Here is a 240,541-nt window from a genome sequence, read left to right as displayed (position 1 = left end):
CCGCGGGTGTCACGGGCGTGCTAGAGCCGTCATCGGGCAGTGGGTGGGGGACTCCCTGAACTGGTTGCCAGCCAATAGCAAGGCACACAGAGAGATGAACAACTATCCACACTCACACTTACACCTATGGGCAATTTGAGGTGTCCAATCTGCCTACTAAGCATGTTTTGGGGATGTGGGAGGAAACTAGAGGACCCGGAGAAAACCTACGCAGGCACGGGGAGAACATGCAAACACCACACAGGGCGGGCCGGAGGTGGAATCGAATCCACACACTGAACTGTGAGGCGGACGCGTTAACCAGGTCTGCACAACCAATATTCTCAAAATTACGTTTTAGTAGATCTCATTTTAGTAGATTTCTTGTTTTCTTTTTTGTATCTTCCATATACCCAATTCAGAAATATGAAGTTAAAACTGAAAATGACCTACTGAAAGTCTTAAGTCCTTCTCATTTACTTACTAGAACACCAATCTTGCTAATGTCACAGATCCGGCCCCGTCCCCCGACATCGAGCCAAAATGCAGCACAGCACTTCCGGTTCCGACAGGTGAATTTTCCTGATGCCCTCAGGAGTATTGTCCAAGTCCAATGATTTCTCCTTTGAGATAAGGCCCATCCGCTCTGTGTTTTAACAAGTCCAGACATGTTTCAAGGAATTCTCCTTTGACATAAGGCCCACCCCTCTGCGGTTTAGTACAAGACCCCAGCTCGAACATAGAAGCATTTCCTGTGATGCACATACATACTATATTCAAACATTCCTTTGTAACAAAATAAATGTGACAATGTCGTATGATTCGTTCTGGTTCAAATACAAAAATTCAGATTCTTTGTTTGTTATTTATGGGCAGTTAGTAATTCAGTTCACTTCTGATTCATGAGCGGCCTTGTTTACATAATCAGGACTGAAGGGATTTTATTGTAAATGTTCCCATTGTCTGAATTTATGGCTGGTCCAGGTTGAAATGATGAAAGCCACTTGAGCATAAAAGACGTTTTGGCACAATTTCATAAGGAATTGGGAGAGTATGAAATTGGCTTTTGGGTGGAAAACACCTGCAAGCTTCTTTCACAGATAAGATAAACTCAAACAAAAGTTCTTTCGCACCCACCCACCGTCTCTCTCTCTCTCTCTCTCTCTCTCTCTCTCTCTCTGTCTCTCTCTCTGTCTCTCTCTCTCTCTCTCTCTCTCTCTCTCTCTCTCTCTCTCTCTCTCTCTCTCTCTCTCTCTCTCTCTCTCTCTCTCACACACACACACACTGTCTCTCTCTTTCTCTCCCACACACACGCGCACACACACACACATACACTCACACGTCTAATATTTTTATGCTTAGCGCATGTCAAGCGCAAAGTCCAGTCTAACTGTGTGCATGATCGGAGTTTCCTTTTTTGGGAGGGTGGTATTTGCGGAGGAGTAGTGCGGGAAGTGTGCGAGCAGAGTTGAGTGTAACAAGCTTTGGAAAAGTGTGTTAAAATAAAGAGAGGACTGCAGTACAATCCCTGTGTCCCATTAGTGTGTTGTGGCCCATAGTCAAAATACCCCACCCCACAAGAAGGACAACAGTTTTAAAAAAATGAGCCGTGATTGGTTGTTGATCCTTGAGCATGTTGTCATTTTCGGTTGACATATCAAGTGGCAAAATCCGGTTTTAAAGATGTAATTATACATGAAATATATTGAAATGATCAAATTAATCATTGACAAAATATTTAATGTTTGAACTCTATTATCAGTTGAAATATAAAAATATTAAATATATTAAATATTAAAATCATTTAAAAACATCAAAATTACTCACTGGGTTATCATGATTGAAAAAGGATGCCACCTAGAGCTCATACTGAACCCTCTCACAAGTGGTGAATCCATGGGGAGGGGGGCCCTTGTCATGTGCCAGGCCCACCTCAAGTCCTGGTTTCAGGGTTGACCATCATTTGTGTGAGGGAAAACATGCTGAAAAATACTTTCTTCATGACAGTCAACTCTAAACTGTGCTTTGTCTGGTACCTCAACTAGAACATGCCCTGGGTCACACTTCCAGATCACAAAACCTCACTGCATTATACCATCCATGGTGGTACTGCTACAAAATGTCAATGGGAACCACTGCGTCAACAAAATAAAATGTGTTTGACTTTAGGACACGTGTTTGTCCACAGCCAGAAGTTTGTGCAGTTCTGACTCTTTGTTGTGCCCTACAAGGAAGAAAGGCATATTAAATTCCATCAACCTTATCATGTAACTCTAAAACCGGCTCATCCAGAAATTGTGACGCCATAGCTGGAGGTTGGTCCATTTGTGGTTGTGTGTGTTCGTGATGCGATCCTTTTGTTATTGAAGTGATGAGTCAATTGATTTGTCAGATTGTGTGACAGGACCTAATTTGTAAACATTTAGCGCAGTAAATTAAATTGCACAAGGTCAGGTTTCTTTTTCAGGAACTTGAATAAACATAATTGGTGCACAACCTTTGGTGTTTTGTAATGCAGAGAAAGATTGGGTATCCTAATTTACACAAATCTTCAATTCTGTTTTATGAGAAGATACTGTACTTGCTGTTTATTTGGCTATTAGCCAATATGGGTTATTAGAAGCTGTATCAAGTAGTCAAATTGGAGCAACACCTTTCTTGATGATATATTGAAGGGTGAATTCAATTAAATTACTCAAAATAATTAATTTTACATTGGACGAAGAAAAATACACCAGCCACAGTACTAGCCATACATTTTGCATTAATGCAAAACAGTACAGTTGTCACGCCCGTGCCACAGCGCGCTCGGCCTGCACTTCGCTCGGCCACACCCCTTTCGTTACCGTAATGTCTGTCACCTGCTTCCTCTTGTTACCCTGTGTATTTAAGCCCTGCCCGTGTGTTTCTCCCTGTCGGTGTCTACTGTTGTGTCCGTTCCTGTTCGTGCCCAGTGTTCCTGTTCTTGTCATCTGGTTTTCCCTCGGTCTGTCTGAAGGCTCACGGTCAGAATTTTAACCTCGTCCAAGGGGACTTCATGTCGGTCAGTCTGTCTGTTTTGCTGGCCGTGAGTCTTCCTCCCGTCTGTGTCGTCGGTTCCCCACCTGCCTCCCTTCCAACTCCTTTTCCCTGCAATAAATCCTGGTTCAAGCTGCATTTGGTCGCCCTGGCTCAACTCATTCCTGACAACAGTTGGCTATCTACTTATTAGAAGCTGTATCAAGTAGTCAAATGGGAGCAACAACTTTCTTGATGATATATTGAAGGGTGAATTCAATTAAATTACTCAAAATAAATAATTTTACATTGGACGAAGAAAAATACACCAGCCACAGTACTAGCCATACATTTTGCATTAATGCAAAACAGTACAGTTGGCTATCTACTCTAAATTTTGAACTATATACTTTAGTCTGTTAAGTCAAATTCCAATATTTTCATGTGGAAGATGAGCAAGTGAAAAGTAACTTCAGATTCTAAAAAAAAAAAAAACTAGGAATCTCTATTAGATTCACATTGACAGCTTTCATCACAATATATAGTACAACAGTTTCTAGTCCTGGGTGCCAATTAATTCAACCCAAGAGGCTATGCAGTTAAACAACAGCTGCAAGAAGAGATTAAAAAAAGTCCAATTTTTTATGTTCCATAAACTTGGTAAAGCAGAAGGCCGCATTGGACACAGATTAATTTATTCATTGGGCAATTCCCAATTGACAAAAACTGATGGATTTTACATTGAATCTTATGTCTGTTAAAGAGGGATATTCATAAAAAAAAGAAAAAAAAAAGTCAATAAATTTGAGAAATAGGAGAATTTGTGTAATTGGCACATGTTAGGGTTTTTCAAATTATCCTTATCGTATGATTATGTTGGAATGCAACCGGTAATAAATAACCTACCTTGTCTCATCCTACACAAGGTCGTAAAACATCCCCTGATATGTTTTGACTAGACCACAAGGGCTTCCTATTCAGTCTACTCTTACCCCCACTCTTTCTCTTAATAAATATGTCCTTGCAGTTGGGAGATTTCAGACCTCCATTCGAACATCGCTGTACGCACAGCGACGAATGGACTCTCCACCTGCAGGTGTCTAAAAGGACTTACTTGTCTCCCGTGTGGTTTTTGCAAAATAAGTTGGAGTGAGCAAACCTCTAACAGCACATATTTTATTGGAAAAAGAAAATTAATGTATTTCAGGTAAACGCTTGAAAAACAAAACATTTGCGTACTCGAGACATAGTCAATCAGTTAGTCATTGTTATACAGTGGGGGAAATAAGTATTTGACCCCTTGCTGATAGTAGAAACATTTAAGACACGTTTAAAGACACATTTCTATGAGATGGCCTTTAACTAACTTGTGATGGCCGATTTGGCCGGAGTTTGTTCTGTTCTCTCTGCCCACCTCCTCCCCGGCTGGGGAGGGGGTTAGGTGGCTCAAAAGCGGATAGCGGCTGGCTGGATTCTCGGGGACCAGTTCGGGATGGGGGAGCTGCGGCTCGGCCCCCTTGAGGACACTGCCAGGACAATCGAGGGCACCTCCGACATCCATTTTTTTCATTGATTTTCATATTATGTATTACTTGTGTACTCTCTGCATCCATTATAACCTGGTGATCCTGAAAGGGGGATCCTTCCATCTGTGGTCCCTTCTCAAGGTTTCTCATTTTCCCCTGGTAGGGTTTTTTTGAGTTTTTCCTTGCCCTTTTGGGAGCTTATGATCAGGGGATGCTTTGAGAATAATTGTCAATTTTGGCTATGTGAAGCCCTTTGAGACTGTTTGTGATTTAGGGCTATACAAATAAACTTGACTTGACTTGACTTGACTTGGCTGATTTTGCAGGTTTGCCCACTTGCAAAGAATGCAACGATCTATAATTGTAATCATATGTACATTCTAACAGTGAAAGACGGAATCCCAAAGAAAATGTCAGAAAATCACATCATATGAATTTATAAAAATTGATAACCGTCTGATGAGGAAAAACAAGTATTTGAACCCCTGGACAAACAGCATGTTAATATTTTGTAGAAAAGCCATTATTGGCCAGCACAGATGTCAAACGGTTTTTATAGTTGGTGACAAGCTTTGTGCACATTTCGGCAGGGATGTTGGCCCACTCCTCCCTGCAGACAGCCTCCAAATCATTCAGGTTCCGAGGTTGTCGCCTGGCAACTTGAATTTTAAGCTCCCTCCAAAGATTTTCAATTGGATTCAGGTCTGGAGACTGGCTAGGCCACTCCAGAACCTTGATGTGCTTCTTCTTCAGCCACTCTTTTGTTGCTTTGGCGGTGTGCTTAGGATCGTTGTCGTGCTGAAACACCCATCCTCGACCCATCTTCAGCTTTCTCACTGAGGGAAGGAGATGTTGGTCCAGAATTCTATGATACATGGCCTCGTCCATCCTCCCCTCAATACGATCGAGTTGTCCCGTCCCCTTGGCTGAAAAGCACCCCCAAAGCATGATGTTGCCACCACCATGCTTGACGGTGGGGATGGTGTTCTTTGGGTTGTACTCGGTGTTCTTTGCCCTCCAAACACGACAAGTTGAGTTAAGGCCAAAAAGTTCTATTTTGGTCTCATCTGACCACATCATCTTATTCCAGGCCTCTTCTGAGTCGTCCAGGTGCTGAATGGCAAACTTCATGCGGGCCTGTACATGTTTCTTCTTGAGCAGGGGGACCTTGCGTGCGTGGCAGGATTTCAATCCATGACGGCGTAGTGTGTTACCAACCGTTTCTTTTGCAGCTGTGGTCCCAGCTGCCTTCAGTTGATTCATCAGTTCCCCCCTTGTGGTTTTGGGATGATTCCTCACCATTCGCATGATCAGGGAGACCCCACGAGGTGAGATCTTGTGTGGAGGCCCAGTCCGAGGGAGGTTGGCGGTGGTGTGGTGCTTCTTCCATTTTCTGATAACTGCACCGACAGTTGATCTTTTCTCTCCAAGTTGCTTTCCGATTCTCTTGTAGCTCATCCCAGCCTTGTGCAGATCAACAATCCAGTCTCCAGACCTGAATCCAATTGAAAATCTTTGGAGGGAGCTTAAAATTCGAGTTGCCAGGCGACAACCTCGGAACCTGAATGATTTGGAGGCTGTCTGCAGGGAGGAGTGGGCCAACATCCCTGCCGAAATGTGCACAAAGCTTGTCACCAACTATAAAAACCGTTTGACATCTGTGCTGGCCAATAATGGCTTTTCTACAAAATATTAACATGCTGTTTGTCCAGGGGTTCAAATACTTGTTTTTCCTCATCAGACGGTTATCAATTTTTATAAATTCATATGATGTGAATTTCTGGAATTTTTTTGGGGGATTCTGTCTCTCACTGTTAGAATGTACATATGATTAAAATAGTAGATCGTTGCATTCTTTGTAAGTGGGCAAACCTGCAAAATCAGCAAGGGGTCAAATACTTATTTCCCCCACTGTACATGCCCATGAACCAATGCTTACATCAAGGGAAATACCAAAAGACCTGTTTAACCACTAAGCACTAGCCCTGGCAAAGGAGTGCTGCACAGGGAGAATAACAATATGCCCAACTCCGGTTGAGTCACTTGGTTAAAGATTCCTTTTTAAGGCACACCTTAGTTAATAATTATCGGTATGATCAGAAAACAACACAAAACAAAACAGTACCTAAAGCCAAAGATCAAATATCCATGAGACTATTGACACAATCAGTCATATTCAGAAAGCAAGTTAAAAAAATTTTTGGGTGATTTCCGAGCACTAAAAAAAAAAAAAAAAAAAAAAAAAAATCAGTATTGTACAATTTTATAAACATCTTTATTGAGTCAAACACACTGGCCCATTTCAACAACAGCTCTTGAAAATAAATCAAGAGAGTTATAAATATGAAACAATTACAATCCAATAATGGAGAACTATTTCAAAAGCTTCGAAAAATATTTTAAAATGAAGCTAACACCGAGTCTGGACTTTGCATAAATAGAATAACTTTAAATGTGCAATTTCATCAAACTCTAGAGATCATCATCATCATCATCGGCGGCGTCGGTTACTCGAAGCAAGTATGACTAACCGAGATATTGTAGGTTTAACATACATAGCAGCATGATATAACTTAACATTTTATTCTGACACTGAAAACCCTTAAAAACATTTAACAATTGTAGGAAAGGGTTAGTCATTAACACACCTTCAACAAAGCTACATGAAGCAGCTTCACAAAAGTCTTCACAGTGCTCATTGAGAAACTTCCCTCCTTCATCCGTTGAGTATGAATATGTGCTCTAAACTCATAGAACAAGTCAAAATAGGAAACATTTCATATTCAAAGTCAAAAAACGGACCAAAAAGCAAGCCACATTGTTTGCTTGTGGAATTTTGAAGTTGGGTCCTCAAGACTGCAACACACCGATACAAATCACCAGATTCATTATCGGGCATTCGCAAAACTTGCTGATGAATCAGGTGTGTTTCAGGTGACTGGAGTAACGGACACATTTTGCTGAAACCAAACAGCCATAATGTAACATGATGTACATGTAATTTCACCGTTGTCCATCACTAGCGGTAATTGAAGCCAAGGTTTTATGAGACAAAAGCCATTGTAAAACTTTGGCCGCTTCCCATAAAACTCACAAGAAAGGAAATTAAAAAAATAATTCCCTCTTGCGACTCACCCGCAAAACTCACAAGAAAGGAAAATAATAATATAATTCCCTCTTGCAACTTAATCCAGTGACCGTGTTCATTTGACTGGCTCTAAAAGACCACAGTCAATGTCACAGTCATGATACAAAATGAACAAAATACTTGTGATAGTTCATTGAAAAACTTTCAACAGACATTTGATACAAGTTGCAGCTGAAATGCATTCACCCTACTCCAAGCATATTTGTTCTGTTGCTCAGTGTGATCAAACCAGCAGAAAAGCTCTGCAGCGCCAATCAGTACTGTACCTGTGCATGTCTTCAAAGACATACAACTTCTGTTCTAATGCAGTCAAGTGCACAAAACTGTACACCACATCTAATTATACAATCAGAAGGACGCGGAGTAACTTCAAACAAGTTAAAATGACTTGCTTGCTAAAACATAATGACCATTTTCCAGAGCTTTTTCCTTGATTGTCTCAGCTGTTCGTCTTTGATCAAACTTGAGCAATGCTTTGAGCAGGTCATTTAAACTTGCGTCTTTGCCCTCCTTCTCAATCCAAACGTTCAGTAACTCGTGAATCCTGTCTTCGTAGGGAAGTTGATCTTTGCTTCTGATCACATTGCTGTGCAGGTCAAGTTGACGGAAGAACCTCTTGTAGTAGTCGATATCCACTTCCTCAAAATACTCAAAACACTTCCTGAGAGAGTCGACACCTGCAAACAAAACAGTACAAAGCTTTTTGTCACATCATAAACAGATTACCTTCATAATATCCAAATTAACTGTCTATTTTAGAGAACGCAAGACAATACATTGAATCACCCGCTACTGGTTTGGCAGATCTGAATTAAAGACTGTTTTCTCAAATTTTGAGCGTTTTATGAAAGAAAATGATCATGAAAGCAATACATACCTTAACTACACTCATAAACTACGTTTTTTCATTATTTTTATGATATTGTAAGAGGATTTGTCTTGGTAATACAGGTAATGGAAATGAGGACATTTCATTTAAAACACCTGCGGCTTATGGTCGAGTGCAGCTTATATATGAACAAAACAGGATTCCCCCCTAATTTTAGCTGGTGTCGCTTTTATTCAGGTACAGCTTATAGTCGGGGAATTACGGTATATGTTTATATTTTGATAATGTACTTTCTTATTGAGCCAAAGGATACAATTAAATAAGTTGTTTTATGATATTCATGGGGTATATTATGTTGCACATGTGTTACTACATGTTTAATTTTGTGTTGCTCTTGAAAAAGAAAAAAAAAAAGATTCTGCTGAATTTAGTCAGGTACCTGATAAAGATCATTGGCCAGCTTGTCGGCACAATGAGAGTTTCTGCTGGGTAAGACTAGTCAAGTTGAACAACAGCTTTCCTGACATTAAGTCACAACAGTAATTGAATAACACAAATTAATTGCAAAGACTTACCATTTACAGGAATCAGTTCGGGAAAAGGCTCATCCTCCTAAACAACGACACAAGGCAATCAATTCATCAATAAATCATTTACAGTATATTATTACATCACAGCCATAAAAGATGAAAGCATTCATTTTACAAGCAGGTTAAAAAACAAGCAACGTTGTGATTAACACGCCCTTTTCCTGTTATTTGGCTGCTGCCGGTGACTCATCAGTTTTTCAGCAGCACTAACAACTCAGGCCATTGCCATTACAGACAAATGTGCAAAACCTGTTACAGCTATTAAGATTTTAAAAATTGCAAAATGGAGGTTGGTCATCCACCAAAACTTGAAACCAATTTAGCTTGAACAGCCAGTGCCCCTGACTTTTTCTGTCAAGCAATTCAGTCAAAACCACCTGAAATAATTTAGAATAATCAGCGAGACAGATCAAATTGTTATATTAAATACTCCACTCTTCAATATAGTTTCTTGAACGAGTTAAACAATTTGTGCCAAATAAAGCACACGACTTAGACAATGCCAAATTGTAAGCACTTGACGTCACAACGATCCTCTGGCAGATCTCACACACACACACAAAAAACACACAATTTGTTGGAGGGAATGAATGATTATATTTTGATGGTACATTTAAAAGAATGTGTCAAAATAATCTATTGTGACATTAGATTAAAAACCTTTATTTTTTTAAATTACCAGTATATGTACACTTCTGCGGTCATAACGGACAATTTTGAGGAAATTATCTTTTGTACCATTCTAATTAACCACATTTTGTTCGCAGTATGTTTAAATTGCAAAACAGAATGAATAATAGAAATGCTGCAATACAATGTTTTCGACCCTTGCCACGTCATGTCCAGCTAAACGAGACCCAATTCCCTGTGAACTAAATACGTTGCGAGTGTGTGAATAATCTCGACTCTCTAACTTTTTTTTTTGTCATTACTAAGTGCAAACCAAAGGTTTGGGTTCTCATCACAGTCAGCTTCCATAAATTCTCTGAACAACAGCAAAAAAATAAATAAATCAAATAAACCGAACGTAAAAACTGCCAACGCACTTCTGTTAACATCCATTCTGCAATTTACTAAACCTTGTACCACCAATGTGCCGCTTATTACATATGCACTCCTTGAATGTTATATATGCAGTCCAATATGACATGATAATGTGTGCAATACACTATTCAATATGCTAAAACGCTTAATATGTATAATATCTTGTGCAATTCCTTATACGTCAGTCTACCTGCCTGTTGCTGCCACGACTGGAACTACAACCTAGATGGAAAGCAACTCACCAACAATCCCAACTTAGTTGTATACCCGTTGTACAATGTCATTAAAGACATTCCATTCTATTCACACACTACAATACGACCCTAACAACAATAAGTGCAACATAAAATGGATTTGATGGAAAGTTTCACACGACAGTATTTCAATCTCATTCTCCCTGAACTGGAAAAAAAATGTTACCTTTTTAACCTCTGAAAACCCAACATTAAAATAAAAACATAGATTTTGCAGAGGCCTGTAAAAAAGGTGGAAGGCATGAAGAGGTGAGAGGCAGAGAGAAATGGCAAGAAGTTTAAACGAAGCAGGTCTGCTCTCACCCTCAAATCGGGCTGACAGGCTCGTTGGGCAGGGGCGGCAAGGGTGGAAAGGGCAGGGGGCAGGCTGGTTAAATTTTGTTGGGAGCTGCTGGCAGAGCTGTTGCGGCTTTCACACAGCGCTTGACACTCATCCACCGTAGCGGATGCGCTTTGAACTCTCACCAGTGACTGAGTAAAGATGAAACCAGAGCATCCCCTTTGGGTTTGTTCATTTCTCCCCTCCTGCACGTGAAGCTGTAGTTTAAGAACACATTTCAACACACCTGCTTCATATCCTTGTGGAAATGTATTTTCAAGCATTCCTTCTTACTCTTACTTCATGCTGACATGAAACTTACCTCAGCTTTCGACTCATTTCCAACAGAACCTAAAGAGAAGATGCAAGATTAATTCAAATCAAAACCAAATTTGGAACCCAAGATAAGTAGAGTACCCATTTGTTTAAGAATTTTCTTTTGTGTTGCATCTACCTCTTGCTCGTTTCTTCATACAGCAGAAAATGAGTGCACCGACAATTCCTAACCCGACCAACACACTTACAATTATGACAATGGCTGCGTGGGTGTGGGAGGGAAAAAGAGAACAACATTAGCACCATGGTAAATGAATACTGATACAAGGTTCTATATATATGTTCAAATCAGTCATTATGTAATATTAAAACTATTTCAAACATGCAAAAGCTGACATTTTCAAGGAGGAGGATTAATGCCAGTGAAGAGAAAAAAAGGTTGGCAGTACTCTCATTTTAAAAAGTGAGGATTCAACTACATTCTTCAGTCAGGCTTTAAAGTGAGGGTTTTTTTTACTTGATCTTAGAATTAAATGTGTAAATTTAATCTCAGAACCCTCACTTGAAAAGTCAGAATTCTAAAATTAAAGGTGAGAATCCTGCCAACCTCTTTCTTCCTTCACTGGCTCTAATCCGCTTCTGTACATTTTAGACCTAATACGTACGGCAAATTTGTTGCCTTAAGAAAAGCAATCAAACTTTTACCTTCCACGATACCTGAGGAAGAATTCGACTGCGTTGGTATTTTCTTGCACTCCGTGTTGGAGGTAGCAGTGCAGTTACGAACAACCTCTTCATCCTTCTTACACCTAATTCAGAGGGAGGCAGGCAAACAACATTTGAAGCAAAGAAAGAAACAACTTTTATCTGTCATGAATGAGGAAAGTCTACATCTTCACCTTGAACACTTTGTGCAACTCTCACATGCTTCTTCAGGGTCACAGAATCCTCCTGCTTTGCAGTGACATTCAGCGTTTTGGGTGTGACTGCAAGGCCGGAAAATCACCTGATCTGAAACCACAAAATAATAATAACAATAAGACCTCATGTCGTGGAATTTATCCTCATCATTCTTCTCTGTCAGTTCACCAAGCAGATATACCTGAATGACACTGGGTGCATTGGATACATTGTGCGAGGTGATTGGCATGCTGAGTGTGTGTTCCATCTTCACATTCCTCGCACTGCCCCTTTTCACCTGGTGTAGTGCAGGCCGACTTCAGATGGGTACCTGAAACAGGCACAAAGCTGTCAACATTTAAAAGATGCATCAACCTCAAATTTGTCCCATAAACAAAAGCGTCAACAACCCCAATTGCAACTTCTTATTTGTGAGAGCCAAGTCTATGGTGTCAATGGGCTAAGACACTTAAACCTGCATTTGCCTTACCAGCTGGGCAGTTTAGGCAGCAGATGTTGCCGCTGCGGTACTCCTCATCTCTGCAGCGGACTTCTCGCTGGGTCCTGATGTGCAAGTCGAGGTCAGCCCAAGGAAATGAGGCAGTGGATGCAAACAAACCAATCAAAACAGAAATGACCTGTGGAGAAACAGTGAGGACACACCTCTTCAGCCAGTGAAATGGATATGGTTGGTTGCCTCCCAGTATCGCTTAATGTTGATTCAATGTCCCAATCATCGCAGTATGACAATATGTGATTTTGTAATTGCAAAGGCTGAGGTTACTACTTTACTGACGGAGTGGGAGGGGAGAGGGAAGGTTCACAGAAGGCTAAGGTAAGGCTACCTTTCAGTCATGCCTTTAGCTTTTTAACTTTGAACATTTGACACTGCAAATTTTGAAATAGTTTGAAACAAGGAACATTAAAAGTGGTCCTGTGGCACTACATGGGTCAGGACACCCATAAACTCACTGACGCTGAATACAAAATAGAAAATCCACCCACTCGCCTTTTTTTCCAAGTATATTAAACATTTTACAATTTGTCCACTAATTGACCAATCAATGAGCTGCGCTGTGCGTCATCTTAAATCCTTCCAATAGGAATGGCCTGAACTAGACAGCACAGAAAATGTTCAATGTTATTCATATTCTGTTTGATTTTGTAGTTTGTACAAAAAAAAAAGCAGAAAATTACATGGCTCGTGTCAACACAACATGGATCATGGTGGGTCCATGGCGCCACTAACCCAGTAAGATTTAATGAAGGACCTGTTTTTTATAATCAATATATTGCGCAAACGGGATTAGCAGCACCAGGGTGAGTGATAGTTTAAGCAAAAGCTTACAAAAAAATTCCGTTCAGCCTTCCATTTCCACTTACAGCTCCTTATCTGGTCTGAAATAATTGCAATGGTGACACATGACTTTTCTTGCACAACAGGGGCAACTCTGAAGGTTTACTATTGTAGGCCGTTTGGGTTTGGGTTTAATGACAATAAATCAAAACGATCATAAGTCCATAAGTCAACAGTCGCAGGCCCCCAAGCCGAACCGAACACCCGAGTAGATCTGGTACCTACTGAGGCACGAGATTGGGCTAGAGAAAGGTACCTTTTTTTCCCCCCCCGCACTCATGATATTTATCATGTACTCCTGTCACGTCATATGACAACTGCAAACTTTCCATTTAAGTTCATGTGCACGTCTCTACTCACGCAAACTTTAACCTGAAAATATTAGACTAATCGCTTTAACATTTTGAATTTTATTAGCCTTAAATTCAGCCTTTTCATCTCCAGAAAGAAATTCTATGACCAATCATCCAATAGTTTTAATATTATGGATATCAAGGGTTATCCTATCCATAGCAAGCTTAATGGTGCTTGACATCAGAAAACTGATCAACTTCACTAAAATTTTTTACTTATGCCCACTTCAACCGCCCCGAATAAAAAAATTATGCCAAATTGTTTTTTTGGGGACGTAAGCCAGGCGCTCACTTGTCGTTTAATGAGGAGAACTTTTCAAAGTCTGTATTTCACAAAATTTTGGAGATCATTATATTTTCAGTTTTAAGTGGACCTAATTATGTGGGGTGGCATTCATAAAATTCACAAATTCCTATAAATAACGCGTGATCATCAAAATGCCGCGCATAATGCCACACAAGAAACCATAAATGGGAACTATCAAATCACTTTTGAGGAGTAAATTCGGCTAATTTAGGTGAAGAATTTCACATGTGTTCACGGGCAAATTTTGACATGGAGGTGTTAACAAACTCCTTCCAGCACACATATTTGAAATAACTATACAGTTAGACACGATCACCGGGAAAAAGTATAAAACTTTTCCCGGTATCTTAACTGTCACACTCAAGAGTAGCGCCAGAGAAAAAACAAATATTTATTCCTCTCTTTCGAGAATACAGACCGACTGGCGGCCAGTACGAGCATTGACGACGCGCTATGTTAAACAAAATATGCTCCAATACTGTCGAGCAAAAGTGGCTTTAAGCCGTTTATCCCAAGAAAGAGTGGAAAAAACTTACAAATGGGAATCTATTCATTCTTCGGTTAATTTATGATAGTCCAGCAGACACGAACATGCTCCGCGGACGCGCTGTGGGAGACTGACAAGGAAATTCGCAGGTGGGACCAAATAGTCTTCGCTCCTACGTCAGTCAACAGGGGCGGAGAGAAAGCGGATCGGGGTGATGAAATAGCGCAGGGGTGGATAACTGGTGGACCGTGGGCCGCATACGGCCCTTGCCCCCACTCAGAGTGGCCCTCAATTAATTTCTAAAAATAAAAATGTGAGCTATTGAAAGATGTAATACCAGTGTTAAACACAGGATGGCCATTTCTTACCAGCACCCCCAATCCCAAAGCTGCAATAGCCACTTCTTGGGGTCGTGTGGTGCGTGATGGGTAAGGGAATTTCTTTGGCCTGCCAATGAGATATTCAAAACTGGTGGGAAGCATAGTACAAATGTGATTAGGATGACTTGAACCACTAGAAAACGTACGTTTTTTTTTTTTATTTAACGTAGTATTTTAAATATTCCTGTGTGAAGTTTGCATGTTCTCCCCATGCCTGGGTTTCCTCCAGGCACTACGGTTTCCTCTCACATACCAAAAACATGTATGGTAGGCCGACTGACCACTCCAAATTCCCCGTAGGTGTGAGTGTGAATGGCTGTTTGTCTATGTGTACCCTGCGATTAGCTGGCAAGCAGTTCAGGGTGTCCCCCGCCTCCTACTGCCCAAAGTCAGCTGGGATAGGCTCCACCACACCCAAGGTCCTCGTGAGGAGGAGGTTCAGAAAATGGATGGATATTATAAATATCCATAGCCTGTGTCGTTTAGCCTGGTGCTGGTAGTGCCATTGCACACTGGCCCACTCAAGGCACTGAGTAGAACTGTTTCAACTGTATAGCAATTTCTGATTACCTTTTTATTTTATCTGATCTAATTTCAAATTATTACATTTCAAATAGTGGTTTACCATTAAAGCTTCTCTAACATTATTCTGATCACCTTGGTTATTTTCTACAGAGAGTTATTTTAATGAATGGACTATTATAAACTATTATATTGTTCCGGTCATAGAGGAACCTATGTTGTGACTGTGGCTACTTAGAGAATAAAATGAGCCCAAGTAATTGCATATACGTAATATCAGTTGCTTACTTTCTCAAATAATTAGTTAGGATAGTAAAGCCATGCAATAAAACAAACAAACAAACAAACAAACAAACAAACAAACAAACAAACAAACAAACAAACATACAGACAAACAAACGGACAAGCTAATACAAATAATTAGGTATCATTTAACCGCTTAACCATTTAACCGGCTGAGTGGAATGGATGAATGACCTGTAGACCAAAAGGAAGGACGAGATCTAAGTATAGCTTTGTTTTTGAGTAGGGCCAGACACACACGACACTATATTACAAGAGTCAATATGTCTTAAGAAGTCTTTTGCCATAGAAACTGATCATTCTATTGTACCATTTATTATGTTTTTTTTAAATGTATTGTTGAAAGCAATATTTAAAAAAAAATGTTTTAGTTTACTTATTGATTTGTTGCTTTTATCTGGAAGGACATTTATACTTGTTAGGGATGCAAACAACATGAAAGCCAGAGAGCTGCCTATGGGTGGAATACGAATAATAGTGGGACAAAGTTTTATATTGTAATAAATATTGTACTTTGTTAAAATGATGGAAAGGCTACCTGGGTTAAGAGAAAGAGAGACTCTGACTCTCATTTGTACATCTCATTGGCATTAATGCCGTCTTACATTGCTGATTCTGGGATGACCTCATTAATCTTTACTAATGTAATGTAAGATGGCAACAGCAAAACGATCTCAGAAATCTACAGAAACACCAATTTAAGCGATGTGAAAGCAACCAATTTGTTAGGGAGAGCCTTCATTGAGCAGCAAGATAAGATTAATGGCCTCATCAGATCATTAGGGGGAAGAAGTGGAAGGTTTTAGATTAAGAGTCTCTAACCTTTAAGAGCTACTTCTTGGATATGGATTAATGCGATAATTACCCACTGATACCCACTTCTGAAATAACACATTTGCTCAAATTTCCTTTATGTGTTTATTCATAACTGATTCTTATAATAACCATAATTAATTTAGTATATGAAGACACTGCTCATGTTAAAGATTTCTCACAATGATGGTAGAAATCTCTGAATGTGAGGCTTCGGACGTGATTATTTCCTTTTAATTGTAGAGTAGAACAATTTGCTACAAAAGGTAATCTATTCCATTTACCAGTTTTGATGACTTAAGTATTTATTACAGAGTTAAAGTCCATAAAAGTCAAAATTTTAGCACAGAGTTACTGCATTTTTAAAGAAATATCTAGTCAGAATAAATATTTACGAATACAGTAATGATATATTACAGCAATGAGGCAAAAGATATTATTGATTAGCCAGGTATAGCATTTCACAGAATTGATGCTGTGCTGGATAAGATTCCTATAGAAAACCACTGTTTGAATACTTACGTATTTAAAAGGTAGTCTGATTTCAAATAGAGTCATTTTCTAAATTGTGTAGGCTCTCAGTTGCAGATGTAAATACATACATTATTGAAATGAATGCTAGTCTTTTGATCTCTGTTGGTTTCATTCATATTTTCATGTCAAAGTATCACCATCTCCGAACTGTGAAGCGGACGTGCTAACCAGTGCGGCACCAAGCCACCGAATATTATTATTTTCCATCCATTTTCTACAGGATATGCTGTTTGTCCTCATTAGGGTTACGGGTGAGCTGGAGACTATCCAAACTTACTGAATGAGAGACAGGGTAACATTCTGGACTGGTCGCCAGCCAATCTCAGATTACTATTATTAGTATTACACCATACTGAGGGAATGAGAAAAAATATTAAATTTTGTCTGTTGAAATGGAGGCGACCAGTTCAGGATGTCAGCCTGCCCCTGACCCAAAGTGAGTGGGGTTAGGTTCCAGATCATCCACCATATGCTAATGATAAGCAGTATGGATGGAGAGACATTATAGAGACACATAACTGAGTGTATGGCTCAATTCATACTAAATGAATACGTACGTCAGGGGTCTCAAACTCCAGTCCTCGGGGGCCGCATTCCTACATGTTTTCCAAGTTTCCCTCGTTAAACACACCTGATTCAAATGATCAGTTCATCCTCACGTTCTGCAGGAGCCTGATAATTGAATCAGGTGTGTTTAACGAGGGAAACTTGGAAAACATGTAGGAATGCGGCCCCCGAGGACTGGAGTTTGAGACCCCTGACGTACATGGTAAAAGCCCCACTAGGGAACCTTTCAGTTTTCGTTGCTTATGGCGGCGCCATATGGACAAAAGTGGTAGTGTTTTGACTGACGTCAACCACATTTGCCATGAGTGCCTGTACGTAGTGTTGTGAAATCCGTAGCCGTAGTTGGACTGGATTACATTTGTGTTTCCAGTGGCTGTGTGAAGCGATGAGATGAGGTGCTGAATAAAATAATTGTGTCCAAACAATATCATTAATTATGTGAAAAATAAAGTTTTAACTTTGATTTTATACCTTACTCTATTACATTCCAACTTGACTTTTATGTCTGTATTGAAACAATATGTTTATATAAGCGCCATCAAATACTTTCATACATATTAATTTAAAATACTCTACAATTTATAGTGGGCCAGAATTGCTACTGTTGTGGGAGTTAAAAATTGCTGCCCAAACTGTACTTTATAATGCCAGTCATCATAAATTCTATGTCAGTCTTCGGAAACATCATTTTCATGTGGCAGTTTAGATTATCAAAGAAGCGGTTGTCTGCATCTTGCAGATATGTGACCAGAAAGGAAAGGGTGGGACAAAAGAACATATTGCACGGTATGGACTCATGCCATGGACAGTGGCTGTTGATGAAAATGCAGAGCTAGCACACAATAAACCTTGCATTACAGAACTTAATGGTGTCTTGAGTAAACAGCATAAACATGAGAAGAAATGTATGGATAACTAGCAGGGTGGACTTGGCTGGATGATTTTTTTTTTTTTTTTTTAAAGTTTGGCAACTTGAGACAATATGTAGGTTCACACTCCCAGTAGACAATATAATAATAATATAATAATTTAGTTGAACTCTTAATCCACATGCACAAAAATAACTTTCATTCCTCTTTTCATATCAGTCCGCATTTTTGTCTGTGCCGTTTACTTGTACATGGAACATGTAACTTTCTCAGTGATAAGGCGAAAAGGCAATATCGACAGCAGAAATCTTTAAGTCCTATTTTCCAAGCTAAAATCTACCATTGCATTCAAATGAATTTCACCACATTTGTTCAACCAAGTTTCAGTTTTACAGACAAAACATGCAAATCATCATGTTTTTTTTTTTTTTTTGCCTGTTACGCAATCTTAAACTGGGGTGTTGCGTAAATAGGAACATAACATGAAAAGCGATTATTACCTGCATTTGGAATTGATGAATTTTTTTCCCATGGCTAAAGGGAACAAAGTTTAACCAAGTTTCAGTTTTACAGATAAAATGTGAAATAATCATGGTTTTTTTTGCCTGTTACGCAATCTTAAAGTGGGCCGTTTGCATAAAGAGGAACAACATTAGAAGTGAATCTTATTTGCATTTGAAATTGATGAATTTTGTCCCTTGGCTAAAAGGGAAGTTCTGGATTTGGACAGAGCCTTCCCTTCTTTTAACATACATGTAAGCGTGAAACTGGTGTTAGGTGCAGTCCTTGTACTTCCAAAAAAATGTTTTATCAGGAGACCTCAAAAAATGACATGCTTGTTCAACCATCAACTGAAAAGACTTTGTACAAACAAAAGTCTTCATTCAACTGACAAATTTAATTATCAAAGAAAAAAAATCACATGCTAAATATATTTTATATTAGCAAAACAATAGTCAATAAGAATGTTTAATTTATGAAGTTTAGTTTTTTTCTGCTCCTGATCGGCATATCAAAGTCGCAAGGCATCACCTTTAGTCTCATGCATAGTTGTAAGCTGTCGAGTTGCAGGTTGCCAACCCCTGAACTAATAGATTTACACTGAAAAGATGGAGGGTCCAAGTGCGGTTCATTATGAACAAGCCCCATATCCTTAATGCCATCATGTGGTAGTGGAGAGGATTCCATTCACAAGTTATACTGTTTGTTCTGAATTTCATGCCCAAAGGGATTAAGGCAGTACTGAATGGTACACATGCAAAATATTGGACATAGTCACTGTGTGCTGAAGTCAATTATAAATAGGGTTGATTTTCACTGAACTGCTTTCCGTTAACAATTTAACCGAGGCTGCCGTTGCATTTGGAACAAATCTTGCATCAGGCTAATTCATCCTGCCAGTTTCCTGTTCTGTAAAACATGATAATGGCAGGCAAAGTCATCAGTGGCCTGAGAAATTTGCAGTCAAGTGTAGTGACAATGAGCAGATAGCACAGTGTTGTCTCCAATCGAGAGGCACCACCTTTAAAGGAAATGTAGGCAGCCCATAGGCAATGGAGGTTCAATTTCAATACCACGTATCGTCATGTCCTTTCCCGCAAGAACTGTACATTCACAAGAACCAAATGTTTGTTGGTAAACGCTAGCTATCGAGCGAACTGAGACAGCATTAGAGCAAAATAGTCTTTTTACGGCACAACCAGCACGAGGTTAATACATTCCCAATTTCTGGGGCGATTTTATTTTTTAACCCTTGTCTGTATCCATCGAAAGAAGAGTTAGGAGAAGGTGCAAGATAAAGATTCAGGGTTAAGAGAAAGGAGTGGGATTGGGCCCAAGTCAGCGGTGTTCACGGCTACAACACAAATCACCTTTTTTAAATATGTCAGCTTGCGCCCGTTTGCAAGTGATGGTTTACAAAAATACGAAATTGAAGTAAATATAGAATACAAGGCAATCATATACTGTACATATCACATATGTTTCTATCGTTAACATTCTATCAGAGATGTTGAGTCCAAGGTCCAAACAGGGTTTCACTTTCTGGACCTGCTTTTGATCGGTCTGCATTCTATAATTCCATCCATTTTCTATACCGCTTGTCCCCACGGGGGTCACGGGGGTGCTGGAGCCTATCCCAGCAGTCATCTGGCAGTCGGCGGGGGACACCCTGAACCGGTTGCCGGCCGATCGCAGGGCACACATAGACCAACAACCATCTGCACCCGCACCCACACCTAGGGGCAATTTGGAGTGCTCAATTAGCCTACCAAGCATGTTTTTAGGATGTGGGAGGAAACCAGTGCCCTGAGAAAACCCACGCGGGCACGGGCAGAACATGCAAACCCCACACATGGAAGGTCAGAAATGGAATCCAACCAGCACCCTCCTAACTGAGGCGGATGTGCTAACCAGTGCGCCACTGAGCGCAATTCAATTATTTTTCTTAATTTATTTTTTTTTTTGTTTATTTCAGCTTGTACACAGACATCATCAAAGTCACACTTTCTTTACAAAGCTTAGAGTTCGTTTCGTACTTGCCGAAAACAGAACGGGTGGAAGCAGTCTTGCTTATCGAGTCCCGTCCCAAAACTTTCATACAAAGATTTTTCGATTTTTTAAAAAATCTAAATTGCCATTACACAGTACTATAAACTTATTGGGGATCCTGATTAAATTTAACAGATGCGCTATGAATGGTGATGTGATGAATTACAAAGGAAAACAACTCTTGGGTTTAGTCCCAGGCAAAATTGGAAAAACTGCAATATCATATTTGACCACAACAATACGGCAAAATTTAGTTTCAGTCCCCCACAGACTTGATCTGCAACTCTGCATGAAAGAAGTAATGAAATGAATTTTTAGTGATATCAAAGTCTAAGGTCGTAAATCATATTTGATTAATGACCATAAAGGTCACAAAGGTCACATACAGTATGTCATCTGCAGGTATGAGAATCGATCATATTTGACATGTTAGAGGTCATAAGGTTATGGGAATGGGACCATAAAGGTCACAGAGGTCACATATATGTCATGTCCAGTTGTGAGAATCGATCATATTTGTTATGCTGGGGGTCATAAGGTTATGGGCATGGTAAAGAAATGCGGCAGGTATAGTTATACTAGAATGTGGATTGTCAAATGCAGTTGTATTGTTGAAATATGTTTGTCATGTGTCATGATGGAGGTCATATGAGGTGATAGGAAAGTTTAGGTGTTGTTTTTGAGAAATGTGAAGCAGGTTTTATTTAAGTTAAGTAAGGAGTTTTATTTTTGTAAAAACAGGTCGGGACATGTCTGCACGTGTGTGCAAAACATGTTCGGTCATGTACTTGTGCGTGCGTGCATGTGTGTATGTGTGCGTGGAGGACTCACCCCCTTTCTATCATCTGTTGTGGAGAGGGTGGTGCATCCAAAGAATCCAGGCTTGACGCTGAGGTTGTTGAAATGATCCAAAGTTTTTGTTATGTGAGAAAGTGTTTCTACCACCTATTGTTGTTTTTATTAAATCGAAAGTCTTGATGACTATGCTCCCTCCAATGTGTGACTCTCCAGCATGGGGAAGCTCACCTGTTGTGGAGGCCCCCTGCTGAATTTATTCTTCAGTATGTGTTGAGGTCAAGGTGATGTCAAAAGTGTCTTAAGACCACCGATTTGACCCTCTCTCTTTTTGGTGGTCTGGGAAAGTGCTGATTCATGATTTTCTGATGGTGCAGCTGTCTTTTAAAAAAAAAAAAAAATACTTCCAACGCAATGTGAGAAGCTGGCCCTTACGCTGGATGTTGAACTGTCCTATAGCGTAAGGGCGCAAGGTCTTAACACCTCTCATTTGTGTCACGTGCTGGTGCCACCGGCGACAGGACCACGCCCCCCTGTCAATGGAATCGCCGTCACCTGCCACGGGCTCATGGACAGCACTATATCAGCGCCGCCAGCGCAGACCTGAGTGTCAGTCTGTCCCTTGATGCTGCCTTGCTCATCAGTCCCGAAGCTACGGACCCGCTTGACTACTTGGAACCCCCGCAGAATCGTTTGTCCTCTCCAGCCCGATCGCCGCTCCAGTGCCCGCTGTTCCCATCATCCCCTTCTCCAATAAAGTCCGTCGCTACGCACTTGGCTGTACTGTCCGTTCCCTTACAGTACAGACTGACCAACGCTATGCAGCCAGCGAACGACGAGACGGCATTGAGTCGACTGGAGCGAGCCGAGACCGCCGTCAGCAGCCTGTCTGCCGACATCCGGCACCTGATCAAGGTTGGTCAGCAGCAACAGCTACAGCAGCAGGAGATGGCCCAAGCCCTCCAGAGACTGTCGGTGGCTGCGTCCCCGGCTGTCACGGTACCCCCGCACCGCTCGTCTGCCGAGGCCAGGACGCTCGTGGACGTCCCGGAGCCCCGCCTTGGCAACATCGAGAAGTTTAACGGCGATCCCAAGCACGTGAGGGCATTCGTGACGAACTGCCGCATAATGTTCAGCCTCCAGCCAATCACGTTTTCGTCGGAATCAGCCAAGGTCGGGTTCGTCCTAACCCACCTCACGGGCGAGGCGCGGCTGTGGGGCCTGGCCGAATATGAAAGGATGGCCCCGGCTTGCGATTCCTTCGACGCCTTCGCTGAGGAATTGCTCCGCCTGTTCGACCTGGGATCCGCCGCCGAGGACGCCGCCGAGGAACTGGCGACGCTGCGTCAAGGTAGCCGATCGGTCGCAGAGTACGCCCTTAAGTTCCAGACGTTGGCCGGCAGCAGCGGATGGGAACAGCGGGCACTGGAGCGGCGATCGGGCTGGAGAGGACAAACGATTCTGCGGGGGTTCCAAGTAGTCAAGCGGGTCCGTAGCTTCGGGACTGATGAGCAAGGCAGCATCAAGGGACAGACTGACACTCAGGTCTGCGCTGGCGGCGCTGATATAGTGCTGTCCATGAGCCCGTGGCAGGTGACGGCGATTCCATTGACAGGGGGGCGTGGTCCTGTCGCCGGTGGCACCAGCACGTGACAATTTGACCCTCCCTCCCTCTATCTCTCATTCATTCAATATCATTCATACGTGAGAAACCGCAGTTTGGATTGTCTCGACAACTTTTGGATTTTACTTTGGGATTTTACAATTGGCTACACAATAGAAAAAGGTAATCAACAAAAATAATTTCATTAAATTCTCAAAATTTAAATATACCATACATTTTCAGATATCAACATTGATGATCAGACCGGTGAACCATATGAGTGTATTTTTTTGTATATTAACAATTTAATTATACAATTTTTGTAATACAGTCTTCATTTTATTATGCAAGGTTGGTGGGGAGATGCTCATGATGAAGATTTTCTTTTTTTTTTTTTTTTTTGATTAATGTAAAAACAAATGCTAAAAGTTTGTTTGTTTGTTTCCCTACGTGTGTGCGTGTGTAAGAATATGCGTCATCGCGTGCATGTGGCCAGAGTCCGAACAAATGCGGGCATATTGCGAATTCAAGTAAAACACTTATTTTCTTACATCTATGTAGTATGTTCAAAGATGGATGAATGTTTCAGCTAACACGGCGCTAGCAAGATGTACAGAAAGACATAATCAGTTTCTGATGAGTTTGAGCTAATGTTACTACCATCATCGAGTGTCTGATGAGGTGAGAACCTAGATAAATCTTTCCCGCAACAAACTTAAGAAATTCTTGTCTCTCTGTCGGGCAGTGGACCACTGCACTATGTACCTGATAAAATTCTATGGCCTGCACAAATTACTTCGTCACCACCAGTGACAGTGACAAGAACACATGCAAAAAACAAGCCAAGAATCACCCTGAACAAATGCGAGCAGGGAAGGTTTTTGCAGAAAACCTCTTACAAGATTTTCAAATATGGGTTGACCTGCCAATTGCCTCTCCTTTCAAACGGTGTCCATCGCATTTGCACAATGGAAAGTGAAATTAATTGACAAAAGTCATTGCTTCCATCCTAAATGGATGGGTTATTATTCAAGACATGTGACTGATTTGGAGTTAAATTCTGACGATTATGCTTTAGCACTGTAGATAGACGTGGACTTCACTGGACTCACTCTATGTATTAAATTATGTTAAACAACAACAACGGATCACTTTCAACTGTACATTTATTTCCAAAAGGCTGCATATACATTTGCAAATTCTACTGTACAGAAAACATCCAAAATGTCCATAATGATAGATCCAATATAACACAAAGCTGCCCAGGCATTACCAAACCTTAGATGTTCTGCACTAGAAAAGCTCTGTAGCCTGTTCAATATTATAATTTAAATATGTTTTGACTAAGACCTTTAAATGTTTATCAGTGTGATTATTTTTCTCATCCCCATCTGTACTTTACAACATTCACCATATACAGTAGTTAAACAAGGCACGAGAATAGTGATATGAAGCCAAAGGCCATGCGTGCAGCAAAATAACAGCATGAGAAGAACCGAGTTCGGTGAAAGAAAATAATTCATACAACTTCAAACATGAAACAGATTAGTGTTAGACCAAATCATTATACATAGTGAGAACAAATATATGCATATTTGGATGTCTACTGTCACATTTTATAAAGCCAAGAGACACTGATGACATATCTCAAACACATCTAGAATGAGATCGAATGCTGAATAATACAAGCAAGATGCTCTCAGTGAAACATGAGCCATTAATAAGCTTTTCATTTTGGCAGTTTTGACTTACAGCAAATAAAATAGATCATCTGTCACAGTTAACGAAATTAACCAAAGAAATATTTCACATCAGTTACCTGCCGGTATAAAGTTATTAAAGTAATTATTCATATTTGGGCTGGAAATGCATATTGAGGAAAACGATAACCTTGTCCAGTATACTCTACCAGAAAAGTAATTCACATTATTTAGACACAAAGCAATTTATTCAAAGTCACACCTTGACAAACCACTGACATACTAAACAATCGTACCGTAGTCTGTCAAATGAGTCAACAGAATGTCAACCAATACCATTATTGTTTGAATTATATCTATGAACAAAGAAGCTGAATGACTGTGTTACATGTTGAATTTAATTTTCTTGCAAATATTTAATAAATCTGATTCATATCCTGTGTTTAAAAATGCAACTGATATATGTTACAACACACCATATACCTAATTGTTGGAGCATCTTTACCTATTGAGAAAGACATAAAATAAAACTGAAAAAAAAACAATTGTCTTAAAATTTCACTAAGAAATGTTAGACCTCCTTTTGCCTACATCTTTGTGGATAACCATGACGATTATCTAACTTGAAAGGTAGAATTCCACAGAGGGACAGAACAGTCCGTGTGTCTGTCCCATACGGCCATGCATGCTGAAGAAGGACGAGGTATGAGGAAATACAAAATAAAAAAAAGGACGAATTATGGAGTGATGTAAGTGGGTCTTCATCCATTTCTATCTGGGTCAAGTGCCGCCTAAACTTTCAGTCCGTCCGACAGATCTTCTGCACACTAACAGGACCGTGTATGCGCCATTTAATAAAATTCGTCTTTATCTGTTGAAATTTTTTTTTTTAGTAAACAGAGAGATAATGGACTGGGGACAGAACCGGTGGTGGGAGGACTTTTCAAGGATGGATGGGGATAGGGGGACCATTATACGGAAGGATGCCCAGGTCGTGACAAAATTTGGTTAAGTTCCCACCTCTGGAATTCCAGCTACCCCACAATAATGCTTGGCTTTTTTTAATTAGTCTCCAGCGGTCATTTCCTAGAGAGAAAAAAAATAAAAGGCTTTCATCTGAAGTGCTACTCCAAATTTTTAAGTGCATATTAATAAATTACTAGGTGAAGATGTTTTGACACCGATTGACACTAACTGCAATTACTGATTGCCTGAATAACACTGATGAACCAGGTGTCATACAGGAGCATGCCGCTCCTAGATTCAACTCCATTCATCATGCAATTTAGAAATATCCAAATTACCTATAACTGCAGGGTTATAAATATATCGGGGAGATTGGGGACAATTGTAATATCGGTCTGGTGTAACACAGGTAATTGCTCAGGAACAAGTTTGGAATCACCTCATTCACTTTGCACATGCTTAGGTTAGTCCTTAGTCTACATGTGAAAAAGTATTATACGAACAATACATACCTCATTTTACGGAAGAGGATTAGGCCAGTGAAGAAAAAAAAATGAGGGGTGACAGGATTCTGACTTTTTTTCTCAGAATTCTGATTTTAAAGTCAGAATTCTGACTTTATTCTCAGAATTCTGTCTTTAAAGTGGGAATTCTGACTTCAAAGTCAGAATTCTAACTTTAAAAATAAGGTAAATTGCAACCTTACCACAAGCAAAATCTGACTCATGCATTGGTACAAAATTTAATGTTATTGGTAAAAGAAACGGCCATCCAATCTGTCAGTCGTAGCTACTTGTCAAGCTTCTAATTTGACTACCGACCAACCTCTGCTCCAACTATGAATCAAGGTAATTAAAAAGCCACACTCTCTAGTGAAGAAACGCTGGTTTGGCTGATTTAAGCCCAACAGTTGCTTGAACCTTACCAAAGGTCAGACAACAGAAACTCTCTTTAAAAAAAGGAAGCAGATAACCAATGTTGGGCAATTTATTTCCAACATATAAAACAGTGTATTACTTTAGGTATCTGCATTTGAAGTTATTTTTCTTACAATATTACTGTGTCGTGTAATAAATTACTTGTTATTTTTCTTTAAATCTGTGATTAATTTATTTAATAATGATTTCAGCATTTCCAAAAAACATCTATTAGGAATAATGATTCTCCTTCACATTTCTAAACACTGCTTTTTTTTTTTTGTTTTATTGGGGTTGTTCCGTATTTTGAATATGTTTTGCATTTTCTTTCATGAAACAATGACAGTGATTGGTCTCACAATCCCTCTTCAGCCATGTAAAGTGCTGACCATTTTGTAAAAGTAAAGAAAGTGTTTGGAATTTTGTCGCAATAGGCACGCATCTTGTGAGAGATTTGAATAACAAAGTATTTTCATAGTGATTGTTTCATTTAACCATTATCTTGTCAATATTAGTTCATTTGTCTTGTGGTCTGCACCATTGTAACACACTTAGCAATTTGCTATTTGTAATACTGCAAAAACTAATTGTACAAAGTAATGTGTTACACTCAAGGCCTGACACTGGCAATAATTGACACACGTGTCAAGATGACACTGGAAGGTGAAATGAAAAATAGGGTTGTCACCTCCACAAAATCTTTATTGTAGCTCGTGCACAGTGGTACCTTTTGTACAATTTTATTCTTGTAAAGATTTATAGGTTAGTGTGCTTAAAGTGCCAACATTCTGCAGAACCACATTGATTTTCTTTAAATGTTTTAACAAAACTATTATATATATATATATATATATATATATATATATATATATATATATATATATATATATATATATATATATATATATATATATATATATATATATAATAGTTTTGTGACAAAATCAACAAAGGTTGATTTTACTGTATTTCACTTATAATATCACAATTCATTAGACATGTCTTAGTTTCACTTACACTGAGTCTTATACTGCTGTAATCCAGAACACAAGGCCTAATATTTTTTTGTTAATTTGGAATAATATGCAGGACAAAAAAAGTGCTTTCTGCCTGGAATATGTATATTAAATTTTTGAGTGAATTGATTTTTTTTTTTTTGTGTGTGAAAAACTGTACTAATTGAGTTCTTGCTCTTTAATGTTGGTTTCTTGTTCAGCATTTTTGTGGCATCCTTGAACGATAATTTTTGTGCAAGAAAGCTTGTTGCACTGGGAGCTAAATAACAGTATGTGGTTATTTTGTTGTTGAGTTGAATAGTAGATCATGTATACATGCACGGCCCCTTTCAGTATTTACTGTGTTCGTCCCCGCCTTCAGTCAAAAGAGCTTGGTTAGAGACATAAATGTCAAAAATTTTACAATTGTCGCCGGTCTTACCTATTCATTATTTCAGTCAGTTCTCTGTTAACATAAACTCCCAAAGCCTTTCCTCCTGGGTGAACTTAATTAGTCTGACAAATATAAAAGAAAGAAAAAAAAAAATGGTGAAACCTACATCAGAACATTACTGAGAAGTGACTGTTAGATTATTTAGAGTTTGTCCTTTGACCCCTGCCCAAATTTGCAACAATGTCAAACATTTGGTGGTGTCTAACCATATAGTGAATATATTTTACTTGCGGTTTTGGTAACATCCTGTTACCCCAGTATAAACAGAGATGCATTGAATTCGGTGTGCTCATGTGAAGTCAACATGACAGCTCTTAATGTTGAAATTGGTTGGTAAGTCACAGTCATGCACCCCGACAGCTCTCGGAAATTAACTCATCTCTCTGGCAGTGGAAAAAAAGTGTTATCAGCTATAAAAATGTGGTATGAAAGCACTATCACTGGACAGTAACCATGTCAGATAGTCACACTGTCCATGCTGCCGTAGGACAGATGATACACATAAAGTAGGCCTATATTGTATTTTTTTTTTTATTATACTTTGTATATTAGTCTGAAAATTTTTCGGTTTGCTCTTTGTTGTGAAAAACAAAATCTTCAAGACAGTTTTAAATACAACATTTAAGCATTACATATCTTCGGCCAATAGTATCGCCAGGACATGGTCCATTTCAGTTTTGTTCTCATGCCAATTCAGAAATTACTTGACTTCTTCACCCACCAATCCACTAGGATGAAATACAAGCAAGGAAAATGAAATTATAAACAAAAGAATAATGTGAAGAAGTTGATTAGCATCATTAATAAAAAGTAGAGTAGTAGTTGAATCCACAGCAGGTAAAGCCTAATCTTTCCCTGTTCGGACAGATCAATGTTTCTACATCACTAGTTTGTTATCTGCATTCAGACAGCCTGATGCTCTTCCCTCAGCCTGACTATTGAGATGCCGAGTCCTCTGCTGTACCGTTTGGAAATGTGCATGTTCATCTAAGGCTGCACGCCTGTATTTGATTCAAGTCAGTCTCCTCCTCATCCAGATCCTTGGGGAAACTTTTGGGGTGGATCTTGCCAATTTCTTCAAGGGCACTGGCAAGAGAGTCGAGGTCAGCCGTGTCCTGGTGGCGGGCCTCCCATAGGCACAGGATGATGGCTGAGGGACTCTGCTGTTTTGCAAAATAACCAAGGTTTCTGTTGAGATGCACAAAAAGAATGAATGAATAGAAAAGAATCATCAAGGTTGGGGAGTAGGAAAATTATTAACCGTCCTTTAATATGAATAAACATTTTGGAATAGGCTGGAAGTAGAAATGCGAAAAATCTCTCCTGTGCTACACTGACAATATCCCATCATCATTTGGGACAGCTATTGTATTTACAATTTTACAAAGAGTATACAGCTTTGATCCTCACAAAATGTGACAATGGTAAGAGATTCCATTTATCCATCTATTCATCATCTGAAATTATTATCCTCACATGGGTCACGGGCATGCTGGAGCCTATCCTAGCAGTCCTTGGCCAGTAGGCGGGGGACTCCCTGAATTGATCGCCACACATAATTAAAAAAGCAATCACAGTCAAAATCACACCGACGGATAATTTGCAGTGGGCAACGGGCCTACCACACGTTTTTGGAATATGGGAGGAAAACGAAGTACCCAGAGAAAACCTAAGTAGGCACAGGGAGAACAGGTAAATTCCACACAGGAAGGTCGGAATCGAACATTGCTACTCTGAACTGTCAGGCAGATGTGCTAACCAGTACAGTGGTGCCACCCTTATTCCATTCATCATATCATAATTATTAATCATGGTAATGATAGTTGGCTGGAGACTAACGGGATTTATTGATCATGGTAATGTTAGTTGGATGGAGACTAACAGGACAGTTGCTATAATGGCTTCTTGACATGTTTGTAAACTTGCAATGTATGTTTACAACATGGCAGCAGGCATGCTCTCCCTCTCTCACTGCCCTCCTCTCCCTCTCTCCCTCTCCCTCTCTCTCTCTCTCAAAGGAACTTAAGGAATGTACGTAGTTTATTCAACTACTTCACAGATGTCAGACCTTGATTGACTATATTAGTTCAGTGATTCACAGGAAAAGAACGTACTATATTCACCAAAATTCAACTGATACGTATATACATTTGTAATAATAATTTGTAATGTAATAAACACATTTGATAACAGTTTGGTATGTTACTTCATTTGAAAACTAATGTGCGGTTATTTAATGCATGTGTGTATGTCTGTGTAGCAATAAAGCCGAATCTTTACTAAATTTTCAAGCCATCCATCCATCCATCCATCCATCCATCCATCCATCCATCCATCCATCCATCCATCCATCCATCCATCCATCCATCCATCCATCCATCCATCCATCCATCCATCCATCCATCCACCCACCCACCCACCCATCCATCCATCCATCCATCCATCCATCCATCCATCCATCCATCCATCCATCCATCCATCCATCCATCCATCCATCCATCAAATCCATCTTCTTCCGCTTATCCGGGGTCGGGTCGCGGGGGCAGCAGCTTCAGGAGGGACTCCCAGACTTCCCTCTCCCCAGCCACTTCATCCAGCTCATCCCAGGGGATCCCAAGGCGTTCCCAGGCCAGCTGAGAGACGTAGTCTCTCCAGCGCGTCCTGGGTCGTCCCCGGGGTCTCTCACCGGTGGGACATGCCCGGAACACCTCCCCAGGGAGGCGTCCAGGAGGCATCCTGATGAGATGCCCGAGCCACCTCATCTGGCTCCTCTCAACGTGGAGGAGTAGCGACTCTACTCCGAGTCTCTCCCGGATGACTGAGCTTCTCACCCTATCTCTAAGGGAGAGCCCGGACATCTTGCGGAGAAAACTCATTTCGGCCGCTTGTATTCGGGATCTCGTTCTTTCGGTCACGACCCATAGCTCGTGACCATAGGTGAGGGTAGGAGCGTAAATCGACCGGTAAATTGAGAGCTTTGCCTTTTGGCTCAGCTCTCTCTTCACCACAACGGACTGGTACAGGGTCTGCATTACTGCCGACGCTGCACCGATCCGCCTGTCGATCTCGCGCACCATCCTCCCCTCACTCGTGAACAAGACTCCAAGATACTTGAACTCCTCCACTTGGGGCAGGATCTCATCCCCGATCCGGAGAGGGCATTCCACCCTTTTCCGATCGAGGACCATGGACTCGGATTTGGAGGTGCTGAATTGAGAGCTTTGCCTTTTGGCTCAGCTCTCTATTTACCACGACGGACCGGTACAGAGTCCGCATTACTGCCGACGCTGCAGGTTGCTGCAGACAGAGTATTGAATCTTGTTTTCTAAAAGCAAGAGTCGTCACTTCCGCCCACGTCGCCGTTGGCTCTCGATCGTCGCTCTTCGGACACAAAGTATGGCAGCGGACCAAGAGGTTTGTACGGCTTTGTGCACCAACTGCACCCTTCTCTTAGAGAGGTTGTCTCTGCTAGAGGGACGTGTCCGCCAGTTAGAGCAGAATAGTGCGATAACAGTAGTTGTGGCGGACACAGACGCGGGCTGTAGTCAGCTCGCTAGCCCGGTTAGCATTAGCCCCAAGCGGCTTGCTAATCGCGATGAGCCAGGTAAGACGCATAGCCGTCCAAAGTCATCTCAGTCTACTGGCCCTCGCACTTTGGTCATAGGTGACTCCATTACCCGAAACATTACGCTTAAAAATCAAGCCACGGTAATGTGTATTCCTGGGGGCAGAGCAACCGACATAGAAGCTAATCTTAGGGAGCTGACTCGGAATAGGCCTAGTCAACAGCGTAGTTCCACCAACACTAGCTACTCGGACATAGTGATACACGTCGGCTCCAATGATGTTAGGATGAGGCAATCAGAGATCACAAAGAAAAACATAGCGAGGACATGTGATCTTGCCAGAAAGATGAGTCGGCATCGAGTATTTGTCTCTGGCCCCCTGCCTGGGAGAGGCACTGATGAGAGGGTTAGTAGATTAGTCTCCCTTAATCGATGGATGGCTGGGTTCTGTAAAAAGCAGGGACTGTATTTTATAGATAACTGGTCCTCCTTCTGGGGCCGCCCTGACCTGCTGAGGAAGGATAGCCTTCACCCTAACCGTGAAGACACCTTCACTCTTTCTAGGAATATAGATTACTGTTTGAGCCACTCATGACAGGTCACTTTAGAGCAGGCCAGGGCACAGGTGATTGGACCACCTGTGAGGATGGGTTTGGAGTCTGTTAAGTTAAAGTTAACTAGCGCTAGGCTAGACTTTCAGCATACACATAGCTCCTCGTGTTGACTAGACCATCAAACTCCCACGGTCGTTTCATCCCACCGCGCTAATAAACTTTTGAGAGGTGATGTTAGGCCTAGAGAACACAATTTTACTCGCATCCCGTTTAAAAATCCTTCGATAGATACGCACCCTGATCGACCGATTACACTTAAACTCGGTTTTATGAATATTAGATCGCTTCATACGAAAGCAGTTCTCGTTAATGACCTTATCACGGAACATAATCTAAACGTTTTTGGTCTTTGCGAGACCTGGTTAAAACCTAATGAACTGCTGCCACTTAACGAGGCCTCACCTCCAAATTTTGTGAGCTCGCATGTGGCGCGTCCTCGAAAAAAGGGTGGGGGTGTCACCCTCATCTCAAATTCTGAGCTTAGATTTAGGCCTCGCTCAATTCACGTATTTAAAACATTTGAAGTTCTCATTGTGCGATCCACTGCTTTACCGTCATTCTATCTTGCTGTTATTTACCGTCCACCCGGGGCTTACTCTGGTATCCTGGATGAATTTTCAGAATTTGTGGCTGATCTGACAAATGCAGATAATATAGTTATCACGGGTGATTTCAACATCCACATGAATTCACCGTCGGAACCACTGACTTTGGCATGTCAGACTTTAATCGATACGTTTGGTTTTACGCAAGCCGTACAGGCAGCAACGCATAAGAATGGAAATACCTTAGATTTGGTATTATCCCGGGGACTAGCAACCTCAAATATAGCAGTACTGCCATACACTACTGTTTTGTCTGATCATTTCTTAATAAAATTTGAAATTTTAGTTCCTTGTCAAAGACAAGAGAGCAGTCAGAATTATAGCAGCCGTAATTTTAACTCCATGACTGCAACTGTGCTATCTGAGTTACTGTCGCCGGCAACCGCCATGTTTCCCGCATACAGCGGCTCTATTGATAATCTTACAAATGAATTTAATGCGACATTATTAAAAGCCATCGACTCTGTGGCGCCGCTACGTCTAAAAACTCGCCGTAGATGGCCAACTCTGTGGTTCACAGATGAAACACGTACGCTTAAACAATTATGTAGAAAGCCTGAGCGCAGATGGCGTTTAACCAAACTTAAGGTTTTCCATCAGGCATGGAAGGACAGCCTCCTGAAATATAAAGATGCGCTTATCTTAGCAAAAACTCGTTATTTTCGCAAGTCATTAATCTCAATAAAAATAATCCTAAATACCTATTTGATACAGTGGCAAAGCTAACTCTGCGCCAGCCGACCCCCCATAGCTTCACTGCTAAAAAAAAAAAAAAAAAAAAAATTCTTGACTGCTCATTTTAAGATGAAGGACGATGACGTGAGCAGCAGAGAACATCTAATGTCTAATTTCCAAATAAGTTTAATCACACTGTTACTTGTCAATAAGTCTGTCAAAATAACACAAAATCACGCCGCCATCTCCTTTCCATTTTGAAGTGTGTGTGTGTTTGTGTGTGTGTGCCAATACAGTGTGAAAAGGGCTTTACTGCTGCTGGTTTTCCCTACGGCTGGCTTGTGACCAGTCCAGGGTGTAGTACCAATGTTGACTGTGGAGGACAGGCAGTACTGAAAATGGATGCATGCAGGATATCATTTCTCTGTAGGCTATGGTTCTACAGAATCACATCTTTGCTTCAAATGCTATGATTATTTTTACACCCTAGCATGATGTACATGTTATAGATGATTTTGTCACCTACCTTCTTTTATTCCACTTTATCTATTCATTACATTATGCTGCTGTTGTTTCACTGGTCCATAAGCACAAAAACTGCTAGTATCTATATTTTTTTCTGTGCAAATCCTGTCTGAGACTCTCCCAGAACATAAATATAGAGCTGCACCTTTGCATAATTGGTTCTCTTTAAATGCTGTGAGTGGCGTAATTACAGTGGGATTTTCATCATCTAATTAGGATCTCAAGGATTAAACATGTTGATAATTATATGCAAATAAACCTTCCAACATAGATTTCCTAGCTGTAATAAGAAGTTGAGAAGATATTTAAAGAAGTACAAGTTGTTGATTAAGACCTCTAAGAGTCTTGAGATTTTACGGGAAAACTGAATTTATTAAATTCAATGACCGGTTAAAATTTAATTAACAAAAAAATAAATAAAAATAATTTAAAGATATGCACGTCCCACTAAATATCTATGGGCAAAACTCAGTACAAAGTAAACGTGACTGAGGCTCACTATGATTAAACAATGCATTAATTTAAACTGAAATAAACGGTATGCTCCTGTAAACATGCATTACCATGATTTAAAAACAAATCTAAACTATGATCTCTTAACAAAGGGAGAAAAGCTGCATTTCATAGATTTCAGAGTAGTACCGAAAACTAAGGAGCCTTTCCTCTTGCCGCGTCAATGTGTAATGCAAAAATAGTCCAGTGGAGGTCAGTGTTTCACTGCAACTGATTAGAACGCCCCAAAGAGAATGCCAAGTTAAAAGGCTGCAGCCTTTGTCTGATCAGATGCAATCCAAACCTTTCATCCAGCAGTGCACGGAGAGGAAATCTTATCTAGATAATTTGGTACCTCAAAAAAATCGAAGATAGCGGCCCCTCATGAACCGCAGAGCAGGAGATTAGAGCCACCACAATCCAAAACCCAGCAAAAAACATTGAGGAGCTAAGTGACCATAACAATCGAAGCTCTCCTCATTTGTTCCGGATTCACAAAACACACAAGCGCAACCATATCAGTACATTCTGTAATTTTGAAGTACACGTACTTGACATTTTATCAGGCACACATTGGTCATACTAAATGTTGACGTTGTCATTAACATGATGCTTAATATGGGAATGTGTCTTTGTGGTGATGTTAGTCACAACTGGATTTTATTATGTTGGTGAAATAATTTTTGATACGGAGCACGTCTTGCCTCTAGTGAGGTAAATCAGTGAGGGTTTGTAATAGTTTGGGATTTTTCACGATAGTTTTTTTCCCCTCATTTTGACATTTAGGTTTAATGAGGTACAGGTTTGTAGTTTTTATTTATTCACAAATGTGTCAGTTTAGTGTAGTTTTGTAGTTTCTGTTTATGGAATGTTTATTGAGTTGCAAGATCTAAAATAAAATGTCACTAGGTCTTGTGTAATAAAATACACTACAATTCTCAAATGACTGTTTGATCTTCCTTCTTCTGTACAGATGTATTACAATGCCAAAACGAATATCTTTAAAATGAACCCGAAAGCTCATGTATTATATTTAGGGCCAAAAACGAACCTATACACTATGATACAAATAAAATTTGGTCAGTTTTATGACCTTAAGATGTAATTTGAGTTTTTATTTTTTTATTTTGGAAAGTATTTTCACGTTTTACTTTAACCTGAATGTTTTTTTTTTCATTTTTAGTTTTGGTTAATTTGTTTTTATTAACTATAATAACCTTGATGCAGGCGATGCCCTGTGTGAGTCACCTGATTAAGGTATTCATTTGTTCGATCCATTTTCTATACTGTTTGTCCACAAATAGACAGGGGCCAATTTCATCTGATTTTTCATTGACACGAAGGACTGACCAGGAGCCAATCGCACTGCATGATATACTGCAACTTTATTTTTCACTCTATAGTATTTCATTTATGATACAAAAACTTCAAACAAATAATGTCACTGTTCAACAGTATGAGTTAATGTGATCTAAAATGTCTGTATTCTCTCTGTATAATATGCACTCTGAGTATTTTAACAACAAATGAAAGTACATTTGCTTATTGGATGCATATAAGTTTGAAACATTCTCGTCAGGAAAAACAAACCTTATAAATGTGACATGATCGCAAGACAACGAGCACATCAAATGCAAAAGAGGCAGGTGGCTTACCGATCTAAATGGAGTTTGTGGGCTAAGAGTTGCCAGTCCTTGCCCTTGGCGTTGGCAGTGTCAAAGGTGGCGCAAATCCTCTGGCGGATGGATAAGGGGATTTTGAAAGCCCTGGGCCCCGTCTGAGAGGTGATGGTGCAGTCCGTCTGCATGAAAATTGGAACCAATTCCTTTTCAGTCTGAGGAAAAAGAAGTGGGGGCCAAGCACGTTTTAATCTGTTAGATGATTTATTTTTTAAATATTGCAACGCAACATTACACTATCATACAGGATATGATGTGATCAAATAATGTGTACGCTTCAAATATATGATTTCTACTTTCTTTTTCTGTTCGAAGACTAGATTGCCAAAATGATCTTTTTAGTGATACGTACATACTCCTTTAAAAAGATATTTTTAACACTTTTCACATATTTTTGTCTTGAGAGTTGCAATCCTAGGATGAATGTCTCTCTGCTTGTCACAGTAAACACGCAGACCAACAGTGTTCCATGTGTGCAACAGTAACATAGTCATGCATTCCCTTCTTACTGTTTAAAAAGCCCCAAACCACTTGACTTGCATTTTTAAAAATAAACTTGCATGGCTATTATTTGCAAGTATGAATAACTATCATTGGCACACAGCATAAGAATTCCACAAAACATTTACCTGAGAGAAATATATTTGTCCACGATATAGTATGAATGTAGAAAATTAACCCGTCTGTACAATTTATGTGGCATTTTTGTTTGGTTCAAATGTAAATATCTATATATGGCATATATGTACCAATCTGTTAAAAAAAATCCTATTCATTATTTTGTTGATGCACTAACACATTGCATATTACCATGACAGAGAGATATTTTTGAAGCAGCGTGAGGAAGAATGTGTGCTACCTTAAATTTGCTATTTAGAACAGGCATCATAGTTTGTCCTCTTTGTTGTATTTTCCGCACTATAAGGCGCACCTAAAAACCTCATATTTTCTCAAAAGCCAACAGTGCGCCTTATAATCAGGTGTGCCTTATATATGGACCAATATTGAGCCACTACAGCAGGTGTGTCCAAAGTCCGGCCTGTGGGCCAAATGTATATATCTTATATATGGACAAAGTTTTAAAATGGGCCATTCATTGAAGGTGCGCCTTATAAATCCGGTGCGCGTTATATATGGACAAAGTTTTAAAATGGGCCATTCATTGAAGGTGCGCCTTATAATCCGGTGCGCCTTATAGTGCAGAAAATATGGTCATATAATTAACATATAAGTAGTGCTGTGGGTCGAAAAATATTTTGTTTCCTTGTCACATTTGACAAAGCATCCATCTACTGAGGATGATGAAAGCTTGGCAGTGTTGAAAGCCACGGGGCAAGATAAGCATGTAAGTGAGCGACTCTGAAGACACACTTGTGAGCAGACGAGTATCATTCTCCTCTGCCGAAACAGCCGCTTGTCAAGGTGCTCTTGAATAAGGATTTCAAACTCCTAGCTGCTCTAGTGGAGCTGCTCAGCCGCTGACAGAAGATGCTTGTTACGCTGAGAAGCTCCCGGGTGTTGATGCATGCCAATGTGAAAGTAGTCATTTTCTGTTCAAAGTAGCTCTCTGAATAAAGATTAGTACATTGATGGAAATTGTTAGATTGCTGTTATGTATTGAACTATATAAGTTTAGGGCAAAACATAATGGTGTCCTCACTCTATTAATATCCGACGCGAGCTCAGGAGAGCTCATCCTGCTGACAGTGGAAACACTGCAGGAAGGTTACACAAAGGTTGAGCAAGAAAGTCCACTGTCCCGTCTGTCTCCCGCCTGCAGACGAAGTGGCTCACCTTGCCAACAGCTGTGTAAACCTGCAGAATCTGTTCGTGGCCTTTGACCTGCCGCACGCTGATTTTGCAGGAGAGCTGGGTCGTGGCGGGACTGTATCTCTCCAGGGAGAAGGCACAGTGCAGAGGCTGCTGGTTGCTGCACCACACTTGGGCAAAGGAGAATTCCTGCCAGTAACATATAGTGACAGAGTATGTTAAAAACATGACTCAGCTCTCAATCCCATACTGACTCACACATCAGATCCAGAAATGCGAGTTGTCCCCCCCCCCCAACAAAAAAAAAGGTTGAGGTTACATGTTTGGCAATCAAATCAGTTAATTAAAAACAAAGATTTTGTATGAATATGAAATGCACAACACACTTGCTGCATTGTTCTACAGTTCAGCGATCAAATTTTGGCTCTGACCTGCCTGTGCTGAAATGAATAGTCTATATTGTCTTCTTAAGTGTAAGTTTGTACAGTAATTGTCTAAACTGTGAACGTAGGTGTGAGTGGCTGTTTGTGGACATGCGTGCTGCGATTGACCATTTGACCTGACCAGATGGTCCAGGGTACTGCGCTCCTCATCAAATGAGAACAAGTGCTATAAAAATGGATGGATGAAGGATGAGTCTCAGGAGAGCAGGATTTTCACCGAGAGATCATTTTAACATTACATACGTGTGTACTGCTGATATATAATAAGAGTCGGTTTTTAATGGCTCTTGAAAGATTGATTTCATTTATATTTAATTTCTGGAGAGCGAGCATATCTCTATGTCTTTGACCTCTTCAGGATTCTATCGTCACCAAATCTGCATACTATTATGTGACCTGCCACTTACTCTCAGAGGAGACTGTATTAAACGTGTTGACCTGCGTTCTTGCTGAAGACCCGAACCTTCTGATTTTGATCTTCACTGCACGGCATAGCACAAAACAGCCGATAATATTCAGGGAGAGGTAGGGGGGAGGTGTGGAAAAGAGCCGAAAAGCTCTTCAGCACTAAAAGCTGACTTGTCGTATGCCACAATGCTCGGCTATTATTCTACAGCTGCTCCACAAAGCGAGGCGTGTCTGTTGTCCCGAGGCTCTCATAAATAAAGCTGTTGAGAAGGCGGATGACTTTGAAGCACAGACCTTTCGTCCTGCATTCACAGTAATTTTTTGACTCAGAATACAGCTCAGCAGCTCTGCAAATTTCTTTCACAGGTAAAAAAAAAAGTAATAAATAAAACAGTGGCGGTTGAGTGCAGCAGTCTGTCCTACTTATTAGATACCGCGTGACTTTGATCCTGAAAAGGAAAGGTGGGTAAGAGCAAGATTCATATTAGAGCTGGAATTTTTAACTATGCAGTTGCCGAGTAGTGATAATCACAGCCAATCAACTGCCACATGTATGTTTTGAAAATGCAAATATGCGTCGTTGCAGTATGCACGAACACTGGCATTGCAGCAAGACATATTTAGAATATTACACCCTTGAACAATTATCATCTAAGAGGCTAATTTGCTGTATTTGTTTGGGTCAGCTGTTTATAAATGCATCTAATGTTGATACAGCAGTCAGGTAGAATTTTGCAGATAAAAGTGTTTTAAAATTAACAGCTCTGCTTAATGTGTTCAGAATGGCAGCAAATAAGCTAGTCAGCAACTGTATTTTCATTTGGACAGCCCAAAAAAAAATAAAAATAAAAAATAAATAAATAAAAAAAATCAATGCACTATTGCCCTTAAATTCAAGAGGCGGGTGCCTTGTTCAAGGACACCTTAGCAGTAGTCAGCAAGCATAGTATCTCTCCACCAACTAGCTGCAGAGATGTCAGAATAATCATTTGTTTTTCACAGCAAACAGCTTCTGTCAAGGCTTTATCTTGTACCGCTTTGTTCCCTTTCATTCCTTCTACTGTTGTCTTTAAACAGCGTTGACTTTGGCGACAATCACAGTTAGACAGCAAGAACTAGCATCTGCTGGTAGTTGCTGACAGTGACTATATGCATGAAAGACAGTTGGATCATATGAAGGAGTTCATCTGATATGTATTTTGATAACGCCTCACTTTTTAAAATTTTAATTTTAAAATGAATGAATTAATTAAATACACTACTTAAACACATTACATCAATGCCCAGTGTAAAATTTATGCCACATTAGTTATAACCAAAACATTTTAATGCTTGTAATGTAACTTCAAATTTCCCTTCAAAATATTTACCAAAAATAATTCTGAACATTTGCCAGCTCTGGGTCCTGTACGCATTTAGTGTAGCACTCTGGAGTGCCACAGATATGAGTGGCCGCAGTAGTAAAACTATTTCTGTGATATGTGTGTAAATCTTGATTTAAGACTTATTTCCCCATTTTTGCATTTGATTAAACCACACGTGGTATGCAACTAGTATTTTGCCATGCCTCACTCATTTATGGCACGTATACTTTTTAGTTTATCGTATTTTCTGGACTATAAGGCACACCGGACTATATGGCGCACCTTCAATGAATGGCCCATTTTAAAACTTTGTCCTTATATAAGGCGCACCGGACTAAAAGGTGCACCATTAATGCATCATGTCAGATTTTTAATCCAAATCAAATCATTCTCCAATTTATCTTTTTTATTTCAACTTCAGACACAACAAATTACTTTATAATCACAAAATAATGATCCATAGTCTTTTTGATGCATGATTCATAGTCTTCAGCGGGCCACTTATGATTTCATGACACAATGCTTCAGGCCAGTTTAAATTTAGGAATTTGGTCCATATGTAAGGCGCATCGGACTATAAGGCACACTGTCGGCTTTTGAGGAAATTTTAGGTTTTTAGGTGCGCCTTATAGTCTGGAAAATACGGTAGTGGTGTACCATGAGATCTTTCCAATGTGAAATATGCTCCTTTGCATTTGGGAAACACTGCAGTGTATATTATTTTATGATTACTATTGATTAGGTATAATTTGTCAGTTCCGGTGATCATTACCTGACAGGTGGTAAAGGGTTTGATGCTCCACAAGAACTGAGGGACATCCTGGATAGACACCTGCAGGCTGAAGGTGTTTGCTCGAAAAGGCAACATCTTTGGCTCCTCGAGGAGCTGACCGCCTCTGCTCTTTTCTGCTGCCACCACTCCCTGGGTGGCAAACGGGAAGAAATGTGTAAAAGAAAGATAAGTGGTGAAGATCAGGAAAGCAAGTAAGATGAAAGAAATAGTAGACAATTTTGCATACCAGTACAAACACCTGTTGTCAACCCTTTTTTGATCAAATTTGCTTTTTGTCTGATCGCAAATTTTCATTTTTAAGTGTGACTGACAGATTTCCACATTAACAAATCCTCCAACTTGCGCTCTCCATTAGCATCACATTTGCAAGACCCTACAGAGTAAAATGAAGCTTGTATTTCATGGTGTTGAAACATTTGCATGAGCATGTCAATGGTAAATAAATGTCTGTCTCCCACATTGAAGTTGCGATGATGACAGATCACTTTGTTGTCGCTTGCAGGTGATTACTTATCATCACTCTTGAGTGTCCCAGTGAGATGGTTTCATGTCTGGCCTGTCTCTCCTAGGACATCTCAATGATTACAAACACAATTCTAATTGATATAAGGTCACACAGATTGAGATCCTGCACAAGAACACAGTGGGCTACTCATGAGAGTGTACTTACCGTATTGGCCCGAATATAAGATGGTGTTTTTTGCACTGAAATAAGACTGAAAAGTGGGGGTCATCTTACATTCGGGGTCCAGACAATATACCCATTCACACCGCTAGATGGTGCTAGATGTCTTTAAACTGAATGGTGAACTTAACTCCCCAGGCCAAAGCGAACCCCTGTCACGAAAAATAAAAATAAAAATAGCGGTACCACAAAGAAGAAAAAAAAATAGCGGTATGAAAGAAATGAGAAGAAAATAAGAGAAGAGATAACAGAAAATGGAAAAACCAGAAGCCATTCATTTACAAATGTGATTGCACTTTAGTTTACATATTTAAATGTTCAGATATTAAGATGTGGTAGACAGTTTTTGCATGATTTGAATGAGGCAAAATAACATGCTTTTTCTCTCAAATATATTGTTATAATAATTTGTTTCAGATGTGCTGTTATTATTTTCTGTAAGAAAATTAAATTTAGTGTTCAAAAAGTCTTGATTCAAACTCGAGTCTTGAAAAAGAGGGGGTCATCTTATAATCAGGGTCGTCTTATATTTGGGCCAACACGGTATTTTTTTTGTTTGGAAGAATGTGCCTGAGGCAAATTGAATTCTGTCATTTCACCGGGCATGAAATATAGCAACTATTGCTAAACTTTGATTGAAAATTTCAAGTTGAAAACAAAAGTAAAATGACATCTAGGAAACTGGAGCGTAGGGTGTCTTTTCTGCAATACAGTGATCCCACACCTTTGACAAATGCACTACTTCACGGCTTTATAAGTGACGAAAGAACTGCGTTTAAACACGATAGTGTTTGGCTCTGAGCAATGTGTGTCACTGCGGACAAGCTCAGGAAGCGAGGCAGTATAACCCTGTGTAACAAAGAGGAAAAAGGGAAAAGGGAGACTGGAAGGCCAGCAGAGCAGGTGCACAAGGCGACAGTTTATTGATCAACGTTTGATCTGTATACAATTATTTGAGAAAAGTATTCCAATGGTACTATATTTCAAATAATGACTGCGTGACCATGTTATGACTGTACGGTACATTGCCTCATTCAGCAGGATCTATTAAATATATTCTAAAGCAGTCAATAAGAGACTGGAGAGTAGTCTTAAAAGAAAATTCCTCACAATGCACAGTATCAGCCTTTATTTTTCATATCTTAAAAAAATCCCCTCATAGTTGTTTATATTAGTAAATTAGGCTTCCTGCGGAACCAGAAAGCAGTGTGTGGTTACTACAACTTGGAAAACACACAACAGAGTTGCGGTGTTAGGCAGACAAGAACCCAAGGGATGCTCACACGTCTGGCGTCTGCTTGAAAGGCATAAACCAAATTCAGAAAGCCAGCTGCTGCTGATGGCTCTGACATGACATGGTCACAGGGAAGAATGCGTCACACGGCTGAGCTTTCCTGTTTAGTGGAATCTCTCAAGGGATCATGAGGAACCTGATTTCCCAGTTGTTCACTTAAGGGATCGCAATGCTGCAAACGCCTCTAATCTAGGATGCCGAAAAACAAATCAAGTCAAACATGATAACAATATGAGTATTGATTAACATTTGACTGGAAATGATTTTAGCACAGAGATTTCAAGTATTAAGTCTGTCAAACTGTAACACAATCAATGGAGCAGTGTTTTATTTTTCATTTCCACTTACCAGGAAAAATAGTATTTACCGTATTTTCTGCACCATAAGGCGCTTCATGTTAAAAGGCGCAGACTTTTCTGTATTTAATCCACATTATAGGGTGCATGCATGCCATGACTTAAAAAAAAAAAAAAAAACGTCATGGGAGCAAGGCAGTCAGTTCCGTTGTATTTTATTCTACTATTTAATCACGTACTGTATTGTACTCACATTGTTAATCAAAATTGATACGCAAATCCATCAAAATCCTCATCTTCTGCATCCAAATCAAACAGGTGGGCAAGTTCGCCATTAAACATGCCAAGTTCCCTCTCGTCATTATCTTGTCGTTGTCACGTTGCTCTTCTGCAATGATCCTGGCTTTCCAGAAAGCTCTAATTGTGCCTTGTAAGCATGTCTCTTTGTCTGTGCCATTTTAGAGGGTCCTAATGCAATTTGCTTTGCACAAACGATAGTATTTATTTATCAATGGCGGCGGAGGTACGTACTCTGCGTGTTACGTACAATCCTCCGACTGTTTTTTTTTTGCCCCGATCCACGTAAAATGTAGTGTCCTCTGATTGGTTCATCGGGTCTACATATTGCGCCTGTATAATACGTCTCTCTGTGGCGGAAGCCACCCAAAACAACTATACAAATTTGCGCAAATGATAGTATTTATTTATCAATGATGGCGGAGGTACCTACTCTACGTGTTACGGACAACTCTGATTGTTTTTTTGCCCCAATCGACGTAAAACGTAATGTCCTCTGATTGGTTCATCGGGTCTACATATTACACCTGTACATTACGGAAGCCACACTAAACGACTTCACAGATTTTGGAATTCGATCCACACAAAAGGCATAACTTATTAAAAGGCGCACCTTCGTTTTTTGAGAATATTAAAGGCTTTCAAGTGCGCCTTATGGTGCGGGAAATGCGGTAATTACTGACTAATAAAAGTTTTCCAAGTTGGACATCCAATCCACAAAACAGCATAACAATACCTAGTTGACAGAAGAATAGATGGGGTACATTAGAAAAAAAACGTTTGAATCAGATATTCGTATTTGATTTAAAAACGTCATTGGATCAAATCCTTAAAATATATCATGATACGTATTGAATAATTATTTATTAGAGATGATTTTTTCCGATGAACCGAACCGTACCATATCGAATAAAATTGAAATCTGACTGAATTGAGTCAAATCGTTCCAGAAAAAAGTTTGAATCAGATATTCGTGTTTGATTTAAACACATTATTGGATCAAACCCTTAAAATATATCATGCTACGTATTGAATCATTATTTGAGATTTTTTTTTCCCGATGAACCGAACCGTACCATATCAAATGAAATTGAAATCTGACTGAATCGCGTCAAATCGTTCCACTTTTAAATGAACCAATCTTGAATCGTATCACACCCCATGTATTGATATACATATTGAATTGTCATTTACATGAAAATTGAAGTGCTGGTGTTTTGATTTCCATAAGTGAAGAGTGATGGCTTGTAAACAGCGCCACCCATAGAAATAGGTCTGAAATTTATCCCAAACAGTTTCTACTAGTTCTTTGCTTGATGGATGTGTGCAATGAAAAAAAGATTTCCCCACCTGAAAGGCATGGGGTGTATCATCCACACAATACACCCGCAGGCTGTAGTTCATGGAAGTGCCCTCCATGTTCCCAAACACAGCCAGCTTCAGCCTCTTGATGGCAGTCTGTGTCAAGGGCTCGCCCACGAGTACGTAGGAACCAGGCTGGTTGAGCAGCAGGTGGCAGCTTGTGGTGTCCATTAGGCAGTAACAAGAAGTGGACTCATCCTCCACCAACATTACCTCCTGAGAAGAGAACATTGTCGGTTTTAACCTTTTATAAAGGTATGTCTCTATTTTGTGACCGTGAACCTTATCCACACTACAATTAGTCTGCAATCCTTAAATATTATTTTCATATCACAATGACTGTTTAGATTTACATCCACATTCAAATTAAGACAATAGAAGAGATTATTTTATATTTCAATTAGTTTATCTAAATTGCTATGCAACAATTATAAAAACTTTCAAGAAGGGTCAGTTTCTAAGAAGTGTATTGCTTTTATGTTATATATTATTTTTGCAGTCCTAAATTGTACTGTGATTCAGAATCCAGAATAAGGAGGATTTACATTCAAAATACCTGTGGAGCTAAAAAGATAAATCAAATTTGATCCATTAAGAAAAACTGCACACATTTTTTGATAGATGCGTTTTAAATCAAGCTTATAATAGCTCGCCAAACCTATTTGTCGAGAATTGATTTGGAGACTTTATCGATTGGGATATACATATATGGTAAGGTAACATAATATATATGTAGCTCCAGGGGTCTTAGGCATTTATTTTATGCTTGTAAGTTTGAGCCGCTGACAGCTGTACAGGGATGATGAAATCTTTCATCAATTGATGTGTTTCAATCAGGGTATTTAAATGTGCGAGTAGCTCTGTCCGTTCAGAATGTTCCAGAAACCGGAATATTGATGTTAACCCATATATTGACTGCATGTAAACTTAGTGATTGTGATGAATCTGAGTCACTCTTGCAATTTTCCGGCATCAATACTGACGGAAGGTATACGTATAAATTCTTATTATTTTTGTTATTATTATTATTATTGAAACTTGGGGTAAGCAGAAGCTACGTCGGCGGTCGACCAACCCAACAGCAGCGGCATGGACAGCCTCATGGGTAGATCTTCCCCAAGGACACAACACATGACTTGGACAGAGCAAGATTTGAACTGCCAACCCTGAGCCTCTGGTCACTGAGCGACCAGGTCACAGCCACCGCTTGATTACAAAACAAATTGTGCTACATTTGAAATAAACATGTTTGCATACGACTTAGTTTGAACAAACATTACAAACAACACTATGCAATGTTGCACCGATGCCACTGCTATAACAACATGAGAGGTGTCTATTGTTCAAGTGCCAAATTTGACAAATTATTAATTAATGAGTAAAATAAGTCTAAAATGTTACATACGGGTATTAGAAATAAAGGAAAAACCTAAAAAAAACTTCAGATATGAAGAAATAAGTGCATTTTATCCTCCACCATATTGAAACTTGCTTTTGCAAAACTTCCTCAAAACACTTACATTGCTATTTTGTTAAATTCAAAGAAACACATATAACATTAAATATTCATGCCGAGAACTGCACTGATAAATTAAATTCTTTTTCACCACTGGACAAAAACACAACAGAGGTTTAAATCATAAAAAAATAACAATACAATACAATAAAATAAAATAAAAAATCTACGCAGCTGGTGAACAATCTCTGGGGAACAAAAAAATATTCCCTACTATAGTAAAGATGTTGGTACATAGCATAACACAAAATAGTCACCACGAGCAGGATAGTGTTTTATTTATGAGACAGCAGCATTCTAAGCACTTCATTATTTCCAACTGGAGGGAAGAACTTATTCATACCTTGCTTTCCTTCTTATTTCTGTTCAAACATTAGAACACATCCAGAATTTGTTTTCATGTGTGGGAAGCAAATAAATATCTGGCATCACGAGGTAACAAATATCCTGAACCAGACTGGATTTGAAATAATAATGGAAACTATTTACTCTTCAAATTAATAGGAAATCACATTAAAGAAACAAGGCTTGATTTTTGTATCTTCATAGAGCAATTTTGCTATTCAATTACTGAGTAGTTGATTACTAATTTTGAGGAGCAATTTGTTGCAGGTTAGTACTTGAAAAAAGGGTTTTATTAAACAAAAAAAATACAACTATATAATGGGGTGGTTGAATGTAGGGATGCAGATATAAAATATTTTGAGTATCCCACGGTTCATCTTACTTTATAAACAACCAATTGCTTTCCTTTTTTAATTTAATCACTTTTTATTTCTTAAAGAGGAAGTCAACCCCCAAAAAATGTTAACAATAATATGCTGTTGTCTGTGTCTCCACTACGTAGTATAACCACGGCATTCTGAGTAATATTACGTTTATGGAATATGAGGTCCACATCCACTCGTTTTTGTGCATCTCAGGGGGCAGCCATTGCTGTTGGCTGAAAATTACATCACAGGCAGATTTTGTCCGTTCAATACATGTTCCACAAACAAAACAAATCAGAACGTTGTGTTTTGACTGCACAGAAGAAAGACAATTTGTGGTTTGATTTCCTATTTAAATTCACATTGTGCACAATAGCAAACTTTATTGTCTAGAAACATTTTCAGTCTGGCAATTTCAAACAAATATAAAGTTACCGTAATTTTCGGACTATAAGTCGCACCGGAGTATAAGTCGCACCAGCCATAAAATGCAAAATACAGTGAAAAAAACATATACATATAAGTCGCACCGAAGTATAAGTCGCACTTTTGGGGCAAATTTATTTGTCAAAATCCAACACCAAGAACAGACATGAACCAGCAACAACAGGCTAAACGATACGGTATGCTAACGTGACATATACACAAACGAGGAGCTGAGAACGGGCCTGAGTAACATTCAGAGTTATTCAAATAAGTATTACATAAATAACACGTTTATCAATCCATCTGTGTCACTCCAATTCATTAAATCCATCGATCGTCCTTTATGTAAACAATGCCGCGGATCCGCCACATATGCGCCGCTGACGTCGGACTCGTAAGTTGCATTTCTAATTATTCCACAGACCCATATAACGATATGTAAAGTATATTTCAAATAACTATCATGTAACAACAATATTATCAAACCATCTGTGTCACTCCTAATCATTAAATCCATCAGTCAAATTCCTCGTCCTTTATGTCAACAACGCCGCGTGCGCGCCGCACAGATCTAGTATACAACTATATTGTAGCGTTAGCAAAGTACCAGGAAACACGTGGGTTTGGTAAACGGCTCTTTATTTAACAAAACAAGAGTTCAACGAGCCAACAACTACTGAACTGTAACGATAAAAACATATACAAGTTGCTACATGAAATAAAATATATCAAATAACTATAACATAAATATGTTTTTCAAACCTTGTGTCACTCCAAATCATTAAATCCTTCAAACGTGGGGCCCTTCGTCATCTTCGTCATCCCGTGATAGAATCCTTTGTTCTTATGTAAACAACCGCCGCGCTGCTGACATCACTTGCAGGTCAAATGATAGTAATCCCTTGCTACATCGCGGTTCGTTTATCACGGTTTAACTACATCACGGATTTTTGTCGCTCCTGAGTATAAGTCGCCCCCCACCCAAACTATGAAAAAAACTGCGACTTATAGTCGGAAAATTACGGTAGATAAACTCTGAATTTCTTGTATCAAAAACAAGGCATTAAATTACAACAAGACTTTAACTGCTTTTCGGTAACTTCACTTGAGGAGCTTGCATTTTATCATGCAACATAAAATTATGTCGTTTCAGGGTGGCTTATTTATTAGCATTAACCAGCTAACTAGGAGTAAGACAAATATCCTTAATACGACTACAAGTGTTGTAAATGTTCAAACAAAAATGAGGACACCTCAAGCAGAATCAGATAACAATAATAATAATAATAATGATAGATTTGATTTATAATGCACTTTACATTTCAAGGCATATCTCAAATGTATAGATATAGAAATGATAAGTACTGCACATTGACTTTGATTAATGTGATCACCAATTTAAGCTGTGTTTATCTGGTCCATTTTGTCTAGATAATTGCCTTCAAAATTAAATGTAAGCACTTTATCTGGTTCCTATTCTGAAATTCACACTTTTTTTCAATTCAAGAAAACGCGATCCTAAATACAGAAATTCACCCTTTGTCAAAATGAGGGCCTGGCCGATAAATTGAATCGACCGATTCTGGCCCTTCAAGGATTGGCCAATTGGCTGATTGTTTTTATCTTCATGTACTCACACCATTTACAGCAGTTGTACACAATTAACATCTGTTGCAATATTTATTAGACATTGGTTAGCTATGCATATTGGGCACAATGACCATCAACACTTTATACGTACATCAAGGTAGGTTGTGGCAGTATGTCGCGTTATATGCTTCAGTTTGGCACAAATACGCATATATATTTGAACATTATTTGGCAGCTCTGCGCTTGCCAGATGAACATCTTCTTTTCTGCATTTTCAAGTGCTTTTTTCGAGCTTTGAAACATTTTGTGTATTTTAAACTCAACTGTCCTCCACATCCTCCAAAATCTCACCATCAGACATTTATAGGACCCAGTGTGGGCCTATACAATCCATGAAAGATGTGTGAATACATAACTTAATAGGTGCAGTGAGAACAAATATTGTGGTTTAGACTGATGCCTGAGGAGAATTATTTTTTCTGCTCATAAAAATGATGAGGAGCGTTGAGCCATCCATTCACTGTGTTAGTAGCAGCCACATGCACAACAACAAACCTCTTCTACTCACTCTGACCTCCAAAGTTGTACTTTTTATAAGTGACTATTTTGTCATTTGCTTGATATCATTATGTTTTCCCATATACAAAATGACACAGACAGTTGTATTATTATTACTATAACACATAAAACCATACCCAACAAATGATGTACCCCTGCAAGACGCGTTTGGACATTAATCTTATGACTAAACCTAAAAACGTCTGGTACAAAACAACAGAAAAAGCAGCAAAATACTGAAAGGAGTTGTATTCTTACTATTGTATGCCAATCTGGTTGCTGTGTAAAGGGCCATCACAACATCAAGGCTAGATGTGGTAAGACATTTATGTACCTTATGTGGATGCATGAAAGAGCTCTTAAACAATCAATATAGCCTCCACTTCTGTGTTCAGAAAATAATATTTGCAGCAAGAACAGACAATGGAGAAAGCACCCTATCACTAAATAACAAGCTCTTTTAAGTGCTGACAACCACCACAAAAGCCTGGGGCAAACCTGTGGTATTCATTATTCTGACCCGTGTGTGGCTTGCTAAAACATTTTGCCCAATTTACATATACATTCCAGTATGACTGACTTTTTCTTCTCATTATTTTTACTCCATTCCAAAGTTGACATCATCTTGATGGTTACAGCTAAAAACACAATAGTTCAAAGTGACAGAGAGTTTGCCCATTATTGCTTTGGAATGAAATGCTACAAGACTTTCATCCATTTTCTGTACCGCTTGTCGCCACGGGGGTCACAGGCATGCTGGAGCCTATCCCAGCAGTCATCGGGCAGTAGGCGGGGGACACCCTAAACCGGTTGCCAGCCAATCGCAGGGCACACAGAGACGAACAACCATCAACACTTGCGCTCACACCTAATGGCAATTTGGAGTGCTCAATCAGCCTACCACGCATGCCTTGGGATGTGGGAGAAAACCGGAGTGCCCGCAGGCAGGGGAGTACATGCAAACTCCATACACGGAGGGCCGGAGGTGAAAGTGAACCCACACCCTCCAAACTGTGAGGCGGACCTGCTAACCAGTGCTTCACCGAGCCACCCTGCTACAAGACTTATCTGAGAAAAATAAAAAACACAACTTTGACAGAGAGTGCAAAACATTCTGACATTGTAGGGATAAAACACCTACAAGAATGCAATATGAACCCAAGGCAAAGTTATTTTTGAAAATATTAGAGCGATGCTGAGAAGAAAAGTAAATTATCAGCAGTTGAACAGATTGCTTGTTCCTTGTGTTGATATATTGCAGGAAAGCAGAAAAATGCTGGAAGCATAGAAACACCCCCGTGCTTTTCCACCTGATTTGCTAACGTCTAAATTCATTGTGCAGGATCTTTCCTGATCCACTAATCAATATTTTCCTTGTCTAACAGCCCCTTATGCCCTCTATTGCAATTCTCTTACAATTCACCTCACTGACTGACAGCAGCTATGCCTCTTCCTGCCTATTACCGACTATAATTGTTTCTTTATTTTACTCCTGCTACGACATTACCTTCATGAGGCCTGATGTCACCCTGCGGACACAGAGAACATAAGGCAGGATCAATCGGCTCTCATGTAGAGCTTGCACATAATTTACCTGTCACATGACCAGCTGCTGCTTTTATTGCATACAGCTCATAGTAAAGATTCCAAAAGATCTTGGAGCCTATGACAACCGATAGTGAAATTGATTCGCAGGGGACATATACTGTAGACCAGGGGTGTCAAAGTCATTTTTTTCGCGGGCCACATTGTAGTCATAGCTTCTTTCGGAGGGCCATTATGACTGTCAACCCAAATAAATGTCTGAGCACCTCATATTATATACAGTAAAAGCTACAAAATAAACTGACAAATAACTCGTTCTCAAATCAGATGAGTAAAAACTGGTCAAATATTTTAAAAAATTATTAAAAGTGAAGACAATTTGCAATTCAAGTCATGACACACGAATTTGATGCACAATTTGTCTTTGCGGGCAACATAAAATGATGTGGCAGGCCGTATCTGGCCCCCGGGCCTTGAGTTTGACACCTGTGCTGTAGACCAACCCTTCACACATGGACAATTTATAGTCTTCTATAAATAGAAAATACAGGATTTTCAATGTCAGCGGAAGCTGCGCAAGCATGGGGAAAACATGCTCCCAACTCCACATGGCAAGGCTGAGGCTTGAGTTCAAATCAAACCCTAATCCTCAGAACTGTTAGACGGACACCGTGACATTTACACTAATTAGTATCGTCAATGAAATTAATTACAATTCATCAAATTATCCCTTCACACTTGTGCTTTACTTAAAACGTCCCCTGATAGGTTAATGTAGGTTTTTACAATGCTACAGTTTCTTTTTTAAGGCGATTAAGTTGACTTTTTCTGCGTTGAACTAAAATTGATACAATATTTGGATAACTTGTATTCACCAGTGTCCTATAAAGGATTATTTACAACTTTAGACATTCCACTGAGGCGGCTCGGTGGCGCACTGGGTAGCACGTCCGCCTCACAGTTAGGAGGGTGCGGGTTCGATTCCACCTCCGGCCCTCCCTGTGTGGAGTTTGCATGTTCTCCCCGGGCCCGCGTGGGTTTTCTCCGGGCACTCCGGTTTCCTCCCACATTCCAAAAACATGCTTGGTAGGCCGATTGAAGACTACAAATTGTCCCTAGGTGTGAGTGTGAGTGCGATTGGTTGTCTGTCTCTGTGTGCCCTGCGATTGGCTGGCAACCGGTTCAGGGTGTCCCCCGCCTACTGCCCGATGACGGCTGGGATAGGCTCCAGCACGCCCGCGACCCCCGTGGGGACTAAGCGGTTCAGAAAATGGATGGATGGATGGACATTCCACTGTTCATGCGGACTGGGTGTAGAACAAGTGAGAGGCAGTTCTATACATTTGTATTACTTATGGACAGACGAAGGCTGGATGGACTCAGATGACCTGACTCAGGCGGCCTTTATTAACGCTGTAGGGGTATTTATTGTTGTGAAAGATTTCAAAATTGTGTTGGATGATGCTCAATATTTTCACCCCCGCTAGTCAATAGCTCGGCAATTGTATTTCTATAACGTTGGGGATGTTGCCTTCGACTGCTCATTCAAAGACATCCGTGCCCCAAATAACAGCTGGCTCCTCAGGTCTGACCTAAACTCCAGGTGATAAAAAAAGATGTAGGCTTTGTACGATGAGCAACATGTTTGGCACATTTTTTAAATCTACTGCTTGAGTTTTTGTGTGGGTCTTGGCTGTATACTTTCAAGAAACTTTTAAAATATGCCTACAGCTGCCGGAGTTATTTACCATCGTTGCATGGGCGGCAAAAACAGATGGACTTCATTGTCTGAAATAAACCCAAACAGTTATCATTATGGTTGAGAGGTTTGAAAACATCAGCAGCTGTTGCTTAATTTGTTTTTATTTCTTTTTAGAAGAAATTCTTGGTTCTCAGGAAAGTTGCACAGTGATATGGCTATGAGAGGACAAGGTCATGTAGTAAATTACTGTTGAAACCCGTACGTCAGCGATCTTGTGCATTTACGTTATCTGCATGTGTCATGTGGATCGGATCCAATAGAATAAGTGGATCTCTCGAGGCAGACAAAAAAAAAAAAGCCATATTGGCTCAGAATTTATTGAAAGACTTCCCTATCGATTTTTTTGTTTAACAGTAACAAATCAAGATAAAAAAAAAAATCACGCTGGAATCAGCCTTTTATTTAAATTCACTTACGTATTCAAACGCCCTAACGTATATTGCGGTCATATTTACGAGGGGCCTGCGAGATCACAGATTTTTTTTAAATTACCGTTGCTCTTCTCTTTTCTGTTCTTCAAAATTGGCTCATAAAAAAAATATTGATTTCACCCAAAGATCTTTTTTTCCACATATTGAAGTGTTATTACATTTGTTACTCTCTTTTGTTCTTACTGCTTATTAATATCCATTGGTCTTGCTGTCAATATATTATGTGCTTAAATTTGTTTGTATTGTATTGTGTGTTTAACAACCTTAAAAATGTAAGTTTTTAGAGTGTATTCGACGACGCAGATTTCTCCTGTTGTGGGTGTGGTTTTGAAAGTAAACCACGCGCGATGGAGGCTGGGGATTACTGCAGTGCTGCTAGTGACATTTCTTCTGCTAAACAAAGAATGGGACCAATGTGGAGAAAAGACAATTGAAGAAGCACAAAATGTTATTCGACAGTTGTGTGCCTGCAGGTCTTACCTCCCATTTACTGCCCTGGGTTCTCCTCTTGAGATGGATGTTCCAGTTCTCAGAGTCTACCTCGGCACAGTGAGCCACGGTCATGGCTACTGGGCAAGATAGGTCCAGGCCAGGAGGACCATACATCACCTCTGGGCTCAGGGGGATCTCACACACTTCCAGTGTATTGACACTAAACACAGTATGACAAAGTGGGTCAGTGTGTGTGATAACTGAAAAACAAGATGCACAAGCAAAGTGTTTAATTGCCCAAACAGAGACTTGACATTTGTGTTTCTGTCTTTCACTGTCGCAACTAGATTTATTCAATGAAGGACTGACTCAACATAGATTGGGACATTTTTATATATACAGCGACTCAAGATAACCATACACAGTACACTAGGACCGTTGAAGTAAATGCTGTTCCTAATTGTAATTAAAAAAAAAATCACTGTCCGTGCTAAACTGAAATCATGGATGACAAGTTGACATGTTAAAAGGCTCTCAATCTGTTGAGATGCAGGCTTAACAGATTAATGTGTACAGTACTTGAATAAGAAGTTGTCCAACCCCTAATTAAGCATTTGCAACAATCGCTGATGATGTCTTTCACATCGAATTTTGGCCCACTGTACTCCACAAAATTGTTTCAACCACAAGTCTGGATTTTGAATGGGCCATTGCAACCTCAATTTTAGTTTGTTAGAACCAGTCAGAGGCAGTGTTGGGTTGATATCTTGCTGCATAAGACAAGACCCCTTGACTTGAGGGCACAAAATGATGGCCAGACAAATGCGTGCGTGATTCCAAGGTAGACAGTCAAATTCATTTTTTTCAATAACCAGGAAATCTGAAAGGAATCAGGCTTGTGTGCGGCAAGTGAAATTGACCTGAACAGACAATGAACTCTGTTGATCACAGTTAAAGCAGCTTTTTTTCATTTAATGAATGTTGGAGGACATTATTTTTTTACATATACTAGATAGTTCCTTTCCTGGCGGCTTGGTGGTTCACTAGTTAGCACGTCTGCTTCACAGTTAGGAGGGTACTGGTTCGATTCCACCTCCGACCCTCGCTGTGTGAAGTTTGCATGTTCTCCCCGTGCCCGCGTGGGTTTTCTCCTGGCACTCCGGTTTCCTCCCACATCCCATAAACATGCTTGGTAGGCCGATTGAGCACTCCAAATTGCCCCTAGGTGTGAGTGCGGATGGTTGTTTGTTTCTGTGTGCCCTGCGATTGGCTGGCAACCGGTTCAGGGTGTCCCCTGCCTACTGCCCGATGACTGCTGGGATAGGCTCCAGCACGCCCGCGACCCCCGTGGGGACAAGCGGTATAGAACATGGATGTATGGATCGTTCCTTTCCTTTAATTCATCATGAAAGTGGATTTTAGAATGCAGCCCGAGTGCTATGCAATTCTTGCAATTTTATTTATTGTATGAAAATATATGATTCCTAAAATTTGTGTTTTATTTTTTAGAGACCAGTATTTAACACCCCCTCTGCATGTTAACACACTCAAAAAGCACTAATGAAAGGAGATTTTGCAAATAGGTGGGTTGCAAAGAACATATGCCTTCAGGCTTGAGTCCTTGCAAGCGTGAATGTTTGCTCTGTGGTGGTTAAGGCTGCATAGCCAAGTTGCTGGATCTTTTTTTTCCCAAACCCAGGTGAAAAGATCATGGTGATTTGCTGGTGAGTTGGAGTGTGTTCATTAAAAGAGGCTTAGAACAAACAGTGCCAGTCAGTCTGGGAACATAGTCTGGATTTAAGAAGAAACAGCACTTGTAATAAAAACAAAGAGGATGTGGTGCTTCGGTCTACAGTGTAGTTTAAAAACATTTAAAACACTTTAATAATGCTTAAAACACTGGAATAAATTGTGGTCTGATAAAGTAAGGCTAAATTCCAATTTTTTTGTGTGTTTCTCTTTATCCTGCTAGCATTGATGAAGTCAGGCAGAGAATCACTTCCACAGTGGACAGCGTGAACTGTGTCACAGGCGGTTCGCATATTGAACATTTGTGAAATCGGCCTCTTATTAAACTTATGATGTCCAGCACCTTAACTATTAAATTTTATTAAGCTAGACTAAGTTGTTTTCAAGATAATTGATTTTAAAGTGATGAAAAAAAAACTAGGACATCCTGTTGTTTAGCATTTCAATACTAAATGAATACAAATTTCTGCTCAAATGAAAACTGAATTTCACACCTGGTTGACGCGCGCGCACGCACACACACACGCACACACACACACACACACACGCACACACGCACACACGCACACACACAGGCATACACACACGCATACACACACGCATACACACACGCATACACACACGCATACACGCATACACACACACACGCACACACACACACACACACACACACACACACACACACACACACACACACACACACACACACACACACACACAAAACTGAGCAAGTTTAAGTGTGAGTGCACTCAACCACCAACATGTCTTGTCCAACATCTTGTAACCCTGATCACAGATATCCACTTGTTCTCCCATTTCCTACGTTAGTATATTAATTTTTAGTTTAGCGATACTTGCATGAATTCAGACAGCTAATTCAGTTTCTCTGTGCGCCTTCCTTCAGACCTTTCTACACACTGCCACCTCATAATCCTCTATAATTTCTCTTTCCCAATACAGTATTTTTTGCCATTTATGTCAACAGCAGCTCTTGACTATAATAGACTCCACGATTCAACAGCCAACATTGTTGAGCCTTTGGTTATAGCTAATTTCACATTTTAAATGTTAACGTCACTTATAGTTTGTGTTCTACGTTTGTGTAATTGAAGTTACGCCTTTCTATTCTTGTATAAATGTGTGCTTACACAAACTGTATACACCCCCGACCTCATTAGCAGGTAACTATTTATCTAGCTATCTTTTCCAACCGAATAGGACACATTTTACATTTATTTTTTATTTTATAGTAAAAGTGTAAGATTAGGATAAATTCTGGATTACTTTACAATATGAGAATGAATACAGCATTTGTGTACCTATTTAAGTGTCCAGTGAGTGTATAATAGATATAAATATGCATATTAAGAATTTTACTTGTACATTTCGGGCACATTCTCTTTGAACAGAATGATTACCGTAAATTTCGGACTATAAACCGCAATTTTTTTCTCAAATTTTGAACCGTGCGGCTTATAGTCCGGTGCAGCTTATATAGGATTTTTTTACGTGATTTTTGTGATGACTTGATCACTTTTATACACTCGTCAAAAGGCTGTGGACCGCTGTTAGGCGGAGGGATATGTGACACAGTCACTGGGGAGAAAAGTGGTGTTAATCGCATGTCCATCCTCAAGGTAAATAGTGCCGTATAATTCTCACAAAGAAGAGACACAACGAGATCAAGACGGACATTACTGAAAGGACGCTTTTATACACAAACCGTCATTAAGGGGAACAAAAGAAATGTATATTATACCGCTTTTAAGTTAAAGGCAGTCGATTTGGCCCATTGTTGAGGACATCCTGTTGCGTCACACTTTTCTTTCTTTAGTTCCCAGTCACGTCTACTCTGGAGCTATACGTCGAGCTCGCTAGTTTAAAGTAACTTAGTGCTTCGTGCATGAATAAAATTAGCATGATCAGATCTTCATCATGGAAAATGCTAAAAGAAATGCATAAAAGCAACGACGAAAGAGAGACTGAGAAAGTGTGTGGCGAAGGATATCTAATGCTATCCCAATCGGACACTGAGGAGGAAGACTTCAATGGTTTCAGTGCACAGGAGTATGATGAAGATTGCTCTTTTTTTATTTTTACTGGTATGTTTTTTTAACCAGTCCTATTAGTGCTGTGCTACCGTGTTGCTGCTGTGTTACCTCCGCGGCTCAGTGACTTTTACTGGTATGTTTTTTTTTTTTTTTTATCCAGCTCTATTAGTGCTGTGTTACTTCAGTGTTGCTGCAGTATTACTGCCGCGTGACAGGCAGTGTTTGGAAAGAAATGTTATGTTATGTTATTAAAACTTTAAAAAGGCTTTCTCTGTACTGTCTTTTTTTGTAAATAACTCGCGTGCACACTTACGTGTTGCTGCGGTACTCCTGCTGTGTCACAGGCAGTGTTTAGAAAGATATTTTAAACTATGTTATTAAAACTTTAAAAAGGCTTTCTGTGTACTGTCTTTCTTTGTAAATAACTCGTGTGCACGTGCAGCTTTTAGTCCGGTGCGGCTTATATAAGAAAAAAAACCCCTAAAATATCTCAGAAATTTAGCTGGTGTGGCTTATAGTCCGAAAATTACGGTAAATGTGCTGCGGCCAGGGGGAAAAGGCATTTCAGTTGTGTAATTGACAGTGTTTTGTGTTTACTATGCATTTCAGTTGTGTATGAACAAAAAAAGTACTTGTTTATGAGAGCATTTCAATACTGTGTATACAATTGTATGTGTGAGTAAGGGAGTTGTCCACGATCCCTCGTTGAACAGGTGTAAGCCCCTACATAGCCCTGCTTCTTTTGTTTTTGCTTGGTTTCTATTTATACATACATTTCAGTTACCATTTAAATTAATATATTGCATTTATTTGCCTATTAGTCTTTGTGTTGGCTGCTAAAGGTTGGATCCTTATTTAGTTAGTTTTCACCTTGAAGTTATCGGTTGGTTTGTTTCATAATTCCTCATGAGTTTTTCCTTTTCTGAAGTGATTAGTGGAGCACTTGCAAGGAGGTGCGTGTGCCCATGTTAGTGCATCATCACCCTTTGGAGTCTACCAAGTGGCAACCACAAGACGGTAGGTTGACTTGCAATATGTAACTACTAAAGACGTTGTGATGAAGCGTGACTTGCAGAACAACACATATCTAATGGATTCCTATCATCCATCCATCCATCCATTTTCTGAACCGCTTAGTCCCCACGGGGGTCGCGGGCGTGCTGGAGCCTATCCCAGCCGTCATCGGGCAGTAGGCGGGGGACACCCTGAACTGGTTGCCAGCCAATCGCAGGGCACACAGAGACAGACAACCAATCGCACTCACACTCACACCTAGGGACAATTTGGAGTCTTCAATCAGCCTACCAAGCATGTTTTTGGAATGTGGGAGGAAGCCGGAGTGCCCGGAGAAAACCCACGCGGGCCCGGGGAGAACATGCAAACTCCACACAGGGAGGGCCGGAGGTGGAATCGAACCCGCACCCTCCTAACTGTGAGGCGGACGTGCTACCCAGTGCGCCACCGAGCCGCCCGGATTCCTATCAGTAAAATCAAATATGTAAATGTTGTTAAGAATGTAAATATTAATGAGAATCATTTTTTCCAAATTAATTTTCACCATTTAATCAATGTCAATAGTTTAAGCCCCCACCATTTAAGGTCTATTTAGGAAGAAACTGTCAGGTAGTCTGTTTTTTGGTCCTGATGATTTAATGATGATTATTAATTATGATTTAAGAAGAAACAGGCAGGTAGAGTTTCTATCAGTTTTTTGGCTTTCGTACAGTATAGAAGTGAAAAATCTGTGAGAGAATATTTCAGTAGTGTGCATGAGAGTACTTGACTACTCTGTGTAAAATCATTTCACAAGTGTACGATAGCATTTCAGTTCCTTGTGTGTGTATGTGAGTGTAAAATGTAATCATGAATTATGTCCCTGACAACCCCTCATAAGAATACCTGCCCCTTAAGTAGCTTGCTTGCTGCAGTCCACTTGTAACAGTGCCCGAAGCTTGCTGTCTCTTTTATCAATTCCATTTGTAATCATGATGAAGGGCTCTATAAGGCTGCATCTTGAGCCCTTAGATGAGCTGCATTATTGAAAGTGACTAGTGACTCACACTCCAGGGACCTGGGAGGCATGTAAAGAGGCGGATTCTGTCGGAAGAGGACACAGCAGCCTAAATAAATATACACATTAGCAGACTCCATTAGCCTCACTTAAAATTACGTGCAGTCCTCCCACCTGTTTTTCCTCTTTGCTTTGGTCTATTTTTTAAGATGAGAGCATCTTGCTACGAACAACGGGTAGAGGGGAAGCTTTGCTTTGTCATTGCTTTGTCACGTCATTCCAAACCTTTTAACGAGACACTTAGAAATGAAAGTATCACAACAGTAAGGTTAATTATTTTATTTCTGCTGCCAATTGAAAATAATGGGATTAGCATTGAAAGAATGAGATACCATGCTTTCTTTCTGCCTATTTTTGTTGTTGCACGTTTGACACTTCACATCATCAAACACAGTGAAATATTAGTCATAGGCAACATAAATCAAGACGAAATGCAGCTAGTTTCTTATTAAAAATTGTAGAGCAAAAAATCCACAGGTGCATGGCCTTTTTTGAAAAGTGATTGCGCGGTCACACCTCATCACTGGCTGAGCCACTCTGAGCAGCAACAACAGAAATCAAGCGCTTTCTACATCTGCCAATTTGTCGTTCACATTTCTATGGGCATATTTTTGGCCACTCTTTCCTGTAAAATTGCTTTAATTCAGCATTGTTCCTGTAATGTAAAGCAAGTAAAGCCTACATTTTTATGTGTGCGACCATGATAGTTTAAATCAGATGCTGAATTAACTATCACTCATAAAACTGATTAGTCTGTCCATTTACAAACCGCCGGTCTGGTAAACAGCCTTGTCAAACCAACGGACTGGAGCACATCTGATTCTAGACCAGGCATGGCCAAAATTTGGCTTGCCAAAGTTGTTTAAACCATCGTATTTTCACGACCATATAAGTAAGGTGCACATAAATGTGAACTCTGCTTGGCCCATCAGTCAAAAGGTTTGCCCACTCTGTTCTAGACATATATTTGAGTTGAAATCTTTATTGTATCAGAACATATCGAAACAAAAATACACAACTGAGAGCACTATACGCTAAATAAATGCTGTAAAAAACACACTCACAGAGACCACTTTCCTCCTCTGAAGCTCTTTTCTGGCCTGAACAAAGCAGTTTCTGTCTCAGTAGTTTGAAAGATTTATCGTACAATACAATGCATTCATAAAACCTTGGCTGCAAGGGAAGTATGTCTGACCTAAGCAAAACTGCACCTTCAAAAGGTTTAGAACATCCTTTGAAAGGTTTTGAGAATACATCTTGAAAATAAGCCTTAATAGGAATCTGTCTATGTGGAGAAGTCAGTTAGGCAGAGATAGGAGCTGGACACAGAAGTGAAGCAATTCTCTGTCGGGTTGGCGTGCTCAAATGTCGACAGTGATTGACAGACGGTCAGATGAAAAGCACAACAGACCACAGGGAGGGCTCCACTAAACATTTTTCCACTCACATAGTGACAGGAAAAATAAGCGCGTATAAAACGTGTCCAGGGCTGAAACATATTGTGCATTCAGTGTCCAGAATATTTTGTGTTTCAGACGGAAGAGAGAGAGAGAGAACTGATACTTTACGCTGCCAGAATACAAGACAAGACCATACTTTAGTCCTTCATGTATCATATATTTTAACAACACCGCCTACAGGGAAATTGCTGCACAAATGAGTTATTTCAACACAGACTGTTGACAACCCCTGAGAGCTGTTATTCTTCATGTTAATTAAGAGAGAACTGAGCAAATCTTTCCAACGTTACAGAAAGAGATTTGTCAATCAGTCATTGTGAAGATGACTTCAACCTATTCCCACTTAACGGTCACCTTGGTCATTTCAGTGTATTGATACAAGTCTCTTTAGTCTGGGTCTTCAAATGGAACACTGAATAAACAAATCAGAATAAACGGGAAGCCCACGTGACTCACGCCAGGGAAGAGTGTACAACCCCCCAAGGAAGAGATGCTCAGTCTATCCAAGGGTCATTACGAAGCTGTGATCAGAATACATAACACGTGTACTGCCAAGATGAAGGGCCTCAGGGGATGGCGGGGCCTTCTTTTCTGCCGTGCTTGTCCGTCAGAACAGTGCACTCGATTCATCATGACATTCATCATCGTTTAAACACGCTTTCAAGGTCAAGTGTCACACAGTGTCTTGATACTGTATTTTGTGGAGTACATAACTACATATTGACTCTCAGCTGACTGGATGGGATAAGAATGAGACTGAGACTGAATGAGGGTTGAAGGTTTGATTTGCCTTTTGCTTGTTAGCGGGGTAAATGAAAGACTCTATTGACAAGTTTCTCAACAGCAGCCGGGACATCAACGAGTAAAGCGGCAACTGAGAGGCTTCGTCAAAAAAGCACACACATTCACACCTCTATAGGGAACAAGAGAGGGAAGGTGGGGTGCTTGCTGGGTCCATCTGTCATGCAGTCACGCAGCCAATGTAATGTGAGGATGGCCGAGGGGAAGGTCATATATTTTTGCCCTCTGTTTACCGAATAGAATATAGGTAGGTATTGTATGTTGGTATTATATGTTGGCCATGTAACTTTGCTGTATATGTTCATAGTTTCATAATGAATAAAATTTTACTTGAAGAGGCAATTCTGTTCAAATGCTGTTATTGTACCCTGCTAAACCAAACGCCAATATTTTATATTATGTACTGTATGTTCGTGTCTATATTTTATTTGTGATGTGTATGCACAAAATCATGGTTTAAAACTGAGATTTCTACATGGGGTGAAAAGAGCAGACATTAACGAAGGAATAAAATAGTGTGAGTCTGCTTTTGCACAATAACCTTAAGAAATTAAATTTCTACCCTCAGGAGTCAATTAGCTTCAAAACATGTTAATCTGTCATATGAGCGAAAACAAAAAGTTTAACAAAATCACATTGTGTGAAGAATCGCCATTTACAGTTTTTAGTAAGCGTGGCATGATCCTAGTTTTTGTGAAAACACATCACATATAGTACGCACGTATATACGTTTTAATTTTTAACATTACTGCCACCAATAAAACTACAGTTGTGTGCATTGTTCACTCATGTTTCATTGACTTTCAAAACCTTAGTGAATTCCCTAATTAGTGATTACAAGATGAGCGGCAAACATTCTGGTATTGTTAAACTGGCACAAAGCATTTGCGACTTGGCCCATTAGGATAATGAGATGGGCCATGGACTCTAAGTATTAAATCAGCCACTCTCTTTGTTGCCAACTTTTCATCTCTGTCAGCATCTGACACGTTATCAGAACAAGACTGCAAATTGTTAAAAAGTCAGAATAAAGCCAATAAGTAATAGGATTGAGATAGTGGTGAACAGGTATGAAGATGAAAATCTAGGGAAGATACTGTAGACGACACAATAGAGAGACTATGTTGAACAAACAGATGTTGGAAATTATATTTGGTTGGCCTCACCTTGCTTCTCCCAAACTGATCACCATGTACATTTCCCACGACATATTTTCAGCCACGGCTCCATGTGGCACCAGCAGGCTGACTCCTGGAAAAGATGCAATGTGTCAAAAGCCACAACTCCACCAGCTTGTCAATGTAGCACAACATAAACCTTGCATGATAATATTTTAGAAGTATCCAGGGATATGAAAGAATAACATTAACAGTCAATTTAAAAAGATAGTGAATCTTTATATGTAGTAAGTGGGTAAAGCTGGATGTGATCATGAAACACAAAATGAACATACCTTTGTTGACTGAGAAACACAACTGTTTTAAAATGTGCATATCATTGCATTTGACACAAAAACTTTGCCTGGGAATATTTGATGGGGGGGTTGGTTCATCTTACTTTTTAAAACAAATGGTCAAGCACCTCAGTAGTACATCAGTGTGTATACATAGGATGATCTATCCACTGCTCAAATGAGCTGAGGTCAGAACTGTTTTAATTTTCCACTGTCCAGAATTGTCATTGGTTGCAAAATCTCATTTCAATAGCTCTTTGCATTATAATTGTGTTCAATAATGACAAGCTTTCTTTTTCCATGTCTGCTATGGTTGCAATATGTGTCGCTTTATTCCCGTATTCCCTGACCTTAAGTGTGTAATCTTTCATCATTCTAACTCTGTTAACAATCCAGACTCCAGAATCGGGATTTTCTCTAACCTTCCCATATTCCCTGACATTAAGTGTGTAATCTTTCATTATTCTAACTCTGTTAACAATCCAGAGTTCAGCATCTGGACTAATCTCTGACCACAGCATAATGATGGATGGATGGATAGATAGATAGATAGATAGATAGATAGATAGATAGATAGATAGATAGATAGATAGATAGACAGACAGACAGACAGACAGACAGACAGACAGACAGACAGACAGACAGACAGACAGACAGACAGACAGACAGACAGACAGACAGACAGACAGACAGACAGACAGACAGACAGAGAGAGAGAGAGAGAGAGAGAGAGAGGTAGTTAGGTGGATCGATCGAGTATCGGATATCGATACTGTAGCGCTCCCCAGGGAAATTCTGTTTTCCAGCAGCATTCAGTCATCATCTTCAGGTTGTAGTACAGGGATAGGCAACCGGTGGCCTGTGGACTGCATGTAGCCCACATTCACACTCAAAGTGGTCCCGACGTAAACTTTCAATTTCTGGAGGAATTGCGTGTGCCTCAGCCTCCACACAGTACAAATATGTAGTAAAGTTGAAGATGTAAAATCAAATACATGTCAAGGTCTCAGCTTTCACACAATAACACCAGTCACCACTAGATGGCCTGTATGACTTACTACAGAGATTCCACTGGACCACCATTAAAGAGGAAGAAGGTAAGGTTATGATAAAAATCGCAGTGAAGGGAGAGGTGACGCAATACCGGAAAGCAGCCCAAAGATAAACCGTGAAGTTTATTATTTTTACAATCATGTCATAGGGAAGATTAAACGAATTATGATTGACTACAAGTACTTCACTTTGGCCTTGGATGAAAGTACAGATGTGGCTGATGTCAGCCAGGTGCTTAAATTCATTAGCACCATTAAAAGTAGGTTTGAAGTGCACAAGGGGCTACTCAAATTGGTGTCTATTTACAATACCACAAAGGATATGGACATATTCAATACCGTTTGTAGCATTTCAAGTGCACAAACACAAGCTATCTGCTATTGTTACTGATGGTTCGTTCACCTGCAAATTCTGAAGGTTAAAGTCAAAGTCTCTTTTATTGTTGAATTCTTCACATGTACCAGACATACAAAGGAATCGAAAGTACATTCCTTTCCTCACTACAGGAACCCCTCTGCAGCAGGAGAATAAACTGTTCCCATGTTATAAATTTGGTGACTAAAGTAACACATTTTATCCGAGGAAATGCATAGCAGGGTTCACTTGACGGTGGGGCACTAGTTAGCACGTCCGCCTTACAGTTAAGAGGGTGCGGGTTCAATTCCACCTCCAGCCCACCCTGTGTGGAGTTTGCATGTTCTCCCCGTGCCCGCGTGTGTTTTCTCCGGACACTCTGGTTTCCCCGCACATTCCCAAACCATGCTTGGTAGGTTGATTGAGCACTCCAAATTGCCCCTAGGTGTGAGTGCGGATGGTTGTTTTTTCTGTGTGCCCTTCGATTGGCTGGCAATCAGTGGGTGTACCCCAACTACTGCTCGATGACTGCTTATATAGGCTCCAGCTTGCCCACGATTCCCGTGGGGACAAGCGGTACGGAAAATGGATGGATGGATAATAATAATAATCTAATAAATGTTTTTAAAGCGCCTTCCTCTGCACTCAAGGACACCGTACAATTTTGAGTTTAATGAACGAACAACAAAAATTGGGATCAGAGCAATATGAGCCCATTTATACAAGGACACTCGGGGTGAAAACGCCAAAATATCCTATCGAGGGTGCCTTTTGTTTAGACGGTAACGGTGATTTGGGGGATTGAATAGGCAAAAAATTTAAACCACCTTCTGGAGTGGAAAAGTTAAAAACGGGTGCAAGATACTTGCGCTGGTATGTCATTAGCGCAATATCCTTTGTGAATAAGATGTTAAGAAGGAGCAAACTGCGGGTACAAATGAAGAGCAATTAAAAATGCTTTAAGTAGCTGCAAGTCATTCTTTTTGGATTTGGCCCTCAGTGACTTGAAAATGCAAATTCTTGCATTTGATTTTGGTTTGCTGTTCAGCAGTTCTGTGTAATCTTTCAATGTTAACTGAAAAATCATGTATGATATAGTACTGCGCTATAGTAAAAAGTCACGGTAAATGGTTATTTTTTTTACTTTTATCCTTTTGGTGTTAAAATGAATATTTTGTATATGATTTTGAGCATGAAGACATTAGTTCGGTTGAAACACAAACATATGTACATGCACATATTTTGGTATTTTTTAAGATGGCATTTATTTTCTTAGGAAGTATGCGGAGCTCACAAAAAATTGTGAACCATTCCTTCCTTTAAGATGCCCATCCTTGTTCTTGTCAGTGAATATGTTGCAGACCCAGAGCATGCTGACGATGAAGGGTGGTGACAGGACTCATGATTGACCTGTACGCTCCTCTTGGGAATGCGACTGTGGTCGTTCTCTGACATGCTCCAATTCATGAAATGTGACCTTCTGGCAATAAGAATAGCAGAATAAGAGAGGAGCCAGATGAGGTGGCTCGGGCATCTCATCAGGATGCCTCCTGGACGCCTCCCTGGGGAGGTGTTCCGGGCATGTCCCACCGGTAGGAGACCCCGGGGACGACCCAGGACGCGCTGGAGGGACTATGTCTCTCAGCAGGCCTGGGAACGCCTTGGGATCCCCCGCGATGAGCTGGATGAAGTGGCTGGGGAGATCTAAGTCTGGGAGTCCCTCCTGAAGCTGCTGCCCCCGCGACCCGACCCCGGATAGGCGGAAGAAGATGGATGGATGGATGGATGGATGGATGGATGGATGGATGGATGGATGGATGGATGGATGGATGGATGGATGGATGGATGGATGGATGGATGGATGGATGGATGGATGGATGGATGGATGGATAAGATGTTTGGCACATTACAATGGTGCAATATGCAAAGTTGTGCTGCTACATCAAATCTGTGCAGTATTTAAAAGTGTAATAGGTGACCAAATTGTATAAAGGATGTCTGTAATGAAGCATTTACAACAGAGAAATACTAAATGCCAACGCACGTTTCCCAACTATGATAGCTTTTTTATTTTCAGTGTATTCAAAATCACTACAAAGGATGCACTAAAGGCACAATCATTTGAGGTAATTAGGATGACCCTACCATTGATTTTGGGGTGCAAGTTTTGAAAAGCAATATTCATTCCTTCCACTAAAATGCAAAATATCAGAGCTTGTACTTCGACTGTGATGTCTTTTGTCTCAGATCTTTAGTCTGTTTGAGAGGAGTACTGTAATAGAAGTAACTCATAACCCACAGAGACTCAAATAAGGATAAACACGTATTAAAGACAGTCTGATGAAAACATGTCTGGCAGAAATTTAGCTGCAAATATTGTCTGTCTGACATGATGTGTAAACAATTTATTAATTTTGATCCTTCATGAGAGTAGTCCCGTCATGCAACAACTCAGTAATTGACGACAGGAATAACATTGTGCAAAAAAGCCATGCTATTGGAAAAACTATCAATACTGATAAAAATAAACGACATTATAGCACTAAATTACAAATTACTTCGAGTGAAGCATATTAACCTAAAGGAAAGTTAAGTTACAAAACTCATCACATAAAGTTAAATTATAATAAGCAATACAGTCATGTAAGAAGTTGAAGTGTAAGAATCCAAAAATAGTTATGATTTTGTCAAACCTGACAATGCGAGTTGCTCATCTTATAGAAATGTCTCATTAGTGATGTTTTTTTTTTAGTGATTTGTATTAAGGCATAAGAATTACAGATCCCAGTTTTTTTTGCATCTTTCTAATTGTATGATTTGCAATTCCAAACTGATCTTAAAAATTCCTCAGATTGTGGATTGATGTGAAACAATAGCTACATTTACGTAGACCCATTTATTTGGATTAAAATCCTGATTTGTACACACCCCGTTTGGAATATTCTGACCCGATTAAGCCCATTCCAAATGAGAGGGATGGTTTCGGTCCATTGATGATTCGATAAGCGTGCATGAAAATGCGAATTCTGAAACGTCAGAACAAACCATCACCGTGCATTTCTGTGACGTCAGTATACTTATATATTTATATATATTATATATATTATATACTTATATATACAGTATATTTCTGTTATGCCCGGAAGCTAGTAGAAACAGAGCGAGGAAAAAAACATGGCAGGCGCAAGAGCTTCTTTACATAGCAGCTCCATTGGTGTTAATTTGGCATAACAGCGCAAACAGGAAAACTACGTTGAATAATACTAACATTTAAAGTAGAAATATACGGAGCGATGTTTTGTGTGACACATGAACACACATGTTCTAATCAGATCGATATTTTTAGTGTAGTACATGAAAACAGTACATCCGATCATTATTTCAATACAAACTCTGATCCCATTGAAAACATTTTGAGGAACATTTTATTCGGGCTTCCTGTGTGGAGTTTGAGACTGGTGCTCCACATTATATTGGTAAAAAATGCACCTCTTAATAAATGTATATTACAATAATACTATACACAGTCATCTTGTTTGCCTTTGGATCTTAATTGTGCAGTCTACTAGATACACAAATTCCCCACATACACTTGTGAAGACTTTGTCAAAATGTGGAAGCTGTTATTACCACAAACACCAAGACCAACCCTACTTTTTTTCCCCCAGTACCTATGGGCATTATGGCAAGGTGTCCTAATACTTGTTTTTCCGTATAGCGTTTATAATTTTTGCTATTTCAAAAAAAAAAAAAAAAAAAAAGGTAAAATAATCTTTACAAATGAAAAGAGTGCCGCTTCGTTGTGTCTATACTGTTAGAGTGCTCAAAAAGCTTCAATTTATTGTTGGTTCATATGGCTTGCTAGCCAGTAAAAGGGATAGTGGTCTGCAAGTAGGCTGAGTGAGTGCTGCACTTGACATTAGCGACTCCTCCACTCAAACCACTCTGCTTGAAAGGCCATTGAGAAAAGTTAATTCCACCTGCCCTTTTCCCACGTGTCAATGATTCAGACAAGCATTGCAAAAGAACACCGCAAGTTGCATGAATGCACAGTTGCCGTCCCAGATTGGACGCAAACACTTGGCAATAATTTTTGTGAGTTGTTCTGTTGTACTGTTATATTATGTTACTATATGTTCCGTAAAAGGGCTTTGTTGCAGCAACAGCCATTGTGAAAGCAATTGCATTGTTGCATCGTATTGTAAAATTCTTTACAATCAACATGAAAGAAATTCAGTCAGCTTTTTTTCCCCACGGTTGAAAATGGACCTAGATTTTATAAATTTAGAGTATTTCTTTTCCAAACATGTCTGCGCAAAGTGGATGAACAGGCCTCCAAACAAATGTTGCTGTTTCATTTCCATTTGTGCCAAAATCTTGAGATTGCAGCACTGATCAAGACACAAACTATCAAGAAAAGTGTTGCATGTTGTTAATGTTGTTCTTAGCAGGGGCCGACAGACAAAGATTTTTTTTAGGTAGATGCCGATTCACATGTTTGGCAAAAAAAATCTGATAATCAATTTATCCTTGAAATAACTAACACAAATTATAATAAATAAAATAACTTCGTTTTTGGTCCGTTACGTAATGTTTTTAAAACAATAACATTATGAATTACAAGCAGTACATTTGAGTGTTTTACATTACTTTGAACTTTAGACTTTAATAAAATACATTTTTAAATATAAAAATGCCCCAAAAAAGCAACAACTGAGGAATTTAATGTTAAATTTTAGCTGTACAGTTTATAAGCAACATAAACACTATTTATGCATGATGCCCTTTAACTTTCCATTACATTCCTTTGACTTCATTATTTTCTGTGGCATGAAATGAGACCATTCTCAAATGTCAAAATATGTTACTTTTGACAGAGTTACATTTTAAATATACAGTGGAGCCCTGCATACTTATGGTTCTGTATCACGGATATGCAGATTGTATTTTTTTCATTGTTTTTCAATACTTTTTTTTACATTTTTTTGTTTCTCCATTTCACATCATTTTTGGTGGAAATCATATTGAATGTTCATTAGTGTTTTTTTGAAGAATAATTTTGGCTTAAAAAATATTTTATTTTTCAATGCATTTCAATTATGCAGATTTTTGCTATTTGCAGCCAGGGCCCCCTTTCTTACAAATAGCGAGGATCCACAACATGACGTGCAGAGTTCAACTGAAAATTTAGCTATTTTTGTTCTTCTTTGCTTCTAAAGTTTCCCAACAAAGCTTCCTGTAAGTGTGTGTCCACAGTCACGAAAACTTTCTACTGTTTCAAGCATGCCTTAAATGTCATGACGTCTTAGAATGGCAACAACCCAAATGTACACTGTAAAACTCTCAATCGGCAATCTGAGTTGGGAAACATTAAATTGTAATCTATGCTCTTCTCTTGAGGTGGCATAGTTCGGTGGTATAGTGGTCATCTCCCAACCCAGAGGTTGGGGTTCAAGCCATTGAGAAGATGTCAATATTTCTCCTGATGCTGCATCATCAGTAGGTGAATGAGATGTCAGCGTGACACGTGAAATAAATGTAGGTATGAAGGTCAACTTGCTCTAAATATCTTTATGATATTATTACAGTTACTGAGTCGTGTAACGAGTTACATTTTCAGGGCAAAAAACACAGCATTAATCATTGATTTTAACCAGGATAATCAGACCATTACATCAATTGTATATTTGCTAAGTTAAAGATAATAAACAGGCATGCTTTCCTCCCTAAAGACATCATGTAGCAAATTTGAAAGCATTGCCCTCCATAACGCTTTTCCGAGCAATTATAAATATTTCTAAACAGTAATTGGCATCTTACATCATGGCTGAGAAGTCATTGTTTGTGAGACCAATCAGCGTTAAGTTTTCATGAAATAAAATTTAAAGAATATTCAAATTTAGCTGAAACAAACCTAAGAAAAAGCGGCAAAAAAATGCGAGGAAACAAGAGTCATTATTTTTTGGGGAAACGTAATGATTTCTGTGGCATCAATTACACTATGTAAAACGGTGGTCAGCGGTCATTGTGACTGGCTATGAGGTAGCAAAATGCAAATCCGTCTGCCACTGAGCAGAGGACATCTGATGGAGGTACACTTTAAGCTTATGTGTATCACAGATAAATGCAGTGATTTTTCTTTGGAGAAGAGACAAATGTTGAATGATTTTCTCACACATGGCAAGTTGCTAAGCATGGTTAGTGTTGCAGATTACAAATCCCATTTTTGTAAGTCATCTGTTGCAGCAGATGGATAGCCTTTTCCTGAATTCATCATTGCAAAACTATTATTTTATGTTAAAGATGAGCTGAAAAATCCGAACTGTGGTGTATTTTTTTTCATTCAAACAGAGTTTGATTCAAGGCTTGATGTGTGGTGGACTTCTGAACCCCTTTCAGCCTCTTGCAAACATGCTCCACACTACATTCAGGCCACTTCACAAAAAAATAACAAAAGCCTTTTTGTCATTAATTTCCTATGAAACAAAAAGCTCGAGACAGCTCAACACTATAGGTAGTTTTAGATTTAGTTTTCTGTGTCCATGCCCGAGGATGCTGTATGGGAGAACAGGACGGCGCCTTGACTGAAACTGATGTTAGGAAACTGAGGTGGACATCAGCGACAACAATAAAATGTGAGAAAGTAGAACAGGATTAATTACCCCATGGTATTTGGAAATGAGTCAACGGTGGAGCAGGCTCACCACAGCACGGTCATCCACCTGAGTCATCTGGGTGGAAGCTAATCACAGCTAGCTACTGGAAGAGCTTGTTTGTGAACGGGCGGAGAGGTTCCAGCCAGCATACTATACCAAGATAGGTGAAAGCCGACCTGTGTTCGCACACGGTATGTAATGTAACATACCTGTGACTGCTGACTGTTTGCCCAAATCATGTCAGATGCCAAACCGGGCCCGATCAGTGATGCCCCCTTAAAAAAGTGACAAACCGGTGATAAACACTACCGTAATTTTCAGACTAAAAGTCGCTCCAGAATATAGGTCCCATTAGCCATAAAATGCACAATAATGTGAGAAAAAACGTATATAAATAAGTCACTCCGGAGCATAAGTCGCATTTTGGGGGAAAATTTATTCGACAAAATCCAACACCAAGAACAGACATGAACGAGCAACAACAGGCTAAACGATAGGTATGCTAACGTGACATAAACACAAACGAAGAGCTGAGAACGGGCCTGATGTAACATTCAGAGTTATTAAAAAAAATTATTACATAAATAACAGGTTTATAAAACCATCTGTGTCACTCCAATTAATTAAATCCATCGATCATCCTTTGTCAACAATGGGTGCGCGCCGCTGACGGCGCTTGCACTTCAAAATGTTCCACAGGCCCATATAACGATATATAAATTAGATATCAAATAACTATTATATAAGCAATAATATTATCAAACCATCTGTGCACGCTAAATCATTAAATCCATTGATCAAATTCCTCGTCCTTTGTCAACAACGCCGTACGTGCGCCCTGACGTAAGCCTCGTCGTTATTCCACAGATCTAGTATATAACTATATTGTAGCATTAACAAAGTACAAGGAAAGATGTGGGTTTGTTAAACGGCTCTTTATTTAACAAAACAAACTTCGAGGCGTGTGGCAGCGTGGACTTCCAGCCACGGAGGTGGAAGAGAGATCCATAGAATAGGACTGGGCGTGCGTAAAAGCCATGACTGAGCCCCATCCACCATCCCCGGACAGCCACCCGGCCGAGCGCCGGCCCCCGACTTCTATCCACGGAGGTGAAAGAGAGCTCCGTAGAGTAGGACCGGACGTGCGTAAAAGCCATAATAGTTTTTCAAACCTTCTGTATCACTCCAAACCCTTAAATTCTTCCAACTCTTCGTCTTCCGTGTCACTCAGAAACAAAGCCGCTAATGATGCTGGTAGTACGTGGTGCCCTTCGTCATTTTCGTCATCCCGTGATCAATCTTTGTCCTTTTTGTAAACAACCGCCGCGCCACACCGCGTCGCGCTGCTGACGTCACTTGAAATTCAAATTACAGTAATCCCTTGCTACATCGCGGTTCGTTTATCGCGGTTTAACTTTTTTTTTTTTTTTTTACATTTTTGAAAAAAACACACATATAAGTCGCTCCTTATTATAAGTCGCCCCCCCCCCACCAAAACTCTGAAAATAAAATGCGACTTATAGCCCGAAAATTACGGTATATCTGCACAATTTAGCACTACACTATTCAGTTTGAACATTTTCAGCAACTATCTTCAAATATCCACCATTCTCTGTAAGACTTATCCTCACTAGGGTCACAGATATACTTTTAACCCATCAAACCCTAGGCCCGGGGGCCAGATACGGCCCACTGCATCATTTAATGTGGTCCGCGAAGACAAATTGTCGACTTCATGTGTCAATACTAAAATTGCCAATTTGTCTTCACTTTAAAAAAAGAGGTATTTCTCAATTTTTATTACCATGCATCTTTTTAGAATATTCGAGCAGTTTTTACTCATCTCTGATTTCAACACTTGTTATTCATCAGTTTGTTGTGTAGCCTATACTGTATATCATGTATGGCGTTGACAGTCAGAATGGTCCTATGATTAAGATGCGGCCCGTGACAAAAATTAGTTTGATACCCCTGCTTTAACCTATGCCCATGCATACTGCTTTAGTGACGCAACAACTCATCCAGTGTTGCAGGAAGTGGGCGTACATAAACCTTGCTCTTGAACAAGAAGTCACAAGCAGTTTGTATGGTCAGGTGGTCACCTTCTCCCGCACAGCGCATACTCATTTAGAAATCTCCTGACAGCACAATATCAGTGTGGCATTGCACCATCTTGTTAAAAGAGGTTGTCACCAACATCAGCAATGAGTCATAACATCCATTTGATTAGCATTTCCAGGTAACTTTGACCAGTGATGATTTTATTCATCAAGGAATAATAAGACATACATTGTATTAAGGCATTAAGGATTGCAAAACTGCATTTTTATTTTTTATTTTTTGGGAGGGGGGGGGGTCTATGTATTTCACTTTATCAGAATATTAGAAATGGTTTATACATTTTAATGTCATTTAATCCGGGAGTGTTTTTGGGTGGGTTCTGTATGTGTTCATTCTATTTTCAAAACTCACTTTGATAGTGGAAGATGGATGTGGACGCTCCAGCATGCTAACAAACTCAGTTCTTGCGTTTACTACTCACCAGTGTTGGGCAGCACCAGCCGTCCTCCAGGTTGACCAAACACACCAGAGGTCCTCAGTTGCTCTTTACCGATGCTCAAAGGTCCATTGAAGGTGAGCAGACCTTTCTTGCGTCTGTCTATTGAGCTGCAGTAATCCTGGCTCAGGTCCCGTGGGAATGTCTCAACAGGTGCTTTGGCATGGAACCCGGACTGCTCCGCCACACCATAGACCATAAATGAGCTCTGCACTTTTACCTTTATGTCTGGCAAGGTGTCAAAAAGCTCTTTGTCTGCACCATCCTGGAAGCACAGGGATGTGCTGTAGGTGCGTCCCACAGTTAAATCTGGCGGGAGAGAGGAGTTGAGAAGTAGGGGGTTTCCTACAAAGATGGAAGACAGACAAAGCCACCCAATCACCTAAACATGGAAAACCTTAATTGTGTGAATGCCAAGACACAAGATTAGCACCACTGTATAACTAACTGAAATGCATTTAGGAAAGTCAGCACATGGATTTTTTGAGGATTGGCAAAAAATTACTTTCTCATTTTAAACATTTATTGGGTCGGAATTATATTGTAAATGCTTCAGAAAACTGGTGAATCATTGCTTGAATTGCGTCCTTCGATGTGGTGTCATCAATATGTTGAAGCAGAGGCAAGCGCAACAATAGAACAAAGCGTGCCGCTTCAGGATGTGAAGCCAAAAGAGCTAGCAATTTTTCAAGGTGTGTTTGAAATCTAGTGTGGTCTTGTGTGTGGAAACAATTTGTATTTTTGGGAGGTGTGGGGGTAGGCAATAAGTCACTGACGGAACATCAAATGGCTGGTTACCTTGTGCAACATTCTACTTTGCAGCTGTCGAGACACAGCATTTAAAACAAATCCACTTTTAGTATCAGATTATTTGAGCAATTGTGATGACATTTTCAGTCAACTGCAAGCCTTGAGGTGGATAAACACAGCTGTTTAATTCGTAAACCACAAACGAAACAATGTGAACACAGTGTTCCAAAGAATATAGTGGGGTTGACTTCCTCTAATATGCCGCCATTGAAATCAAAGGCATAGAATAATAAAAAAAAACTCAGATCACAATTCAAAAATGTCCGAAACAGATCTGAATCAGGTCAAAATTTGTTGATTTACAGTTGAACACGCTGATTGTAAAAAAACAACAACAACACAAAACATACAGAGCATACAAAGTAACTAAAAGACAATAAATTGTCATGCGGTCGCGTTTATTTTTTCAGTTTTTTGTCTCGTCAATTGTCGTAACCTTACTTCCGGTTTTATTTTGTCATTCCTTCCGTTTCAGTTCGTGTTTCCTTCCTCGGTGTTGGTTGTCTTGTCTTCCCTGATCCCGATTGTGTGCACCCGCGTAATCGATACTAATTGTCATCACCTGTGTCCCCGCCCGTTTGTGTGTATTTAGTCCGTGTCTTCCCCTTGTCTTGTGCCAGTGTGTCTAGCCTCGTCCCGACCACCAGCGATTCCTTGATGTCCGAACTCTCTGAAAGAACTCTCCTTTTTGTCTCGCCGCCGAGCGACGCTTTTGGTTGTGCCTGGGTCTCCAGCGCCTTTTTGTCTCGTTCCAGTGCGACTCCTTTTGTTGGTACTTTTTGCTACACGTTTTCCCTCGAAAGAGGCGTTTTGATTTGTACTTTTAGCCTTTTGACTCGCCACAGTGCGACGCCTTTTGTTTGTACTTTTTGCCCCGTGTTTTCCCTCGCAAGAGGCGCTTTGTTTTGTACTTTTGCTCTGAGTGCTTGCTGGAATAAATCCCAGATAGATACGACTCTGCATCCGAGTCCTTCGCCTTGTCCCCTGCCTGACAGTACACACTGGCCAGACATGGACTCGGCAGAGTCGGAGCACCTGTGCGCCACAGTGCGCTCCCATGCCTCACTGCTCGCCCAGCACCAGAGGGAGGTGGGCGACTTGGGAGAAGAGATCCGAGGACTCGCTAGGAATCAAGAAAATTTCAGAGGAGCGGTCGCCACCCAAGTAGCAAAGCTGGGTCAGCAAATGCAGGAAGTGCTCTCGCTCTTGAACGCGGGACCAGCAGCGACCTCCAGTACACCCGTCGCTTCCCCCGTTCCTTCCCTTGCAAGAGGTCCCATGACTGGCAGTGCCAGACTGGCTCCTCCAGAGCGCTACTCCGGAGAACCCGGCCTTAGCCGGGCTTTTATTACAGAATGCGAGATGAACTTTGAGAGTTCCCCAGCAGAATTCCCCACCGAGCGCTCCAAGGTGGCCTACATGGTATCCTACCTGACGGGAAGGGCCCGCACATGGGCCACCGCGGAATGGGCCAGGGATTCCATCTCCTGTCACTCTCTCCCCGCTTTCATCCAGGCCCTGCGAACGGTGTTCGATCCCATTTCCGCTGACCGAGACAAGGCTCGCCAACTCTGTCAGATAGACCAGGGACAAGACACCGTCGGAGACTACGCCATCCGGTTCCGCACGCTGGCCGCGGCGAGCGGGTGGAATGCGGCGGCACTATATGACATCTTCCTCCGGGGCCTGTCAGGACCCATCCAAGATCAGCTAATCCCCTTAGATCTTCCCACCGACCTCGACGCCCTCATCGCTCTGGCTATCCGCACTGACAACCGGCTGCAAGAGTGGAGAAAGCACCGACGCAGCAACGCTCCCGCCTTCGTTCCAGTAGCCGGCCCTGACGCTCACCACTCCAGGCCGTACGGGGATCGGCAGCGCCAGGAGCCAGAACCGATGCAGTTGGGCAGAGCCAAGTTAACAGAGGAGGAGAAGTTACGGCGGCGCCGAGAGGGAAGATGCTACTACTGCGGCGAGCTCGGACACCTCCTTCTCTCCTGTCCAGTGAGGAGGACCCTGAAGGTAAGCGCCTTCTCGGCGGCTCTGTCCCCGGGGCGAGTGCTTCCCAAGGGCAGGATCACCCAGTCGGGAAGAGAGATAGAACTCGAAGTATTAATAGACTCAGGAGCAGACGAAAGCTTGATAGACTGGGCATTTGCTCGCCGGTGCGGGGTAAAGACTGAGCTACTGAACACTCCCGTGAAAGCTAAGGCACTCAATGGACAGGCACTCTTTGAGATAACTCACATAACCGAACCAGTCTCGTTGTCAATTGGCCTCCACCAGGAGAACATACGTCTACATGTCGTGACCTCACCAATGAACCCTCTCGTTCTCGGGTATCCATGGCTTCAACGCCACAACCCCGCTATAGACTGGGGATCAGGGGAAATAACGGGATGGGGGTCCGACTGTCATGATTCCTGTATCAAGTCTAACCCGCGCCCTGTGCCTTCCGCTCCAGACGCGCCAACCCCAGACTTAACCGGGGTCCCTGCGTGTTACCACCAATGGGCCGAGGTATTCAGCAAGGTCAAGGCTACCTCTCTGCCTCCCCACCGTCCGTATGATTGCGCCATTGACCTGCTGCCGGGATCAACGATACCCAAGGGGAGGCTGTATTCTCTCTCGGGACCTGAGAAGCAAGCCTTGAATGAATATATAGACTCCTCCTTGCAAGCAGGGCTGATTCGACCGTCGTCGTCGCCTGCGGGGGCGGGGTTCTTTTTCGTGGGCAAGAAGGACGGCACCCTACGTCCCTGCATTGATTATAGTCCCCTCAATCAGATCACCATCAAGAATCGGTATCCGCTCCCACTGATGTCGACCGTGTTCGACCAATTACAGCAAGCCCGGGTGTTCACCAAGTTAGATCTGCGCAACGCCTACCATCTGGTGCGCATCCGGGAAGGGGACGAATGGAAGACAGGGTTCAACACGCATCGAGGACATTTTGAATACCGCGTCATGCCATTTGGCCTCACCAATGCTCCCGCTGTGTTTCAGGCCATGATAAACGATGTTTTGAGAGACTGTTTGGACCGGTTTGTGTACGTATATTTGGACGATATTTTGATTTACTCCCCAGATCTGAAGACCCATAGGGTTCACGTCGAGACGGTGTTGCAACGACTCCTGGAACACCAACTATACGTAAAGGCCGAGAAAAGTGAATTTCACAAGAGCACCGTTTCTTTTCTCGGCTTCATCGTAGCCCCGGGCAAAGTAGAGATGGACCCGGCGAAAGTAAGCGCGGTAACGGAATGGCCTACCCCTGACTCACGCAAGAAGGTGCAACAATTCCTGGGCTTTGCCAATTTTTATCGGCGATTCATTAAGGGCTTCAGTGCCACAGCGGCTCCCTTGCACGCGCTCACGTCTCCTAAAGTCCCCTTCCGCTGGTCAGCAGAGGCGGAGGCGGCCTTCCAGGAGCTAAAGAACCGTTTCAGCACCGCTCCCATCCTCACGCTCCCTGATCCGTCGCGGCAGTTTGTGGTGGAGGTGGACGCCTCCAATCAAGGAGTAGGTGCCATCCTTTCGCAGAGGGCCAAGAGCGACAACAAGCTCCATCCGTGCGCGTTCCTGTCTCGACGGCTGACGCCCGCCGAACAGAATTATGACGTGGGGGATCGCGAACTGTTGGCAGTCAAGCTGGCATTAGAAGAATGGAGACATTGGTTAGAGGGAGCACAGCAGCCTTTTTTGGTCTGGACAGACCATAAAAATTTAGAATACATTAAGTCAGCTAAGAGACTGAATTCACGCCAAGCCCGCTGGTCACTTTTTTTCAATCGTTTTAACTTCACTTTGTCCTACAGACCGGGAACCAAGAACACCAAGCCTGACGCCCTCTCCCGTGTTTTCAACTCGGACCCAGAAATTAAGAAGCCTGAGACTATCCTGCCTTCTCATTGCCTGGTTAGAGCCGTGACCTGGCCTATCGAAGGCCGGGTACAGCAGGCCAATGGTAACGAACCACCCCCTAGTGGTTGCCCTGAGAACCGACTATTTGTCCCTGCTCAATTACGATCCCAAGTCATCCATTGGGCTCACACCTCCCGACTCTCCTGCCATCCGGGCATGCGCCGAACGCTGTTCGTAATCCAGCAGCGATTCTGGTGGCCCTCCATGAGGGCAGACGTCAAGGAATACGTTGCCGCCTGTCCCGTCTGCGCCCGGAATAAGAACGCCCACGGCGCCCGCATGGGGTTGCTGCATCCCCTACCCATTCCTTCGCGCCCGTGGGCGGAGATATCTATGGACTTCGTCACCGGGCTTCCGACCTCGCATGGGCGAACCACCATACTCACAGTGGTGGATAGATTTTCAAAGATGGCTCATTTTATCGCCTTGCCCAAGCTCCCGTCCGCTAAACGAACGGCCACCGTGATGATGGACCACATATTCCGGGTTCATGGGTTCCCGAAAGACATAGTTTCCGATAGAGGGCCCCAATTCGTATCCAGGTTTTGGCGGGAGTTTTGCAAGCTCATAGGGGCAACCGTGAGTCTCACGTCAGGCTATCACCCGGAGGCAAACGGACAGACAGAACGTATTAATCAACAGTTGGAGACAAGTCTCCGCTGCCTGGTCTCCCAGAACCCCTCCTCGTGGAGCAAGAACCTCTCCTGGGTGGAGTATGCCCACAACTCCCTGCCCACCACGGCTACAGGTATGTCCCCCTTCAAGTGTGTGTTTGGCTACCAGCCCCCTGTCTTCCCTGACAGTGAGCCGGAGGTGACGGTGTCTTCGGCCCACGCCTTGGTGCGCCGCTGTCATCGCGTCTGGTCGGCGGCTCGGGCCACGCTGGTCCGACAGGGGGACCGGGTAAAGCGGATGGCTGACCGGAGGAGACGTCCGGCGCCCGTGTACCAGAGAGGTCAACGTGTCTGGCTATCCACCAAGGATCTTCCCCACCGGGGGGACTCCAGGAAACTGGCGCCTCGCTTCGTGGGTCCGTTCCCCATCGCCAAGGTCGTGCACCCGGCCGCGGTGCGTCTACGCTTGCCCAGGTCCCTTGCAGTCCACCCCACCTTTCACGTTGGGAAGGTCAAGCCGGTGGTGGACAGCCCGTTGGTGCCGGATCCGGCGCCCCCTCCGCCTCCGCGGACTGTGGACGGTGGGACGGCCTACACCGTCAAAGAACTATTGGATGTGCGCAGAAGAGGCCGGGGCTGGCAGTACCTGGTGGACTGGGAGGGTTATGGACCGGAGGAGCGGCAATGGGTGCCGCCTAGTTATATTTTGGACCCGGGACTTTTTGAGGACTTCTATGCGGCTCACCCTGGGGCTCCTGGGCCGTCTGGGATCCGGCCCTAGGGGGGGGGTTCTGTCATGCGGTCGCGTTTATTTTTTCAGTTTTTTGTCTCGTCAATTGTCGTAACCTTACTTCCGGTTTTATTTTGTCATTCCTTCCGTTTCAGTTCGTGTTTCCTTCCTCGGTGTTGGTTGTCTTGTCTTCCCTGATCCCGATTGTGTGCACCCGCGTAATCGATACTAATTGTCATCACCTGTGTCCCCGCCCGTTTGTGTGTATTTAGTCCGTGTCTTCCCCTTGTCTTGTGCCAGTGTGTCTAGCCTCGTCCCGACCACCAGCGATTCCTTGATGTCCGAACTCTCTGAAAGAACTCTCCTTTTTGTCTCGCCGCCGAGCGACGCTTTTGGTTGTGCCTGGGTCTCCAGCGCCTTTTTGTCTCGTTCCAGTGCGACTCCTTTTGTTGGTACTTTTTGCTACACGTTTTCCCTCGAAAGAGGCGTTTTGATTTGTACTTTTAGCCTTTTGACTCGCCACAGTGCGACGCCTTTTGTTTGTACTTTTTGCCCCGTGTTTTCCCTCGCAAGAGGCGCTTTGTTTTGTACTTTTGCTCTGAGTGCTTGCTGGAATAAATCCCAGATAGATACGACTCTGCATCCGAGTCCTTCGCCTTGTCCCCTGCCTGACATAAATTCTTGTAATACCAAGCTGAATAAAAACAGGTCCATATATGCAGCTTAGGAGCCAAGCTCCAGCACCAATTGAAATCAAGCAGCCGATGAGCACATCTGAGATAAAGGAACATAACCTGGACAGTAGGTCCAGGGCTCGGAGCCATGGCTAAAGTGTAAGATTTAATTACCTAGCACACACAGCTTGATCTCCATAATCCATCTGCTGCAGTCAGCTTCTCTTGACACCCGGCTGACCTACTGAAGGACAGGGGGGAGACAGCAGGAGGGCCAGGATGGGTCTAGGTGACTGCGATTTAAATGAAGGGAGCTCCTGGTGTGCACCCAAGAGCCTGCAGAGCGGTCTTCATTTGCGGTTATTAGATGTGACGATGCTGCCAAACAAGGTGCAGTGCACAACATCGATCTGGCAGACTCAGACATGTGCTGCCCCTGCCCCTTGCCAAAATAACTGTGAAGTCACTGAGTCCTTGATGCCCAGCTGTTGCCTGGCGAGGGGTGCAAGGTGGGAGTCTAATGTTGTTTTATGTTCATGGAAATCATCAATTACCAGGAGGATGATTTGTGATTTTGAGAGGTTTTGGCTTTGACCAACCCAAGAAAACAAAAAAGGCAACAACACACTTAAAAGTCAGTTCCATAAATAGAACAGAGTAGTAGATAGCAAATAGAAATACAGTGGTAGTAGTAGTAACGTATTTTCCCCCGGGGATCAATAAAGTATAATTAGTAATAGTAATAATAAATAGTAATAATTATTGTTATTTCGATACATTTAATTATTTTTTCAATGTTGAAATAAAGCTATAATACTTGCACTGCATATTTGTAATATTGGATTTACTCGACTAGGATCATCACGCTTTCCTACAAAAGTGTAATAAGGCATGGTATCAAGAATAGGACAATGCCATACTGAACCTATTCCATATCTCGTAAAAGGGATAAGAAATGCATATACTGTATCATTTCCAAGCAGTCTATTAGTGTCACCAGACATGACAGTGGCATATTCCAACTTCTCTGCCAGACCTGCAGTCAAGTGGACATTAGCCCTCTGCAGCTGACATTCGATCAGTGCTGAATTTCTCCCCTCCGGTCGAGTGGAGACCAATCTGATTATCGCTTGGGTATGCATCTTTAGGAATAGTGCAGCGAAAATGGAATGGCAGTGGTGAGACGAGAGAAGTAAATGAAATGTACCTCAGGTTGAATACCTTGAGGGATAGGTTTGGAATTGGGCCTCTGATTAAAAATCACTCACAGGGAGGAGAAATGTGCAGGGACAGGTTTAGATCCAAAGACTCATTCAGCACTTGGCCTCATATTTGCTCTGGTAAAAGAGAGTTATCCAAAATCATTTAGTGTTTGTTAAAAAGCATTTCAGCTTTTAAATAAAGCTCCTGGTTTGCACTTCATTAATTGTGTTTGATTTGATGTTCTTCAATAGCAAGGTATGGCAGAATGAGGCTATTAGGAAATGCATTAAAAAATTCTCCGGTGCAAACTTGGGTTTTAATCAGAAAAAAACGTGGAAGCATTCCACATTTTGCCTGGCTGATGGAGTAGAAAATGGAAAGAAGTGATTGTGGCCAGTGGAGGGCACAGCAGGCAGGCTCTGGGGGGAGCTGGCCTATTTAAATAGGATTGATGACCTGCTGAATGTGGACCTGGCTTGCATCACCTCTCACACCAGCCTTACTTTTTCCCTCAGATCTTAGCGATTGCATGCATAAGGGTGGCTTTCCCATTTCCATCATACCTACCAGATGCTTTATGTGCCAGGTACAGTATGCCAGTAAAAATATTGGCATTCATTCAAGATCACGCAGAGTCGTGCATTTAATAAAACATAGTATGTATAATATCTGCCACAGACACTTAATGGTAACATCTAACAATATCCTAACAATCCTAACCTACCCAGGTTGTTCGAATCTACTGTACTAATTTACAGTGCCAAAAACGTGCATATCATAATTTGAATGTGAAGATTAAATTATGCATACTACAGAAGCAAAAAAAAAGTATCACCTTCAATATCAGTTGCTCCATCATTTATGAACAAGTCATGAATACTGTTACAAGCTGAAAATATTAATACAACTTAAGTATACTATCATCTTAATTGTTGTTATCAAAATTACCGGAATTTTCAGACTAAAAGTCGCTGCGGAATATAGGTCGCATTAGCCATAAAATGCACAATAACGTGAAAAAAACATATATAAGTCGCTCCGGTGCATAAGTCGCATTTTAGGGGGAAATTTATTCGACAAAATCCAACAACAAGAACAGACATGAATGAGCAACAACAGGCTAAATGATAGGTATGCTAACGTGACATAAACACAAACGAAGAGCTGAGAACGGGCCTGACGCAACATTCAGACTTATTAAAAAAAAAAAAAAACTATTACATAAATAACACGTTTATAAAACCATCTGTGTCACTGTAAATCCATCGATCGTCCTTTGTCAACAATGGGTGCGCGCCGCTGACGGTGCTTGCACTTCAAAATATTCCACAGGCCCATATAACGATATATAAATTAGATATCAATTAACTATTATATAAGCAATAATATTATCAAACCATCTGTGCACTCTAAATCATTAAATCCATTGATCAAATTCCTGGCGTGCGCCCTGACATTAGCCTCGTCGTTATTCCACAGATCTAGTATATAACTATATTGTAGCGTTAACAAAATACAAGGAAAGACTTGGGTTTGGTAAACGGCTCTTTATTTAACAAAACAAACTTCCAGGCGTGTGGCGGCTTGGACTTCTAGCCACGGAGGTGAAAGAGAGATCCATAGAATGGGACCGGGCGTGCGTAAAAGCCATGACCGAGCCCCATCCACCGTTCCCGGACAGCCACCCGGCCGAGTGCCGGCCCCCGACTTCTATTCACGGAGGTGAAAGAGAGCTCCCTAGAGTAGGACCGGGCTTGCGTAAAAGCCATAATAGTTTTTCAAACCTTCTGTGTCACTCCAAATCCTTAAATCCTTCAAACTCTTCGTCCTCTGTGTCACATAGACACAAAGCCGCTAATGATGCCGGTCGTACGTGGGGCCCTTCGTCATCCCGTGGTCTTTTTTGTAAACAACCGCCGCGCCACGCAGCGTCGCGCTGCTGACGTCATTTGAAATTCAAATTACAGTAATCCCTTGCTACATCGTGGTTCGTTTATCGCGGTTTCACTTTTTTTTTGAACATTTTTGAAAAAAAAAAACACATATAAGTCGCTCCTTATTATAAGTCTCCCCCACCCACCCAAACTATGAAAAATTACGGTAAGTTACGTACCTTAAAGAATTCAAGATCTAAGCAATTGTCATCTAAATGAGATTAAAATTTTATTGGAGTAGTCGACTACTCGTGACTACTGTTAGTGATTAGTTCGTAGTGAGTATCAAAATAATTGTTTGTGCCAACCCAACTCTATGTGCCTCCTTGGATAAGAGGTAAAAATTTCTTCTAAGACGACCCCAACAGTGATCAATTCAATACTGTCAGGTATAGTGACACAAAGATCTATTGCTATGCTTGATGGGACACCAGTAGTCACTTCTCTAAGATTGCCGTGAACGAAAACACAACTGATGTTAACTTTTCACATTTCACATGTGTATCCATCAACAGTTTGGCCCAGTGCAATCTCATGAAGGGATTGGCAGTCACACAACCAAATGTATGTTCTGAGGGGGACAGTTTGGTGCAAGCATCTCTGTGAAATTGATTACCCCCCATTACACATAACAGGGGGGAGGGGGGGGGGGGGCAGATTATTATTGAAGTATAAATCCAAAGCAGATAAGGAGGCTTGCACAGCACATTGCTCAATACAGATAAATGCCATCAGTCATGAGGCAGGCCCTGTCTTTGATGGAAATGCTTTTTTTGTTAGTGTTAGTGCGAACCTCAAGATATATTTAAGAAAACAAAAATTCAGGTACATCACTGTGCCTTTATGGATTACAAGGACCGTTACCTATAGAGTACCATTAAAGGTTGTCTTGGTTGATTTCTACAGCCTCGGAACATTTACCTTTGAATCCAATAATTAATGATGGGTTACGCTAGTTAATTTCTATATTGCGAGATAGGAAAGACTGAGTCAAATTACACCACTTGGTCCGACAGTGTACTGTAAGTCTCACCTTGTCTAGTGGTCTTGAAGTTGAAGGACTGAAAGCCTCCAGCAAGTGCAGACGAATCAATGACATCTACGCCATATTCGCTCTGGTTCTTCCTGTACAGCATGATAGCCACTACCAGTATGCCCACAGCAATAATACCAGCTCCCAGGCCAGAATACAGAGCCACGTCATTGGTACTGTCCATACCTAGCACACACAAAAAATATAATAGCAGTTGAGACAAAATGTTAGTGTTATAAAGATAAATCGCATACAACAGTGTTACAGTATATTTGAGAAGCCATAGAATGGGAAAAGAATGATAAGATGGAGCAAGCCCGATTGATTTTGCAGCACAGCCGCTTCAAATTTAATTTGTTGCATATTTTACTGAATCTGCTAACATGGAATATGACAAACCTAAACCCTTGTCGTTTAGATCCAACACCTATAAATTGGAAACTATGAAATCGATTAGCTAATGTGGGTTGATCATATCCGTTGTATAGGAAAATTTAAAAAAAACCTATTGAATTAAATACAGAATGCTCACATAAATGCTAAATGTAACCACCACTCCATCAATCAAGAAATGATTATTCACAACGTTTATTCTAATGTAGCACACTAATGAAATCAGTCAAACTAACAGCTGACAATCACTGTCGGGCAAACTCATGCAAGTGATTGAAAGCTGCATGAAGAAGGACAGCAGTGCAAATTGGTCAATTTAGCCTGTTTGCAAAAATATTAAAACCAATTAATCCACTACAACATAACACATGTCCACTTGTCACAACCAATACATCTCCCAGCTCAAAGTAGAAACACAGCTGTGATGTTATGGCTGTCATAAAGTCAGGGCACTGGAAATGATGAATCACATAATGAGCACCTGCTGGGTTAGAACTAAGACGCTCGGATCAAGGTGAACCAAATGGTGGTAATTTGTTTCTCATGGCATCACCAAGTAAATACCCATACTGCACAGAGAAATGTTCCAGCATTAGTCTGTGAAGTAAGCGAATTACTGTCAGAAGTTGGGGAGATAAAGAAAAAAAAAGCCACTGGGCACTCACTTTGAGGTTTAACGTCATGTAGCAGCTTTCGATCTGCAAAGACAGAGAGATAGAAGAAGATGAAGAGGAGGGAAAGTGGTGATTAAAGTCCAAGTCCCTATGAAGTGACTTATACAGTGAAGTTACTCTGACGCTTGACTTCATAGATGATGCTGCCTCTCCTTGCATCAGAGATAAAACGGGTGGGACTCAAAAGTTTACAATTGCCTCAAAGAGCGGTAACGCAAGTCCAAGGAGAGAGGGAGAGAGATTGTTTTCTGGCATTGGAAACCACCAAGGTTGGACTGAGTAAGAAAACCATCTTTAAGCCTACAGAAATGACTGCTGATATTATCATGCCTTGGACATTTATGTCAACACAATTTTCCCAAACGCACATGTCCAATTAAGCCTGAATATTTGCCAGGAGTGCAGAGAAAGATGATGATGATGATAATGACCGGAAAGATGATTGAAGATAACAGCCGATCATGCTGAGCGGTGAGAAAGCACTTACTCTGAGTACATTGTCCATCTGTGCAGTTCTCAGTGGCCTCTGAGTTCCCTTCACACATCTTGCCTCTGTGTTTGGGTGCCGGGGAGTTGCACTCTCGACTTCGTTGTCTTTCACACTGGTTGCTGCATACGGTCCACTCACTCCATTCATCCCAGCCTCCATCGACTGGAACACAAAGACACCCACACGATCAGCCAACACAGCAGCACAAAATATGAACTTTCTGGGAATTACAGTACTTGACAACAGAGGCAGCTCAAACACCTCTCCAGGGAGTCATTTGCTGCTCAAATTAAATTAACTAGTATCATGTCTCATTTCTGGGTCAGCACTCTCATGATGCATCATAATATGGCTTCAAGTGTTTTCCAAACGCATAGACTTATTTTAAAATGTGCTTTTAAAAGAAAAAGAGGTTCAACTTTAATTTATTAACACAACATCAGCAGTTAGACGAGGAGAAAGGTTAAGAGTTTATTCTAAAAGTCAAACATAAGTCACTTAAAAAGGGCTGGTATTTAAAATGGAAAAGCTTTGATTTGTACATGATGCAGGGATTTTTCTCATTATCTACTGTACATTACTATGTATTGTAAACATACTTTTTTACTACAGGCATGTTCTTGATTGTTTTGCATATGAAGATAAACCAATAAATATTGAAATAGCACAAAAAGTCGAAATGACTGAAAATGCACATATTTGATAATAAACAGTTCGGATGGATGTATGGATGGAGACAGCCTTTTTTACAGTTTAGCATGCCATCATAACCACTCCAAACATGCCAACTATATGCAGATTTTCAGTATTTGCTGCCTTGCACTATTTGCAGCCCTATTCTCTGCGAATACTCTATCGTTGTAGGTTATATCAATATTCACCAACTGATGGCAGATGTAGCTTTGTTGAGGGTTTTATACTGCTCCAGATTTGGAATGACATCTAGGACAAACATAGTACCACATATTACACTTTGAGTGAGTTGATTTTTGTGAATGAATATGCAAAGTTAATTCTAAATTTTGGTTTAATGTTTAGAGATTTTGTGGCATCCTTGAATGGTACTTTTTATGCAAAAGAGCCCTTTTCACTGCGAAAAAAACAAAGGCAGTATAGTATGGTTTTTGTATCCTCTGCTTCAAATAATTTTTTATTGAAGGCTGGATCTTTTATACACACATTAGAATACATTATGAAAAAGAAAATATATTACGAGCACGCATATTTGAAATTTTTGTCATACAGCTTATTGGGATGTGCGTGCTCCTATGTGTCCCGCCCTGTAACACTGATAAAAAGTTGTGGACCCATACATAATTTAAGTTGCCCATCTCTGCTGTCTGTCTATGCTATCCATCCCTGATATATATGTATTTTGAATCAATATTTAATTTGTTTTTTGCCGTTGTAATTTGGAAAGTTTTTTACCATTTAAAGTTCCCTATTGTAAATGTATATTTGATATCATCTTTGTTCAATGATAAGTAAGTATCTTATAATAGTTTAATTTTGTCTGAAAAAGTGAAAAACATTTGATTTTGTTACATTTCAGATTGATTAAAAACCCTCAAAATTGATACATGATCGTTATTAAATTAGTCTATCTAAGTGAATTTATTTTGAAGAAATAAATTCAACATACCGCATTGTATCATGTCTGACCTAATCATTATGTTACGTTTTACTGAATCTATCACCTGGAGTGTAGCTGTAAATGGGCTTATCAAAACAGCTCCACCTTTCTACGGTTATTTCTACTGAGAGTTGGGGATTTCTGCTAACGCATTACAGTCATGACTTGTCCTGTAGTCAACTTTGCACATGCGAAGGATATGTTATCCACTGTTACCCATCTTTAGAGTGTCGTAAAAAAAGGTTATTGGGCTTAGGCAGCCACAATTAGAGCACAAAGATGTGAACTCGGCAGAGCACAAGGGATCCATTGGTACTCTGGAACACTGCACAGAGACTGTATTCATACCTGACCATGAATTATCTTAAGTCCAACTCAGCAATGAAACCAATGGACCACTGAAGCACCCCTTTTCCAGTAGACTTGAGTGCTTGCAAGCCACTCATCCTTTGCCGCGGCGTCAACAGAAGCAACAAGATATTGCTGGTTTATAATATACCAAAGCAATATGAGTGAGGCAAAACTGAAATCCAAGACAACATGGGCATTATTTTGTAGGGTACCAAGAGTTAAGCAGGTGACATAACCAGCAAACTACAGTTCATTCTTTATCTCTTTTAATTTTTCATTTCTTATACTTTACTTTCCCCAAAGAAAAATTTGTCATGGACACTCAGCTGGTCCTGCAATTTTCAGTCGGCAGAATCATATACACACCAGACGACACACAAGAAACAGTTAACACTCACATCAAGGGTGATAAAAAGCACAGTCCCAGAATAAATAAACACATAAACAACTGCAGTACAGCACTCACTAACTAACCTACTACCCATTCACATCCTTGATCGTAATAGTTAATGAGGTAGAAGAATGTTTGTAACGGTTCAGCCTGCTCTGAGGAACTCTAAATCTCCCGCTAGAAGAAAGAAGCTGGTACTCTGGATAAAGAATGTGACTCTGATCAGGCAGTGTTTTTTGAGCATGTCTAATAATGGATTGTTCATAAATAATGCTGAGAGAAGGATGATCTTTCATGCTCGTAATTTTCATGGTTTCATGGTTGTACCAGACGATTAATCTGCGCCTCCAGCTGGACAGATATTAGGTCACTGTACCAGGCTGTACTTCCGTACATTGTTCTACTCTCCAGTACGGATAGTAAAACATCAACTTTTGCTTACACCTATAACTCTCAATCTACGCAGAAAGTACAGTCTCTGTCGGCCCAGAGCGGGAACTTCTAAAGCTCACACACCAGCTCAGGCTCTTTCCTTGGCAGAGAGGTGACAATCTGTATGTCCCTAGAGCCATTGTTAGCCTGGCTCACCAAGGTCCATGCTCTCTGCTTCCGCTCACTTCAGTATGGCACTATAGCAGACCTACCTGGTCCCCTCTCACAGGTGGTAACCCTATTCGTAGAGGGACAGACTATTTCCTTGGGCTGTGCTGACTCAGGCTCCATGTGGAAAGGTCTAGCCAGCAGGCACTGAACACCTCCAAGGTTGACTCCAGAGGAGCGCCCCAGTGATGCCAGTGCTTTCTTGTAAGGGCACACTGGGATCACTGGGTCCTGTCTGTGCAAAGGAGCACTGAGTTTGATTATGGTCATCTTCATAGGGGGGGTGTCTGGCAGCTTACTTACTTGTTTGCCTTGGGTGACCCTGCCAGAGACATAAAGCCTCAGACAACTTAGCTCCTTATAGATCATCAATGGAGGTGACGCCTCAGGGACAAGGTTCAATTTGTTGCAAATTATTACCCTGAATGTTAAAGCCACCATAATACATCCTCAAATTAACAGCCTAAACAGGTAATCTGGCTGAAAACCTTTCAAATTTGTCAAATTATGTTCAGTTTGAGATGATAAACCAGAAAGGGAATTCTAAAGGCCGAGGCTGAGTTTACCACCTAATTAATTATCTATCCTGCGCAAAAGCAATTTCACAAATACATATATCAGTGTATATTGTTTATTACATCAGATACTATATGAAATAATATCACATTAACAAGAGAGCTTTACAATAATTTTATGGCTCAGTGGCTAATAATGAGGAAAATAGCGTCCCTGGACCAGGAGATTACTACAACCCAAATGTGTTTCAAAACGCGTGTGGCATTCACCCTTTTATGTTTTCTTACACTTAATTTTAAGTATGACATGGGTGGGTTAAATTATTACTGTATTTGAGCTTGTGTAATTCTGGTCCTATTAGCAGTAAAAGGAAATAAGCCTGCAGACATTGTTGAGAGATGAGAGAAATGCTTGCTTAACAATAAAGGCTTTGGGACACAGTTCTGCTGTTTAAAAATTGAGGTAGAGAAAAAGTCAACTACAATCCTTTCATGTTTGTGTTGTACTTCTGCTAACCTCTAAATGTTTAGCATGTTGATCACATGTCTTGGCTCATTTAATCCAAACCGTGTCTCTGTAAATTTATTCTACCATTTCTTGTATACCCCAAACCCTGACTCTTTATGATTTTTCTTGAAGATTTTCTCAGTTGTTATTTAACACTACCTGACTGCCTGAACCATCTGCACCTTGGCAGTTTGAAGCCTCACAGACTGAACAAATTGGCATGAAGACAGCTTGTTGGATCACCCTGACAATTTCCCAAGTCTAGCCTCTAACCTCCTACACATTTGAGAAAACAAAACACTATGTCGACAAAACAGAGTGCATGGTGTACATTGTGTTGAAAATAGGGAATCAATATAACAACATGAAAAAATAGGTAATCAATATAAAAAAAAAAGAAACTTCATTCATTCATTAGATTCTAGGTTTCACTCTCCATGCAGGGCATCATCACACAAAATAACCAAGTCAGTAAAGGAACAAGTGGTTAATTTATAGGAAAGACAATGAGACACTGCGGTAAGGAAAGATGAGAACATAAATGGAAACGTCATTCAGTTCAGCAGACACATGGATCTGCTCTGCATACAACTGAAATGTAATAGATTTGGAAATGTGACACTATTTCACAATATAGCCCAATTGATCATTCAAAATAGTTTTAAAGCTAAGTAGCAAAACAATTTATGTTCAGTCTGACCAGTACATCTGCACTCCTGCTAAAGAGTGACTACACTGAGGCAGTTTTCAATACACATTGAGTAGTTGTGGAGTCTGTTTCTGTAGTTTCCTGAACTAAAACAAAGTGTTGTCATAATCCTTGTCATGCTATACTAACTCTGCTCACAATATATGCACTTTTAACAAAGTTGTACTCCAATGCTGAAATACAATACGTGTGAACGCAACTAACTTGGACACGGGGAGTTGCATGATATCTTCTGCACAGACATGCCCTCGCAGAAAGATCCCCCGTTCAGCGGCGCTGGGTTCGTACAGGTCCGTGATCTCTTCTGCACACCTCGCCCACATGGCACGTTACAAGGAGACCACTCTGTCCAAAGCGACCAGCCGCCATTGACTGGGCAAAGTTCAAAAAAGAGGATAGATAGAACCAACACAGCAATCGCTATTATTTATGCAGACCTCCGGCATTGTATATGCTATCAAATAAACAGAGGATATTACTGGCGATGCAACCTCAAGAAGGCAACTGTGGTACAAAACAGCTAAAACAGTGTGCAGCCTTTATTGCTTGGGTTGAGTGTAGGGCTCTTTTTTCCTCATTTAATTCCTCACTGTGGAATTAAGATAAAGACAAAGAAGTGCAGAAAACAGCCATTACATGGACTTGCTATTTCTAAAGTCAACATTGATTCATGGTGGTTGACAGGTTGGAGCCAACCACTTAGTGCTGGGACTCAAGTAGTTACACTGCGGTCCTAAAGTGTGTGGAAGCCAAATGCTTAGAAGTGATCTTGAAAATAGTGAGCCCACATTTGCTTGAAGGGCTTCAAGCATGCAGGAATATTTGATATAACACGACATGAGATTAAGCCACAGGTTTCTAATTTCATTTCATACAGTAAAAATTGATTTTCAATATGAAGTAATACATTGGATTTTTGAACAATACAGTCGTTCATTTAGTACCAGCTCAGTGGCCTAGTAGTAGAGTGTCCGCCCTGAGACTGGAAGGTTGTAGGTTCAAACCCCGGCCGGGTCATGCCAAAGCCTATTGCCTCCTGAGACCCATTGCCTCCCTGCTTGGCACTTAGCATTAAGAGTTGGAATTGGGGGGTTAGATCACCAAATGATTCCTGAGCGTGGCACCGCTGTTGCTCCCAGGGGATGGATCAAAATCACATGGGGATGGGTTAAATGCAGAGGACAAATTTCACCACACCCAGATGTGTGTGTGACGATGATCATTGGGACTTTAACTTTAAAGGGGGTATATCACTCGTCACATGGGTCCTTAAATGAGTTGTGTTAAGGTGCAGTATTCCAATCAAATGTACTTAACTGTATGTGAAGTAACTGGCCAATAAAATTACTGAGTTACAACCTACCAAAGACTGTCACAGTGGCTGTAGTGCTCCGTCTCTTGGCCACAATGTTGCTTGCCATGCAGGTGTAGTTTCCCGAGTCAAAGAGACGAGCCTCATTTATGATGAGGTTGTGGTCAGCCCTGGTGTCGATGTTGTCGTCAGTTTGGGAACTGACCAGCTCTTCATTCTTCAGCCATTCCACCTGTAGAAAAGAAGTGATTAAAAATATTAATGTTAGCAACAGCAGCTGCAGAGCAAATGTTCTGCAGAGGTAAACACGGTGCAGGGATTTCATACAAGTGGGCCACCCGACTGTTGTTTTCATTGACCTAGTCCATTTCAGGTATTGTGTTTTGTAAAAATCTTTAAATATATAGAACAAATACAGCACAAATGCATTAAAAGTAAGTTATATTCTAAATCGTGTATCCCTTCAGATGTGAAAACCTGGGAAATGAAAGCAGAAATGCGCATCATCTGTCTTACATTCATCTTCCAAAGTCAAACACAAATGTATTTAGTCAACAGAGAAATTTGAGGAACTGGCCTTATCGTTCCAGTATGTTTAGAAGCTTGTATCTTGAAAAATAAGTAATAGCATAACAAAACAATATATGTAAAGAAGGCATTTTTTTATGGAAACAAACCCAAATAAAATGCTAGTCTTGTGGACATGTTTACATTAGGGCCAGCAACACATACATGTCGAGTTTGAAGAATCCATCCATCCATCCATCCATCCATTTTCTGAACCGCATAGTCCAGTTTGAAGAATATATTACATAAAAACCGCAATCAACTGTTGCATTTGGTTCATATTGCATTTTTTTTTACCATTTTATAAAGTAGAAATTGTACATTGTTAAACTGGTGTTTTTCTGGAATGTACAGTAATTGTAAGGAAAGGAATTACATCTTTTCCAAGTTCCAATGACTATTTTTTTCCCAGATTCAGATTTTTAAAGTTTATTTAACTCCAGGAATAATTACAAAACATTAACAACAAAGCTATGAATTAATCAACCAATAAATATGTACATACACAGCAAAAAATTATGTAAAATAAATGGGGGATTGGGCTACTAGAGGTCAGGGGAGAACAGCCTTGGGTTGCTATTTTGGTTCCAAGGATAAGTGTCACTTCCAAACTGAACTACAGACTGCAAATGAAACAAGTGGGTGTCTGTGAGACAGACAATGCACATGCACCCAAAATCAAGTATGCTATTTGGTTACCATTTCAGCAACAAATCCTAAATCAACCAAAGGGGGTTAGTAATTGTACCCTTGCTGAAAAACACATCATAGTCCAAAAAATGAAAAATGCAATTTGATCATGATGGTATAAGGAGTGCGCTTATACAGCGTTTTATTGACACCATACAGTGTGTTGTCCAACACACTTTGCTAAGCTTCATATTCACTTTTGTGAATACATATCTGAGTGTACCAAGACTGATGGATGAGATGCACAAAGGCGGCCACATCAGCCTACAGAAAGAGTTTTCTTTTCACCATACAATATCTTACTCTGATTCAGCATTTATTTTTACTCTAGGACAATTTGAGATGGGTTCAGGGTTGAACACACAACCTTTGTGTTGACAACTTCTCCACCACCTTAGCCTGTAGGGGAGCGAGTGTAGAATTTCTTTATTAGGTGCAGGAGTTTGGGTGGAATGCCATCTGCTTTCACAGTCTTGATATATTATTGTTGTTTTCCGTATTTCAAGTTATTATACTGTGATTGCATTAATGGTGCGCCTTATAGTCCGGTGCGCCTTATATATGGACAATGTTTTAAAAATGGGCCATTCATTGAAGGTGCGCCTTATAGTCCGGAAAATACGGTACCTTAAGGTCAACAAAGCATAACACTGTTGCTTCCCCTTGAGTTGGGTCAAAAATCCTGAAATGGAGAGTTCTTTTTCTTAGCATATGCGGGATAAGATTTGAAACGTCTTCCATACAAATGCAACATTACAAACATAATGAGCGGTCAGCTGTTTTTGACCCTGCATTTAACAGATAACTAGACAACCACAAATATTCAAGTCAATAAACATTCAAATATGGCACTGTGGGTGGCACGGTGAGCACTGGTTAGCACGTCCGCCTCACAGTTAGGAGGGTACGGGTTCGATTCCACCTCCGGCCCTCCCTGAGTGGAGTTTGCATGTGGGTTTTCTCCGGGCACTCCGGCTTCCTCCCACATGCTTAGTAGTGCGGATGGTTGTTTGTGTGCAACCATCTGTGTGCCCTGCGATTGGCTGGCAACTGGTTCAGGGTGTCCCCCGCCTACCGCCTGATGACTGCTGGGATAGGCTTCAGCACGCACATGGATATGGCACTGTAACCAGTTACCAGTGAGAATGCATGTTAGGAATTGCAATTGGGAATTGCTTCTTCTACCATATTAAAATAGCTGCATCGTCACATTTTTAAATTACATTCAGAGTCTATCATGACAGGCCGAGCTGATGGATACATAGAAAGTACGCGGACACACTTTAAATTATGTAGAAATGTAAATAGTAAGTGCCTGTGGGCATGCAAGCCCTGAGTAAATAGAAACAACACAGATGGCCAAGGGATAATGGATTGCAAAATGTATGGACAAGAAGAAAATAATAAACATCACAACAATGGTATCACATTCTGGTGGTCTCCCACACAAACCGTATTTTAGTCAGTTCTCCTTCTATAAACAGTTGTTTGTGAGACTTGCTTTTTCTTCAAGATATGGAAATGCTACTACATACAGTATATTTTTTTTCTATCAAAAATCTTGTTTTGGACAGCTATGAAAGCCTTTGCCCACAGTGTATATTGGCAGCAAACCTCATTGCCTTGCTAGTTGATGAGAAAATGAAGATAAAATGCATGCTGTGGCAGTGCCTAATTACTTTATGATTAAAGTCATCAGTCACGGAAGAGATATCGTCAGACATGGCATTCCACATTCATGTTCATTTCTATTGTATCTGTGTATTTCAGTTTGAAACATGAAATAAGCAATTACCAGTAAGTCCTTGCTGTGTTTTAGGCCACATTATTTGTTTGCTTTAAACAGCAGGTGGTTTGAGATATAAGACAGCCAAGGAAAAAGTGAGGAAAAAGAGTAACTGAGAGACAAAGAGGAAAGGGAGAGACAGATAGTGAGAGAAATAGAGACTCTAATGTCTAATTGGCTCATTTGTTTCAGTTTGAATATGGTCTTCAGTGTCAACCTTGACAACGGCATTTTGAGGAAGCGAGTACAACATCAAGGCAGCCAACCAGTGATTTCATTATCCAGACTGCGCCTGAAGGTGACTGCCCCCAGGCCATTCCCAGTGGCTAGGTCCCCCATCTCCCGAAAAGTGTGTGCATGTACACACACAGTTCATTCAGATGACATTTGCTGATGATTATTTGCTGTGAACAGAAATTAGAGAGAAATGTGAGTGACACTGTAGCCACCATTTAAATTTATGAAGGTGGTAATCAAGACCTTGCCACCTTGTGTTTTGTTTCTGCAAATCAAGTACCTAGCTATTTGATATCAAGGGGACACAGCTCAAACAATTAACTTCCGCTTCTACTATCATTAGAATAAATCTTTCCTGAGTCGTGCTGAGTCAACGGTAACAATTTAGCATGATTGCTTCCACTTTGGCAGAAGCTCTCAGCTCCCTATAGTTTATGTTAATTGCTGACTCAATTTCATGGATTGGACAAGGAAATGTCCATAATACCATGTGGGGAAGCAAACATGAGGAGGCAGAGTTAATCCGCTAGAAGGACTCTCCCTGACACCAATCAGCAAGATGTGTCTTGTCAGTTCACAACACAAATACCTGCAGATACTTGAAACTCTGAATACGTAGCTACTAAGTGTGCCCATATAAACACTAAACCAAATAGCTGCAGATAGAGCCCCAGGAACTATCTCTACTTTAGTAGCGCTATCCGAGTCTAGAGGTTAATCAAAAAAGATATGGAGGGAAACACAAAGTCTGTTTGTTCGTTTATAAATTCCAGTTCTCCTTCAGTTTGGGGTCATTATGTACTATAATGCTATTCCAATGTGTTTTACCAAAGCTAAATAAAAACATGAAGTTCACATCTGAGCAGGGAGGGTGTAAAGTCTTGACACACGTCATCTCTGTGCTAGAATAATTGAACTGACCAATGAGAAATACTAGCAGGCAAATAAGAGCAGGATTATGCAAGTGGAAATCTAAATGAGGTATTTTAATGGTAAATAAGGGATATTTGAATTGAAGAAATGGGGTCGAAATACAAAAAGTCCTGCCTAGCAACAAAAACAGATATGCTCAAACCTCATTGAATAAAGTACATAAGTAGACAAGCACATATTAAATCAATAAAAGAAACATTTTAAGCATATATAATTATACCTACATACCAAATCAATAAAGGAGACATAACTAGACATTTTTTATATGTGGTAATGACAAAGGTTTTTATAACTTTATGATCTTATATGTATTTTTGTGCACTTTGAAATAACACATGTTTTTTTTATATATTGCCTGAATAGTTTAAAGACCCTTAAGGAAATCTTTAATGCATGCCTGATGTTTTTTGATTAATGCTAGATGTGACATCATATGTTGCCTAATGCTAGACACCAGCTTTGGACTACTACTGAACATTCTGGACATAGGGAAATGTTTTGCCTAACAATGAAAAGATATGGTTGGAACCATGATTAAACTAAGAATGTGATGAAGTAAGTGAGTACATGTAGTGTCAAAAGAACAAACAAACAAATGCATGGTAAGTGGTGACTAAGAACTTTTCATAGCCAGGGAACATTAACAAATGGATGACACTCAAAAGTTCACATAATTCCGTACGAAATGACAAAATTGAAAGGATGATGAATGGACGGTGTGCGACAGTGGGTGAAGTGGATGTATGTGCAAGAATGGTTTACAGGAAGGACACTTGGAAATCAAATAGAGTTGCCAGAGGGAGAGCGGCAGGAAGAAAACAACCAAAAACCTGGCCAAAGATGATCGTCAAGGCTGAAAGATGGGATGGAAAACAACAGCCCCCACACACACCGAATCGCCCATAATCAGCACCCACCCCTACGGAACCAGCTCTCACCGAACTAGCACCCACTCCCATGGTATCAAACTCTCCTGTGAATTTGCCACACCCCCTGACTCATCACCCATCAAACTCGGCCCACACTGGCATGTGCTACTGAATATAAGCTGACCAAAGAACCTTGAACGTTGCCTTTTCTGAATGGACACATTCTGCTCTTGAGCAGGGTCGCACGGAAGGCCCAGCGCTGTATTGTATTTTTCCTGAACACAGAGCTTTCTTAATGAATATTGTAATTGACCTCAACCAACCTGTTTAAGTCTAAGTATTGTTTCAGTGTCTCAGCCTTTTCCTAAAACTGAAAAAAATAAAACGAGCACGCAGTGAGTAAATTAGATAACAGGTGATTGACTATGGCTTTTGCCGTGAGGCGCGGATAGCGCGCTTCCCAAATTGTGGACCAAATCCAACAGAATGGTAAATTGTTTGGGGGGATCATAACAATGTATTGGTAAAGCTAAAAAACAACAACATTAATCAGACAGCAGGGTCATTTGTTTGATTTTCCTTGGTGCCAGGGCTTAGAAAGTCTACCCGATTCATCTTGAATTACAGATTGTTGCTGAAAAAACAGGGTTCCCCTTTTTGGTTGTCCATTTCACACCTATTTTCACCAATACACCTCAAAGGAAACTCATTATACGTACATACAGGGTTCTAGTGTACGCCTTTCTCGAAACGTTAAAAGATCTGCCCTATTTTCAAGTCCCTTTCCTTCCTCTGTGTGTGTGTGTGTGTGTGGGTGGGGGGTTACCCGTAAACAAAATGACAACTGAGCCTACATAGAACAGTCATTTGTATAAGATATAATGGCAAAATTCAAAGTCATCTTATTTCAATAATCTCCACTGACCCACCAGTAAAACTACAGGCAGGTTTGGTCACACAAACTCCGGTCCTTGAGGGCCACTATCCTGCTTGATCATTTAAATCAGTTGTGATGGAGGAAAGAAACATCTAAAGCATGCAGGATGGCGGTCCTGGAGGACCAGAGATTGACACGTGTCCTATGAAAGCAGTCATATTTAGATGAATCCAAAAGTTTATAGTTTTAGTGGCTGAGCCAAGAAGCGTGACCCCTAATATTTTGTGTTTTTCTTTTTATTTGAAATGAACTCAAAAGTAATGTGCTTATCCTGACCTCCTTAACAATATTGACATAATTCACGAAAATAGCTCCTAGTTTCCTAATCCAAACATTTTATTTGTATTTTGTAGTATAGAAGTCACTCGTAGCAGCAATTTAAATTGATACTACCACACTCATCACCATCTAAATATTTTATGGAACCAGTTACGCTGAAATCAACCAGGCTAAGGATATTGGACTCTATATTATTCACTCCTCTCTCTTGTGGCTGGACTCATTTGTGCTGGAAAAGGACGTCATATGAGGCTGTGATTTTAGTCTATACTACTCCAATCTACTCCAATGGATTTTGTAGCACCATCCTCCATTTCTGTGTTAAATCATTTATTAAGTGCATGGCCCAGGACTAATCTCTTCCTGAAAACTATGCCAAGCACATATCATCGAGTCTTATGGTTACTGCACCAGGAATAAAGAATTTGAAACATTTGACATTTTCATTGACGAAGACCTGGTGGCCTTTTTTTCTCTAAGACATTTAAATGTGGTATTTGCCCCGAGTCAGACTCGAAGGATTATCTCGCTGTGAGCTTCGTTTGCTACCTTTCTCAGTGGGGGTACCATTTGAATTTACCGTAGGTGTTGAGCAAAATGCTAAAGTCCCTCATCAACACTCACACAAGTTACAGTACATGAATTAGCAGGTAAAACACGCACACATAGTACATAGATACATACATACATACATACATGCATGCATACATGCATGCATGCATGCATACATGCATGCATGCATGCATGCATGCATGCATGCATGCATACATACATACATGCATACATACATACATACATACATACATACATACATACATACATACATACATACATACATACATACATACATACATACATACATACATACATACATACATACCTCTCTCTTGGGAAGTGAAAATTCAGCCAAGAGAAATAGAGAAATCATACCCACATACTGTAAGAGGACCAAACCTGATCTTGAACAATTTCCCAAATCACACCTTAGTCAGTTCCAAAACCTACTCATTTATTTCTCACATTGAAATCTGGCGAGTGTCCTGGAATTTAAAACAATTTGGTTTAATGTTATCCTGTTACCTTTGCTGACTCAGTCACTGAGGAGAAAACATTATTTCCTTTAAAATGTTGGCAATCCTGGTATCAAACAAGTATATCAATCTCCTAAAGGTCATAGGAAGCGGAAAAGACGTGGCCATCGACTGATGGGTTTCTGAGTTTAATCTGGATGAATAACGTGAGACACTTGATTCACATCTGCTCTGCTCAGAGGGAGTATTTGGTTTTCGTCTTTCAGGAGAGAGGGAAAGAGGAGTGCCCGTCATACCTCTGCCACAGGCACTCCCTCTGGAGGCCGACAATGCAGAACGATCATCCCGTTGATTGGCACTTCCTTCCCCTGGGGATCCTGCTCAAAGTTTTTTCTCAGGTCTGTGTGAGGAGATAAGAGGCAACTGTCAGGTGTCAAGTGTGATGGTCATCTTTGCATCAATCCAGGACACCTCAAAATGGCTGCTCTAACCCTGCCCCCGTGTGCCATGACCTTCAAAATCCACTCTGTGGTCGAGAATAACATGGCCCTGTGCTGTGCTAGGCGATCTGTTTACAAGGTGGTTTAGCGGACACACTGGATAGCTCAAAAATATTGCTGTAGGCCAGTGGTTCTTAACCTGGGTTCGATCGAACCCTAGGGGTTCAGCGAGTCGGTCTCAGGGCTTTGGCAGAACCTCAACTGTGGCGGTCCGAACATACCTGATTTATTGTGTAAATCTGTGATGACGCATATCTGAAGTGGTCTCGCAAAGGCAACAGCAGAAGTCACATTGATTTGCTGGTATGTCATTTGTTGTGTGTTCATGCATTGTGTTGCTTTTATTCTTTGAACAAGGTGATGTTCATTGTGTGCACCAGTAAAAAACATCTATGTCTTGAATTTGATCCCGTGAAAGCACAGGAATTTTGCATACAACTCCTCTGTGAATGTGCATTTTCGTTTCGGCATTGCTTGTAAACACTTGGTGTAGAGTGGCTCGCCCACCCTACTTAATGCAAAGTGACTAGATTTGGGGAGAAGGGCGTTACTTATTTGCGAACGATACAGAGAAACCTGGAATTGAGTGAAATGGAGCAGAGTAGCAATTATATTGACAATGTATCATGCTTGAGGCAGTCGAACAAAAGTGCCGGACGATTTTGAAATTCCCCCCGGACATTTTTTTAGGTCTCAAGAGGACGTCAACCTAATTTCTATTCTATTCTATTCTATTCTATTCTATTCTATTCTATTCTATTCTATTCTATTCTATGCTATGCTATGCTATGCTATGCTATGCTATGCTATGCTATGCTATGCTATGCTATGATAATATGTTTTGTGGATTTGCTGGACAGAGTGTACTTGAATAAAATTACAATTTTCTGACAAAAAAGTACAAAATGAGGTCTTGTACTTAATATTGGTTTGTTGTTCAACAGTTTGGTGCAATCCTTGAATTCTCATTTTTATGCAAGAGAGCCCTTTAAATTGAAAAAATAGAAAAAAAAATACCTACAACCGAAGTATGTTATCTTGTTTGCTTCTAACCCTGTATTGTTGGGTTAGGATAGTGCATCTATTATACATGCATTGAAAACAAAATATTAAAAACTCAATATTCCAAGGCTATAGTTTCTGAAATATTTAATCTGCCACTGTATTCTGTATTGTCGTCTCAATTAAATGCATAACTAGCATGACATTTAGTTAATTTAATTTTCCTGATTTCACCCAAAAAGTTTTTCTTTAACCGATAAATTTTCCTTCAAAAATGAAAGGCCAATATTTATAAAAACCTTAAATTTACACAGAATAACTGTAGTTAGACTACTAGAAAAAGCCATACAAGTCATACATTCAGTGACTTGAGGAGGCTCAAGGTCAAGTCATGTGACTTGCCACCTCTGCTATGAAGTAATATTCAGCTGCAGTTGGACTGCTGAAATACTCACAGGCGATGCGGACTGTAGCCTTGCGACTTTTGGAGGTCCCCAAGTGACTCCATGCCACACAGAGACACCAGTAGTCCTCTGGGCCATGGAAATCCTCAACCTGCTGACGGGACACGTTTATCATCACCTCCCTCACCTTTAGCCCTATTAACAGAGGAGAATAGTATTTTAGTTTTACACCTTGTGTGAGGATGATTACACCTCAGACACCCATTTCTAGTTGCACATTCAAATAGTGTCAGTTTATAATCATGAAACGTGTGAAACGTGAAGTGGTGATTTTTATTTTTTATTTTTTTTTTAGTTACTCGGTAAATCGGGCAGTTCTGGAATGTGTTAATGAAAAAAGTAAAAATGACAGCAAAGCTTCCAACATCATATGTAGAGCAACTGTGTAAGCGAATGCAAGAATGTGATGCAACAAAAGAGTATCATTTTATGGGATGCTACCACATCATATAGCACAAAACTTATATTCTTAAATGCATTGCAATAGAGGAAGACGGGAAAAAACACTGGATTTAAACCCCCCCTCAGACAACTTAAAAAAATGTTGTTACCATGTCACAAATCTTAAAATCGCTTTAGGCACACATTTTAATCTGATCCATCGGCTTAAGGCAGATATGTGTTTTCATTACTCCTCAGACTATACCCTACAGGATCTCTAACGCTGTTGAATTAAAGGGAAGACATGTTGAATGCACTGGGACTTTTGTGGTGCCACTCTGATAAATAATGCTTTAATCTGACAAGCTCTTACTCCAGTCAAACAGCTACATATGGTGGGTGCAGTTTGACAAATAATAAAATATTGAGCAGATGTCAAAATGAATACTAATTAAACCCATCTGGATGGCAGAGGAGATCCATGTTGCTGTTTGCCGTAAAATTCAAATGGGAACTTTTCAAAGTGGTTCTGGGTGCAAATGCCATAGCTACAATGCTCAACAGACTTGTGAGATACTTTATATGATTTCGATATAACACTTATCCAATTTTTTATATCATTCATTCGTTTGTTCGTTCGTTCATTCGCCCGTTAATTAATTAATTCATTCATTAATTCATTCATTAATTCATTCATTCAGGTACCCAATACCTATGACCATTTCAACACATGAACTAGGTCCTTGAACGTATTAAATTTGTATGTAGTTGTTCGACTGTAAAACGATCCCTCCACGGCTTGTTTGAAGAGTTTATAGAACCTCAAATAAAATATTTTTTGTTCATTTTAGGGTACAAAATGGTCAACTGGTTTGCAGGTCCGCCTCACAGTTCAAAGATCTTGGATTCGAATCTGGGTTGCAGCATTCCTGTGTGGAGTTTGTATATTCTCACCATGCCTGCGTAGGTTTTCTGTGGGTCCTCTAGTTTCCTCCCACATTTCAAAAGCATGCACGGTAGGTAAATTGAGCACTCTAAATTTCACTCTGTGGTTTTGAGAACGACTGGTTGTTTGTCTGTGTGCCCTGCAATTGTCTGGCGACCAGTGCGGGGTGTCGCCCGCCTTCTGCCTGATGTCAGCTGCAATAGACTGGGATAGGCCCGTGACCCTTCTAAGGATAAAGCGGTTCGGATAATGGAGGAATAGTTCATTTCACAAGTCTTCAATGTATCAGGGCAAGTGCTACGAGGACTCTCTTGTAATTGAAGGAATTAAGGCCTAATTATTATTTTTCTTTTGCCAATTTATTTGCATATTAGAGAGCCTAAACAAAAGTGCGACAAACCTTGCCTGCACATCGGGAATGATAAAAAAAAAAAAAAAAAAAACCTCTGTAGCGCCCCTTACAGAGCTTTAATTGTCCAGGTATGTGTGACCTAGAGCTGTAAACAGGGAGACAGCACAGAAAAAGATAAGAAAAATTTAGCTTTTCAGATTTCCTTTGTCACTAAAGAGGAAGTGTCCAATAACTCCCCTGTAGATGCTCCAAAAATTCCAAACTGTATCGTCATGTTGTGAAGACATCTAAATGACACAAAACACTTTCCCACCTTGCCTCCAGTGCCACTCACACACTGATGTATGACTGGGTGTAAATGCTTGGTGGTGGGTGGCAGGGTCATAAGCACGCACTGGCTGCCATGCTTTTGTCAGCATGCCCGAGGCAGCTGCGCTACATAATGTAGTTTACCACCACCAGACTGAGAATATGCGAGCATATGAATAATGTATCCACTGTAAACCCTTTGAGTATCTTGAAAATCACCATAAAAATCTGATGCATGATTATTTTTATTACTAAGAACGTTGACCAGCTCAAACTGAAATCTGTCAGAAAAGCCTGAAAACACTGAGTTTATGTTAACGTTAAGTTAATGTTAATGTTAAGTTAATCTTAATGTTAAAATTTGTGGAACAGTGTAAAGACTCAGATCATCCTAGAACATGTACTTGGTTAGGTTTGCCAAAGGCTGTTGCCATGGTGACGCACAATTTGCCAAGAGAGCAATGGTGTTTTTGAGGGGCTCAACATGCACAAAAAACTCATGGAACTTCACACACACATCAGGCTTGGCAAGTCAATATTCTATTGTGTTATTGTTTGATTTCCAGTAAAAGGCTTAGTCGGGCCGTGGTACCTAACACCTTGATCTATGAAAATTTGGAAGGACAGCAAACAGCCCAAGGCTCTTAGTGCTAAACCAAACAGGAAGTCTGCTAATCTATTTTCTTGGCCTCATTTCTGTCTTTTTTATAGATTAATTAACTACTTCTACGAATTTTATTCGATTGTCTCCGACTTTGGTGTTTCATCTTAAATTTTTTTTTAAGTATGAGCATCTATGCAGAACTCAAGTAAGTGTTTTTTTATTTTGTTGAATGCTGTTGCCCCGGTAATGTGTTCGTTTTGATTGCCTAAACCTGTGAAAACATAAAACGTTATATAGATATCCGACAAACAATATGTGTACTATTTACTATTTTTACTCTAAACTTACAAATTCTTTGAAGGGGCAAAAGCCAACATGCTCTTTGATCGCAAAAATAGTAAACAAACCCTTCTATGTCATGTGAACAAGGCAGAATGATTGTATAATTAGCTCATGCCCAGCGCCGATCTTCGAGGGCCGTTGGCCTGTGTTTTCGATGTCACAGGATGCAAGGTGGAAAAAGGGGGAAACCATGACGCAGGGACGCAAGGCATGAATCTCGGATGTAAATAAAACCCGAAAATGTACCCCTCTCCCAAAGAATAAAATAAAGGAAAACAAGCATCCAAATAGCAATAGTAGCAATTAATCAACAAAGAAAGAAAGAAAGAAAGAAAGAAAGAAAGAAAGAAAGAAAGAAAGAAAGAAAGAAAGAAAGAAAGAATCCATCCATCCATCCATCCATCCATCCATCCATCCATCCATCCATCCATCCATCCATCCATCCATCCATCCATCCATCCATCCATCCATCCATCCATCCATCCATCCATCTTCTGTAAAGCTTGTCCCCACGGGGGTCGCTGTCGTGCTGAGCCTATCCCAGCACTCATCAGGTAGTAGGCGAGGGACAACCTGAACCGGTTGCCAGCCAATCGCAGGACGCACAGAGACGAATAACCATCCACACTCAGACTCACACCTAAGGGCAATTTGGAGTAATCAATCAGCCTACCAAGCATGTTTTTGGGATGTGGGAGGAAACCGGAGTGCCCGGAGAAAAGCCACATGGGCATGGGGAGAACATGCAAACTCCACACAGGGAGGGTTGGCGGAGGAATCGAGCCCACACCCTCCTAACTGTGAGGCGGACGTGCTAACCAGTGCGTCATCGTGCCACCCCCCCAGTAACACTAATAGATGTATTTATTTTCTGTCCATCTATTGATCTACAAATTGATATTTTTTTTCAAGGAAGACCATAACTTGACAAGTGTTCTATATGCATGACAATATCAGAGGGGATTAAATTCAAGACACATTCAATTCCGTAAAACAAGGAAAGTCTCTCCCCAAAATAGGATTTGATATGTTTCTTTATACATGTGCTACGATGCGATTAAAGGATGCAATGATTTTAACATGTAATGATTCCATTTAATTTAATTCAATGGGATTATGGTTTGATATGTTACAGCTGTTTAATAATGAGCAACATGTAAATACTCTCCCAAGCCCAAACTAATTGAATGAAAAAAAAAAAATCATCATGTCAAACTGATTTATAAATCAATTTATAAAAAGACCATTTAATGGAGCGTGATATGATTTAAGGATGCAACGATTTTGATTCAATTTGTGAAAACAGTTTTCTATTTGAAACGGTATTTGTTACAGCCCTGATAGTTACACAATTAATCTAATTTGAAAATGATATCCAATGCGTTTATTATTTTTAGATTAATTCGTACATCAATATGAAATGACTGAAATTAGATTAAAGGGTTCCAGTTCTGTAAGGTGTCTATGAGCTGTAAGACGTTTGACTGTGTACAACGGTGAGACAAAATATTGATTCTGAAAAATATGACACACTTATTGATACACTGACATCAGTTATTGATACTATCCGTGTCCGACATACAGTACCTGATATGAATCTGTATTCTCATTCATAGTCCATCAACATGCACAATGAAAACCTGTATTATTCCATTATATTTTTAACATTTGCGCTCTTCACAAATTGCTGCGCCATTCATTTTGTAAAAGCAAAGAGTCACATTATCATTAATAATGGAGCCCAATGTCGTTCCAATGTTTCACAAACCAAATGCTGGCAACCTTAGTTGATGAGCTAGCTTTTTTTTCTCTCATTGGACTGGCAAAAGGGACTTGCGCTAATTGTGTCTTGTTAGTGGTTGCAAAGTTGTTTGGCCCCCATGTGATGATAACTCCCACCGTGTCACCAGGCACTCAAAACCCAGGCTTGACCATGATAGTGTATGATTCAATAATTCACGCCATTAATTCTACGTGTATCTTTGCGAAAACAGAAGTTTTATTATTAGTGTCCTATCTCACTAGATTAAAAACGTGCTAACGTGGGGTCAGGTTATGTATCATAAACATTACAATCCTTCTGAGGATGCTCAGAAATATCAAAACACGTCATATATAAACTTTTCCAAAGAGATGTTATTGGTTTTATGGCACTGCAAAACTATAGAAATTCACTTTCATAACAATTTATCTCAATTTTATTAGTTATTTGAAATTATGTCAAGAACATCATCAAGTATATCAATTTTAGTAACAGTGTAAAGTGAGTGAACAGTGCTTTGGTAGCAAAAAATAAGCAAATCTTTAATGGGTGATAGTTTAAAGTTTAGGGACACAACTGGAAAGAAAATAAATCCCAGCAGTCTTTAAAATAAAATTTCACTTCTGGATGTTCTGCTACTAAATGTGTGTAGATAATGATTGTTAACAAAGGAGCTTGTTATAGCACCCGTTGTTAATGTGCCACTTATCTATTGTCTTCGTGCAGCAGGCTTGAAATATCAGTCGGACCCTAAAGGCACAAATTAATTTAAGGATCTTTGCCCTTGTCATCATTTTTTCATTACTGTCCTGGATTTGTGCTAGATCAGCAGGTTACAGTTTGATTAAAGGCTTGATGCCACATGCAAACTAGATCATTCAAGAATTTCTGCATATTTATGTCAGATTTTTTCTAACGCGAACTTTGTCCATGGCTATCATCAGGTGCCTGTGCGGGCTGAGGACCCTTTATCGAGTTTTTGGAATTCCTGCGCATGCCTTTTGGACTGAAGTGGCGGCACAGGCTTTTCACAGGTTGATGGACTGACTCTGTGTTGCGTGACCTCGACTTTGTGTATATCGCTACAACATTCTAGTGGCCAGTCCTTCAGCAGAGGAAACTCTGTCGCACTTAACACAGGTTTTCAAGCGTCAAGATTCACACTGCCTGATTTTTCACCCGATGAAATGTCAGTTTGGTCTGTCTGTGATCGATTCACAATTGGCAACCGCATTTCAGCCCAGGGCGAGTTCCCTTTCAAAGTGCAGGCAGTGATGGATTTGCACGCAACTGCCAATGAACAAAAAATAATTTCCTGATAATGTTAAGGGATACACGTTATGCATTTAAATCACAATTTAAATCAGTTCCAAGATGGTTTATTAAAAATTCTCTGGCATAATTTTTTTGCCAATAATTCTGAAGAATAGGAACTTTAGAACATTTGACATCCCATCTTATGCTTCGGTATACCTAGCCATGTTTGTGGTTTTGGTCTTGCATTCCATCCATCCATCCATCCATCCATCCATCCATCCATCCATCCATCCATCCATCCATCCATCCATCCATCCATCCATCCATCCATCCATCCATTTCCTATACCATTGTCCCTACGGGGGTCGCGGACGTGCTGGAGCCTATCCCAGCAGTCATCGGGCAGTAGGCGGAGGACACTCTGAACCGGTTCCCAGCCAATCGCAGGGCACACGGAGACAAACAACCATTCACACTCGCTCTCACACCTAAGGGCAATTTGGAGTGCTCAATTGGCCTACCAAGCATGTTTTTGGGATGTAGGAGGAAACCAGCGTGCACGGAGAAAACCCATGTGGGCACGGGGAGAACATCCAAACTCTACACAGGGAGGACCCAAGGTGGAATCAAACTTCCTAACTGTGAGGCCGACGTGCTAACCAATGCACCACTGTGCCGCCCTGGTCTTGAATTGGAAACCTTTATTATAAGGGTTTATCCCTTGAGATGAGTCATCTTATTTTAGAGAGGATCCAACATAAACATAATAGAGAGAAATAAAAATCAAATGCTCTTCCATTAGATGTAAGAAGGTACATTCATTCTGTTTATCCACCTGTTGCCATTCATTCACTAGAGTAAGTCATGCATCCTGTTGGCTATATCAATTTTCTGTTTCGATAAACAGGCCCATATTGTGTACAGAGGAAGTCAATTTAGTAAAGTAAATTAAGACAAAATCATAATTATTTCATTAGTCATTCATTTTGTGACTTCATTGTTTGGTGGTGTGCTGTGGGATTTAATAAGTAACATGAGCAAACATATTTGCCTGAATAGCGTGAAAGCACAAAATGATGTGACACAAACGGCACAAGTAATTAATCTCACCTTTTGGCATTCCACACAACAAAATACGTAAGGCACTAGAGGGTAATTGTAACAGCAAAAGCTGACTGCATGAGCTGTTAGTAGCTCTATCGGGAAAGAAGCAAAACAAAACATTGACTATTTTCGATTTTGACTCTGGAGAAACAAAAAATTAAAACAGATGGTAAAATCACAACCAATGAATCAAACATAATGGCAACAAACACAAAAACATAATGGAATATCCAACATGGGCATCACTACATTTGAATATATGTTAGCATATCAATTTTCAGAATTAATAGTACTTTTAAAAAATATATAATTAAAGTGTTTGATTCACCCGTATTGTGTGACCACCCGGGAAGATGTGGTACCTACAACGGTACTGCACATTATGGATGCAAAGACAGAGTACAAGCATGATGACTTTATAAAGCAAGCAATACTAAGATAATTTCATTCAAACAATGTCGCTGAATGTGCTTCGAGTGGTGTTTTTTGACGAACAAAAGAACATGTTCTTTTTCAGTTCCGTAGTCAAGTCATTCCATTTTTATTGTATTCGTCTTTAAACGTATTCATGTTATGAGTGGAATCATACTTACAAAAGTATCAAGTTGGCAATTACTGAGCAGACTAACAACACTTTATAAGTAAAGGTAGACTCATGTTTGCAATATTTCTTCAATCAGTGCTGGCAGCAGCTGAATGTACTTTTTCTTTCCCCACAAGGTAGAGGGTAGTTGAGCGCTCTATTTTTGGAGGAGTTTGCTGCCTTCATAGTACCATAATTTTCGGACTATAAGTAGCGTTTTTTTTCCATAGTTTGGGTGGGGGGGGGGGGGGGGGGGGCGACTTATACTCAGGAGCGACTTATATGTGAATTTTTTCGCAAATTTTCAAAATTCAAAAATCCGTGATGTAGTCAAACCACGATAAACGAACCGTGATGTAGCAAGGGATTACTCATTTGACCTGCAAGTGACGTCAGCAGTGCGGCAGTTGTTTATATAAGCACAAAGGATTCTATCACGGGATGACGAAGATGACGAAGGGCCCCACGTTTGAAGGATTTAATGATTTGGAGTGACACAAGGTTTGAAAAACGTATTTATGTTATAGTTATTTGATATATTTTTTTTCGTGCAGCAACTTGTATATGTTTTTATCGTTACAGTTCAGTAGTTGTTGGCTCGTTGAACTCTTATTTTGTTAAATAAATAGCCGTTTACCAAACCCACATGTTTCCTGGTACTTTGTTAACGCTACAATATAGTTGTATACTAGATCTGTGCAGTGCGCACGCGGCGTTGTTGACATAAAGGACGAGGAATTTGATCGATGGATTTAATGATTAGGAGTGACACAGATGGTTTGATAATATTGTTGTTATATGATAGTTATTTGAAATATACTTTATATATCGTTATATGGGTCTGTGGAATAATTAGAAATGCAACTTACGAGTCCGACGTCAGCGGCGCATATGTGGCGCATACGCGGCATTGTTTACATAAAGGACGATCGATGGATTTAAAGAATTGGAGTGACACAGATGGTTTGATAAACGTGTTATTTATGTAATACTTGTTTGAATAACTCTGAATGTTACTCAGGCCCGTTCTCAGCTCCTCGTTTGTGTATATGTCACGTTAGCATACCGTATTGTTTAGCCTGTTGTTGCTGGTTCATGTCTGTTCTTGGTGTTGGATTTTGACAAATAAATTTGCCCCAAAAGTGCGACTTATACTCCGGTGCGACTTACATATGTTTTTTTTCACTGTATTGTGCATTTTATGGCTGGTGCGACTTATACTCCGGTGCGATTTATAGTCCGAAAATTACTGTAATTGAATTCTGCAATGTTGCCTTGATCCCAACAGCACTTCATCAAATGAATATTAATGGATAACATTAGTGGATCCTAAAAGTTTGCAATCGTATTTAAATTAATCAGAAGTCAATCGCAGCATTGGGAATAACAGCATTACTAAAGCAGTTAATTATTAGTTAATTATGCGTTTAAACCAAACAACGCCATTTCTGTTACAGTGAATTGTGGCGCCTTACAGTGAACTTAGTTGTGTTGTTGAATATATTATGGAGATGATTGACATAGATTGTTAGTTATTGTTGACAATAAGTAATTACCTGTGATTTTGAGCATACTTACTTTGTAAGTTTACAACACTGGGCATGTGTTGTAAGTAGCAAAATACCAGTCGCACATGGCAACACTGCATTGGTTTTTCAATGAGTTGACATTTGGACAGGTAGGCCTATACAAAGAGAAATATGGGGCCCTATTTTCATGCCCTGCGCCTGTCGACTGCAAAGTGCCTTTTCACTGTGCGTGAGTGGCGTTTTCTGTCTTTAAGCAAGAACAAGGGTATTTGCGCCGTTGAGGGGGTGAACACAGCCAGCTTCTTTCCCAACCGATGCAAGTGGCTCCCCTCAGTCCCATTAAAGCACAGGAGATGCACATAGTCTACATTGTGGAAGTGCTTGCTAGGGTCCATGCAAGAGAAAGGCACGTGCAAAGTACATTTAAGAGTAATTGCAAGGTCTCCACTTGCAGATAATTTAAATTGGCGGTTGTGAAACTGGCACCACCTTTCACCCCTAATTGTGCATCTTTGTGTGATGAAGCTTGCCTCCACATTTCCAGAGAATCAGAACTATAGCATCAGGAGAGGTTGTAAAACTGAGATTGCAAAGATCTGAATATTTAAAAAAGAGAGAGAGGGAGAAAAAAAGAGATGCTAAATAGGGAATAGGTACAGGCCCAGCGAGCATCCTCTCTCACTCTGAGGAACAAAATGCTCAACACACCAAAGAGAGTCAGAAAATAGCAGTTCAGGATTGCAACAAGGAGAACCAAGGAGACTCTTGAGTACTTATAAGATACCAGCACGTGATGGAAGTCCATTACTTAGAGGCCTGCCAAACGATTATCTGCACACACCCTACTTGATGTAAACAAAGAGCTCATTGCTTATTTACCAATGACGACAAACAAAGGGCACTGCACACACTGCAACACAGGATGTACAGTACAATCTGGAGGTACCGAGCTCCCTGTTCGAGTTGCAAACAAAATCTTCGTAGAAAAATCATCTCTATTCATTTTTTTCTTCACTATTTTGGATTGTATTTGTATATCAATTGTGTTGGCATGGACTAGCCGATGTTGTGTTTCTTCGTCCTATGTAACCATGATTGGCAACGTACATAATTGGCAACGTACATAATGCACAGCTGTATAATGAAAACAAGCGGTATCACTCCAAGGAATAATGGCGAAAACCATTGCAATATTTTGCAAAATATGCACTTCAATTGCAATTTGTGTCGCAAAGCGTTTTTCTATTATTTGTCATATCACTGTGTGGGGAATTGGCAATTTAGTGCTCCCTTCAGCTGCAGGGCCGGGCTAACTAGCCTGAGACTAGTGAGGAGTTTCCCGGTTAATTTAGCAAGTCAGTGAGCAATTGGCTAAGGCAGCATTATGGTAGCCAATCAGAGCCAGTGTTTTTACACGTGTGTCAAAGCGCATTAGTTTGTAGTCACACACAACAAAAAATGAGAAGAGGCAGAAATGGTGAGTTGAAGCTAGCCAATGAAAAGTCAGCATTTTCAAGGTGGCGAGGTAAACATTTCAAATTTATTGAGGTTATAGGCAAAAACGTGCATGTAATGCGTTGTGTGTTTTTTAACTGTAACTCAAATAGTTACTTTACCACTTTAACTAATTACTTTTATTATAGCGTAATTCAGTTACCAACTTAGTTACGTTTTTGAAAAAGTAGTGAGTAACTAAATACAACACATGGATTGTCAATCGGTGCTCCGCTGCCTTCTAGTGGTCCATGAAGGTACTGCAGGTGGTCCGCAAAATTGGAAATGGAAAATAATTGTAACATTTAGTAAAATGTATTTGCTATTTAGACTTTACTTTCCAGCTAATTTTGAGAACAATCAACTGACTTCTTCTGTGTCTTCCTGGAGATGTTTTCATCAAGTGTCGTAAATTTGAACAGGATCCCCCCTCCCCAAGTAAAGATACAGGGGATACTAATTCTATCAGCAGCCCTATTACACTAACGCCTTAGTCAACCCGTGAGAATAAGTACCCCCTCCCATTTTCAGATTCCTAGCCATCAACATTTTCCAGCCAGCGGTGATTCCTAGTCAACCAAATACTCTTTCACAGCTTGGCTCAGTTATAGAGTGATATATTTCAAACTGGATGGTGGTGAGTTCAATCCTCAAGTCAATTTAGACTAGATTTATTTTCCAGCTAATTTTGTGAATCATTTTTTACCCAAGGCGGCTCGGTGGCGCACTGGGTAGCACGTCTGCCTCACAGTTAGGAGGGTGCGGGTTCGATTCCACCTCCAGCCCTCCCTGTGTGGAGTTTGCATGTTCTCCCCGGGCCCGCGTGGGTTTTCTCCGGGCACTCCGGTTTCCTCCCACATTCCAAAAAACATGCTTGGTAGGCCGATTGAAGACTCCAAATTGTCCCTAGGTGTGAGTGTGAGTGCGATTGGTTGTCTGTCTCTGTGTGCCCTGCGATTGGCTGGCAACCAGTTCAGGGTGTCCCCCGCCTACTGCCCGATGACGGCTGGGATAGGCTCCAGCACGCCCGCGACCCCCGTGGGGACTAAGCGGTTCAGAAAATGGATGGATGGATGGATTTTTTACCCATCCAGATTATGTCAAATGTAGCTGAGATTCCCAAATTAAACATACAGATGCAAATAAATAGCCTGTATAGGTCTATCCTCCTTCGGTGCAAAATAAAATAACATTCTGCCAAAGCGGTGGTCCCCAAGTTGCTTCTTGGTTATAATGGTGGTCCCTTGGACATAACCAGTTGAAAACGCCTGATATAACATATATAATATAACCAATTACATTTTCAAAGTAACGTTCCGAACACCATAAATGAAGGGCTAATAATAATTGTCTTTACATTTGATGGCATTCTGTCAAGGTTAGTTTTCTGCTTTCCCTTATGCTTGCTTTGCTTATAGGCTACAATTTATAATTTGGTCTTAACTCGACAAACATGAGGTATAATTTTAAGATCATAAGATTGTGCTTTGCAACAAGACTGTTACAAGTTCAGTTATTAGGCCTACTTATTTCCCATGGGGTAACATTGGCCCCTAATTATCTAACGGAATGTTCATATCTGAAGCTAGTTTCATAGACTACTACTACTAATCCTCAGTTCTGTAACCAGAGACAGTCCAACTCCACATCATGTCTCCTTGAAGAAAATATTAAATTGTGCTTTTTAAATGCAAAGAATAGAACTTTACACATTCATGATGAGAAACAACTGCATTTAGAAAGCAGTGAGATGTTAAATATCCTCAAGTTTGGGTCATTCTTTGCGGTATTTTCAATCACAATCACCTCTGTTGGATAGCAAGTAAATCCTCTTGATCCCCTATACCTGAAACATTTCTTTCCTAAAGACAAAGATTCCCTCCCAAAATATTCCCAAGTTCTGTACGAGAAAAATAATGCCACGATAGAGCTGGGAATGCTCTGGCATTAAAACTGACTTCTTAATCTAGAGTTTTTTTCTCCATTATGAAAATAAAATGAAATGCAACAAACCAACAGTTTTACAGTCTACTTTCTCAGCCCTGGCAGCAAATCTGTGGTCAGGCTAAATAAAATAATATTAGGAACCAAGATACATTATCAACACTTCATTCCTCAAGAAATGTACTGTAGAGGTAAGGGGGAGTGTGTGAGGTGTATTGTCAGGGGCACATTCGGTTAACAACCCTATTAACTGGCTCGCAAAGCAACCCTAGAGCAATGATAACATCAATTCTGGCTTTAAAGGCCATTACGTATCAGCCAGAGATATACAGTATGTGCCCTGACGGAAAAGTGAGTTGAAAAGTGGTGGCAGCAAAGTCACTAAAAGGGTGCTAAAGTGTCACCACTCGTTTGTCAAATCGAACCATCTATCCTTAAGCTTGAGAATACAAATAAATGGACAGGGAATGTTTATCTGCCTTGATCGAGTCTCCATAATATGTACACACGCACGCACACACACTCAATATTTCTACACGTGTACTACAGAAATTTTGCATGCACAACATATCCACATATAAACATGCTTACAATCTGATATGGTGCTCCTTCAATACTCACAAAGGCTCAATATGTATAAATACATTCATGCAATCTCACTCCAAACTATACCAACACATTCCATTCATGCCAGACGGCAGGACATAATGCGAATTAATTCTTCACATCAACATGTGCCCCATGTGACAATATGTACACTCTTTAAATACACTCCCCCATACCAGCAGCTCGCCCGCTGATCTGGGCTATGCTGCAGTGTACGAAAGCGAACACTGAGTCTGTCTGCTGTTCACAGATGATAACATTCACACTCCGCAGATGCTGTAAAGAAAGGTCAGGGTTTTTTGCCGGCCTTTCTCTTTCCTTCTGCTCCATGGGTTACCAGTGAACAATAATATTCTGCACAGAAAGATGTTTGTGTGCTCCAAGTGTTAAATAGCTACATTACTCAAAGGAAGGCTTAACTGCCTCAATTAAAGTCACATAAAGGAGAACGTTAGAGTCCTAATGGCATGGCAGAGTCTTCTCTTTTAGAACAAACAAGGATAAAGAGTTTCCCCCTGATAGAGCCAGGCGGATGCTGATTTCTTCACACTCCCAAGTTGGAAGCAGTCATAACAATTAGTGAAAGTGCCAAGAAAGGTGTCACTGATGAATGACAGCTGAGTGGAAGGGGCCCAGCGAAGATCCAGCACATTGGGGATCAGTCAGCTTTCCCATTTGGTGTCCCGCTGAGAGTCTCTCGTCAGTGAGACGAGTGATTTGAAGACAAGCATGCAAGGAAGCACATGAAATTACAAGAAATAGGATGGGATTTACTATATATATATATATATATATATATATATATATATATATATATATATATATATATATATATACACACACACACACACACACACACACACACACACACACACACACACACACACACACACACACACACACCGTATTTTCCGGACAATAAATCGCTCCGGAGTATAAGTCGCACCAGCCGTAAAATGCCCCAAAAAGTGAAAAAAAAAACATATATAAGTCGCCCCGGAGTATAAGTCGCATTTTGGGGGGCAATTTATTCGACAAAATCCCACACCAAAAACAGTCATGAACGAGCAACAACAGGCTAAACGATAGCAACAACAGGCTAAACGATAGGCATGCTAACGTGACAAACACAAACAAAGAGCTGAGAACAGGCCTGACTTAACATATAGAGTGATTAAGGACAACTATTACATGAATAACATGTTTATAAAACCATCGGTGTCACTCCAATTCATTAAATCCATCGATCGTTCGATACGATAGCAACAGGCTAAACAATAGGTGTGCTAACGTGACAAACACAAACGAGGAGCTGAGAACGGGCCTGACGTAACATATAGAGTGATTTAGGACAACTATTACATAAATAACATGTTTATAAAACCATCGGTGTCACTCCAATTCATTAAATCCATCGATCGTTCGATACGATAGCAACAGGCTAAACAATAGGTGTGCTAACGTGACAAACACAAACGAGGAGCTGAGAACGGGCCTGACGTAACATATAGAGTGATTTAGGACAACTATTACATAAATAACATGTTTATAAAACCATCGGTGTCACTCCAATTCATTAAATCCATCGATCGTTCGATACGATAGCAACAGGCTAAACGATAAGCATGCTAACGTGACAAACACAAACGAAGAGCTGAGAATGGGCCTGACGTAACATATAGAGTTATTAAAGAAAACGATTACATGAATAACACGTTTATAAAATCATCGATGTCACTCCAATTCATTAAATCCATCGATCGTTCGATACGATAGCAACAGGCTAAACGATAGGCATGCTAACGTGACAAACACAAACGAAGAGCTGAGAATGGGCCTGACGTAACATATAGAGTTATTAAAGAAAACGATTACATGAATAACACGTTTATAAAATCATCGATGTCACTCCAATTCATTAAATCCATCGATCGTTCTTTGTCAACAATGGGTGTGCGCAGCTGACGGCGCTTGCAGTTCAAAATATTCCACAGACTCATATAACGATAGATAAACTATATTTCAAATAACTATAATATAAGCAATAATATTATCAATCCATCCGTGCACTTTAAATCCATTAAATCCACCGATCAAATTCCTCGTCCTTTGTCAGCATCGCCGCGCGTGCGCCCTGACGTCAGCCTCGTCTTTATTCCACAGATCTAGTATATAACTATATTGTAGCGTTAACAAAGTACAAGGATAGACGTGGGTTTGGTAAACGGCTCTTTATTAAACAAAACAAACTTCCAAGCGTGTGGCGGCGTGGACTTCCAGACACGAGAGCTCCATGGCATAGGACCGGGCATGCGTAATGGCCATGTCCGAGCCCCATGCACCGTTCGCGGACAGCCACTCGACCGAGCGCCGGCCCCCGACTCAGTAGAGTAGGACCGGCCGTGCGTAAAAGCCATAATAGTTTTTCAAACCTTCTATGTCACTCCAAATCCTTAATTCCTTCAAACTCTTTGTCCTCAGTGTCACTCAGAAATGATCACCGCTAATGATGCCGGCAGTCCTTACGTGGGTACGTTTCTCCTTTATGTAAACAACCGCCGCGCCGCGCCGCGCCGCGCCACTGACGTCACTTGAAATAGTAATCCCTTGGTACATCACGGTTCTCCAAACTTTCTTTCTGCTGCTCGATTACTGTTTTCAGCTGTATATTTTACAACTTAAAATTAGTAACCTGCAAAATATGAGTTTCTTTTTGGTGCCATTTTTCTTAAGCCCACCCAGTTGATGAGTCACGGCTAACGGTGAAATTTAGAGCGCCCTCATCCAGTTTCACTCGAAAATATAATTTTTTTTCAGATGTAGATTTTTGTTTTATTTATTTGGTTGTTTTATCAAAGTCAAAGTCTGCTTCATCGTCAATTTTTTTTCATATACCAAGACACACAAAGAGATTGAAATTACGTTCCCACTATCCCTCGGTGAGATAGTACACACATGCATACAAGCCAGGGCTGTGGACTCGGTCGGATTTTTGCACCTAGTCCGAGTCCGAGTCCGGCCTCTTGACCACCGAGTCCGAGTCCGGCTGTCCATTTTTTTCTGTTCATTCATGTGACTGCTTAGTCTTTATTCAAGGCTAATTTAGATCAAAATCTACCAGAACGAACGCAACTGCTTTCACACTGGCTGGTTCGGCTTATATAGGATCCCTTGCTGAGAGTGCGGACGTAAAAGTGAGGCCACGTTCCAATCGGACGTCGGATCGATAACATTTTCCCTGCCCTACCGGAGTTGTGCTAGTTCATAACGTAGATCACTCATGGCGTAGTCATAAATGTACGGTTGACAATTTAACCAATAGAAGTGGATACATTGGAACATAACCTACACTCTAATATATTATTTGACATGGTATTAAATGCGTGGCTTTACAAAAATAGTAATTGAAGCCCGCCCTTAGCCCTGAGTGCCATTGGCATGAGGCAAAATTCTTGAAAACACACACTCTCGCCCAATTAAATACCCATTCTGAAACACAGGACATGTATAAGATAATATTTTTTAATCATTAATTACGCCATTATAGCTCAGACATTTATCTAAACACAAATAATTAGTGACGACCCCACAACTATCGAAACACATCAATGATATAAGCTGGGTGACATAATCGTCCTTGACATTGGTATATAATGTAAACATTAGCCTAAGTGCAACTCAACGTGGCCGCATTGATCATAAGCAGGGCTGTGGACAGTATTCCTACGCGCATTCTCAGCAGCATGATGAAAATAAAATTGAACGTATTTTTTTTTTTTTATTATCGGACTCGGTGGACTCGGTCAAAATCAGCACCGAGTCCGAGTCCGGCAAAAATGACTGAGTCCGACCGAGTCCGAGTCCCCGAGTCCGAGTCCACAGCCCTGATACAAGCAACACAAAAAACCCAAGAAGGCACAAACAATGAATAAATAAGAGTGTTGAATAAATGATAAATAAACAAATAATAATAAATAATAATAATAAATATAAGAGGAGCAAAAATGGAGCAAGTGTACATACAGCAGACAGTGGACTTGGATGTGGTGCTTTAAAGTGTTAATTGCTTTATTTGATGTTTTCCCTATTTTTTATGTTTTGAATATGTTCAAGATAAAGATATAAAAGCATGTGAAGTGATCAACTATACTAAAAATAACATGGGAAGTAGTCAACTATACTTGTAAGTAAGTGATGTCTTAATGATCAAGTAAAAAGTTGTGAAAAAAAAACATATATAAGTCGCTCCTGAGTATAAGTCGCCCCCCCACCCAAACTATGGAAAAAAACACAACTTATAGTCCGGAAATTACGGTATATTACAATACATTCAGATAATTCTTTGGACTCCATCATGATATTGTAATATGAATAATGAGGTCTTGATTTAAGACCATAAAGTATTATGATTATCATTTCTGTTTTCTGCATATCTTTTTTTATCTTTTCTCACCATTGTCACACAGCTATTTAAGGCTTGCGAAGTATACGTCAGTTCCATTTCAGATGGAAAATCCATTGCTTAATGCTACATACGTAGGATACCATACATTTTTTTTTTATTATTCACACATTCGACCTCATGCGGATTGTCTTGTCAGCTTGATTGTAGCCCAACGTTTAGTGAAATTCGTGCTGAATGACTCATTGTATGATCACATCACTGACCAATCTTTTGATCAGCAGTCATTCTTTCAGTGTTGTTTTGATTATAGATGTGGATAGAAGACTATATCAGTGTACTTGCTGGATCGCACAGTAGTAGGAACTCAAGGACATTCAGCTTTATCAGTAGTTGATGAGTCATCAGGGTAGTTGGTAAATAAGAGATCTTATCAGATGTTCATGGTGGCATTGAGGGCCTATGTTCAAATCAATAACATTCCAATTCTTTGCTGATCCCCAACTCTGATTAGCCGGACAAATCCAATACACAATGTTGCTGACTGTTACTAAGTTAGGACAAAGCGTTTCAGTTTAGAACAAGCTTATCTTTTGTCTTTGGTCTTGTGTTTATTACTGATATAAGCCGGGCCGATGCCACGCACATATAAGAACATCCTCTGGCTGCTTAAATTGTTAGTCCACTTTGGTCTGATGATAACAAGGAGATCTCTAACAACATCATTGTGCCACATACACCTTTTTTTCTCGAGAGAGACAGGTAAAGTGCTTTATCATTTTTCATCTTGAGTGTATATCATGATTGAGAATGGCAAGGATAATGAAATAGATTAGGGAAAGGGAGATAATGAATGCACAAGAGGCATACACTTTTCTTTTCAGAATCATTTGCAATCAGCAGGGTAGATGAAATGCCATAGCCAACTGCATGAGCATAAGAAAAAATAATGAACATACAGTTGATACAATTGTACACCACAGTAGAATACACACTACCGCAATAATAAACCTATTTTTAAATGAATCTGATGATCATAAAGCACATTATCACCAGTCGTATTGTCTGGTAATCAACAAAGTTAATTTCGAACCTTGTACACAACCACAAGTTATCACATATTTAGCAACAGGCTATTTTTCAATTTAATGGCATTCCAGTAGCTGTGACCTTTACACACACACACAAAAAGGCCAATTGAGTGATTAACAAACAAACTAAGTTTTGTCTTGTGCGTCTTGACCTGAATTAATTGATCGTCGATAATTTTGCCTGGGACCAAGTGACCCACCGACCAGTACCGGTCCGCGGCCCGGTGGTTTTAACCAAAATTGTTTTTAACCCAGCATTTTATGGGAGTAGTAAGATATTTGCTCATTGTGAGAAATGACCAGTCTTTACTTTACTTTACTGAATAGTAATTATCAATAATAACATACAGTACTTAAATGTAATTTGAGCAAATGGGTTATTTCGGCAATATGTTTCAAACTGGAAGCCATTCGTATTAATTAGTACCAAAGAAATAGCTCATAGTTTCAAAATGGTTGATTTCACGCTCACGCCTGCCCGCCAATCATCCGGTAACCTCGCCTGTCACACGCTCACTGCCACACCCCGCCAATCAGTCAAATCACCCACACACTCCTTTGTCAGTCTGTCTCGTGAAGCTACCTGAATGCTCACTGTGCTCTACCAGTCTGAGTCCCGTTCGCTGACCCGTCTCGTCTTGCCTGCCGCCTCCCCTGACTATCTACCTGTTATAGACCACGCTCTGCTGGCCGCCTGCCCTGACCATCTGCCCGTTATTGACCACGCTCTGCTCGCCGCCTGTCGTTACTCTTTGTTTGTCCCCAACTATGATCGCTCCAAGCACCCCGGCCTGCCACGCGCTTGCGCCGCTGCTCTCTTTGCCAGGTCAGCTCCCCGACTTCCCAGCGCACCGAGCGTTCCTCCACCCCACCGCTCCGCCCTATCACCGGCCACGCCAAGCATCCACCCGCTCCTGCTCGAGATCCAGCCCTCCACTTCCCCTTTCCTTGCTATTAATAAAGTCGGTGTCATTCTGGGCTTGGCTGTCCTACCCTGTTCGTTGCAGTTGAAGATCTTTGCTTAATTTAACATGCATGTTTTGCAAAGCGGGAAAAAGCCAATTCCCCCAACACCTACACAAAGGCAGAAAAATTTGCAAACGCCACGTTGTCCTTGTTTCAAACCCAGGAGCTTTTTACGATGAGGTAGATGTACTAACATAACACAATTATTTTTAAACAACACAATTTTCTTTTATTTATTTTTAAACCAAAATGCAACCAATCCAACAGCTAATCGCTTACACATTGAAGACAGTGTATTACGACTCTCACCCTTCTTACTTTGTGTCGTATATAGCTAGCTCATATTCCTAAATTAAATACATTCCTTAACTTGTTTCTCCGAAATACAAAAAAGCCAGCGTGTGAGATGCACATTCTACCACGATCGAGCTTACAACAATTTCACACCACGGTGATCACAGTAGAAGAAACCTCCAGACACAATTAAAGCTGCTTTCCTGTGGAGGGAACATCGTGAATATAAGACAGACTGCTTCCTCACTGTTCTTAATGACAGGGTATTCTTAGCTGAGGGTGTTTATTAATTGCAAATCCCATCAGGGGGCCTCAGTCAGTTCTTTCAGAAAAACTGATTTCAATTCATATTATATATATATTGTCAGGTGTTTTACTTCTTCCCACTTTTGAAGGGTTGTACCAAACTGAATTTGAACTGGATTCCACTCAATAACCAGACTGTTGTTTCATTGTTTCCATTTATTTTCTTCTTGATTTTATTCCGACTTGTCAATCATTTGTTGTAAGGGTGTACTTAGTTGTACTTAACAGATTGCAAGTTAAGTGAAAAACCTCAAAGACAAAAACAAATTCCAACAGTTATCATTTTGCACATTAATTGTAAAATCAGATACACAGAAAATACTTATGGAAAATTTTGACTTTAAACACTAATAGAAAAACAGACTTTTAAATGCCTTCATGTAAATTCACCAAATATCAAAATATAATTTAACCATATGATGAATTTAAGATCGTAAATCCAATGGATGTAAATATCAAACACCCAACCAACCAGTGAATCTTAGGATCTTTTTTAACCATATATTTTTACAAACACCTTTTCTATAACATTACGTTTCAGCAGTAAATACTTTCAATACATTACAATCATGTGACAAATACAAGAAAAAGATGCGTGTTTTTAATTGTCTGTTAATTGTCCATCTCCACTTTATGATTGCGCACAAAGTGTCCATGTATCAAACGCGCATTCTCTCCCCCCCCCGGCTGTGAGCTTATCGGCTTTCTGTTTGGATCTTTTGTTTCTTTTAGGTACTTTTCTGTATTTGCTCTGTATTCCTGTGCTGCTGGAGGTGATGTTTTTGCCCATCAGGTCTTTCCTTCTGGCGTCCTTGATTACATTCAGGTGGGTAGCGCGCACACGCCCTGATCGTCTCGTTTGACGCAGGTGAGTCAGCTGCCGTTCACCGCGACACACACATACAATGCTTTGTGCCATTCGCACATCATGGCAAAAAGCATTGCCATATGTGTCACAAGTTTGGTAAAGCTTGTATTCAACTAAAACCATTTTCATGATGTGCAGTTATGTTTTTAATAGTTAGTTACAGGTTAGTATGCTATTTGAGTTGTGAGAGACTTTTGTTGCGGAAATTGTTTTCCATTTCTATTGTGCAGCTAACGTTATTCCAGTCAGTGGAATGATCGTTCGCAATAAGGTCACGCAGCTTAATCTTACCCGTGTTGAGGTCTTTGTACTCGTGCGAGAAGTGCTCATTCTGGTGAACCCATTCTCCATTGCATTTAAAGAAGATCTGCAAGGCAGGTGTGGCTCGACAGCGCAGTTTAATAGGATTGCTCTTGACTATGTAGGCGTCCTCTGGCTCCTGAATGAAGTGCGGCAGAGTACCCTGCACTGAGGGTTGGGCGCCTGACTGAGCATCCCCTGTAGCACCTGAAAGTAAAGATCTCAATTATTAAACTGATCTGCTTCAGGTTATAGACACAAACGCCACACTGAAAACAATAGCTTTTATATAACCAACTCTCATGCAGTGTTGAACAGTAGCGGTGCTACAAGTGGCGGTGTTACTAGTTACATATAATTTCGCTGCATGGCCATAACATTGTTTTATACAGGTAGTCGTTTTCAGCTAGTTATGCTACTTTTGTGATCATCGTGGCCTACAGCAATGTGGTAGCGTCTACATAAGCAACATTTCCCCAGACAGTTTTAAACATTCATGTCACAACCTATTTGCCTTTCATAGTGTACAAAAACATGCCTGTGAATGGAAAGTGCGTAGCTGGAGTCAATGGTAGCAGCATCATTGGAGCTCAGCACTGCCACCTGCTGGCAGCAGTGCAGTACTTACTGGGCATCACTGTGCACTTTCAATCACTTTTCTGGCCGATCAGAAAGCGGTTACAGAAGAAGCTACAGTATATAGGTAACATTAGGTCGGTGAATGTTTGTCTGAAGAGGCATTAAGTAACCGAACAACAGGACGTTTGTGATCTTGCAACAGCTGAGCTCTTTCTCAGCAATGTACCCCGACCACATCAAGACAGCTCCAGCTGAGCTGGTATAAACAACCTTGGAAGTGATTATGTCTCACCGCGGAATCCAATTGTGACCCTTGAAATCAAATTGACCTCTTCACCATCTCTCAGTCAATGTTGTCCTTGAGAGCTAGCACAGCTAAAACAAGGTGACAGGATGATTAACAGTGCACAACGAGACCAGTTTAGAAGGAGTAACTCTGGTTGCCAACTTACGAGTATAACAGATAGACTGATCGAACACTTTTCAGCTGGTATGATGTTGGTAAAGTAGACTGTAAACTGGTGATTAATCTAATCTCCGATCCTGATTATTTGAACCAAGTGTGTTGCAGCAGGGAGACATGTTAGACTTGCAGGAAACTGGCCCCTGAAGACCAGGATTGAAGAACCCCATGTTCTGAGCTCTCCCATGCATTTTTGGGCTCTTCTCAAAGACAGTTCCAGAGAGGTTTGGAGGATTATTTTGCATCCACCCATTGATTATAATACGCATCTGTGCTGGTAAGCTCTTTGTAAAAAATTCTTCAGCATTGTTGAAATTAGATGAGCTGAGTAGTACATATTCACATTGAACCTTTATGTAGAGATTTCTCAGGACTTCTGTTTCATTAAGTGCTTGTAATGGAGTTGTAATAAAATAGCTCAAGTCTGAGACGATTGTCCCATGATTATCATTACACTGAATTCCTTTCCTGACAAAATCAACTAATTATTATTATTATTATTATTATTATTATTATTATTATTACTGCATTTTCTGGACTATAAGTCGCAGTATTTTCATAGTTTGGCTGGGGGTGCGACTTATACTCAGGAGCGACTTATATGTGAAATTATTAACACATTAATACTTGATCATTTACACATTGTGCTCGAACAAGACGATCGCGATAACATGACGTGCGCAACATGTGATGTGCGACGGTAGCGTGTCGCATCGATGGAGTGTCTATTGAGGCACCCCGCTGTTAGAGGTAGATCAAAACAGCCGCTGTTAGTGTTAAGAACACCAGTGAGATGCAGGTATTGCATACTACATAAGGAAAATATGCATATTATCGCCCATTTCAGTGCCCCTTGGCGATCGGACAAAAAGTGTTCTCTATTAATCGCCCACCCCCCCGTTGGACATAAACTTTCTCTAATTATCGCCCTGGGCGATAATTTGAATAAATACGGTATTTACAGTATTGTGCCTTGTTATAAAAAGTAGTTATGTGTATAGCGGGGGCGATCAGCCTGTGGCATTTCTGCCGTGTTAGCACATTTTCCTTTGATGGTAGTTATCAATGGTGTCTGTCACATCTGTCTTGGCCATAGATTTTCCATGGGGTTTAGGTCTGGTGAGCTTACTGGTCACAAAACCCGTACTCATCTAAAAACCGTGACATGTTGTGACAAAATGTGACAGTTTGGGCAGTGTCGGGGAGGTGAAAAGCCATGCTGATACACAAAATCAGCATCTCCATTAGAATGGTCTAAAATTTTGTGGACAGTTTAAGTGGATTTCAAAGAACTCAATGTATGGACCGAGACCTGCGGACGACATGGCACGCAAAACCATCACTGTCTTTGAAAACATAGACATTTCCGTAGTTCTTTGATTTGGAATGCTTCCACATTGCACATGGAGTTGTGTATGAAATACACCATATAAATGAATAAATATCCAGCCAGGATGTCCAGTTTTCCACTCACAACTCTCGTAATATATTATTTCATCAAGAAAATGAAACTTTGTTAGATTTTTAATTTCATCAAGTTGTTTTTAAATAACTAACTACTCAACGCCTTTTTCTGCTCTGTGATATGGACATCGCCGACCCCCCGCTCCATATCTGGGTGTGATATCAGCAAAGGAAATTGACACAACTTGTACAATCAAAGTCACTGAACGTACGTCACATATAATGTATAAAAATGCATTCAAATTTATGTGGACATCTCTTCTTATGCATGTCTACTTCAACTTAATATGAATATTACAATGATAAGCCTTCATAGGCGCTCACAATTAGGGAATGAAGAAATTAGAGAATGGAGTGTTTCTGCTTTTTATCTCTCATGCAGGCTTGTTCTTTGATAACAATAAGTGAGACTTATGTAAGACCCTTCAAGATCCTCAGGGAGCCTCTTGTGTCGAAAAAAGAAGAAAAAAAGCCAAGAAAAAAACATGTCCATCACCTTGGTAGCTGAGTCGAGGTACTGCAACTCTGCACAGCAGCACCATGACTTCATCTACAGAGCGAGGCAGCCACGGATTCTTGTTCAAGTGTGCCAGTTCCTTGCAAACGTCAAATGTGCGCTGCAAATTACACTCAACTTGCTTGTCCCATCCTAGTTTATGCAAGTCGGTTTCACCTGTCAGTTCATAGGTTTTCTCATGTTCTCATCCTTGGGTAATTTATGCAGGCTAAAACCTTCTTGCGGCATGTTGCAACATTCAGCCACACAGCATCTGTTAGGGGTATTTAAATGAATGTTCAAAATGCATCCAAAAACAACAGTACAAAAACAAACAAGCCATGAAACAAATGGACAAAGCTACTCTTCTCCCTTCACTGACGTCATCTGCCTGATGTGTTAATCAAGCATTTTTTACCCAATTTTTGGGCGTCCCGAGATCGCTTGAAAAAAACCATACTAATTTAGAAATGTGTGAGTTTCCAGACCTATTACTTAAAGTGTCAATGTTCAGCCGAATCCTTCCAATATACAGTAATCCCTGGTTTATCACGGATAATTGATTCCAAGACTTCGCAATAGGCGAAAATCCACGAAGTAGTCACCCTCTAATTTTTAACATATGTACATTTTTTGTGTATCAGTAAGTGTATATGAAACCATATAAGTGCATATGTTATCATTAGAACATTAAAGAATTGTTTCAAACATGTAAATAAAATATTAATAGTATAAATAACACAGAAAATAATGTATACAAACATAAATATACTTAAATATGATACGTGTGTGTAACATAGTTATTTATGTAACTAAAGTGTACATACTGTAAATATGTTTTTAGAACTCTTATTATTCTAACAACTTTCCTTTTATAACAAGGTACAAGTGTTCATACTGTGAATATGTTTTTAGAAGTCTTATTATAATAACTTTTTTATTACAAGGTACAAGTGTACATACTCTAAATATGTTTTTAGAACTCTTTTTTGAATTTGTTTTTTTTTACCCCCGCAATTGTGTAAGCACTCCCTGCCTTTTGCTGGCGTGCGGGCAACTTTCGTGCCATAATTCCTCAAATTTTTTGTTTTTTTTTGAATTTATGAAAAATCCACGATGTACTGATGAACTAAATGAAGTAGCGAGTGATGACTGTACCCCAAAATTAGTGAATGGGTTTTTGATCGACAATCCTCTGTGGCTTGTGCATCTTTTTCATTCCATTTAACTTGTTATCAATGTGACTGGATACTGTATTCTGTGAAGACCCATCTTCTGGGCCATCAAATTTTGTGGTTGCCTCCCTTGTAAAGGGTGTCACTGACAATTGGGGACAAATCATCACTCATCCCCGTAATTCATCATTTAAAGATCATTTAAAGATGTCAGAAAGACCTTGCAGATGATTTTCAAGTTAATCAGCTGTAGCCGAGCAAGCCACATCTACTAAAAGGTGGGACTGGAACACACGCCCTTCACTGGGGCTGAGCCTTTCTCCAAAAGGAATTGTCGAATAAAATTATTTGCTGTGACGTATGCTTTGTGTGCAGCAACGCTCCTCGGTGGCAGAAGTCTATTCTGAGTCATAGAATACAGTAAGAGACGATAGTTTAGTTTGTTAACATCATTCAGCAAGCAGACACACAGATTCAGTAAAACCCTAGCTGTTGGTGAAACTGGAAGCATTTTTTTTCAAAAGGCGTTGTTCGTTTTACTGTTTGCTCAGGTTTGCCCTGCCTTGGAAATGCGCTTGATGAGACTACCCACCAGACTCAATCGCTGGTACAGGATCCTCAGACTAAATTAGCTGATAGGAATGTGAGTATTTGATTTGATTTGACTTTATTAATTCATGCTTGCGGTGGAGCCAAAAAAAGGCCCTTAGCTTACGATATTTAAAATGTTTTCACAATAATATAATTTCATGAGATACAGACTTTGGGGCTTTGATTTCCTGTAATTCATAATAATTATAATGCACAGATTTAACAAGCCCATGCCACACTCCTTACAGACGCTAACCTCCCACACAGTCCATTTTCATTGGCCTTTTGGGTGGAGTTTTCAAACGACTTAACCAAGAACTAGGTAAGTCCCTCTGCTGCATGTCTGCCAATAATTAGCGCGGGCGGGCCCAACAACTGCCCTTGGTGGAATACGCGCACAACATGCTCCTGAGCTCTGCCATGGGCTTGTCCCCGTTCCAGTGTGTTTGGATACCAACCACCACTGTTTGACCATCAGGAGCGAAGTACCGCCTGCTCTTCAGCGCTGCTGTGCGTTCGCCAGTGCCACCGGGCGAGGGCCAGAGTCCAGGCCCGCCTCCTCCGGACTGTCGACGAATATGCCTGCTAAGCCAATAAGTACCGAACGCCGGCCCCGATGTATCAGGTGGGCCAGTGTGTGTGGCTTTTGGCGCGGGATCTCCCTCTCCGGGTGGAGTCCCACAAACTGGCGTCTTGTTTTGTGGGACCGTTTACCATACGCAAGGTAAAGCTCTTCTGCCGTCAGTCTCCCAGGCTCATAGCCACGCCCACTCATCAAGACAAACACCTGCCACGACCAGTTAGCCAGCCACTATTTTAACACTGCACTAAATCAGTCATTGTTAGCACCTCATGCTCCCCGTGCTTTGTGCCTCGTTCCTCGCCTGATGCCTCGTTCCTTGCCTTGTGCCTAGCTTTGTCCTAGTTGCCAACCCGTCTTCCACCTTGTGACCGACTAGACCTGCTTGCCACCTGTCCCAACCAACTGCCCGTTATCGACTACGCCCGCTCGCCACCAACTACCCGACCACGTCCTCATCTAGCCCCTTGTACCACGCTGTGCCAAGTTCTCCACATTCTCCTTCCCAGGAAAGTAGGAATAAACACAGTGTTGTCACTTGGTCGTCCTGCTTGCTCTTTCCCCTGACGACAGAATTGAACACTTGAAATATTTACAAATATGTTGTATCAACATGGAAGATACAGCATTTGTTCCACGTTTTAACTGACCCACTGAACTCAATAATCTTTTCCACAGTATTCAAATCCATTGAGATGCACCTCATCAAGCTTACCACGATATTGAGTCAATGCAATCGTCTGACAAACGCCTGAATTTTGATCGTTTTTTCTGATAGACCTTTTATCCATGTTTTTTTTTTAAATGAATTTATAGCTGATTTCAGAACTGTCTGAATTATGCACTTAATGGAATTGAATGCATGTCAGTGATGAAAGTACTATGATGTCAATTTTGCAAAACGTTGACAATGCCATAAAATGGTATGTACCCGGGCAAAGTGAAAAAGAGTTTTTCCCTGCGGGGAGGCAGTCTTTCTGTATCCATCCATCACCACATGTGGTGTCTCCCTGTGATAGAAAATATCAAAAGCTCTTTGCTACACAATGGGCTTGTCCTGACTGACTTCAATCTCTTTGTTATATGAAATATAAAGCATTTATATCAAAATTGTCAGTTGTATGGTGTTATTGCATTCAATGACAATTGCATTGTGACAACGTAAACTCAAGTTTTCAGTCACTTAAATGTCATACAGAGGCTGAGATTAACCGGAGTCAGATTCCCTGTTTGGCATGCACGAACTTGGTCAATAAAGCTGATTCTGTTTCTGATTAATGGTGACACCATGCCGTAGGTTCTCTTCTCTCATATAGAGAAACACTTGGATTTGTGTTGGATTTGACACTACATTTGTTGAGAGAGGTAAAAAATTAAATACACAAATAACATGCTGCTCTCTGTCAACACAATACATAGGGGAATTTCAAGAGCAAACTCTCTATAGCATCTAGGGTTGCCAATTGCACTGCTCTATAGTGCACTATATCATTATGCCCATATTGCTACATATTTGTAAAGTATTTTGTATTTCATGTTGCATGATTGTATCGCAATGAAATTCTAGTTAATGAACTTCTTCACTGACAATCAAGCGAATTCTAATTCTGGTAAAAAAAAAAAAAAATCCTTCCAAATGAGTCATCCTTTACATAAAGTAACATGTAGAATAAAAACACATATGACAACATACAAATGATAACATACAAATCATAAATGTATAAAATGTTTCGATCCCTTGTATAGACTTCAGCAAGTTGGGCACATTTTAGACAAATGTTGTGCATTTGAGAGGAGATTCCACATGTGCATCAAATGGTTAATACGATCTTTAAAATTGGTCAATTAATGAAGAATTTTTCCATTACATTTTTATTTGCACCTTTACTTTCATGTCCAATTTTTCACATGTTCCCTGTGCCACTGCCTTTGAATTAATGATTCTAAAGTGAGGATACTACTGCTGGAAGTGAAGCCTGCAAGTTGTCTATTATTTAGTAGTATCTGTCATGGTCACAGAGCTCCAGATAAAAAAAGATCCATGAGATAAAACTAGAACTGATTTGAGGTCAACTCACAACAATAAATCTGACGTATCATAAATGAAACAATGAAAACAGCAGAAGATTGGACTTAAGTACTGATGACGTTAGTTCTGTTTAAAAAAAGTAGATGATGATTAAAATTCTTGTGATGAAATTATTATTTGTAATTACTTAATGGTCGTAGGTGCAATATGGTGACTGTAAATTGCCTGAGTGAAATTATACAGCATTCTACAGCACTATCACTCAAAATTACAAATATTTTAAATCATTCTATGAGGATTGCATCAGATGAGGAGAAAATGATTACATTGAATACACAGTATAGCATTTAGTATCTACAAAATGCTTTTAAATAAAAGTGAATTTGTTCCACAGGAGATGAATGCGGTGATGAATTTTAAGCGTTAGTGCTATTGTTGATAACGGCATGGAAACTCCCTCCCCCAGTGTTTCTATCGTGCAATCAGCTATAATTGCCTTCATGATGAATAAAAAAGCAGGTGTGACACTGCCAAGCCCGCGGTGCACATGCTGCCCTTTTCTCCACACTGAACAACAACTAATGATGCACCATGTCCTGTCACATTCAAAGGTAGAGGATAATTGGAACAAGGTGGCAATGTACGCTCCATAAACCTGCAATGTCCCGTCGGCTGCTGGATACTCATAAATATCATTGTTAATGAAGGAAGTGATTGTGACGCCAATAACTCACTTATTTCCTCATTACACTGATTAATTTTAACACTGGCTCTAAAATGCTCCCTCACCCTATCAACCGCCAGTCCCAGGTTTCCACCTGACTTAACACGGGTGGGGTGTGCAGTGGACCTGCAGCTGATGAATGCACCGTGTTTAAATCTGCATACAGGGACACAGGCGACATGGCAAGTGGCTGACAAAGCCGGGGAGTCAGGGGACCATGTAGGAACAAAACTGATTCAAATCAACACTCATTTATCATGCCAGGTCAACACGGACTGAGCTGGTACTTGCTTGAGTGATAGAGTGTGCACTCAGAGCATTTAAAAACTATCTCTGGACATTCATGTGCCAGCCAAACACACCAAAGACTTAAAACAATGACAGTGATTGGATGTTGCATAGAGAAACAGTTGATATGGAAAAGGTTTTATGCTTTTTTGTGCCCAGGTGAAAATGTTTGTGATTATTCCGGGTTGACATTGTAGTGGTTCACCCTCTCAAACATGTGTTAAAGGTGACAAAAGTTTTTTTTTTTTTTTAAAAATCATAATATAATGAAGGATCAATAATCGGAAAATAGTGCATCTACCTTTAATTAGGTCATTATGCCAACTCAAAATCTTCCACCTATCCAGCAACCCATCCACACTAGAAAGACGATACCCACGCAAGTAGGTAAACCAGCAAACATTTTAAACTTTCCTCGTCCCCCCCCCCCCCCGATATTGAGCATGTAATTTTGATTACAGAAGATAATATGCAATTGGTAGACCATTATTTACAGCAGATCCTCAGTGTCTTAATGTCTGTAATGTGTTTTCATCAAAATACCCCGAGTGAACATTTATAATATACTTTACACACCTAATTTCTTGTCGTACTGAAATTTTACCCAGTCTCATCCAAGTGAGCTAACCCTTATATCCCCACCCCGTGTACTGCTGGGCCAACGTCAAGTCCTGCTCTCATTAACATGACAATAGGGGTCAGGGCTTGACCTTTCTGATTATAAGCATTTCATCTCACCAACAGGAGTTCTCTGCAGCTGTCTGTTTACTTCTACTTATGAAAGCCAAACCCAAAGAACAAAAGAATCCTTCTTATCTTTAGAGGAAAGAACTAATACTGGTAGCTCATGCTAATCTGTTCTTACAACAAAAGTCAATGTAGCCCTAAATACGTATCTTTTCGTGCCTAGTTAAAAGCCAACCCTAGCTACTTTCACCATATGCCACAGGTGTCAAACTCAAGGTCCAGGGGCCAGATACAACCCGCCACATCATTTTATGTGACCCGCGAAGACAAATTGTGCATCAAATTCATGTGTCATTACTAGAATTGCAAATTGTCGTCACTTTTAATATATATTTTTTAAATATTTGACGAGTTTTTACTCGTCTGATTTGAAAACAAGTTATTTGTCAGTTTGTTTTGTAGCTTTTACTGTATATAATATGAAGTGCTCATACATTTATTTGGGTTGACAGTCATAATGGCCCTCCGAAAGAAGCTATGACTGCAATGCGGCCCGCGAAAAAAAATATTTTGATACCCCTGCCATATGCAATTGCCCACCTATTCCCCTTTTATGTATAGCATCATTAAGTATCCCAATATAAATTTGCAACCATTCTTTTTTTTTTAAACTACCGTAATTTTCGGACAATAAGTCGCGGTTTTTTTCATAGTTTGGGTGGGGGGGCGACTTATATGTGAATTTTTTCGCAAATTTTCAAAATTCAAAAATCCGTGATGTAGTGAAACCGCGATAAACGAACCGCGATGTAGCAAGTCATTTGACCTGCAAGTGACGTCAGCAGCGCGGAGGTTGTTTACATAAGGACAAAGGATTCTATCACGGGATGACGAAGATGGCGAAGGGCCCCACATTTGAAGGATTTAATGATTTGGAGTGACACAAGGTTTGAAAAACGTATTTATTTTATAGTTATTTGATGTATTTTATTTCGTGTAGCAACTTGTATATGTTTTTATCGTTACAGTTCAGTAGTTGTTGGCTCGTTGAACTCTTGTTTTGTTAAATAAAGAGCCGTTTACCAAACCCACGTGTTTCCTGGTACTTTGCTAACGCTACAATATAGTTGTATACTAGATCTGTGCGGCGCGCACGCGGCGTTGTTCACATAAAGGACGGGGAATTTGATCGATGGATTTAATGATTAGGAGTGACACAGATGGTTTGATGTTGTCATATGATAGTTATTTGAAATATACTTTACCGTATTTGCCGGTGTATTGGTCGACCTTCTTCGATCCAAAATCGACCGAAAAAAATCGACCTCGACTTATACACCGAGTCATAAAATTTAACTTCGTATTCATCGCTTCAAATGTGATGGTAACCAAGGCCGTTTCTCATGCATCTCATTGTGCGTGGGTGTGCATCCGTCAGGCTCATCAAACAGCGAGAAACTGAATCATTATAAAGCGTTCGTCGCATTAACACGCATCCTCAGCAACAATTTCAAATATTCTCACCTCAATAATGGACATCGAAAGCCAGGCAGCGACGATGACTGCTAGGGGGAAGTACTGGGTATTGAGCAAATGTGCGAGTCATCGCGCGTCAAGCAACGACAATAACTACCGGTACGTAAACATTCAATCGCCATGTCAAAATGAATGTCGTTGGCACTTAGAAAATATTCGCCAAACTTGCCCAGACTTCCAGGGGAAGAGGCCGAATTTTCACTTGTGGTGGCCGACACGGGGAACCAGCCGAGGCGGACACTTTACGGCGGGTGAGTTGTTCGCACTTTGAAAATATTTGCCAAACTTGGCCAGACTTCCAGGGGAAGAGGCCGAATTTTCACTTGTGGTGGCCGACATGGGGAACCAGCCGAGGCGGACACTTTACGGCGGTTGAGTCGTTGGCACTTAGAAAATATTCGCCAAACTTGGCCGGACTTCCAGGGGAAGAGGCCGAATTTTCACTTGTTCTGGCCGACATGGGGAACCAGCCGAGGCGGACTCTTTATGGCGCAAGAGCCGTTGGCACTTAGAAAATTTGAACCGGGCGGCGTGCGCGAGTGCGCGGCCCGCTGGAAGTCGAATGAGGCTCAGCGACTTCATCCGCGGTGCTTATAAAGTGCCGATCCGCCGGCCGGAGCTATTTTCGGCCACCTGGCGCGTGCGCACGGCCTCCCGGCTGTGCCGGGCGGCGTGTGCGAGCTCGCCGGCTGCTGGAAGTCGGATGGGGCACTGCGATCTCCTCCGCGGTGCTTATAAAGAGCCGATCCGCTCGGCGGGAGCTATTTCCAGCCACTTGGCGCGTGTGCACGGCCTCCCGGTGGTGCCGGGCGGCGTGCGCGAGCGCGCTGGCCGCTGGAAGTCGAATGGGGCTCCGCGATCTCCTCCGCGGTGCTTATAAAGTGCCGATCCGCTCGGCTTGGAGCTATTTCCGGCCTCCCGGTGGTGCCGGGCGGCGTGCGCGAGCTTGCCGGCCGCTGGAAGTCAAATGAGGCTCCGCGATCTCCTCTGCGGTGCTTATAAATAGCCGATCCGCTCGGCTGGAGCTATTTCTGGCCACTGCGCATGCGCCCGGCCTCCCGGAATTTGAACACATTTCGTCAATAAATTTCGTAAATTTCCGTCGAATTTTAGGGGGTCGACTTATACACCGAGTCGACTTCTACACCGGCAGATACGGTATATATCGTTATATGGGTCTGTGGAATAATTAGAAATGCAACTTACGAGTCCGATGTCAGCAGCGCATATGTGGCGCATACGCGGCATTGTTTACATAAAGGACGATCGATGCATTTAATGAATTGGAGTGACACAGATGGTTTGATAAATATGTTATTTATGTAATACTTATTTGAATAACTCTGAATGTTACTCAGGCCCGTTCTCAGCTCCTCGTTTGTGTATATGTCACGTTAGCATACCGTTATCGTTTAGCCTGTTGTTGCTGGTTCATGTCTGTTCTTGGTGTTGGATTTTGACAAATAAATTTGCCCCAAAAGTGCGACTTATACTTCGGTGCGACTTATATATTTTTTTTTAACTGTATTGTGCATTTTATGGCTGGTGCGACTTATACTCCGGTGCGACTTATAGTCCGAAAATTACGGTAATAACAGTAACTAACAGGTAAGCATCTGGCACTGGAATGCCTAAAAAATTCAACAGACTCCTGCTATGAGATTTAGAGCTGGCCTCAACATATCTCACCTTAAAGGAAAAAATGGACAGTGGTCAAGCTTTTGAAAATTTGAGTTGACAGCACAATACTCCTCACCTAACCAGTCATGCTACTGGCTATTACTATTTTATTGAGCTGCTCAACAGCCGTAGTCCTTTAAAACCACAAATTCATCCTCTCACATCCATAAAACCGCTGGGGATCACTCATGGATTTTTAGTGGAGCTAAAATAGGCACAGGGCAAGGATGTGGAGCATCAGCAGTATGAGTATTGGCTTTACACGATGAGCACCCTCTCAGCATTTCAGCAGGAGTCCATCTTATTTGAAAGGCAAGGAGTCAGGAGATGTCAGACTAATCCTTGACACCGAAGTAGAGAGAGCAGCTGAGCAAAAGTTCAGCAGAAGTCCCTGTACAATACCGACCGCTGAGTGAACCCAAGAATATACTAATCTACCTGAAGAAGGTCTCAATAATAATCCCAGAAACTCACACATACAATACTGATTGGTGCATTCACTAAAATCAATCCAATTTTTGTCAACTAGCTATTCTAAAACTTTCTTTGAAACCTGTCCAGTGTCATAAAGGAGAAACGTCCGACTCCATTTTTAAACCAAGTTTAAATGACCAATGATACAAACAGATATATAAGCAATTATGCAAATTATTATGGATATGAACTTGAACAAATGTAGTGGGTGACATACAGCATATAATGTAAATAAGAGCTTATAGACAATAAAACTACATATTATATTACAAGGTAGGGCACCAGGAAAAGGAAGGAAGGAAATGATTGCATTTTTGCACAATTATAATATAGGCACAGGCAGATAAATTTGTCAATAAGGATTGCAAACTCTTGGAAGTACGTCTAACAAGGAGCTTGAAGGTTTTTTTATTTTTTATTGATGATATCTATGTCAAATTTAGGTTTGAATGCACAACAGTCAAGCATCATCCAAGAACGGGTGCTGTCTGACAGTCTTCGATACTCTCAACACTAAATCTGACCCATGGACCTGGAAGGAGCCCTCATCAAACATTGTTATCACCGCAACATTAAAACCTTTGTCAAACTATCCATTAACTTCCAGGCAATGTATAAACATAAGTGCAAATGAATAATGGACAGGATTAAAACATGTGTATAAAGTCAATATGGAGATGTAATTGTTTTTGTTGGTCAAAATTAGATCATTCAGTCAAAATTAGATCATTCATTCATTCACCCTTCCATCATTCATTCATTCATTAGATTTTTTTTTTTTTTTTTTTTGGGAGGGGGGGGGGGCGTATCTGTAAGGACCTGAAAAGCCAGTCACATTTTCAAGTCTTACAAAAGGTTTCAATTGTGCAATTAAAATGTTTCATTTTCAATTGAATCAAGCAATAACTAACAGGAAACCCAGTGGTTTGAGGTTGTTTTTTTTTTTTTTGTGTGTGGCAATATTAGCCTGTTGGTGAAGGGTCTCAATTGTTTGACACACTGTTTACAAGTTCGTAACATGATATTGGCAAGCAATATTCTAACTCACCAAATCTACGCTCCAGTTAAGGCTCTTACATGGACTGTGATCAATTTTAAAAGGTTGAGAGGGATGGGAAGCAATTACATAGTGCGTATGTGTGTGTGCGGCTTGCCTCCCCAGTGATCAGAGCAGAGATCTAGGACTGTGTCAGTTATAGGTTGTTTCTGTGAGATCGTCTTGTTACAGCAGAGGCCCTAGCAGCCTTACGGACCTGATTGACAGAGACAGCCTCTGACAGATATTGACAAGCTGCCGTACTTCCCAGAAAGGGCAACCGTGAAAGGGAAATTGAGAAAGAAGAGGGAGCAAATTCTCAACTCAAGGCTACTGTATTTCTACTTTGTCTCTTGACACTATGCCTACACTTATATGATTTGAAGGTCTTTCTTTTGAATTAGCGTCTATATCAGGCATGTGCAACTGGCAGCCAGTCAGCCACACTCACACCTACGGGGTAGCATCTGCCAATTGCATATGCGGAGGCAGAGGCCATGTGAAATAGGTCCAATTCAAGGTAAATATGGATATTAATGCATTCTCATATAATAATATCAGCATACAAACTATAATATTACTGCTTTTCATTCAGAACCCCCCCCCAGGCATAATAGAGATCAAATTGGCCTTTTGGGAGCCATAGTATACATATACAGATACATAAATTTATATCTGGCCCTTGACATAATCAATAGCTATTTTCGTGCTGCATTCCAAATAATTTGGTAAATTTTCGCCGTGATAGCTGAACCGGAGTTTGTCTGTACCTTTCAGACAAAATTCATCCAAGCTTGGAATTGTTTTAACTGAGCTGGTGCAGGTTGCTTTGCGGACATAATTAAGTATTTGGCAAAAACATGACAGTGAAAAGTGCTTTCATCCCAAAGGGACAATCCAAGTCTTATACTTCACACTCCTGTCACGGCTGGTGGTTTTCTGTCTGTACCATTTCTGATACTGCATCATTCAAGGAGCAACTTCAGCTCCACATCTGTCATTCCGCCAGTCCACAAAAGACAGTGAGACTGGGGAAAAGGTTTAAAAATGCCTGATCACAGTTTAGAAAGTGAAGGTGTGAAAGACGCAAAAGTCAATCATTGCTGGTCCGTACTGTAAAGTGGTCAGTTACGTCGGTAACGCGTTTAGTCTAGATTTTCCAGGAACGACACTAATCTAATGTGTTAATTTTTCCCGTCAAGTAATACGTAAGACTACAGTTATCCATTTACTTCAACTTGACAGTGGCATTTGCTACTGAAGGCAGCTGCAGTAAACCAACTTGAGCACCTATAATGTTGAGTTAAAATTAGTGGACTATGCAAGAACTTGGGAATGCACCAAAATGGTCATTATATTTAGAAAAGGGGCATTGGATATTTGAATTAGAATGTATTTGGTTTTCATCGATATAAGCTGGAGATAAGCTCAGTCATGGTGTATCCTGTTTCTTGCCCAAAGTCAGCTGGGATAGGCGCCACCTCCCTCATGACACGAGAGAGGATAAGCAGTATAGGGAATGGAGTCTGCAATTATTGCAAAACCTTTGTTCCTTAATAGCAAAATGAGCTTGAACGCCAGCACAGCAGTTGTTTGGGGAACTGTCTGTTGATGTTTGCAGTTATAATGGATTCTGATGGTTTGGTCGGTGAGCTGCAGACTCATCAGCATTACATTTTGATCTCATGTATAAACATGATGTGTCTGCTGTCTTAATCCTCACAGCACTGCTAAATCAATCTGCCCTTTATGAGACTTCAAGTCGGTGAGCCGATGCACTTGCTGAAAATACTGATGACACTGTTTTACATATTACAATAAAATCTATCTTTGTCATGGATTGGTTCATATCGACTAAAGTTAGCTAATATATACAAGCTTAGATAAGTAATATGTGGTCAGTTGTAGACACATTTTCTTCAACATAAACTTTGTTGTATGAGCTTCTGGAACAAATCAAATTATTTTACAGTTGGATGTTCTCTGATCAATGAGCTGAGACATTTGAAGCAAAAGATTGTACCAAAATTAATTTGATTTTAATTTTGTTTATGCAACAGAGAGCATGATGAGCATCTACTTGTCTACTTTAGTAGATGAGCATCTACTTTATTTACAAGGGCAGAAAAAATGCAGTTAGTTGTGTGCACAGTTTTTGGATCTGGGCAACTCTAGATTTCTTATGAAACAATGAATAGTATTACGTGCTGACAAAGACCTTTTCACTCATCAAAAAGCACTAAAAACCTGAGGCAGCAAATTTTGCTACATGACTAATCTGAATGTGTGTGTGACTAGTGTGAATACCCTTGAAGCGGAATTCGAAATGTATAGTGTGCAAACCACAAGTCATTTGAAAGGCAAAGTCGAACGGCGCCTGGGTTATTTTATGTTGTAATAAACATCAGACATGCAATCAAAAAGCGATAATGAATGAGCTCAGTCAAACATGGAACAAAGATGGAGACACAATGCCGCTTAAATATAATTTTACGACACAATTGCACAAATCCTTCAACACACTGATTGTGTGATGTAGCGCATCGAGCATTTACGTTGAAACAAGTCGATGAAAGTGGTTTCTCAAGGGTGACGTTTTGTTGTCTCATAGTGATTTGAAACTCTAATATTACTGTAACGCAAAAAAAAAGCAAACTGACTGACAAGAACATTTTGAACTGTAAAACTATTGTGAATCCCTTGGCTAGGTATAGATTGTTGACTAACTTGAATTGTTTGACAGTTTAATAAGCGCAGAGAGAGTATATCTCAATAATGTCTGTTACCTCCAGAAATTGAATTGGATTGAAAGAAATGCCTGACCTAGACCTCCAGAGCAAGCTAACCTCAAATTATACCTTACACATTCTATTAAAGACCAGAAACTAATTAAAAAATCAGTCTGAGCCCGCTTCAGTTTCACCTCATTTTCAATAAGAGCCCTGTAGATATCTACTACTCTACTTTACGTCTCCATTTTCCATATGGTAACTGTCCAACTCGCTGCCAACACTCGATGTGAGCAAAGTGCTTGTGAGGTAAATTACATCTCAACAGATGAGGGCCACGCAGCAGGGACTGATTTATTTATGTGATGGCTGATGGGCCCATACAAGGTGTACTACAGGATTCGGGGGAACTTGACTCTAAACTAAAGATGAGGCAGATCTGATTAAATATTTACATTATTTAATTAAATTTCTAACATTTAATGATGGAGAAGAACAGATATGTTTTTTTGTAGCATGCAGTTCAACTGGCATTCACATTTTAACAGACACAGATGAAACGCATTTTGTCTTATAGCATTACCACATATCCGTGTCACCTTTAGTTTTAATTGGTAGAGTCAGAATGTTGTTATCCTGCAGTGGGACAAAAAGTCAAAACAAAAATGTTGTACAGGGGTGGCATATGGGCTAAGGCGTAATCTGTTCAATTCTGGAGTGGATCTGGATAAATATGTCAAGGTCTCTTTGCTTTAGGAGAGAGGAGAATGCAGGAGGACCAGTCCCACTGTGTTGAATCAACACAACAAGAATGGAACAGAATTTTCCAGCATTTCATAATTTTTCAATCAAGCAACTCAAGCAAGCAGCGCTTTATTTGTGTACAGCACAAGTCTGGCCGTGAACAGTAATCCAACTGTGCACAGTGTTGAGCTATACCAAGTGTAATTTTCACAGAGACATGCAGCTTGGTACTGTTAAAAACAGTGTTTTTGCACCATTGTGGGTGTGAACAAAGCCAAGGTTATTTGCAGCCAATTGAAGCAGCACTTGACATTCTTTTTCAAATTGGGGGATTTTTTTTGCTGAAGTCCATGCGGGAAGGTGAATCAAACTACATGCAATCAAACCTCCATTGGCTGATGATGTAAATTTGGCCAGAATGATCATAGATCACAATTGTAAAGTGGGCACTTGGAGACTGCCAATCCTGTATTTGACCATACCACACCCCCCCATTCCTATAGCTTTACGGTCGTAGACTTCATCCATCCATCCATCTTTTTCCGCTTATCCGGGGTCGGGTCATGGGGGCAGCAGCTTTAGGAGGGACTCCCAGACTTCCCTCTCCCCAGCCACTTCATCCAGCTCATCCCGGGGGATCCCAAGGCGTTCCCAGGCCAGCTGAGAGTCTCTCCCGGATGACTGAGCTACTCACCCTATCTCTAAGGGAGAGCCTGGAATCCTGCAAAGAAAACTCATTTCGGCCGCTTGTATCCGGGATCTCGTTCTTTCGGTCACGACCCATAGCTCGTGACCATAGGTGAGGGTAGGAGTGATCGGTAAATTGAGAGCTTCGCCTTTTGGCTCAGCTCTCTCTTCACCACAACGGACCAGTACAGGGTCCGCATTACTGCCGACGCTGCACCGATCCGCCTGTCGATCTCGCGCTCCATCCTCCCCTCACTCGTGAACAAGACTCCAAGATACTTGAACTCCCCCACTTGGGGCAGGATCTCATCCCCGATCCGGAGAGGGCATTCCACCCTTTTCCGACCGAGGACCATAAACTCGGATTTGGAGGTGCTGACCCTCATCCCGACCACTTCACACTCGGCTGCGAACCGTTCCAGTGAGAGCTGGAGATCACGGCCTGAAGAAGCCAACAGCACCACGTAATCTGCAAAAAGCAGAGACGCGATGCTGAGGTCCCCAAACCGGACCCCCTCAACGCCTCGGCTGCGCCTAGAAATTCTGTCCATAAAAATTATGAACAGAATCGGTGACAAAGGGCAGCCTTGGCGGAGTCCAACCCTCACTGGGAACGAATCCGACTTACTGCCGGAAATGCGGACCAGACACCGGCATCGGTGATACAGGGACCAAACCGCCCTTATCAGTTGGCTCGGCACCCCGTACTCCCGAATCACCTTCCACAGAACCTCCCGAGGGACATGGTGGAACACCTTCTCCAAGTCCACAAAACACATGTGGACTGGTTGGGCGAACTCCCGTGCACCCTCGAGGATCCTGCCGAGGGTGTAGAGCTGGTCCACTGTTCCACGGCCAGGACGAAAGCCACACTGCTCCTCCTGAATCCGAGGTTTGATCTCCCGACGGACCCTCCTCTCCAGCACCCCTGAATAGACCTTACCAGGGAGGCTGAGGAGTGTGGTTCCCCTGTAATTGGAACACACCCTCCGGTCCCCCTTCTTAAAGAGGGGAACCACCACCCCAGTCTGCCAATTTAGAGGCACTGTCCCCGATGTCAGAAATCAGAAATCAGAAATCAGAAAACCTTTATTGTCATTCTACACAGTACAATGAAATTGGAGACCTCCATCCAGTGCTTGAGGTAGATACAAGTAACATAGTCAAGTAAATGACTAATAGAAAAGTGATGAATAATCGGAAACAGTAGTGCGGACAAAGTGCAGTAGTAGTGCAGGAGGAAAGTGTCATCAGTGTCGGCTGGAGTTGAGGGCGGCTATGGCTTGGGGAAAGAAACTGTTTTTGAGTCTGTCCTGGTCTTCATTTGCCTGTAGCGTCTTCCAGAGGGCAAAAGGTCAAACAGGGTGGAGCCAGGGTGGGAGCTGTCCGCTGAGATGGCCTTAGCCCTGCTGAGGCAGCGGGTAGTGTAGATGTCTGTAAGGGAGGGGAGAGGGCGGCCAATGATCCTCTGAGCTGCCTTCACCACTCTCTGCAGCTTCTCCCTGTCAGCGGCGGTGGAGCTGCCGAACCATACTACGATGCAGTAGGTCAGTAGACTCTCAATGGAAGATCGGTAGAAGGTCAGCAACAGGTCGGTGTTGAGGTTGTACCTCCTGAGGACTCTCAGGAAGTGTAACCGCTGCTGAGCCTTCTTGACGATGGTGGTGATGTTCTCTGACCAGGAGATCCGGTCAGAGATGTGGACGCCCAGGTACTTGGTGCTTTGGACCCTCTCCACCTGCTCGTCGTTGATGAAGAGGGGAGTTGGCTCAGGGCTGTGCCTTCTGAAGTCTATGATGATCTCGTTGGTCTTCTTGGTGTTCAGAGCGAGATTGTTCTCTGAGCACCAGTCGACCAGCTCCAGGACCTCCTCTCTGTAGGCTACCTCATCGCCATTGGAGATGAGACCGACCACAGTGGTATCGTCGGCAAACTTGACAATCCGGTTGTGGTTGTGAGCCGGTCTGCAATCGTGAGTGTAGAGGCAGAAGAGGAGGGGGTTCAACACACAGCCCTGTGGGGAGCCGATGCTCAGCGTACGGGTGGAGGAGAGGCGGGAGCCAACTCTCACAGCCTGGAGTCGGTTGGTCAGAAAGTCATTAATCCAGGCACATGTGAGAGCGGGGAGTCCGAGAGTGTCCAGCAATGTTGTAGAGGCGTGTCAGCCATGACAGCCCCACAACATCCAGAGCCTTTAAGAACTCCGGGCGGATCTCTTCCCCGCCACCGAGGAGTTTTTTAACTACCTCAGTGACTTCAACCCCAGAGATTGGAGAATCCGCCTCAGAGTCTCCAGGCCCTGCTTCCTCAATGGAAGGCATGTAGGTGGAATTGAGGAGGTCTTCGAAGTATTCTCCTCACCGACTCACGACATCCCGAGTCGAGGTCAGCAGCACACCATCCCCACTGTAAACATTGTTGACGTTGCACTGATTCCCCCTCCAGAGATGCCGGATGGTGGACCAGAATTTCCTCGAAGCCGTCCGGAAGTCATTCTCCATGGCCTCACCAAACTCCTCCCTCGCCCGGGTTTTTGCCTCAGCAACCGCCGAAGCCGCGTTCGGCTTGGCCATCCGGTACCTGTCAGCTGCCCCCGGAGTCCCGCAGGCCAAAACGGCCCGATAGGACTCCTTCTTCAGCTTGACGGCATCCCTTACCGCCGGTGTCCACCAGCGGGTCCGGGGATTGCCGCCACGACAGGCCACAGCTCCGGTCGGCCACAGCTCCGGTTGGCCACCTCAACAATGGAGGTGCGGAACATGGTCCACTCAGACTTAATGTTCTGCCGAAGGTGGGAGTTGAAGCTCTTGCTGACAGGGGAGTCTGCCAGACGTTCCCAGCAGACCCTCACAGAGCATTTGGGTCTGCCAGGTCGGACCGGCATCTTCCCCCACCATCGGAGCCAACCCACCACCAGGTGGTGATCAGTTGACAGCTCCGCCCCTCTCTTCGCCCGAGTGTCCAAAACATGCGGCCGCAAATCCGATGGCACGACTACAAAGTCGATCATCGAACTGCAGCCTAGGGTGCCCTGGTGCCAAGTGCACACATGGACACCCTTATGTTTGAAATGGTGTTCATTATAGAAAATCTGTGTCGAGCACAGAAGTCCAATAATAGAACACCGCGGGGGCGGGGCAATGACATATCAGCTCTGCCGAACCCCTGAAGCCGACTCACCGAACCCCTAGGGTTCGATCAAACCCAGATTAAGAACCACTGCTCTACACAGTGAGGCAGACATGCTAACCAGTCGATCACCATGACACCCTTTTAAAAATAACAATTACTTTAGTAATTTGAGCAAAATGGTTATTTCAGAAATTTCAAATTGGTAGACCTTTGCATGCCAACATGTGTTTTACAAAACTAAAAGATTGAGGCAGATGAAGCAGGTGCTGGCTATGTGTGTTCTTTCTTTATGGTCAATTCTTTAAATATAGAGAGAAACAACAGCCAGAGCTAAGCGCTGAACCCATAGCAAGAGTCAATCACGAGAAAATGAAACTATGACAGGTTACATGAACTAAATGGTGATTTTGTTCCAGAGAGCCGATATGCCAATCTCACGCCAATTAAGCATTTCATCTTTCAGGTGTGAGCTTACATTGATTCCTGACAATATCATTCGGTAATTGATTGATGGTTTTGCTGAGAGGCCCTTGTTATATTTCATTTGACCTATCACCAAATTGGAGTTTATCGTTTTTGACAGATGACTGAAATGAAGCTGATGGCTGTTGCTCTTCTTTCCAATTCATCAGAGATGAAGGTAGAACTTGAGTCTGCAATAGAACTAATTTTATATCAGTAAGTAAACGACTTCATCCTGCAGACCCTCAGTTGCTCAATGTGATCTATCAATCTACCTATTGTCTATACAACTCCACAGGGTCATGCAGAGACCTTTGGGGCCCTGTTTTCATTCTGGGCGCAAGTCAAGTCCAACTGTGCTCATGGGTGGAGTGTTCTTTCTTTTGGTATTTTGCGAGATGTTACATTGGTAGAATTGGGAGTAATGGGGCTGTTTGCACCGTTGTGGGATGGAAGTAGACATTCCTCTTCATCTTACATTAGCATTATCGTTTGGATTTAAACATCGAAAGCTACTTAACAGTCTGGCAGGAACAGAGCCAAGGCAGCGTCGATCGCAAATGCCTCCTCGTCTGAGCTCAATCCAGTGAGTGAGACCCTGGCCAGTGTTAATCCTTCAATGTCTTTTTATTCGGGTAGCCTTCCTTTTTCTTTTTTGTCTCCTCAAATAAAACATACCCATCGCAGCTGGTGTGAATTGACATACAAACTCCATTGCTTTCTTTTCCTTGCGGGATCTGTTCCATCGGGACAAGCATAGAGCCGACATAGCACGTGTTGTGCTGCAACTGCTGATGCGATCATATTCCTCCCAAAAGTTGGGGATTTGTACCTCTCTGTACGGACGCCGCAACGCATGCATTCTGCAAAGTGAATTAGGTGTTAGAGTTGCAGGTGAAATGGAGGCTAGCCCAGCTGTTAGAGTTGTATGAGTGAAGGTTCTGCACACAAGCAAAAAATGCAATTCAATTTCCCATTATAAATAATCTTTCCTATAAATCAGTAGATTTATATTGTACCACACAACAGATGAATATATCTCATACATGAAATAAATGTAAATGATATGCAATCATGAAATATTCAGGCGGAATTATGTGATATAGGCCCTACCACCTCCATGTTCATTAAAATGAGAATAATTTCAGCTTCATTACAATCCATTATGAGAGACATCACATTGTAATTTGGTAAAATGAGACCATATCTTGGGAAGGCAGTGGAGAAAGGAGAAGAAAAAAAAATGCACAAGATGGTTGATTACAATTGGGCGCATATCTCATCTGATATCCATAGTGGAGCCGATTTCCTCTGCAAGGACACGGGCCTTGAAGCATTGTTGGAATTGACTTATTGAATGGGCTATCGTCTTTGGACACTTTGCTCCCATTGACGTAGGAGCAAGAAATCAGAAATTTCGAACAAAACTCAGTCAGGGATTTAATTAAAACTCAAAAGAGGGAATGAGTGACACTGCAGACAAGGCTATAGTAATAAATCAATACTGCAATGCAAAAGAGTTTGAAATCGCCTTTTGCCTTCCGCATTCATTATCTGTATTTTCTCTTCTACAAAGCTTGTGCTGCATTCTCAACTAGGGCCACTGTGGTTTTATTTGGCTGATAATATGTATTGCTATTTGTTTAAGTAGCAGCTGTTTGAAAAGTATTTTTGTGAGATGGAATAATATGATTTGATGCAACAAATTTGTGTTCCGTTTTGTTTTTGTCCAGGTTTGAAGTAAACCTCAACTGGGATTGACAGACAGCTTGTAGTGAGGTTCTGATCTTGAGAACAGTTAGTGACAAGGTGGTTAGGAAGTGGGAGGAAACCAGAGTGCCCGGAGAAAACCCACATAGGCACGGGGAGAACATGCAAACGCCACACGGGGAGGACCGGAGGTGGAATTAAACCCGCACACTCTGAACAGTGAGGTGGACGTGCTAACCAGTCTTCCACCGTGCCGCTACTGCTGGGTCATAAACAACCCAATTAGGGTGAAAAATTAGACCGATCCAGGAAGTTGGGTCAAATTGTATTTTTTGGACAAAACAAGGTCAAATTGACTGCACATCCTGGGTCAGTCCGATTTTCAACCAAACAGTTTTAAGGGTAATTATGACTACATATGCTCATAGTGTCGTATTAAACACGTATATAAATAAACAAAATACCGACTCAGTTATGCAGATCTGCATGACATTTTAATTTTATTTTTGTTGCTTTTGAAGGATTAGTTAAGTAGTTGTAATTATGAATATGCAATTGTTAGTTAAAATGTATAACGATACACAACTACATGGCAGTAAGCATTTTATTTTTTGTCCAGGCATCCTAAATCATGCGAACACGCAAAAGCACTGTAATTTCTGGACTATAAGCCGCTACTTTTTAAACAAGCTTTGAACCCTGCATCTTATAGTCTGGTGTGGTTAGGGTTAGGGTTAGGGTTAGGGTTATGGATTTTTCATGATTTTTATGATATTGTAATAGGATTTGTTTTGTTATTACAGGCAATGGAAGTGAGGACATTTCATTTAAAACAAGATGAACAAACCAGCATTTCCCCCGAATTTTAGCTCGCGCGGCTTTCTATGGCAGACACTAGATGAGTCTAGTTGGAAATAATCACGTGCTGCCATTTCCAAGTAACAGGAATGTGGGTTTGGGGTCTGACTGTGCAACGCTGAAAAATGAGTCATCATTTCCATGACAACAAGTGGCCAAGTTCAACTTTGTATGTGCTAACAATGCTGTTATTGCATGAGGATGAAGAAAACATCAAAGGTAAAGCATGTCAGAAACAATGAGCTTTACAGGTAAGATGTTTTATCGAACTATGAGAATAGACAGGGATGTTTTTTTCTGTCCAGAAGCATAGTACCGTATTGGCCCGAATATAAGATGGTGTTTTTTGCATTGAAATAAGACTGAAAAAGTGGGGGTCGTCTTACATTCGGGGTCTAGACATACGCCAGATATCTTTAAAGCGAATGCTGAACTTAACTCCCCAGGCCAAAGTGAACCCCTGTCACAAAGAAGAAAAATAAAAATAGCTGTTAGAAAGGTTCCTATGTTGATGTTAAAATGTTGGAAAGTTACTTCACCGTGCCTTAAGTCTCATGTGAATTACCTCAGCTTATCGCGATTGTTGGAGCTTGTGCGCAGCGGTAAATTAAAGGTTGCTGGTATCAACTGAGTATGTTCCTGTGATCATGTGCGTCTTTGACACAAAGTGTGTACTATATACGTACATTTCATTGTTACTACTGTCTACTGTTGTGCTGTTTGTCTAATCGTGGTTTGTTTCGTGTGTGCGCCATTTGAATGATAGCTTCGGCGCGCTCCTTTAAATTTGCCTCACATCGTACGAGTAGCCGTTACGCAGCGGCACGTGACTAACGGTCGCCAGCAAATGTATTTTGTTGTCTCGATGACTTATATTTGATGTGTTGCCGAGAGTATTTCATTTATGGTTATTTAGTATAGCGCAGGGGTGCCCAACACGTCGATCGCGATCGACCGGTCGATCACCTAGCCACTACTGGTCGATCGCGTGACATTAAAATGTTTTTTTCGCACTTGACGGGTGCGCAAACAACGGCTCTAACAACACAACACTAACACGCTAGCTCGCGAGTTCCCTGCAATTGTCAGAACCCTCTTCTCTTAAACTTAAGAAAGGGTATAAAAAGGGCAGCTGGACATAGTAAAAAGATTAAAAAAAAAAGTATCACTTTCATAGGGAATGGGAGGACTTTTTTTCACAATGATATATATATATATATATAATATATATATATATATATATATATATATATATATATATATATATATATATATATATATATATATATATATATATATATATGGCATGCCGTTCAGGAAATTAATATTTGAATATATTGAATGAACTTCGGAATATATTGAATGAACTTCGGAATATATTGAATGAACTTCGGAATATATTGAATGAACCTTGAATATATTGAATGAACCTTGAATATATTGAATGAACTTCGGAATATATTGAATGAATTTCGGAATATATTGAATGAACTTCGGAATATATTGAATGAATTTCGGAATATATTGAATGAACTTCGGAATATATTGAATGAATTTCGGAATATATTGAATGAACTTCGGAATATATTGAATGAATTTCGGAATATATTGAATGAACCTTGAATATATTGAATGAACTTCGGAATATATTGAATGAACTTCGGAATATATTGAATGAAACTTGACTGACGTCATCATTGCCGCCATCTTGTACATGCATTTTGTTGCTGCCGCAATTATGAACCAGTCAGCTCGCAATATCGTGTCAGCTATTCTTAGCAATGATGAAATTGTCAATGCACTGGCGAGTGCTTGTACCACCCAAAATCCCCCGGAGACACATGTCCAGCAATATCATGCTTTGGACGAAGAAGTCCAGGCTGCTTTTAATCGGGGCAGACCTGGGCGCACAACAGACCAGGCTTCTGTTAATCATCGCAACCTCAGTTTGCCATCGACCTCACAGCAGTGCCCCACAACAGCCCCCCTGTACAATCTACGCCCATTCACTAGAAAGGGCCCAAGACAGAAGAGGTAAGAATAGGTAGGGTTAATTTAAACCGCACGTTGAGCGGGGGGTCTGGTCCGTGAAAATATTGTCTGACATTAAACCGGTCCGTGGTGCAAAAAAGGTTGTGGACTGCTGCGTTATGGCACTGCGCTCCGGCGCGGCACTTGTAGAGGTTAGAGAATGGAAAGCTGCAGCGGTTGCATGGGTTGCATGAACTAAAAGAGAAGCTGTTCATATAGATATCATTAGAATCACCCACAACCATGCAGGCTGAATATTTAATTTAGTATTGAACGCAGGCTATTTGATGGTCGGCGACACATTGTCACGTTGCTCACACAGCGGACTGCGGACATACAGACAAATGTATGTGAGATTATGCCTGGCGGAGATTATTGCTATGGAACTAATTTTTGTTTACAGTATTCCATGGTTAATTATTTTCATAATGCATACAGTGCAGTTTTTACCTTTCCTTTACCAGTACTGTAAATATGGAAGAGTATTAGGGCCACTGAATATTTTTTTTAATGGGGAACTTTTTTTTTTAAATTCATTCTACAAAAAAGTCAGAACTCTGACTGTATACTGTAAAAGTTAAAGTCAGCCCAAAGAAAATTACTTTTAGAAAAAAAAAAACTCTCTTTCAAGATGCCTGTATTTTATGTGTGAGGCCTTCTGATGGATGGTTTTGTGTTCCTACTTTGTGTGGACTGGTTCATTGTCAATTTAGTATCACTGGGAAATGTACATACCCGACTTGTCATGTCGTGGGCAGTAACTAGTACATGTACCCAATTGTTCTTAAATAAAGATTTCAGGTCTTTGCCAGGCCTGAGCATTTGCATTGCATGATACTTTATAATTCTACTTCACTACATCTCAGTTTGTGTCAGTTTAGGGGTCCGGAAGTGGAAAAGTTTGAGAACCCTATGCTTTTAACAGTACAACTGAAAGAGTCAAACTCTTACTGTATATACTTTTACTTGAAAAGAACTGAATACTTCATCCACAATTGAATATAAAATGCATGGCACTTACAGTATCTATATGGTGATACATCATATGAAACTTACAGTATCAAAGTCAAAGTCAGCTTTATTGTCAATTTCTCCACATGCCAAAGACACACAAAGAAACCGAAATTTCTTTCCCCCCTATCCCACGGTGACAAGACATGGCTCACAACAGACAAACAAGTAAACAAGTATAACAAAAACGTGCTGAATAAATAATGAATAACACAACAAATAAATAAATAAATAAGAGGAGCAAAAAAAAAAAAAAAAAAGGAGCAAGTGCGCGTACAGCAGACATTCCCGAAAATAGCGCAACAGTGCCGCACGCTACGCAGAAGGGGGTAGCGAGTTCAGGGCCCTAACAGCCTGGAGAAAGAATATCTATATGGTGATACATCATATGAAAGAATAGTATGTTATGAGAAAATCTTAGGTCCTATGACCTGTACACTCCTTTTGTCCATTATCCCTTAAACGATTAAAACTCAAATTACTTATTTATATCCAGGTCTGTGACAATATATTATATCACAGTAGTGGAACAACTGAATTACTAATGCTAGGAGACTATCTCTCAAGTAGGTCACATGCTCTGACAAAAAGTTCAATTCCATGATTTCCATCATCAGTGAAGGGGTTGATGGGCCTTAACTCCACATCCCACTGGTGATCATAAGGGGGTTGCACAGGCACACGATTGAGTGGCCTTTGATCCTGAGGAAGTTGGAGCATTCCCATTGTCCACAGCTGCAGTGGGGACCGACTCGCCATTTTCCTCAAGCTGTGGTTGTTCCACTGGATCACAAACTCATCCACAGATCTGTTTATTCTAGGAAGATAAACATGTTGAAGAGCTGTAATGTGAAGAGGGTCAGTGCTGTCTAAAACTCTGACATATTCCATGAAGAGGAAAAGGTCTTTATAGTATGCTGACACAACCCTGTTTACTTCTGCCCACAGTCTTTCGATCCTTTGATTATGCACACTACGTCCGACTATGAAACTTCCTCTGTTTGTTCCTCGATTTGCAATCATGAACCGTGCAACATCAATGTTGTCGCTACCAGCATCACCCCTGACATGGTGTGGCAGTCCAAATACATTCACAGCACCCTGGAAAAGATGCAAGGCAGTCGATGCTCGGTTGTCTGTGCAACATCTCAGAAAGGTAATGCAGCGACTGTAGCTATCAACTGCTCCATGATAGTCAAATCCCCATGGATTTAATTTGTGGTTTGTGTCAATATGCCTGAAATAAGAAGTAATGTATTATTATTTCTGTTTTTGATATTGTTATTAATATTATTATCATTATTATTGTTGTTGTTATTATTATGATTATTATTGTAATAGACAACACTGGATGTACATAAAAATGTAACTTCATTGATTTTGCTGTAAGACTATTTGTACTTGGTAATAAGAATGTTCCAATCTCGGATGTAATGCGCCTCATGTACTAAGGCTACAAGTCCTCTGCTGCAGATGCAGTTCAACTCCTGCCTGCGACCCTTTGCTGCGCATTATTAACCAGCTAGGATTAAATAACTAATGTTAATCAAATTTATAAAACACATACCACACTTCATTTGGGGAAGAGACATTGTAGATCCCTCCATTGAATTGCCCTTCGTCCTCTCAAGGCTAGCCCCACTGGATCCACTGCCCTTAAACGCTCCCGTACCCGCCAACGCTGAACCCTGATTCCTCTCCCTCTCAAACTACCAGTGACATAGGTCTCTCCAGAACCGGGGGTTTGTCTGATAATATCAGCAATAAGACGATCGAGATCGTCATTTGTAATGTCAGTGAAACTCCCATAATCCATCAGACCGAGTTGTGTCCTGTAGTTGTACAGTGTTCGGATATTTACAGACAGCATCCGAGATATGGTGATCCAGCTAAACCCTAAATCTCGCATGTGAATCAGCTGAGCAGCTGGTATGTTGTACCTTCAAAGAGAAAAAAATAAAGTAAAAACAAATGTGTTAATGTGTTTATTCACATGTGAATTAATTGTCTTATTCCTATAGCAAGTACCTTGCAGCCTATAATATTTTTTATGTGATGATAAATAATAATAAGTTTGTAAGTAGATATTATTCTTGGGCTGCATTAGCCTAGATCCCCATACACTTGTTTAAATATTACTTACCTCAGCCTTCCTCTCTGAGATGCAGAATGTGTGCCCATGTCATGCGGTCGTCCATCAACTTCCAGCTGGACTGTTATTTCCGCCAACATCTCGTGTAGAGACTCGTAGAGTCGTTCAAGAAGGACGCATAATGTTCTTTCAGCAATGTTTTGTTGAACATTATTACTCATAAGCACTATGAATGACGCAATGATGGAGATATGATCCTCAATGTGACGAGATACAGTCTCCAAACTGTTAGTGTCATTTGGAGTACAACCTATAGCAAAAAAGTTATCCAGTTCAGTAAAGTACTGGAATATTTCAGCTGATGCCATTTTATTAAGCCAGCAAATTCTGAAGGCTACCACCTGACTTGACTTGGTTTTAGTACAACTTCATTTAATTTAATTTTTGGGTGGTACAAGCACTCGCCAGTGCATTGACAATTTCATCATTGCTAAGAATAGCTGACACGATATTGCGAGCTGACTGGTTCATAATTGCGGCAGCAACAAAATGCATGTACAAGATGGCGGCAATGATGACGTCACTGAAGTTTCATTCAATATATTCCGAAGTTCATTCAATATATTCCGAAGTTCATTCAATATATTCCGAAATTCATTCAATATATTCAAGGTTCATTCAATATATTCCGAAATTCATTCAATATATTCCAAAATTCATTCAATATATTCCGAAGTTCATTCAATATATTCCGAAGTTCATTCAATATATTCCGAAATTCATTCAATATATTCAAGGTTCATTCAATATATTCCGAAATTCATTCAATATATTCCAAAATTCATTCAATATATTCCGAAGTTCATTCAATATATTCCGAAGTTCATTCAATATATTCCGAAGTTCATTCAATATATTCCGAAGTTCATTCAATATATTCAAGGTTCATTCAATATATTCCAATGTTCATTCAATATATTCAAGGTTCATTCAATATATTCCAATGTTCATTCAATATATTCAAGGTTCATTCAATATATTCCGAAATTCATTCAATATATTCCGAAATTCATTCAATATATTCAAGGTTCATTCAATATATTCAAGGTTCATTCAATATATTCAAGGTTCATTCAATATATTCCGAAGTTCATTCAATATATTCAAGGTTCATTCAATATATTCCGAAGTTCATTTAATATATTCAAGGTTCATTCAATATATTCAAATATTAATTTCCTGAACGGCATGCCATATATATATATATATATATATATATATATATATATATATATATATATATATATATATATATATATATATATATATATATATATATATAGTTCCATGTGTGATCATTGGGACTTCCGAAAATTACGTCAGCCATATATATATATATATATATATATATATATATATATATATATATATATATATATATATATATATATATATATATATTTTTTTTTAGTAGGTAGATCTTTGTGACTTCATTTCAAAAGTAGCTCGCGAGCTGAAAATGTTTGGGCACCCCTGGTATAGCGGAACCGTTGCGCGCAGTTAGTTATTACTAGTGTTGTGTGACGTCAGAAGTTGAACGTTGACTTACGTGGTGTATTTCTATCTATTGCAGAACCACACACTACACACACACAAACACACCACACACACACACAACCCGCACACCCTTCACACGCTTCATACAATAATCACACACACAAGAATCACATTCACACACCCAAAGACTCACCCATGTACACTACACACACCTGCTCTCACATCCTTACGACCAAACATGTGCCTACACCCTTTTGCCAGTTTGCCTGTATGGCACAGTGCCTGTTACTTTTTTGCCAATAATTCAGTAAAGCAATCAAAACTGAACCACGTCTTCCCTCCTGTGTTCTGACCGACACCCGGGGCGAAAAGAGCATAACCATCCGAGCCAACCCCCTAAACAGTCCTCAGGCTCCCCAACAATAGCGGTAACAGCTTGCATTATTTTATTGCAATGTCTTTCCTTATTCAGATTTGTTTGTAGACTACAATTACAGTTAGACTTCACTTTAATGGTTAATGCAGTTATTGCAATTTTGTTGTTTTATCACAGCTTTAATTAAATTTCAAAAACCAGAAGCCATTCATTTACAAATGTGATTGCACTTTAGTTTACATATTTAAATGTTCAGATATTAAGATGTGATGGACAGTTTTTGCATGATTTGAATGAGGCCAAATAACATGCTTTTTCTCTCAAATATATTGTTATAATCATTTGTTTCAGATGTACTGTAATTATTTTCTGTGTAAAAATTGTATAAAAAATGTGGTCTTCAAAAAGTTTTTTTTCAAACTTGAGTCTTGAAAAAGAGGGGGGTCGTCTTATAATCAGGGTCGTCTTATATTCGGCCCAATACGGTGGTGGTACATTTGAATGCAAATGCTCATACAAAAATGTTATTCACTTACACTGATTTAAAAAAAGACATGTTTCTAATGGACTAATAAAGATAACAAATACATGCGAAAAATACCACATGGTCATTTATTAGGTACAGTCAGAATATACAGTATGTGTAGATTTAGATTCACTCCCTGCAACACGTAAAATTGATTCTGCTGTCTGTTGTGGAACAACACTAATTTCCAAATAATACACATTTGACACAGATATAAAATGAAATATCTATTTCTCAAGACATATCTATTTTTAAGACCTTTACTAAGACCTTTCTTTTGCACGTTTGGCAAAAATCATTATGCTCTGCACTGGATTGGACAGGCAGAGAAGTCTGACTGAATTGGGAATGCATTGTACTTTTGTCCAGGGTCAAACTTGGCAAGTGCATCACTTTCAAGTCCAAGCTGAATGTGGGTCACACAGCGCTCTGCTTGTGGTCTCTGTGGTCTTGCTCTGCATAAATAACAGCACATCAGTAGCTACTTCAAACAGGGTCCATCGGCCTGAGACTGGACTCATGTGCCAAATGTTGGTGTAGAGTTTCTTGTTTCCTCAGCTGTGACGACCAAAGCATGCAGCCCCGAATGAGGAACAAAATGAAGCGTGGCAGTGGTGTGACTATTACTATGTGACTGCTCTTATCCTCTTATGGGTCACATTAATACAAAATATCTTATTGCTGCCTTGTATCCCAAGGGTCACCAACCAGTTTTTACACTTATTCCAACCTCGTCAACAAAGAAAATAAGGTTTTCCAAATAACTAAATATCAAAATCAACCTGAATGCGTTTGGAATTTCAGCAGCAGTACAAGGTTGCATATTAATACACAGCTCCAGATTTTTTTTATTTTTTTTTTGTGTGGGCTAATGCAGGCTCAAAGAGAACTGGCACAACTGAAGGGGCTCCCACATTAGTCATTAAATGCACATCACTTACTAAATTCCTTTTCTGCTTCTTATCTCTTTATAATTCAAAGCACACGTTTATTTTTTTCCGTACGCAAGGTATGAGTTGTCCAAAATTATGCTGATTCGTAATAACAAACTATGAATAGAATAATTTCATCAGTTGCATTTACCTGTAACGAAACAATGTAATAAGCATCATTTTTATCGTGTACTAACTATATGTACTGTAGGTAATGTGGTATTATTAGTGCATAATCCGTTTTGCATATCATGCCCAGAAAGAGTATAAAAGGCAGAATCTGAGGCAGCTGGGGGTGGATTTTATTTATTTATTTATTTTCCAGTAGAGTAAAGCCTGTGATCCTTGAGCTGAAGGAGCTTTACTCTCCCCAGACATGCTTCCTGCACACACAGCAATACTGGCAAGCCTGATTGGAGAGGACAGGCTGGTCCACTACGCTAGCAGAGTGTTTGGGATTCGGCATATGCAACATAGTCCTGGCGGGGGGTATCAGTCCGGTGGGCTTTGATTGGCAACAGAACCCGGCCTGGCTCATGAGCACCGCACCTGATGACAGGACGGTTTCACCAGATAAGACTGTTATGCTGGCCACATAACAGCCAGCTTGCTCAGACATGTTTTTTCAAATGCTACCTTTAGCGTGGGTATGGCTGCAAAGTGTGAGAGGAAAGCAGGCAGAAATAAATAGCATGCAATTGCCTTCTCTACAATCGCAGTGAAGTGTGTCAAAAGCATGAAACAAAAGCTTTGACGCCTAATGGCATTAGAGATGTGAGCAGACAGCTGCTTAGGGAGCAGCACAAGGTGCCTGGAGTGCATTATTAAGTGTAATGAATGTCAGTGTGCTGTGCCTATCAGACACATCAAGTGCCAATTATAAAGGTGAGACCTGATTTGGTTTGGAATACAAGGCACAGAGAAGCACCTCATTTGGCCTGACTGACATCTGCCTCATTACGTTGAAGATACAAGCGAGGGGAGAAAAAAAAGTGACCATCCTTGCCTCCAGGCCTCAGTGGGCCCCATTTGAAGGCACGGAGGCACACATTTTCCCTGTTTTGTCACCTGGCAGCTCAAACTTACATATTATTGATGAGGTAGAAGGTGAATAGAATATTAATGTGCAAAAGTCAGCGTGACATTTGGAGGTGATTAGATACCGTTTTGCACCATAGTTGGAGTATTTGGCAAGCCAGTTAATTCATTAGTCAACACTGAATAGTGCTTCGAATGTTCACACACAAAGAGGTAAATAAAGCATTCATGAGTATCATTGCCTGAGGCAGCCAGAGAAAAAACTCTATTGATTTTGCTGAAGTGTTCTGAAATAATGGTCACAGATGTGTCAAGGCATTCATCAAACCGTCTCTGTAAGCCAAAACCATCAATGCAGTAAAACGCCAATATGCAGCTCAGTTCCAACAGACTAATCAGAAATCTTTGCTTGTGTTTATGGTGCAAGTTTGGCAACTTGATGCAAATAACTCTCAGCCAGTCATATAGTGGAGACCGGGTGTGGTTGTAACATGGGGAGAGTTGTAACCACCAATTCCACCATTCGGGATGATATGTGACGTATGATCATTTTAGTATTTACCTACTTCCGCCCTAATTGCATGTGGTGATTTTCAAAATACAGATTTTACACGGATGAAAAGGATTCGGAGGTACAAAAGTAATACTATAAGTTTTATACTATTGCAGATACAATTGTGCAACCTATATTACAATCAATTTTAGTTTCTCAGGTAAAATGTGATGCATTCTTTCCCGGCTAATTTCATATCACTATAAAAATACAGGTATCTTAACAATGGCTAATAGGGGTGGGTTGGGACACACGACAGGGTTAGTCACCAAAAACTGGAGCAGAATTGAATGCTCGTGTAGGTGCCATACAATGTACTTAGCTTTTCCATTTCACTTTTGTTCGTAGCGATTTGCATATCAGCTGCCAGAAGTACATACAGTACTGTAACATCAAACACCCTCTGACCAGGGTTGAGAAGCAGATAGCAAAGCCAGAATGGTTCATATTCTTTATGAGGCGGAGCCAATAATCAATCAGGAGTCCAGAGGCATCTAGCCTTACATGGGCCATAAGTTTTAACCGAACAAATGTGGAATGTTTCTTCAACGGCTTTGGAGACTTCATTGAGAGTTACAGCTTTGATGGGGTGATTTGTGAAATTTACATTTATTTCAATTCATCAATATTGACAACAAATTAGGATTAATATTTAATTAATTTATTTTACTCATACCGATCTCTGTTTGAAGTATATCCCAGGATTTGCCCTCTGTTTTTAGCATTTGGGCTATCTGTTACATTTTATCCTAGTATGTGCTACAACCTCTGTGGGGTAGCTTGGAAGAAAGGACCACCATGTCTTCTACATCACCCGGTGAGGTGTGTGATGTTTTTAGAGTGGTATGAAATAGTGCCATACTGTCATTTATAGTAAACAAATGTGGGTACTTTGGATTCAAATTTGAGATCTCAAACTCAAAAATTCAGCGAGTTAAAGGCCTATACTGTACGTTTATACAGAAAGCCCCAAGACCTCAAGTATTCCGGAGAGGATATCACTGAACAGATAATCGATACTCGGTGAATGCAATTCAAAATCATACTTTAAAGTTGGTAGTACTTTGGACAACTGGTTGGCACATCCGCCTCAGTCTTCTAAGGTCATATATTCAAACCAGGCCTTGCTGTGTGGGATTTGCATTTTCTCCCAGTGCTTATGCATGCTTTCTCTTCATCACAAATCCTCCACCTCAGTCTTCTAAGGTCATATATTCAAATCAGGCCTTGTGTGGAATTTGCACTTTCTCCCAGTTGCAAATCTTAACCTCAAAAACGTTATCAGGATGACATTATTAGATAAAGTGTAGCCTTACTAACATTAAAAAAATCAAACCCCATTGTCTAAAAAGAGATTGTTTCAACAGCTGATTTGCACTATTGGGAAGTACACAATCAGGCAAAAGGCCCAGAGGAACATGTTTGCTATTTCTTGGTATCTTGCAATCGACTTACTTCTCTATAAAGCAGATTCTCCTGGGTTAGTGTTAGGTGTTTCACATTATGTTCTTTGGTTGGTGGCGCTGGTTATTAGGCCAGTACATCACAGTGAACAAGTGCAGCAAAAGGAAAGGATTGATCCAAGAGAGGCTTTGGAACTCTATACACTGAGTTTTGTTTGAGATAGGATCAGGTCAGCTGAAAAGAGTTTGACTTTATCTGACCGCAATAATAGCCAGTGCATGCATCCCAAACAGACTGAACCTGTAAAAACATAGCAATCGAGATTGCATGCAGCTTTGTACACTGACAAGCTGGAAAATGAAAACTCTTTTACTGCTCTTTACTTAGCCATATTTTGACAAAAGATCACTACTGAGGATATTGCCATTGCCCCGAACTTCCCTATGGCAAACAAAGTCGTGATTAAAAGTGAAGCAATGTTGAAAGAAAGAAAGAAAGAAAGAAAGAAAGAAAGAAAGAAAGAAAGAAAGAAAGAAAGAAAGAAAGAAAAGAAAGAAAGAAAGATTCTGTTGGAGATACAATTTTTCTTTTCATTGTCAAGGAAGATTAAGACTCACCTAACAGCCGAAGTGTAAGGCCCAGCACACAGCACAGAGAGGAAAGAAAAAAGGAAAACAATTAGTAGGTATATGGCACTTTCTGTCAGACAATTCTGGAAGTTTTGAAATAGTACACACCATGATTTCACACTGCGATACATCAGATGGGTGAGCACAAAACAGGGAGAGGGGCAGGAAACACACTCATACATGACAACCTGACCTCTTGATGATAGGACAGTTGGATGGATGGACAAACGGACGGACAGACGGATGAATGGACGACTGGGGAGAGGGAAGTCAGGTTCCTGGCTAAAGCAGGAAGCCTCCGCCACCCAAGACCAGATGAGCAGTAGAGAATGAATGGAACCGGTTTGGCTTTTTAAAGGAGGATGACTTCACTTGTCCCCTCGGTGCTTAGTTTTGGTATGATAGGGCTTTTGCTGTTTCACAAATTGTCACCTTTCTGCTATGACTCTAATTACCGTATTGGCCTGAATATAAGACGACCCTGCAGCAACATACTCAGTTGATACCTGGAAATTTTAACTTACCGCTGCGCACAAGCTCCAACAATCGCGATAAGCTGAGGTAACTCACGCGAGACGTAAGGTGCGGTGATGTAACTTCGCTTTAAAGGTATCTGGCACCATCTAGTGTTGTGAATGGTTATATTGTCTAGACCCCAAATGTAAGACGATCCCCACTTTTTCAGTGTTATTTCAATGCAAAAAACATTGTCTTATATTCGGGCCAATACAGTAGATTATTTTTTTTCTGTTCAGCAGCCAAGCGAATCAGAAGTCTCCATCTGCCAGATCTCTACACTGCCACTGTCATAAAAGTCTTGAGAACCATTCATGGATGGCATTACCACTTCTTGATAACCTCATCCTTCAGTGGTTTTCATAATTGGCTTGATGGGCAGACTGGCTGGCCCACTCACTACTTCATGGCGAGGCCATTTACCCTAAATAATATACGTGCCACTGCAATTGGCTTGAAACCAGTCTAGGGTGTACACTACCTCTCACCCAAAGTCAACTGGGATTGGCTTCTGAAAACTACACACTAATGATGACAAGGTGTATAGAAAATGGATGAATGAATAGTCTGTATGTCAAATATTGTACCTTTTAACTGCACAAGCGAATGGATGGATGGGCTGAAAGATGTATTGTTAGCATATCTAGACACGAGGATTTGATATAAATACCTTTGAATCAAAATTATCCCTGCTCGAAACTGCTTGTCCATTATGTTGCAACTGCATTTCTACACATGCCCTTGAATGCAATGCCAAGGCCAGTCAGTCACAAACCTCATTTTATGCTTCCTGTGGATCGACAGCTAAAGCTAGCCAATGTCAATTACTTTTGGATGTGCGACCTCACTGTCACATTCCCCCGCATCATCCCCACCCTCTTTGCACGGTTCTGAACTTTGGTCATAAATGGTAATGGTGGTAAATAAATGGTGGTAATGATGACTAAATCTGTATTTATGATAAATTATGGATTTAGTGCATGCTGTTGAGTTATGTTTACAATGAAGTCACTGCAATAGTCCAAGACTTTCCTTTTAAAGTGGTAGTAAAGTCAGTAGTATTCACAATATACTGTTAAAAATATTTCAAAAAGGCTCCACCCCACTGATGTAGTTTTGATGTAGTTTAGCTATTTCATGCTATTAGGCTATTTGTTTTTTTTACTATAACTCAGCATGCTACAATCCTCTGGTGAGTAAATTCGGTATAGTGAAGCATCAGTCAATAATCATAATAATGCATCAGATTTATATAGCACTTTTCTGGCCACTCAAAGACGCTTTACAGTGGATACAATATTTATGCGCTCACACATTCCCACTCTGGTGGTGGTCAAATACACGTTGGTCCACCGCTGTCATGAAGCCCACGAGATGTGGCAATCTACGTATCTGCAAAATCATCACTTTCCAATAGACCACCAAAATTGCAAGTTCAACCATTAGCATTGCATCGTGAAAAAAACAAGCTATTTTCAACACTTTAGATTGGTCAATAATTTGTAAAGATCACACCCACACGTACCATAAACACACAGTTGGACAAACAGGCCTGGGTTGGTACAGGAGTGGTCATTCATCGCAGGCACAGACACACACACACACACACACACACACACACACACACACACGCATGCATGCACGCACACACACGCGCACACACAGTTCTTTCTCCAGGTCAGCTGGGATTGACTCTATCTTCCCCTGAACACGATACGTGGTTTGAAAGGGATAGAAGGATAAGTTAATGTTCCTGTTCTAAGGAGGTCAACGTATCCCTTTCCATACCATCAACCTCTGTGCTTCTGGGTTGGAGTTAATCAGAGAAGAAAGCAAATAGTCCATAAATACATATCTACTACTTGTGATTTTCAATATTGGTGATGACTGTCGCGTTGCACCAAGTGGCTGACGCATTAGGTCGCGCAGATCATCTTTCCTGATCGGTCAATTTAATCACGTACTGACAACGTAGCGGGGCTTCCCTATCTTTGATCCACCAGGTTTCTTAAAGTGTAATTTATTCGTCACCACGGAGGAGTGGATGGCGCCACACAGATTTTGCTGCTGCTGCAAAGCAAGGTTGCTTGAAGGCGCCAGCGGGGTACATGTGTTTGTAAAGAAGCCCACACACGTACGTACCTCCAATGACAGTCTTCTTAATCGATGTCGCAATACAATTAAATGCATCATCTATTCATCTGGGTTTCCTTTATTCTAGCAGGCTCTATTATTGTCAATTTGTTACTTAAGTAAAGTAAAAAAGCAAAATCGGCTTCCAGAATTGGCCATTGAGTGCAAAATTTCCACCCTGTGTTGTCCTAGCCAATCCAAGTTGTAGTGACATCCACCGACTGCAACAAATTTTCAAAACAGCGGTGAGCTGCACGTGATTCTAAAGGGCACACGGCATTAACACAGTATAAAGTCTTAACAAGTAGAAAGAGGCCACCACCAGCAGGAGAAAATGCATGTTTGAAGGGCTAATGATAAAAGCAACCATATTGAGCCATATTTATGTACATATTCCAAGTATTCAATTTTAAGAAAAACTAAACGCTGGACTAAGTCCATAAAAGTGAAACCGTACATGAGATGTCAGGGTGGAGTCTGGTCAGGACCTTGTTGGCAGGAGTTGTTCCCAAGGGTCTGCTGGACAGTTCTGGCCAGTGACACATTGATGTATGAGCTCCAGTTTTTGCTCCACCTCCTTCTCAGCGCAGAGAAGCAGGTGTGCTGATCAGTACCACTTGATCTGTCAGTCGAATGGGTAAAAATAGCTTGGAGATTGAGCTGGGAGCAAGAATGGCCCAACTTTTCCATATAAACTCAATTGACTTTGAAAGGTTCCTGGAATGTTATATGGTAAATGACTACAAAGTCAACCTAAAATGTCTTCACACATAGTCATCATTATGTATAAATGAGTGTAGGAATCCATTTACATATAAAAATCTTGGAAGTAAACCTGGGTTAAAATGCTAAATGTATTTTTCGACTTGCTTTAATACAGTTACCTATAATATTTTAGCCGTCAGTTTATTTTTTATTTTTTTGCTAAAACTATAAATGTACAGTTATGAAACAAAAGGAACTGTCTTGAAAACTACATCAGACTCATGCAGCTTAATTACTTTCCGTGCCAGGCTTTTTTTCCCATTCAAAGCATTTACCATCAGATTTATATCCTGCAGCCTTCTGCTATATTGTTAGAAAACATGCACACACATGCAAGTTTTGGATTTGTCTGACAAAAGAAGTCAAGGGCACATACCAAAATGTAGCCACGCAACTATTTCATTGGCTGCCTTCATGGTGGGGAGAGTGAATAGTAGGCAGGCTGTTCTCCACCACATGGACGCACAGAATAATTATCTATGCTTTGCTTCTATTTACCGTATTTTCCGCACTATAAGGTGCACCTAAAAACCTCCAACTTTCTCAAAAGCCGACAGTGCGCCTTATAATCCGGTGCGCCTTATATATGGACCAATATGGATTCGTAGATGAGAACTAATTTATTAAAGTAAGCATTACGTGTTTATTCTGTGTGTTGTGTGATATTAACGTTTGAGCTACGTTGAGTTATTGATATATTGTTATTGTTTTCACTATTTTGAGTGATACTATATTGTGATTGCATTAACGTTTGAGCAATGTTGAGTTATTTATTCTATGCGCCTTATAAATGGACAAAGTTTTAAAATGGGCCATTCATTGAAGGTGCGCCTTATAATCCCGCGCGCCTTATAGTGCGGAAAATACGGTATGTTAATCTCTTTATTAAATCTGTATCAAATCTAAAGTGATGGTATGACGGTATGCATTCAAATCATTCGTGTTTGAAAAGAACTTTTGTGCAAATAGATCAGAGATGATTGATGAAATTCATGTCTCGGCCTCACAGGTAAGGCATGGCTAATAAGCAAAAGCATGAGTTGCTACCCTTCATCACTTTCATGTGCTTATCCAGAGGGCAAATTACCAAATTATGCATAAACACATGAGACGTGTAGGTCTTGGGGAGGCGGGACATACATTTTAATAGACATATACAAGTACGTCTTGAGGAATGAAAGAGTTAACACTAGCCCAGAATTTCTACATCGCCCATTAGCAGATGGCTAACGAATGAATGTCTCATTACAAATATGGCAGCTATGGAAAACTATAGCTGACAATTTTGTCTCAGACAAGTGGTATTGGAAATGGTTGGTTGCATGACATTACAAGTCATTTTAAGCTCCTAAATAGAGAAGAGAAATATCCTTTCTGAGAAGAGCAGTGTATTTGGATCACATACAGAAAATACCGCACTGTATATTATTAACCCGATTAAATCGACAGTTATTAATACTGTGGTCAAAGGTATGTCACTTTATTGTTATGGAGTGTTTTATGAAAATGTTTATTGACAAAATTGTGTGAGCATTCCTTAAAAATAACGCCAAACCATTCTGCACAAGGCCCATTCAATAATGACATGTCAAAATGCCCAAAAATGGAGCACTTAAGGGTTCAAGTCAGCCTTTTGTCATGGGATTCTTGGCAAAAGTAGGAAAATTATATCCAGTAACGTCTTTTTTACGGAAAATACTTTCTCCAAACTGTCCAAAATAACAAATTCATTCACCTGCATGGTGATGACAATTATTTGAAAGATGATCTTATAAGGGATATGTTTGCTACATTCGATACAGTGCAGTATGTCGTTTGAACTACTGTTCACAGCACAAAATGAATAAAGCAAGGATGGCCATTTAATTGCTTGAGCTGACTGGGCCTCACAGGAGTTTAGTGAGCAAAGCTATCACAGGGCTGGATGCTCATCAAAGTTAAATAAAAAAAAAATAAAAAAAAATAAAAATAACAGTGCTTCAAATGATTGGTTTTGTGCTTTTTTTGTACATTTTTTAGACGTTTTGTACATCCAAATTGCAGATGCAATCGAGACTGAAAGGTTTTTATGCAATTACGTATATTATAGTATATCATCTCTTTTTTAGCAACATTAAATTAACTCAAATTCAGTGCCTGTAAATATTCTTATCTATATAGATAATTTCATTCACAAGGCATTGAACTGAATGTAACTGATCCCTTGACAGGATTGCCTTAGCCTATGTGCACAAGCTGGTAAAGCCTGCTTGGATGACAGGTGAAATGTCTTCAAAGACAACCAGAAACGTCCAGTTGTCGTTGATTAACTGTCCTAAAAATTAAAATCCAATGTTCCAAATTATTGTTCACAACAATTGGAAAAGAAAACAGGTCATCAAGCAATATGTTTTTTTTTTTTGTTCTTAAAAATTAAATTATTTAGAAAAAGTTTTGCTTGCTTGCTTGCTTGCTTGCTTGCTTGCTTGCTTGCTTGCTTGATTGATTGATTGATTGATTGATTGATTGCTTGATTGATTGTTGGATGGATTGATTGTTTGGGTGAATGGATGGATTGATTGTTTGGATGGATGGATTTGGATTCTCCAAAAACACATTAAAACAAAAAGCATTTGCTGCAACAGAAAAACTTGCGCAGGACCATTTTAAAGTTAAAGTCCCAATGATCATCGTCACACACACATCTGGGTGTGGTGAAATTTGTCCTCTGCATTTAACCCATCCCCATGTGATTTTGAGCCCTCCCTTGGGGGAGAGGGAAGCAGTGAGCAGAAGCGGTGCCACGCTCGGGAATCATTTGGTGATCTAACCCCCCAATTCCAACCTTTAATGCTGAGTGCCAAGCAGGGAGGCAATGGGTCCCATTTTTAAAGACTTTGGTATGACCCAGCAGGGGTTTGAACCCACAACCTTCCAGTCTCAGGGCTGACACTCAACCACTAGGTCACTGAGCTGGTCAACTATAGCAAACTTTGCTGTAAATATAAATACAAGTTTTGTGTGTGTGTATACACAGGGTGTCCCAAAAACTTGTATACACACTTTAAATAATTATAAACCAGGTGTTTATTATTGTCGGTTTAATTTTCAACATGTAAAAGAATTTACAAACATCATTCTATCGTTTTGTCACTGCCGGTTCTCAAACTGATGTCCATTCTGGTCCAGACACCGCCGGCAACGCGAACTTTTGAGTTATCTGCTGCTAAAAGGTGTATACATCTTTTTGAGACACCCTGTATATACTCCAAATCAACCAAAAATGTATCAGATAAAGCTGAGATATCATTCCACAGAATTTTCCTATTTTCTTCCTTTTACAGTTTGTTGTACTAGCATCATGCAGTATGAACCAGAGTTATCACATCTACAAATGCACTTAGAAATTTAAGCTCAGAAATTGTGTGAAGCAATTTGCACGTTCAATCACTGTTTTGAAGATTTTTTTTTTACTTTTGACACCTGTTGTCTCGTTGCTGTTCAACCACCTGGCACTAAATAACATTTAAAGAGCTATTCCTTGAGGAGAGCAACAAAGGCACTGAGGGACATATTGCAGCGGCTGCCTCAGTCTTGTAATGAGTGCTGTCATGGATTTACAGCACTGAACATTTGCACCCTTCTCAGTGGCAGGTCACCATCGAGTTTATATCAATAATTCTTTTCTGAGCCCAACTCCCTTCTACCTAATAACATAGTATATAGGATATTGTTACAACTACTAGTGTTGGGGTTAGCATGTTACAGTAAAATGTTACATTTAGGGCAGTAATGAAGTAATATAATGAGTTACTTATTATAATTTTGTGATATCATTTCAGCTCCTGAGTCCGGTAACACGTTACAATTTTGGGACTACAACACAAAATTAATCGGCAAAAAGAAACACGAAAGTCATCAGTTATATCACTTTTAATGAATTCATCACCACTAATGGAATTTCTTACTTACCCATAGAAATCTGGCAATAAAGACGAGTGCATAGACTCAAGAAGGTTTCTCCCAAATGCTTGTTTGTTTTAACAAGACAGCAGCTTACATGGCTGAGAAATCAGTTTGTGAGACCACTCTCTATGTCATGGTTTCATAAAATAAAATGAACGATGCATTGAAAATACAAACATGAACAAAGCTTAAGTGCAACGCATTGTTTATGATAGTGAAGAAGTAAGATTCATTTTGCTTTTGAGAGTGAGTGATGTGAATTAATTTTGTCCCATCAATGCAGCATGAAAAATTGTGAACACTGATTGCCAATCCATCTGCATCTGAGCGAAAAGCATCTGGTGACCGATGATGTCACACCATGGCAAATCTATTCGGACGAAGTACATTATGCCCTATTAAATTAAGAGTCAGTTGTGCTTGTTTATTATTTCCATTTGTTGGTTCAATTCATCTTTAATCTTTGTCTCCTTGTAGTAAAGAGAATTTCAAATAACAAATCTCTCCCGCTTTCCAGTTCGCTCTCTGTCTCTCTCTGTCTGTCTGGTGGGACCAATGATCAAGCATAGATTAATACATAACAAGAATCTGAGGAATATTGACAATATAAATATTGGCAATGTGAACTTATCTTTCGCTTGTGTGTAAATTAATTTGAATATGTTGCTCATTTTATTGATAGTGCACATTTTAAGATTCTGGAATATTTATTTACTTGACTAAATATGTATCAGTTCCAATACTTACAAATGTATATATTTTGTTATTGATACTATTACAAATATAATTCAAAGGCAGTGATCTTCCACTAGAGTCCAAACATTTAACATTATAGCCCACACTATGTCATTTAAAATCCTCATTACAACTTTACCAGTGACAGTATGGTTACGAATGTTTTCATTTTCCTTTGAAAATGTCAAAAGTATTATTAAATTAATCCGTTTTTTATAAAGTAACTCAAAAGTAACAAACTTGGTTAACTCAAAGGTACTTTACACAGACAGTAATATTGTAAATCAATTCATTACTTTTAAATGCAAGTAAGTCGTACGATTAAATAAGTTTTGTCAGTAACTTGCCCAACACTGCTGTCTTCGTTTTATAAGTCCATCTATTCGGACATCGAGGGACCATTAGATGTGTTTTCTAAAATAAAATCAATCAACTTTTTTTTTTTTTTTTTGTGAGTCAGATTAAGGAAAAGATCCGCAGAGCTGTCGAAACACTTAAACTGAAGCCTCTGGTTCTCATCAATCTCAAAGCAACGGCTTTATCTGATAAGATCAAGGCAGATAAATTCCAGCACACCTTATGCCCCGAATGATGGGTCCTAAAAGCAAGAGTGGGATCCAGATGCATTATGTTTGTCTTCTTGCAAATTAGAACATTTCTTATGTTGTCATCTCTGGCTCTGCTTATCAGGGCAGCTGCAATCAGTCAACTCACTAAGAATAATCACCCAGTTGGGGATACACCATGAAGATTTTGTGAACGCTTTTCATTACCCCTAAGCATTCATAAAACCTAAAAAGAAAAAAAACAGTTTAGTCATGAATACATGACAAGCAGCTATTAACACCTCATATCAGACTTCAAACATGAAAGGCCCTGATCACAATGTTTCATTTTCAGTTCCAGCCACCAAGGTGAGCCACTTCTACTTCCAGCCTACTAATGAGGTTCCATTGTGATACTTTTTAGTGAAAGCATCCAGGAGGCCAATAGTCCATAACAAATTATTACACGCTAATGACCAATTCAAAATACAGAAAAGGGACCCATTTTGTTGGTCTGCTTGTCAAACCTCTCGTTTCATTAGCCGGGTTTACATGGACATGGAGCCATATATTTTGACAAGAATGAATCCAAATGATTAAATGGATGAGAAAAGCTACATATAAACACCTCAATAGGTTATAAAAGGGCCATATCCCAATAGAATTTTATCCGGATTCACAGGGGTGGTGTAATCTTTTTGCCAAACCCAACAAACGTCATTTAGTTTACACACAGTCACATAATTTAATCAGAATAGCCAAACTGTGTCCGGTCTAGGATTGCTCTATCTTGATGTAAATGTCTTTGTATCTGCCATTTAAAACAGTAGCAAGGTTCAAACACGGCTATTCTTCCGTCAACAGTTCTCGTTGAGTGTCTGACAGTGTAATTCAAATGTTTCTTTTGAATACAGTACAATATATAGGTACACATCATCCAACCTGAGAATTGAAATTTTAAATAAAGTAAATAAGAAACTTTTAATAAATCCCACTGATCAAAGATCTGATGAATAACATATTCAATTATGAGCTTGTAAAAAATGAAGCATTCAGTGACATTTGGCTGTGGACCATATTGGTTCAGTTCTGGTTCAGTGTGCCAGAAAATGGGACAGGGACAAACAAACAAATACAAATAACTGTTATTGCTTTAGAGATTGGGGCTGGGTGGCGCGGCAAACTGAATGTAGCAACAAGTTTTGGTTGAGTGCACAGCTCTGCTGAAAACGTGGGAGAGGAAGGTGATGTCCAAGCAGAAATACATGCCAGGATCGTATGGCACGATGGTTTAGTGTTCATGGTTTAGTCGAAGTCTCTCCCTTTCCTATTTGTCTTATCAACATATGCAAGCTTCCAGATTTAGCTTTGTTTTGTTTTGTTTTGTTTGTTTTGTTTTGGCCAGCTAAGCAGTCATTAGGCTTGCTCATTGGAGTTGAGATATTAGCAAGTCTCAGCTAAACTGCCTTACCAGGAGTCAACACCACTATTTATTTTCAATATTGCAAAACTAAAAATAATAGATACAGTACTATGAAGCAATTATTTTGCAGTTTGAATTATCGCCAATTACTAGTGAGCTAAACATTGGGGGAAAAAAAACTAATCTTGGCCTAAACAATCTGATTTAACAATCAATGCCAATGTTGTTATCAGGATGCAGGACTTATGTCCATTGTATTTGCAGAGACCAGCTATTGTGTTAGCCAGCATTTGCTTTTACATAGCCTCTAAATGATGCAAATGTTAGATAATGATTTACACCACTGGCTGCAAAGGCCATCAATACATGTGTACATTTGGAATATTATTAAAAAATGTATTCCAATCGGCCAGTTATTAATACACATTACCACCAGCACTATGTATCACCTTAGCAGGTTGAGTCTGACAATATTTTGGCAACACATTACACATAACATCACTGAATCCAGATTTATTTATTTATTTTTTTTTTTTTTTTGCTTGTTGCCACCAATGACTTCACGCATGTGTGCTTCTCTCGCTCATAGTGTTCCAGCAACGTTGATCTTTACTTGATCCCTTTTTTTTATGTTTATGAGCTCAGCTAAATTTCCAATGTATTGGCTCGTGAGTGAACGATTCGTTGAACAGAAAAACATTTTTCAGTGAACGTGAGTGAATGGATCACTTCCTGAAGTGATTCATTCTTTTTTCAGTTCATATGACTTCAACCAACATGCAATAAAGTAACTCATCCCACACAGTAGATGTCGGTAATGCGCATTGAAGCTGGTGCCACCTCGCTGTAAAACAAAATGAAGAAGAAAAATGACGTAACTTTCCGTTCGCGTACGAGTCAGTGAGCGAACTGCCTTCCCGTGCATCAACGGATCAGTCAGTGAACGTGTTGCGTCTCCTGGCGTGAACAAGTCAGTGAATGAACGTGAACTATATAAACCGGAATGTAGATTTACGATTTGCCAAGGAAAGAAAGAACCACTCACTGAAAAAACACTTCTTTCGTGCTTGTTTTCTCCAAGCTAACGGCTAACTTTATTGCATGAAGGGATGCGCCGGTATGCAACAGCGGGGAGATTATGCTTCTATTTGGGTGCAGTCTTTCCTGCACTATAACGCGCACTGGATTATAAGGCGCACCTTCATTGAACTATTTATTTTAGAAATTATTTCATATATAAAGCGCACTGGATTAAAAGGCACATAAAATAGTACAACTGGATCAAACTGAGGTTGACTTGGGTTGCGGTATGCATCCACTATATGGTGCTGTGCTAAAGGGAATGTCAACCAAGTCCATCCATCCATCCATCCATCTTCTTCCGCTTATCCGGGGTCGGGTCGCGGGGGCAACAGCTTCAGGAGGGACTCCCAGACTTCCCTCTCCCCAGCCACTTCATCCAGCTCATCCCGGGGGATCCCAAGGCGTTCCCAGGCCAGCTGAGAGACATAGTCTCTCCAGCGCGTCCTGGGTCGTCCCCGGGGTCTCCTACCGGTGGGACATGCCCGGAACACCTCCCCAGGGAGGCGTCCAGGAGGCATCCTGATAAGATGCCCGAGCCACCTCATCTGGCTCCTCTCAACGTGGAGGAGTAGCGACTCTACTCCGAGTCTCTCCCGGATGACCGAGCTTCTCACCCTATCTCTAAGGGAGAGCCCGGACATCCTGCGGAGAAAACTCATTTCGGCCGCTTGTATCCGAGATCTCGTTCTTTCGGTCACGACCCATAGCTCGTGACCATAGGTGAGGGTAGGAGCGTAAATCGACCGGTAAATTGAGAGCTTTGCCTTTTGGCTCAGCTCTCTCTTCACCACAACGGACCGGTACAGGGTCCGCATTACTGCCGACGCTGCACCGATCCGCCTGTCGATCTCACGCTCCATCCTCCCCTCACTCGTGAACAAGACTCCAAGATACTTGAACTCCTCCACTTGGGGCAGGATCTCATCCCCGATCCGGAGAGGGCATTCCACCCTTTTCCGATCGAGGACCATGGACTCTGATTTGGAGGTGCTGACCCTCATCCCGACCGCTTCACACTCGGCTGCGAACCGTTCCAGCGAGAGCTGGAGATCACGGCCTGAAGAAGCCAACAGCACCACGTCATCTGCAAAAAGCAGAGACGCGATGCTGAGGTCCCCAAACCGGACCCCCTCAACGCCTCGGATGCGCCTAGAAATTCTGTCCATAAAAATTATGAACAGAATCGGTGACAAAGGGCAGCCTTGGCGGAGTCCAACCCTCACTGGGAACGAATCCGACTTACTGCCGGAAATGCGGACCAGACTCTGGCATCGGTGATACAGGGACCGAACCGCCCTTATCAGTTGGCTCGGCACCCCGTACTCCCGAAGCACCCTCCACTGAACCTCCCGAGGGACACGGTCGAACGCCTTCTCCAAGTCCACAAAACACATGTGGACTGGTTGGGCAAACTCCCATGCACCCTCGAGGATCCTGCCGAGGGTGTAGAGCTGGTCCACTGTTCCACGGCCAGGACGAAAGCCACACTGCTCCTCCTGAATCCGAGGTTCGACCTCCCGACGGACCCTCCTCTCCAGCACCCCTGAATAGACCTTACCAGGGAGGCTGAGGAGTGTGATTCCCCTGTAATTGGAACACACCCTCCGGTCCCCCTTCTTAAAGAGGGGAACCACCACCCCAGTCTGCCAATCCAGAGGCACTGTCCCCGATGTCCACGCAACGTTGTAGAGGCGTGTCAGCCATGACAGCCCCACAACATCCAGAGCCTTTAAGAACTCTGGGCGGATCTCATCCACCCCCGGGGCCTTGCCACCGAGGAGTTTTTTAACTACCTCAGTGACTTCGACCCCAGAGATTGGAGAATTCGCCTCAGAGTCTCTAGGCCCTGCTTCCTCAATGGAAGGCGTGTAGGTGGAATTGAGGAGGTCTTCGAAGTATTCTCCCCACCGACTCACGACGTCCCGAGTCGAGGTCAGCAGCATGCCATCCCCACTGTAAACAGTGTTGACGTTGCACTGCTTCCCCCTCCTGAGACGCCGGATGGTGGACCAGAATTTCCTCGAAGCCGTCCGAAAGTCATTCTCCATGGCCTCACCGAACTCCTCCCACGCCCGGGTTTTTGCCTCAGCAACCGCCGAAGCCGCGTTCCGCTTGGCCATCCGGTACCTGTCAGCTGCCTCCGGAGTCCCGCAGGCCAAAACGGCCCGATAGGACTCCTTCTTCAGCTTGACGGCATCCCTTACCGCCGGTGTCCACCAGCGGGTTCGGGGGTTGCCGCCACGACAGGCACCAACGACCTTATGGCCACAGCTCCGGTCGGCCGCCTCAACAATGGAGGCGCGGAACATGGTCCACTCAGACTCAATGTCCCCCGCCTCCCCCGGGACGTGGGAAAAGCTCTGCCGGAGGTGGGAGTTGAGGCTCTTCCTGACAGGAGATTCTGCCAGACGTTCCCAGCAGACCCTCACAGAGCGTTTGGGTCTGCCAGGTCGGACCGGCATCTTCCCCCACCATCGGAGCCAACCCACCACCAGGTGGTGATCAGTTGACAGCTCCGCCCCTCTCTTCACCCGAGTGTCCAAAACATGCGGCCGCAAATCCGATGACACGACTACAAAGTCGATCATCGAACTGCGGCCTAGGGTGTCCTGGTGCCAAGTGCACACATGGACACCCTTATGTTTGAACATGGTGTTCATTATTGAAAATCCGTGTCGAGCACAGAAGTCCAACAATAGAACACCGCTCGGGTTCAGATCAGGGGGGCCGTTCCTCCCAATCACGCCCTTCCAGGTATCACTGTCATTGCCCACGTGAGCATTGAAGTCACCCAGTAGAACGATAGAGTCCCCAGAAGGAGCGCTCTCCAGCACTTCCTCCAGGGACCCCAAGAAGGGTGGGTACTCTGAGCTGCCGTTTGGTGCATAGACACAAACAACAGTCAGGACCCGTCCCCCCACCCGAAGGCGGAGGGAGGCTACCCTCTCGTTCACCGGGGTGAACCCCAATGTGCAGGCGCCCAGCCGGGGGGCAATAAGTATACCCACACCTGCTCGACGCCTCTCACCGTGGGCAACTCCAGAGTGGAAGAGAGTCCAGCCCCTCTCGAGAGGGCTTGTACCGGAACCCAAACTGTGTGTGGAGGCTAGTCCGACTATATCTAGTCGGAATCTTTCTGCCTCGCACACCAGCTCGGGCTCCTTTCCAGCCAGAGAGGTGACATTCCATGTCCCAAGAGCCAGCTTCTGCAGCCGGGGATCAGACCGCCAAGGTCCCCGCCTTTGGCTGCCGCCCAGCTCACATTGCACCCGACCCCTTCGGCCCCTCCCACAGGTGGTGAGCCCATGGGAAGGGGGACCCACGTTTCCATTTCGGGCTATGCCCGGCCGGGCCCCATGGGCGAAGGCCCGGCCACCAGACGCTCGCCTTCGAGCCCCGCCTCCAGGCCTGGCTCCAGAGGGAGGCCCCGGTGACCCGCGTCCGGGCGAGGGAAAACTAAGTCCATTTATATCACTCATCATAAGGGGCTTGTCAACCAAGTCAATGAGGTAAATTCCTCCTTCCTTCCTGTATGAAAGTGATACGGTTTGGCTTCTTACTTGATCCAGCAACCTCACTTGTTTTTTTTGGTCATAAACTTTCTTTAATTTAAAAGAAAAAAGTGAGTGCGTGCATTGATGCGTAATAACTTGATTAGCTTTGATGACAGGCTTGCGTTATGTGCTGCGGTGAGGGGGGGGGGGGGGGGGGGTTCACTGTACTTGTCTCGTGATAGGTCATTTCAAGCGATGAGATTAAAAGTCAAAGTCAAAATCAAAGTCTGCTTTATTGTCAATTTCTTCACATGCCATCGAAATTACGTTCCCACTATCCCACGGTGACAAGACATAGTACACAATATACATACAAGTAAACAGCACAAAAAAATAAGAACAAGAAGGCACAAACAATGAATAAATAAATAAATAAATAAATAAATAAATAAATAAATAAATAAATAAATAAATAAAGTGATTCGGTTTGGCTTCTTACTTGGTCCAGCAACCCCACTCATTTTAGCTGGTAATAAACTTTATTTAGTTTAAAAGAAAGAAGCGAGTGCATGCGGTGATGCATAATGCGTTGATTCTTTTGAACGAATCTTTTGCGTGAACTGATTCTAAAGAGTCAGTTCATGTAAAAAAAATGGAATGCACATCACTAGACCACATTGGAGCTGTCAACAAGTGCCTGAATAATTTTAAATATAAAAAAGTTTTACATTTTACGCAAAAGTTTTACAAAAGGTTTACATTTCACCATATACCCGGTATGTGAATGACTGTTATGCCAAACAGAAGATGTTTGTTATAATGAGTTCTGCATCCCCTCAACCACATACACTTTTGATTGCCATTATGTTTCTATCATAGTGTTCCTACACACCGTGCAAGCCCACTGATAATAAACAGTGACTGCTGAGAAAATATTGACTTGTCAAAGCGGAGAAACAGCAGAATTTGAAACCCAGAGGCTAAAAATCATCAATCACCCATAGCTGCTTCAAATGCAGACATAAAAAATGCAAACACGTGGATTGATCTCAATGATCATATAATGGATTTTTCCCGAACCACAATAGCAGCTATAATGGGTTTCTCTACTCGTTGTCAGGTGCACCCAACACTAAACATTTGCTCAAATGTCTTTTTTACATGCACTCGGGGATATGCACCACATTTGCTTCAGAAGTAGTAGTGGATCAAAGGGTTCAAAGGATACAAACATTAGCAAGGTGCTTATAATATGTGAAATAATGTCAGATTTGATTTATGGTTGATAGTCTCTGAAACTGCAGAAAATGGTCACATCTAACACATTTGCTCTAAATCAGTTTAACAGTTGCTGAACTCAACAGCAGGAAACTGCACTCTCCTCTTTGTTACATAACGAATGAGTCACATGTGAAATCAAGTTTAGGAAATGGAGCACAAGGGACAATTATGCGAGCAATATTCTTGAGATGGAATGATTTCCTTTGCAAATCTGATGATTGATTATTCCAGTTAACGGATGGTGCATTTGCGCTGTTCATTGACAGCACGATTTGCAGCACTAAATCTAGCCAAGAATGGACCAAAAGCTTGAAATGAACTTGTTTAATCAGCCAAGACATATTTTATAATGATGTTGAATCCAGTCAACTATGTGTTATTTAGCCCTTAATACTGATTCATCCACTGGTAATTATGTTTTTCTGATTCACTCATTCATTCACTCTCTTCCACTTATCTGAGGTCGGGTCGCTGGGACAGCAGCTTAACCAGGGAGGGAGGCCCAGCCTTTACGCTCACTTTTCGAACTCCCATTTCACAAAACCCACTCAACTCGAAAGAATTAACGTAATTTCCGGACTATAAGGCACCCCTGACCATAAACTGCAGCAACTAAAATTAGAGGAAAATACTGTTTTGTCCTCAATTCTGACACCTGTAGTGCCAAAACAAATTCTTTAATAATATCAGAAAACAAATCATGAAAAATTGATAAGACGCACCGGACTATAAGCCACGAGTTTCAAAGATTGTACAAAAAGTAGCATTTTATGGTCCGGAAATTACGGTAATCAAAATACACATGAAGATGCTGAACATGGTGGACGAGGTGTGAAATGCCTGGATTAAGTGTCAGGTATTGAGAGTTCATAATTTTACAGACAGTATAAGTGATCAAGAACCTGAGTTCTCCATGATGCTTTTAGCAGTTTAGCATTAAAAAAGCAATATGCATTCTTGTCTACCATCTTCAAGTTAAATAGTAATTTGGATAAACCTTAGACACAGAAAAACATGCTATTTTTAAATGATCTATTTTTCCCAACGAAGAGCAAGTGTAAGCAATAAATTGTTCTACCAAACAAAGAATGTTTGTGTTGGTAATATGATTTAATTAAAAACACAAAGACATCTTTTACAAAATGCCAGACTTCCCTAAATAAATGTTAAAAATTTGATAAAAACATAATTCTGTGAGGCAGAAAAGTTCCGACTAGACACAGTCGGACTTGCCTCCACACATAGTTTGGGCTCTGGTACAAGCCCTGTCGAGAGGGGCTGGACTCTCTTCCACTCTGGAGTTGCCCACAGTGAGAGGCGTCGAGCAGGTGTGGGCATACATATTCCCCCCTGGCTGGGCGCCTGCACATTGAGGTTCACCCCGGTGAACGACAGGGTAGCCTCCCTCCGCCTTCAGGTGGGGGGACGGGTCCTGACTGGGTTTTGTGCCTATGCACCGAACAGCAGCTCAGTGGAAGGGCATGATTGGGAGGAACGCCCCGAAACCCCACCCAACCACCCACCCACCCCCTGTTCTGAACCTGAGCGGTGTTCTATTGTTGGATTTCTGTGCTCAACACGGATTGTCAATAATGAACACCATGTTCAAACATAAGGGTGTCCATGTGTGCACTTGGCACCGGGACACCCTAGGCCACAGTTCGATGATCGACTTTGTAGTCGTGTCATCGGATTTGCGGCCGCATGTTTTGGACACTGGGGTGAAGACAGGGGCGGAGCTGTCAACTGATCACCACCTGGTGGTGGGTTGGCTCCGATGGTGGGGGAAGATGCCGGTCCGACCTGGCAGACCCAAACGCGCTGAGAGGGTCTGCTGGGAACGTCCGGCAGGATCTCCTGTCAGGAAGCACTTCAACTCCCACCTCCGGCAGGGCTTTTCCCACGTCCCGGAGGAGGCGGGGGACATTGAGTCAGAGTGGACCATGTTCTGTGCCTCCATTGTTGAGGCAGCCGACCGGAGCTGTGGCCGTAAGGTGGCTCGGGCATGTCATCAGGATGCCTCCTGGACGCCTCCCTGGGGAGGTGTTCTGGGCATGTTTCACCAGTAAGACGACGACCCAGGACGTGATGGAGAGACTATGTCTCTCAGCTGGCCTGGGAACACCTTGGGATCCCCCGAGATGAGCTGGATGAAGTGGCTGGGGAGAGGGAAGTCTGGGAGTCCCTCCTAAAGCTGCTGACCCTGTGAACCGACTCCGGATAAGCGGAAAAAGAATGGATGGATGGATGGATGGATGGATGGATGGATGGATGGATGGATGGATGGATGGATGGATGGATGGATGGATGGATGGATGGATGGATGGATGTTAATTCCATCCCGACTGCAATTAGGGCCCTTTTTGTTTTTGTTTGACAGTTCTCCAGAGTAAGTCCAATAGTATTTTCAATTTGGCGGTAGAAAAACGATCATCATTATTGCAAATTAACCAACAATGGTCATATAGTTTAAGTGATTCTATAAAATTAAGACTTCACATTTAGCTTTCTTGGTCTCCTGCTGCTCTGTTACCTGTCTGTAGAGTTTTTTTCAGTTGTTAATTTAGCTTTGCTACGGACAAATTTAGGGACCTTTTTTATTATTGTTCGACGCTTCGTTCCAGCATTTGTTCCTAAAAGACAATACAAGATTTATACAAGACAAAAAGCACTTTATACATTGTGTGTCATTGATCCTCCTGTTAGCAGTATAATTTGATGAAGAGGCGACACCAGAGCCCATTGAACTGCCAAAATTCAATAGATCCCATGAGAAGCACAGACTGCCTGCTGACCTCAGAGCATAAATGATGAAATCTGTAATATTAACTCTGGTCTGAACAGTGATTGTGGGATAAGCGCAGCACATGCTGTTGAGTCAGTGTCATTCTAGTAGTAATCTCTTACTGCACTTTCTTCTGACAACCTCAATTGCTGCCCTTACCGCCTCCCCCCAACAGTGGTTTGGCTTCGCATCTGTACAGATACATTGGAATACTTGGGATATCTTCAATCCAACTACTGCTTTGAAGTGTTACTGAAAAAACAGTGCCAAATAGGAGGTGACGTCTCAGTGGAAAATATTATGCTAATCTAGGAAATGTTAATTAGGCCCAAAGGGTTAATTTCTTCTGCTCTAGCACCTCTTTTTAATCTGAAAATTCTTACAGCCAATCGTCAGAAATAATCAGTGTTTCAAAATTTGAGACATTACTTACCTTCCATGAATCTCATTTGCCTAATCCTGTTTCTTTGAAATGCAATTGGTAAAATTCTGCAAACAAGGAGCTCACTCATCACGGTATAAAATAACATATTTAATTTATCATTGAAAATTAAATGATAATCCCGCATGACTTTCCTGGGTCTTTTGCAGTGGATTGTTTTTTGTCAAATTCCCTAAATGTATAAAATAACAAATGTATATATATATATATATATATATATATATATATATATATATATATATATATATATTTTTTTTTTTTTTTTATTTTGACTTGCCCTACAACTGCCTTGACGGAAACCATTCAAGTTTGTGCATTTGCCAGTGTTTCATTTCACACAATACAGTCAGTTAGCGGTGTTTCTGCATGCCTTTGGGAGAGATGGCCAGTGCCCAAACAGAAAACACTGTTTGTAATGCAGAAAGGAATGTATTTATCTCACCATTGATGTTTGCTGATGAACAGCATCCAGTGCTCTACATGTGACGCTTTGAAATGATATGCATCACAGCAGAAAGAGATGAATTTCACAGTATGTGCTTATGCGCAAAGGTCAACCAGAAGAGTAAAAATTAATCACAAGGTTGCTCTAAAATTAAAGGTCACAAGACTTAACAACTTCAAGGAGATGATTAATTTCCCAAAGTCATTTTAAAGACTGAAACTACCACTAAAGTCGGGACATTCTTGGGATTACGTTATCATCTGAGTTGCAAGGTTATAGGAATGCAGATGGAAGTTAACCTTTTGACTAACTCAGGCATATTTTACAGTTGCACTGTTATGTAATATGCACTGTCCTTTGACAAATAAATTAAATTCAATTGGATTTGCATAAAATCCATATGAATACATACTACTAAAATGTTTATTGTAAACATATGGTTTATTGCCAAACAAATTAACGTTTGTGCTCCAGTCCAAGCTCAGTTCACAAACTTAATTTGTTCTAAAACTTGGTCTGTGAAACGAAAACTTAATTAATGGTAAATTAATGGAAATACAACCACCAGACACACACTTAAAAATCTGACCCGATCACAGCACTGTTGGTGGGGAGGGACAGGAGGCAGAGCAACTGCTGCCCAAACAGATGGCAGATTCAGAGAAACTGAAACTGTCTAGCAAAATCAGAAATGTGAATGCCATTCACGTTTAGCTATTATAACATTCCATTTTTGTTTGTTTGTGTGTTTTGTTTTTCTCTCACTAGTAATATGAGAACAGCTTTTTTGGGAGCCTTATTGAGGGTGAATTAAAAGCAAAAAAAACATTATCGTATTTTTCGGACTAAAAGTCGCTTCGGAATATACGTCGCATTAGCCATAAAATGCACAAGAAAGTGAATAACAAACATATAAGTCGCTCCGGAGTATAAGACGCATTTTGGAGGAAATTTATTCGACAAAATCCAACACCAAGAACAGACATGAACGAGCAACAACAGGCTAAACGATACGGTATGCTAACGTGACATAAATACAAACGAAGAGCTGAGAACGAGCCTGATGTAACATTGACAGTTATCCAAATAACTATAACAAATAACACCTTTATCAAACCATCTGTGTCACTCCAAATCATTAATGCCGGGTGCGCGCCGCTGACGGCGGTTGCACTTCAAATTATACCACAGGGCCATATAACGATATATAAATTATATATCAAATAACTATTATATAAGCAATATTATTATCAAACCATCTGTGTCACTCCAAATCATTGAATCCATCGTTCGTCCTTTATGTCAACAATGCCAGGTGCGCACCGCTGACAGCGGTTGCACTTCAAAATATTCCACAGGCCCATATAGCGGTATATAAATTATATATCAAATAACTATTATATTAGCAATGATATTATTAAACCATCTGTGTCACTCCAAATCATTAAATCCATCGATCGTCCTTTATGTCAACAATGCCAGCCGGGTGCGCGCCGCTGACGACTGTTGCACTTCAAAATATTCCACAGGCCCATATAATTATGAACAACAATTTTATCAAACAATCTGTCATTCCAAGTCATTAAATCCCGTGATCGAATCCTTTGTCCTTTATGTAAACCACGCGCCGCAGTTGCAGTTCAGTTTACAGTAATCCCTTGCTACATCGTGGTTCGTTTATCGCGGTTTCACTACATCACGGATTTTTGAATTTTGAAAATTTGTGAAAAAATTGTCATATAAGTCGCTCCTGAGTATAAATCGCCCCCCCCCCCAACTATGAAAAAAACAAAACGCGATTTATAGTCCGTATAATACGGTACTTTTATATACACTTGTATGTATAAAAACCAATTGAACAATGTTTACACTGTTCAACTAAACACACCTGAGGGGTCCACTATGAAGCAGTGACTGTACATGAAGCTTAATTCATAAACCGAAGCAAAACCTCTTCGTAAACTGGGTCATTCGTAAACCAACATTTAACTGTCACACCAAAAGGTAAATTATTTCAATATGTAAACAATGGTGCCCCTGAAGAAGTTAGCATGGATACTGCCATTAATAACCACAATATGGTCACATATTGTTGTTACTAGAAGGATTTATGTATCAAATCATCTGGTTCAGCAAGTGCTTGAATGAAAAAGTCTTATGGTGGACCAAAGTGTTCAAACCAGATTATTTAAAATCCGACTTTAGCAGCCTTTTTTCTAAGTAGTTCTAGATTGGATACATAACTGATATTTTACAATGGGACAGCAGAAGCGCCACATCAGATTCTATCTGACGGCTACGTCACTGAAGTGCAGCGGTCTTGACACTAAAACACATTTGCTCAGAGATAAGGGATACTGCAGATGTCTTGCTTAACAAGTCTTAAGAAAAGGCGCTCGCAAATATAATCAAATGTGACATCCTGAAATATTGGATGACATCTGTGTCTGTTAAGCCTCTCCCATCACAATTGCACCACATCAAGTACAAACACACACACGCGCGCATGCACACAAAATTCTGAAGGTAGTGAAAGGAGAGCAACAAAAATGTCTGACCATTCTCATTATTTTACACAAATATAGTTACATAGTTACTCTTATCATATGCTGACACAACACACAGAGCTCGGAGTTTCTCCATGACACAGACACACACAGACACGTGTGCATGCACACAAAATTCTGAAGGTAGTGAAGGGAGAGCAACAGAAATGTGTGAGCATTCTTATTATTTTACACAAATATAGTTACATATAGCTACTCTTATCATATGCTGACACAACACACAGAGCTCGGTATTTCTCAATGACACAAAGACACAGAACATTCAGGTGATAACAGAACAGATGTTTACCTTACAAGGACATGTTTTTCCTTCCCTTCCCTTCCTAGTTTCTGCTAGTGGACAGTATAAAACCTTCTGACCTGGAGTATGACGTAGTTGTTTCATCTGCTGAAGTGTCTTGTGTACTGACCGCCATTAAGCAACCCAAGATCTTGCAAATAAAGAACCAATTGTTACTCCACATCTTTGTTTTCCTTGCTCAACGACGGACATTTTGAACAAAATGCAACAGTATGTCGGCAAAAATGCCATCACTATTTGTGTTGTCTTCTTAATTATCGTTTTCACTATCAATTATTAATAACATAATAATTTTATAAATGATTGACCACAAATTGCTTCATCTCTTTGATGATGCAGTGTTAATAATTGAACAAACGTGCAGTTTTTTTTTATCTCTAAGAGTGATCGTTTTTTTGGGTACAAACATTCCACCTGTGGTCAGTGAAAATATTCAGGTTGAATGCTTTTGTTGTCTTGGAAAGAAAACTTTTTAAAAAAATAATTGGGCAAATCAAAGCAAACTCAACATTCATCAGGCCCAAGCTTAATACTGTGTATATAGTTTGTAGAAATTCAGTTTGTTTCACCAATTGTCAGTGAATTAAAAAATGTTTTATGGTTACGCGATCTAAACATATACCGACCATATGAAAGATAAATTGAGTATAATTTCTTCAACTAAAGCGCAATTGAGCGGTAACAAACTCAGAACTCACTGCTTTTATTATTCAGGTTACTATCCATGTCTCAAGTGGGGACTGGGCCAAAATCACAGCACCTGTCCTATGCGCAGCTCCTGCCATCCTTTAACTAAATCCTATTCAAATGGCACTCAACAGCAGTGGATAAAATTAAATGTGTTTGAAAATGTTCAACAACCAACATTAGAACACTCATTTACCATTGCTGCACCAAGGGGGTATTTAAAATAATTTAATATTAGAGTCGCTACATCTCTGTCTCTCTGGTAAGAAAATCACAGGCATAATAAAGCAGCCAATACACAGGAGTAATATTAGACTAATGAATAGCTCATTCCAGCCCTGGCTGCAGTCCCATTTTCTGTGGTGCCTTGCATCCTCTATTTCACAGCACGGTGCTGCAAGATGATATACAGCTTCCAAAACAATAAAGCAGACCCCTGTGAGTGTGAACTTTAAGTTTGGAAGACGCTACGTCAACCATGATCAACATTGAGATACAAAGTATTTTACTGAACATCCATCTCAGCGCATGTCCATCCATCCATCCATCCATCCATCCATCCATCCATCCATCCATCCATCCATCCATCCATCCATCCATCCATCCATCCATCCATCCAACCATCCATCCATCCATCCATCCATCCATCCATCCATCCATCCATCCATCCATCCACCCACCCACCCACCCAATTCCATCCATCCATCCACCCACCCACCCAATTCCATCCATCCATCCATCCATCCATCCATCCATCCATCCATCCATCCATCCATCCATCCATCCATCCATCCATCCATCCATCAATCCATCCATCCATCCATCCATCCATCCATCCATCCATTTTCTTTTAGGGTGGACAAACCTCTTGACTTGTGGGCCACATCAGGTTGTAAAATTAGAGCGAGGGGCCGGGCCAGGTACATTTGGGCCAGATATACTAAAGTATTACACAAACCTCATAGCACAGTAAGCACACACAAACAAATGTATAACCCGATTTACTAAAGGTGTGCACCACGGACAGCGCCTTTCCAATGTGCAAAATAGCTTGCATCCAGGTAATGCGTTTGTAATACGGCGTTTGCACAGTATTTGAGACAATAATGTAATGGAACAGACAGTACAGCCAAAAGCTGAGCGACACAGACTTTATTGTGGGGAGGAAAGGGAACGGTCGGGCACTGGAGCGGCGATCGGACTGGGGTGTTGTTGTCGAATGAGAGTGGCTGAATGGCGAACCTGGTGGAATAGCACTCTGCTGGGCTTCTCACTGGAACGATATATACACACACACATACTGTATATATATACAATTCTATACATATATTTATTTCTTTCTTTATATATTTATTTATATCATATACATTTATTTGAAAGTGAGGTATCGGCATTGGCTTCATCTGTCACTGCCTCTCAGCTCTCTGTCTGTCTTCCATTAAGTAGCTTCTGCTGCCTCCCCTAATGACAGTAGAACATCATGTAATGCACCTTATTTACCTTGATGGAGGCAAGGCACAAGAAATTGGAAGCACAGCTTCAAACCACTGAAACTCAATCATTGAGAGCAGCAGTCGGCTAAGCCCAAGAAACCACTGCGAGACAATACAGGATGGATTCCACTCACTACGACACCAGGCTGTCTTGGTGTGTGTTCAAAAGCATAGCGGAAAGCCCAAAACAATGCAGCCATTACTCGTGTTTCAAGCCTAATTCTGGGAAATTAGATAACCTCTCCACAAAATACTACAGAATTTAAGTCTTATGTCTAAAATCACTCCGAATTTTAGTCTCAGAAATGGTCACTGCATTGGTGATACCAAAAAAATACTTTCTAGACAAAATATATTGAGCATGAAAACGACGATGGATCATTTTAAGAGCGAGCTTTTTCAGTAATGAACATCACACCAGTTCATCTTTGGGACATGTGCAATGACACGGTAGGTGCAGGTGCTTGTGTGCACTTCCATACGTCACACTGTATTTGTAAACAATAGCCATCGTTCCGTTCACGTGTCCGTGCCACATGCCACCCAGCCGGCAACTTCAATAAACCCGGGTCTAAGCTGCACATGGTTCCCTTGCTCCATTCTAACCTGACACATTTGCATTGATTAACTTTTGGGACAATATTTCCGGGACTTTGGCTCTTCTATCATCGATAAGCATGTTTCATGTTTAAATAGTGGGTTTGGTTGTTTTTGATTTATTTGAAGCTTTTTTTTTTTTTTTTTTTGGTTTTCTGTACTGTTTTGGACAAAACTTCTGGAACAACTTCGAGTAGTATCATTACTACATGCGTAACATCTGCGGTATAATCTACCATATTTTCCGAACTATAAGGCGCACCTAAAAACCTCTAATTTTCTCAAAAGCCGACAGTGCGCCTTATAATCAGGTACGCCTTATATATGGACCAATATTGAGCCACTACAGCAGGCGTGTTCAAAGTCCGGCCAGTGGGCCAAATGTATATATCATATATATGGACAACATTTAAAAATGGGCCATTCATTGAAGGTGCGCCTTATAATCCGGTGTGCCTTATAGTGCGGGAAATACGGTACTTCTTAAAAGAGTAGTAAGTAACACATCAGACTGGTAATGCAATGTTTTTATGCATTTCTAGAACTCTGTGGCAAATGTTCACATGGAGTACAGTCAATTAATAGATGTCTGACTGACTCAGTTCTACCGGGTGCTTACAATAAATGATGACCAGTGAGGAAACAGTCACTGCCAACACAGTCAACAGTCACTAAATGAGGTGACACTTTAAATGCAGGAGATGCTTGATTGCCTTCTTATTGTGATATACAAACATCAAATGGATCTTTCTGTAGTTTACACTTAGTAGGTCTATCAAGTACTGAGCGGCTATGTACTCAATACTTCTTGAGGACGTGTGTGGTGTTTTTCAGCATCATCAAATAATTTTTAGAATGGGAATGTTAATTTACATCTGACCTCATATGATGATATTGTTAAACCTCAATTAAATATGCTGTTGTGATCAAATTTCATAAAACCTGTTTTGATTATGCTTTCACTGGAACAATACTTCAATATCAATAAAGCACTGTAGACAAAATGTAATGAAAAATGGCTGAAGCTAAATAGTTTTGAATTCATTCCATTCAGCCATTAATGCAGAGCCAAAATCAGTTTTTTGATGATGTAGCATACATATTTGTACGACTACAGTACCAAAACTGATATCATTGCAGTATACTCTCATATGAACATGACTGTTCCCATTATTTAAATTAGTAGTATTCAGTACTGTACAGTATTCTAATTAAAATCCTTGTAGTATTGCACCCACACAAATATAACGTGTTTTTCCAATAGCATGAAGCCATAACATATACACATATACACATCCTGATTTAACACCAGAAAGTAATTTTCAGCAGTGTCGGGAGCTGAAAATCCATCCTTGAAAAGAATGCAGTAAACTCTTTGAATCAGTAATGACATTTATACACCCAAAAATGTTTTTACTTGCAAATTAATTCAGTCAAAATGCGCCAAGACCTCTCAAAGGACAGCTTTGAAGCGTGCTGCTTTCCTGACAAGTCGTGAATGAGGGAAAAAAAGGGCTGTGGGCTCTCAATGGTGTGGCCTAGTGCAAAAACAGAAAGCTTAGCACTCATTTCAGCCCAATGATCCCGTAATAGGAAATAAATGTAATCACTGCATTTTGTCGTCCTCTGCGATATCATTCCGCCATATTACTTTTCACTCCAACATCCTCTAAGGCCACCCTCAGAATCTCATTTGATTGTATTTACATTCACTCTGGCTCCAAACCGCAGAGACACTAAAAAGCAATTACAACTTCAAGTCACTGTCTGCCAAAGTGAGCTGCACTCGACGTCCTTGCAAAACTGCAGTGGCTTCCGACTCAGGATGCGGGTGACATTTAAGCTCTTGTCTCCCCTTGTGAGCATGGTTCGGTACATTTAGAAGCGAATACCTGATGATGGCAAACATGGCCTTTAAAAGAGGCGTTTGACCAGTGACAATCCCAACAAATAACATTTAACTGACTTTCCTATCAGGCTCGCTAAAATCTACACATCATAGTTAAATGCCAACTAGTAAATTATAGCATAATCTGAAGTCACACACATATGCACACACACACACACACACACACACACACACACACACATGCACGCACGCACACACATGCACACAAAATGTGGAATATTAAAACTGTTCTATGCACAAAGCACCGATAAACAGGAAATACAGAAGTCCATAGGGGCTTGATGGAGTAACAGTCTTTCAAAAAACATCATCTATATGCAGCTGTAACAAAATATTCAAGTCACTTCACAGAATTGATCAAGGCAATTTTACACCACTTGCTAACTACAGCTACCCTATGAACCTTATAGTTAATAATAATACCTCTCTGATTTCTTTTGAATATAAACCTTTATTACATCTTATTATATTGCACATGTCATGCAGGTATGGTGACGAGTGTATATTCAGGGATAATAATATCAAATAATAATAATAAATAATAACTGGGGATTTAAGTTGACCATTGGGTCAACTTACATCAATTAATAAACCAGACACTGTATTGCTTTTTCCACCAGTAATTAATTTAATGTAGTTATTTTTCCATTTAAAACTGCTTTACACCTGCTAAAACACCAAGTTAAATATAAATTATATCAACTTGTATTTGTAGTGCCTTTGCTTAAAGTTTATTTAAATTAAGTTACAAAAAAATAACATTGCATATACATTTCTTAAAGCAAATTAAGCAGTTTTGTCACATTTCCAAGTGAGTGTAATAAGTCAGCCATATGACGTTCCACAGAAAACTGCTCATGGGACAATGCAGCAGTGGATTACCGAGATTGTCACTTGTTTTGAACGGTTATTTAAATTACCCATAGTTGGTGCTGCGTACAAACGGCAACTAAAGCAATACGTTGTTGTTATTTTTTCAGTTGGCCAATTTTCAGTTTGGAGACAGACAAACCTTGACATAGAAACACTCATTATAACCAGATAGCAGTAAACAAGTATCACGTCTAAATGTGGACAGTCACGCTCAGGAAAGTTCACAGAGGGATTGTTTTCTCCACTCATAAAAATCATTCTGAGAAAGTTGTTATTGCTTTAACATAGAGTACAATGTTTTAGAGCACAATGTTTTAGCTTCTCACACACTGTCTCAAAGGCTGCTTAGAGTCAGTGAAGCGCTGCTTTTTTGTGGCACTTGATGTGTCTTAAACAGATGCAGTTCATGGGGATTATAAGAAACGACATGGATTAAACCTTTTATACTTTAATTGTATGTAATCCGTTTGAATTCTTCTTCTTCTGTATATTGGCATAAGATGTATTACTTCTGCCTTTCAGCTTTTTTTCCAGCAGACCCCTTACAGAATATTTCTAGATGGCAATGAAGTGCAACATAAATGTCTAGAAATGCTTTTTGTCTTCAATTACCCTTCTACTTCGCATAAAGCCCAGAGGCCTACTCATTACTGAAGCACTTGCAGCGCTGATGAACGACTTGAGTTTATTCGACACAATCTGCACATTGAGCTACACAACCTTACCATGGATGGAACTGTTACACTGCAGGATTGGATTTCTTACATTCTAGTGCATAATTACCAGAGGAGCAAATATTGTTTGCTCAAGAGATGTCTTAATTTGCATTAGTTGACAGCTCTGATCAATTATTTGGCTTTGTACATGCTCCATTCAAAATGCATAATACTTTACACAGTGCAATATGTGCACTTACCTATTAACCATGATGAAACACAATTTGCCTGAAAGTAATTTTCCTACCCCAAGGTGAAGCTTCTCTCTTACAAACCGCTGGTTGAGAGTACCCCTGACCTGTATGTGAGTGATGTTAAAAGCATTTTGGTGTAGAGAGGTGATTTTTGCTACTTTGCAGGGGCTCTTTGGGCTTGAAGCCCCAATATGGATTTCACATGCCCTGAGTAGAAAAGGGGTTTCGTAAGAAAAGCTTTCACGCAGTATGTGTCCCTCTTGCGAGAACACAATATTAAACTGCATATCTTAAACACCAAAGAAAGTTTTGTTACTTACGCATTCAAAAGCCATCATAACAACAATCACTCAAGATGGCAAGAGAGATGTCACAATATATCACGCGTTACATCAGCATAGCTCAGACTTCAGTTCGGTGAACATCAAAAAACTAACTGCACACATTTTATTTTGTAGAACTGTCGAACACCTTTTCCAAATAAAAAACAGCTTCAAAGAGAGGTGTTGCAAGAAGAATATGAGAAGAGAAAAAATATTGTACCATGACCGTTATGTGAAAGACTCATGGAAGCTGGTGGAGGGTGATGACTCGAGTAACAAGCTGTACCTTGGGAGACCACGTTTCTCATGTAAATGCTCTGCACCTCACATGGGACAATCAAATTGGGACTTGGAATGACTCCAAACAATTCTGGACATTCAGACACTTGAAAGAGAAGAGGAAATTTATAAAAATGAATATAAAGGATTACAAATGATAGCAATTGGGTGAGGTAAAACAAACGATCTAAAAAAAATTGATGAACATTCAAAAAATGTAATATCGCTGTTTATTGTATGTGAAATAAGAACTGTCATTCTTGGTTTTTGTGGACAAAAAAGATTTATTGTGTCATGCAAACATATTCCTTGGTTGGAATTGGGGAGGGACAGTTAAGCAAGGTTGCTTTATCCCATATCCCATTTCGGCAAGTTCTATGTTTGTTCGGTGCATAAAATGAAAACTGTGATGACGTGTGACTAAGTACATGCCGAAATAAACATATCAATTAATGACAAAGCAAGCAGTGTCCATCAACAGCACCACCGTGTTAACCATTATTAACTGCTATTAAAGGCAGTGCATTCATATTCAAAACAACCATATGATTGCTAGGATTGGCAAAATGGGACTTTACTCTGTACTTATATACAATTTTTAGGATGAAGACAATTTAACAATGAAACAGTCTTTGTTGGGGATCACTTCTGTTAAAATACCCTAAAATTGAAAGTCGCTGACGGTGTAGCGGTAACACTCGCCTGACATGTGTGGACATTGTGAGATTGTTTCTAATTCAGTGATGATGTGGGTGTGAATGGTTGCTTGGCTCTTCAGTTTGTGTGCCCTGTGACAAGCTGCTAATCACTTCAGGGTATAGTTTGCCTTTTGCCCAAAAGTCAGCTGGGATAGGCTCTCGCGCCCCACCATGACCCTAAACAGGTTTGAAAATGGACGGACGGATCATCCTTGAACACTTGATATTTAGGAACTTTGTGTCATTTTGCCCAAAACCCAACTTTGTCTGAGAAATGAATCCCAGAGTATTAATATACTATATGTTTTTAAATTATAACCTGTGGGAACATTAATTCAATCAGACACTGCAATCAATGTGAGCTATAACTAAACAGGCAGCTGCTTGAGGCTGATGATCCAGTGCGCGCCAGATTGTTTCATAACGAAGGCCTAGGCCATTTAAAAAGTCAAACACAAAGCAACAAAAGAACCGTTTTCCTTGGATGGTGTGTGGGCACAACCCAAAGCAAATCAGTAAAGAGGCAGCTTTGCCCACAAGGTTGAGATGAGTAAACATCAGTTTCCATAGAAGGAAAAGTAATCCACTGTAGTGCTGACCCTGGATAACTCTGAGATTGTATCAAAAGCCAAAAGGACTTTCAACAGAGAAATTTTCAAGCATAAAAAGAAAGCAGTGGGAGTACGCCTCAAGCACATCAGGAATTGATGATTTACAGACACTGTCCAATAAGACAAAAGCTGTGGAATATAATATATACTAAATACTGTGCAATATTACAAGGTAAACAGTCGAGAACTACAAGTACATTACATGTCAGTGAAGTAGTGAAATGCGAACGTCCAGAAGGTATTTGGAAAGGAAACGCATGATGGGTTTTTCCATCATTTTCCACCTAAAAATGTGACAGTTGATAGCCGCAGTGGTTACCTCATTTCCCCATTCACAACTCTATCTTGAAATATGCTGAAGCTCCTCACCGACACTGTAAGCTGGCGCTTGATGCCTTTGCTGTGGTGACAGGCTTCGAATAGTTTTTCATATTACCCTCAGTTTCACAGTAGCCACGACTTTTGAAAGGCTGGTTCTGATTATTTGTCAGTCCGGGGTGATACTTTCAGTGAGTAATGTTATATGAGAGAGACAGCCATTTGAGTGCAAGAACAGATTGTCAAATTCAAATAAGCCATAAAAAAGAAAGGCAGTCAAGAAAGTGCCTTTGAGCAAGAATTCAAAGAACTAAAATATTAAAATTAAAAACTGAAGTGCAGCATTTTAACACATTCATACACTGTAGTCAAATGTTAGTGACCATTAAACAACCCTGGAGGACATGATAGGTGGCGTCTGTCACAGCCCACTGGTGCCAAATTTAAGATTACAGGTCTCATAAATAGTGTTGCTGGTCTTCTTTTCTTTGCAGTTTGTCATGTCTCCACTTGAAAATTCCCTTCTGGATAGGGTAAAAAATAATTATGTTTTAATTCATTAATCAGCACTGTGATGATATGGGTGATTTGTTTTAGATTTCTATTTGGGGTCAAGCAGACATTTGAACATCCTTTTAGATTACTTTTTAAGTGTACCAATGTGATAATTCCAAATAGAGACTTCACACTCACCAGTAACTTCAGATTAAACAGGTGCAAGAAGTTTGACAAGTGCTCTATTAGAATTTTACCTTTACCTATCAATTTTTACCTTAACATAAGGTCATAGTTGACTGTTTTACTAAAACTGCACAACTAAATATAATCATTTTCTACATAACTAAGAACACACTCAATTAACATCAGGATTATCGCTAAATTATCAGAATGAAAAAGTTTATTTTGATAGAATGACTTTATTGATCAGCAATAGGGTTTGGAAATATATCAAATTAAAATATAGGCTCCAGCACGCCAGTGACTTACAAAATCAATAATAACTTCACATAAAGAAAAAAAAAATCACACTGAAAAACAGGCATTTGTTACTGGAGGGAGTCCAGCACAATTAAGAAAAAAAAAAAAAAAAAGAAATGCTATGTAAACCACTGCATCACAATTGACACTGATCTAAAATAGCCTGAACAAAACTTTAGAAAATATTTTTCAAATGCTGTTGCAGACATTTTCATTTTTTTGCCACTGCCTCACTTTGTGCCTGAGATGCTTTCATTTTTCAAAACATCAGCCTGCTTTAAAATTGTGTGAGTCTATCGTGTGGGAAAAGTGCAAGTACAGCAAGGCCAAAATATAAAGACAAGGTGACATAGAGCTGGCCAGCTATCTAATGATTAGTAGAGCTGACTACAGCTAGTCCTGTGCACACAAACACGAAAAGATTTCTTTATTATTGAGCTGAGCCCTCCAAAAAATCCAATTCCCACCCAGTATCAAACTACACAGTTTTAACAGACACGAACCAAAATACTTTATGATTAATGAGACAACATTAATTTTAGGCTGCATGAATAGCTTTGCTTTTTCATATGCAAATACAATGAAAATGATACACTCAGTCAGCCAGAGTGTTGTTCCCTCACTGACTGTCATGCAGTCAGCGTGGGATTTTCTCCTACTCGATGACAGTGCCAGCATGAATTGCTGTCTGTATCTATTGTAGGTACCTTAACTGGGCAACAACAGGAAAAAAAAAGTATAAAGAAAATGCATAGGATATGCCATGTTGAGCCGAAAAACAAACTCGCGAAGGATCCCTTAGGAGTCGGAGTACCTATTAACAAGGAGAGTGATAGTACAGCATAGATGGTAATCGCACAGGTTATATAGAAACAACTCGCCCTGACATCAAACCCATCAAGTTAGAGAACAGTTAAAGTACAACCATAATAACAGATGTATTGTTAATATAGACAATGCCATTCAAAAGTGAGCATGCATTTGCATCAACCACAAGGGCAGGTTAATCTCTATTTGTAAAATGAGCCCTTTAGCACTCTACTGCACCATGGTATGTCAACCTATGGTCACAAATAGCACAGGCCAATGACTAACATCTACCCGCTAGCGAGGCCATGAGTCCCTCCACATAGGGGAGAAAACAGCAAGCTGGAACTGAAGCTGGACAGTCCATTCATCACAACTTGTCCTGAAGCACTGTTCTGTCCCAGCAGGTGTGCTATAGTGCACCATGGATGAAGGGGAGACATGTTTGAACAGCTACCCCAAGGCCATGAGACTGGGTAAAGTAACAGCAGCCGAACCATTTGAGTTGCTATACTGTACATCGGGGATGAAAAAGTTAGACCACTAATCTATGCAATAGGCCTAAAGCCAGCTCATAGCAATACTACGATAGGCAAAGTCACTAAACATGTGGTTGCTGCCAAAACCTAAATATCCAAAAGCATTCCAAAAAAGAAAATTGCATTAAATGATTGATTAGAACCAGATTACACTAAAGGAGATTCTAAAGAAAAGTTCCAGTCATTCAAAAGCCCATTTATTTGAGATGGTCTTACACAGATTGCACCCATGACCGATAGTTCTTTGATAACAATATCAAATTGTCGTCGGCTTGATCAGAGATGGACTTGTACATTTCTATTAAAAGAGAGCACAGACCGAGATGCTATCAAATAAACTGCACATAGTGACAATGCATACGTGTGGGGTTACTTTGTACTGATGGCACACTTTCTCACATGCCTTATGGCAGTGAGAAAGGGGGGTCATGGGGCTGCCTATGATAAACTAGCCTAATAAAATCCAGCATCTGGTGCATTTGACTGTAACCACAAATATTAAGCAAAACACGCCTGTGTAATCATGCAGTGCCCCCATTTGATCTGTAAAGAAGGCTCAATTACTATGGGGAAACATATTAGCGATGCTTTTCACTAAAGACTGTTTTGTTTGTGTTGTAACAGCTCCACTGAGAATTGAAAAATATGAATGATCATAAAAGCATAATCTCACACACATGTAAGGATCCCTAATAATATTCATGTTAATCTTTTTCTCTAATTGATCTAAAACTATTTGAAAATAGAATAAACTCCTTGCATTTACAATAAAACTGCTAATATGAGATTCACCATATTAATTCTCCTATTTTGCTGATTTTCTTAAAACGTTTGATGATGCGCAGTCGCTCCAGAGTAAAAGTCGCACCAGCGATAAAGTGCATAATAAAGAAGAAAAAGAGCACAAGCATATGTAGCATAAACATGTTAACATGTTTATCAAACCATCCGTGTCACTCCAAATCACTAAATCTAATGAAATCTTTATCCTCTGTGTCACTTTAAAACAGTGGTTCCCAAACTTTTTCAGGCTAGCGCCCCCTTGGCTCCCCAGTGAATTCTTAGTGCAGGGACATAAGCTTCTCAACATCAGGCTGGAACTCGCTAAGAAGAAGTCGTAGATCCCCGCGGTCAGTAATTTTCAGTCGGTTTCTTTGCTTGGAAATATATATCAGTGAATGCACCACCCTAACCAGCTCAACACAACACAACACAACACAACACGGCGCGTTCTGGCGAGTCCCCAATTTCATGTTGACTTGAACTCAAGATGATGTTGACTGCCAGAATGCGGTTTTAATTATAAGATAAAATTCTGAACATTACAAGCTTGAAATTACAAACCTGAGTTTTTTTTTTTTTTTTTTTTTTACGTCAGGCTCATCGCAATGACGGAAAAGTAAAACGGCAACAAACAGCAAAAACATTATGAACGTATATGGTCACGTTTAATGACTCAATCTTAACAGATAGACCTTGGCAGAAATCTATGCTCTACTGATTACCATCTAAGTGTGACATAAACTTTCATCTATATTTTAACGGCTAAAACTATTTTAAGCTCACTTTAGTGTTTTTTTTTTTAACTCAACCTGATGAACAACAAACATCCATATGGGGGTTTATCACAGGACCTCAATTTGTCAAATATACAAACTAGATATTCATTAGGCATTTTCTGAAATTTCTTCATGCTTGATCTTGAATTTCATGTAGAAATCCTTTATAAGTTTAATAAGAGTGCAGCAAATCCTAATACAAATGCCTGAATGTTCCTTAAGTCGCCAGTAGTTACATATTTGATAGTAGGCATTTAAAATTCAGTTGATAAGTGAGCAAATAATTTATGTCAAACCTTGGTTTGATCAAACCATAAACAAAACATCAAAACACTGGTGGGAAAATGTAGTCTGGTCAATTGAATTCAAGGTTGAAATTTTTGTTTATAGCCTAATTCCCCAAAGAATGTTTGGTGCAAAAGACTCATTAATTTCTAAAAAGTCTGCACCATGCTTTTGGGCTGTTTTTCTTTAGCTATAACTGGGAAATTGTGAACAGTTCTAAACAGCAGTCAGTTTTTGCATACAAGCTTCATGCTAGAATGCAAATTTAAAAAAGCCTGCTCAATAATGTCTTTGTTTGGGGTTACTCAGATGCACTAAATCAAGTGTGTTCGGACTCATATTTAACACAAGTTTGAATGTGATTGGTTAAGTTCTAAGATTTATTTGTTATTTCATTTGTTTATTTTTTACCATGCATGACCTTTTCAAGAGGCAATATTTTCAGTTGAGTTATGTTGGTTACTTTTCACTTTAATAGTTGAAAAAAAAATAAAAAATTTGCTTGGTCTGTTTTTCCTCTGCTCCTACTAATAGTATCTTGTCGGCAAGCAAAATAACCATTTGCGGCAAACCTAATGTGTCGATGTTTTATATCCACTACAGGTGGCCACACGGCCAGAAAACCAAAATAAGGTCTGAGTGTTGACTACATTAGGACTCATAGGTCTTGCGATATAGAGAGTACAGCTTTACCCTAGCAAAGACATAACTCAAAGACTGTATCAGCCTAGAGGTCCCAAATGACAGCAATTCCACATTACAACTAGCTCAATGTGAGAGAGGGCTTTAGTTTTATTACCATCATTACTACTGTATATCATTCTGAATGGATGACCATTTGGTTTAATTTAAATGTAAATCTGGGCAGTGAACTGCACCCATTGTCACAAATGGTAGCCTGATGATTTTTATTCAATCTGCCAACAGTACGGACATCATAGGAACCCTTTCGGTTTTCTATTTTACTATGATGAAAAATAATTGATCAACTCAATTATTTTTGTTAGTGTTTATTGAAGCAGAACTCAGCAAAAACATTTGTCTACTGTCATTTGAAGCTGAGGAGCGTTATATGCCAAATAGAGCCATGTAGTATGTCAATTGCTGACTTTAATAGGACCTGACACAGTAATGATTTTTGTTTTTTTGTTTTCAGATCCTGTTATGAAAGTGAAAAGGTGCACTAATTTCCCAAGGTAAGGTTTTACCGTAATCACAATATCATGTTCATTCTAGTATAACAGATTTGCAATACTCTGCAATGAGTTACCGCCACTTCCGAGTGATTTGAATAATCCTTAATCAAATAGGAACTCATCCCTGTTCCCCCACAGCTAATTGTTTTTCCTACTCTGTACACAATACTAAGCTTTTGCTAAATCAAACACGCACAAACCAACATTAAATCACCAAATAAATCCACCTGCAAACAAATCAAATCGTTTGACCTGTATCTGCTGCATTTTTCAAACCAAAATTGTACAAAGCCAATAAAAAGCCTTTCCATGTTTCCTTGTGTTACACAGGAGGAGCCCCATTCATGACTCATTGCATACAAAAATCACCATTGATCTTTAAAAGCTTACATCTCCACCCAAGTGCAAGTGAGCTTTGCAAGTCCCATGACTGCAAAGCCGCCCCATGTTCTTTGTTCTTTGTGAGGAACATTTTTGCATGACACACCAGTTGTTATTCAGAAAATATGAAAATAGCATATTTTGACTATACAAAACAAAAAGCCATACAGCTGACTCCCACCGGAACCTGGCTGCCCACGATAGTGCTGTGAAGCGGTTAAAAAAAATACAGGATTTATAATTATTCTAATGAATTGCATTTTAATCTCATTAAGGTTCCCAAATAAAGAATTTGAATTCTTGGACATTACAAAATTGTAGTGCTTGACTAACCCACACAGTTGCCATTGTTGAACTCGGTGAACTCGGGGTATTCTCGTTGAAAGTTTGACTTCCCACTTTCCACAAATGCAGCATAAAATCACTGCAGAACGTAACGGAAGTCCAAAATATTCTTTGATGGTAAGTCACTTGGAGTGTGTGATGAGTGTGTGATCCTCCTGGCAACAGACTAATATTTTGTATATAGTCTGTGGTCAAATACATAAAAAAAAAAAAACTGTTTACCCAGCTTGACTTGCTCTGCCACAAACCTGGCCGTGTTTAATTAAATACAACCTGGTAGGAGCCATTCAGAATGAACGCGCTCTTAAGGAGTCCTCAATAAGAGATAGGGTAGTAAATGAAAGAGGACATAGGAACAACAATTTACCGGAATGTCCTTATTTTTAAAATAATCGCTATTTTTCAATGAGGATAACATTAAACTAAACAGGAATACACTTTACATCACGTGTCAAACTCAAGGCCCGGGGGCAGATACGGCCCGCCACATCATTTTATGTGGCCCGCGAAGACAAATTGTGCATCAAATTCGCGTGTCATTACTAGAATTGCAAATTGTCTTAACTTTTAATATCTTTTTTTTTTTAATATTTGACCAGTTTTTACTCGTCTGATTTGAAAGTGAGTTATTTGTCAGTTTGTTTTGTAGCTTTTACTGTATATAATTTGAGGTGCTCATACATTTATTTGGGTTGACAGTCATAATGGCCCTCCAAAAGAAGCTATGACTACAATGCAGCCCGCAAAAAAATGAGTTTGACACCTCTGCTTTACATTGTTAATGTGGTAAATGACTATTCTAGCTGCAAATATCTGTTCTTTTAACACAGGTGTAGAAAGGCCCATTGCTAGCAACCATCTCTCCAGTGATCTAATGCAGTGTTTCCCAACCATTGGTGTGGCGTGAGAGATGTTCAGCTGTGCCGTAGGAAATTGTCCAATATTAAGTACGGAGCGCATTGTAAACAGGATCACCAAACCACTGGTCAGTTAGTGCAAGGCCTGGTCAGCCACTTGCTAATCGTGCATGCGTGGTAAATCGGAGAATCTTGAGATTTCATGTGTCGGCCTGGTTATATTGCATCGGCACAAATTCAGTTTATGTGTGTGCTGTTGTGTGCTTTTGCTAACAGTAACACTATGACGGCTGTGGTGCGTTTGCGGTCTGATGTAAATCAAAGTATGCAGATCAACCGGAGAACCTGGATTGTTCATTTTTCACCAACATAAAATACACAGTCAAGTCGAGACTATGATAGCCACTCAGATGCTGTCAGAGAAGCAGAGCGTCTTTAAAAGTAACTTTGTTCTTAATGTTGCAATATTCATAGAGCTAGTCTAAAACAGTAAACAAAGTCATGTTGATTCTTTTAGATTTTAATCACTATCACATTCAATAGTTTATTCCTTACACTGTTTAAAACCTTTGCAAAAAACTGACATTTTTATTTTAAAAAAGAAATACAATTTAAAGAATATTTAGTATTTATTTTTATTCAATTATTCGACTCTCCATACATATATAGGAATAGGACTTTACGTCTTTTGTTGTAATATAACTGATTTTGATATAGAAGCTGGTGTAACACTTAACAGATTTTTGTTGGTGGTGTGCATCGAGATTTTTTCCAATGAAAAGGTGTTCCGTGAATGAAAAAAGTTTGGGAAACAGTTATCTAATGGTCCATTGTGTTTGCTAATTGTGTTAGAAGGCTAATGGGTGATTACAAAACCCTTGTGCAATTATTACGTTAGTTTTCATTGGAAACACTAAATTGACCGGGTGACCCCAAACTTTTGAACGGTAATGTATGTTTTTTTTAATCACCAATATAGAGTTCTCTGCGGGCCATCGGTAACCATGAATGAGTGAAGTCTTAGTATTCATAGTGAAAAAACATTTTGTCCATTCCCAATAAAAGCTGCTTAAAAAATGATACTCAGCCTGTGTTGACATTGTTAAAGCTCTTTCAGATCATATGCAATTTAAGACTACAGGGTTGAAAATATTACTGCAGTGGGCCATTATATTTCTGTGGGAATACAAATAGCTCAAAGTTGACTACGTATTTATCGATGATGATTTCAGTATCTGTTCTATTTGAGCCAGCATGTTTAGGGCTAGTATTGATTTTCATACAAGTGAAACATTCACGGCAGCAGAATTGTGTTAGGCTCGTATTTTCTTCACAATTCTCCAGTGACATAAAATGGTTTAATGACTATAGTGATGCGTAGTCGTGATAGCGTGATGATAAATGATCAACTCCGCTGCAGCTCGATGACTGCCTGCCTGCAGTTGTGCCCTACTGCTTCAACAAATTAAAACATCACACTGGGACACATCATAAAGGGCACTAATGCATTCCAAGGTTTGGGATTAGTGCTGGGATATCCAACATAAGGCTCATAGGGCCGATTACTGGATCACTAAGTAGCTGACTGCACCTTTAAATGGTATGCAACAATCTTTTGAATATACATGACGAGACATTTGCTGTGTCCAAATTCACAAGCTGCATCCCCCGAAGGCCAGTTCAAAGGCTGGGTTCTTCGCAGTGCTGGAAGTTCCACCACCCTGGATCGCATATGCATGGACAAGCAGAATAGCTGCATACAAATTAATGGCCAGCGTCCTTCAACGCGCAATAAGGCAGCAACGTGATGTCATTTTCTACATGACCAGACGACACCGCCCGTGTCCAAATTCACGCAGCTTTCAATAACCATCAATAATAATCTTGCTTTATTTCCATGGAGACGGGCCATTGGTTAAAAGGCTATGAAAAAGAGGTCTTTGCAGCATTCATTGCTTTGCTCTTCTTCTACGCCATCCTACACTCTACTTTGACTTTTAATACATGGAGCCACCCAACGACCCCCCGATTTGTTCCCGATGTGTCAAGCAACGCCACGCCACTTGTGTCTGGAACTTCAAAGTAAATGGTCCACCGGAAACACCAAACACGCGTAACAGAGCTTTTTCATCTTCGTTTACGACAGCTTGGGCAAGTGGGCGTGTCAAGCAGTGTCAAATGCATAACTGTAGTAGAGAGTGGAGCAATATGGGTAAGTTTGCAAAATATATAATAACAGAGTGAAAAAGACAAGTGAAACAAGAATACTAATAAGTGTTACCCATGAGTCAAAGCTGAACAAATACATTTCTAATATGATTCTTATACTGCTGGCTAAATGGCATGTTTAAGTATTTCAGTATTTGCAATATATTAGAAAAGCAATTACCGTATTTTCCGCACTATAAGGCACACCGGATTATAAGGGGCACCTTCGCCCATTTTAAAACTTTGTCCATATATAAGGCGCACCAGATTATAAAGAGCATAGAATAAATAACTCAACGTTGCTCACACGTTAGTGCACTTATAATATAGTAACACACAAAATAGTGAAAACAATAACAATATATAAATAACTCAACGTTGCTCAAACGTTAATATCACACAACACACAGAATAAACACGTAAAGCTTACTTTAATAAGTTAGTCCTCATCCACGAATCCATATTGGTCCATATATAAGGCGCACCGGATTATAAGGCGCTCTGTCGGCTTTTGAGAACATTTTAGGTTTTTAGGTGCGCCTTATAGTGCGGAAAATATGGTAGCCTATAGAGGGTGTTATTCCACAAGGTTTGATGAAAATGAGGTCATGTATACTGTGAGGCCATGTTTACTGCTTTTGCTCTTGGCTGAAAACATCTGACGTCAAAAGGTTACAAAAACTCCCGCATCACAATGATGGAAGGACGTTGGCAAAGGAAGCAAGGTATTCAGTGTTGTTTGAACGTGGCAATTGTCTGTCACCTCCAACTCAACTGCCTGTCAGCAGTAGCAAAAAAACTGTATTGAAAGAACGGTTTCTAATTTTCACGTTAATGGAAGCAAGATATTCTTCTCTCAGCTCATTTTGGTCTTTTTCTAGCTTGTGATCTTATTTTTTTATTCACATTACCACATTACTAGGATAAAGTTGCCGTGTATTGAGGAATAGGTATTTATACCAGTTTTTTTTCAATTAAACTTCTTTCAGTAACTGAAAAAGCTTTTTTTTTTTTTGGTTCAGTCTCTGTTGTTACTGCTTTTAAGTCTGGATACGGACTTGGCCCCTTCTAAAACTTCCTGATTAACTTTTGTTCTGTTTTGGTAGTGTGTTTTGTTTGGGACATCTCGCTACATAGTTTAATTTAATTTCAGTTTCATTGCAGCTTTCTTGAAAAATCGCAGACAAAATATAAAAAATGTGGACCTCCGAGTTCATTTTGCTATTAAAATCAGTCAGCCCCTCCCAGAAGAAGCCATGCAAACTCGAGCTGTGACATTACCCCCACTGACTTTCACATATGAACTGTCTTAGGATTCATAAGCACAAACCCTTTTTTCTCAATTTCCTTAATTAAGCCTTTCCATCATACGCGTAAGGGTCACTTAATATATGTTTGTTTCTATTCTTTTTTTAACACATTCCTGACCTCTGTGTTTTTATCTTGCCAAAACACGATTTACATTAATTCTTTGGTTAATATTTGAGAGCATTTCCATGTCTTAGGGTCAACATCATTGTTAACCTCTGTATTCGTCTTTTTACCTCAAACGTTTTCAGTCAACAGCAATTGAAAAAAATGAATTCTGAAATTGTGTAAAGTGACTACTTCTCCAATATTGTACAAGTGGATCAGTTTGTGTCTACAAATGGACGAAAACCTTGACATATCGGGATGGTTTTAAGTCGCAGCCACCTTTCTATTACCCCACTGAATAACAAGGAACACATTGTTTCCTTAAGGGTAAATTTGTAAAATAAATTTATGAATGAAATAATATTCCACTCTCACATTTTAATTCTAGTATAACATCCCACTTGGCAATGAACCGGTATGCCTGTTGCACCGTGACGGGGTGACGGATTTAAGATATATATACTGGGGGGTTAATAATAATAATAATAATAATAATAATAATAATAATAATAATAATAATAATAATAATAATAAATTTTTAAAAGGGTTGATTGTAATTCAACACTAGAATGTGGAGAAGATCGAGAAGATAGTGTGAACTTTGTGAACAGTGACGGCGTGGCCAATCAATAGATTAACCTCGGCTGCGCATCGGGACACAACTCAAAATGATAAAAGAGCCTGAGAAAAGAGAGTGAGCATCAAAATTCATAAGGAAAAATGACTGTAGTTTATATTTACAGAATCCCACGTCTTCGCGCATTTTGCACAAATGTCATGGTGCGTAACCACAGGAATGGCACATCCAGGGGGATTATTTTTCAAAACAGTCACCGAAGTGTCCATGCAAAGTGGCTACAGAAATCCTTCTTACCTTTGGAGATGACAGATGACATGCAATACAGAAAAAGTAGAAGAGCCGCCGTGTAAAGGTGGCGTCCTTTCTTCAGCGCACCCATGCCGACGCGTAGTGGTCCACAGTTATACGAGACTGGCCGTTCGCAGGACCTCCGCTACCCACCCTTGCCGCCACCTCCTTGCTGGACGAGTCCAGACCTCGCAAGTTCCGTCTGTAGAGACGGCACGTATAGCTCTGATTGAAAGAGATGAGCTTAAGTGCTGAACAGCTGAAGGAAAGAGAAAAAGCATCTTCTCTTCTCTTTGGTTGCGGGTTTGTGCGCAGCGCCTCCTCGAAGCAGGTTTCACCATGCAGGAGCCCGCCTCACGCTTAACCAATGGCAACTGAGGGAGACAGAGAGGAGGAGACCATACGGACAAGTGGACCTAATCAAAGACCGATTACGATGGGAGTCTGTTCACGATACACAGTTTGATTATGACTCAGCAATGGCTAATTACACTACAAATAAACGAGTGAAGTTTATTTGACAAATGAAACTTGGAATGTTTTTCCACTCAAAAAAAAAAAATGTTTTACAAGTTTTGGAATAAAACTCTTAAAAAGAAAAAAATCAAGTAGTGAGAACCAAACAGAATAACAGCATTGAATGGATGGTGCAGATAGAAATCTGGCTGTTTTACAACCAGGAGGCTGTGGACATTGGCTTTTTTTTAAATATATATAAATAAACTAGTAACATTTACCCAAAATCTCTCTGAAATTTACTTCAAATTTCTGAGTGAGGAAAAAAAACCTTTCTAGGTTTCTTTCAAGTAAGCTTTTTTTACAGTGTACTGAACTAATAAGAGGGAAGGAGATGTTACATTCAAGATCACAGACAGCGAATTGATTTGTTTGCTAAAATTATCACGATAGTGTCAAAAAAATGAAATGATTATATTTTATTTTTAAACTAAAGAACAGTAAGTGCTATAGACCAATGGTACAGAGTAAAGTGTATGTTATGTAGGCGGTTGTCACAAAGGGCATCATTTAATACTATACTGACTTTCAGTATGAATAGAAAATATATGGAGCAAAGTAAACACTACCTATTTATGCATGAAGTGGCTGAGAAAATCACGATTGAAACAATTCATCTGGTCTATCCGAAATAGTCAAATCAAGTGAAATGTATTTATATCACCCTTAAGCACAAAAACATCTCAAAGGCCACAGTTGACAATTATTCTCAACATCCCCTGGTCTTAAGCCCCAGGAGGGCAAGGAAAAAGTCACAAAACTCCAACTGGGAAAAAATTAGAAACCTCGAGAAGAAACCGCAGATGGGAGAATCCCCCTTCCATCTAGCCCCCATCCCCAGCCGGGGAGGGGGGAAGGGGGGGTGGGGGGAGGGAGACCGTGAACTGCAGTTGAATCGGCGTTGTAAATTTTAACTATTGTTTTAAAAATGTTAACTTTTTTAAGTGTGCCAAATGACAAAGCATCATGGGAATTACTGCTGAGTCAAGATTTTTTTTACATAGCCACCCTGTCATCTCCGCCTCATGCTGTTTAACAGCCTGGTCACATTTTGCTGTGGAATGGCCAGCCAATCCTCAACTAGGAGTGTTGAAAGTCAACCAGCATTTTTATGTTAGTCACTCAGCAACATACAAACTGATCCCACAAGTGTTCAACTGGATTCAAGTCTGTATTGTACTTACAGCAGGCTGTTCAGTCCTCTCCACTTCCAAATTCTTGAAGTACTCTGATTATCCTGGCTCTGTGGGAGACAGTGTTGTGATCCTGGAGGATAGGATGAAATCCCAGATTCTGGGGATGTAAAATTGCTGCCGGCTCCAGAATCTCATTCCAAGATCTGTGCAGCAAAGTGCGTAGTGTAGTGATCATGCTTTGATCCTGCTATCCAGCATCTGCAGCCAGAAGCTTCATCCAGAACTGAATATTACATTGCCCAACATTGTTTTGTTCTGCTGAAAATTTAATCTCTTAATTGTACCGCATGGGCAAATTCAATTTACACTCTGAAGAGAGCTGTCACAGTTGGGACTGTGCCATTGCATTGTGCCCAAGTGCATGTTGGTTTTAGTGCCTTGCTCAGTGCAATTTCAACTGTGAACAGGATGAACTGGCCTCTCACTAGATTTTTTTTTTATCTTGCAGCATAACAAAAGCCAAAAGCTCTCAATTAGTGTGCGCAATCTAGTGAATATGTACTGTAAATTATGCATGAGCGTTTTCAGGTTTCAGGATTTGCCCACAGATTCTTGAATCACTGAACTATGCATTAGTATTCTGCAATACAAGGTTTTAATTGTGGATGAATGCCAGGAGAAGATTTTGCTAGGTTTAAAAGATGGTTACAGCTTAATGAACAATTCACAAATTTCAGTCGTGGGTTGAGAGCAGTCAAACCCATTTTATAAATCACTGACAAACGTTGCACGTCTGTATGAGCTAGTATAATTTAAAAATACAAATCTGTCCATCTCATGCATATTGAATAAACATCATGTGAGTGTGATAAAACCTGTCGTGGTGTGGGAACTTTATAGCAATGTATAAACACACAAAGGAAGCCACTACTATTTTTTTCATCATTTCAAAACGGCATAATGGTATTAAATGCACTTTCAAAGAAAGAAAGTGTTATATAACAGGTACACAGTCATTACAGTAAGCATAATTAGGCAACCCAGATGGTTGCTTGATGATGAAGTACAGACTAAGCAATATTTTCAAGTAAAAATTTAATTATTGTGTAGTTTTTCATGAAAACCTGCAGTGTTTATGATTGAATGGTGTTAATTTTTATCTTGTACAGCTGGATTTCCTATACTTTCTGTTTTTGATGAGGTGTTTAATTTTTTTTTTCATTTGCATATTTGCCTGATAAAACATGATGCCTTTATTGTCTGTCAGCAGTCTTCGTTTAGAGAGTATGTGTAGAAGAAAGGAGCTGTGCCAACTCTGTCGGAATGTTGGAGGGGGATGCATGGCTTAATATGTCTGGAAAAGGATCTTGTACAGCAACCCCCACAGATGGTTGATTATAATTGCTTCATGGGAGCTAATAAATTGTCTTCTGTCCCTTTTCCTGAGCTCAGCTAAACAAAAGGGACGACTTTTTCTCATTTAATTATTATTTGGTTCCAGGTCAAACTGCCACTATGATAAATCTTTTAATAAACAACGGTATTTTTTTGAGTTTAAAAAAAAAATAATGTATCTGAATGGCATAAGGTCTTTTCACTTCAGGTGGTGATACTTCTGTTTATGTAGTCAAAGGAGTTAATTTTGTCTTCTTTTAAGTTCAAAGGATGTTTTTTTTTTCTTTTAGCCAGACAATGGGCTTCTTTTTAACCTCTACTAGTTTTGACATCTGCCGTCTTCTTCGAAAGTTCGAAAATTCCTCTTGATCATTTCTCAGCTGTCCCTAAAGAGAAACAAATTTCAAGTCCCGTTTTTTTGGCGAACATATAAAAAACAAATTCTATTTCCTTTGTTGTGTAATCTAACTCTGGTTATATAAAATTGTCTCGGTTGGTGACTTGAATAGATAAGGGAGGAGAGACGACAGATGAGGAAGGAAAATACACTTTAATTCAGCAGTGCGGAAAAAAACCCCCGTTAGAATTCTCACTTGGTAACACTTTCACAGTTTGAATGGGTGCGACCGACCCAAGAAGACCAAGAATACTTGATGAATATATTATTACCTCTGGTCTTGTACTTGTTTCTGCAAATTGAACATAGGTTATTGTACAAATAAAACCTTAGCAATGTAACGTAAACAAAAACTGGACAAACTGGTAGGTTAGTGAGAAAAAAAAAAAGGTTAAATGAAGTCACAGCTCTACATAGACAAACAGTCCAAGTACACATTCCAGTATGTATGTACCATTTTATATGATACTACAAGAATCCATCCATCCATCTTCTTCCGCTTATCCGGGGTTGGGTCGCGGGGGCAGCAGCTTCAGGAGGGACTCTCAGACTTCCCTCTCCCCAGCCACTTCATCCAGCTCATCCCGGGGGATCCCAAGGCGTTCCCAGGTCAGCTGAGAGACATAGTCTCTCCAGCGCGTCCTGGTTTGTCCCCGGGGTCTCCTACCGGTGGGACATGCCCGGAACACCTCCCCAGGGAGGCGTCCAGGAGGCATCCTGATGAGATGCCCGAGCCACCTCATCTGGCTCCTCTCAACGTGGAGGAGTAGCGACTCTACTCCGAGTCTCTCCCGGATGACCGAGCTTCCCACCCTATCTCTAAGGGAGAGCCCGGACATCCTGCGGAGAAAACTCATTTTGGCCGTTTGTATCCGGGATCTCGTTCTTTCGGTCACGACCCATAGCTCGTGACCATAGGTGAGGGTAGGAGCGTAAATCGAACGGTAAATTGAGAGCTTTGCCTTTTGGCTCAGCTCTCTCTTCACCACGACGGACCAGTACAGGGTCCGCATTACTGCCGACGCTGCACCGATCCGCCTGTCGATCTCGTGCTCCATCCTCCCCTCGTGAACAAGACTCCAAGATACTTGAACTCCTCCACTTGGGGCAGGATCTCATTCCCGATCCGGAGAGGGCATTCCACCCTTTTCCGATCGAGGACCATGGACTCGGATTTGGAGGTGCTGACCGTCATCCCGACCGCTTCACACTCGGCTGCGAATTGTTCCAGCGAGAGCTGGAGATCACGGCCTAAAGAAGCCAACAGCACCACGTCATCTGCAAAAAGCAGAAACGCGATGCTGAGGTCCCCAAACCGGACCCCCTCAACGCCTTGGCTGCGCCTAGAAATTCTGTCCATAAAAATTATGAACAGAATCGGTGACAAAGGGCAGCCTTGGCGGAGTCGAACCCTCACTGGGAACGAATCCGACTTACTGCCAGAAATGCGGACCAGACTCTGGCATCGGTGATACAGGGACCGAACCGCCCTTATCAGTTGGTTCGGCACCTCGTACTCCCGAAGCACCTTCCACAGAACCTCCCGAGGGACACAGTCGATCGCCTTCTCCAAGTCCACAAAACACATGTGGACTGGTTGGGCGAACTCCCATGCACCCTCGAGGATCCTGCCGAGGGTGTAGAGCTGGTCCACTGTTCCACGGCCAGGACAAAAGCCACACTGCTCCTCCTGAATCCGAGGTTCGACCTCCCGACGGATCCTCCTCTCCAGCACCCCTGAATAGACCTTACCGGGGAGGTTGAGGAGTGTGGTTCCCCTGTAATTGGAACACACTCTCCGGTCCCCCTTCTTAAAGAGGGGAACCACCACCCCAGTCTGCCAATCCAGAGGCACTGTCCCTGATGTCCACGCAATGTTGTAGAGGCGTGTCAGCCATGACAGCCCCACAACATCCAAAGCCTTTAAGAACTCCGGGCGGATCTCATTCACCCCCAGGGCCTTGCCACCGAGGAGTTTTTTAACTACCTCAGTGACTTCGACCCCAGAGATTGGAGAATCCGCCTCAGAGTCTCCAGGCCCTGCTTCCTCAATGGAAGGCGTGTAGGTGGAATTGAGGAGGTCTTCGAAGTATTCTCCCCACCCACTCACGACGTCCCGAGTCGAGGTCAGCAGCACGTCATCCCCACTGTAAACAGTGTTGACGTTGCACTGCTTCCCCCTCCTGAGAGGCCGGATGGTGGACCAGAATTTCCTCGAAGCCGTCCGGGAGTTATTCTCCATGGCCTCACCAAACTCCTCCCACGCCCGGGTTTTTGCCTCAGCAACCGCCGAAGCCGCGTTCTGCTTGGCCATCCGGTACCTGTCAGCTGCCTCCGGAGTCCCGCAGGCCAAAACGGCCCGATAGAGCTCCTTCTTCAGCTTGACGGCATCCCTTACTGCCGGTGTCCACCAGCGGGTTCGGGGATTGGCGCCACGACAGGCACCAACGACCTTACGGCCACAGCTCCGGTCGGCCGCCTCAACAATGGAGGCGCGGAACATGGTCCACTCAGACTCAATGTCCCCCGCCTCCCCCAGGACGTGGGAAAAGCTCTGCACACCAGCTCGGGCTTCCATGTCCCAAGAGCCAGCTTCTGCAGCCGGGGATCAGACTGCCAAGGTCCCTGCCTTTGGCCGCCGCCCAGCTCACACTGCACCCGACCCCTTTGGCCCCTCCCACAGGTGGTGAGCCCATGGGAAGGGGGACCCACGTTTCCTTTTCGGGCTGTGCCCGGCCGGGCCCCATGGGCGAAGGTCCGGCCACCAGACGCTCGCCTTCGAGCCCCGCCTCCAGGTCTGGCTCCAGAGGGGAGCCCCGGTGACCCGCGTCCGGGCGAGGGAAAACGAAGTCCATTTATTTTACTCATCATAAGGGGCTTGTGTGAGCCATGCTTTGTCTGGCCCCTCACCTAGGACCCGTTTGCCATGGGTGACCCTACCAGGGGCATGAAGCCCCCGACAACATGGCTCCTAGGATCATAGGGGCACGCAAACCCCTCCACCACGATAAGGTGACGACTCACAGAGGGGTACTACAAGAATAATCGGCCTAATTTGAGCCAATGTTGATTATCATGAAAAGAGCTATATTTGGCTAATTTAATCGGCAGAACGATAATCGGTCAGGCCCTAGTTTGAACTGGTAATAAGGCCGCAAACGTTTGGTCAAGTGTTTTTCACAAATTTTCGTCACTTAAATGTTGTACAGAGGCTGAGATCAACCGGAGTCACATTCCTTGTTTGGCATACACAAACTTGGCCAATAAAGCTGATTCTGATTCTGAAATCCAGGGTGGCAACCTTACTGTAAGCCACCATTAGCACTGAACATTAACAAAAAAAAAAAAAACTTAGAGAAAAGAGCCTAGTTTTGCTCATTGTCTTTGAATGAGATGTTCTGATTTTAGTTATCTAAATTTTACCTTAACTACCTTCACCTATTAAGATAAAAGTTGGATGTTGCGCCAGCGGTTTTTGTATACAGTGCACCACAGAAATGTGCACACTGCAGAGTGTTTATTTTTTACATTTTGATTGACTCTATAATTTCGTAAGCCAAACTTAATTGCTGACATGTTTTCAAAATTTTCAAGGGCGCTGCATCTCCAGTCAGCAACAGCCACTCTGTGTGCAGGGCTCATGGCAATCCAGACGACACAGGTAAGCAACCGCAGCACCTGCATTCTGCGTTTCTCACTTATCACCAGTATTACTTGCTTGGTCTCGATCAGTCTTGATAAAAAAAAAAATCCAAAGTCCGCCCTATCCAAGACTGAGACAAGACTGAATAAAAATTAAAACGAGACCAAGACCAAGACCCATAAAGCGGAATTTGATTTTTTAAACACTGTATGTGTAAGCAACACAGTAAAGCCTGGTATTCTGTTTAACATGACATTTATGGAATTAGGGTTACACACAAGCAAGGCAGACACATGTTGCGACTTGAGAGCAAAAATGACGCCTCCCTAAGGCGAGTTAATGCCGTGTTTTGAATGATTTTTGAGAAAATACTTGGTAGACAGGGCGGCACGGTGACGCACTGGTTAGCACGTCCGCCTTACAGTTTGGAGGGTGCGGGTCAGCCGATTGGGCAAATTGCCCATAGGTGTGAGTGCAGATGGTTGTTTGTCTCTACGTGCCCTGCGATTGGCTGTCTTCAGGGTGTCTCCCGCCCACTGCCCGATGGCAGCTGGTATAGGCTCCAGCCCGCCCATGACGACCGTGGGGTCATGTGGTACTTAGGAGACTAAACATTGAGAAGAAAAAAAAAAAAAAAAAACGGTAAGTACCCTACTTTCTGGACTATAAGGCGCTACTATTTGCTCAAAATTGGAATCCTGCATCTTATATGTGCTGCTTACCTAGGGATTTTTCATGATTTTTATGATATTGAAAGAGAATTTGTTTTGTTAATACAGGTAATAGAAATGAGGACAGTTTATTTAAAACACCTGCGGCTTATTGTCCAGTGTGACTAATATATGAACAAAACAGGATTTTCCCCTAAATTTAGCTGGTGCGGTTTATATTCAGTTGCGCCTTATAGTCCAGAAATTATGGTAACTATATTGTCTTTTTGTTAAACACACAAAAAATAGACTTCAGCTTTTTTTTTGTTTTTTTGTTAGTCTTAGTCACCAAAATCATTTAAAAGTAACAAAAGTACCACTACACAAAACAAAAGAAAATTAATGAAGGAAAACAAGGCGTGGCTTATTTGTATGTTTTGTCGTATTTTTTAGTAAAGAAAACTAATAGGGGAAAACATTTATTACTGACATGCCCATTCTTGCGTGTTTTTAATGTGTAATCCAGCTCTTTAATTTGAGCAGGTTTGAGATACACGGCTGAGCCCAAGCTTTCTGACGCAGGGTTTTACATTTTACTTCAAAATGCTTTGATAGTCTTGAATTTTCATTCTAACCTTTCAGTTTTCTGAATTATATTACTTTTGAGCTTTCAATTCTGAAGTACCAGCATACATGAAATGAAATTATAATCAAGATTGCCACTCCCCATAAGAGACATTTGATTTGAAAATGCTGCATAATGTCACGTCTTGGCCCCAGCCGTTCCACTATGTGTCGGTTGTCTTGGTTTCTGTCTGTGTGCTCGCCCCTCCCCTCCTGTGTGCCCATGATCAGTTTGATTATTCCCACCTGCCTCTTGTTACCTGTCGTGTATATAAGTCCTGTCTGCCCCTCACCCCTCGTCGGATCATTGTTGTTTTGTTGTTGTGGCGTCTTCATGTCCTTTTGGTTCCTGTCGGGTTCAAGTATGTTTTGGTTGGGAAGTCATGTTGTTTTGTTAAGTCATGTCAGTTTACCGAGTCTGTATTTTAAGTTCCGCCAATAAACCCTGCTCCGAGCTGCACTTGGTCGCCCTGCTCCATCCGTTCCTGACACATAATACGGCACATAATAGTATAAAATTATTTTTTTACAGATACTATTCAATGTATGTTCAAATATTTAAAGTAACATTAAAAAAATAATAACAAAAGAAAAGAATATTCCCTTTATCCACCTCTACAGTTCCCACTTACTGCTTTTCCATTTATCACTTGCTGTGAAAGGTGTACTTTAGGACAACATTTGAAATGATTCACCTCTTGGAGCTTTTTATTTAAAATGATTGAGAGTGCAATCAACAAGAGTATCTCGGGCCATGCAAATCAAACAAAGTGGGCAGCCCTTTGTATTTATGGATGGTAAAAGCTACCCAAAAAAAGCAGTTTACAACTGGCTCAATTATTCTTGACAGAAGAGAGATTCAGACTGCTTAATGCACTGATTTATTGTTTGACGCAGTAGGTCCTCTAAAAGCATTCTCACACAAAAATAATCTGTTGTTTTCTTTGTCTTTTTTTAAACAATAATGTTTGTACACATAATGCCAAACCTCTCTAAAAGGTGACTTTGTTTTACAATTTAAGGTCACATGTTCTCCAGTGTATCAAAACTTTTGAAAAAGTTTGCAATTCTATTCAATTTTCGAATTGTGCAATCGGTTGAAGGTGTTAAAGAGCTGATAGTCAGCTGTGGTACATTGCACGCTGGACTGGACTGGACCAGAACCTGAATCACAGAGAGGGGCCTGAAGTGACGCAGGCAAGTGAACCGCTTCAACATCAGTGATTCAAAGCTCACCCATTAGTTCAAAACAGCTATGCCATAGTTACCTTGAAAAAGTAATTTAGTTACTTTACTGATGACTTGAGTTAACTAATTGCAAAGACAATTCCACCTAACATAAAACTTCTTTCATCAGTTTTTTGATTGGAAGTGTCTATACTGGTTTAAGAATCATCCATCCATCCATCCATCCATCCATCCATCCATCCATCCATCCATCCATCCATCCATCCATCCATCCATCCATCCATCCATCCATCCATCCATTTTCTGAATTGCTTTATCCTCAGGAGGGTCACGGGTGTGCTGAAGCCTATTCCACCTGACTTTGGGTAATATGCAGTTGCCAGCTAATAACAGGGCACAGAGACAAACAACCATTTGCACTCACAACCACACCTACAGACAATTTGGAGTGCCATGAATGTTTTTGGAATCTGGGAGGATGCAAACTCCACACAGGAAGGCTGGAATCGAACTCACAACCTCTGAACTGTGAGGTGGGCATACTAACCAGTGCCACCTGTTTAATAATGTTTTTATTTAAAAATGAAATGAAGTCAATATTTCTGCAGGAAAAGTTTTTATTTCCCCCACAAGCTATGAGGTATTTGGTGCCTTTATCAGGCTTCATTACTTTCTACCTTACTTTTTAATTTGTGTATCTTAATTTTAACTTTATACGTTATCTTGCTTTCATAAAAAAATACTCTGTGTTTTTTGTTATTAAGATTGTCTTTTTATATGTCTTTTTAATGAATGGATGTTTGACAGTGCAACTTGCATCTGTTTTTCCAATGTGATTGTCACGAATCAGAGTGGAACATGGAGCAGGACGACCAAGTGCAGCTTGGACCAGGGTTTATTGAGGGAAAAGGGAAGTGGAACGAGGCAACGAGGGAAACAGACGAGAACTGGCAAACTAATAACATGACAGACTGACCGACAGGGATGGCAAACAGAAACAGACTCGAAACAGACAGGAACCACAAGGACAGCAAACGTGACGACATCGACGATCCGACAGGGAGTGAGGGGCAGACAGGACTTATATACACGACAGGTAACGAGAGGCGGGTGGGAATAATCACACTGATCATGGGCACACAGGAGGGGAGAGGCGAGCACACAGACACACGAACAAAACTATGACACGATCGGGGACGAGTCGTGACAGTGGTTTTGTACTGCAAATGGCAAATAAACTTAACTGAACCGAAATTGAACTGAAGACAGTATTTTTGACTTAACATAAATAACTTTATACATTTTAAAAATAGCCATTCTGGATTTCACTAAACACAAATGGACAATTATATTTTTATTTATCAGTCACACACGTTTAACCTTGCAATGATCAGAAAACAATTTTCACTAAAGTGTTTCTTCAAAATGGGGAAAAGAGACAATAAGAAGACATCAGAGGGGTCACAAAATGAAATGCCACCAAAATAAAGCAGCATTTCAAAGAAAGTACCAAAACAAAAGAGCACAACCTGCGTTACAGATTAATAGCAACAAGTGATGTGGAAGCTCTTTGTTGGTTGACTACACACTCAGAAGCGGTGCGCACAAGCACTGGAAATTGGCCCCCAGTAGAAACTTGACTTAGGTCAAGCCAGCTTCAATTCCAATTTTAGTGTGCAAAAAAAGTGATGACAGTCATGAACTGGAGCTGTCACGTGCAGAATGGAGCCGGGCGACCAAATGCAGCTTGGACCAGGGTTTATTGAAGGGGAAAGGGTGGTGGACGACGTGATGAGGGGAACAAACAGGCAGGAGAACAGCAACGTATGGGCAGCAGAAACGGACAGGAACCAGACATGGGAAGACGCAGACAAACAGCCTGGGACAAACAGGAAACCATGGACTAACAGGCATGGACGACTAACAGGACGATCTGACGGAGTGACAAAGGCTTAAATACAACAGGGGTAACAAGTGGCAGGTAAGTGGTAGGACACAGGCAGGGAGAGGCGAGTACACAGACACACGAACGGACACCATGACAACGAACAAAATGACACACGGGGCTACGTGGAAAAGGCATGGATTAGCTCCACTCCGCGTGGCGATCGACGCCACCGAGGAGCGGAGACATGATAGGAGCACAACATTCAATTTCCAGTGCTCATGTACATTTGTGAATATTCAGTGACACCATACCCTGCATCTTGCATACCCTTCCCCCTGGAAAAAAATGCTACATGTAACACTGGTCCTTAGAACACAAAGGTTTGGTACTTATAGCATAAAATGCATGAATCCAATACAGTCCATGTATTTGCTACATGTATTTAACTATATTTGACCACAATTTTCTGTCAGAAAGTATTGAGCACTTGCAATGTGAAGCATCCATTGGGGATAAAAATCCTAATTATTGAAGTAAACATGCTGAAAATCTATAAACAAACCAGCAGTGAGTGTATTTGAAAGTCAAACGGCCTGCGGGCTTTGAACTTTGGAAGATTACTGATGGGACTCCAGATGACTCTCCAAGACATGTAGCTGTGACAAGCCGAGTTCTGGCTTCTGAGTTTCCTTTTAAGTAAAGGTCACTCTGCCATTTCATACCTGAAGTCTCACCCTTGCATTTATTGTACATTTTGTATATTTAAATTACAGGACTAAGATTAATTTCTGTAGTTGTCAAGTGTCCATTATGTGTATATACTTTTGTTAGGGATAGTCAACTCAAAGCATATAAAAAGACAAGTCACTGGTTTTTGTGCAAATACTAGTAAATCGCCCGGAGGACAAGAAAAATAGGCAAAAACTTTCCACAGGGAAGTGAGAAATTATGTTTTTCTTGATTGACCTAAGAAACAGTTCACCTGGTAAATGATTTATTGGATGACATTATTGATTAAAATAAATGACTAAATCTATGTTGTGGTCCCAAAATAGAAAAAGCATTGCAGGACAAAGTAATAATTTTACAAAAATATATAGAGTAGCTCGTGCAATATACAGTGAAACCTCTTCTTACGTGAAGTCAAATCAAGTCAGTTTTATTTATATAGCTCTTAATTACAAACATGTCACAAATGGCTTCACATGGCCACAGTTGACAATTAGTCACCACATTGATCTTAACTCCCAGGAGGGCAAAGAAAAACTCTCAAAACCTCAACTGGGGGAAAATGAGAGACCTTGAGACGGGACCGCAGATGGGTGGATCCCCCTCCACGGATGACCAGGCTGCAATGGATGCAGAGCGAGCAACATTGAACACACAATGATGTCTAAACTTACAAACATTTTGAGATACGAATCAGAGGCTCAATACTTTTTTGCCTCCTCTTACGAACAAAGTTCGACGTCTAAACCCCAAAAATTATTTTTTTAAAAATCACCCGTGAGGTGACTGAGTTATTTATTTTTGTCTCTATCCTTCACTCAGCCTCTTCCTGTGTTCGTCTCGGCACATAAGTCAAAGTCAAAGTCAGCTTTATTGTCAATTTCTCCACATGCCAAAGACACACAAAAAAAAAGAAATTTCGTTCCCCCCTATCCCACGGTGACAAGACATGGCCCACAACAGACAAACAAGTAAACAAGTATAACAACAGCGTGCAGAATAAATAATGAATAAATAACACAATAAATAAATAAATAAATAAATAAATAAATAAATAAATAAATAAATAAATAAATAAATAAATAAATAAATAAGAGGAGCAAAATAAGGAGCAAGTGCGCGTACTGCAGACATTCCAGAAAAAGCGCAACAGTGCCGCACGCCACGCAGAAGGGGGTAGCGAGTTCAGGGTCCTAACAGCCTGGAGAAAGAAGCTGGTGGCATGTCTGGTGGTGCGAGAGCGCAGGCTCCTGTACCTCTTCCTGGAGGGCAGAAGGTCAAACAAAGAGTGAGCCGGGTGACTCACATCTCTCGCGATCGAGGTTGCCTTGCGGGCGAGATGGGAGGTGTAAATGTCCTTCAGGGAGGGGAGCGAAGCACCAATAATCTTACCAGCCGTATTCACTATGCGCTGCAGGGCCTTCAAGTTCTGTTCAGTGCAGTTACCACCCCAGACAGCAATGCAACTGGTGAGGACGCTCTCAACGGTGCCACGGTAGAATGTAGACAGGACTGCCTGAGGAGCACATGCACGCCTGAGCTTCCGCAGGAAGTACAGGCGGCGCTGAGCTTTCTTTGCCAGTGACGAGGTGTTTGCGGACCAGGAGAGGTCCTCACTTATGTGCACCCCCAGGAATTTGGTGCAGCTCACCCTCTCCACCACAGCACCGTCGATGATAAGCGGCAGGTGTTTTGTGTGACCCTTCCGTAAGTCAACAACGATTGACTTTTGACAAGTAGGCTTGTCAATAAAGCCTACTGTATAGACAGGTTTCTCCGTAGTCGTGAGTTTTTTGAAGAAGTGGCTGGAACAAAAAATGCTTATGAACCAAATAAAGGAACGAGTGAGTAGAGGTAAGTAGAGGTTTCACTGTAACGCGGTACCATCCAACACCGCTGCCATCTAGTCTGCTTGAGTGTGGGTCAGTGCCTGTATATGCTTAAAAGGAGCAAATTCAAACAAAAGCAAAACTTAAACGTTTTTTTAATCATCCTCTTTTTCTTAGAAACTGCAACATCTGACAATCTGTTTTAAACAATACGAGCCAAAACTCTAGTGACAAGTAAGTTCTGAGCCATTTGATTTCTTCAAATACCATCATGTGAAGGTTTTGTCTACCTTAGGAATGTTGGATGCCATCTTGCAAGTGAAGAGAAAAATAATGCTGAAGGAAATTGTCTCAACTCGAACCAATCAACTTGAATCAAGTGCATGGTTTCATTTTCAAGTAGATACCAATCAGTGTCGAATTCAAGTGACACCAGCCCACCCGCCCGCTGTTCATCTATCTATCTATCTATCTATCTATCTATCTATCTATCTATCTATCTATCTATCTATCTATCTATCTATCTATCTATCTATCTATCTATCTATCTATCTATCTATCTATCTATCTATCTATCTATCTATCTATCTATCTATCTATCTGTAATGTGGTGAGTCTTTTTGTATCAATCAACACTCCCTTATTTGCCAAGTTGCTTTTTTTATTGTTCTCCAATGGTTTCCCTCTCCCTGCTGATTACAGTTTCAACTCTGACCTGCTGTACCGGCACCTCTATTTTCATGACTCCATATGTCACGCTGACTCCCTTCACAATTCCAACACCTACACTCTAAACAATTTCTCTGTAAAATAATACAAAGTTACTGGCGGCAAGGATGCTTGTAACATACCATTATGTCATAATGCATCTACTGTTTATTTTAATTATTTTACTTTTGTATTATGTTATGATATTTCTATAGTACTTGTCAATTTTGATAGTAAATCAGCTATTTAATAATAATCGTAATAATAATGCCTGTTTATTTGGTGCTTTTCTGTCACATACTCAAAGCGCTCTCAATAGATATTAATGTACTTGCCCATTCACACTCTGGTGGTGATAAACTACATGTTAACCCCAACAACACATGACTTGGACACAGTGAAATTTGGTTACCTACCTACCTACCTACCTACCTACCTACCTACCTACCTACCTACCTACCTACCTACCTACCTACCTACCTACCTACCTACCTACCTACCTACCTACCTACCTACCTACCTACCTACCTTGTGAGCCATGGCCGCTCGTAGTTTCATGTCTCTTGTATTGTACCTTCTTGTGCTTCTTCTACCCTATAACAAATACATCCAGAAACATGCATGCATCGCTAGTCACCTGTCTGTCAATAAGTAGTAGGTTAAACAGTACATCAGTCAACCAGTTTTGTGATATTGATGGGGAAACCGAGCAATATTGGAATGTTTGGTGCATATCTAGTGTTTGTATGTTTTTTTTATTGTTAGACAGCGATAATTTTACTGCAAGGTATTTATAGCATTATAGTAATAAAAAACTGGAATGTAGCTTCTGTCAAGCGGTGGAGATAGAAATGTGGCGTCTAAATAATATAATATAAATAATATTATCTAACAGTATTTTATATTTAAAAAAATACAGATACTCTTCTAACATCAACAATCCAGTTTTTGCTGTGAATTTATACATGTGTCTATTTTGTTAACATACAGATTTAACTGTTAATTTAGATCAGGGGTCTCAAACTCCAGTCCTCGAGGGCCGCATTCCTACATGTTTTCCAAGTTTCCCTCGTTAAACACACCTGATTCAATCATCAGGCCCCCGCAGAACGTGAGGATGAACTGATCATTTGAATCAGGTGTGTTTAACGAGGGAAACTTGGAAAACATGTAGGAATGCGGCCCCCGAGGACTGGAATTTGAGACCCCTGATTTAGATAGTATGGATGAACTGGATGAATATTTAACAGTATTTTACAATTGCTATATAAAAAGCAAGCTACCAAAGTAAATTTACTGTAAATTTACAGAAATTTGTTATAATGTAGGTTAACTGATTCCAATATTGTGTGTAGTAGTTGTGATCCACTCAGCACCTTGCGCACCTTCTCTGCCCTTTACACATCAAAGCTGTGCGCCTGAATTTCTGTCAGAGTATGACAAATCCTCCATACATTTTTTTCTGAAAGTGCCGCTTCAAAACCCCTCCTATTTGTTATCTTCCCATCTCTTACTACTTGAAGTTCCCTTGACTGTATCGCCTCCGTAGACATCTCCTCCGCCTCTTACCCCCTATATCCACCCAGCTCAAACTCACCACCTTCGACGATCCCACTCCCTTCAGTCGAGATGCTTTCTCCCTTTGCTCCCAATTCTCAAATATTATCATTATTTCCCCACCTCTCAATACACCTGGGGGAAATTCCAGAAAGCAGGTTGAACATACTCTGAGTCCATCCCTGAACTCTAAGTTGACTAACTCTGAGATGGGCAACTCTGAGTAGCTGATCTGAGTTACCGTATCTTCCGCACTATAAGGCGCACCGGATTATACAGCGTACCTTCAATGAATGACCCATTTTAAAACGTCCATATATAAGCGCACCGGATTATAAGGTGCACCTTCAATGAATGATCTATTTTAAAACTTTGTCCATGTCAGGCAGGGAACAAGGCGGAGGACTCGGATGCAGAGTCTTTCTTTTCTCTGATTTATTCCAACACACGATGATCAAAAAATACAACTCAAGGCGCCTCTTGCGAGGGAAACACTCGGCAAAAAGTCCAAAAAAGCGTCGCACTCGGGCGAGACAAAAAGGGCTATGGGGAACAAGGCACTAACAAAAGGCGTCGCTCTGTGGCGAGACAAAAAGGGCTATGGGGAACAAGGCACTAACAAAAGGCGTCGCTCTGTGGCGAGACAAAAAGGAGGAATCTTACTGGGAGTTCGGACGTCAAGGAATCGCTGGTGGTCGGGACGGGGCAAGACACACTGGCACAAGACAAGGGGAGGACACGGACTAAATACACACAAAAGGGCTGGGACGCAGGTGCTGACAATTAGCGCCAACCACGCAGGTGCACACAATCGGGATCAGGGAATACAAGACAACCGAAAACAGAGGAAGGAACCACGAACTGAAACGGAAGGGATGACAAAATAAAACAGGAAGTGAAGTTATGACACAGACAAGACAGAATCCGGAAAAATAAACGTGACCGCATGACAGTCCATATGTAAAATATATACATTTGGCACGCGGGCCGGGCTTTGGACACGCCTGCTGTAGTGGCTCAATATTGGTCCATATATAAGGCGCACCTGATTATAAGGCGCACTGTCGGCTTTTGAGAAAATTTGAGGTTTTTAGGTGCGCCTTATAGTGCGGACAATACAGTAGTTCAATCAAGTCTGAGTGTATAAACCTGGAGTTACGCGCGTGCATAACCGCAATCAAAAGCCATTATCAATGGAGCCCTGATTAAGGTGACCAGATTTGGGTTTCTAAAAAAGAGGACATTTTTATTTTTTTGAGGGGGGTCTTTATAACACAAAAAACATATATACATATACACAATAACAAACACATCTCTGGGAAGAAGTACAGAAGCCTATGCTCCCGCACCACCAGACTCACCAACAGCTTCATACTCCAAGCTGTTAGGATCCTGAACTCTCTCCCCCCTCTCCCTCCTCTACCCTCGGCTACATGACGTCCTGGCCTTTTGGGCCACGATGGCTGCCTTGGACTACTCCCCTTGCACTACTCCTGTACTTCTGCGTTATTATATTGACTGTCTGCTGTATGCACAATTGGACCATTTCCACCAAGTTGCTCTTATTTATTCATTGCTCTTATTTATTCATTGTATGTGCCTTCTTAGTTTTACTTTTTGTATTGTTTACTTGAATGTAATGTGTCTTGTCACCGTGGGATAGTAGGAAACGCAATTTCGATCTCTTTGCATGTATTGACGTGAAGAAATTGACAATAAAGCAGACTTTGACTTTGACTTTGAAAAATATATGTACACTAACAAAAACATGTGTGTACATGCAACATGCAAATCTGTTGCTCAGACTACACTCCCGGTAGATCCTGGAATCATGTACTGAGCCAGGCCTCTTGGCCTCCACATTTGTAATAAGTGATCCTGCAACGCATATTATCTTTACAGTGCAGAGAATGACATGAGTTAGTTGTAATGTTTAAGTTTTCTTGTACATATTTTCTAAGGTGGCAGGTCACATACCTGGACATTGATGCTGTGAAAGGATTTCCTATTCACATAGTCCTCTTCATTTTGTGAAGGCGCAATGATAGATATTTCATAGGTATCATCTATGCAGCCGAACACATTAGGGACGCCTGGCAAAATGACATTATTACCATTATTACAAAATAATGTTTTCCTTACCCTGCCTCGGTATTCCTGTTTATCTTTTGTTTGTTTGTTCAGAGAGAGGACCCCCCCCTCTTTTTTCTTCAATTTTAAGATTCTCATCCCTAACATCAATCCTGTCAGCGCTGCTGTCACCCCCTTAGAACTCTCTCCACTCTGAGCCAGTCACAGCCCAGCTGTGCCTAGTTCCTTCCTATCGTCCCTCAATTTTACCCTCAGTGGTCCTCGTTCATGAATTAATGCGTAATATTCTTTGCCTTTTGCGCACAAATGCTAAATCACTGTTGGAGTCATGACAGATCTTTAGATCTTTCAAGTTTTTAACTGTAAAAATCAGGAAATGTTTTATGTGAAACGAAATGTTTGCGCAGTGCGCACTTAATTGGAAAACTTTAAAGCCTTGGATTAACCAGGCGATATGAACGGTTCGGTGGCTTTTCCAAGTGTGCAATTTGCTTGTTCAGTGACAAATGCAGACACGCAGACAGTGGCAGATTATTTGTACATACAGTAGTGCTCAGAATAATAGTACTACTGTGTGACAAAAAAGATTAATCCAGGTTTTTAGTATATTTTGAGGTATATATTTTATGATTACTTGGGAAACAAAGTACCCATAGATTTAGTAGATTCTCACAAATCCAACAAGACCAAGCATTCATGATATGCACGGTCTTAAAACTTTGAAATCTGTTTGGTAGAAGTAGGTGTTCACAATAGTAGTAGCATGGCATTCAGTCAGGGAGTTTTTCAATTTTGTCCCCTATTTAAGGATGAAGACAGCACCATGCAACATGCTTTTTTACTCTTTACAAGCCAGAGAACATTACAGACATTGTTCAGACAAACAGTGTATACCTGAACCTCGATTTTGCATGCTTTAATTCCACACGACTTTTTGTCTAACGTGGTTTGGTCATGGACCCCAATTTTTTTTGTCGTAAATACATTTTCAAGTACTATTAGTATTTTAAATGGATGATATAAGGACCGTACAAAGCTTAATGACTAACGCCTAAACCTTACCGCTAGTTATTTCATGATTTTCCGTGACCAACTCAAAGGTGTTTGATAATACAAAGTCAGGTTGTTTGATCTTTATGACTGCTTTATTATAGTGTTATATGAATAGCTAGTGATTTTGATTCAGAAAGGGGGAAGCTTGTGGAAAAACCTCATCCACACAGTCACTCACATGTCAAAGAGCATGGCCGGATATAGTTGTAGAATAAGTGGCTGCTTTATTCTCTTTTCCATCCAATTCACATAGCATAAAAATAACTTAACTCAATCAATGTCATTTGCGAATTGCTTTTATTTTAATGAAGTGTAAAAAAAATTTGATGTGTGTGGAAAACAATGACGCACGGCAAACGACCCCTTCGGTTGCCCAAGAACATGCCAGATCTAAATTAATGTAACAAAGGACCCCTCGGGCTGCCTAAAAACATGCCTTTCTAAAAATATCAAGTCTTTCTATACAACACGCTTGTGGGGATAACATGATTCCCAAACTCTGGACCATGTCCATGTAGAATCGAGATTTAGGCGTAGTTTGATTAAATTATCAATTGGAGCGGGGAAAGCTTATACAAAGGAGCAAAAATGATACGCTGTTCATCTCCAATGATCTCCAATGTGTCAGAACGAACAAAAGAACAGAGATGCATAGAAGAAAACAACCATCAGAATGGCAGAACGCACACCCATTGATCAGCTTCAGGATGATCAAAGACAGTCTGGAGTTACCTGCAAGCGCTGTGACAGAAGACACCTGCATAAAACAAATTTATTAGCAAGAACCCCCCCAACAGATACACACGCACACAATTACTCTGTTAAATAAGACAAGTGCAGAAGAGGTTACAATTCTGGAGATAACACAACAACTGGCCTAAAGAAAAATGGCCGCCGCCCCAAACTCTGAAATTAAGCCACAGTTGACAGTAGTGTTACAACCTATCCCAGATTTTCCTGATTGTCCCGGATTTTCATGGTCTGTCCCGGAAGAAAGAAAAAAAATAGTTTTACATGTTGTGCAAAATGTGTATTTCAGTTTAATTCATAAACTTGTGCACAGCCTTATTGGCTCTAGAAAAATGACGTGGTATACTCATTTGTGGTGGTGATGCCTCATTCGGAATGGTGAGGTGGAAACAGAGAGTGTGTAGGATAAGGAGAGACAGAAAGGAAAGGATCCATTGACTAAAAAGAGTGACATTATGTTGTGAAAATGGGCGGAGAGATGGATGACAAGGTTGCTACATGAGGTGCTGACAGGCCAGTAATGAAAAAATATAAACCACAGGTGTCAAACTCAAGGATTGCAAATTGTCTTCACTTTTAATAATATCTTTTCTTTTAAATATTTGACCAGTTTTTACTCATCTGATTTGAAAACAAGTTATTTGTCAGTTTGTTTTGTAGCTTTTACTGTATATAATAGGAGGTGCTCATACATTTGTTTGGGTTGACAGTCATAATGGCCCTCCGAAAGAAGCTATGACTACAATGCGGCCTGCGAAAAAAATGAGTTTGATACCCCTGATATAAATGCTCGATATATTTTAACAATGACTGGTTGTAACAGGAGAAATACGCCAATTGGCTAAGACCATTATACTTTACATTGCTACATCTGGTTATTCTTACAGACTATGAAAAATACACTACTTGCTTTTATTCCACAAAAGGAAACGGAACCTATTTATCCCCCCCTTTTCCCCTCAATACTGCCCCCAGTGTCCACAACAAAAAATGTTGAAAGTAAACCAAAAATACTAAAGGAATTAAATCAAGCAATTAACAAAACAAATAACTAGTAAGTGTAATATTTACTAATTAGCGCTATACAATTGCAGCACAGAAGGGTGATATATATCTTGGGTTAAATGTGTGAAAGGTGGCATCGCTTACAAACAGGAAGGTCGATTCAATGGTAAATATTTACAGGATTTTTGTCAGACACAGGTGGCAACCCTAGTTGACAGTGAAGCATCATGATATGAGCAAGTTTCTCCTACTTCGGGGTTGAGCCCATATATCGTATGCCAGGGATGATGAATCAGTTTGAACATGTCCAAATATACCCCACCATAGGCCTGGCTCTGGAGTGGCATGTGTTCGGGCATAAGAAGTCAAGATCCACATATTTTTTTGTGTATTTTATTCATCATAGTATGAGATCATTGAAAGATACTATTTCTGGTCCCTCACCAAGGACCTGTTTGTCTTGAGGACACTATCAGGGGCATAAAGCCAAAAGACAAATTAATCCTTATGATTATCGGGACACACAAACCACCATGATAAGGTGATGGCACAAGAAGGGTTGCCTGAGGGCCCTCTACGAGAAAGCTTGGACAGCATTCATTGTGATTGTGGGTGGCATTCTGACCCACTTAAAGGAGGGATGTTGCTTCGGCAAGAGAACCTAGACCTGACTTCATTCATCCTCTTACACTCTCACAAGGTATACCTCCAATGCAACAACCGATGGATGAATGCTTCAGTTCAGCTGTCCTCCCAGCTGAAGTCAAAATCAATATTAAAGCAGCAGTGCTCCATTTACCCATCAAGACAGGTATGTGAAAGAAGACTGTTACCTTATTACTTTTTCTTTTCTTCCATTTTTTTCCCTCAGTTCCATGGTTATGGTATGCAATATTTTTTGTGGAATTCTATAGTTTTAATTTGTTTCAACAGCCTAGTTTGAATTACTGCCATCTATGCTTTGGACAATAATAGTAATAATAGAAAACAATAATAATACATCAATCCTACTATATCAAACATACTACAGCATCTTCCTATAACATGGTTACACCTTACAGGTATGTGCTGCAGGAAGGATGCCAGCACAAGAACAACAATCTGAACAAGAGGGAGCAATGAGTGGACCTTAATGAGTGAGTTCCAGCACCAGCAATAGTGATTTATACAAGATGTAATCTCTAGTGGGGTATTTCAGTCTGTCAGGTTTTCAAATGCTTATTTTAATAATAAAACACTGAAATGATTGAGTGCAACTTGAAGTGACTCTGTGAAGTTATTTAGCCCATTAAAGATGTAAAAATATGATACTAAAGTGCGTGCGTGTGTTTGTGTATGTGTGTGTGTGTGTGTGTGTGTGTGTGTGTGTGTGTGTGTGTGTGTCAGGTCATGTACATATACTATCTATATTGAATGAGTATGTGACTATTTGATTTGTTTATTGAGGCTGTATGTAATTTATTTCATAATAGAATAACATTTGCATTAATTATTAAACTGCAAAGTAATACTTACACAACATGCAATCCTATTCAGTGTAATGCATTACAGCTGACAGGCAATTTAAAAACAAATTGCGGTTTTCCAAATGTGGCCGAATGCTCTCATAATATATTTTGTTTCATGTACTGTGCATCGGTAATGTCAAACACTAACGGTAAATGTGGATCTTTTATTCTCATTAGGTTGAGCAAACTTCAGAGTTGAAACCTTTACAGATCATGCGATGGTCTGTAGTGAGTCACAGCTCAGCCTTTGCTTCTTTTCACTAGGATGAATCTGATAACTTTACGTTCCCATTTTAATAATCGGTTAAACTGCATCTATAAGAGCATGTTACAGGTCTAGAAGTCAGTAACGAATGCTATTGTAAAGACAGGCCAGCTCCAGAATTGCGCCATGCATTCAGCATTATCTGACTAGATGAATCAAAATAATTAGCAAAGCCACTACATATCTCATCTGAATGATGCCTGAAGAGAAATATTCATAAAAGGAGCTTCTATACGGCACCGATTGTGCCTGACATCAAGTCGCTTTGATAGCAGCAGCCTGGTGGTCAGCCCAGCTGGGAGGCTCAGATCAACCAAGGGAAACAGCTGGGGGTCCAGCAGAATAGACCATCGACAGCACAGCAGGGTGACCATGATATCAGAGTCGATTTTTGTTCTCCACTGTCCTCGTTTCTATTTGGGCAGAACAGAGAACTGTCTGGATCAGTCTTGGCTGGTATTAACTTGCCAATGTCGACCCTTTACTTTGAACAATTAGTTTGAACAATAATGTGGCCTGATTTAGGTTAATAGAATTTAAATACATTCTGATGAGAATCTCATCCTGAAAGGGTACTGTTTTGAGGAATGTGGTGATGGAAAGGCTGTAATAACTCGAAAGCATTGTGTTTTATTTCAACAAATTGTCTGGTGGACAAATCTGCCCCTGTGGTTGGAGAGAAGGGACAAAGATAAAGCCTTCCCGGATTTTCTTTGAGTTTGTCTCATCACTCTAATCCCATCAAAGGCTCCCATTGCCTTTTGTTTTTCTCTTCCAAATGTGATACTCCCCCAATTACCACCCCCATTTCAGGCTTAGCCTGCCTTAGGTCTGGCATCATGGAAAGCATTCATTATTTGCTTCCAGACAAACATCTGGTAGTGTAAATACATCCGATCCCCGTTATCACCGCAATCATCCCACAGGTTTTTTTTTTTTTTTTAATGCGATGAAATGCCAAGTACGAACAAAAGCCACCTATAAGATACTTAAATGAAGAATCACCGACATATTCAGTCATACCTCCTCAGTGAGATTGATTTGGGTCTCAAAATGATGAGTTGCCTCTTTAAATAACATAAAATACATGTAACAAAAAAGCTTGAGAGAGAGAGAGAAAGAGAGAGAGAGAGAAAGAGAGAGAGAGAGAGAGAGAGAGAGAGAGAGAGAGAGAGAGAGAGAGAGAGAGAGAGAGAGAGAGAGAGAGAGAGAGAGACAGAGACAGAGACAGAGACAGAGACAGAGACAGAGACAGAGAGCCAGCGAGGAGAGAAAGAAGCTCATGTTTTATGGGGTAAAAACACCATCCAAACCATTACTAATTGAAGAAATGCTCATGGTATAAAAACCCTGTAGGGCTCAGAGGTCTGCAGACACGGGTCAATTAATGGAGCCCAGAATTCAAAGCAAAGAAGGTGTGGCAGGGCAGCATTTTGCTGTCATGCTGCACACAAATGGAATAAGCTGCCAACAGATGTGATGTATAAATAAAACTTACTTGCCTTTCCTGCTGTAGAAACATGGCCACTCAGTGGTGGATAGCTGAGTTACAATTGTAAATAAAAATTTAAGACGTATCCAATTTTTCATTCCTCAATCTCGGTCTTAAGGTCTGCCATACTACTATTCTTTTCGTATTCTTTTCATTATTATTCTGTGCACCAGAAAGTCAAGATGACTGGAGCTAACATTTCCCAGCGCATCAGCGACTTCAACAAATTCACCAAACCTGGTCGGTGGTATATTTGCATTGCTTATCATTATTCATGCACCTTGATTCAAAGTAGTGCTCTATTCTGAATTATGAGAGGTTGTGTCAGGTGGATTTTGGAGCATTGTGAGTGATTTTCACCAAAAATTTATCAAAATATTGCATACTGTGGGGAAGTTAATTGAATAATGGCTGAGGGCTTCAGGTTCAAGACATCCAATGATCAATGTGTGGGTCAACATGCTTTGTGCCTTTTAGCATTTTTAGTACTAGTATTTTGATGACACCTGGACAGTCAATATTCACATGAAAGTTTGCTACACATGCATCTTAAGCCCTTTTCACACGGCCTGTACAAAACTGATTTATTGCACCTTTTCTACACAGTATATGTAAAGCAAACAAGCACAGAATTAGGAGCAAGTTCCTCGCATGATATTCCACTTAGGTGCAGAGCCAGATAAATAAAAAGAGAAAGCTGGTGACGCAGGTTGAAACACTCTTCTCCCACGAGTATTGTGTTGAAGGCAATGCTGATATTGTCAGGCAGGGAACCAGGCGGAGGACTCGGATGCAGAGTCTTTCTTTTCTCTGATTTATTCCAACAACCGATGACCAAAAAATACAACTCAAGGCGCCTCTTGCGAGGGAAACATTCGGCAAAAAGTCCAAACAAAAAGCGTCGCACTCGGGCGAGACAAAAAGGGCTATGGGGAACAAGGCACTAACAAAAAGCGTCGCTCTGTGGCGAGACAAAAGGAGGAATCTTACTGGGAGTTCGGACGTCAAGGAATCGCTGGTGGTCGGGACGAGGCAAGACACACTGGCACAAGACAAGGGGAAGACACGGACTAAATACACACAAAAGGGCTGGGACGCAGGTGCTGACAATTAGCGCCAACCACGCAGGTGCACACAATCGGGATCAGGGAATATAAGACAACCGAAAACAGAGGAAGGAACCACGAACTGAAACGGAGGGGATGACAAAATAAAACAGGAAGTGAAGTTACGACACAGACAAGACAGAATCCGGAAAAATAAACGTGACCGCATGACAGTCCACATGTAAAATATATACATTTGCCACGCGGGCCGGACTTTGGACACGCCTGCTGTAGTGGCTCAATATTGGTCCATATATAAGGCGCACCTGATTATAAGGCGCACTGTCGGCTTTTGAGAAAATTTGGGGTTTTTAGGTGCGCCTTATAGTGCGGAAAATACGGTAGTTCAATCAAAGTTAAAGTTAAAGTCCCAATGATCATCGGATCCCAGACGGCCCAGGAGCCTCAGGGTGAGCTGCATAAAAGTCCTCAAACAGCCCCGGGTCCAAAATAAAACTAGGCGGCACCCATTGCCGCTCCTCAGGCCCATGGCCCATAACCCTCACAGTCCACCAGGTATTGCCAGCCCCGGCCCCTTCTGCGCACGTCCAACAGTTCTTTCACCGTGTAGGCCGTCCCACCTCTTACCGTCCGCGGAGGCGGCGCACGATCTGGCACCAACGGACTGTCCACAACCGGCTTGACCTTCCCGACGTGAAAGGTGGGGTGGACTGCAAGGGACCTGGGCAAGTGGAGACGCACCGCGGCCGGGTGCACGACCTTGGCAATGGGGAATGGACCCACAAAGCGAGGCGCTAGCTTCCTGGAGTCCCCCCGGTGGGGAAGATCCTTGGCGGACAGCCAAACACATTGACCCCGCTGGTACACGGTCGCCGGACGTCTCCTTCGGTCAGCCATCCGCTTGACACGGTCCCCCTGGCGGATCAGCGTGGCCCGCGCCGCCGACCAGACACGACGACAGCGGCACACCAACGCGTGGGCTGAGGTCACCGTCACCTCCGGCTCACTGTCAGGGAAGACTGGGGGCTGGTAACCATACACGCACTTGAACGGCGACATACCTGTAGCCGTGGTGGGCAGGGAGTTGTGGGCATACTCCACCCAGGTGAGGTTCTTGCTCCACGAGGAGGGGTTTTGGGAGACAAGGCAGCGGAGACCCGTCTCCAACTGTTGGTTGATGCGTTCCGTTTGCCCGTTCGCCTCCGGATGATAGCCCGATGTGAGACTCACGGTTGCCCCTATGAGCCTGCAAAATTCCTTCCAAAACCTGGATATGAATTGGGGACCCCTATCTGAAACAATGTCCTTTGGGAAACCATGAATCCTGAATATGTGGTCCATCATTACTGTTGCCCTTCGTTTAGCGGACGGCAGCTTGGGCAAAGCGATAAAGTGAGCCATCTTCGAGAATCTGTCTACAACAGTGAGTATGGTTGTTCGCCCATTTGAGGCCGGAAGCCCTGTGACGAAGTCCATGGAGATCTCTGCCCACGGACGCGATGGAATGGGGAGGGGATGCAGCAACCCCATACGGGCGCCGTGGGAGTTCTTATTCCGGGCGCAGACGGGACAGGCTGAGACGTATTCTCTGACGTCTGCCCCCATGGAGGGCCACCAGAATCGCTGCTGGACGACAAACAGGGTTCTGCGCATGCCCGGATGACAGGGGAGTCTGGAGGTGTGAGCCCAATGGACAACTTGGGACCGTAATTGATCGGGAACAAACAGTCTGTTCTCAGGGCATCCACTAGGGGGTGGTTCGTTGCCATTGGCCTGCTGCACCAGGCCTTCGATAGGCCAGGTCACTGCTCTTACCATGCAATGAGGAGGCAGAATGGGTTCGGGCTTCTTAACTTCCGGACCTGGGCTGTAGACACGGGAGAGCGCGTCAGGCTTGGTGTTTTTGGATCCCGGTCTGTAAGACAGAGTAAAGTTAAATCGATTGAAAAAGAGTGACCAGCGGGCTTGGCGAGAATTCAATCTCTTGGCCGTCTTAATGTACTCTAAATTTTTATGGTCTGTCCAGACCAGAAAGGGCTGCTGTGCTCCCTCCAACCAATGTCTCCATTCCTCTAATGCCAGTTTTACCGCCAACAGTTCGCGATCTCCCACGTCGTAGTTCTGTTCGGCTGGCGTCAGCCGTCTGGACAGGAACGCGCATGGATGGAGCTTGTTGTCACTCTTGGCTCTCTGGGATAGAATGGCCCCTACCCCTCGATTGGAGGCGTCAACCTCCACCACAAACTGTCGTGACGGGTCGGGAAGCGTGAGGATAGGGGCGGAGCTGAAGCAGTTCTTCAGCTCCTGGAAGGCCGCCTCCGCCTCCGCCGACCAGCAGAATGGAACCTTAGGGCACGTTAGCGCATGCAAGGGAGCTGCCGTAGCACTGAAGCCTTTGATGAACCGCCTATAAAAATTGGCAAAGCCCAGGAATTGCTGCACCTTTTTGCGGGAGTCAGGGGTAGGCCATTCAGTTACCGCGCTAACTTTCGCCGGCTCCATCTTTACTTTGCCCGGGGCTATGATGAAACCGAGAAAAGATACGGTGTTTATGTGGAATTCGCTTTTCTCGGCCTTAACGTACAGTTGGTGGTCAAGGAGGCGTCGCAGAACAGTCTCGACGTGAGATTCAAGATTCAAGAGTTTTTTATTCGCCATGTTTGAGCGTGCCAAACAAGGAATTTGACTTCGGTAAATCACAGCCTCTGTTCAACATTTAGGTGACTAACAACAACACTCAGGACATGTGAAGAACGAAAGATATTCTCAAACACCCCCTGATCTTAAACTCCCAAGAGGGCAAGGAAAAACTCAAAACTCCAGCTAGGGGAAATGAGAAACCTTGAGAAGAGACCACAGATGGGAGGGTCCCTCTTCTAGGATGACCAGGCTGCAATGGATGCAGAGAGGACACATAGTACAAACAGTGTAGACAAAAAAGGTGTGGCAGGCGGGATGTTATTGCACAGTAATGACTCTGAGACTCTAAGAGTGGTGTGAGTTCATCAGAGCGACAGCCTGGGGGAAGAAGCTGTCTCTGTGTCTGCTGGTTTTAGTGTACAGAGCTCTATAACGGCGTCCGGAGGGGAGTAGTTCAAACAGGCTGCAACCTGGGTGCGAAGGGTCTGTTGAGATGTTACTTGCACGTTTCCTGGTCCTGGACAGGTACAAGTCTTGGATAGATGGTAGGTTGATTCCAATTATCTTTTCTGCAGTCCTTATTGTCCGAGACCTATGGGTCTCCAAATCCGGGGAATAAATCAAAATATCATCTAAATATACATACACAAATCGATCCAAACAGTCCCTCAGAACATCATTTATCATGGCCTGAAACACCGCAGGGGCATTGGTGAGGCCAAATGGCATTACTAAGTATTCAAAGTGTCCTCGATGTGTGTTAAAACCCGTCTTCCATACGTCCCCCTCCCGGATGCGCACTAGGTGGTACGCGTTGCGCAGGTCTAACTTCGTGAACACCCGGGCTTGCTGTAATTGGTCGAACACGGTCGACATCAGGGGGAGAGGATACCGGTTTTTGATTGTGATCTGATTGAGGGGGCTGTAGTCAATACAGGGACGTAGGGTGCCGTCCTTTTTGCCCACGAAAAAGAACCCCGCACCCGCAGGCGACGATGATGGTCGAATCAACCCTGCTTGAAGAGAGGAGTCTATATAATCATTCAGGGCCTGCTTTTCGGGTCCCGAAAGGGAATAAAGCCTCCCCTTGGGTATGGTTGAGCCCGGCAGGAGTTCAATGGCGCAATCATACGGACGGTGGGGGGGGGTAGGGAGGTAGCCTTGGCCTTGCTGAATACCTCGGCCCATTGGTGGTAACACGCGGGAACCCCGGTCAAGTCTGGAGTTTGCGAGTCTAGAGCAGAAGGCACAGAGTGCGGGTTAGATTTGATACAGGAATCGTGACAGTTGGGCCCACATCCCGTTATTTCCCCTGATCCCCAGTCTATGGCGGGGTTGTGGCGTTGAAGCCATGGATACCCGAGAATGAGGGGGTTCATTGGGTAGGTCACGACATGTAGTCGTATTTTCTCATGGTGGGGCCCAAGAGACAGCGAGACAGGTTCTGTTATGTGTGTTATCTCAAAAAGTGCCTGTCCATTGAGTGCCTTGGCGTTCACGGGAGTGTTCAGCAGGTCAGTTTTTATTCCCCATCGGCGAGCAAATGCCCAGTCTATCAAGCTTTCATCAGCTCCTGAGTCTATTAGCACGTCAAGTTCTATATCTTTTCCCAGCTGTGTAATCATGCCCTTGGGGAGAACTCGCCCCGGGGACAGAGCCGCAGAGAAGGCGCTTACCTTCAGGGTCCTCCTCACCGGGCAGGAGAGGAGGAGGTGTCCGAGCTCACCGCAGTAGTAGCATCTACCTTCCCGGCGTCGTCGTATCTTCTCCTCCTCTGTCAGCTTTGCTCTGCCCAACTGCATCGGTTCCGACTCCTGGTGCTGCCGATCCCCGTCCGGCCTGGGGCGGTTCGCGTCTGGGGCGGAAGGAACGGCTACTGGCACGAAGGCGGGGGCGTTCCTGCTTCCGCGGTGCTTCCTCCACTCTTGCAGCCGGTTGTCGGTGCGGATAGCCAGAGCGATGAGGGCGTCGAGATCGGTGGGAAGATCCAGGGGAATTAGCTGATCGTGTATGGATCCAGAAAGGCCTCGGAGGAAGATGTCATACAGCGCCGTCGCGTTCCAGCCACATTCCGCGGCCAGCGTGCGGAAACGGATGACGTAATCTCCGACGGTCTCTTGTCCCTGGGATATCTGACAGAGTTGCCGAGCCTTCTCTCGGTCAGCGGAGATTGGGTCGAACACCGTACGCAGAGCCCCGACAAAAGCGGGGAGAGAGCGACAGGAGATGGAATCCCTGGCCCATTCCGCAGTGGCCCACGTGCGGGCCCTTCCCGTCAGGTACGATACCATATAGGCCACCTTGGAGCGTTCGGTGGGGAAATCCGCCGGGGACCTCTCAAAATGCATCTCGCACTCAGTAATAAAGGCCCGGCTAAGGCCGGGTTCACCGGAGTAGCGTTCTGGAGGAGCCAGTCTGGCACCGCCGGTCATGGGAGCTAAGGCAAGGGGAGTCACGGGGGAAGCAGCGGGTGTGCTGGAGGTCGCTGCTGGTCCCACGTTTAAAAGCGAGAGCACGTGCTGCAGTTGTTGACCCAGCTTTCCTACCTGGGCGGCGACTGCCCCTCTGAAATCTGCTTGGCTCTTCGCGAGCCCTCGGATCTCCTCGCCCAAATTGCCCACTTCCCTCTGGTGCTGGGCGAGCTGTGAGGCGTGGGAGCGCACTGCGGCGCACAGGTGCTCCGACTCTGCCGAGTCCATGTCTGGCCAGTGTGTACTGTCAGGCAGGGAACCAGGCGGAGGACTCGGATGCAGTGTCTTTCTTTTCCCTGATTTATTCCAACAAGCGATGACCAAAAAATACAACTCAAGGCGCCTCTTGCGAGGGAAACACTCGGCAAAAAGTCCAAACAAAAAGCGTCGCACTCGGGCGAGACAAAAAGGGCTATGGGGAACAAGGCACTAACAAAAAGCGTCGCTCTGTGGCGAGACAAAAGGAGGAATCTTACTGGGAGTTCGGACGTCAAGGAATCGCTGGTGGTCGGGACGAGGCAAGACACACTGGCACAAGACAAGGGGAAGACACGGACTAAATACACACAAAAGGGCTGGGACGCAGGTGCTGACAATTAGCGCCAACCACGCAGGTGCACACAATCGGGATCAGGGAATACAAGACAACCGAAAACAGAGGAAGGAACCACTAACTGAAACGGAAGGGATGACAAAATAAAACAGGAAGTGAAGTTACGACACAGACAAGACAGAAATCCGGAAAAATAAACGTGACCGCATGACAGATATTATTTTACTCATCACATCAGTTACAACCGTCATCATTCATGGGAATGTCTGGATCATTTCTTTGACATCTTTTTTAAGCAATATTTTTCTCATTTGCATCATGTTTTCTGAATGTCTCAAGCTAATAATAAATTTGGGCCATGAATAAATGTTGTAGTGCTTCTTTATGCTCTTACATTTCATCTAATTAATCATATACTAAGTAGATCCATGCTTGTAAGTTGATGTTTGAAGGCAGTCTTGGAAGGCAATGATGCATAAATTATTCAACATATTCCTGTATATACTAACAAATGAACTCTGTTGATAGAGAGCCTCTGTAAATTGGGTGTAGCAGCATGCGGCAGCAGTGGCAAGAACAAAAGTGAGTGGAAAGTGGGGAAGAGAAGAGTAATGACATTTGAGGTTCAACGTGATGCACTTCTACTTTAGAAGTCAAAAAACAGAATTAAAATTGCTCTTGAAATGTCACAGCATGTTAACCACATATGTATCTGGTACCTATTCTAGCTTCAACTAGCAACAGTTGTGTGAAAAAGGCTTGGATTGTACCAGCATGTTTGTTCAAAATGAGTTTGAAACTCTCCGTCATTAATCTGTCAAGATATGCAGTCACCAAAGTTTGTTGTACTTCATCTTTTTATAGTATCAATTTGTTTATAAAAGAATAGATGGTCCAGACTGTTGTCATTTAATTTGAAGAGGTGGTTCTTATTGTGGCAGTTTTTCTTCATTGAATATAAAAACAAAAGCATCAGGTTCATCATCTGTTCACTTGACCTGAAGAAATGTTTTTACACATTATTAAACATCAATATACACTATGCCTCCCGCCTTGACACAGTACTGTTATTGTTTGTATTTAAAATTAATATACCTCACTTGTCATCATGGCTGTCTACAGTGCATATGACACAGAGGTACAGTAATGGAAAAAAAAAAATTCACAGGCACTGAGATATTGCAGCAACACAAAATCAGTGGCATCATTCTCAATGGGAAATTAGTATTTCTCTTTTAGAGAGAAGTTTCTGTTTGGAAATAAGTATTTCACTTCTTCTGTTATATGTATATATTTGTGGAATATGTTATCATTTACACCAACAATATTGAAAAACAGAGGGGCCATAGTGCAGAATGTAGTGCCTACTTGTGATCCATCTCTTCAGCACCACGGTCAGCGGCATTCATTCAATGGCATCAAACTTGTGCTACATTTCGCTTTGTTATTGTATTGCGATTGATTATGTTGCAGGACAACATGGACAGAATAGGATGGAAGTGAAACAACTGGGTTTGACAAACATGACAGGCCGTAACTGCCGTGGATGAAGGGCCAGATTTCATAGAGTCCGAAAAGTGTCCAGTCACAGTGCGGATGAGAAACTCAGTGGTCCATCGTAAAATTGGAAGCAAACGTGAGAGTGAGTAATAGCATAACAAAACTTGGAGAAGGTTTGTGTTTGGCCCATTTTTGCCCCATTGTGTCCTGGTTCTCCTGGAAAAGAGGATGTAGGGTAGCTGTTTCATGGCATTCAATCTCAATGTGACGCGCCATTATATGCTGGGTTGTGTTGTACGACAGTCTGATATAGCTTTCACCAATACGCTATGATATGAATGCAAAGACTCGTGGACTGGAAGTAAGTTTTAAGATGTCTGCTTGTATTATTTTACTACTTATGTCAAATGTTGCCAGTGAATAGCTTTACTTTTGAGAAGTTTTGCTTGTTTATTGGCTTCGTCTCATATTCTGACCTTTTTGAAACAGAGAGCTACATCCTGGGTACTGATTAAACTGAGTGGCTACAATTTCAAACACACTTCTGAAACAACAAATGTGCTCAACTTATTTTCAATATGGCTATGATATGTTAATCATACACGTGACGGTAGTGATCATGTTAATAATTAGTAGGGGTATGTCGGTGAAGAGCTTTTAAATTAAAGCCGGAAGTCCACACTTCCGTCACAGATCCCTCGGAAATCCATCTTTACATCTTGGTGTAAAAATACAAAATCATTAAACTCTCACTCTCCACCAGGCTGCTGCTATCATCACCTTGTTGAATGAAATCTGCAGTTGAAATGTGAAGTAATCTGCTCTCAAGTAGCAACAGGCAAAAACAAGACAGGCTAAACCACTCAAAGACTCATCAATCAAGAGCTGAGTTTGAGGCCTCAATCTCCACTTTCACACTCCATAATTTTGCTGGAAAGTTGATACGGCATTACTGTCCTAATGGCAAATGGCACTAGATGGTAAGACACCAGTATTTCCTCCAACTGGAGACAATTGCAGTCCTTTGAGACACAACATCTCCCTCGCAACCTTATCGGGGAGTTAAATTAGTCCAAACTTAATTTAGCGTACAAACCCATAGCTTGGTGCATAAAAGCACATGATGATCACTGCACTGAAGTCTCAATACCTCCTCAACAGCTGGTCATCTGATACTCGAGCCAACATCATCAAAGTCGAGGTTCAGTGCATGTGGGGGTGAATCAAATAAGCACAAAGAGATGCACAGAAAATATTTGAATATTTTAGTTAGCTTTGAATATTAAACACATTTCCAAAGGATAATTTGATTTAATTTGAGAGTCATCCTACCAGGTCTGGAAAAAGATAAATGCAAAGTTTGGGCGGCGCACCAAGGCTGCACTTTTGTTTACTGTGCTATGTGAGCCCGAGCATTACTGCACCGCTATGAAAGCGAAATTGGGTTACTTTCTGCATGAGGAATATATTCAATCACTGACCTTTGGAGCTCAAAACTGGAGGGTTATACTATCTCCATTCAAATGAAGCTGTAATGGAGAACCAGCCATAAATGATAGATGAGATCTCTACAGAATTTCACTGCCACTGAAAGCTCTGCTGCTGTTCACATGGTGCCGATTCTGCTGCCAAGAAGCAGGAAATTGCTTTTACTATTCTACTATTATGAAGCAAAATAGCAGATAGCGGTTTACATTTTAATCACGAATTGGAAGTAACATAAAAGGTTCACAAGAACGATGGTAATGTGTGCAAAATACTGCTGTTATATTTTATCCATATGCTTAGAAACTACATTATGTACAAAAACACTTCCAGTGTTACTTACAATATAATTATTTTGGGGGAGGATCAGTCTTGTCTAATGTGTGTGTTTTACTACCTATTCTTTGGTTTCACACACAAAGAAAATGACAATGACAAAAAGAAACATCGATTAGTAATCAAGCAAATATTTTCACAATTCATCTTTTGGACTATCACGCATTCTTAGACATTCTTCAAAGTTATGACAAAACATTCACGCAAAATATATTTGTATTCTCTCAGTCACAGTTCTCTATTTGTCTTATGCGCTATACTTTTTTTGTAGTGGGAACAATGTGACAAGTGAAAAACCACTCAGAGCAAATGGCCAAAGACGTGAAGGACACAACCATGCCCCGAGAAAGGACAGTGCAAATGTAAGGACTGAATTATTATCTGTAAGAATCATTTGCTGGCAGGTCCAATTGCAACATCAGAAAGGTAGGGGTGCCAGTATTTTCCAGACAGAAACACAAGAAGGACTGAAGACTGATGGAATTGGGTTTTTGTCCGTCCCTGAAATTGTCCCTATCTGCGTTTTCTAAAATCGTATTCATGAGAGATAGCATTGACAGAAATAATATTGACTCTTTTCAGTTACACTGTCAACCGAATCTTGTAATTATTTACTATATTTTCATTTGGTGGCCTCACTGCAGTGTTTTACTGTCATCAAATGTCATCATCAAATAAGGTTTTCATTACGTAAAAAAAAAAAAAAACTAGAAGTAGGTGCTCATAAGTTAAGTGGATGTGAATAGTAAAGCTAATGAGGTTTAAACTTTTATTTTTTTATTTGGAAACCTCGTATTTGATTTGAGCTAGATCCCCGTTAAAGTTAGCCTTTCTTAAGTTTTTGGTGTTTTAAAGTTGTGAGTAAAAATAAGTAAATGTGAGCCTTTGTAAAGGTCTTTGACAGCCAGATGCAAACTACAATTTTCATCAAATCGAGTCTGTAATCTGTTAGACCAGGGGTTTTCAACTGGTTTTGTCCAAGGGACCACCAAGAAGCAACTCGGGGACTGCTTTGGCGGAATATTATTCTTTGTGCACCAAAAGAGGATTGCATCAGTATGTCCATCCATCCATCTTCTTCCGCTTATTCGGGGTCGGGTCGCGGGGGCAGCAGCTTTAGGAGGGACTCCCAGACTTCCCTCTCCCCAGCCACTTCATCCAGCTCATCCCGGGGGATCCCAAGGCATTCCCAGGCCAGCTGAGAGACATAGTCTCTCCAGCGCGTCCTGGGTCGTCCCCGGGGTCTCCTACCGGTGGGACATGCCCGGAACACCTCCCCAGGGAGGCGTCCAGGAGGTATCCTGATAAGATGCCCGAGCCACCTCATCTGGCTCCTCTCAACGTGGAGGAGTAGCGACTCTACTCCGAGTCTCTCCCGGATGACCGAGCTTCTCACCCTATCTCTAAGTGAGAGCCCAGACATCCTGCGGAGAAAACTCATTTTGGCCGCTTGTATCCGAGATCTCGTTCTTTCGGTCACGACCCATAGCTCGTGACCATAGGTGAGGGTAGGAGCGTAAATCGACCGGTAAACTGAGAGCTTTGCCTTTTGGCTCAGCTTTCTCTTCACCACAACGGACCGGTACAGGGTCCGCATTACTGCCGACGCTGCACCGATCCGCCTGTCGATCTCACGCTCCATCCCCCCCTCACTCGTGAACAAGACTCCAAGATACTTGAACTCCTCCACTTGGGGCAGGATCTCATCCCCGATCCTGAGAGGGCATTCCACCCTTTTCCGATCGAGGACCATGGACTCGAATTTGGAGGTGCTGACCCTCATCCCCGACCGCTTCACACTCGGCTGCGAACCGTTCCAGCAAGAGCTGGAGATCACGGCCTGAAGAAGCCAACAGCACCACGTCATCTGCAAAAAGCAGAGACGCGATGCTGAGGTCCCCAAACCGGAACCCCTCAACGCCTCGGCTGCGCCTAGAAATTCTGTCCATAAAAATTATGAACAGAATCGGTGACAAAGGGCAGCCTTGGTGGAGTCCAACCCTCACTGGGAACGAATCCGACTTACTGCCGGAAATGCGGACCAGACTCTGGCATCGGTGATACAGGGACCGAACCGCCCTTATCAGTTGGCTCGGCACCCCGTACTCCCGAAGCACCCTCCAAAGAACCGCCCGAGGGACACGGTCGAACGCCTTCTCCAAGTCCACAAAACACGTGTGGACTGGTTGGGCGAACTCCAATGCACCCTCGAGGATCCTGCCGAGGGTGTAGAGTTGGTCCACTGTTCCACGGCCAGGACGAAAGCCACACTGCTCCTCCTGAATCCGAGGTTCGACCTCCCGACGGACCCTCCTCTCCAGCACACCTGAATAGACCTTACCAGGAAGGCTGAGAAGTGTGATTCCCCTGTAATTGGAACACACCCTCCGGTCCCCCTTCTTAAAGAGGGGAACCACCACCCCAGTCTGCCAATCTAGAGGTACTGTCCCCGATGTCCACGCAATGTTGTAGAGGCGTGTCAGCCATGACAGCCCCACAACATCCAGAGCCTTTAAGAACTCCGGGCGGATCTCATCCACCCCCGGGGCCTTGCCACTGAGGAGTTTTTTTTAACTACCTCAGTGACTTCGACCTCAGAGATTGGAGAATCCGCCTCAGAGTCTCCAGGCCCTGCTTCCTCAATAGAAGGTGTGTAGGTGGAATTGAGGAGGTCTTCGAAGTATTCTCCCCACCGACTCACGACGTCCCGAGTCGAGGTCAGCAGCACGCCATCCCCACTGTAAACAGTGTTGACGTTGCACTGCTTCCGCCTCCTGAGACGCCGGATGGTGGACCAGAATTTCCTCGAAGCCGTCCGGAAGTCATTCTCCATGGCCTCACCAAACTCCTCCCACGCCCGGGTTTTTGCCTCAGCAACCGCCGAAGCCGCGTTCCGCTTGGCCATCCGGTACCTGTCAGCTGCCTCCGGAGTCCCACAGGCCAAAACGGCCCGATAGGACTCCTTCTTCAGCTTGACGGCATCCCTTACCGCCGGTGTCCACCAGCGGGTTCGGGGATTGCCGCCACGACAGGCACCAACGACCTTATGGCCACAGCTCCGGTCGGCCGCCTCAACAATGGAGGCGCGGAACATGGTCCACTCAGACTCAATGTCCCCCGCCTCCCCCGGGACGTGGGAAAAGCTCTGCCGGAGGTGGGAGTTGAAGCTCTTCCTGACAGGAGATTCTGTCAGACGTTCCCAGCAGACCCTCACAGAGCGTTTGGGTCTGCCAGGTCGGACCGGCATCTTCCCCCACCATCGGAGCCAACCCACCACCAGGTGGTGTATGTCTGGTGGTGATGTCTAGTATGTCTATTTTGGGAATCTCAGCTCCATTTGACATAATTTGGATAGGTAAATTATTCACAAAATCAGCAAGAAAATAAATCAAGTCTAAATTGACTTGAAGATTGAAACCACCACCTTCAAGGGTGAGGTCTATTACGCTATAACCGAATCACGCCCCTTGTAACTTTACTTGGGGAGGGGGGAACCTGTTCAAACATGCTAGACTTGGTGAAAACACCCCAAAGAACACACAGAAAAAGTAAATTGATTCTGTCATGAACGGCACTGCTATTCAT

At 41.1% G+C, this 240,541-nt stretch overlaps 2 protein-coding genes and 1 long non-coding RNA gene across 12 annotated transcripts; 1 reads left to right on the top strand and 2 right to left on the bottom strand.

Moving 5' to 3' along the window:
• Positions 1-6,755: 6,755 nt before the first annotated feature.
• Positions 6,756-14,561, bottom strand: hdr (hematopoietic death receptor). 8 transcript variants are annotated; one of them, XM_049716480.1, is made up of 10 exons: positions 14,416-14,561; positions 12,353-12,500; positions 12,065-12,193; positions 11,862-11,973; positions 11,668-11,771; positions 11,141-11,224; positions 11,009-11,037; positions 10,671-10,904; positions 9,055-9,091; positions 6,756-8,327 (listed from the first exon to the last, which is right to left on the bottom strand). In XM_049716480.1, the coding sequence occupies exons 1-10, from the start codon at positions 14,431-14,433 to the stop codon at positions 8,029-8,031; spliced, it is 1,194 nt and encodes a 397-aa protein (XP_049572437.1). In that variant the 5' UTR covers positions 14,434-14,561; the 3' UTR covers positions 6,756-8,028. The 8 variants fall into 8 exon arrangements, with proteins under 8 accessions (XP_049572437.1, XP_049572441.1, XP_049572438.1 ...); XM_049716484.1 differs by having other exon boundaries at positions 10,833-10,904; XM_049716481.1 differs by having other exon boundaries at positions 10,671-10,892.
• A 13,440-nt stretch (positions 14,562-28,001) lies between these two features.
• On the bottom strand, positions 28,002-202,844 carry unc5db (unc-5 netrin receptor Db). 3 transcript variants are annotated; one of them, XM_049764213.2, is made up of 17 exons: positions 202,487-202,843; positions 123,602-123,817; positions 102,162-102,305; positions 100,501-100,604; positions 92,927-93,107; positions 91,768-91,935; positions 86,854-87,018; positions 86,358-86,390; positions 85,300-85,485; positions 74,363-74,722; positions 63,471-63,555; positions 54,221-54,392; positions 45,191-45,418; positions 41,248-41,397; positions 38,285-38,449; positions 36,467-36,645; positions 28,002-29,522 (listed from the first exon to the last, which is right to left on the bottom strand). In XM_049764213.2, the coding sequence occupies exons 1-17, from the start codon at positions 202,569-202,571 to the stop codon at positions 29,318-29,320; spliced, it is 2,826 nt and encodes a 941-aa protein (XP_049620170.1). In that variant the 5' UTR covers positions 202,572-202,843; the 3' UTR covers positions 28,002-29,317. The 3 variants fall into 3 exon arrangements, with proteins under 3 accessions (XP_049620170.1, XP_049620172.1, XP_049620171.1); XM_049764215.2 differs by having other exon boundaries at positions 74,363-74,686; XM_049764214.2 differs by lacking the exon at positions 86,358-86,390 and having other exon boundaries at positions 202,487-202,844.
• LOC125965781 (uncharacterized) lies at positions 125,428-130,232 on the top strand. Its single transcript, XR_007479968.2, has 3 exons — positions 125,428-128,430; positions 128,627-128,700; positions 128,820-130,232. It is a non-coding gene; the product is annotated as an uncharacterized lncRNA (long non-coding RNA).
• Positions 202,845-240,541: the final 37,697 nt, after the last annotated feature.

The sequence above is a fragment of the Syngnathus scovelli genome, chromosome 3 (assembly GCF_024217435.2).
Source record: "Syngnathus scovelli strain Florida chromosome 3, RoL_Ssco_1.2, whole genome shotgun sequence".
NCBI lineage: Eukaryota > Metazoa > Chordata > Actinopteri > Syngnathiformes > Syngnathidae > Syngnathus > Syngnathus scovelli.
Note: the sequence above shows the minus strand (reverse complement) of the source record. Positions and strands in the feature narration are given on the sequence as shown.

Bases quoted from the DNA above. Each gene is read 5' to 3' on its own strand.
- hdr (XM_049716480.1), bottom strand. The intron at 11,974-12,064 runs GTATATCTGCTT...TTGTGGTTTCAG, and splicing joins ATGCACCCAGTGTCATTCAG to ATCAGGTGATTTTCCGGCCT. The intron at 11,225-11,667 runs GTAAAAGTTTGA...ACACCCACGCAG, and splicing joins TTCCTCAGGTATCGTGGAAG to CCATTGTCATAATTGTAAGT.
- unc5db (XM_049764213.2), bottom strand. From the start codon at position 202,571: ATGGGTGCGCTGAAGAAAGGACGCCACCTTTACACGGCGGCTCTTCTA. The intron at 91,936-92,926 runs GTAGGTTGTAAC...AACTTTGCCCAG, and splicing joins AGCCACTGTGACAGTCTTTG to TCAATGGCGGCTGGTCGCTT. The intron at 29,523-36,466 runs GTAAGCCACCTG...GCATCTCAACAG, and splicing joins CACAAACTCCATTTAGATCG to AAACCTTGGTTATTTTGCAA.